At 53.5% G+C, this 273,684-nt stretch overlaps 15 protein-coding genes, 2 long non-coding RNA genes and 2 other non-coding genes across 34 annotated transcripts in view; 11 read left to right on the top strand and 8 right to left on the bottom strand.

The window, feature by feature from the left end:
- LOC113995727 (testis-expressed protein 2-like) overlaps positions 1-5,938 on the top strand; it is a 9,976-nt gene extending 4,038 nt beyond the window's left edge. The window contains exons 2-12 of the mRNA XM_039382367.1: positions 702-1,582; positions 1,708-1,908; positions 2,000-2,288; positions 2,519-2,733; positions 2,934-3,080; positions 3,185-3,284; positions 3,437-3,569; positions 3,677-3,814; positions 4,051-4,263; positions 4,562-4,682; positions 5,370-5,938. Of these exons, the coding sequence (XP_039238301.1) occupies positions 702-1,582; positions 1,708-1,908; positions 2,000-2,288; positions 2,519-2,733; positions 2,934-3,080; positions 3,185-3,284; positions 3,437-3,569; positions 3,677-3,814; positions 4,051-4,263; positions 4,562-4,682; positions 5,370-5,495 (2,564 nt within the window). The 3' untranslated portion in view covers positions 5,496-5,938. The remainder of the gene's footprint in view (positions 1-701; positions 1,583-1,707; positions 1,909-1,999; positions 2,289-2,518; positions 2,734-2,933; positions 3,081-3,184; positions 3,285-3,436; positions 3,570-3,676; positions 3,815-4,050; positions 4,264-4,561; positions 4,683-5,369) is intronic.
- Positions 5,939-6,404: 466 nt separating this feature from the next.
- On the bottom strand, positions 6,405-15,634 carry RPL3L (ribosomal protein L3 like). Its single transcript, XM_039382368.1, has 10 exons — positions 15,574-15,634; positions 13,724-13,916; positions 13,195-13,363; positions 11,931-12,066; positions 10,635-10,821; positions 9,798-9,958; positions 9,442-9,543; positions 8,641-8,736; positions 8,088-8,207; positions 6,405-6,517 (listed from the first exon to the last, which is right to left on the bottom strand). The coding sequence occupies exons 1-10, from the start codon at positions 15,613-15,615 to the stop codon at positions 6,461-6,463; spliced, it is 1,263 nt and encodes a 420-aa protein (XP_039238302.1). The 5' UTR covers positions 15,616-15,634; the 3' UTR covers positions 6,405-6,460.
- A 310-nt stretch (positions 15,635-15,944) lies between these two features.
- NDUFB10 (NADH:ubiquinone oxidoreductase subunit B10) lies at positions 15,945-17,511 on the top strand. The gene is made up of 4 exons (XM_027736141.2): positions 15,945-16,143; positions 16,622-16,760; positions 17,011-17,150; positions 17,301-17,511. Exons 1-4 carry the CDS (start codon positions 15,996-15,998, stop codon positions 17,402-17,404), a joined length of 531 nt encoding a protein of 176 aa, XP_027591942.1. The 5' UTR covers positions 15,945-15,995; the 3' UTR covers positions 17,405-17,511.
- A 357-nt stretch (positions 17,512-17,868) lies between these two features.
- Positions 17,869-20,938, bottom strand: RPS2 (ribosomal protein S2). The gene is made up of 8 exons (XM_027736142.2): positions 20,923-20,938; positions 20,654-20,812; positions 20,460-20,549; positions 19,881-19,988; positions 19,106-19,279; positions 18,867-19,026; positions 18,327-18,418; positions 17,869-17,989 (listed from the first exon to the last, which is right to left on the bottom strand). Exons 2-8 carry the CDS (start codon positions 20,807-20,809, stop codon positions 17,909-17,911), a joined length of 861 nt encoding a protein of 286 aa, XP_027591943.1. The 5' UTR covers positions 20,810-20,812; positions 20,923-20,938; the 3' UTR covers positions 17,869-17,908.
- On the bottom strand, positions 18,509-18,646 carry LOC113995768. Its single transcript, XR_003543524.1, has one exon. It is a non-coding gene; the product is annotated as a small nucleolar RNA SNORA64/SNORA10 family (small nucleolar RNA).
- A 237-nt stretch (positions 20,939-21,175) lies between the features above and the next one.
- LOC120323456 lies at positions 21,176-21,667 on the top strand. The gene is made up of 2 exons (XR_005563918.1): positions 21,176-21,267; positions 21,519-21,667. It is a non-coding gene; the product is annotated as an uncharacterized LOC120323456 (long non-coding RNA).
- LOC113995769 lies at positions 21,324-21,448 on the top strand. The gene has a single exon (XR_003543525.1). It is a non-coding gene; the product is annotated as a small nucleolar RNA ACA64 (small nucleolar RNA).
- Positions 21,668-21,935: 268 nt separating the features above from the next.
- On the top strand, positions 21,936-30,659 carry TBL3 (transducin beta like 3). Its single transcript, XM_027736179.2, has 22 exons — positions 21,936-21,995; positions 22,131-22,182; positions 22,264-22,359; positions 22,546-22,593; positions 23,137-23,278; positions 23,384-23,468; positions 24,117-24,284; positions 24,628-24,703; positions 24,869-24,965; positions 25,383-25,579; positions 25,888-26,029; positions 26,357-26,415; positions 26,948-27,051; positions 27,171-27,321; positions 27,442-27,672; positions 27,754-27,824; positions 28,224-28,380; positions 28,747-28,805; positions 29,059-29,162; positions 29,359-29,430; positions 29,739-29,897; positions 30,423-30,659. The coding sequence occupies exons 1-22, from the start codon at positions 21,946-21,948 to the stop codon at positions 30,533-30,535; spliced, it is 2,433 nt and encodes an 810-aa protein (XP_027591980.1). The 5' UTR covers positions 21,936-21,945; the 3' UTR covers positions 30,536-30,659.
- A 1,557-nt stretch (positions 30,660-32,216) lies between these two features.
- NOXO1 (NADPH oxidase organizer 1) lies at positions 32,217-46,747 on the bottom strand. Its single transcript, XM_039382373.1, has 10 exons — positions 46,467-46,747; positions 41,515-41,674; positions 35,784-36,025; positions 35,262-35,342; positions 35,085-35,148; positions 34,447-34,627; positions 34,026-34,207; positions 33,691-33,804; positions 33,102-33,219; positions 32,217-32,859 (listed from the first exon to the last, which is right to left on the bottom strand). The coding sequence occupies exons 3-10, from the start codon at positions 35,847-35,849 to the stop codon at positions 32,220-32,222; spliced, it is 1,446 nt and encodes a 481-aa protein (XP_039238307.1). The 5' UTR covers positions 35,850-36,025; positions 41,515-41,674; positions 46,467-46,747; the 3' UTR covers positions 32,217-32,219.
- Positions 45,820-49,883, top strand: GFER (growth factor, augmenter of liver regeneration). The gene is given in 4 exon segments (XM_027736163.2): positions 45,820-45,847; positions 45,850-46,064; positions 46,542-46,753; positions 47,257-49,883. Coding segments are annotated over 4 exon segments (618 nt in total). The 3' UTR covers positions 47,420-49,883.
- A 4,902-nt stretch (positions 49,884-54,785) lies between these two features.
- Positions 54,786-57,426, bottom strand: LOC113995742. Of its 2 annotated transcripts, XR_003543513.2 has the most exons (3): positions 57,166-57,426; positions 55,847-55,982; positions 54,786-55,739 (listed from the first exon to the last, which is right to left on the bottom strand). It is a non-coding gene; the product is annotated as an uncharacterized LOC113995742 (long non-coding RNA). The 2 variants fall into 2 exon arrangements; XR_003543512.2 differs by having other exon boundaries at positions 54,786-55,982.
- A 243-nt stretch (positions 57,427-57,669) lies between these two features.
- Positions 57,670-74,759, top strand: SYNGR3 (synaptogyrin 3). 2 transcript variants are annotated; one of them, XM_027736095.2, is made up of 4 exons: positions 57,670-57,786; positions 66,913-67,153; positions 70,556-70,698; positions 72,455-74,759. In XM_027736095.2, exons 1-4 carry the CDS (start codon positions 57,688-57,690, stop codon positions 72,662-72,664), a joined length of 693 nt encoding a protein of 230 aa, XP_027591896.1. In that variant the 5' UTR covers positions 57,670-57,687; the 3' UTR covers positions 72,665-74,759. The 2 variants fall into 2 exon arrangements, with proteins under 2 accessions (XP_027591896.1, XP_039238277.1); XM_039382343.1 differs by lacking the exon at positions 57,670-57,786 and adding an exon at positions 58,149-58,364.
- Positions 74,760-77,176: 2,417 nt separating this feature from the next.
- On the bottom strand, positions 77,177-91,355 carry ZNF598 (zinc finger protein 598, E3 ubiquitin ligase). Of its 3 annotated transcripts, XR_005563900.1 has the most exons (13): positions 91,074-91,355; positions 89,778-89,890; positions 88,462-88,591; positions 87,005-87,216; positions 85,987-86,204; positions 85,237-85,354; positions 84,037-84,221; positions 82,771-82,843; positions 81,417-82,177; positions 80,268-80,403; positions 79,340-79,484; positions 78,781-79,234; positions 77,177-78,462 (listed from the first exon to the last, which is right to left on the bottom strand). XR_005563900.1 is itself a non-coding variant. In XM_027736093.2 (12 exons), exons 1-12 carry the CDS (start codon positions 91,320-91,322, stop codon positions 78,887-78,889), a joined length of 2,688 nt encoding a protein of 895 aa, XP_027591894.2. In that variant the 5' UTR covers positions 91,323-91,355; the 3' UTR covers positions 77,177-78,886. The 3 variants fall into 3 exon arrangements, 2 of the variants coding, with proteins under 2 accessions (XP_027591894.2, XP_027591895.2); XM_027736093.2 differs by having other exon boundaries at positions 77,177-79,234; XM_027736094.2 differs by having other exon boundaries at positions 77,177-79,234; positions 82,771-82,840; positions 91,074-91,308.
- Positions 91,356-91,488: 133 nt separating this feature from the next.
- Positions 91,489-101,083, top strand: LOC113995764. 8 transcript variants are annotated; one of them, XR_005563920.1, is made up of 3 exons: positions 91,489-91,606; positions 92,502-92,554; positions 100,913-101,083. XR_005563920.1 is itself a non-coding variant. In XM_039382382.1 (3 exons), the coding sequence occupies exons 1-3, from the start codon at positions 91,515-91,517 to the stop codon at positions 101,049-101,051; spliced, it is 369 nt and encodes a 122-aa protein (XP_039238316.1). In that variant the 5' UTR covers positions 91,489-91,514; the 3' UTR covers positions 101,052-101,083. The 8 variants fall into 8 exon arrangements, 1 of the variants encoding a protein (XP_039238316.1); XR_003543520.2 differs by having other exon boundaries at positions 91,489-91,629; XR_005563921.1 differs by lacking the exon at positions 100,913-101,083 and adding an exon at positions 96,309-96,437.
- A 2,036-nt stretch (positions 101,084-103,119) lies between these two features.
- Positions 103,120-105,133, top strand: NPW (neuropeptide W). Its single transcript, XM_027736198.2, has 2 exons — positions 103,120-103,560; positions 104,734-105,133. The coding sequence occupies exons 1-2, from the start codon at positions 103,168-103,170 to the stop codon at positions 104,767-104,769; spliced, it is 429 nt and encodes a 142-aa protein (XP_027591999.1). The 5' UTR covers positions 103,120-103,167; the 3' UTR covers positions 104,770-105,133.
- A 7,481-nt stretch (positions 105,134-112,614) lies between these two features.
- SLC9A3R2 (SLC9A3 regulator 2) lies at positions 112,615-145,808 on the top strand. The gene is given in 10 exon segments (XM_027736158.2): positions 112,615-112,640; positions 112,642-112,723; positions 112,725-112,797; positions 112,800-113,038; positions 117,011-117,268; positions 136,010-136,186; positions 138,040-138,193; positions 140,390-140,433; positions 141,002-141,064; positions 143,191-145,808. Coding segments are annotated over 10 exon segments (1,275 nt in total). The 3' UTR covers positions 143,350-145,808.
- Positions 145,809-146,599: 791 nt separating this feature from the next.
- NTHL1 (nth like DNA glycosylase 1) lies at positions 146,600-152,559 on the bottom strand. Of its 2 annotated transcripts, none has more exons than XM_027736125.2 (6): positions 152,487-152,559; positions 151,510-151,742; positions 149,653-149,823; positions 149,133-149,292; positions 147,655-147,760; positions 146,600-147,091 (listed from the first exon to the last, which is right to left on the bottom strand). In XM_027736125.2, the coding sequence occupies exons 1-6, from the start codon at positions 152,539-152,541 to the stop codon at positions 146,968-146,970; spliced, it is 849 nt and encodes a 282-aa protein (XP_027591926.1). In that variant the 5' UTR covers positions 152,542-152,559; the 3' UTR covers positions 146,600-146,967. The 2 variants fall into 2 exon arrangements, 1 of the variants encoding a protein (XP_027591926.1); XR_003543506.2 differs by having other exon boundaries at positions 147,006-147,091; positions 147,655-147,801.
- Positions 152,560-153,852: 1,293 nt separating this feature from the next.
- Positions 153,853-185,665, top strand: TSC2 (TSC complex subunit 2). Of its 4 annotated transcripts, XM_027736117.2 has the most exons (42): positions 153,853-153,880; positions 154,289-154,446; positions 155,006-155,092; positions 155,674-155,784; positions 156,398-156,542; positions 156,681-156,798; positions 157,269-157,317; positions 157,690-157,815; positions 158,150-158,223; positions 158,574-158,700; positions 159,317-159,460; positions 159,686-159,823; positions 160,026-160,129; positions 160,921-161,002; positions 161,185-161,340; positions 161,474-161,590; positions 162,125-162,247; positions 162,508-162,614; positions 163,387-163,540; positions 164,254-164,376; positions 164,676-164,810; positions 165,316-165,505; positions 165,858-165,951; positions 166,455-166,557; positions 166,771-166,865; positions 169,352-169,483; positions 171,448-171,612; positions 172,422-172,574; positions 172,735-172,847; positions 173,369-173,590; positions 174,260-174,475; positions 176,037-176,105; positions 178,205-178,365; positions 178,854-179,341; positions 180,123-180,198; positions 181,141-181,227; positions 181,760-181,946; positions 182,731-182,870; positions 183,047-183,125; positions 183,723-183,814; positions 184,071-184,169; positions 184,259-185,665. In XM_027736117.2, the coding sequence occupies exons 2-42, from the start codon at positions 154,309-154,311 to the stop codon at positions 184,424-184,426; spliced, it is 5,487 nt and encodes a 1,828-aa protein (XP_027591918.2). In that variant the 5' UTR covers positions 153,853-153,880; positions 154,289-154,308; the 3' UTR covers positions 184,427-185,665. The 4 variants fall into 4 exon arrangements, with proteins under 4 accessions (XP_027591918.2, XP_027591924.2, XP_027591925.2 ...); XM_027736123.2 differs by lacking the exon at positions 169,352-169,483 and having other exon boundaries at positions 153,854-153,880; XM_027736124.2 differs by lacking the exons at positions 169,352-169,483; positions 176,037-176,105 and having other exon boundaries at positions 153,854-153,880.
- Positions 185,666-186,152: 487 nt separating this feature from the next.
- On the bottom strand, positions 186,153-270,122 carry PKD1 (polycystin 1, transient receptor potential channel interacting). Its single transcript, XM_027736098.2, has 46 exons — positions 269,784-270,122; positions 236,021-236,092; positions 235,387-235,458; positions 233,882-234,051; positions 231,180-231,845; positions 230,733-230,916; positions 227,014-227,228; positions 225,923-226,035; positions 225,715-225,841; positions 224,529-224,809; positions 223,107-223,856; positions 221,977-222,108; positions 220,295-220,470; positions 219,767-219,900; positions 215,640-219,262; positions 214,758-214,904; positions 212,959-213,102; positions 212,007-212,286; positions 210,337-210,553; positions 209,740-209,890; positions 209,051-209,203; positions 206,812-206,956; positions 205,384-205,986; positions 204,740-204,896; positions 203,603-203,855; positions 202,844-203,039; positions 202,324-202,494; positions 201,745-201,888; positions 201,259-201,469; positions 200,786-200,912; positions 199,851-199,967; positions 199,405-199,454; positions 199,050-199,252; positions 198,485-198,590; positions 197,813-197,931; positions 197,298-197,500; positions 196,592-196,786; positions 195,761-195,900; positions 194,674-194,801; positions 193,725-193,884; positions 192,910-193,035; positions 192,578-192,752; positions 191,668-191,955; positions 191,106-191,240; positions 190,521-190,835; positions 186,153-190,235 (listed from the first exon to the last, which is right to left on the bottom strand). Exons 1-46 carry the CDS (start codon positions 270,026-270,028, stop codon positions 189,639-189,641), a joined length of 13,116 nt encoding a protein of 4,371 aa, XP_027591899.2. The 5' UTR covers positions 270,029-270,122; the 3' UTR covers positions 186,153-189,638.
- Positions 270,123-273,684: the final 3,562 nt, after the last annotated feature.

The raw sequence follows: 273,684 nt of genomic DNA, 5'->3' as shown, positions 1-273,684 counted from the left end.
GGGATCATGGTGGCTGCTGGGGACAGGACAGCACTTTGCCATGGCCAAGGACACCCTCAAGGCTACAGAAACTTTGTCAGGGAAACTTTTGTGCCCCTCCAGTAAAACCAGAGATTCCCGACCTGCGGAGCATCCCCACACTGCACTGGGACCAGAGCTCGGACTGGTTCCATTTCGGGTTTGTGCAGTGCATGAAGAGGGAGCCAAACCACTGTTGGTTATGCCAGAAACCTTCAGAGGAGTCAGGGAGTCCTGCCTGCTGGCCTGGCATCCCTCCTTGCAGCCCCAGCACTTGCACTGGGACCAACAGAGTGTCCTGATGCAGGAAAATCCTCCTCACCAGGCTGCAGACCTGGCTGGTGGTTTTGGGTTCTCAGAAGCCTCATTGCTAATTGCCTGCCTGGGGTTTATCCTCCTTAGACAAGCGGTTCCCCACACCCCATCACTGAGCTCAATCTTACCACGGTGCCTCCTCCATTCCATCCCTGCCGGGAAGCCCAGGGAGAGCCACAAGCTGTGTGCCCCAAGTGCATCCCAAGATAGGCTGGAAGGCACCCAGCCCGTAGCAGCGGGGTCCCCGGGGTCAGCCCGCTCCTGCTCGGGGCTCGGGGCAGTGCTGGTGGGGAAGGCAGGGCTGGGACAGGCCCGTGCTGTGCCCTGAGCTCTCCCGGGGCTGAGCCGACCCCTCTGTTCCCCCGCAGCGCCGTCGGCGATGCGAGCGATGGCAGACCAGGCTGCGGCGGCGGCCGACGCCTCTCCAGCCCTGGCACCGTCCCCGGGCTCACCTCGGCGTGGGGACACCGATGGACTCACACCCCATCCTGCCGGCACCAGGGAGGACACCGGCGGGCTCCTCCCCACCACGGACGGGGACACAAAGCGTCCCCCCTCGCCCCAGCTCGGGAGGATGCTCCTGGCCGACCTCCCGCGGGCCCCCCAGCCCCGGCTGAGCCCCGCCAAGTCCCGCACGGCTCCGTCCTCGCCCAGCATCTCCCCGTCGGAGAGCCGGGCCGCCCTGCTCCGGCTGCGCGAGGCCAGGCTGGAGGACACGCGGAGGCGGCTGTCGGAGGCCGTGCAGGAGCCCCTGAGCCGGCTCAGCCGCCTCATGGCCGAGGAGAGCAGCCCCCCGTCCCGGGCGAAGGAGCCGGGGGGCAGCCCCGGGACACCGGGGGGCCGCGGGGCCGGGGGACGCCGGGTGCGGGACTGGACCCCCTGGGAGCCCACCCTGAACTGCCGCTACGAGATCTGCTCCTACGGGGACGTGATCCAGGTGGTGGAGGTGGCACAGCGGGATGCGGAGCCCCCGCTCCCGCCCCCCGAGGAGCCGCCGCCGGCACGTTCCGGGGGCGCAGTGCCGGGCAGAGCCCTCGCCTCCATCGCCCTCCTCGCCTACGGCTACTTGGTCCTGCCCCTGCCGCCCTACGCCGCCGGCCTCTGCGTGGGGCTGCTCTGCGGGCTGCTGCTGGGCTTCCTCGCCATCCTCCTCCTCATGCCGAAGGCTCCGCCGGCCACACGGGGGTCCTGGGGCCGCCTCCGCCCCAGGCTGCTCCCGGGGGAGCCCCGGGAAACCCTCCACCTCCAGGTAGGAGGGGGGTGGCCTGTGGTGGGGGGCTGGAGGGGATCCCAGGGTTGGAGGTGCCCGTGGTGGGTACAGGCTGCTGCCCCCACGGCACAGTGGGAAGCTCCGGCTCCCTCTCCCTCCTCCAGGGCTGGATGAACCAGCTGCACGTCTACGACCCCGAGCTTTTCCACCCCTCGCTCACGCACTCGGTGCTCGCCGTGCTGGATGGGGCCACCCTCAAGCTGTCCTACCCCAAGAGCAACATCCCACGCAGAGCCACCTTCGAGGAGGAAATCCTCGACACTCCCTTCGTCAGCCACCGCTGCTACGACCTGACTGACGCCAAGGTGAGTCTGGCGGTGCCCAGGACTCTCCCACGGGAGACTCTCCTACTCACCCACGCCTGGCCCGGCCTCACCCCCGCTCTCGGTGCCACAGGTCTTCCTGTGCCCCCCCAGCCTGGCCCGAAAGCGGACATGGAACAAGAAATACCCCATCTGTGTCCTCCTCCCCGAGGAGGGCAGGAGCAGCGAGGAGCATGACACGGAGCTGCAGGGGGATGAGGGGACAAAGAAGGTGCCACTGTCTGGGCAGGACATCCCAGGGGACAGCAGGGAGAGGTGCCTGTACCTGTTTGGGAGGACGGGGCGGGAGAAGGAGGAGTGGTACCAGCACCTCGTGCAAGCCTCCCGTGGGACACCCAGCAGCCACGGTGACACCAGGGCAGGTGAGGTGTGGCCATCGTGGCCTCTGCTCTGTGCCAGGACCCATCCGGGTGGGAGATGCACATGTGCCCTTGTGGACAGCAATGGGCATGGGGGGATTTAAAAGCCATGTGGATGTGGCACTTGGGGACATGGTCTAGTGGTGGTCTTGGCAGTGCTGGGGGAATGGCTGGACTTGATGACATGAGAGGGTTTTTCCAACCTGAGTGACCCTTGGATTCCGTGTCCCCAGGCGTGGGACCGGCTCCGCAGAGCAGTGGCAGCAGCAGCGGAGGGAGCACCGAGGACATTTCCTCTGCTGTCCCACCCAAGGATCTGTTGGGAAGTGTGGAAGAGATTTACCTGGATTACAACACCTACATGGCCCGATTCGTGCCAGCACAGGGAGCACCCAGCCCAGACCAGAGCCCCTCTCACAGAGCTCTGGGCAGCCCCACACCCACCAAGGTGAGTGGGACAAACCTGGCACTGGGAGCGGGACTGATGGACCCTGCATGGAGCCACTGCCAGGCTGTGCTTCATCCCCTCCCTCCCGGCACCGCGGTCGGAGCAGCCAAGCCCTGGGGCAGGGGAACACCCGGGCAGCAGGTCCCACTGCTCAGGGGGCCACCTCCCTCCAGGGCCCCACGGTTCCTGTCCCCCCACAGCTTGGCGAGGACACGGGCGGGCACGGCGAGGCTGGCATGGCCTGGATGAATGCGCTGGTGGGGCGCATCTTCTGGGACTTCCTCCGGGAGCAGTACTGGGCAGAGCAAGTGTCCAACAAGATCCAGAAGAAGTTGAGCAAGATCAAGGTGAGAGGCAGGAACATCCCAGCAGCCGGGGGAGCCCCGTCCCCAAGGCCCCACAGCAGGTGCCAGGCTGCAGTGACCGTCCCTGCGGGGTTTCCCTCCATCAGCTCCCGTATTTCATGAATGAGCTGACGCTGACAGAGCTGGACATGGGCACATCCATCCCCTTGGTCCTCAGTGCCTCCAACCCCACCATAAATGAGCGAGGTAAGAGTCCCACAGGGATCCCAGGGCTGGCTCCACTGCAGCTTCACTGAGGTGCCAGCCTGGTACCTGAAGCACAGAAGTTTTGGCAGGTGCACAAGCAGCTCTGCCCCCGTGGTGCTGACCTGCTCTCACCCTGTCCCTCTCCCTGGCAGGGCTCTGGGTGGACATGGAGGTCACCTACAGCGGCTCGTTGCAGATGACGCTGGAGACAAAGATGAACCTCAGCAAGCTGGGGAAGGAGAGCACTGCAGAGGAGAGTGGCCCGGCAGAGGCAGGCACGGAGGGGTAAGGAGGCTGTGCATGACTGGCTTCATCCTCCTCCTCCTCCTGCCTGAGCGAGCCGAGGGGCTGCTGGCCCAGGGCACCCCCGTGATGCTCCTCGGGGCTCGCAGGGCCAGGCCCCGGCTGATCCTGCTGGCAGACAGCGATGCCGAGTCCTCCAGCGCCGGCTCCTCCGAGGAAGAGGATGTCACTGCTGCAGAGCCCGTGGGAGCCCCGGGGGAGCGGGTCCCCCCGCCGGGCACCGAGGGGTAAGGGGGTGTTGGGGGTCTGTGCCACGAGGGGCACGGGGAGGTGCTGGTGAAGTGCTACACCAGCATGGGGGGCATGGGGACGATGTCCCTGGGAGGGCACACAGCACATGGTGGCAGCCCTTCAGAGGGGACCCTGTCCCTGTGAGATGCCCTGGCAGAGGGATGGGGGACCCTGAAACCCCGCAAGGCCCTGGGTCTCACCCTGTGCTGAGCTGGGGCTCCCCTCGCTTCAGCCACGTCAGCGGCAACAGCACAAGCCGGAAGATCCTGCGCTTTGTGGATAAGATCGCCAAGTCCAAGTACTTCCAGAAGGCCACAGAAAACGAGTTCATCAAGAAGAAGATCGAAGAGGTTTCCAACACGCCCCTGCTGCTGACGGTGGAGGTGCAGGAGCTGGCAGGAACCTTGGCTGTGAACATCCCCCCGCCACCGACGGACCGAGTCTGGTACCAGCTCTCCTTCCCCCCGCATGCACATCCTCCTTCCAGCTCCCCTTGCTCCCTGTGGCTCCAAGGAGCCAGCTCCAGGGCTTTGGGATCACCTGGGGCAACAGCAGCCCGGGGCTGTTCTCCCAAGGGAACTCACTGACCTCAGGCTCATTTCTCTGAGTCTGCACCCAGGCCAAGGCAGGATCTGGGGACAGTGAGCCGCCACCTGCTCCCTAAAACCCAGCAGTGGGACCGCCTGGGCCGTGCCACATCTTCGAGGTGTGGTGCTTTCTGCCTCTCTCCTTCCCCCCCACAGGTACAGCTTCCGAGTGCCGCCCCAGCTGGAGCTGAAGGTGTGTCCCAAGCTGGGCGAGCGGGAGGTGACGTTCCTGCACGTCACCGAGTGGATCGAGAAGAAGCTGCAGCACGAGTTTCAGGTGCCTGGGCTGCTAAAGAGCTTAGCAAACCCTGCCATCGGGGATAATCAACCTCATTTTGGGCCAGTTGTCTCTACAGAAAGCCAACATCTGGTCTGCACTGTCCAGCTTTGGACAGTCAAGAGAGAGAAATCAAATAAGCAGCTCCAGGGCTGGTGCTCTGAGCACGACAGTGCTTGAGGAAAAGTGATTTCCTCCCTTTTGCAGCCCTGTCACAAGCAGGGGGCACTCAGGCTGTCAGCCAGTCCCAGGCATGCACCCCCCAGCAGGGCTGAATCCACCCATCTGCTCTGGTCTGGGGATGCTTTGGAGATTTGCCATCACAAGGGTCTGTTTTCAGCCTCTCACCTTTGAGACCTCTGGTCAAAGAGCAGAAATATCCCCACAGATAGGGCCCCCCAAAGAGCTGCCCATTTGGATGATTTCAAAGTGCTGGTCCCTGCCCTTTGCTGTGAACACCCATGAAGCCATAGGGCCAAGAAAAACTGTTCCTGCTTGTCCTCACCCCAATATCCAGAGCTGGGAACCCCCTGGGGCTGCTGCTGAGGGGGTGGGAGCCCAGGACCTGTTCATAGCTCTGGGCTCTGACCTGAGCGTGGCTCCTGCCAAGCCACCTCCAGGCAGTGTTCCCAGGCAGGGGAGTGGTGTTCAAACCCACTGACTTGTTCCTCTGGGTCCCTCTTTCAGAAGGTTTTGGTGATGCCAAACATGGATGATCTCATCATTCCCATCATGCGCTCCGGCCTGGATCCTTGGCCGCCCGCTGCGGGACTGCCCCGGGACCTGCCAGCCAAGGGGGACAAGAGGCTCTGAAGCACATTCCCAGGGGCAGGGACACTGCATGGAGCTCAGGGACCTCGCTGGGACACGGAGACAGCCCTGGCTGCGCCTGGATTCATCCTCATCCTCTGCTTGTGCAGATGAGCCTCCTCCTCAAATCCTGCAAGCACATGTTCAGGGCAGAACCAGGCACAGCACAAAGGAGCTTCTGCAGAGCCAGGAACTTCATGCCTGAGGTTCCCAGGACTCCTGGTCAAGGAGGCAGCTCTGGACCAGTGGAAGGCTGGGCTTCCCACTGTCTGGTTCCCAAAGAAGGTGCAGGCCGCCCAGACCGGTTCTGCACCAAAGGAGTTGGGATCATCTCTGACTCAAACATCACAGCTCCAAACATCCCACCCTTCCCACAGGCAGCTGGACTGCAAGGGAAGCACGGGTGGGAAGTGAGTCCAAACTCAATAAATCCATCGCTGCCCAGCCCTGCCTAGCAACCATCTTGTTGTGCACAAATCCCCACATCTGCCAAGGATTCCAGCTGGGATCGGGGGGGATTTGAACGGGGAAAATTCCACGGGTCAAACCTTCAGCTCAGCTAAACAGTGCCTGGGTGAGTGTGTGAGAGGCAGTGAGGGGAGAGACTGTCAGGGACACTGGGCACAGGCAAGTCAGAAGGCCCAGTATTCCCAGTGGAAACTGGAACAGAAGTGTAGGAGTGCAGGTACCTGTTCTGCTCTCCTCTGGAAGGAAGGGGAGCCTTTGTGGTAGTTTGGGTGAGTGAGAAAAAAATCACTGGGAAAAGGAAAGGGAGGACCTAGAGGCCAGAGCAGACACTTGGCTGGCCCAGTTAGTCCCTGTCCATATGGGCCAATTCCAAGTGCCACTTTTCCCATCCCTGCCTGCTGGAAACAGGCAAGACATCCCTCCAGAGGGAAGACAGGGAGCAGGCACGGCTTGGAGCCCCTTTATTGGAAGTGCCCAGTCAGGCAGCCTTGTATCCATCCTTACAGCTCTTCCTGCACACTTGGCTTCTCCTTCACCAGGTGTTTCTTCTGAGGGCCCTGGAAGGGAGCAGAGAGGAGAGTTTGGAGTTAGGGACAGACAAACCTGGCCTGAAGAGCTGCATCTGGGCTGTGGGGAGCACAAATGCAGCTCTACTGGGCCGGGCTGCTCCTGGTCCCTGCTCCCCAGCTGGGGGCTCAGTGCCACCATTCACCAGCCCCCCCGAGCCTCCAGCACGCTCCAGGAGTTGGCAAAGGAGCATCATTGCCCTTGCACAGAGGGTTTGTTTCTCTGGACAGCACCAGAGCAGCCAGAGAGCACGAGGAGTGACCTGCGCTGAGCCAGGGGGCTGATCTCTGTCAGGGAACATGGAGGGGACCAGGAACTGGGCTGATGAGTTTTTCCAGGAGGTGTTCCAGTGTTTCCATGGTAGGAAAGCTGCTGAACTGCTGCCTGAGCCTCGGAGGAGGCAAGACCTCCCTCAGCTCAAGGCACAGCTCCTTGGCATCCAACTCAACAGAGCCTGAGGCTAAAAAATGGGGTTGTCCCAGAACAAATCAATCCTATAGGAGCAGACAGCAGGGATTACTTATGTGCCTCAAATTCCAGCCAAATGTGATGTTTTACCTCACAATATACAGGGGGAAATGGCAAAGAAAAGAGCTGCACCCAGGTGAAACCTCCTGCTGCCCCTGAGATCCTCACCACAGCAGCTCAGGGCTTGCTGTGACACACACCAGGCTCCTGACACTGAGCTGAAGGAAATCAGCTTAACCTCTAAAGAGCTCTGCAAAGGCACTGTCAAACCAATCCCCCTCCCAGCACTAAGGAGGCTTAGCCAGCTTCACATGGCATTTCTGGCTGACAGGCCAGATCCAGACCCAGTTTACATCTGCGTGGGATCCAGGCAGTCGTTTCTTTTCCTTTCTCCTTCTCTCTCTCCTGGCTTACTCAGTGCTTCCTCCATTTCAGTTCAGACTTGCAGCACTCTGGTGTAGGCTGCAAAGCTATTCAAGAAACTGCTTGGTTTGGATTATTTAATCTTTTTTCTTTTTTGCCCTGTATTTAAGAAAAATACACTGCTTGGCCTTCTTGAAAGCTTCTGACAAAAGAATCACAAATTTGTGCCTGAACATGACCCACACTTTTTTCCTCTTAAGAACATTAAAGCTATAAATCATTCCAAACAAATCAAAGCAGTGCACAATTCCAAGTGAAAGGGACCATATGGCCAAGGCAGTGCCTGCCAAGTTAACTGCTTGTTTAAAACTTCCCAAGGTGAATGGGAACTGGTTGACCATATGGTCTATTATTTGCTAGTTGGGTTGTCTCGGATCACTCACACAACACTCATGTTCTTCCTTCGCATAATTTCTGCTGTGTGAACTGAATTCATGGCTGTCTTTACGCAAGAGAGCCTCAATCATTCATTTGCCTGTTGTTATAGAGAGAAGCAGATCATGGAATCACAGAGTCCTGGAACGGTTTGGGTTGGAAGGGACCTTCAAACTCATGCAGTTCCACCTCTCTGCCATGGGCAGGGACACCTTCCACTAGAAGGTGCTTGGTTGGAGACAGTCAGTTGCTCTAGCCCCACGAGGAGCTGGAGGCAGCCCAGAGGGAACTCACCATGAAAGCCCTCTTCTCCTGGGCTGTCTGGAAGCGGCCGTGGCCAAATTTGGAAGTGGTGTCAATGAATTTGAGCTCGATGGCTTCATGAGCCCGGCGGCTTGTGTGCACCAGGAGGGACTGGGGAAGGAGAGTCACAACATATCAGGATTATTGTTACAGAAAATCAGGGCTTCTGTTCTGCTGGAACAGGGTTGGAATAGCCCTTAAACAAATATCTCCACGAAAATATGTGCTCTCAGAGCAGTGCCCTGGTGCTCAGGTGGCAGGTGAAAGCTTCTCTTTCGTTTCCTCACAGCCCAAGGTTTCATTTCTGGGCCCCTTGGGGATTTGAGGCTTCTGTCTCCAGAGAGACTCCACCCACCCGCACACCCCACAAACCATCTGCCTGCCCGTGGTCTGAGCACCACACTCACGTGCCACGTTGCCCTCTGCAACACAGCACCAGGGATCTGACCAATCCCCCTGCCCAGCATTTGGAGGATTCTCCACGTGGGGAATGTGTTCCTGGAGAGCTGCAGCCCGTCCCTGCCCAGCACTGTGGCACCCTCACCTTCCTCAGGGTGAGCACACGCTTCCTGGTGCCCACGACGCAGCCCTTCAGCATGAGGAAGTCGTTGTTGACCTCCCCGTAGTGAGGGAAACCACCCTGTGGGGAGAGGCAGAGAGGTTGGAGGGCAGGAGAGCAGGGTGGGAGCACACCTGTCCACAGGAGGCATTTTCTAGGGAAGAAGAACGCAGTGCCTGACAGTCCTTCCAGCTGACAGCACTCTGCACCCTTCAAGTTGCCTGCTGGGAGTCACAGAATCCTGGAATGGTTTGGGTTGGAGGGACCCTAAAGACCACCCAGTTTCACCCATGGGCAGGGACACCTTCCACTAGACCACCAGAACCATGTCATCCACACTGAGTTATCCCAGCTGGATTCACCAAATAAGAGCTGGGGAACCAGAACCTGCTTCCTTCGCTGGGGAGTGTGGGTCAACCGAGAGCAGAGCTGGCCAAACTCAAAAGTGAACAGCTTTTACTACACAAACGTGAATTTTTAAACAAAGTAACAAACATTTTTCTGTTAACTACCAGATTTTTAATGTGATTTCTTTTTTTTTTTAAAACCAAGTTCTCATTTCCCACGCAAGTTATCAGCCACAAGGGTCTACCAATGGGCCTGAAAAGACACCACACGTGGATGATTTCCCACGTCCAAAATATAAGGAAAGGAATCACTGCATTTCTTACAGTGAATTTCCTTCAAATCATTTCCTACACAGCTGTCTCCAAACAAGGAATTACTTCCCTGGCTCAGATTCCTGAGCCAGAGCCAGTCACAGCCCCGTTAGCCCTCAGCCCTTACCATAGGTGTGATGGTCTTCTCCGTGATATCATAGTGGGTGGAGGCATTGTTCCTCACCACTTTGCCATCCTCCACGTGGATCCCATGGCCAATACGGTAAATCTGGGAACAGAGAGGCAACGGAGGTGGGGACATTCCTGCCCCTGACAGAAACACACACAAAGAATCACGGGACGACCCGGTGTTCACCAAGACGTGCCCCCGAGCAGGGAAAAAGCACCAGGAAAGACAGGGAGATCTCTCAGGAAACATCTGGGGAGCCTGGGGGGAACTGAGGGCACCGTGCAAAGAAGGATGGAGGCAGGATGGGAGGCAGGAAGGCGTGTGGTGGTCAGAGGGAGCCCCCTGGGCCGTACCTTCTTGTTGATCTCGGTGCGGTGGTGGTAGCCCTTCTGGCCGGCGCGGGCGATGGAGTAGCCCACACGGGCCGGGTGCCAGGCCCCGATACAGGCCACCTTCCTCAGCCCCTTGTGTGTCTTCCTGGGGAGCTTCTTCGTGTGCCAGCGGCTCGTCACCCCTGGGAATGTGAGGGAGGGAGAGGCTCATCATCCTGCAGAGACAGTGCTGGGGGGAGACCAAGAGCTCTCAGCAGCGGGACAGGCCGGAGCACAGCTCTGCTCTCACTTCCCAGGGCTCTGGTCAGACTGGGATGTGTTCCATGCACACACACAGGAACACCCACACCTCTGCACACCTGGGGCTGGGGAGGAGTTCAGAGAGTCAGAGAATCCTGAAATGGTTTGGGTTGGAAGGGACCTTAGAGATCACACGATTCCAGCCCCCTGCCATGGGCAGGGCCACCTTCCACTAGCCCAGGTTCATTTATGTGCTGATGGTGCCTCTGAGCCTCCTGGAAGGACTCTGAGCAGAGCAGACAACACGGCCTTTAATGGCCTTAATCTCAGAAAATCTTTCCATCAGAAGTTACCTGGTCAGCTCTTCTGTATCTACATCAGGGGTGCCCCTGTTGCACTTTGCCCTCGCTGGAATCCCTGAGATTAAGGAAATCAAGTTCTGCTACGACAGAACTGGATGTCAGGCTTGAGATCCAGAGGCTCTTTGCTACTCCCTGTGCAACAACCTGGGGAGTTCTCAGTGTGGTTAACACTCTCCTCCCCCCAAACCACCCCAGGGGCAGTGTCACGTGAGAAGGACAGACCCAAACCCCTGGCAAGGCTCTCCCTGCTCTGTACCTTTCATGCCGTGGCCCTTGGTCACGCCAATGACATCGATCATCTCGTTCTGGCTGAAGACACTGTGCACAGAGATCTGCTTCTCCAGCCTCTCACGCACCCAGTCGACCTTCTCGGCCACTGTGCCCCCATTCAGCTGGATCTCCATCACGTGGGCCTTCTTCTGCCGCAGCGGGAGCAGCTTCATCTGCACCACACTGGCATTTAGGGAGAAACCTTCCCCTCGCCCCCCAGGCGCGAACATACAGGCAGGGCTGAGTCACTCACGGCCTGTGAGGGGCACAGGGGGGAGCAGAGCCGCCCCTTCACCCCCTTTCACAGCAGCCAGAGCCCTGGGTCAGCAGGCCTTTAGATCTGGGACCCCTCGGAGCCAATTCCTTGTCCTTGAGCCCAACTACCCCATCTCCCAGTGCCAGGCCAGGCAGGAGCTGGGGCACACGCTCTCTCCCAGGAGCACAGGGAGAGGTCAACACCATCCTGCCACAGGAGTTAAGCACAGGAGTAACAGCCATGGGAAAGGAGCCCATCAGCAGAGCAGGGCCTGAGGCTGGACACTGTGACCAGCCTGGAAGCGGCTCTGTGCTCCAAGTCTGAGCCAGCACCTCTCCTTTGGTCCTGCTCCCCCTCTGCTTCCAGACTGGGCAGTTATTTCTAGTTCCCACCAAGAGCTGCCTCCACTCTCTCCCAGTCCCAGCTCCCTGTACAAACCCCTCTGCCAAACCACCCCAGTGGGACACTGAGGGTCTGTGCCAGCCTCAAGTGAAGCCTTGAGCCAGCTTAGCTCTTCCCATAGACTCCAAAGCAGCCCTTAAATCCAGGGATCGGCATGAAAATGGGACCCTGTGTATCCAGCAATCAGCATCTGGCAAAGCTGTGCCTGCCAGTGGGGTTATTTTTGCCCAAAACATTTGACACCAGTTGCTAATTTGAGGTGATCATGGGGCCTGAGGTCCCTTGCTGACACAGGGCTCAGCACCTGCCCGGGCTCTGCCCTCCTCCTGCTCTCCTCCATGGGTGTGTGGGGTCCCCAGAGTGCCCAAACCACAGCTCCTGAAGCAAACCTGGAGCAGGGAGCTCTGCTGAGCCCAGCTCAAGGGGACAGGGAGGTCAGGAGGCAGCTGGGAAGCTCAGCCAGCACCTCCCATCACCTGCACATCCCATCTCACACCCTCTGCCCACTCGGTCTCCTGTGACCCCACCAAACCCCCCCCCGATCCCATCTCCAGGCCCTCACCACACTCTGGAGCTGAGGAAGACCCTGAGCCCCCCTTGCCCACTCCGGGGGAAAACCCTGACCTGTGTGTGCATAATGACACGGATGACCTTGCAGTACTTCTTCATCGCTGCAAAATCCTTCTCCAGCTGCCTTTTCCCAGCCTCATCCTGCCATTTCTTGCAGTACTTGGTGAACGCCTTCTTCTTGCTCTTGTGCCTACGACAGAAGTGTTTTAACATCCAGCAGAGCTGATGAAGGGCTCGTGCACCCCGAGACAGCACCGAGGGGGGACAGCTCACCTTGCCAGGCACCTCCTCGGAGCCACAGGGTACCTGTGGGTCCCTGAACCTCACCTGACTGGCAGGGCCTTGAGGTGGGAAGAGGAAAGTGGGTGATGAGCTGTGAAAAGGGCTCATCCAAGGGGAACCGAAACCTTTCTGCAGGAGGAACCCAGTTGTCTCCCACTGACTGGCTCGGCGCCATCAGAGTACAGGCACAAAATCAGAGACAGGAGGAAACAGGGATCAGGGGCTTGTGGTGGGTGGGTCTCCATGGCACTGTTACAGGAGATTCCTACAGCTAGGAAATCACAAAACAGGCCAGGCACTTCCCTGGAGGCACAAGGTACCTGTGGGTACCTGAACCCCACCTGACTGTCAGGGACTTTGGGGTGGGAAGAGGAAAATTAACAGACCGTGAAAAGGGCTGACAGGAGAAAACAGGGATCAGAGGCATGTGGTGGGTGGGTCTCCATGGCACCCTTGTAGGAGACACAATTCCCACAGCAAGAAAATTCGTGTTTCCATTTTCCTCTCTGCTGGAGGTGATTTGGGGTGTTGGTGTTTATGAGGCCCAGGGGCTACATTCTGCCTTGACTGTCCCCTCTGACAAATCTGGTTTTGCTCCATTTGCTGCCTCAGCTCAAGCATCCCAGTTAACTGGAGAGGAGATGAGCCCAACCTGCCCGAGGGAAAAGGAACCTGCCACATGATATTGTGGAGAGAGCTAACTTCGTCTGACTATTAGAATAAATTTACATACACATATGCTGATCCCCAGCACCAAGCTGTTTGCAGCGTCTCTGTGCATGACTAAATAAGCAGCAGTTCCACTCCACCAGGAGCTGAGCCTGTGGAAATCCTGAAAGGGACCCCTCACATGCAGGCCCCCAGGAACACCCCAAGTCTGGGAATCCCAGAATCACTGAGGTTGGAAAAGCCCTCCAAGACCACTGAGTCCAATCGGCCCCCACCTTGTCCCCCAGCCCAGAGCACTGAGTGCCACGTTCCAGGGATGGGGACTCCCCCACCTCCCTGGGCAGCCCCTTCCCCTGTTGATGGGTACCAGTTCTTGTAGAAGCGCCGCCGACACTCATCGCTGATGTGCTCAGCAAAGACAGTCTTGAAGTTCCTCAGGCCCTTGGGTGTTTCGATGTAGCCCACGACCCCCACCACCACCATCGGGGGGGTCTCGATGATGGTCACGGCCTCCACCTCCTCCCGCTTGGAGACCTCTGCAAGGCAGCAAAGGGAAGTGGTGCTCAGCACCATCTGGGATCAGGGCATTCCCTTGGGGATTCGTGGGCAGGCTGTCACAGCGAGCACGGGGGGCAAGGTGATGCTTGGTCTCACAGCCAGTCCCAGCCTTCCCATCTCCCAGACCAACCCTCACCATCCCAGTGAGGGCATTTCCAGGACTGCCCCCCACCACTCAGCTCATGCTGAGGTGGGTTTGACCATCCAGGATTTGAGTATCCAGGACATAACCTGGAAGCTGTGTTCTCCACCACCCCTTTCCCAGGAGATTCCCACCAACAAGGATTCCCTCTGTTCCCTCCTGGTTGTGGCTCCTGCCTCCTCCAGCCAAGCCTTACTGAGCCCAGGCCTGTGCACCTCCCGCACAGTGTGTGTCATTCCAGCCTTGTAGCCCAGGAAAGCTGTCAGGTGGACTGGTTTGCTGGGATCATCCTTGGGCCATGCCTTCACCTTCCCGCGGTGCCGGCGGCTCCTCTTGTGGGGGAGGAAGCCCAGGTGGCCATGCCTGGGAGCAGAGAACTTGCGGTGGGACTGCGGGGAGGAACAGCAAAGGTCAGCTTCACCCTCGGGTCCTAGAAAATGGGACAATGGGAAAAACAACAAAAATCCCAACAGAAAGTCTCCCCTTTAACATGGGAATGCTGCAGGGATTCTGGGCTCTTCCTGGATTCCGGCATTTTCCCATTCCAAAAACTCATAACAGGATGGGATTTTGTTCAAGCTTCCATCGTGTGCATGGAAGAATTTTGTAGAGTCGTGGAATGGTTTGGGTTGGAAGGGATACTAAAGCTCATCCAGTTCCAACCCTGACTCCTTCCACTGGACCAGGCTGCTCTGAGCCCTGTCCAACCTGGCCTTGGGACACTTCCAGGGATCCAGGGGCAGCCACAGCTTCTGTGGACAACCTGTGCCAGGGCCTCCCCACGCTCACAGGGAAGAATTTCTTCCCAATATCTAACCTAAACTTACTCAGTTTGAATTTACTAAGTTTCTGGACAAATTCTTCCAATTAAATAAAAAAACTTAACACGATCTCTCTCCTTCTGCTTTGCTTGAGGGCTTTGAAGGAGAATATATTCCTTACTAGGCCTGTCCTTCTGTGCCCTTAATTGTAACGACTTATTTTGTATCCTGCAGCACCAAAAGGGCCTGCCTGGCATTCCTGGGCATCATGTCATGAAGGCAAATGGCACCAAACAAGCACAACCAAGGATTAGAAAAAAATGGGAAAGGATGCCCAAAGGAATTGGTAACAGGAACATGTACAGGTTCAAAATGCACCTTGAAAAACAAATTAGAAGAGGCAAATCTATAAACCCCAATCACAAGGTCATGCAGAGAGAAAGCAGCACGGACAAGTTCTCACACAACTGGTTTCAGGGCAGGGAATTAGGGGTCAGCCCAAGCAGCAAAGGGTTAGTCCTGCACCCACTGCAGCTCCCTCCTTGCTAAGATCAGTCCTAGCACCTGGCTGCACTTTCTACCAAGCTTATTTTCCAGCCTAAGTGGAACTACCAGGAGTTTGACCCCATTCCAGCAGCACTTCCATGACCATAACCCAGCCCTGCTCTGCACAAAAGCAACAGCAGCAGAGCTGTACCGACCATGGGACGTCTTCAGCCCGGGGCAGCAGCAGAAAGAGGCTGTCAGTAAGTGCCTCCCCAGATTAATACTTAAGATGGTTATCGGTCTGAAGACACAAATTTAGCCGCTCGCTTCACCCGCTGCGATATTCATTTCATTCCTGGCCAAGCTGGCAGGTTGGACATGACAGTTGTGGAGTGATAAAGGTCAATTGCTGCTGTCTCAGTTTACATTTCTCCCTCCTGAACAGCTCGAATGTGAATGGCAGGAATTAGGCCAGTTTCCTCCCGGGTACTGGACACCCACAGCTGCGAACATCTGCTCCAGGCACCCCCAGCTCAGACTGAAAATCCCTCCACCAGTCCAGGCAAGAAAGGCTTTGTGATTGTGACTGGAAAAGAGATTGAGGCAATAGAACTTGGAATCACAGAATGGTTTGAGCTGGAAGGCACCTTAAAGCTCATCCCATTCCACCCCCTGCCATGGGCAGGGACACCTTCCACCAGCCCAGGTTGCTCCAAGCCCCGTCCAACCTGGCCTTGGACACTCCCAGGGATGGGGCAGCCACAGTTTCTCTGGGCAACTTGTGCCAGGGCCTCCTCACCCTCACAGGGAAGAGTTTCATCCCAATATCCCTGCCATGCATCCTGGGGTCATCAGGAGTCCCACTGAGGACGGTCTGGCTGTGCTGTGTGGACAATCCTGGGGTGCATTCCAGAGATATTCCAGAACCGCCTGGACACAATGCTGCTCCCTGTGCTCTGGGGTGACCCTGCCGGAGCAGGGAGGTGAGACCAGACGGGACACACTGCGGTGCCTTCCAAATCGGCCCATCCCGGGATTCTGGGATCCCGTGCGGCAGGAGGGACACACGGACTACAGCTCCCAGCGCGCCCCGGGGCCGCCGCCATCTTCCCGCGCTCCCGCCCCCTCGGGGGCCGTCGCCATTTTCCCGCCCCCCCCTCCCCGCCGCCGATCCCGCCGCCATCTTCTCCCGTCCTCGCTGCCCCCGCTGCCGCCGCCGCGATGCCGGAGGACCACGACTGGGAGGCGTACAAGGTGCCGCCGACCCGCACCCCCGTCGCCGATAGGACCACATCGGCGCCCAACCCCCTCACCTTCGTGCAGACCTTCTTCACCTATGTCATTGACGCGCCCGTCACCTTCGTCCGAGGTACCGGCGGGGCCGGACAGCCCCCCGCGGGAGCTGGGCTGCGACGTGGGGACGGGGACACCGGGACGGGCACACCGGGGCACAGGCGTGAGGGCACGGGCACCGGGACAGGGAGATGGGACCCACAAGGGCACAGGGACACTGGCACAGACGGTAACACAGCACGGGCAGAGGGAAGGGGCAGCACCGGGGACAGCACGGACACTGGGACACAGGGGCATAGGAAACAGTACGGACAATGGGAGAAGTGCAGAGACATGGGGACACAGGGACACAGACAAGACTACAGCATGGACAGGACAGACACAGGGACGTGGGACACGGCAGAGACAGAGGGACACACAGGTGGGCACATGAGCTGGATGCAGACATGGACCTGCTGCTGCCCAAAACGGCAACACCAGGCTGGGGCAGGTGCTGGGGCTGTGCTGCCCCTCAGAATCTGGGGCTGGAATGTCTGACCAGGCTGTCCCCCCAGAGTGGATCGAACGGCAGCAAGCCAAGAACAAGACCTATTACTATCACCAGAAGTTCCGCCGCGTGCCCGACCTGAGCGAGTGCCTGGAGGGCGACTACCTGTGCTTCTTCGAGGCCGAGTGTCAGTGGAGGAGGGACAGGTACGGCTGTCCCTGCGCTGTCCCCAGGCGAGGTCACAGCTCTGGGCACTCAGCCCTGGGAGCTGTATCTCCTGCCCACTCCATTACACATTACCCACTTCACAATCCTGCTGTCCCTGGGCAGGGTGGCACAGGGGACCATGACCCTTAAAAACCCAGTGCTGACATTCCACAGGGTATCCTCACCTCTTGGTTCAGCTTTTCTGTCATCTCTTGGCTGCTGTTACACTCATTGCCACCTTTCCTGCAGGTTGGTTGATCAGGAAATCGTGGAGATAGTCCGGGAAAGGCTGAGTGCGTGCAACCAGAGGGAAGGACCCAACCAGTTCCAGAACTGTGCCAAGGAGGTGGAGCTGCTGAAACAGGTCACCAAGGCCTACCAGGACAGATGTGAGTATGGGAACAGCATACAGGGAACGGGGGTCTGAAATTCAGGGAAAGGAGTCTCAAACCTAGGAAAGGGGGGTTTCACACATCCCAGACTTCACATGGAACACAGGCTTATGGGATGCACTGCTCAGACATTTCCTGTCTTTCTAGACGGTGATCTGGGTTACCATGGGAATGCACGGACGTGCCTGATGAAGCAGAAGCACAGGATGATGGAGGAGAGGAAAGCAGCACAAGCAAAGGCGTCTGAGTAGAGCTGAAACGGTTCCCCCTCACTCCATGGTGCTGGAACCCAAGTGCATGTGGCATCCTTGACCTCTGGTGCCTCCACAATAAACGTGCAGCCCAGGCATCTCTACAATTGGGATCTGGATTCATTCTTTGAAGAGCTCTTGCAAAGCCCTAAACTTAGGCACCCCAGGCTGCCAGAACTGGGATTTGCCCTCTGGACCTGTCCTTCTCCTCCATAAGCCACCAGAAACACTGTGCTGCTCTGCACAGCCCTGGCCAAGAATTCCCTCAGTCTGGGTAAAGGTGATGTGCCCCTGGAAGTGTCCAAGGCCAGGTTGGACAGGGCTTGGAGCAACCTGGGACAGTGGAAGGTGTCCCTGCCCATGGCAGGGGGTGGAGCGGGATGAGCTTTCAGGTCTTTTCCAACCCATTCCATGGTTTACCACACCTGCCCCATGCACCGACCCCCCATCACACCAACCACACGTCCTTGTTCACTGATCACTTTATTCTTGTACAAAACCCACTTAAGTTGTGGCCACAGCAGCTGCCTGGGTCCTCTGCACTGACACTCTCGTGTGGGTCTTGGCCAGATGATCAGTGAACTCCTGCAAAAAGTACATGAACACTGCTTTATTTCCTTAATCCACTCTCAGAGGCTCCTCAGCACCACTTCCCACCCCTTAGACCCCTGCACCAGGTGTGTAGGTGGGGCTGGGGTAGTTCAACTTAACTAACATTCCACAGCTTTACTCTTTGTCCATGGAATCCCACTTTCAATTATTACTCAAAACTAAGGTGCTTAAAAATCACACTTAACCTGGCAGTCGGCTCAGACTTAAACTATTACCTGTCTCATTATAACTACCCATTTTTTGGGTACAAGAACCTGAATTTTAGGGGCAGGAAGGGTAAGATTTGAGCAAGTTGCCAAAATGCTGTTACCTGGTAAGGAGACTTGGTGAAGACAGTCTCTTTCCAGAGGTCGGGAGTCAGGTAACTGTAGGTTTTGGAGATGGCATCAAAGGTGGCTTTGGCTGCAGAGAGGTGTCACATACGGCCTGTCACTGCTGCAGACCCTGTTCACCAGTCCCACCCACAGCCCCAGAAACACCCCACAGCTCCAAAAATGTAAGATTTTGCAAGGACAGGGAGACCACGGCCGGGGTCTCTCTGGTGAACACACAAAACTTGGGTTTCTCTCTCTCTCCAGTTACGACAATTACACTACGGGACACAAGTGCAATCGCGCAGATTGGGAGATGATTCAGGACCAGCACAGGATAAACCCCAGCTTTCTGTAATTGCACAGAACTCGAGGATCACCTGCAACAGGATGAACCTGCCCTGTCAGCAGAAGCCTTGGCTTGTTCTCCCCTGCTGGCAGTTTTTATTCAACACAGATCAAAATACTGTGGAAAGGTGGGTTTTCTGCCCCCATCAGGGACAAGAACAGCCCCGAGCTCCGAGTGACTCCACACTCACCGAAGTTGCCAAGGGTGGCGGTGCAGCCCCGTGCCGAGGTGTAGCAGTCGTCAATCCCGGCCATCATCAGCAGCTTCTTGGGCACAGGGGCGGACACGATCCCGGTGCCGCGCGGAGCCGGGATCAGGCGCACCAGGACAGAGCCGCAGCGCCCGGTGACCTGCACGGACACAGCGGGTCAGGCTCCTGGACACCCCCTGGCACAGCCCCCAGGAACTGCAGCCCCGTGGGACCCTCACCTTGCAGGGCACAGTGTGTGGCTTCCCGATCTTGTTGCCCCAGTAGCCACGGCGCACGGGCACGATGGACAGCTTGGCCAGGATGATGGCCCCCCGGATGGCCGTGGCCACCTCCTTGGAGCACTTCACGCCCAGCCCCACGTGCCCGTTGTAGTCCCCGATAGCCACAAACGCCTGTGTTGGAAGAGAAGGTTTGATGGCAGCTGTGCAGGAGCTCCCTTAGCACAGCACAGTCCACTGGGATTCTCAAAGATAATCCATGGGTGTGCTCAGCAGGAACTCACAGCTCACTCCCACACCTTGATCACCAGAGCTCACATTCCTGAAACCCGTTTTCCCCTCTGAGCTCATCCTTCAGTCAAAACCAGCCAAGGCTAAAGAACTGGGATTCAGTTCCCTGCTGCAGCCTCATACTGGGCAGAAATCCTAATGATTTCCAAACAGTATTCCCTCTTTACACCCAAAACTTCTCCTGAAAACCCAACACTGCTGTGCAAGCATAACCTAATTTTGTAGGCTCAGAATAGTTTGGTTGAAAGGGCTTTTAAGGGTGTTACAGTCCCACTTTTGGGACAGTGCTGCTTTGAGGAATATCTGCACATATCTCTGAGGTTGTAAAGCTAATACACTTCATAAGTTACTAACTGCTCTTATAGCCAAATATTTACTGGTTACTACAGAAAATGGGATTTGGAACAACTGAAATGACACTAATATAATGCAGGAGAGAGCAGAGGGGAGGTTTCACTACGAGGAAGCAGAGAAGCAGGGTTACCTTGAAGCGGGTGCGCTGCCCAGCACGGGTCTGTTTCTGCACAGGCATGATCTTGAGCACCTCATCCTTCAGGGATGAGCCCAGGAAAAAATCGATGATCTCCGACTCCTGCAAGAGTCAGGCACTGAGCACGTGGGAATCATGGAATCCTGAATGGTTTGGGTTGAGAAGAACCCAAAAAGTTCATCTCATTCCGCCCCTCCCATGGGCAGGGACACCTTGACTATCCCAGGCTGCTCCAAGGCCCGTCCAGCCTGGCCTTGGACACTTCCAGGGATGGGGCAGCCACAGCTTCTCTGGGCAACCTGTGCCAGGGCCTCACCACCTTCATATTCCTTCCCAATATCCCATCTAACCCTGCCTTCTGGCAGTGGGAAGCCATTCCCCCTTGTCCTGTCTCTCCACCCCGTGCCCCAATCCCTCTCCAGCTCTCCTGGAGCCCCTTTAGACACTGCAATGGGCTCTGAAGTCTCCCTGGAGCCTTCTCTTCTCCAAGTGAACACCCTCAGCTCTCCCAGCCTGGCTCCAGCCCTCAGAGCATCTCCATGACCCATCACTTCCACATCCACAGCAACTCACCTTGATGGGAAGTGAGAAGAGATAAATCTCCTCAAGAGACTTGATCTTCATATCCTTAACCAGGCGGCCAAGTTTGGTGACAGGAATCCACTGCCAAAGAAATCCATGAATCACCCGCTGCCATCACCCGCCGAACCCCGGCTCTGCTGCCCCATCCTCGGGGGCGGCAGCACCGGGACGGCCCCGGGACTCACCTCCTTGTCCTCGGCTTTGCCTCCGCGGGCCCCACGGCCTCGGCCCCGGCCCCTCCCGCGGCCGCGCCCGCGGCCCCGCAGCCCCGTCCCGAATCCACCGCGGAAGCCCCCGCGGGCCGCTCCCGGTCCTCCCGCAGCACCGGCGTCGTCCGCCATTTGCTGGAAGAGAGTGAGGCATCAGGCTGGCCCTGGTGGGTCCCGGGGGGCGCGGATGGCCCCGGATGGGGGGCCGGGCCGCTCCCGCCGCCATCGCTCCCCGCCGCACTTACGTGTTGTCTCAGTGTAGAAGGCCGCGCTGCTGCGCCGCCCGCTATTTATAGCGCGCGGAGTCTCGCGAGAGCCCAGCCCTACCGTGCGAGCCCTGCAAGCTGAATAAAGAACACACCACGCGGCAAATGAGCGGCTTACGGCTGGTTATACAGGGTGCGGGGCCAGCACGTGCGCGGCTCCCCGTATATAAGGGTGCGCACGCGCGTCGCACTCATTGCGCGGCAGACCCGGGGCGGGTGAGGCTGGGATTGGGACTAGTGCGCTTGATGGGCTCCTTTGGCCTTTAAATCACGCCGCTGGGCGCTGTTCATGGCGTTGCCTGAGCCGGGGTTGGGTCAGACCGGGTGAGGTGTGCAGAGCGGCCTAGGAAGGCGCTCTGGTGTCCGCGGTAGCGCCCGGCGCGGTCTGAAAGTCACTCGGGGTCTGCCGTGGCCCCGGGTGAGATAACGGCGCCCACAGCATCGGGAACATTAAGCTTATTCTCCACGGCTGTGTGTGGGGAGTAAAACCCATGTTCCCATAAGCCCCGTGCTGGGGTGCCCCGGGAGGGCCGGCGTTGGAACGGCTGTTTGAGCGCTTTTTCTCTCCTTCACAGGTGCGGAGCGCGGCCAGGGCGGTCCCTTCCCCGTGGCGTCCGTGCGGAGCACGGGGAGGCTGCGATGGACGGCGACACAGGAGTCGCAGCTGGAAAGGGTTCACTTATGGACTTTTATGCTCAATAAAAGATGAATTGCCTAAAAGACAGCATCAAGTCTGCGTTCTTTCTCCCACCGTTCAAAAATCCCGCTTTCACCCGTGGGTGGACACGGGAAGTGGCTTCCTTGGGGCGGGGGGGGGGATGCTCTGCAGGAGGACTGTCGGGATGGCTGGGAAGCGGCGCGGGGGCGGGGCCGGGCTGTTCCCGCCGTCCCGGAGGGATCGGGAGCTCCGCACTAAACGCGGCGCTGGCGGCGTCCCCTCCGTACGTTACTCGCGCGCCGGAAGCGCCTCCCGTGGCAGCCGGAAGCACGTGGAGCGCGGCCATGGCGGACACGGACGCGGCCGCCGCGGAGCCCGTGCGCTTCAAGAGCAAGTGAGGGCCGGGCTGGGGCTGTGAGGGCCGGGATGGGAGTGAAAGGACGACCGAGGGGCCGCCGGGCTGGGGCTGCGCGGCCGCCGCCGTCCTGGTTTAACGGGGCCGCTCCTTTCCCGTCTCTTTCCCTTCCAGCTACGCCGTGTCGCGGAGGATCGAGCCGTTCTACAAGGGAGGGCGAATCCAGGTAACCCCAGCTCTGGAGGGTTTGGGAGTGCCGCGTCTCCCGGCTCTGTAATGTTCCTGCTTCTCACCCCCTCTTGCCCAGATAAGCCGTGATGGGAAGTTCATGTTCTGCCCCTGCGGGAGCAAAGTGAACGTGCTCGATGTGGAAACGGGAGCGCTCCTGCACAGCCTGCAGCAGGTGAGGGGCACGGCCGCTCCCGGGAGGGGTTTTCCCACTGTGGATGTGACGCTCGCGGGAATGAGGAGGGTGGGAACGGTCCAGAACACAGGCGGGTGGGTTTGGGGTTGTCCCCAAGCTGTGCTCGGTGTCAGAAGGGAGCTCTGAGATCCGGGGATGGTTTAACTGTGGGGTTTCGCTTCCCAGGAGGAGGAGGAGGATGTCACTGCCTTTGTGCTCAGCCCCGATGACGAGGTGAGTTTGGATCAGAGGTTTATTTTGGGTGGATCAGGGGGTTGGGCTGGGCTGCTGCAGGGGGTGTTGGGACAATACTCCAGGAATGTGGGGGGATTTTGGGGAGCCCTGTGCCCGGGGTTGGCCTCGATGATCCCTGTGGGTCCTTTCCAGCACAGGAGATTCCCTGATTCTATTCCATGACCTCTGTGCTTCCAGAGATCCCCACGGAGGCTCCTCACACCCTTCCCTGTGTCCCCTCCTAGGTGTGACTGGGACGTGCCAGGAGCCTGAGCTGTGGCACCTGCCCTGTCTGTGCCCTGTGCGTGGGCCCTGGCAGGAATTCCAACCCAATCCATAACTGTGTCCCCATGCCCAGTGTGTGGGCCCTGGCAGGAATTCTAACCCAATCCATCCCTGACCGTGTCCCTGTGGCCTTTGTGTGTGCACTGATGGAATTCCAGCCCCGATCCCAGTCTGACCGTGTCCCTGTGCCCAGTGTGTGTGCCCTGGCACAGATCCAGCCCCGATCCCAGCCTGACCGTGTCCCTGTGCCCGTTCCAGGTGCTGCTGACGAGCTCCCGGGCGCTGCTCCTGCGGCAGTGGCACTGGCGGGAGCCGCGCTGTGCCCGCGCCTGGCGGGCCCTGCACCCCCTGCCCGTGGCCACCATGGCCTGTGACTCCACAGCCACCCTGCTGGCCACAGGTACGGGGCACTGGGGGAAGCTGGGGGGCCCTTTGGCTCTGGAATGTGTTGGACTCCTGCCTCTCTCTCTTCCATGGTTCATTCCCTGTGTCCTTCTTTCCCCAGGTGGCTGTGACAGCACCATTAAGGTCTGGGATATGGTCAAACACTACTGCACACACAACCTGAAAGGATCCTCTGGAGTGGTACAGTAAGGAGGAGTTGTGTCTGTCAGTCCCTGCCATTTGTGGGGTGCTGGGACTGACCTGGAATATCTTGAGTTAATGGAATAGGAAGGCCCACTCCAAGCAGGTTCTGGGCTCTTCTTCCTGGTTTTTGGGAGCAGGGCTATGACTGTCCCTAGCCCAGTTGGTCAAGAGTTTTCATACCATCAGAGAATTGTTAAGATTGGAAAAGGCCTTTCAGATCATTGAATCCAACCATGAACCAGCAGCACCATGTTCACCACTAGCCAGTGTCCTCAGATTGGTTGGGATCCAAATGGAATCCCTGTGCTTGCTGGCTGGTGTGCTCCAGGAGCACGGGAACACTGGCAAAGACAAACAGTAAAGTCTTCTGGTGGGTGGCAGAGGAATGAGATCCTACAAAGAAAGTCTCTTATAAATCCGTGTCAGTTGATCTCTTGTGGAATCCTGGAATGGTCTGGGTTGGAAGGGACCTTAAAGCTCATCTCATCCTCCCCCCTGCCATGGGCAGGGACACCTTCCACTATCCAGGTTGCTCCAAGCCCATCCAGCCTGGCCTGTTGACCTGTGTAAATGTGTCCTTATTTAGGTGCTGGGCCAAGGCCAGCACTGCAGGTGGTTCATTCCTGTCCTGTTCCTCTCCCCCTGCCCAGCCTGGTCGAGTTCCACCCAGACATCTCCCGCCTGCAGCTCTTCTCCTCCTCCATGGACTACAAAATCCGCATCTGGGACCTGAATTCCAGCAAATGTGTGGCTGTGCTGGATGGGCACTTCAGTGCTGTCACCTCGCTGGCATTTGCAGATGGAAACACCCTCCTGAGGTACCACCTGGGTACAGGGGTTTGACCTCTGTCCTGTTCACCTCCTGCCAGGGCTGGGTGATTCCAGAGGGTCTTGGCACCTGTAGAATGGAATCCTGGAATGGTTTGGGTTGGAAGTGACCTTAAAACCCATCCGGTCCCACCCCCTGCCATGGGCAGGGACACCTCCTACTAGCCCAGGTTGCTCCAAGCCCCATCAGCCTGGTCTGTGTTTCTGGCATTACACTCTGCTGGCACAGGGAATGCTGATGTTCTTTCCCATGGCCTCTCCAGAGAGGTGTTGAACTCCCACAGTGCCAGATTTGCACATGGATTTGGCACTGAAACACCTTTTCCTTTGCAGCTCTGGCCGTGATAAAATCTGCATGGTGTGGGACCTGGAGAGCAGGGAGAGCAAACGAACCGTCCCCGTCTACGAGGTGAAACTGGGGTTCACTTATTCCTTTGAGATCCTTTTGTAGTTTCCAGGTCGTGGTCCCACAATAGCTCTCCCTCTTCAGGTTCTCTGTGTTATGGAATGAGGTTTCTCTGCCCTCCCAGAGTTTTTGGCCAGCCCTGGCTCTGTGACTCTCTGACTCTTGCAGACCGTGGAAGCCGCCGTGTTGTTGCCCGAGAAGGGGGATTTCTCTCAGCTGGGTGTGAAGAAACAAGGGCTGCACTTTGTCACAGCTGGCAGCAAAGGTGAGGCAGTGCCACTGCCACTTTTGGGGGCTGTGATTGCTGGGATGGGAGTTCTTTGCATGGCAGAAGCTTGGGCTGGAGAGCAGAGCCTGCTCCTGGGTTCCTCGGGCAGCTGGGGATGAGCAGGACGGGTCAGATGTGCTCTGAAACATTTAATACTCAAATACATTTATCTACATAAAAATATACTTTCAAACCCATAAATACATATAAATGATTCCCAAACTGCAATGAAGTTTGATTTAGACTGCAGAAGCCCTGTGGCTTTTCGTGCCACCGGAGTCAGATCTCTGCCCAGTCCTGCCCTGGAGCTGCGCAGCTTTTCCCGTGGGCAGTGCCAGGGTTCGGATAACAGCCCTTGGGCAGTCACTGTGTGAGGCTGGCTGTGACAGAGGACGTATCCCGTGGCTGTTGCAGGCATCCTGAGGGTGTGGGAGGTGGCCAGTGCCGGCTGTGTGTACAGCCAGCCCGTGCCCTTCGCGCCGCGGGAGGAGCCGAGCGAGCGCAGCCTGTGCCAGTGCCTGTGGGTGCCCGCGCGGGGAGAGCTCGTCACCGTGTCCCTGGAGCACAACGTCATGTTCTACGAGGCACAAACCCTCCAGCTCCGCAAGCAGGTGACAGCCCCAGCCTTCTTTTGCCTTTATCCACGGTTTGGGATCAGCTCTGCTCCTGGTAAAAGCTCTGTCCCTTGTCTCCGGCCTGTTCTGGAATTGTTCCTTGGTGCTAAACCAGAAATTTCATTGGTGGGGCTGTTTGGGGGGAATTTTGCACAGAGACCAACATAAGAACCAGAAAGCAGAACAGGCCCAGGCAGAAGTCCCTCCTGTGCTCCAGCTTATGTGTAAAAGAGATCCTTACACCCAGCGTTAAATGCGAGATCACAGCACTGCAGCTTTTCCCTGCTGAACTGTTCCCATTCCAGCTCGCTGGGTACAACGAGGAGGTTCTGGATGTGAAGTTCCTGGGCCCTGGTGACTCTCACATTGTTGTGGCCACCAACAGCCCCCAGCTGAAAGTGTTTGAGTTGGCAACGTCCCACTGCCAGATCCTCTACGGCCACACAGGTGGGTGCCAGCGCTGACCCGGCTGGGAGAGGGGCAGGGGTTCCCTTGTCCAGCTTCTCTTGGAGCTCCTGTGGAGGCTGGAACCCTTGAGCAGCATCACAACAGGTTTGGGAGTTGTGTGGAGAAAGGATATATCCCATTGGCCCTGTCAGTGGCAGCGACATCAGTTTAATTTGGAGCTGAAGGGGTGTGAGTGCCACTCGCTCCACAGGGATTGTGAATGTCCTGTCCCAGTGTCCCAGACCTGTCCCCAGGACAGTGGGTTCATTAACTCACACATTCCTGTTGTCCCATTTCAGTATTTCTGTTTTGTCTCCTTCTGTTTAGAAACAATTATGGCTTTGGATGTCTTCAGAAAAGGCCTGATGTTCGTCACCTGTGCCAAGGTATGTCACTGCTCTTCATTTAATGCAGCTCTTCACTTTACTGATCTTTATGGGCAATATTGTACCGCTTTTAGCACTCCAGAAAGGGCCTTTTATTCATACAATTCCTGTCTGCTGCATCCCCCAAAGATAAGGTTCTTCACTATCCCTTTTTAATGTTGTCCCTGGGAAATCAATTGTATTTATTAGCCCGAAGGAGATGGTTCCTTCTCCAGACATCTGGGTCTGGAATTAGAGATGAGAGAAGTTGTTAGTGTGGGACTGATGGGAGCTTCTGTGTGGGAAGAAAAGGTGCCGACTGCCCTGATACACCCAAAAATAAACCTCTGATAGACCCCAAAATAAATCTCCACTCTGGAACCCCAGGCTGGAGGTTTATCCTGTCTGGCTGTGCGTCCTCACCTGCTCTGACAAAGGCAGGCAAAGGTTCAAGCTGCAAAATTCAGGACCAGTCAGGCTGGGGATGTGGTGAAAGCCCAGGGGACTGATCTCTTGTCAGAAAATCAAGCAGTTTCTGTGCTCTCCCCCACAGGACAGGAGCATCCGTGTCTGGAGGATGGGCAAGGCTGGCAGGGTGGTCTGTGTGGCACAGGGGCTGGGCCATGCCCACGGCGTGGGCGCTGTCGCCTGCTCCAGGTAACACAGACCGGGTCAGGCTGTCCCTTTGTGTCCTCCTGCTCATGGAGGGGAAGGGCCTTTTCTCCTGTGCAGGGGAAGCCACTGATTTGCCTCCTCGATGTTTTTGTTCCTCTCAGAATGAAGGAAAGCTTTGTAGTAACCAGCAGCCAGGACTGCACAATCAAGATCTGGAATATCCCGGAATCCCTCACTTCCAAAGCAAAAGCAGCCTCGATCTCCAGCCCAGAAACCCTCCATGCCAGAGTGACTGAGAAGGGCCACAACAAGGTCAGGCTCCCCCTGAGCCCGGAACGTGGCTCTGGCACTTAAATCTCCCTCTCCCGTGTTCCCCCTCTGGTCATTCCCGGAGCAAAGGCTGAAGTGCTTTGTGCTCCTCTTCCCCCCCAGGACATCAACAGCGTGGCAGTGTCCCCCAATGACAAGCTGCTGGCCACGGGCTCGCAGGACAGGCTGGCCAAGCTGTGGTCCTGCTCCGACTGCTCCTTGCTGGGGGTGTTCTCGGGGCACAGACGGGGCATCTGGTGCGTGCAGTTCTCCCCCGTGGATCAGGTCCTGGCCACCTCCTCGGCAGATGGGACCCTGAAGCTCTGGGGCCTTCGGGACTTCAGCTGCCTGAAGGTGAGGAGAGATCCTGCCCCTGCTCCAGGCAAAGCCTTGGGGTTGATCCTTTGGAAACTGAGCTTCCTTTCCCCTTCCCAGACCTTTGAAGGCCACGATGCCTCAGTGCTGAAGATCATCTTTGTGAGCCGAGGGGCCCAACTGCTCAGCAGGTTTGTGCCTGTCCCGGGAGTCTGGGGGAGATCCACAACTGGTCAGGAGGGAATCTCTTGGCTGAGCAGCAGCAGCAAGAGGGAAGAGTCTTGTGTCCAAGGAGTCCTTGGAAAGACTGATAGGAAGGTGCCATATTTAGGCCAAGCTTTCTACAAGGGCTGAATGAATCCTCCAGTTATTCCATGGATTCTATTTATCTGCTGTGCATTGCTGGGCTGGGGACACACACAGGAGACAGAGCTAAGGGTGCATCTTGCCCTGCACATTTTGTTTAATTCTGTTCCTGTTTGGAAGGCACTGGAATGGGACAAGTTTATCTGATATTTGAGGGGGGGGCAGAGCAAGAATGGATCTGTCCAGTGATTATTTTTTTTGGGTTTGTGTTTCTCTTCCTAAAGTGGATCTGATGGTCTCTTAAAACTCTGGACAATTAAAACAAACGAGTGTGTTAAGACATTAGATGGTCATGAAGATAAAATCTGGGGTCTTCACTCCAACAAACAAGATGACATGGTGGTGACAGCCTCCAGTGACTCCTGCATCACACTCTGGCAGGTACAGCACGGGGGGTCCTGACTCCTCTCGGGGTTAATAATCAGGATAAATGGAGAACTCAGGATGCCAGTGGCTTGTTCCTCATGTGTTCCTATTTTCTGCACTTTGGAATTGGGTCAGTAAGGCTTATCTTGGGGTTTGGGGTTATTTTTTGGCCAGACTGTGTTTCCCCTGCAGCAGATGGGCCCCAGCAGCCTCAGGCACTGGTGGCTTGGAGGGAAGTTGGGAGTTGCTGGATTTAACCCTTAAATTACTTGGCCTAGAGATCTTGCTGCAGAACCTGCTCTCCTAAGCACTCAATGGCTCAATAAAAATCCGTGTGTATTAAAGCAAGATTTGATAAAGTTTTATCCTGTGTTTTTATAGGACGTCACTGAAATTGAGGAGAAAGAAGCACAAGCTAAACAGGAGGAGCAGATTATGAAGTGAGTTGGTCTTGTGCAATTAAGAGCCGTGAAAGGCAAACTGGCCAGTGGGACTGCCCACACCTGGAGCCATCCAGCTCCATCTAATCCCAGTATTTAGTGGGAGCACCGAGGCATTTATTGACAAGCACCACTGACTCGTTGGTGTGACCCCCCCTGCACGCTGTTACTGCCAAATCTGCTGCTTTTTGTGCAGTGCTTGTTTCCACCACTCAAACACTGGTCTCACTCTCGACCCTGATTTGTTTTTCAGAGAGCAAGAGCTTTCTAACCTGCTCCATGAGCACAGGTACCTCCGAGCCCTGGGCTTGGCCATTTCCCTGGATCGGCCTCACACCGTGTTGACGGTGGTCAAGGGTGAGTCCATCTCGTGCTCCGAAGGCATTTTCCTGCCCTCTGCTTTCCAGAACACTCTTTCCAGGCTCCAAGGTCTAATTATTAGTCGGAAAGCCTCAGTGTTCCCTCTCTCTTTCCCGTGTTCCTGAGTGCAATCACCCCAGATAACCAGTGGTCTCCCTGCTCTCAGCCTGGGCTCTCCCTTCTCTCTCTGCAGCCATCCTTAAGGAACCCGAGGGGAGAAAGCACTTGGAAGAGAACATTGTTCGGCTCCGGAAGGATCAGAAAGGTTTGTCACGACGTGGTTTGAGTGTTGAAAGCTTCCAGGTCAGGGGCTTGTTTTCTCAACTGAAATTAAGAATCCTAAAATAGAACCATGGGATGGTTTGGGTTGGAAGGGCCTTAAAGCTCATCCAGCTCCATCCCCTGCCGTGGGACATTCAGGGGCATTAGGCCTCGTCATCCCACACATTTAGGGTGTGATGGCTCAAGGAATGGTTCTGTCTGGAATTACTTTGCCCCTCTGGGCTCGTCAGTCACTGTCTGTGGGAGCTGAACCTCTGTAAGACCCAAGACATGGGTGTGCCTCCCCCACAGAGGCCGTGCTGGCGTTCCTGGTCACCTGGAACACCAACTCCCGGAACTGCCACGAGGCCCAGGCTGTCCTGGAAATCCTCCTGAAGCACGAGGCACCCGACAGTCTCCTGCAGTTCTCGGGCATTAAACCTGCTGTGGAGTCCCTGCTGCCCTACACAGGTGAGTCGCTGTGGGGCCGGGCCTGGGGTGTCCTCCTGTGGCCTGGAGCACAGAATCCTGGAATGGTTTGGCTTGGAAAGGACCTTAAAGCTCAGCTAATCCACCTCCTGCCATGGGCAGGGACACCTTCCACTAGCCCAGGTTGCTCCAAGCCCTGTCCAACCTGGCCTTGGACACTTGCAGGGATGGGGCATCCACAGCTTCTCTGGGCAACCTGTGCCAGGGGTTCACCACCCTCACAGGGAAGAATTCCTTCCCAATATCCCATCTAACCCTGCCCTCTGGCAGTGGGAAGCCATTCCTTCTGTCCTGTCCCTCCATTCCTTGTCCCCAGTCCCTCTCCAGCTCTCCTGGAGCCCCTTTAGGCCCTGGAATGGGCTCTCAGCTCTCCCTGGAGCCTTCCCTTCTCCAGGTGAACCCCCCCAGCTCTCCCAGCCTGGCTCCACAGTCTGTGGACACGGGAAATGTTTGCACCCTGTTCCAGGGAGCTCTTTCCCACTGCCCTGATCACTCCTGTCCCTGCAGAGAGGCACTTCCAGAGGCTCAGCCGGCTGCTCCAGGCCTCCATGTTCATCGACTTCATGTGGCAGCACATGAGGTTGGGGGACACGGCCCAGCAGGACAACGGGACCCTGTGACCCTCCTCCCACCGGTTCCTCTTTCCGAAGGGGGGGAGCCTGAGCTCCTTCCCACCAGGATGGTAACTGTATTTTTAGTTCCTGTATTTTATAATAAATTTTTAAATGTTAATTTGTAAAACAAGCCCAGCATCCAATCTCCTCAGGGCCCAATGAGAGGAAAGGGTCATTTCTTTGGCCAAGCTCTGGTTTGTATTTTCATACCCTGAATTTTCAGGCCCAGACACTCAAACATCATTTAGTGTGGAGGAAAGGCAGAATCCCAACAAGTAGTTGGGCTTTACTGGGATTTAAAAACTTTATGGAGCTGAGAGGCACTCCTGGCAATGTCATATCATGTCCCCAAGCCCAGCTGGGCCCTGGGTGTCGATCACTGTTGTGCCATTAAATATTTTCTTTGCTTGAGCAAATGCAGCCTGGACCAAGGCAGGTCTCTCACCCATGCCCACCCCAAATTTAGCACCTGAGAGGGAGAGAAGCATGATTTTAATTCGCCAGGTAGCAAATTTTTAAGGTGTAAAACTCAGACTTCAAACATGTTTACATGTATTTTATTTCAAAGACAAAAATGTATAAAATTCGGAACGACACAAACATCTCACAAGTTGTTTCTAAAAAACATTAACAGGGAGAATAACTACAATCAAAGCCAGCAACGTATAGAAAAGCCTTAATTTTCCTAGAACTATTCACCTAACAAATCTAGCAACGAGTTTAGGATGAGAATTGCTGGGAGTTTCAGTAACTGCCAGACTCCCTTGGAAGGGGAATGTTTTGTCCATAAAAGTGACCTCTGCCCCTGTCCCCAGGTGGGACACAAGCTGTGCCACCCCTGTTTGTGCTCCTGTGTCTGCACAGCCACAGCTGGAGGGAACAGCCAGGGATGAGGTTCCTCCCCAACAGGTTTTTTGTTGTCACAGCCATTCAGCAGATGCAGCCAATCCATCTGATGGCCTCTCCACTACTTAAATTGATCTAAGCTGTAAAAAAACAAACCCCAAACCAACACCAAAACCTGAACAGTTTAAATATATACATTAAATATGGGGTTCAGGTAAGTGACATCACAGCTGCATCATCCCATCCCTCCGACAATCCAGTAACTGTAGCTTGGGCTGCCATTGGTGACTCTGAGTCACTCTGGTGCCACTTCTCTGCCCTCTGGGGTGGCTGCAGCTCACCTGGTGTGGGGAATAATGCAACAGTGACTGTGAAATGTTCAACTGTTCACATCCTGCATGGCAGAATGAACAGCTGCCTGAGGGAGAACTTACTGAATTCCAAGTGACCTCTAACTTAGGAGCTGCTGGATCCGCAGCTGCCCTGACTCCCCTGAGGAGTTAAACCACTAAATCCTTTCCCAGTAACTCCCTTCTGGCTCCCATTCTCCCTGTGAAGCCACAGCAGGAATTGGTGCTGCCCGAGGAGGGGATGGATGTTAGTGGGTGTATTCCTTGGGATCCAGTGGTGTCCGTGGGAAGCCACAGTCCAAGGGCTGATGTTCCCACTGGGCTCTGGTGAGGGGTGCCTGGCTCTGCCCGGGCTGTGTCCTGTCCCTGCTCTAGTGCAGGCTGGGCAGCAGTGCCTGGGCTGTGTCATTGTCCCTGTCCCCTGTCCCTGCTCTAGTGCAGGCTGGGCAGCAGTGCCTGGGCTGTGTCACTGTCCCCTGTCCCCTGTCCCTGCTCTAGTGCAGGCTGGGCAGCAGTGGCTGCAGGCCTGGCCGGGGGCTGTGTCCCTGCAGGGCCCGTTTGGTGACGGTGCTGCACCTCTGCAGGATCTCGTGGGCCGAGGGCCGTGCTGGCACCTTGGGGACACTCGTGGCCAGGTCAGGGTCGGGCAGGGGCGAGCTCAGGTCGGCTGCAGACGACTCCACGAAGCCAGAGTCGTTCCTGTCCCTGGGGGTGAGGCGTGGGGACTTGGTGCCGTGCGTGGCCAGGGCAGGGGAGCTCCTGTTCTGCTCCACTTCGGGCAGAGAGCGGGACAGGTCGGGCTTCCAGCTCAGCCGGGCGCCCTGCTCGCTGCTGCTGCCCGAGCTCAGGGACGAGCTCTCTGACTCCAGGTCTGAGGTGGAGCTGGCCCTGGGCAGAGGCCTGGATCTGCTCCTCTGAGAGCTCCCATCTTCTTCATTCAGGTTGAAGGAAGAGCCAGGCTGTGCCCTGGGCTGTGCCATGGCCTGCCCCCGGGGCTGAGGGGCCGACAGGGAAGAGCAGAGGTTCGGGGTGGAGATGTTGAGCCCGGAGTTGATGATGGTCTGCAGCTTGTGGTGAGGATTCTTGTAGGGCCGGAGGCACATGGAGGGCATGTAGCCCGTGCTCCCATTGTACCTGAGGGCAGGGATGGAAGGAACACTGAGAGGAGCCCTTCGGCCAGTTTGAACCAAGGGGAGGGAGCAGAGCAGGGCAGGGCCCAGCCCTGTGCTGTACGTGGGGTGTGAGAACTGGGAAACCATCCCTGGCCAAGGACATTCAGCTCAGGGATGCACCCAAATGGCAAGGAGAGGGCAAGCAGCAGCTGCAGCAGGTAACCAGCTCCCTGGGGAGGCAGGACTTTGGAAAAGCCTCCTTACCGGATGAGCCACCAGCCGTTGTCAGAGCTCCTGAGCACCTCCACGACCACCCCGCTGTGCAGAGAGAGCTCATCCGCCTTCCGCGCCTCGTAGGGCTGCACCACGAAGTACAGGCTGCCTGTGGGAGGAGGAGGAGGTCGGATCTGCCCCGTGGAGAAAGTGCCCCTACCCTGTGACAGAGCAGCTCGGCTGTGGGGCAGTGTCCCTGAGAGGGACTGGCTGCTCAGGGACCTCAAACTGAGTGATTTAGGTTGGACACGAGGGAAGATGTTTTTTCTACAATGAGGGTGGGGAGGCCCTGGCACAGGTTGCCCAGAGAAGCTGTGGCTGCCCCATCCCTGGAAGTGTCCAAGGCCAGGTTGGAGCAACCTGGGCTAGTGGAAGGTGTCCCTGCCCATGGCAGGGGGTGGGATTGGATGACCTTGAAAGGTCCCTTCCAACCCAAACCATTCTGTGATTCCATGGCAGAGTTGACCAGAAGAGTCAGAGCTCCAGAGATCCAGGTGGGGACTCCAAGCAGTGGTTAAAGTGGTGAGGTTTTGCAGAACTCATTTTTTAAGGTGTCCCAGAGAGCCAGGAGCAGACTTACCCTCCTCATTTGAGCTAAAGGTGTTCTGGATGTCCTCATGGACATCAAGCTCTTCCAAGTACGAGGCTGGGAACCAGGCAATCTGCTTGTCTGCATTTTCCACCAGCCACCACCCTACAAAGAGCAAAACACCCAGTTTTTAACAGCCTGCAAGTTGAGAGATGACCATAATCCCTGGATAAGGGACACAAGAGACAGGAGGGACGTTCACTGTCCCCCCAGGTAGGCACACAAGTACAAACACCTGCACTCCTGACACACTACCCTGGCATTTGCCGGGCTATGAATCAACCTGTCCCTTCAGCCCTGACACTGAAGAATCCCCTCAAACATACCAGTCATGTCCTTGATTAACACTTCAACAATTTCCTTCTGAGCCACTGTGAATGCCCTGTTCTTGGTGTCCTTGGTTTCAAAGCTCTCGATGCAGCGGTAGCTCTGGGACGCCTGGGGAAGGGTGATGGAGATGGGCTGGTGCTTCTTTTCCCTTCTAAATTCTGATGGCATGATCACAACACTGCAAAGCAAAGTTTCGCATCAAAAACTCAGGTGGAAGGTTGAGTTTAGCCTTAGTTTTAGTAAAATCACTTATGCTGTAGCTTTAGGCACCAGAGACGACATAAACCCAGATTAAAGCACCCAGCAGAACTTCCCTGCTCTGCTGCCCTCGTGTAACTGGTGTTTCTCTTCTACCTACATTCCATAACATTTCTGCTTTGTGAACAAAAAAAAAAAAGGACAACTCAGATTTCACACCTGTTTTCAGGGAAGGAGGGATCGAGGTCCTGGGTCTGTGCCTTGAAAAACTGATTCACGTCTCCCCCCTGGGAGATTCTTGCATCCATTTTCAGCAGCTCCTGGGAGTAGGTTTCCAGCAGTTTCAGGATCTCCAGGCACCTGTTCAGCTTCCCACCCTTCCTGTGCTGCATAATCACACCTTTAAAAGAACAAAGGCACAGTTGGTGTAAGACAACAGTGGGTCTGGATGTCTTTGGGAGCAGCATCTTTTGCCTGAACACCGGGTGTCCTCACCCACCACCCTTCCTACCCCATCCCAAACTGTACAAAGTCACTGTCCCTGCCTCCCTGTCCTTTCTAATAGCTCCTGACACAATTTTTTTAACATCTAAAATTTATCTTTTTTTCACATGTAAATATTTCAAGAAGGTGCAGATAAAGTGCAATTATCTAATAAAAAAGCCTTTCTGGGTTGTTCTAAGTCTGTACTAGACACAATCATGTTGATATAACCCAGTGGTGCTGTACCAGGAGCAGGAGAGAGCTCTTAACCTGTTCCAGAGGAAAGTCAGACTCAGAGACTTCAGTTTGTGTCCCCAGCTATGCCTGTCCTGTCCACTCACATGTTTGTTGGTCCATCAGAGATTTATTCTTACCTTTAAACCTGGGTAAACTCCTGAGGGAGCCACTCTCCATGGGGAATTTTTTCTTCAGCTCTTTCTAAAAGAGAGAAGGAGAGAACAGTGATTCCTCACAGCCCTGACACACAGCTGGGCTCCTTTCCCTCCCCAGGATGGGAATCCTGACATTCCAGGAACTGAAAACTCACTTACATGGAATTTCTTAAAGTCTTCAAATGTCCGGTAGATGAGAATGTTGTTCTGGTCTGACCAAGTCACAAACATCATGTAGTTCTGGGAAAAGAGAAGGGAAAAGAAGTGCAATTTAATCACAATGTTCCATCTGAGGTGCTTCCAGGCAATCAGCCTTTGCCACGAGCTGTGGGTTAGTTCTGGCTTCAGGCTGAGAGTATCACATTAAAAAATTCAATTAAACATTAAACCCACAAAAATATTTCCTTAAATTTAAGGGTTCCAAATGGGTAATCATAAATGAAATCAGGAGGATTTTATGGTGCTATGACAGAAAGAGAGCAAAATCCAAGATAACAATTTTCTTACGGTATTAAGCCCATTACAAAACTCCCTTTGTCTTAGATCCCAAGGCTCCTAATCCCAACACTGGGGAATGAGCAAACACATCCCTAGAAGAGTAAATCCAAAGCCCTCTAGTTTCCTAATTTATAATATATTTCAGGAGGAAATAAAAGCCAAAAATTATAAAAATTAACATACCTTCTGCTTTCTGCATTGCATGAAGCCAACAGCCTTCACATCCACGGGGTACCTGCTGCAGCTCATCTTCCCCACGCCTGCTCCTCCCTCACTGGCAGATGGAGGGATGTGTCCTGGAGGGATGTGTCCTGGAGGGATGGCAGCTGGAGGGATGAGCTGGAGGGATGCGTCCTGCAGGGATATCCTGGAGGGATGGGAGCTGGAGGAATGTCCTGGAGTGTTGTGCCCTGGAGGGATGTGTCCTGGAGAGATGTGTGCTGTGCTGGAGATTGCAGAGCTGTGGCTGCAGCCAGGACTCCCCAGGTTAAATACCCTGGAGCAGGAGGCAGGGCACAGGCGTTCTGCGCCTCCTCCTCTGCCCCGCCCCGCAGAAATTCCGTAGTTTGGCAAACTACCGGGTGCCTTTAACTTTTATCTTTCCCCCTGCTTCTAACATGCAAATAGTCCCGGCTGTGGCAGCAGGGACAGAGTTCAGGGAGCCGGGGAGCAGATCCAGCTTGTTTTATCACATCCCAGCCCGTGCTGGGAAGCGAGCCAGGCCCTGGGCGTGCGGGAGGTCACTGGGGCAGCAGCTCCTGCCCCGAGAGATTTCCGGGGACACACGCAGAGTTTTTATGGCTGTATTGCAGAGAGTTACCTGCAGCCCGGGATGAGCTCACCCCAGTCCCAAAAGCTGATTTACAACGTGGGTTGTCGTAAAGCACAAATCAGGCACCACTTGATACGTGTAATAATTGTTACAAATATTTTTTCTTTACGGCTTTGTCCCACCTGCTGAGATACTTTAAATGGATTTCTGGTAGCTTTATCAATATTCGAGTGCTCTCAGAAATTATGGGAGGTGCCAATGCCAGTGTTGTCATAGCATCACAGAACAGTTTGGGTTGGAAGGGACATCAAAGACCATCCAATTCCCACCCCCTGCCATGGGCAGGGACACCTCCCACTAGCCCAGGTTGCTCCAAGTCCCGTCCAACCTGGCCTTGGACACTTCCAGGGATGGGGCAGTCACAGCTCCTCTGGGCAACCTGTGCTAGGGCCTCACCACCCTCTCAGGGAAGATTTTCTTCCCAATATCTGATCTAAACCTGCTCTCTGTCAGTTGGAAGCCACTGATCCTTGTCCTGCCACCACATGAACAAACACGTCCCAGGGCCAAAAGCTCCTCAGATGTAAATATGGGATGGAGACTCAGCTCTGAGCGCCCTGAGCACTGTCCTGCATCCAGCCAGGTGTCCATACCCTCCCAGCTCTTCCCAAGGACTAGTTCCACTGCCCAGAGGCATGGAAAGACAGGTAATTCCAGCCCTGGATAGCCTGTCCTCTCCCTGAACCAGCGTGTGCCTGCCTCAGGTTATGACTTGGCTGATGGGCACCGAGTGATCAAACAGCCTTCTCTGTCCTCCCTCTCCCTCCTCTTTGATAAAGCCTAAATTGAACCATTTTATCATTATCACTATCATTATCATTATCACTATCATTATCATTATCATTCCTTCTGGATATCAGGCAGTACAGTGAGGAGGGCCTTGCTTTGTGTTCCATGAGCACGTGAGGCTGCTCCCACACAGCAGGATGGCAGCTCCTGGGGGCAAAGGGAGCTGTTTTGTTGCAGTTCTATCTATTGCTGCTGGATATCTGTCCTCCATTAGAAAGGGAAAGTCATCCAGAGAGAACTTTGGTTCTGTGTGTAATTTGGTGGGAAAACCCCTTCAATGGCACCTCCAGGGCACTTCCCGGCTCAGGAAGCCAGACAGGATCTGCTCTGTGGAAAGGTGATGTGAAGCAGCTCCCTGCTCTCCCCTAGCCTTGGAATCTGACCCTCCATCCCTCTGTTCACAAAGGGTCCAGCAAAGACACCCAGCTCAAAGGGTGAGGATTTTATGGAGAGACAGGAAATCACTTCATCCAGGGAGTTTTATTAGAAGGTTCAGCTCTGGGCTCTGCAGATGTCACGGCAGTATCAGTGCCCCGTCCTTGTCAAGGCTGATGTCACGAAACTGTTCCTTGGAGAATGACCTCATGAGTCAAGTCAGGTTAGCCTGGAGTGACACTACCCATGAAACCAGAGGGAGGGATGGCCAGATTCCCTCTGGAATCCTCAAGTGCTCCTCAACACATCCTCCACAACACCCGGCCGTGCCAGGGCCGTTTCTGTTGGGAAGGATGTATAACCAACTGGAATAGGCCATTAATTACACTTCTCTGCTGGATACATTTGAACTTATACAAAAACAAGACAAAACATCATTTTTTAGACATTATTAAGTTTACTTTTTGACTTCTACTACTTCCAGATTATCCTGCCATAAATCAGGACCTCCTCATGGGTAATTATTAACAGAAGGGTAGGAGTGGTCTGCTCAGAAACTGTGACACTCCTCAAGTATTGCTGGTCACTGCTGTTTCCTCATCAATTTACACAGCTTTGAGGGCAACAGTTACTTTTGTCTTTATATGTTTTACAAGGTACCAAACTGATCATAAATTAACAGGGAATATGTGGGAGTGCACTGCCTGGCTTTGCCAAGATGGAGGAAACGCAAGTTTTCCTCCATAACTTCCGTGAGTTTTCATCCTGCTCCAAGGGAGCCCTGCCAAGGTGGAGTTCTGCCTCCTGCTCCTCGAGGAGCATCACACCAGACTCCCTCCCCCAGGTTGCCCATGGTTGGGTCATCCAATGGCTCCAAGAACACCCACGGTCACCGGGGCTGTCCCCCCTGCTATTCCCATCACAAAATCATCTTCCCTTCCATGACAAATAAACACTGAGGGTCTGCTTTTCTTTGCATTCCAGTGTGGATCAGGAATAACCTAATCTGGTGGGTTTAACCAGATTACAGCAGCCCTGGTGGGACAAGTGCCTGGAGCAATCCTTCCCTGCATCCAACAGGAGCCAGAGTAGAGTTTGAGTGATAAGGGTGACCAAAGGCAGCTCCTCACCACCCCCTCCACAGCCGTTTTCCAAGTCTAACAAGCAATGGCCTCATCCCAAATGCCCACACGTGGAGAAGAGGAGGAGCTGTGTTATGAACAGCCTTTAGCACATATAGAAGTCATGTCTAGGCTGGTGAGTGACCTGTACCCTCACGGCTGACAATGTGTGGGACTCTGCATCAGGGATTTCTCTTTCTATGCCCAGCACAGGAAAGGCAAAGGGAGGGAAAGGCCTCAAACCACCCTCAGGACACTGGCTGCAAGGAAGAGATATGAGAAGGCACAGCCAAGGGGGGCCCTTGCCTGGAACAAGGCCTGTAGAAAAGCTCCATCTTCCCCTCCCTCACTTTCAGGATCAAAACCTGCCCTTTACTGTTCTTGAAGGTCATCCGTGATGACACACGACCTATCAGCACCTTTAATGAAAACCCCAGCTGCTAAAAGCTGATCTTAAGAGTACAAAGAGGGTTTAGACTTTTAATAAATTGAGAAACAGACCCTTATTTAAAAAGAATAATGAAACCCCAGACACTGGAGTCGACAAAAGTCTCCTTCACCTCATGAACAAAGGAAGCGGTTGAACTTTCACACAGGCTGGGATGAGAGATTTTGTAGTATCTAAACAAGAAGAATGTATTTTATTTCATCCTAATTTCAGCAGCTGCTGCAGGCTTTAAAGCATTTTTCTGTGGCCAGTGGGATCTGGTTCAGCAATCCTCAGAGATCCTATGATTCCATGACTGTGCTTGTTTTCTACAGACCCTTATTCTGCCCTTTCCATGAGCAGCCAGCACATGGAGAGGGGATGGTTCTTCGGACACTTTAATTGTCCTCTCTGTTCCAAGCCTGTCTCTGCTTTCCTCTGCCATGCTCCCACCTCAGCACAAATCCCACTCCCTTTAATCTGCAGTATCCTGGGATGGATCATTCCTGGGGCATCCCTGGTTATTGCCCACCAGGACTCAGTCCCTGCTCTGGATCACTGACAGCTGGTATAAAATCACTGCATCCCATCAAACTGCCTGAAACCTGGCACCAGAGGGCTCCTTTTCCATGAAAAGCCCTTGGGATGCAGCTGCCCAGGCCAGGGGGAGCCCTGCCTGTTGTGGGAGGTTTGTTTGCTGCCTGGGGTGTGTCAGATGGGCTCTTGTTTACCAAGCACTTGTTGCAATAATTTCACAGCTCCTTTGTAAAAGTGGCATATTTTCCTGAGGTCATGCAGAGGACAAAAGCGTGATTCAAGAGAGAATCTTCCAGAAAGGGTAAGAATGTAACTTAAACCACTGCAAGAGAAAGTTTCCTTTCATTGCATCATTTTCTACAAAAAAAAAAAAAAAAAAAAAGGTGTTTGATGAGTGTGTGGCCCAAGGTCAGCACACTGAGTGAACGTGCTGGGACTCAGCCATGGGATGTGAAAGGAGATGGAAGGCAGGGTGGAGTTTCCAAGGGGGTTCAAGGCCTGCCCTGTGTGTTCCCAAACCCAGTAGGGGAAAATCCCAGCACCACCAGTAAAGCCAACAGCAACTGCAGCAAGTACCAGGGAACGTGGAACTCGGGAAAAATCTGTTCTTACTTCATGATAAATATAGTAAAGTGATCAGAGACAAGATCACTGTGTTCCTTCCAGATTAGTCAGAGAAGTGCTCGTCCCACTCCTCCCCTTTCCTCATTCCCCACACCATCGATGAGCAGAGCATGCAAAGTGCCTCATCTCTCCTGGGGATTCCACCAGCAGTGCCTCCAGTTAGAAGTTCACTGTATTTCAGGGCAAAGACAAGACCTTTGTGTTCCTTGCCCCCTTCAGAAAACAGGGAAAGCAATATTTAATCTTCTCTCAAAAGCCTGGTGGGGAAAAGAGTAATGTGGAAGGAGAACTAAGTTCATTAATGATTAATTCTTATCAAGTCAACATAGCACCTGTTATCTGAGAATAATCTGTTCCACTGACTGAGACTTCCCGTTCAATTGCTTTGACTTACTTCTGGAAAAAGGAATCACCCCTAATCAGGGAGATAAGGAAAAGGAGACACCAGGTGTACCTATCCTGTATGGGACAAGTGATTTTAAAAGCTCAGCCCTCGTAACAACAGGGTCATTCATTTTTAAGAGGCAAAAATGGGAGTAAGATAAGGAAAGACCCTCAAAATCCACACGGGAAACAGCCACAACATTTTTAATGGACTTCAAATAGCATCTTCTTCCTAAAGCAAAGGGTTCTGCCACCACCGGACATTTTGTGGTTTATTTATCAAGAGAACAAAAAGAAATCCCCAATTTTGTTGTTTTGTGCTCAAAATGCATGAACTGATTCCAGGGATGCTGGAATGTTTTGTGCTCAAAATGCATGAACTGATTCCAGGGATGCTCAGAGGGAGTCTGGGAAGGAGGAGACAGACAGGAGCACGACACAAGTAGGATTGGCTGAACCAACCTGCAGAAATAATTTGGGTTTCTCCCTATCCCTGCCATTGCCAATATATACGCCACTGCTCCTGGGTTCTCATTTTAATCAGCAAGAGGATCCACACATGAAAACAGCACAGATTTTAAAATGATGAACTGCATCCCTGGGTACAGACCAGGGCCTCGGTTTACCCCGTGCTCAGTCGTACACCTCAGACTGCTCTGAACACATTTCAGTAGTTCTGGATGGATCTGAACAGAGATCAACATCCCACCCGCTGGCAGTGAGGCTCCTTCCTCACGACTGGGACATCAATTCATGCTTTTGAGAAAGTTTGCAGGTGATGTATTTCTTGTACCCAAGCAGAAGTGATCACTGTGATTCACTTACCTGGAAATATACGTCATTTTTTTCTGCTGCTGTTTCCTAGTTGGTTGTAATTTCTCAGACAACTGCGCGACTAATTCCTGGTGCTGGCTTGTCACTGGTTGGACTTTAGGCTCAACTCCTTACGTGTAAATACAAGTCAGCTTCCTGCTGGTGTATTCCCCTGGAGAGGGAAACAGTTACATTCAAGTGGAACTACCTAAAAACCGTCACAAAAAACTTGGGAAGAATTCTGAGAGGTACAGGGTAAAATTTTCCCCTCAAAATATCACAGAATCACAGAATGGTTTGGGTTGGAAGGGAACTTAAAGCCCACCCAGTCCCACACCCTTCCACTACCCCAGGTTTCTCCAAGCTCCATCTAACCCTGCCTTGGACACTTCCAGGGATGGGGCATCCAGAACCCCTCTGGGCAACCTGTGCCAGCGTCTTTATTTAAAACTTTAAAGAAATTACTGAATAGTCAGTGGTGTTTAGGTTCCCAAATGCTGAAGGCTGTGAGAATATTAGTCCTTTTCCCAACCCACAAATGGGCATCCTGGGGTCACTGCTGAGAAAAGAGCCGTGTGAAGCCTCCTTGGGATCATCCTTCCTTGTGTCTCCTCTCCTTGGAGCCAGCCCTCCTTGAGGTCACCCCTGCTTTGCTCAGGGGCTGTGTTTGAGCTGGAACCTTTGCTTTGCTGAAACCCACTGTGGGGATCCCTGTGCCATGGCTTTTGCAGGGCTCAGAGGGCCAGGGAGGGTGTCCAGCCCCATTCCTTCTTCCTTCCCCAAGCCCCCACTGTCAGCTGCCTGTTTGCAAGCTCTTGCTTAGCACGTGCAAAGATAAGAGCAGCAGATCAAACAGCTCTTCCCCTGAGAAAGGCAAACACACCCTTTCATTTTCTCCAGCTCGGGTTTTACTGGTGCTTCCTGGTAGTTACTGTCATTGCCCTCTGTGTAATTCCATTCCAGGCACGGATTCAGCAGCTCTTAGGAATGAGGCACATACTCAGGAAGCTGCAGTGAGCCCGGTCTCACAGACCTCAGTGACTGGAAAACAGGGGCTCTGTTGGCAGCACCTGCAGCAGGAGCCCTGCAAGGAGCCGCTCTCAGCAGGCACCTGGGCCGAGGAAACCTTGTCTGGCAGGGCAGGATGGAGCCTTTGCTCCCTGCCCGGGAAGCACCAGCTCCTAGGAGGGATCATGGAATCACAGAATGGTTTGGGTTGGAAGGGACATCAAAGACCATCCAATTCCCACCCCCTGCCATGGGCAGGGACACCTCCCACTAGCCCAGGTTGCTCCAAGCCCCGTCCAACCTGGCCTTGGACACTTGCAGGGATGGGGCAGCCACAGCTTCTCTGGGCAACCTGTGCCAGGGCCTCCCCACCCTCAAGGAAGGAATTTCTCCCTAATATCCCATCTGTGTCAGGATTTTGTTTGGTAACAGGCCCTACCACATTCCAGCTCCTAAATCAGTGCTGGAAGCAGAAGGTCAGGTGGGTTAGGGATGTCCAGGGGGGAGCAGGAAGGAATGCTGCCATATCCTTCTGCTCTGCACCACATTCCTTCCTTTGGATGGAATTCATTTGGCTCTGAGCTCGGATTCAATTAGAGACAGTAAAGTGAATTTCCTTGCTCTGATTTGAATCTGAGCATCTCTCCTTTTTTCCCTTTGAAATCCAAGATGATGTTAGCCCTGAGGGCAAACAGACAAAATTGGGAGCACCTCTCCCTAAAGATTCAGCTCTGCTCCTACAGCTGACCAGGAAAGGAGCAAGGGGAGTAACATTGAGCAGGGATCTCTGTAACCAACAGCTTCTTTCCAGGTTATGAGCTTTTTCTTTTCTAATAAAAATGCTTATATTTTAACTAACTTCATAAAATAAATCACTAATGAGGAAGCAAAGCCTGTGAACTGCCAAACCAGGAGATTGCTGCAATTTGAAAACATTTCTGCAACTGTTTAATTGCTTGAAGACCAAACAATAAAGCTCTGTAGGAAATTCCCTGGGTCTCTATCTTTTTTCCTGATTTTACAAAACAAATGAGGTCGATAGCATCATTTAAAACATTTATTGGCGCTTAAGGAAAACAGATATAAAAATGTTATCCCCGCTTGACCTTTCCTTCATGTGTGAAATGTAGCTTTATAGTTGTCTAGAACTGTAGACAAAGCCATTCCAGCAGTTCCTGTCAGTCACTCACATGGCTTCTCCCTCCCTCCCGAATATCAGCAAAGCAATGTTCTCATAAAACTGCAAATAAAGTTTTAAAAAGGAGCACTGGTAAATAGGATGGAGATCCAGACCATCAGCTCAGCGCTCCACAGAGCAGGAAACAGCTCAGCCATTTCCACGTGAAGCACACCAAGTGTTGAAATCTTTTTGAAGGCAAGTCCTTGAGGGATTTCTCTAAAATGATGCTTTTCCTACCAAACATTTACACCACGCTGTGTTGAATATATCATATATTCACATATTTATTTATACATAAGATGATATTTTGATCCACCTCCATCCTGGACATACATTTGTTTGTGTCAAATAAAATAATCATATTTTTCACTTGACATGAAGAGGAGAAAAGTGGGAGTGGCTACAAAATTCACATTCTGGAGCACATTTCCCACAGTGGGAGACTTATCTTGCGGTCCCCAAACCTCTAATGGCAAGCCAAAAAGAAGGAAGAGAGGAAGTCTGTGCTGGTCTCCAAGCTTTCATCCTCTGACCCCCATCAAGAACTCTGTAAGGCCACTGTGTCTCAGAGGCTGGATGCAGGATATGCTGCAGATGGTCACATCTGCCAGACTACAGGATAAAGAAAAATCAAAGTGCTTTTAACATAGTGCCAAGCCACAGCTAATTAACCTTTCCAATTGGAGAGACCCAGTTCTGGAGCTCGATGGGTGCCAGACCATCTCCCAGGAGCTGGGTCACCATCCCCATGCGCTCACAAGCATGTGGCTCTCTGGGAATAGAAGGAAAGCTGCCAAGTGTCCACTCTAGATTGAAGGTGTGGGGCCAGGACTGGGCTCTCCTTCACCCTGAGCAGCCCAACCCCTCCCAGCCGCAGGGAAGGGCTCGACGTGCCTGCCCTGGGGTGACACATGCCAGTGCTCTCGGAAAGAGGAAAATCTTTCCTTAATACAGATTTGCGAGCACGTGACAGGTGTTAAAAACATGCAGGATTTCATATGGGCGTGTTCCGATAGAGATGCACGACTCGGAATCGAGTTATCCACTTGTTTGCTCATTAAATCGCACTGTTGATTGTATGACTGTGCTGGAGATAATGCTGAGGTGCCACTGGCACGTAGGAGAGCTCTGCCACACACAGTATGTACATACTAAAGAATCCAAGAATCCCAGAACAGCTGGGGTTGGAAGGGACCTCTGGAGATCACCCAGTCCAACCCCTGCCCAGGCAGGGTCACCTGGAGCAGGTGACACAGGGACTGTCCAGGTGGGGTTGGAATGTCTGCAGAGAGGGAGACTCCACCACCCCCTGGGCAGCTGTTCCAGTGCTCTGCCACCCTCCGGGGAAAGAAGCTCTTCCTCGTGCTGAGGTGGAACTTGAGTTTTAGTTTATGGCCATTGCTCCTCGTGCTGTCACTGGCACCACTGAGCAGAGTCTGGCACCATCCTCTGGTACCCCTGGAGATATTTGTATGGATTGATGGGATCCCCTCTCAGCCTTCCCTTCTCCACACTAACCAGGCCCAGCTCCTGCAGTCTCTTCTCATGAGATGCTCCAGACCACATATATACATATACGTACATATATACGTACACACATACATATATATATATATATTTTTTTGTGCTCAGTTCCTCTGGGAGGAACCAGTCCTTGACATCTTCAGTGGGGACATGGAAGACCTCCCTTCACACTCTCAGCGGGGACAAGGGCAGACCTCTGCCACGCTGAGGGGGAGAAGATGGAGACCCCTTTGATACTTCCACTGAGAACCCTGTCCCCATCCCCTTCCACCCTGAGGGGGGGACAATGGCTGAGGCCCCCTCACACCGTCGGCGGGGCCATGGCAGAGCCCTCTGCACACCCTGAGGGGGACATGAAGCCCCACCACACCTGAGGGGCGATGTGAGGTGAAAAGCGGACAAGTAGAGCTGGGAGGCTCATATGAAAGAAACACCCCGTCGTGTTCCCCTCAAACACAATATTTAAACACAAAGTTTGCTGCCGTTTTGGTAAAAAAAAAAAAAAACAAAAAACCAAACAAACAAAACCAAAAAAACCCACAAACTGGCACTCGGGCGCGGGCCGGGCAGGGCCGGGCCGGCCCCCTCACAGCGCCCGGGCGCCAATGGCGCCGCCCCGGCCCGTGCTGCACCGCGCGCCAACATGGCGGCGCCCGGTGAGGGCCGCGCGGGCCGCGGCTCCGCGGCGTTCCCGGGCACCGACAGCGGCTCCTTCCCTTTCCCCTTCGCCGCCCCGCACGGCGCGGCGGGCAGCGCGGCGGGAGAGCCGCCCAAGAAGCCGTGCCGAGCCTGCACGGATTTCAAGAGCTGGCTCCGCGAGCAGAGGAAACAGGCGGGCCCGGGCGGCGCGGTGAGGAGCGGCTTCCCCGCGGGAGGGGCGGTGGGAGCCTCCCCGGGCACCCCGCGGGCGGCTGGCGACCCCCAGCCCCTGCAGAGTCCTCTCAGTCCTTCATCCTGCCCCCTCAAGTGTGGGGCTGCGCGAAGGGGCCCGGGACAGGGTTCTCCTCAGTGGGAGTGTGAAGGGAATGTCCATCTTCTCCTCGGGTGTGACGGGAGCTCTGCTCTTGTCCCCAGTAATAGCGTGAGGGGGGATCTACCATGTCTCCAATGAGAGTGTGAGGGGGCTCTGCCGTGTCACCCCCCTCAGAGGGTGTGAAGGAGGCTCAAATGAGAGTTCGAGCTTCTCTGAGAGTTTAGGGGGGCTCTGCCATGTCCCCAGTGAGGGTGTGAAGGACCTGTTCCCCCATCTCACCTTCCCACCCAGCGCAAAGGGGCTGTTTCCCCACCAAACCCCGGTGTCCTCTCACAACCCTCTCTCCCCCTTCAGGAGCTGGCTGTCGCAGAGGAGAAGGAGCCCCCGCCAGACTGTCCCCTGGACAGTGAGCAGCTGGGCCGCAGCACCTGGGCCTTCCTGCACACCATGGCTGCCTACTACCCCGACCGGCCCTCCGGGACCCAGCAGAGGGAGATGAGGGACTTCATCAACCTCTTCTCCAAGTTCTACCCCTGCGAGCACTGCGCTGAGGACCTGAGGGAGCGGTGAGTGCCCTCAGCGAGTTTTTGAGCATCCGAGGGAGAAGCGAGTGCCCTCAGAGCATTTTTGAGCATCTGAGGGAGAGGTGGTTGTCCTCGGTGGGTTTTTTGGGTACCTGAGCGAGAGGTGAGTGTCCTCAGCAGGTTTTTGTGCTGGAGGGGCTTGCCAGACATGCTGGGCTGCCGCAGCTGTTTTGCATATCAGCAGCTCTTCCTGCATTTGGGGTTTGTAGCTACCTGAACTGGTTTCTTCCATTATTGCATCAATCACAGGTACACTTAGTCAAAAAACAAACACCTGTCCTTGTGCTGTTGGGTTGTCTGTGTCATTTCCAGTTGCCAGGACCAGGCAGTGAATGAAGCCAAGCTGCAGCTGTCAGTATTCTATAGATATTTAGTGATAATTACTGTGCTCTCTCTGGGTTCTCTCTGTGACCCTGTGCCTGCTGTGGGTACTGAATTTGGTGACTATAAAGAAGTAACATTTGCTTCCTCTTCCCTGCTTGCAGATTACGGACAAATCAACCAGACACGAGTACCAGGAATAACTTCTCCCAGTGGCTGTGTCTTCTTCACAATGAAGTGAACAGGAAACTGGGGAAAGCTGAATTTGACTGCTCCCGTGTGGATGAGCGCTGGCGGGATGGCTGGAAGGATGGGAGCTGCGATTAACCCGGAGGGGCTGCCTTGGGAGCCCAACAGACCAATCCAACCCTTGTCAGGGCACTGCAGGGAGACGTGAGAGTCAGTGACTGTGTTTGTGTGTGTGTGACAGACCGAAAGGTGAAAGGAGATTGGAAAACCTTATCCTAATGATATTTTGATACATGATTACACTAATGTGTTACCTGAGGGACTGAGGCCTTATGTTTGGCACAGGAATTGCCAGAAACCTGTGAGATTGAGTCACTGAGAAACTCGGGGAGACCTTTTCATGATGACATTTCCTGATTTTAGGGGCATTTTCTTAGAATTCATTTTCCCTGAACACAGTTGTGTTCTCTGCAGGCACTACCCTGATGTTTTAGAAAATGCATCTGATTAATTGTAATTTTCATTTCTGTTCCGATAGAGAAAACTCATGGCTGGGTTTGGTGCCAAGTCTGTACCCTCAGATCTCTCTTTCCAGAAACTCCAATGTTTGTTGTTAACCTTGCATCCAGCTCCTTTGATAAAAGGCCTGGGGGCAGGTACATTTAATTTAAATACTAAAATCACGGAGCCTAGATTTCTCATTTTGGTTTTGTGTTTCAATTTATCATGTAAGAGGCCATTGCAGAAAGGGAAACTAAAGCATCTCCTCATCTGAGAAATGGAACAAAGTATCAACAGGGTGAAATTCAGATGTTTTAAGTGAATTGCTAATTTTCTTTGGATCCAGAAGTGATTTGGTGATAAGTTCAACTGAACTACTTATTCTTAAAGCAAATAACCTCTTTGTTTCTGCTGTGAACCTTTGTCTGGCATGAAAATAGCTCGAGACTGAGGACTGTGATGAAGCATAGTCAGCTTTAATTATTCTGAGATTAAATTCTTGATTGGTACTTGCTGGCCTGGCGCATACTCTGGTGTAATCCTCAGCTAAAAATCTCTCTAGAAAAGGGCTTTACAAGCCCCTGGAAGTACCTGAGTCCTGCTGAGGGCTGTGATGGCAGCTTTATGTCATCTTTATTGCAGAGGGGACTCACAGGAGCCCCTCAAGTGGGTTCCTCGGTGGGAACTGGTCAGAACCCAAACCCTCTGTATTTCCCTGAGTCAGCTGTGCTGCATCACTGTATTGGTAAGTGGGAATGTCAGACTCCAGAGGAGTAACACTGTAAATCAGGTACCCCACAATGCATAAAACACAGGCCTTTATAAAAGGAGACACCTACAGAGTCCAAATCATTTCAAGTTCCTCATGTAGGTCGTGATCTCATCCCTTCCTGCACTTCTGGCTGGGAGAAGTTTGCACAAACCCTGACAACAGCAGGTTTTTTTCCTTCTGTGCTTCCTGCTGAGGTTTTGTTGCACGTTTTAGTGAAGCTTCCTTATTTCACGCCCCCCAGCACACCTGGAACTTTACCCTTGCTTTCCTAGTGAGCATTAACTGGAAATGTTAATGGTGCTGCTGTAATTGGAGTGATGACAGCTCTTGTCTGAGACTTTGCTCCTCACACCTGTGTGTGGGGCTCTTCAGTGGTTAGAAAACCAGTAACAACTTTGGAAACACATCGTAATGGTTTTATGGCACAGGCAAGTCCTTTCAAGTCAGACCTGTTAAAACAAGATGGGACATTTTGTGGACTGGTGACTCCTGAACTCTTTATAAACGTCCCTAAACACAACCCCAGCCAAAGTGATGATAAGGTACTGCAGGAGGTGTGAGAGCTGTCTTATGATTGAAGGTATCACTCAGTTTATTAGAAGTGCTCAGAAAATTTTCCTCTCAGCATGTTGAGATTTTTGGAACAAATAAATCCCAGCCAAGATTTGTGTGTTTTTGGTAATAAACTCAGTTCCCAAAATGAAGCACACTGGTATGCATTAGTGGGGAAGGGACCAACAAAAAAGCATTTACTAGGACTGTAGGGAGGAAAAGGAGTGTGAATCCTGCTCTAAATCAGGGGGAGCAGCAGTGGTAACCCACAGTTTTGGTCACCTTGTGTGGTTCAGGGAGGTGGGGGACGTGAGTGGGAGGAAAAGTGTGTCCTGTCCTGGCAGGGGTAGGGAAGAGCCTTAAAACTGAAGTTGGCATCTCTAGCAAATGCTTCCCAAAAATGAGGCCACCAGCTGTGGCTGCCAGGATGTTTTTAGGGCAGTTTCTATCTTTGCTAAGTGGCCATTTGGTAAAATCTGTGCTTGCACTCTGTTCTCTCATGTTTTTAGCTTGGCAGAAGAGCTTTGACTTACACATTTCTCAGGCATATCCTCAACTCTGTGGACTTGACTGTGTGAGGAGAGGGAGGATTTGTTTTGCTGCTCATTTGTACCACAAGTTTTAATTTTAGGTAAGGAAATTCCACTGGAGATACTTGTACTCATGTACAGAAAATAGTGAGTTCTCTAAATGCACTTGATTAAATCTAGTTTTAAAAATCTCTGTATTCAAATTATATTTCCCGTTGATGTAAAAATAATAAAGCAACTGAGTTCATTCCTGATTCCTTCTGAATGGGATGGTAGGAAAAGGGATTATACTGTGCTGGTGTGTCTTACCTCTGTATGCCAACATATTCCAGTTATATCTCTGTATATTTATATGTATAGATATATACTGTTGTATTTTAGCTTGATGGCTCAGGTGAGGTTCTGGGATTCTGTGTGGATTGATCAGACAAGGTGGGGCTGCTCCTGGTCCTTTTCTGTTGTGCTGCTGAACTGATGGAATTCTCTGCAGGCCAAGAAGCTACAAAAATTCAGGGATTTTGTACACCGGGTCCTGTCAGGTCGGAGTTTGGTTTTATGTGGGGACTAGCGGGAATTTTGATGGGATGCCAGGATTTTTTTACTTGCTGACAGTGTTAAGGGCAGTGTTGGCGTTGGGAGCAGCTCAGATCTTGCTGATTTGGAGCAGGGTGGCTCAGGACATCTGTAATTTCACCTCCACCACACGAGCATGCACATCCCATCCCATTTCCCAGGAAAAGGAAGTTGTTTCCTTTCCATACGAGGAGCCCTTGTGAGGAGGAGCAGGGCCAGGAGCAGGTACTGCCCAAGGAGCTCATGGGGCCTTGCTTGGGAGCTGCTCCTGTGTAACAGGTACCCGACTAACCTTGCAGCTTCCCAAATTCCTCGCTGTTTCCATGGTTTGCATTCACAGCTGGAGTTCATTTTTATTTTTTCCTTCTTGTGTTTTCTCAGAAAGCAAAGAGCAGGGAGCCACGAGGGACTCATCCCCTCCACGGATGGCAGGCAGAGTTGCTAAGCAAGTAACAGTGCAGATGTTGGCAGAAGCACCACTGTGCCTTTGACATTTTTCCAGGGATTAGCTGTTCCTCTGCAGTGTGTTGGGTGTACACAGTGTCCTGTTTACAGTAAGATTCACAAGAATTGCTTTGCTTCTGTGTCTTTTGCCTCAGCCTGTTCCAGGCAGTGTGTGATGTTCTTCCTGTTGGAGTTTCACAGGCTTGAAGAGGGGAGGGTTTAAATTTTGGGTTGGGTATTTTTTGGCCCCTTCCCATCATCATTGATTTGTTTTTCCATTCCTGGCTGTTCAGGGTTTATGTCTGAATGATGGAGAGGAGCAATGGAGTATTTTGTGTAGTCAGGATTAAGCACTCCAGTAGAAACAGCCAACAGGGTGGTGTGGAGTCAACCCTTGACTTCGTAGGCTAATAGGGAATATAATAAAACAAGGAAAGCAAACCTTGGAAGGCTAAGGAAAACAAAGGAAAGCTCATGGATGGAGGGAAATCAGCAGTTAGAACACAGAACTGTCCAAGGGGACAAGGGTCAGCATTGGGATCAGCTGGGACACTGCCCTGGATTGGCACATCCCACAGGGAAGTGTTCATGAACATTTATGCTGATGCCAGGCTGGCTGTCACTCAGTTCAGGTGGCTTCTGTGTCACTGCAATGTGCTTCACAGGGAAAATTTGCTTTACAGTTCACTAAGCCAACAGCAGAGGGCCACAGAGGATGGATTTCATTGCATTTCCGTTTATTTCCTTATATTTCCTTGACTTTCCCATCTCTTACTCTTCTCTGGAACAGACTGCTGCAGATACCACTTTTTACCTTATCCTAATCTCTTTCCTGTGATTTTGGGAGGAGATTTTGGTACCTTCAGATACTTTTCAAACTACTGTGCAAACCTCTTGTCAAATTACCTAAGTGAGGGATGTTATTTCTCTGCCTGCAGCTGAAATCTGCACTTGGAAGCATAATAAAAGACTGGATTCTGTTTCCAGCATGTTTCCTACCTGATCTTCAGCCCATAGTTGGTCAGATATGGAGAAGTTCTGGCTCTTTTTGACCATTAAAAGATTGGAAAGGGTGAATTAACTTCACTGGATAATTCTGTGACAGTGACTTTCTTAACAGGGGCTTGTGCACAGACCAGACATGGGTACAGGAACAATACACAGCAGTCATGAAACAGGATCGTTTCCAGTCAGAGGAGGGATCAGACTTCCTTGGAATGGTTGTCACCTGCTCTGGATGCTTTATAGAGGCAAAAGGAAGATCACAGGACAGTCATGACTCCAGCAAAGCTGTTCCTTTGGAGGTTGAGGGATGCAGCCCAGCCCTGCTACATGGAAAAGGTAGGAAGAAAACCCACAGAGTTTCGTGGGAGCTTTGCTTTGGACTAGGAGATATGTGAGAAAGAAAACAGCTGAGTTAATTTAATGTCTGTCCCACCAGGCAGCTATTTCAAAGCTTCCATGTTTCCCTGAACACCAATGTCAGGTGTCCCAGTTCTGGATGGTGCTGGATGGGCACTTGCCTTTTCAGTTACAAGAGAGGTCAGGCAAAGCTGGGCTTTCCCTGCTTCTTCCATCCCTGACATCTGGCCCAAGCCACCAGGAGTGCAAAAAAGTGGATTCAGTGACTGTGCCTCTTGTCCTGCTGCTTAGATGGGGTAAAAGATATGCAAAGTGTGAGGCAAGGCACGTGGCTGGAGACTCCAGAGATCAAAATTCAGTTCTCGGTCACAAGCTTCTTGCTAGACACAGGTAAATCACTTCATCTTCTGTAGGCACACTTCCACTTCTGCAAAATGGGGATAAAAATAGAGTTTCAGCAGCCTTTGCCTGTGTTCCATATTTAGATGAAAATCTCTTTTAATGTGCTTGTGCTGCACAGCCCTGGGCCCGAGAGTATTCACAGTTATAAAATAACTCAGGTCCATCCATCCTACAAATCTCCTTTACGTCAGGTTACATCCTTCTTGTGAGTCTGAGGACCTGTTAGTGTTATGTTCAGCTAAGAAATTAAGCTTTTCATGTTTTCAGTATAACAATGCAAACACCTCATTCATTACACAAACACTGCGGCCCTTTTTTCCACCAGGAAAATTTTGGTTTGTGGTGTAACACGAGCAGAAATGGCACTGCCTAAAGGGCTGAGCTGGGAGAGCTCTCCTGGCAGCAGAACGAGAGCTCAAATGAGAATTGTGGAAGCTCTTCAGGTCTGGGCACGGCTTGAGCTGCCCTGTGCCCTTGGACCTGCCAGCTCTGCTGCCCTGGTGCCACACCTGCGGGGAGCAGGGGACAAGCACCAAGGCCATCTGGTTGGTCAGGCCCTGCACGAGGGGACTGGTGTGGTCCCAAGGAGGCCGGTCTGGAAAACCCCAAGGGATCCTATTCCCCTTTTCCAGCAGAGTGGTGAGCAGTGGCTGAATCAGATTAGATTACTGGTTTGCCAAAACCCCCAACCGTTTGACGCTGTGGAATATTTGGAGAAGAAGCAGATACCGAGTTGATGAGCCGTTGAGCGCATGGGCAGGGGCACGGTGTTGTCACCAGTGTCACAGTTGCACCACTGAGAGGCATTTCCAAACTCTCTGGGGTTTTGTTCAGTTTGGGTTTTATGCAAGTACTGAGAGATCAACTCTCCTGTTCAAAGCCAGTGCTCCCTCAATTCGCTGAGTTCTCTTATCCCGAAGTACAGTTAGTGAAGTTTTCCACGTGTTTTTCTGACACACTTCTCCTGGGTTTATCCTTGCACAGTAACTGCTGGATCCCACCTGAGAAACGGCTGCATCTCACAAGTGGATGAGTAACCAGCTCAGAAATGATCTTCCAGATATTTTTGGATCTCTTAGGGTGGAAGGCTTCTAGGGCTTTCTAGTGATAGTGAGGTAAGGTGTTACTCACCAGGAAGTTCATTCTCTCTGTCATTGGGCACTATGGATTTCTAAGCTCCTCTCAACACTTCCATGAGCTCTTGTTTTTCTAAGGGCTGAAAGCAGCACCAGCCGAGCTCTAATGAATGGCAAGCAAAGCACTTTGGAGCAACAACTAAATGAACGTGTCTCCAAGTGCTACTTCAGGCCTGCTGCCCTGGGAATGTGAAGGATAAGCTGTTTTCCCGCCCACACCCGTGCCAGAGCTGGGTCAGACCTCGGGGAGCTGCTGGAGTCGGTGGGCTGGGAACGTGGCTGGAGCCTGGATGGCTCTCTGGGGGTTGGCACTGGGTCCTGCACACCGGGATTGCTGAGCCAGAGCAGCTGCACTCCAAGCACATTGTCAGAGCTGCTCTGAGAACAAGGCAGCTGCACATCGCTATTCCCACCTGGAGCACCTCTGGGGTCCCCACCACAGGGAGATGTGGACCTGTTGGATGAGTCCAGAGGAGGCCACTGAGTTGATCACAGGGCTGGAGCCCCTCTGCTGAGCTGGGCATGTTCACCTGGAGAAGAGAAGGCTGCAAGGAGACCTCAGAGCCCATTCCAGTGCCTAAAGGGGCTCCAGGAGAGCTGGAGAGGGACTTGGGACAAGAGCCTGGAGTGATAGGACAAGGGGAATGGCTTCCCACTGACAGAGGGCAGAGTTAGATGGGATATTGGGTTGGAATTCTTCCCTGTGAGGGTGGGCAGGCCCTGGCACAGGTTGCCCAGAGAAGCTGTGGCTGCCCCATCCCTGCAAGTGTCCAAGGCCAGGCTGGACGGGGCTTGGAGCAACCTGGGCTAGTGGAAGGTGTCCCTGCCCATGGAATAGGGGTTGGAACGAGATGGTCTTTAAGGTCCCTTCCAACCCAAACCATTCCAGATTCTGCAACTATTTTATTTCAGAGCTGTTAAGTAGAAAATGTATCTGATTGTTTTGCCTGCCAAATCAGGAGCATCCCACTGCCACAGAGAAAATTCCTTTGGTCCTGCTAAAGAAAATATATTAACTGCTCTTGTCCATTATTCAGCTTCTTATGGGCCAGGTCCCAATCCTGGCCCTTGGCTGAGTGGGTAGGGCTGACCTGAACAGGTTTTGAAGAAGGAGAAAGCCCCCCACCTTGTCTCCTCTGGGTTGTCATGTCCGTGTATTTACCCCTGAGTAAAACCTGATTGCTTTTTTGTGATGAAAACGAAGGTTAAGAAATCAGCATGACTACAAGAAGCAAGAAGCAAATCCATACCTTTAATTAAACTCCTGTAAAATCGGAACACAGACAGATCTCAGGCACTTGTCTGTGTGCTGCTGTTTGTTCCCTGTCACTGAAATCCAGGGGGAGTGGTAAATGCAGCCAGAACTTGTTCAAACTGAACTGATGCTCTGGAAAGTGCCATTTCCAAATGCTGCTGTTCTCCATTTGATGGGGAAAATGTCGAAGGTGCAATATCCATCCCTGTTATTGGCTGGCTCTGTGTATCCGTTGATTTGCAGCAATAGGAAGTGAAACAGAAAAAACAGTTTGTGTGTGGGCTGGAGATACGTCCTGAGCTTTATCTGTGCTGTAGCAGGGGAAGAAAACTGGCACCCCATGACGTGAGAAATGATTGTACAAACACTGCACGCAGCACAGGTTGGAGGGATGAACCTTGAAGAAAGGGGAGAAGTTTAGGAGCAGGGATATCAGTAGGGACCTTGCCTGATGCACCATGATCATGCCTGGAAGTGTTATAAGCCATGTTTTTGTCTGAAAATGGTGATGATTTCTTCTACAGTAACATCTGAAAAGTTCAGGCAGGGTCCTGGCGCTTTGTGCTTTGCATTCTCTAAAATATCCCTGTCCCAGCTGGGACAGGTGGGCTGGGCAAGACGTTTTAGAAAGGGGGAGAATTGAAGTGTCTTTCCCAACATCATGAGAAAACCGGGAGCAGATCCCAGAGGTCCAGATGATTCCCTGTGCAGTAGCCCCAGGAACATGCTGCTTCCCTGGCACTGGGCACCCTGAGGGATCAGGGCAGCCCTTGCCATCGTGACTCTGGGCTGATGGATTCGGGACGGTTTGTTCTCAAAGCATGAAACTGATTTTTGAGGATGCTGGAACAGCTGCTTCTAAACTGCCGAAGCTGATTGAAAATCCCACCTGGGGTAATCCCTTCCAGTTAATTTGGCCTTTGTTCCTGACCTGCAATTCAGGGATGAGCTGGCAATGATGCTCCTGGCACTGGGGTGCAGTGCCTGGCCAGCTCCGTGAGACATCGTGCCAGAGGAAAGCAGGAGGGACCAACCCACCATTGTCTCCGTGGCCATTTCGGTTTTGCATAGTACAGCGTGATGTCTGCTGAGCTGGTGGCACTGAGGAGTGAAAGGCTGGGTTCTGCTTTTCCTGCTGGGACTCAGAAATAGGCCCAGAGAGACGATGACTCACCTGTAATTGAGAAAAACTGCGTGGCATCACCATGAGCTTTAACAGTTAAATCCTGATCCCACCTGCCAGAGGGAACAGGCTGGCAGAGCTGTGACAGGCCAGAATGAGCTGGAAACGGGGCCGAGCGCACGGGAATCCTCGGCTGAGGGGCTGGACACACCTGGACACAGGTACCCCCTGTGGTGTGGCAGCGACACTGGTCCCTGCAAGGGGAGATGGAGCTGCAGGGACAGCAGGTGGGAGAAGAGCTGGCCGAGGAGCCGGGAGAAGCCCCCGGCCCCACAGCTCCGCATGCTCCTCCCTGCGACGTTCCTGCAGCTCCCGTCCCAAGCACGGATGATGTCAGAGTTGTCATGGCATCGGTATCTATGGAACCAGGATCATCATCACGGTGCTAGGAAAACTAACTCAGGAGATGGTCCTGGAGCCGCGGGGGGAACTCCCTTCCCAGTAATTGAGGGTTTCCCTCTAAGGCTCTTCTTTTTCCTCCTTCCCGCTGTCCATGGGGAGGGAGCAGGACGGGGGCTTGGCCTCCTGCAGTCCCCTGGCAGATCTGGGTGCCCCCTTTCCTACATGAGGAAAGCAAGAGCTTAGGCCCTGTCCATCTTCACTTCTCTTTTCTTGCACCAGCTGTGGGTGTGGAACAGCGACGAGCAGCCGCCAAACCCTCCCCTCCGCTCTCAGCTGAAGGTCCCTGTGATCGGCCATGGAGCCTCTTGTGCCATAGCTGAGCCTCTGAGGATCCCCCAAGGGGTGACAGCCACCCTTTCTGGGGGGATGTGCACAGATAGGGTGTTGTCTGAGGGTCAGTGTCTGCAGCAGAGCTGAGCTGAGCAGCGCAGTGACCTCCTGTGCTCCAGGCATGGCATCTCCTCCTGCCAACAGCCCGGGCACTGGCAGGGCGTGGGGCTGCCCTGGCCATAGCACAGGTAGCCCCTGCCATTGCGCGGTGACACTGGTGACAACACTCTGTCCCTGCCTATGCCGTGTTATCCCCAGAAGCAGCACAATGACCATAGGACAGTATTTCTTGGAATAGCACAGCGACGCTGCCAGTGGCAAGTACCGTGGTGTCCCCAGCCACAGCACACTGTCCCCAGCCGTGGCACGGTGACCATGGCCATAGCATGGAGCCCATGGCCACAGCACAGTGACACTGGCTGTCTGTGGTGCCCATACCCACCTGCCGGCGACACTGTCACACTGTCACACTGTCACACTGTCACAGTGCCCGTGCCCACAGCCCGGTGACACTGTCACACTGTCACACTGTCACACTGTCACAGTGTCCGTGCCCACAGCCCGGTAACACTGTCACACTGTCACACTGTCACACTGTCACAGTGCCCGTGCCCACAGCCCGGTGACACTGTCACACTGTCACACTGTCACACTGTCACAGTGTCCGTGCCCACAGCCCGGTAACACTGTCACACTGTCACACTGTCACACTGTCACACTGTCACAGTGTCCGTGCCCACCGCCCGGGCCCGTTGCGGAGGGAGCGCGCCCCGCGCCGGCCGCGCGCACCTGCCGGTGCCCCCCCGCCCCCCCTCAGCCGGCGGGTGGTTCCTCCCTCCGCCCGCACGCGGCGCTGCGGACGAGCCCACGCGGGAGGGGCGCGGGGGGGGGCGCGGGTGGGCAGGCGCGCGGCCGGCGCGGGGCGCGCGCGCGGGGCTCGGCTCGGAGCGGGCGGCCGGGGAAGATGGAAGGAGCGTCCTTCGGAGCGGGCCGGGCGGGGGGGGCCATCGACCCCGTGGATTTCCTGAAGCAGCCGCAGACCCTGCTCCGGGTGACCACCTGGGTAAGGCGGCGCGGCGGGGCCGGCGCGGCGGGGCGGGGGCAGCGCCCGGTGCCCCGGGCGGTGCGGGGCGGGGGCAGTGCCCGCGCGGGGTGCGGTGCCCGCGGCATCGCCCGGTGCCCGTGCGGGGCCGGTGCGCGGGGCGGGGCGGGTGCGTCGCGCCCGTGCCCGTTACATCGTGCCCGGTGCGGGGTCGCTGCGGCGGGGGGTGCCCGGCGCCCGGGCCGTGCTGGCTCCCGGGGGAGCCGGCAGGGAATTCCCTTGGGAATGGGGCAGGGAGCGGCGGGGGGATGCGCCGGTGCCCGTGCCCGGTTCGGTGCTGGAGGATGGGGTGCGGAGCGGGAGGCAGAGGACATTTTCCTGCCTTCCACGCTCCGTGCATGCGTGTGTGTGACAGAAATCCGGGAGCCAGCCCTGCCCAGCTCCCCGTTCTGCTGGAGGGATGGCATGGGCTTTGGCCATTTCCCGTCCGTGAATTCCTGCCGCGGAGCGGAGAGCAGGCGGTGGAATGGGCTGTGCAGCCACTCGGGAAGGCTTTGGTGGTCCACGACCAGGCAGCACGGGGGCCCGGATGCCCAGGGGTGAGAGCAGCCCCTAATTTGCCTCCCCAGCCTGGCTTTTCTGCTGAGATCTGCAGGTTTGCATGGCCTTGGGAGGTCGGGAATACCAGGTCCTTCCCAAAAGCCCCCAGTAGGAAGGGTCTGCCCAGCTCCGGTGCTTGACTGGAGGCTGTGGATGAGCAGAGCTGGGCCAGGAATGGATCTGGGGCGTCCAGCTTGATGTGGACGGGGCATTTTGGGCAGGGTTCAGGCACTTGGCAGCAGTTGTGTCCTAGAGGCATTGCCTCAGTCTTGAAAACTTGGTCTGGATCCACTTGGATGCTCCTGGATCCTCCTTGAGTGCAGTGGCAAACTGTTGACAGTGGTGTTGGTTTGGGGAATGGTTGGATAAATCTGACCCGCTGTTGGTGAGTTGGGCCCGTGTGAGATAAATCTGTCATGTCACATCCAGAGAGCTCCCAGAGATCCCTTCGGGGATTGGACACTGCTGGGAAGCAGGACCAGGATATGGAATATGGAGATAGCTTAGAAAATAGTCTTGTGTGTATTTGCTGGCTGGCTTATTCAGTGGTAAAGTCCCTGGTCTCGTGGCTCTGTGTTCACAGGGAATTGGTGAAAGCCAAGTGCTTACAACTGCAGAAACACATCAACTTAACTCGAAACAAGTGTAGGAACCACTGATATGGCCAAACACGGGATGTGTGCAGTGCTGTCCCATCCATGTTTGCAATACTGGGAGTCAGCTCCAAAGCCCAGTGAGCAAAGTGGGAAGTTCTGCTCTTTTCAGTGGGCTGGGGATTTGGCTGTGGAAGTTCCACAGTAAAAGCCCTTGGCAGCCCTTTTCCCAGGTCTCACATTTGCTGGTAGACCTGTCAGGGACCCTTCTCCATTGCTGCTCCACTTTGGGGGAGCCTTGGTTGGCTTTTCCTTGGCTGTTGCAGTCCAGTTACCTGTGCCTTAAACCACTTCAGACTTTAAACTCTTTTCCAGTGTGAGCTGGGACTGCAGTTGGGTGGGAGGTGTGATTGGGGGTTCCCTTCCCACCTGCTGTTTCTTGCAGGTTTGGTAGAGCAGAGCATGTCCGGGCTCCTTCCGAGCGGTTGCTCTGCTGCTCTTGCCAGACAAAAGCCATGTCCAGGGGGAGATCTTGGATGGAGGAGGCAGCCAAAGGCTTTGCTGAGGTCTCTGCTGCCTTTCTGTTCTGTTCATTTGTAACTGCTGCCCTGGGTGAGCGTGGCAGTGCTGTGGCACCTGGTGACATCCGTGTTGGCAGCCGGAGCACGGACCAACGCCCGCCGTGCTGCTCCTGGATGCACAAAGCAAACACGGCCCTTCCCAGGCTTCCCTGCCTGCCATCCTGGGACATCCAGGCTGCCCATGCCCTGGATGGTTATTCAAAAAGCCCTAAGTTTAGGTGTTGGGGTGGGCTTTCTTCACATGGTTTTCCTTCCTGTGCTTTGGTGGTGCATCCTTGTAAAACGTGGTTACCCTGGGCAGTCGGACCTCATGTTGGAGGCATCACCCTTGCTGTGTGTGTGACATTCCTTGGGGAAAAGAGGAGGGATCTGCCCAAGATGTGCTGGGGTGGTGATGGAGAATCACCACAAGGAATTGGGACCAGTCTCATGTGCCTGGAGTGAGCGACTCGGTGCTGGTGACCATTGCTGGGGCTTCCCAACGAGCCACCACCAAAGGAGGCTCCAGTTCCTCTTTGTGACTCCAGCAGCAGCTTCGAGGCCGTGCATTCAGACCCTGTGCTGGCAAACCTCTGAGGGACTGGCAGGTGAATGGTGACTTCAACACAGAAAGCCCCAAATGTCAGTGATGGCCACAGGGGATTCCTGGTTCCGCCTCACGCCACAACCTCCCCCTCACAGAGTAATTCTGAGTATCTGAAGGGGGAAAAAACCGCTCCTGGCTTGAGCTGCAAAATCAAAAGCTGGAAAGAACCATTTAACAGTTCCTCATTCATCTCTTCCCCCTCCGTCTGATGCAGTTTGTCAGATGAAGATGTGATCGCTCTTGTGGTTTCCTTTTGAGACATTTTTTGCACAGCAAAACAGACTGGATATTCACGAAGGATGCCCACAGAGTCATGAGTTCCTTTCACTGTCACTGCCCGTGCCAGCCAGGCTTTCAAGTGGCCACTCAGCTTTGCAGGGGAATTGTTCTCTTGACGTACATTTAGGTTTGGCTTTTAGAGGCAGTTTTGGAAAATATACTAAGAAATGTTTCCAGTAATCCCCATTATTTCAGTCAGAGCAGCAGTAAAAGTGCGGTGCCTACACAGCTGGAAAACCCTTTCCTGCAACACTGGCAGCTGCCTGACATGATCTGCTGCCTCTTATTTCTTAAAGTTGAATAATTTTGTAGTTCATCACCTGGGTCAGATGACCCCAAGCTGTGTGGTGTGATTGACACACTGGAGAGAAGGGATGGAGCATCCAGAGAGACCGGGACAGGCCGGAGAGGTGGGACTGTGTGAACTTGTTGAGGTCCAACACTGCCAAGTGCAAGGTCTTTCATGTGGGTTCGGACAATCCTTAGCCCAAATACAGGTTTGTTTGGGATAATGGATTGGGAGCTGCCCTGAGGAGAAGCACTTGAGGGTATTGGTGGATGAGAAGCTCAACATGACCCACAGTGTGTGTGTGCAGCTCTGGGAGGGCTGGTTTGAGGTGCTATGGGGTGGAAGTGTGGGTTTGCTGGGATACAACACACAGCTCCTGTGAATGTTTGGAGTTGGAGCCTGGGAAGCTCCCTTTTGGGAGCAGACCTCACCTGCTCCAGGCGTCCTACAGATGCAGATGGAAGTGTCTGCTTGGCACAACCGGGAGAGCTCCCCAGGAGACATCAATGAGAAATACAGGGAGTAAGCTCTGGGCAGCTCTTCAGGGGGTTTGCTGCCTCTTGAGCACTTGGGGCTCTTAAAGAAGAGCTCCAGGGCTGCTCTGGCACTTAAGGAGCCCATGGTGATTCTGAGAGTCATTACCATGATCTTAACTGCTTCAGACTTTGGTCTTGGCCACTTTTCAGCAGGGTCACCAGATTTCTGCCTTAATTCTCTCTTTCCATGGGTAGTAGGTTGAAGGCAGAACTTAAGTTTAACATTTTTGGTAATGGACTTATAGGGAACTTTCACTGGATCTGAGCTGAAAATGGTTCTAACTTATCATTTTCTGTCATCACTGGTCTCAAGCACTGCTGGTGTGCCACGTGCTCAGATTGCAGTACTAGATTAGGAACTTTGAATGGGCGCTGTGTTCCAGCACCTCTTGCCACATTAGAAAAAGTAATTCAGTAAAAATCAGTCATGTGGTCATCAACATGCATCCTCCCAAGCTGATTAGCCTGGTGGACATGTCCATAAACCTATTACAGCCAGCATCAGACCACCTCTCTCTGTGCCAGGAATCGTGTCAGGTCTTCCCTCTGTGGTCGTAGCCGTGGTCCCGTGGGAGATCTGGCGGTGCCCAAAGCAGTTCTTTAGTCTTCACACCCTCCAGTAAATTATGCAGATCTGTGCTGGAAACTTCCCTGTGACTGACAACTGCAAAGATAAACTGGGGAGGGACCCGGGCCCTGATTTCCCCTGGGTCTGAGCTGGGTGGGCGTTGAGGGAGGCTGGTCCTCTGCCAAGGGTCCAGCTCGTCCCTGAGTGGAGAATGTGCCTGAGGGATGTGTGTGGCTCGGCACGAGGGCTTATCCAGGGCTTAGGGAAACACTCAATGCTAAGCAGGATTTGGCCTGTGCTAATTTGACCTTAATTGTTTTCCCTTCTCGTTTGCTGGTCCATCCCTCACTTGCTAGGCTCGAGGAGCGCTGAGCAGGGTGGCATTTGGCTCACTGGTGTCCACACTGGAGTGGTGAGGGGTGACCCAGAGGCTGGTGCTGACTCTCTGGTGTGGTTTGTGCCCAGCACCATCGATCAGGAGCCGCAGCAGAGGAAATGAGCTCGGGGTTATTTGTCTTCATGCACTGCATTTCCTTGATGCTGACTTTAATGGTTGCTTGCATGTGTAATCAAAGCAGGGCTTTGCAGTCTCCTACAACCCCACACCTTCTGGTGATGTTTTTTATAGGTCCCAAATCAGTACAGCGCATCAGCAGTGGGAACATCTCACCTTAAAATGGCTGGCAGTTCACACGCCGAAGCTTTCAGCTCGTGCTCCCTTGTGTTGTTTGCTTTTTATTTTCCTTGCACTGGCTGTGCTCAGACCACGAGGTCTCCTGGAGCACGTTTTAAGCGCTGGGCTGCAGAAGGCTGAAAGCAAGGGGGGTGAAAAATGTGTGTGTGCTGGGGTGCAGCCAGTTCAAGCCCCAGGAGGGAACAGGGAGCTGCAGAGTATAACTCCAGAAGGGAGTCAGGCAGCCTGACCAGCCACCGGCCTCCAGATGGTAAAAACCTGGTGCAGAGAAGGCAGACACGTGGCTCCAGCTTTATCCACACCTAAAAAGTGTCTCTCTCCATCGTGGGCACACGGGTGTCCCAGTGCCCTGGGCTCCTGTGATGGTAGCTCTGGGTCCTGCAGAATCACAGAATCCTGGAATGATTTGGGTTGGAAAGGACCTTAAAGCTCATCTCATTGCACCCCCTGCCACAGACAGGGACACCTTCCACTAGCCCAGGTTGCTCCAAGCCCCATCCAGGCTGGCCTTGGACACTTCCAGGGACGGGGCAGCCACAGCTTCTCTGGGCAACCTGTGCCAGGGCCTCCCACCCTCCCAGGGAAGAAGACCTTTCCTGTTGTCCTGTGTTCCAGAAATGCTGTCTGGCCTGGAGAGGTCTCCTCTCTTGCTTGGAAGCAAACTTTAAACTGGGGGACCTGGGCAGCTGGCTTTCACTGCAGAGTGAGGTCCCAGTTTCTCCCTGGTTTGCTGGAGCACGAGCTCCCTTTGCCCTCGCACGAGTGTCCCCGCGGGTCCGAGCGCTTCCCACACCTCCTGACCAGCCTTGTGCTCCCTCCCAGGATGTGACTGGGGCACTGGAGCTCCTCTGTGTGCCTCAAGTGCAACTCTGAATGGACAGGCTGGGAGAAGGGAGCTTTCCTCCTCCCCACCCTCCCCACTGGTGGTCTGTGCCGCCGGAGCTGCCGGAGCCGGGGCTCCCATCGCTCAGGGCTGAGGAGCCCCACACCAGGAGCCCCCCACCAGGAGCCCCCCACCAGGAGCCCCAGCACATTCCTGGGGAAGCTTTGGCAAGGAGGATGCAATTCCACACTGGAGTGCCTGGAGAAAATTTATTTTTCTTACCCATATCTTGCACTGGTTCATCCAGCAAGAGCAAGATTTGCTGCTGGTCGTGTTGGGTTGTTCAGCTGGAGAATGGAGTGTCCTGTGAAGGCTCCTTGGCAAGTCCTGTGAGATATCGCTCAGGCCCATGGAATCTCACTCACAGTGCAAAATCTGACCTTGTATTTTTACTTTCAAGTCTCTGGTTGGGGGGTTTGGGCCACTGTGGTTTGTAGAGGTGATTAGAAAATGGCACTTGTTTTGCATGAACTTTAAAAAACACGGGGTTTATTTTCCCCCATCTACCCACATTTTCTCAGAAAAAAAAAAAAGGCATTTTTTGATCTATACTTAGAATGACAACACCAAATCTATTCTCACTAAAATGTTTTACCAGCACCAGTTGGTTTGTTTTTTTTAAGAAAAACTAACATTTCAAACACGGGGCGAGGGAGAGAAAACCCATGTTTTGACAGAGGCATGTTTTGACAGAAGTATTTCAACCAGAGCTGATGTTTTAAGCTCATCTATCAAACATGTGTGCTTGCAATTCATTACTATTTTGACCACCCAAGATTTTGATGTACAAAACATTTCCCATGTTTTGTACATCAAAACGTGATCATGGGGGTCTTATGGGATGAACCACTCGGGTTGTCTGGCAGCAAGAAGGATGCCTTGCTTCCCAAAGCCCCCTGGAGCTGGAAGATAAGTGGTAAAACATCTTTTCTGGGCATCCTCCATCAACAGCCCCGGGTGTGCAAACCTGGTGCAGGTACCAGACCTCTGCTCTGTGACATCCTCAGTTGTATTTACAGGAGCTCTGCCTCACCCACCAAAATTCTGGGCTCCCACCAGGCTCCCAAAGGCACGGGGAAGGTTGTTACTGCTGGGAGAACGGAGTAAAACTCTGTCAGAGGAGCTGAGTACAAGTTTGCTGCCCTGCCAGAGAAGTAATCGCGTGGAATCAGAGGTTCTCAATTATTCATGATTTCCAGAATCACATTATTTCTTCCAGGGCCTGTTTTACTAATGCTGTTGCTATTTCTGATGGTAAATAACAATTTTGCATTATTTATGAACGGATTTTTTACAACTGCTGATGTTACAGCTGCTGCCAGAGCACTGGGAAAATCATTATTGCTGTTTGTTGTTGTTTCTTCCGTACACGCAGTGCCCTTGTTGTGTGCATGGTGATGGTGAATGGTGATGGTGGTGATGATGATGGTGATGATGAGCTAAGGGTGGCACTGGTGAGGAACAGGGTGCAGATGCCAATGGGTGACTTGGGTGGCCACTGAGCTTGTGGCTGGTGCTCAGAGCTGAGCTGAGCCGGGGATGGATGGAGGACAGGACCCCAGGTCGTGGTTAAATTCCAAGAGCAGGAAGGTGTGATTACCTCCCTGTTCCAGAGGTAGCTGCTTGCAGGAGCTCCTACACACCTGAGATGGGGTGTACTCCACAGACTCTGCTGCTTCTGCTCATCATTTATTTCAGATGACACCCTACAGATCCAAACCAGGTCCCTCACCAATCCCATCTCATTTTAGTAGGTCAGTCTCTTGCAGATCCACTTCTTTGTCCTCCAGTTTGGAGGAGACTCAGTGGAGATGGTCAGAGATGTGTTTGCTAATGGGACACTTGCCTTTGTAAGTAGCTTCAGGCAGAGGAATCCCAGAGTCACTGAGGTTGGAAAAGCCCTCCCAGCCCCATGGAGTCCCCCCTGTGCCCAATGCCCACCTTGTCCCCCAGCCCAGAGCACTGAGTGCCATGGCCAGGCCTTCCTTGGACACCTCCAGGGATGAGGACTCCACCACCTCCCTGAGCAGCCCCTTCCAGTGCCTGACCACCCTTTCTGATGTCCAACCTGAACCTCCCCTTGCACAGCCTAAGACTGTGTCCTTTCATGTGAAGAAACTCTGGCCCAGCTTCACCCCAGCACTGGAAGGAATTTGGAGGAGGTAAATCCAAATTAAGTCCTTTGGGGAGGTCAGGGATGAGACATTTGGCCCACGCTTAGGAGAAAATGTCTATCATGATGTTACGTTAAAGAGTGTTTGGGTCTTTGGGGGTGGTTTGCTCCATTTCCCCCCTCTGTGACGTGGCTTCCAGACGTGTGGGGGCTGCTGGAGGTGACCCATGGCAGGGCAGCAGCACTGGGACACAGGTGACTGTGAAAGCCACCAGCTGTGACTCCTGCTGTGGCTCCTGGGCTGCTGCCCCCGTGTCTCCCATCCCTGTCTCGTGCCCCCCGTGTCGTGCTGTTCCTGCGGGTGCAGTGGGAGCTGATCGTGCCCCGTGTCCGTCCCCAGCGGCTCCCAGGCAGCCTCTTATCTCCCCTCCCGCATCCCTGGCCTCCTTCAGCACCTGGGGAGCTGGGAGCCAGGCAGGGATGCAGGCAGGGATGCAGGCAGGGATGCAGACAGCCAGGGCTGAAATCAGAGGCTCACAGCGGGATGGACGGTGCCTGCAGGCCTCCCTCCCCTCCTGCTCACAGCCCGAGATGCAGGCGTGGGGCAGCTCTTCCCAGGCTCTGACAGAGCAGGATCCAGACTGGATTGGGATGCAGCTGGTCCTGCAGCTTCTGCTCCTGCCTTTGGTGTTGGGAGATAAGGGATTTACTTCAGCCTGCAGCGTGGTGAATGGTATTAGTGCAGGCTGCTGCTGCCAGCCCGCTCCTTCCCTGCCTGCAGGGATGAGACACCCTCCTGTCCCAGCCACCAGCAGCCCCCCTGCCCTTCTTTCCCTCTCAGGGCCCAAACCGGGTCACTGGATAACGGGGGCAGGTCCTGCATCCTCCAGCCCCTGCTAAGCCAGGTGGAAAATTGCCCAGTCATTCCCAGGGCAGCCTGTCCCCTGTGCCCAGGTGAGCTGCTCCCCACCTCCCGTCCCCCCTCCACCAGGCATCCAGCCCTTCCCTGGCTCAGCCTTCAGCAGCTCAGTTATCCTCTGGCACTTCATTCCTCCTGGCTCCACAGGGACACAGGGAGTTTATCCAGAACAGCCTGATGATGGAGAGCAGCATGAGCACAAGGACTGTGCAGAGACCTGCCCCGTCTGTTTATTTTTACCCTCCCCAGCCTGTCTGGAGGAAACATCCTTAAAATACTCTGCAAGGCAGGGCACTGAAAGGCAGGCAGGCTCACAGGGGAGGACCACCAGGTACCATCCACCAGCCCTCTGGCTGGAGCCACCAACCAGACAGGAGTCAGGATCCGTCTCACAAATGCCATGTTGCCATGGAGTCAATGACAGGACTGAATCCAGTTATGTTGCTGTTGGAAAAGGGAGGTAAATGTAAACAGCAGCGAGCTGTGTTTCCTCCTTCCTTCTGCAGATCTTCTCCATCGTGGTGTTTGGCTCCATTGTGAACGAGTGCTACGTGAACAAGGACGGCCAGAGCTCCGAGCTGCTCTGCATCTTCAACGAGAATGAGAGCGCCTGCAGCTACGGCATCGCCGTCGGCATCATCGCCTTCTTCGGCTGCATCTTCTTCTTCATCGTGGACCTGTACTTCCAGCAGATCAGCAGCGTCAAGGACCGCAAACGGGCCGTGCTGCTGGACCTCGGCTTCTCAGGTACCTCTGCGGGCTGAGGGAGGGGCGGCTCTGGCTCCAGGGGTCGGAGCTGGGCCCTGCGGCTCACTCCCGAGTCCTCCCCTCTCCCCCCATGGCCTGACACAACTTCAGTGCCTCGTTCAGGGAGAACAGGGGTGGCAGGGGCCTTGTCCCACCCAGCCGTGAGCTCAGGGGCAGCTGTGAGGAAGCTGCATGTGGTGACTTGGGGGCAGAACCACTTGTCTGTGTCACTGCTGCAGCTGGAGACATTTCTGAGCTGGCTTTGGTGAGGCCACACAGAGAAGTGAGGCTTGATGGTCACGTCAGAGACCAGATGGGGTGTTTTACCCTCCCACATCAACTTCTGGCTCATGAAAAGGTGGTTTCATCAGTCGTGCTGAGTCTGGTTTCACTCTGTGCATGTGTTTGGAGCAGAGCAGAAGCAGTTTCTGCACCCCTCTGGCCCCCCTCACTGTGGGGAGGGGGGCTGGGACCCCCAGGGCTGGCATGGACCTTCTGTGCCCTCTGGAGCCCCTGGACCTGAGGCTGATCCGTGCAAACAGGAGCAGGCAGGATGCCTTGAGCTGGGAGAGAACATCCTCTGCTCGGCTGCTGCGGGAGCTGCCTGGCTCTGCTGGCAGCTGATGTTCCCCATTCCCAGGCTCTCGTGTCAGCAGAGTCTGAAGGTGATTTATCCAGCACAGGCGTCGCTGGTGGCTCTCTGTCCCAGATGAGAGCATCCATCATCACCTCCCTGTGCTGGCCTGTCACTGAGGGTGTTCTCTCCTTGCTGGAGAGCTCATTTCTGTGGTGCTGGAGCACCGGTGTCCAGCCCTTGTTAGGGAATATTTACAGCCCCTTCCATGAGGCTCGGTGCCTGAAACCCTTGGATTCAAGCAGAAGGGGAACATCACATCCATCTCCTGGCTGCTGCTGCGTGTGGCAGAGTGAGGCTGCAATCCTCCCTCCCTGCCTTCCACCTCCTGGCAGCCCTTTGCTCCCTGCCAGGGATGTGGGAACTGGCACTGCTCTCCATCTCTGCCTCATTTCTCCTTGGTCCTTGTCATGCATCCACTGGCTGAGGAAATGAGAGTATCATGGAAGCCTGGAATGGTTTGGGTTGGAAGGGATCTTAAAGCCCATCCAGTCCCATTCCCTGCCATGGGCAGGGACACCTCCCACTAGCCCAGGTTGCTCCAACCTGGCCTTGGACACTTGCAGGGATGGGGCAGCCACAGCTTCTCTGGGCAACCTGTGCCAGGGCCTCACCAACCCCACAGGGAAGAATTTCTTCCTAAAATGCACCTGGGAAGTAACTGGGACACAGACAGGGGTTCAGGCAGGGCCACCACGCTGCAAACAGCATTTGCAACTTTCTCTTCCAGCTCTTCCAGCTGCTCCTGTAGACAGGGGTTTGCTTGGGACCAGGCTGGGATTAGGGTGGTAACACATCTTTCCTGGTGTTTGCACTCTGTTGTCTGCAGATCCTAAAATGATAATTATCTCCTGGTTTTTGTGGTGCCTCCTGGCGTTTTCCGTTTCCCCCTGTGTGCTGGAGGTTGTGGAGCTGCTGCTGGAGCACTGGAGCTGGGACTGGCACGTGCAGCCTCGCCACCTCACTGCCAGCTCAGCCCTCCTTGGGGGGTTTTAAAATCTGTGTCAGTCCTCCAAACTTTGAACCACAGCTGGCTTGTGTTTCTGGAGATGCTCTCTGTGCCTGACCCCATCTCCTCCATCGGCAGCAATTCCTGCCTTCCCGTGGCACTGCAGGGAATCCTCCTCCTCTCAGGGCTGCGGGCAGAGCTGATGTGGAGGGGAAAGGCTCGTCTCTGCATCACCAAACCTCTGGGAAGTCCACATGGGTGGCAGGAGAAGCAACCCCAGGGACACGACGCTGGCTGGTGGTTTCAGGATGAGGAGGGTCGGGTCTCCCCCACCTCGGTGCTGCGAAGGAATTTGGCAGCTGCAGTACCCGGCACAGCCGGTGCACGGTCGGGAATGTGCATGATGTCATTGTAACTGCTGAAAGCCCTCGGGTGACACCAGGGACAGATGGGCTGTGATGGCACTGGGGACCCAGACTCATCTCACACCAGCCAGCACCATCTCTGGGGTGTGCATCTCCTTGTGTCCAAATTTAGGGGTTGGATCTGCTTCCCGTAGCAGGGAACAGCTGCTGGTAAGGCCCTGTTGTAACAGAGCTGGGGAGCAGAAAACATCTCTGACCCTGAGGACCTTTAAGGAATAAATCCCAGAGGTCACTGACAACAAGCCATCATCCTAAGGGGAAGTGAAAGTGCAGAGGCAGAGCTTTGGGAGTTTGGTGACAGGACATTTCTGGTGAAATGTCTGTGCTTTGGAAAGGGAAAGCCTGGCTGATCCTTGCTGTGAGGGCAGTTTCCTGGCCAGGCTGATGGAAGTGTGGATGGTTGGGAAGCCCCAGGCCCAGATGTGCAGGAGAAGGAGACAAAGAATGTGGCTTCTTAAACTGCAATTAGGAGCAAACTGTGAGTTAAAGGCGGTGGGCCCTGTGACTCCAGCACTGGGTGGGGATGCTCATGTGCATTTTATATCCTACTTAGAGACAACTGGCAAGATAAAAGGGAATAAAGGGAAATAAAGGGGAATAAAGGAAGGTTCTTCCTCTCCCTGCAGTCAGACAGCCAGCAGCCCCAGGGGACTGGCAGTGTGGCTGCTCATACTGATGTGCTGATGATCCTTGGGAAGGTGCTGGGTGAAATCAGCACCAGGAATCAGCATCAGATCAGAATTCTCAGCATCCACACATGCACTGACATCCAAATTGGAGGGTGGGGGGACCTCAGGAAAACTGGAGACCCTTAAAACAGGCTCCAGGTTGTGCAGCTCCTCCTCCCAGCTCTGGAAAGCATCCCTGCTCCTTAGGCTGTGTGCTCTTGGCTTGTTTCTTGACTGTTTGCTGAGCTCCTTGGCATCTGGCAGAGCTGTTGGCTGGTGATTGAATTAGGGGAGCTGCAGCCATATCTTGCTCAGCCAGCTTTGGTTCCAGTAAGGAATAATCACCAGAGTATTTTTGCTCAGTTCCACAGCCCCAGAGGGATTCTCTGCAGGGAGGAGCAGAGCTGTCACGTGTGTCACAGAATCACAGGATTATGGAATGGTTTGGGTTGGAAGAGACCTTAAAGCTCATCCAGTTCCACCCCCTGTCAAGGGCAGGGACACCTCCCACTATCCCAGGTTGCTCCAAGCCCCTTCCAACCTGGCCTTGGACACTTGCAGGGATGGAGCAGCCACAGCTTCTCTGGGCAACCTGTGCCAGGGCCTCCCCACCCTCACAGGGAGGGATTTCTTCCCAATATCCCATTAAATATACCCTTTGCAGCAGCAGGTGGGGTCCTTGCAGGAGAGGAGGTGACAGCACTGACCAGCTCTGTTCTCTTCCAGGTTTCCTGGCCTTCCTGTGGTTTGTGGCCTTCTGCTTCCTGGCCAACCAGTGGCAGCGGACGACGCTGACCAGGGGCTTTGCACAGGGGGCTGATGCTGCACGGGCAGCCATCACCTTCTCCTTCTTCTCCATCATCATCTGGGTGAGTGCAGCCTGAGCTGAGCTGGGCAGGGCAGACACAAAACCTCCTTGGGGCCCAGCACCGGGCTGGAGGAGGAATCTGGGGAGGGTTTGGAGAAGTGAATCCTGGTGGGCACTGAGGGGCTGCACTGAGGGAACTGTGGGCCCTCCACAGATGAAACTGGTGGTTTCTTACCCAGGAAGCGTCAGCTCAGTCCCCTCTCTCTGGGTAATTCCAGGCTTCCCCTTCTCCTGCACCTGGAAAGTTGTGTTCCCGTTGAGAACGTGTCACCAACCACGAGCTGCCCTGATTTCGGGGCCTCGTTAGAGGCCAACCAGTCCCCAGGAGCAGGTCACCGCTCTGAGCTGGTTTCATGGGATGGCAGGGGGATTTTGGGAGCTCTCAGGCTCATCAGCTCCCTGGGACAAGCCAGGCTGGCCCCTCTGCTGTCCACCAAGAGGCAGGGGCTTGTAGAAACCCGCTGTGCTCCCTGTTTTTGGCTTTGTGCATCCCCAGGGCCCACAGGGGCAGGGGAATGTCTCCCAGAGCCCCTTTCCTACAGCTGCTGGACCCCACATATTGTGGGGGCCTGTGCCACTCAGGGGGCTCCTGCTCCACAGGCTGTGTGTGGAGAAGCCAGGACAGCTCCGTGTCACCTCCACTCCTCCAGTTTTTCCTGGGCAGAGAGCCCCAGGATGTGCCCTAATTCCATTTTGCCTTAAGGGAATTGGGGCAAAAGCCAGCCCGAGGTTTTCCAGCAGCAGCCTGGCTCCAGTTCCTCACCAATTCAACTGCTCCCTGATTTATGGTTATCCAAATAAATCTCTTTTAATCCCAGTTCCCCACAGCTCTTCTCCATCCCTGTGTTGCCTGAGTGCCCGTTGAGTGCAGCCCCCAGGGCATCCCCTCAGCATCTGCTCCCACCCCAGGTGGGCAGCGGGGACACCACTCCCCTGTTACCATCCCAGAGGATGGCCAGGATGGTTGGGAAGCCATTCTCAGTGTCTACAGGCATTTTTTTCCCCCTCCTGAGCCTGTCATGTATAAACTAATTGAAATTGTTAATGAAACCTCCTGAAATCAGAGCGAGCACTCACAGCTCTGCTGCCCACATTTCCCACCCTTTGTGACCTCAATTCTGGCAACCTGGAAGAGGGTGAAGGAGTCTTGGCAGAACTGACCTATTTTCCTGGCCTGGCACTCATCAGTTTTCGCTCCCCACAGTACAGGGGTTCACTGGTGCCAGCAGTGCCAAATCTGCACAGCCAGGGGTCTTGAGCCCAGGCTGCAACCCCCACCCCTGACACAGCTTTGGGGTCAACCTGTCACACAGAAATGGCCCCTTTAGGGTTACAGGGTGGGCTTTGGGCTGGATTAGCTCATGGTTATAACAGAGCGGGGCAGCAGCTTCCTGGGATGCTGCCACGTGCTCAGTGCTGGGGACGTGGGGACCTGGGGGAACTCAGGGTCCTGGGGGGATGTGGGGTCCTGGGGGACCCTGAGGGCAGGGTCCTGAAGGGACACAGGATCATGGGGGAATGCGAGATCCTGAGGGCACTGTGGGATCCTGGGGGAATGTGGGTCCTGGGGGAATGTGAGATCCTGAGGGGGTTGTGGAATCCTGGAGGGAAGTGGGGTCCTGGGGGAGTGCAAGGTCCTGGGAGGACGCGAGGTCCTGAGGGGTCACGGGGTCCTGGGGCCATGCAGGGTCCTGGGGGGGTTGTGGGATGCTGAGACCATGCAGGTTGCCCCCCCTGACCTCCTGCTCCTCCCGCAGGTGGTGCTGGCAGTGAGGGCCCTGCAGAGGTACCGCCTGGGCACGGACATGTCGCTCTTTGCCACCGACCAGTTCCCCGCCGACCCGAGCGCGCCGTACCCCGGGTACCCCGTGGGCAGCGGCACCGAGAGCACGGAGACCTACCAGAGCCCCCCCTTCACCGAGACCTTAGAGGCCAACCCCAAAGGTTACCAAGTGCCAGCGTACTGAGGGCCCGGGGCGTCCCCGGGGCCGCGTCCCACGGTGCAGCACCGGATCCGGCCGATCCCAAATGTATTCAGTCCCATTTCCTTGCCGTGGCCAGTCAGTGCTGGGTCCCTTTATTAGCTCGTTGTGCAGTGAATTCTGTACAGTGGTATTGGTTCTTGTCTTACCTGTCCCAGGGTTTCTAAAAGCAGTGTTCCCTCTAAGCCAGAAGGAAGGAAGGTTGTTACCACATCACCCACACGTGGGGAAGATGAATAAATGCCCTCTCTAAGCCTTGGTGCCGGGTGCTGGCTCTGCTGGGAAAGCCCAGGACACCTTTTCCTCTTAGAAAACAGTAGCTGAGGAGTTATTTCTCTCGTTCTGAGGAGTTATTTATCTCGTTCTTCCGGAGCTAACACAGAATCTGTCGAGGGTGGGTGGGTGGTGGGGAGGGTTGGGCTCCTGCTGAGGAGCTTTCCAGTCCATGTTCCATGGAAAGTGCCAAATTCACAAGGAAGTTAAGTGGTGTCTGTGTTACTTTTCTTTGTATATACTTACTGTACAAAACAAATATCCAAACAGGTGTTTCAAACTTGGCTTAGAGGCACGGGGGGGGGTCGGTCACAGTGGGTTGGGGTCAGGGTCAATATCCAGATTAATTCTGTTCTTCAATGGGTTCTGGTCAAGGGTGTAAAAAGTTACTGTTTGAAACTGGAAACCAGTTCAGCAGTAGCTGGCTGCTAACTGGGAATAGCCTGTGATCAGCAGGATATGGCATGTTGTGGTTCTGTTTGTTCACCAGGGAATTGGGAAGTTTCTGGTTGGCAGCGCTGCCACGTCCTCCCGCTCAGCCCTGGCACCAAGGGCGGGGGCTCAGATGCAAAGTCCAAGGCCATTAGGAGCAATATTGGACTTGTGTTTTCATACTGGGAGCAGCCACCATCTGTCAGCTGCAGCAGAACCCCAGGTGGGGACATGTGTGTCACCCTGCAGTCTCCAGAAATGAGGAATTCAGGCAGGGAACTGGAAAGGCTTCACAGGCCATTGAAGTCCCTCCCGACTGGGCTCACATGTTTGGAAATGGTGGGGGGAGAGAGTCAGTGAAAAGCACCCAGGAAAGAGGCTCAGTTTGGAGTTTCAGCTGCAAAATTCCTGCCTTGTAAAAACAAAATATGTAAAATCCAGTGGGTCCTTGTCAGCCACCTGCCGGCTTTCCCTTCCAGCTTTCCCTTCCAGCTTTCCCTTCCAGCTTTCCCTTCCAGCTTTCCCTGCCGGCCTTCCCTGATAACTTTCCCTGATGACTTTCCCTGCCTGTGCAGCAGCTGATCCAGGCCATGTGTCACTGAGGACTGAGCAGAGGAGCTGAAACTTGACTTCTTGACCCCCTTGGTGGCAGCTCCATCCTTGGAGACCCCCAGCTCTCCCAGTTCTCCGGCACTCCGGGGTCTTGCCTTGCCAGTTCCCTCTGGCAAAGCCGCTGCTGCCTTCGCCCTCGTGAGGAGCAACAGTCAGAGCCTGCTCCTCCCCGTGGAGCAGGTCCTGGTCACCACCACCACAGCTCATTCCTGCTGCCAAATCCCATTTAAACCAAGTAATCAGCAGCAAATCCTCCTGAGCGGTCACTGCCGGTGACAAAGTGCATTCCCTGCCTCCCTCCATCCAGGCCGGGTTCCATGAGCATTCCCTGGCTGTGCCAGTGCTGAGCTCCTCACAGGTGCCTGACCAGGGACACCCAAACCCCAGGGTAGCCTAAATGAATTCCAGGATCTTTGTGGTTTTGTGGAGCCAGTCTTGCTGGGAAAGGAAAAACCCCAAGGATTTTAATACAGGGTCCGGTAGAACTGTAGCAATATTTTCCTTAGAGGGAACACTGAAACTTTAGCAGCACAACCAGTACTCGTGTTAATATTTTAGCAAAATTATAATCAATTTAAATGTTTAAATTGATTGTACGTGAGATAATGTTCGTTCGGTACAGTGTATTTTTTCTAACTATAATATAACTGTTCCAGAGTTTCCTTGTATCCGTGAAGAGCTAAAGCTGTGTCTGCCTGCGGGACGTGTCCTGCCCCCTGTACCTCCCATGCTGAATATTACACGCTCTGAATGTCCCCCCCGAGGCCTGCATTGCCTTTCTTTGCCCCACACGCACATCCCACCACGCTTGGTGCCAGGACTGACCTCGGGAGTCAGGGAATGCCATGGGAATGCCGCCGGCACAGCTCCAGCCCCCGGCTGAGGCACCTGGTTCTTCTCGAGGTCAGCAGCTTGTTCCAGCTCTTAAAAATCAGTGTTACCTTCACCTTGCAGGCAGCACTTGGCTGCTCTGCTGGGCAGGAGAGGAGGAGGAGGAGGAGGAGGAGGAGGAGGAGGAGGAGAAAGGGCTTGGGCACCCGAGAGGCTTCCTGGCAGCAGGAAGGCAGGACAGATTGTTCCTTGATTAAACCAGAGCAGGGAATAACGTGTCCAGCCACATCAACAGGCACCTCAGGGGAGGTTAACCCTGATCCCTCTGCACCCAAAATGCCGGTCCCTGTCAGGGAGGGGAGCCCGTCCCTGCTGGGGTGGCACTGGGACGGGCAGCTCGGACAGGCAGGACACCCATAGCTGGGGCGTTTTCCCAGGGAATAGTGATGGGTTTATGTAGGATGTGGCCACGCTGAGGCAGGAGGGGACAACCCAAAAGTCAGGTGGCCCCATAGCAGCCAAGATACGCCAGCCTTGAAAGGAGCATTGACCCACCTCAGCCTGACCCAAACACCCCTTTTTGGGTTGGCGGGGGGGGCTGTTGCCGAAGGCCCCACGTGCAGCTCCCCAACCCCACAGCAGCCTCCACCCAGCTGAATCCAAACATGCTCAGAGGCAGGGTGAGACACAACCCCACAGCCTGGCCACTGACACCCTGTGCCTGGAATCCTGCTTGGAATCCTCTGTGAGCCCCGCCAGTGTCCCCATGAGCTGCTCGGTGTCACCCTGCAGTGCCCGAGGTGCTGCCACACCTCAGTGTGTCCATGACCCCTTGGGCAGATCAGAGTGTACAGGTGGGGCTGGAATAAATACAGCCCAAGGGGCCCATGGTTAGAGAACTGGAGCCATGGGAGCAGGAACTGCTGTACTGGGGGTTCAGGTATTTGTAACATCCATTTCCACCTTCTTTCTCCCCAGTTTTTTCTCCCAGCCCATTTGATGTGGTACAACAGCACTTGTTCCCTCATAACTACCCAGACCACATCCTAAAAACATGCCAGGACTGTCCTGAGCATGCCAAGGCTGTCCCAAAACCACGCCAGGACTGTCCTGAGCATAGCAGGGCTGTGCCATCCTCACAAGCTGTTTATGCCCCTCTGTTCTCCTCAGAGCTCGGGACCCCCCAGCACCTCAAGCTCGCAGAGGGCAGGACTCTGCTGTGCTCAGCTCAGCCCAAAACCTTCTGTTAGCACTGAATTTGGGTGTAAAGAGCAGAATTCCAGCAATCCCATGCTGAGTTCTGCCCAACCCCCCTGCTCCAGGAGGCTCTGCCAGGACAACGTGGGTGTTTCCCAGCTCTGGGGTAACCATGTTGTGGGGTTTGCAATTTATTTAAAGCATATTAAAAGATTTGAAAGAATTGGAGTTTTTGTCAGCATTTTAAGCTGTTCCTAGCAAGGTGGAAGCTTTGCTTAAGTGATATTTAGTAAAAATATCCCCCCCATTACCTGCTTCTGTGTCTCAGGAGGCTGAGCAGACCCCAAGAGCAGATCCCTCCCTTTATGCCACGCCAACCAGCTGTGCCTGGACACTGTGGGATGAGTTTCCCATCAGTTCCTGCCACAACAGCAAGTGACACCCCCAGCATTTCTTTTCTGCTGTCCATCAGTTCCTTACAGGGTACTTTGTACCCTCCCCTGCCCATCACCAGCCCCTCAGAACGGCACAGTGCTGCTCCTGAGCTGCTCTGAGCTCCCACTAACCCTGCTCACCGTCTATTCCATAGCAAATCCCATCATTATTTTGTGGAATGGCCATTTCTCTCAGTGAAAGCTGCTGTACATATTCATAGACTCCTCCCAGCCCGTGCTGTCCCCAAGCAGGTGGCTCTGGTCCCGCTCTGGCCCCCCCTTGTCCCATTCTCAGCTGCATTTTGACCCTCTGTGTGTCACGAGAGCCTCTCCCACCCCAGTGGGGCTCAGAAACAGCCTTCACTGTCTCGACTTGAAACCCAAGTTCAGCTGCCTGGATTTCGTTGCAATACACATTTAAACCTCAGATCCTTTAAGAGTTTTAATCTCCAACAGATCCCAACTGTGGTTTGGGAAGTTCAGTTTCTTTGCAGATACCTCTGTCCGAGCAGACGCTTCCAGGAGTTGCAGTTGTCACTTAACCTCTGTGCAGTGTAGTATAAAAGTGGACTGTGTATGGAAATAAGTTTAAAATGTTTACAATTTTGTATATATTATATATATAAAAATATCTTTTCAGAGAACAATCTGTGATTCTGTATTTTCGGTGTCCGTGTAACCAACTGCAACTTATTTTCAATAAAGAGTTAAAAATGAATAGAAAAAAAATTTGGTAATAACTTTATTTAATCAGGTGAGCACAAGAAACAAGGAAACTGCAAGAGCAGGCCCTGGAGATCCAGAGCCTCGAGGGAACTCCCAGCAGCACCAGCCCAGGGAACCAGGGAGCTGCTGACAGAGAAAGAGTGAAAACCAAGGGAAGAGGGAAGATCCTGCTGCAGGGAAGATGCATCTCAGCCCCCTGAACTTTACAAACCAAAGATGGGAGAGGAGCTGACTGAAGTGGTGGGGGCAGCTGGCACCCCCCACATCCCCCCCAGCCCTGTGGGGTGGCTGTGCCTCGGGCATCGCGTCCCGCTCGGATCCAGGGTCCCACCTGAGGCAGCAACAGGGACATGTCCCGACTCTTCATGTGCTCATGCAGTGTCTGAACAGCCATGCAGGCAAGTCATCCTCCCCAGCCCCATTTGGGGCCAAATACAACACGTTCAGGTGTTCAAAAGAGTCTTAAATACCCAGAAAAGAAACCCGAAGCACTTTGCAGCCTGAGCAAGCAAAAATAACTTGTAAGGCAAGGAAAAGTGGCTGTAGCAGGACTAACTCTGAGCTTGATTTCATGGAAATGATGCCTCTAGAAAAGCTGTGTTTTGTCACTAAAAATTACATAAATTAATTTCAGCTTTATTCCTGCATGTTAAAAATAACTAAACCTGGAGATGGGAGGGGTCAGACACTGAACTACAGCCATGGAAGTGCACGGCAGGGAGGGCTCTTGGCACTCCGGCACCTCAGAGCTGCTGCTGGAGGAGTCACCTCACAGGATGAAGAGATTCCCCCTCTTCCTCTGAGGAGGTGGAATTTGTGGATGCCAAAAAACATGAGCAAAGCTACATCAGCCTGGTGTCACCGAGGGAGGTGCAGGTGTCAGAGAAATGCACTTAAAGGCACTGCAGAAAACATGGTCAGTGATCAGCAGCATTTAATGTCCCAGGATGCTGTTGGGAGCTCCCACCAGTAATACAACCAAGAAATTAGAAACATGGCAGTCATTAAATAAAATTCCCGTGTGCTTTACACAGAGTAAAGCCTTAATGCTGTTACTGTACATGCAGGGCTACAAAATCAGTTTCTTGAAAGAACATGTTACAGAAAAGGTCAGAGGCAACTTCAAATCTTGCACAGACCAGCCCAATTCTTCAAGCAGCAGAATGGACTCTGTTTGCAGACAGGAAACTCTGCAGCCCAGTGTTTGCAGCGCTCCTGGTCACACCAGTGAGCAGCATCTTTCCTGCACCTTTGTACCCCTGACTAGTGTGATCTTCACTGAAATAGCACAAAAAAATCAGAATGTTATAAGGGAAGCCACTTCTGTTCATTTCAGTGATTCCCTAATCTTCCCCCACCCCAAAACCAGAAAGAAACCCCCAAACCAGATACTTATTCCCCTATCGTGTCCCCTGTCAGTCTGCAGATCAGAAAGGATTCCCAGCTATTGCATGTTCCAGGAGGAAGGAGCCCCTGCCTGCCCACCCTGCGGCTCAGCCTAACCCTACCCCAGATTTTGGGAGCTCAGACTGTGGGAGGGATGAGCTCCAGCACATTCCCATGATCCCTTTGCCCCGAGAGGGCTCCCCAAATTACCTGCTCCTCACTGACTCAACCGGCCCTCAGCCACTCTACGCTGCCAAACCTCATTCCAAAAGTGCATCTCCAGAGCCAGAGCCTGGTGCGTGGGCCCTCAGGAAAGCTAACTGATGATCCTGCTGATTGCCTGCAAGGAAGGGAACTCCTCATCCTCAATATGCAAAGCTTTGTGGGTGACCACGTCCTGCTGAGTCAGCACTTGCTTACACGTGGGGCAGATGTAGCAGTCGAGGTCCACGGGGGAGTCCACCTGCCAAACGTTCTTTTTGTTCTTTTTGGGCCTGTTGGAGCTTTGTTTCTCCTTGACTCGGAAGTCGTTGTGAGCAGAGAGCAGTTCCTGCTGCTTCACCGTGTCCGGCAGCAGCACCAACAACTCCTTAAATATCTTCTTGAAGTTCTCCCCCAGCAGCTCTCGGCAGCTCTTGTAGTACTGTGCTGCAGAGATCACACCCTGCAGGCAACAGCATGGGAGGAGGATTAGAAATACACAGATCTCTTCAAAAATCCCACTGGGATTCAGGTCTCCCAGAGAGGGAGGTTTTGGGAACCCACTCACCTGCCTGAACTGCCCAGAATGAGTTTTAAATTTATTGAACTTGGACTCGTCGCTTTGAAGAAATTCTTTAATGGATTGTATGAGCTGGATGTTCCTCTGCTGGAAGTTCTCAGGTATCAAGTATGATCCATGACAGGGTTTTGGCCTGCATTGGGAAACACCAAAAGTGACTCTGACGTTGGTTTGTGTCACAGCAAAGTGCCCTGGAACATAAATCCCAAGGCTGTTCTGGTTTACAGGCTGCATGTCCTTCCTCCACCCAGCTCCACATGCACTACTGTGAGCTGCACACAGCTGTCTTGCCAGGATAAAATATGGGATTTCTGTATCAGATTCCAGCTTTACATAGACAGAATATGTAAAATCCAAATTTAACACGGTCCTGATGAGCTGCTTTGTAAGGGGAGTTCACTAAAAAGACATGGGCAAAGACCACACCACGAATAAACCGACAGATAATGCAGGTCCTGTATTTAACTGGCACAGTTTCCCCTCCCCTTTTCTCACAAACTCCTCTTTCTATCCCAGAAAGACCAGAGAGCAGCTACTGGGAAGAATCAGGGCAGTGAAGGTCACCAAGGAGAACACGCCTCAGCACTTTGCTGCTGGGACTCCGACAGAATCGATGGCAAGGTGAAGGAATATGTTGAAGCTGCAGATTCCCAAATAAATCTAAAATAGACCAAAGTCTGAGCAGCCACACTGCACAGGTTTTCACTTCCTCAGCTGCAGCTACACAGGGCTGTTTTCTTTTACACAACTCTCCTGAATCCAGCCCACAAACACCCCAGGACTTCCCAATGGGAATCTTCACCGAGCTGGCCCCGCTCAGAGTAACCCCGAGTGTTCCCTGCGCTGTTTGAAGCCCACCTGACAGAACTGAGGTGCACTGTGGGACATAACTCACTCCCAGGAGTTATTTACTCACTCTTTCAGAGCTGTAGTGACAGGTTCAGAGATGTTGGTGGATGGAATGACAGCGAAGCCCGGGGGGGGTTTGCTGACAGGCACCGACAGGCCCGGAGGCGGAGGAGGGTTCTTCAACAGCACCACGGAGTTAAAGCCTGGGGGGAACAGGGAAGGGGCAGGAGTTAGAACACACACACCCCCCTCCAGCTAAAACTCACACCAGTGTCTGCCACACTCTGCAGAAGCACCAAGAAGCTGCAGTGCAGACATGACTATATTGGAGAAAACCTAAAAATCAGAGGCGGAAATCTTCAAGAAGCACTTCAGGGTGGCTGATGTTCCTCTACGCAGAAAGCGCTTTAATTATTCATTTACTTTTTCAATGGAAAATAGTTTTTAAAGCCCACTCAAAGTCACAATGAAAAACACTTTTGCATTATTAAAGTGAACAGAAATCACCTGAGGAGGCACAGCAGCACCAGGCCTGGCCTCTCCCCCAGCAGGAGCTGCAGAGCAGCACGAACAGCGGTGCCACCTCCATTAAAACCACTCCAAGTCACGCTTGTTGCTGTCTCTCCACTTTTACAAGGTCATGGCTAAAAGCAGGGCAGGAAACCTCTGCAAACACGGGAGGAAGCAGCCAAGGAAGCCGACTGAGGAGTGTCAGCAGGCACAGGACACTGCCAGATCCCCTTCACCCACAGCGGCCTCCCAAGCACAACAGCTCCAAGAAGAGCAGGGACAGGTGAAAACCAGCTGCTCATCCATGAGCCACCCCAGTGACCAGACACCTCCAGCTGTGTGGGACAGAGGTGTCCCAACACTGCCACTGCTTTAGCCAGGATTCCCAGAGGACATTCCAGCCCCCTTGTGTCACCCAGGCTGCCTTTACCTCCAGAGCCCAACCTGGTGGCAGAACCTCACACGAGAGCCAGAAGGAGACTTATACAGCACATCCACGGGCCATGTTTCTCTAAGTCACTTCCAAGCAAAGCTGGCTATGCTTCCCCATCCCTGGAAGTGTCCAAGGCCAGGTTGGACGGGGCTTGGAGCAACCTGGGCTAGTGGAAGGTGTCCCTGCCCATGGAAGGGAGGTGAAATGAAATGATCTTTAAGACCCCTCCTAACCCAAACCATTCCAGGATTCTGTGACTCCCTCTGTGCTTACCTGGTGGCGGGGGCATCCTGGCTGATCCTGAGCTCCCAAGAGCTGGGAAGTCTTCCTGAGGTAAAGGGCATTTGTTAGTCACTGTGGGCTTTTTAAGGCCGGGGGGCTCTTTGGGTGTACCACAGACCGCTGAGGACTTTTCCGAGTGACCATTCATGACAGCTGTGGGTCTGTCAGGGCCATGGGGAGCAGGGAACACCCTGGAGGGCTGCTCTGCTTCCGGGGGCTTTTCCGCGCATGGCCTGGGGAACGCCGTGTCCGGGGACGGGCGTGGGGACGACGGTCTCTGCTTCTCAACCCCCACCTTCTTTTTCTTGCCCACTTTCGTAAAAGTCTGTGAGGTAGAAGCCGCCAGCAAGGACGAGACGTCGAACATGGTCGGCGTGTTCCGGATCTCCTGGGTGGTCAAGCCACCGCCGCCGTCTTCGTCGTCCGACTCACAGAGTTTATTGCTCTTCTTACTTCCCTTCGAGGTGTTCAAGGATGGTTTTTTGGCTGGCTGGCTGACACAGGGGTTGGTGATGGCTTTGACCACGTTTTTGCTGGAACCGTTGTTCCACGCAGATGTGATGTTAGTTACTGTCTTATTGTTGGGCTTCATTTTGGACACCAGGGCTGGGAAGTCCTCCTCTTGGAAGGCCGCTTTCTTTGCAGTCGCTGTGTATGTCAGAGACATCCCAGACGAGATGGTGGGAGCTGCAGAGGATGACAGGCTTGGGAAATCTTCTTCTTTAAGCTTAACCAGTGCTGGCTGGGCAGAGCTGTGAGGAGGGGAGAGGTTGGGGTTACCCTGTTACGGCAGCACAACCCCAACGGGCAACACGAGCCCCGCAACTCTCCACACCTTTCCTCAAACTGTTACTAAGGGTGGCACAAGTGACCCAGCTTTAACAGGACACAAATGCACTCAGGGTTACCAACTGCACCTGCAATGGGTCTCCTCAAGAAGTGCCACCAGCCTTGCTGTGTTATCAGCACTGTCTCATCACCCCTCACCTTGACCAGAGCTGGTACAGGCACATTCGAGCTGCCACATCCTGCAAAGGCAACGCTCTCAGGGACATGGTGGGATTGTTGGGCTGTCCTGGGCAGAGCCAGGAGCTGGACTTGATGACCCTTTTGGGTCCCTTCCAGCTCAGGATATTCCATGATTCTATGATTCCAAGACCAAGCCATGAGCTGCAGCAACAGCCGGTGCCACAGGTGAGCGGCACAGAAACAGCTCGAGGCAGGAGGGGATGGGCAAGGGAGGCACTGAGAGATCGATCTCCCAATATTATTCTCCACAGAAATGCAGGACATAAATAAACTTCTAAATCTGCTTTCTCACTGCTGCAGCCCTGCACAAACTTACCCTTGGAGAGGTCCTGCTGGCGAGCCAATTGCTGGAAAGTCGTCTTGGCTGAGAGCACCGTTAGCAGCTGCTTCTTTTGGAAGAGTGACAAAAAGAGCAAAGAAATGTTTTCAACTCAAGCCCATTCATTGCAGAGTGGGGGCTACCAGTGAACACAACAGCAGCATTACCAAGTCCTATTTTCAGCAGCTGATGATGCCATTAACTGACATTCCAGAATGACTGAAATCCATGCATCACTATTTCCTTCAATTAAATGCATTCACCATTATGTCATGGCATACAGGAAATTCATGATACTTTAAGTGAGTAAAACATGGAGGGGAAGTACTTAGTGAGGGAACCTTCTAGAAACTGAGATGCCAATGCCCCCAGTCTTACCCTGAGGTTGCCACTCAGCTGCCTGCACAGGGTCAGGATGTTCAGCAGAGCCTCCATGCTCCAACTGATTTATGCCAAAGCTGCTTCACCTGGAAAGCTGCTCCCCTGAGCAGCCTCTCGCACCTCTGCCCAAACTGCTCAGCAATTAGTTCCTGGGCAGTGGTGTTACACTGAAACACAGCTCATTCCCAGTTTAATGTGCCTTAAAATCCCAGTTCTGTGCTGCAGAGTACAGGGACAGATTGGTAATGGCTGTGACACAAACAGCAAAAGGTGGAAGGGATAACCCTGCCCGGCCCCCCAGATGAGCTGTACTCATTAACCACACAGAGCTCCCAGCAGCTCCCAGCTCCTAAGGAAGTTCCATAAAATCTTTAAGTGAAAATCTTATTGCAGGAGCAATAAAACAGTGGAAAATGGATTTGGACGAACAGTAATATCAAAACAGCACTGCATTGTGTTTATGTGCCCCAAACTGGACCTGAGTCAGGTTTGCTTTCACCAGTTACAAACTTCTACTGGCAATAACTTGCTCTCAAAAAAGGGGAAACTCAGCTCAAGCATCCCAAAAATCAGTTCTTCCTGCTTGAGTGGGAAATGTTACCTTCTTGGGTTATCTTGATTTGGATGTACCATCACCTCATGTTGTATGTTACCTGCATTTGATATTTCTACCCAGCTCCACCTCGGGTCTAACCTGCTGCAGGAGCCCAGCCTGCTGGGACACATCCCACTGCAAATCCCTGTCGCTGATTTAAGGTTCTGCAGAGCTCCATCCACATCCAGCAGCTCTTGGGAGCAAGGCACAGTGATTCCCACTTGTGCCAGGCTGATGTGCAGCCCCAACCCTGCTCCCTGCAGCTGCAGAACCTGTTCCACACTCACCTGCCACATCGTTCGGAGCCTTTGGCACACGTTTGGAGCCGAGCACGTCGGGATCCCTCAAATCCTCCTTCTTCCCCCTGCTGCTGCCGCCGTCCTCTTTGTCCTCCACCCTTTTCTTCTCTTCCTGCCGTTTGGCTGCCACAGACGCCCTGACTGCTGCTGCAACATCCCTGTCTTCTTCTTCCCTGCAGGACAGGGCACATGTCCTTGGTCAAACAGCAAGGAGCACGGAGCAGCTGCCTCGCTCCAGCTCTCACCTCACTGGTGCCAGCTCTGGTGACATCCCTGATCTTGTGCTGTCACCTGCTGAGAAGGATGAACCAGCCCCACCACTCCAGTCCACCCTGGCCAGACAATATTCCCCCCTTCATTTCCAAGTTCCCCGTGTGGGAATAACGATCCAGGCCAGAACTGATATGAACACGGAGAGACAGCACCAAGGACGAAGGGGACACCTGTCTCTCCTGTTCATTTTCAAACGTATGGAATCATTTTTGGAGGCCATGGGAACTCTTGGAGACACAGCTGGTCATGAACTCCCAACACACACACGATCTACACACAACACCAACACAGGAGTGTTTTGGGATGGACTTTTTCCCCACTGGAATCACCAGTAATGAACCAGCTGCCCATCGAGCGAGAAAAAGAAGAAAATAAGATGTGCAGGATGTATAAAGCACCCAGGTCTGGTGTGGAGGAAGAGACACGGAAATGCAAAATTTCATTTCAATATTTCCCCCTCTTCCTTTTCCCAAGCACTCTGGTCACACGGAGACGTGTTAGTTCAATGAAAAGCACAGTCCTTAGAACAGGAATTTCATGACTACCCAGACCAAAAACTCCATTAAACCTGCACAGACTCATCACCTATTTCAGAATATCCTACTTAGAGAAGTTTACATAAAAACAGCTGCTGAAATTAATTTAGGGTTCTGAGTTGATTTAACCCACAAGCTGAGGATCACATTGTTTGCTTCCTGAGCTGAAACATCACACAAAGTAATTCCATGTTGACCAAGCTTGTAGCCAGCACACGGACTTGGACTGGAAGCTCATTCTACTCCCAGCTAAAGATTCACCACGGAGGCCTCCAAATTTTGTACCCACTTCCCACAGATCCACCAAAATATTGTGAATTGGCAAGTGAAAAACAACACTGAACAGGAGTAAAACTCCACCCAATGTTGTGCTACTCACCTCTTGTACCTCCAGCTGCCTCTCCTGTTCTGTTGGCTCCCCCGGCCGTTCAACCTGCCCGTCCTCCCTTGCCTGTTGTACCTGTCAACCTCTTCATAGTCCTCTGCACCTACAACACCTGAACAGGAGGGAGGGTTGATCACTCTCAGTTATTTCTCTAATCTGGCCATCACACTCTGCCTGAAAAATGCAAAAATACACTCGTACAAACAAATTATCTTCATTTCTTTCTGATGACTAAGTCAGCAGTTTTTCCTAAAATTACGTGTCATTGTTAAATCCATGTATGGGGGGAAAAAATCCTACAGCAATTCAGGTAGGAAAGGACCTCTGGATGTCACCTGCTCCAGCCCCTCACTCAAAGCAAGGCCAACCCAAAAGCACATCAGGTTGCCCAGGGCCTGGTCTGGTTAAGTTCTGGTCACCTTCAACCTCTACAACCTGTCAGGTCCTGTTCCAGGATGAACAGGAAGAATTTCTTCATGGCTATGAAATGTTCACCAGATGTTCTTGAAAACCCTCAGAGCAGTGGAATGGTTTGGGTTGGAAGGGAACTTAAGGTTCAACGAGTCCGTGCCATGGGCAGGGACACCTTCCACTAGCCCAGGCTGCTCCAAGCCCCGTCCAACCTGGCCTTGGACACTTCCAGGGATGGGGCAGCCACAGCTTCTCTGGGCAACCTGTGCCACGCTCCCCCAGGGAGGAACTCCTTCCCAGCCCCTGGAAGGGCTCCGTCTGTGCCCCGCTCACCCTCGTTCCTGCGGGGGTGCCGGGGGGTGTAGGTGAACTGGAGGTCGATGTGGCGGTTCTGCCGGGCCTCGGCCCTGCTCTTGCTGTGACAGGCTGTCTTGTGGGCCTTGTAGTCGATCTCGGTGCGGAAGGCGTGCGTGAACTGCTCCGTGCTGCACCGGCCCTCCTCGCACAGGAAGTGCTTCTCGCGGAAGTGCTCCCGCAGGTACTCGTAGTCACTGCGGGGAAAACGCAGAGCTCACACCCCTCCAGCACCTTCTTCCCGTGGCACACGGCCACTCTTTTGCTGACAAACGCGGGTGGTTGGTTTTTGTTATACCCCCAGGGAAGTCTTCCAGTGAAACCCCTTCTGTACGGCCAACACAGACCACAGGGCACAGCCCACATGTCCAACCAAACCCAGTGGTGGATGCTCATCACACCCAGCTGTGCTTAGGGCACGTATTTCACACAAAAAATTACTCCTATCCCCTTTGCACATGAACTTTGGAGCATTAGAATCATGGAATTACAGAACTGTTAAAGTTGGAAAAGACCTCTAAGATCCCTGAGTCCAACCATCAACCAGCACCACCACTACGTCCCCAACTGCCACACCCACATGTTTTTTGAACACTTCAGGAATGGGGACTCCACCACCACTCTGGGCAGCCTGTTCCAATGCTTGATAACCCTTTCCATGATGAAACATTCCTAATGTCCAGTCTACACTTCCCCTGGTGCAATTTGAGGCCATTTCCTCTCTCCCTGTCCACCTCTGGAGGTACCACACCAAACAGCTGCTGTCAGGCTGCAAAGCACAACCTTCCATGCTTAACGTTAATGAAGAAAACCTCAAGGCATGAACTAGACACAAAGTGAATATTTTGGCTGTTTGTCTGAGGAACAAGAGACTGCAGCCAACCTGCTCCCATTCCTCCACTCTGCCATCAAACACTACTTTCCCTAAAATCCAAAGCAGACCCAGGCAATTTTCCCCCCCCCACAATTTAGGGCACAGAAAGAGCTCGTGCCCAACCTGTAGTACTCCTGAGCGCCGTCAGAGTCGCAGAAGTGGCAGAAGTAGTGATCCCTGCGCAGGTGTTTGAGCAGCTCGTCGTTGTCCAGGTACCGCTCGTCGCAGAACTTGCACAGGGGGTGCCCCCGGTGGGACGTGTCGTCGGGGTCCCCGTGGATCCGGTGCCGGGCCAGGTCCTTCCTGGAATACCACTTCCTTTCAGAGGTGAAAATCTGCAGGGATGGATAGACAGATATAACGCAGCACCTCTTGTGGACTGAGGACAGGAACGAGCCGGGGTTGTGCCCAACTCGTCCGTTTGGAGGAGTCAAAGACTTGCTTCAAAAAGATGCAGTTTGACCACCAACACCTAAAGTGTTCGGTGATTTCAATTCGAGTGATGGATCCAAATTAAATCCAATTTGAATTTCTCTCAGTTTGTACACTGGAAACAGATCTAATTAACTTTTTTTCCCTTTTCACTTTTTTTTTGATACAGCAACAAACTCTAAATTATCATCTCTGGGGGAGGAAAATCCTAAGTATGCATTTATGAGCACACAGTATTTTGCATACTCAAATTAAAAGGCCTCATAAACCCCCAGTGAGCTGTTTTACTTTCCTCAGACAGCAACCACCCAAAATAGCTACAGAGTAGACACTTGGATGAACAAATTCTGCATCACAAGCCAACCCTCTGTCCCCACTAACACGTGAGCTATTTTGGTAGGAAGGTTCTGGAGACGCCAAAAGGATCAACCCAGCCTTGACAACAGAATATCCTTTATTTCTGGCCTAGACAAGGCCTGGGAACTTGCTCTGGGAAAAGGTTTGTTTAGCTTTGCCAGGGCTGATGGACTGAAGCTTCTGCAAGTTTAAGAGCTTCTTTTCAGTGGGTACAAGTAACTCTTTGGAACAGTGGAATTTTTTTCAGTGAAATAAAAATCTCTACAATATTCTGAAATCAAAAAGCAACAGTTTTAATATTGTTTGTGAATTCTCTGGGAGAGAAAATGACAAACAAGTTCTCTCAGTGCTGGCTACGCTGACCATGAAATGCCTCCCCAGGGTCCTGCCCTCCCTCCCTTCAATCAGCTCCGGGGACTGCACAACCACAGGAAAGAGTCAAATCTGTTCCCAATCTTATAGGGTTCACTCAGGTCAACCTGCTCCCTTCTGGATCCCATCCTTTCTGGCAGCAAACTCCAGCTCACCTGGCACACGCCAACTGTGGCACCACCACCGTGGGGTTTAATTTAAAATCTGGAGAACCTCCAGCCCTCCTTCATTAATCAGTTTGTGGAAGCTGAAAGACTTCAAATAAAGCAACTGGCCTCGCTGCAGGCAGGCAGAGGAAACTAAAATAACTGCTGCTCAGCCACCTCCTTTCTTCCCAGCTCCCCAGGTACTCTGGGAAGTCATGGAGGGAAAGCCTCCTCCTCCTCCTCCCCACACATCCCAGCAGAGGCCCAGCTCACCTTTAGGTGTTTGACACAGAGTTTGCAGCAGAAGAGCTCGTGCTGCTTCCTCATGTGCTGCTCCAGGTCTGCAAAGGTGTTGAAGGGCTTGGCATCGGGGCACAAGGAGCACTCGTGCTGCAGCAGCTTCCTAAGGGAGGAGAGAGTTCCCAAAAATGTGCCAGTTCCCTCCCAGCACCCCGAGACCTCCATCAAAACACAAGTATTCTGTCCCTGGCAGAAGGCTCCAGCTTTATGGGTCTTCCAGCATCTGTAATGAGGTTTGAGTCCTGCTTATTCCAAGAATTTTGTCCTATGTCAGGAGTGGGATGGAACCAAATTACACCGATGTTTCAACTGCAGGAGAGGAGCTGAGCAGTGTAAGAATGACACTGTCCCTAAAACTGAGGGGACTGTAACAATCCCTGTGCTTACTGGAGATCCAGCTGGTTCCTGCAACATTCACACCCAGTTTCATTACACTTTCCACCGCTAGAAACTGAGGAATACAGTGGGAAGGGATAAAGAATTGTAATAGAAAAGGAGGGGGAAAAAAACACCACAAAAAAGTCCACCCCACAGGGGTTTCCAACTCTGCCAGAGCACTGGTCTCAGTGGGAGACTCCCACTCCCTCATTTCCATAAATATGACACCATGTAAAATTGTACATGTATCAAAGTTACATCCTTAGCCCAAACCAGGGTGGATATAATGCCCAATTCTCCAAGAAAAAGGTTCCAATGCCTGCATGGCTTCATCTTTTTCACACTTCTTTCCTTGTAGGTGCTTTTAATTATCTTAAACCCTCCTAATTAAGCATATTATGAAAAATACTTGTGGAACGTGATGCTTATGACACAGTTTTACTCTCCATTGGTTTTTCACTTCACCCTTTTTCTCCCTCATTCAGAATAAAATCTTTGTAAAAGCCAAGATTGCTCTTCATATAATACTTGGCACAACTGGGCTGGGTAAGTCCTTAATTAGCCCAGCAATATATATAAGAGTAATTTTATTGGCACCTGCAGATATTAATACACAACTAATAGTAATTATGCCTTCACCAATTTCCACAGCAGCCATGCAAGGAATGGAAAGGTTTTCAGCAAGTTTGCTGCTGCTGAAGGTGCAAAAAATGACTTTTACTGACAGCTGCAGCACTCCAGCCTTGAGAGGCTGTGAGTGTTCCCTCCACTGCCCTGCTCCAGCCTCTCACCTGCCCAAACACGTGCCCAGCAGGTGACTCACGTACCCAGCACCTCCATTCCCAGGAAACCACAGCACCCTGCCCTCCCAAACACTTCCTGCCACATGCCAGAGAGGGGCCAGAGCTCACCTGTACAGGGCATAGACCTCCCCATCCATGAAATAAATGTCATATTTCTTCTCATGCTGCAGCTGATGAAGGGCTATGGAGGAGAAGGATGGGAGCTTCCTCCCAAAAACCACCTGTGGGACACAACACTGGGATCAGCAGGAGCTCTGGGATCCCAAGGAGCCTGCAGGGGCTCTGGGATTCCAGGCAAACTCTGGGACCTGCCCTGTGCCAGCCCCAGCTGTCACCACCCCCAGGCACTGTCACCGAAGCCAACGGGACTTGTCCTTATCAGCTGCCCGGGAAACGTGGATTGGACCAGCCTGGCCTTTGGATTTTGAACGAGATTAGGAAACGTTTCTGGTCTGTTTTGCTCCAACAGCTGCGCCGAGAGTAAATACCCTCAACCAACCGAAGCCTTCCCACAGGGAATGCCTGCCAGGAGCCCTGCACTCGGCTCCTCCCCATTTCCTGTGGGATCACAGGGAAACCTGGAGTCTCCAAGGGACTCAATTACACAGAGTCTGACTGGGAAACCACTGTCTCTTCTTTTCTTAACTCCCGGGAAGGCAAGGAACAAAACACCACAACACTTCCCGAATTATCTGTGCCACGTGCCCGGGATCCTCCCTGCTCTTGCTGGACTCCGGAGGCTGCAGCTGTTCAAGGTATAAATCCTTCAGGAGCCACCTACCACTGCTCCAGCACTCATTCCCAGTCTGGGAATTACGGGGGAAACAGCAACACTTGGGGAACAGCTGGAGTTACCTGTCCCAGCCCAGAGAGGCTGAGACACAAAAACACAAGAAAAGTTTCAGTTCTTACAGTAAAAACTACGTTACAAATCCAGAAACAGGTTGCCCAGAGAAGCTGTGGCTGCCCCATCCCTGCAAGTGTCCAAGGCCAGGTTGGACGGGGCTTGGAGCAACCTGGGCTAGTGGGAGGTGTCCCTGCCCATAGAGGGGGTGGGACTGGATGGGCTTTAAGGTCCCTTCCAACCCAAACCATTCCAGGATTCCATGAGCCCTCCTAAGAGCAGACGCTTCCTGGGACAGGGAGCAGAGGCTCCATCCTGCGCTGGCAGAGCGAGCCCTGCTGACTTAAACCCAAAAAATATCCACTTTAAACTCCATTTTCTCATTATTTCGCTTCCCACCCGCCCGACCGGCGGCGGCGCCCCGGGAGCGGCGCGGAGGGCGGATAACCCGGGGCTCCGTCCCCGTCGGTCCCACTCAGCCCTTTCCCGACCGCCCCGTGCCCGAAGCGCTGCCCGGCCCGGCCGAGGCCCCCCCGCTCCCCCCTCAGCCCCGGCCTCACCTGCCGCAGCTCCTCCCGGCACACGGCGCAGTAGCGGACGCCGCAGAGCGCCCGCATCCGCACGGAGCAGCGGTAGCAGATGGGGTGCTCGCAGCGGCCGAGCGCCAGCACGTCCAGCTCCCCGCAGCACAGCACACACGGCCCCTCGGCCGGGCCCGGCCCCGCGCCGGCCATGGCGGCCATGGCGGCCTCGGCCCCGCGCCGCCCCGCCCACACCACCGAGCGCGGGCCAGAGCGCCGCACCACCATAGAGAGGCGCGCTCGCACAGCGCGGCCGGGACATAGAGCTGCGCTGCCAGAACCGCCCCCCAGCGGCGGCAGCGCCACGCCGCTGACGTCACCGCTCGGGCCTCCAGCGCCCGGCCATAGAGACGCGGCGCGGTGACCATAGAGATGCGCTGGCCGGAGCGCCTCTGGCAGGGCCGGTCTGGCTCCCTCTCGATGGTGTCTCTGACGGAGAGGAGGACTTCGGGGCCATTTGGGGTCCCCAGGTCCTCCCTGAACACACCTGGTTGTGGAGACACGGGCCCCAGGTCCATTCCTGTCACCCCTGGCTGTGAGGACATGGGGAACTCTGAGCTCCTGACCCCCTGGCTCTGGGGACATGGGGGATCCCAGGTCCATTCCTGTCACCTCTGGATGTGGGGACACGGGGGATCCCAAACCCAGCACCCCTGTTTCTGGGGACATGGGGGGACCCCTGATCCTGCTCCAGCACCCCTGGCTGTGGGAAGATGAGGGACCTCAGGGCCATTCCTGTCACCCCTGCTTGCGGAGATGTGGGGGACCTCAAATCACAGCCCCCGTACTTGTGGGGACATGGAAGACCCCAGCCCATTCCTGGCCCCCCTGGCCATGGGGGCATGGGCACCCCGTGCCCTGCACCCCTGGAGGTGGGAACACGAGCGATCCCAGCCCCATTCCTGTCCCCCTGGATGTGGGAACATGAGGGATCCCAAGCCCATTCCTGTTCCCCTGGATGTGGGAACACGAGGGCTCCCAGCCCCATTCCTGTCCCCCTGGGTGCTGCCCTGAACCTTCACACGTCCCTGTGTGCCTGGCCCAGGTGTTCTGCCCACCCCTGTGAGGGGGTCGGTGTCCCCCAGGGCTGGCACTGTGGGGACAGTGGAGACTGTGGGCTGCTGATTCCTGTGGGATTTTTCCAGGCCAGACACCTCCCCTGGGGTGCAAAGAGCCCCATGGATTCATCAGACCTGCAGCTCTGCCCCTCGATTTAATGTCATAACCCAGGTGTTTGTTACCTCGGGTACATGGGGTGTGGTTGGGAGAAAAAAAAAAAAGGGTAAAAAATGCACTTGAAACACTATCGAAATTAGGATTTTGGATCCATTGGAGCGGGACTACAAAAGGGCTCTGACAGGGTGTTGAGAGCTCGGTCTAACGTAAATAATCCTTTATTTGCTCCAGGTTGTGACTCACACACTCGGTATCCAGGTTCCAGCTGTGCAGGGCGAGTTCAGGTGAGCTGAGTTAACACTGACACACCTGAGGAAATGTGTCCAGGTTCCTGCTCCTGCCTTGTGGGCTGAGCCCGTGGTTTAAAGGTCTCTGTGTCGCTGGGACACAGAGATGGGAATTGCAGCTCCTTGGACAGGAGAGGGTGCTCCAGGAGCGTGGAAAAATGCATTAAGAGCAGCCAAGTTCCTCTGGAAGGGAAAAAAAACCCCACACAAGGATAAAAGCTTGCTTGGCCACAGCACAGACGAACAGACAGAGGTTTTCAGACTTTAGGATCTACCATCTGTTTTTCTCCCAGATTCCCACTAAGTGACCGAGATGAGGTCACTGTCATAGAATCCTGGAATGGTTTGGGTTGGAGGAACCTTAAACCCCATCCAGTCCCACCCCCTGTCAAAGGCAGGGACACCTCCCACTAGCCCAGGTTGCTCCAAGCCCCATCCAGTCTGGCCTTGGACACTTCCAGGGATGGGCAGCCACAGCTTCCCTGGGCAACCTGTGCCAGGGCCTCCCCACCCTCACAGGGAAGAATTTTTTCCCAGTATCCCATCTATCCCCATCCTCTGGCAGTGGAAAGCCATTCCCCCTTGTCCTGTCACTCCACTTCCTGATGAAATTCCTAGTAAATTCCTGGCATCTTCCTATGGCTGGAAGATTGGATGAGCATCTTTACCATTCAGACCTGCTGTCTTTTCCCTGAATTCCTTGTCATTTGAGTTAAAACTGGTTCTTCCTTTTCTTTGAGCCATGAACAATCATTTTAGGGCAAAGCAGCCCATCAAATAGATCATTAAAAGATCCCATGACGTATTGCCATCCCACAGCAGCCCCAGTTAACAACATCTGTGCCATCAAATAAATTAAGTAATAGGTTTGCTAAGTGTTTGGGAGCAGATAATGAAGGATTTCAGCGTTTTGGATCATTGGATACAACAGGTAATATTTACTTTTTCCTAAAGAGCCCCATTTATCCCACTTGAGCGTGGAGTGGGGGAACACACGTCTCGCTAATCAACCCTGAAGTGTGTTTGGGTGGGGCTGCATGGAATAATTAGGAATGACTGAGGATGATGGCTGTAATTACTCCAGGAAATGTTCCCCGAATTAATGATACTGTTGAAAATGTTTTTATGTCCAAACTGCATCACCCAATTTTGGAGAGCAATTAGCATGAAATGAGCTGGAGGCTGCTGGCAGGGATGTGCTGCCTTAAGTGTCACTTGGCTGTGAAATGACACCGTGGCTGGGCACAGGATCATAAACACACCTGAGGAATTGGGATGGGGAGGGACATTACTCATCACGGGACTCTGGGGACACAGAGGCTTGGCAGGGAGGGAGTTGGGACCTTTCAGATTTCGGCTCTGGTCGGTGACGTTGCTTCCCACCAGTCCAGGAGCGCCAAGGACCTGACCCAAAGACTGATCCTGCGAAGTGTGTGCATAGCAGTGTGTTTTTCCTACTGTGAGGGTGTGATGTTCCTGGCAAAGGGAAGCACTTGCTGTTTTCCAGGCAGGCAGCAGCACTGGCAGCTCCTCAGCTGGGGCTTTTTCTGCCCCTCGGATGATATTTGCAATAATCGGTGTCTGAGGGGGAAACCACTGAAGGTTCCGTGTCCCTTCACAGTCCAGGGGAACTTCCAGCAGCACTGGAAACTCGTGCCAGTCTCATCCTCCATATACAGCTAGAGCCAGGAAGTTTTGTGGATCAAAACCCATGTAAGGATATCATAGAATGGCCTGGGCTGGAGGGAACCTTCAAAATATTTTTCGAAGTGCCAGCTGGAGGCCAGATCCAGCCCTGTCCTCTGCATCCACCGTGGGATGACCCAACCCAACCCCAATCCCAGCCTCTGGCAATGGTTGGGTGTCCTTAACTCCTGCCTCCTGTCCTTCCCCCACAGCACCAGGCAGCAGGTCAGAACAGCCCTTCCATGGCCCGGCATCAGGTTGTGACAGGGGAGGTTTGGGTTGGATATTGGGAATATTTTTACATGGAAAGGATCGTCCAGCCCTGGCACAGCTGCCCAGGGCAGGGGTGGAGTCCCCATCCCTGGAGAGATTTAAAGGCCACATGGGGACATCGGTTAGTGGTGGCCTTGGCAGTGCTGGGGGATGGTCGGACTTGGTGGTCTTGGAGGTCTGTTCCAACCTAAATGATTCTGTGATTCCATGTCCTGCAAATGCATCTCTGTTGATCCCATGACTTTTCCAGTGGTGGGACACATCTTTCCACAGCTGTAAAATGCCAAAAAACCTCCTCTATTCCATTTCAACACCATCACACAAGATATTCCCACTCTCCTGGTGTCCCCACCTTTAACAAGCAGCACAAAGAATTGCTGGAAAGCCAATATTCAAACAAACTTCACCAAAGCCTGTTTCCAGCTCCTCATCCTTCTGGAGAACCATCCTGCTGGTGCCTGTGAGTCATGGGTGCAGATTAATTTATTTTGTTGTGCAGAGAGGTTTTTATAACCCTCTTTCCAGCCATTGAATCATTCTTTGCTGATGATTTAAAGAAGCTGGTTTATTTCTCCAGTGATTGCAAATGGAAGCCAGATCTTAGCATGGACTGTGATCCCAAAACATAAAGAAATAGAATTATGTAGAATTAACTGGTCTCCAAATATCTTAGTTGGTGCTTAGTGCCATGTGTTGTCAGGCAGGGAAGGTTTCCTTCCCAAGAAAAAGGGTTAATATTGACTCTGGGATAGTTAATTTCCATGTTTACTCGCTAAATATCACATAATAACTGCAGGGAAAGGCATTTTCAAGTCATTTAATCAGCAATAAATACACTTTGGAATAATTGATAACTCTGCAGATGAGCACAACAAGCCCATTCCACTCACAAGAGCAACAGATCAAATATTTATAGTTCAGCAGTGAAATATTGTCCAAGTGTAGAACTAAAGGTTAGGCCTTGGATTAATTTCCCATTCCCAGCTTGGTGCCGATGCGGCTCATTGACAGCTGAGACACTCAGGGTGTGACAGGGAAATCTGTCTTCCTTTGACAAAGTTGCTGCTAAAAGTGATGATTTTTTTAGGGTTTCTTTTTAAGGAAAGTAAGTCTCAGATAGTTCCTGAGCAGTGGCTTCTCACAGGTACCTCCCTGCATGGAATCCTGGAATGGTTTGGGTTGGAAGGGACCTTAAAGCCCGTCCCATTCCATCCCCTGTCAAAGGCAGGGACACCTTCTGCTGTCCCAGGTTGCTCCAGGCCCTGTCCAACCTGGCCTTGGACACTTGCAGGGATGGAGCAGCCACAGCTTCCCTGGGCAACCTGTGCCAGGGCCTCCCCACCCTCACAGGGAAGGATTTATTCCTGATATCCCATCTAACCCTGCCCTCTGGCAGTGGGAAGCCATTCCCCCTTGTCCTGTCCCTCCAGGCCCTTGTCCAAAGTCCCTTTCCATCTTTGTTGAGGGCTCTCTTTGGATACTGGAAGTCAGGTTTGAATTCCCAGCCCCAACCAGATTTTATGGCTCAGATCTGAAGGCTCAAAGCAGCATTTTGGGTTGCTGTGAGGTCAGTGGGGTTTGTCCCAGACACAGGAGATTTTGGATCAAATATACCCACAACCCTACCTGAGGGATTAACAGGAAGTCAACCCGCATTTCAAAAACATCCCAGCCTGTCATTATTAACCACATTATTTGTCCACCAGTTTTTTAACCAAAAACATGTTTTTCTATTTAAAAGTTGAGTCATGGAGGGACATACACACCCCCCAGTTCTTTGATTTCTCCACAGACACGATGCACAGCTCTGGATTTGAAGAGGGAATTTTCCTCCAAGAGCTTTATTTGCTAAAATACATAATTTGGTGATACAAGCTTCCCTGGAAAGCAGTGATTCCTTAAAGAGGGGGAGGATGATCAGGGAGGAGCAGGATCCTTGCAGACACACATGCTGGAAAGCAGAGCTGTATTTTAAGGCATCCATAAATATTTTTCTGGGGATGGAGTTTAGCAGCAGCTTGTTGGGGGATGAGAGCAGGGTAAGTGCAGCTGACAGAAAACACAGTCCCTGGGTGGGAATTCAGAGGAAAGGAGCAGATTTAGGCTTTCAAATTCCCAGAACAGGACGAGGAACAGAGCTCCATTTTCACATCCCATTCCGGGAGCTCATGTTGATGGGCTGCTCCTGCCCCAGGTTTCCTATGGGGACCAGAGCTTGTGCTGGACACTTTGGATGCTCTGGGCAGGGTGGGAGCCTCGGGAGAGTCTGTGGAGCTGAGCTCTGACTGAACTTTATCCCTATTTAATCCAGCCATCCCAGTGTAAGACTCAGCAAACAGCGTCTGGTGATCTGATTGTGCCATGACACATTTTCGTCTCTGTTTCCCTACCCAGCAATGCCAAGAGTTGGGAATTTGGAGAGGTCAGAGAGCAGAGAACTGACAGTGTTGGGAATGCAGCTCAGAGCTCTCAATGCCCTGGTTGGTGCCCTGTCAGCCCGACCACTCTGCTCTGAATAATTCCATTTTATTTGTCTGCTGCCAGGTTTTAGGGAGGTGTCAATCTCCCACCTACAGGGACATCACAGGCAGCAGCAGGAACTGCCTGTGGAATGTGGGACTTATTGTAACACTGGGCTTCTTTCTCCCTGGCAACAACTGACAGGACAAGAGGAAATGGCCTCAAGTTGCTCCAGGAGAGGTTTAAATTGGATATTAGGGGAAATTTCTTCATGGAAAAGGTTGTCAAGCATTGGAATAGGCTGCCCAGGGCAGAGGTGGAGTCACCATCCCTGGAAGCGTTCAGAAAACATGTTGATGTGGCACTTGAGGACTTGGGTGAGTGGTGACAATGGTGGTGCTGGCTGATGGTTGGACTTGGGGATCTTTGAGGGTTTTTCCAACCTTGACCTGCGCAGATTCACTTGAAGACAGATTTTGTTCTCACCTACACCCCTCTGAGCCTCCAATCATCTCACACAGTGCGTGCTGGAGAGCCTCACCTAATTAAATCTCAGGAAAACAGGAGAGCACCTGGGGGCTGTGTGGGCTTCACTTGAGGGATCTCGGGGCTGTCAAATGAAAGATTCCTCTCACAGCTCTTGCTCCTCACAGCAAACACCTCAGAGCAGAGCCAAATTTACTCTGCACTTCACACATCTGGGTATTAACTGGCTGGGGTTGGAAATTACTTCCAGGAGAAAAAATGACTCACGGACTGGAGGGGGCTGAGGGATCTGCTTGCATTACAGATGCTAGCCCATGGCATCTTTTTTCCCTGCTCTTTTCCCTGCCTTTCAAATTTTTGTCTCTTCTGCTTTCCTAAGGCAGCGCTGTCATCCCACATCACCGGGAATGTTTCATCACGATTCCTTGGTGGTGTTATGTCACATCCAAATCACTCTGTGATGTCGTTGCCGCAGCCCTTGAGATGTTTAGAGACTCTTAATATTCTGCCAACCACAGGACAGGCAAAACACAGGGCGGGGTGGACAAGCAATGGTGCCTCGCAGTTCATCCTCTCACCCAACAGGCCCCACTGTTGGGTTCTCCAGCTGATGAGTCACACCAGAAGTGAAGGGTCATTCCTGCATCTTGCAGGATGATGGACAACTTCATTAAGCTGGAGAGGTGAGGAGCCCTTCGTGGGTTTGGTGGGTCTGGACCTCAGTTTGGTTTTGGTCTCCCATCAGTGATTCAGTGATTCCCAATTTGTTCCTTGGTTGGAAGCAGAAATAATTCCACTGACTCAGCTGGGGCTTAATTATTATCTTAATTATTGTCTGTAAAGGGCTTTGAAATCCTAAAGGGTCGATGCCTTGGGAGTGTGGGTGATTGTGGTGTGAGCTCAGCACAGAATTCAAGTGAGGAAACAAGTTCCCTTGGCTTGGAGAAGCAACTCCATGAAACTCTGCACAAGTATCACGAGTCTGTGGCTTTTTTTCCCTCAACTTAGTGCTAATGGATCCATTGTTTCATGTAAAGGTTTCTCCCGCTCTTGTTCTATCCTGTGTGACATTTACAGTACTCTTTGTTCCATTAGCAAAGTAATTTGAGATAGTTTATTATCCTTTGGAGACTTCACTGCCTGCTGTTTAACTTCCATGTCACTGGACCCTGGAAAAAAAATCTCTTAAAATAGTGCATGAGGCTAAAAATAGTGAGGAATTAGTAGTTTCTTAGGAGTGAAATAATTAATTTAGTGCACTTTAATATGAAGATCTGCAACTCTAGGAAACACCACTCACTGTTTCCTCTTTCTCTTCAGAGCCACCAATATCTGTGGAGTCGAAGTGTTTCTGCCTCACAGCTTGAAACTGTAATTTGTTTGTATCAGTTACAGCTCCTTTATTTCAGGAGAAGGGAGAAATAGCATTTAATCACGTTCTGAATCACTGGGGGAAGAACTCACTCCCTGATCTGAGTTTATTACACTCTCTAGATGCAAGAAAATGGCAAAGGTTGTTATTCCTTGGATTTTCTGCGATGCTGTCACTGCAGCACCCAAGGGACTGAGCCTGTTTGGGTCCTGCTCCCCGAGTGCCTCATCCCCACTCCATGAAAACACTCTTCCTGATTCCCCAGGGGCTCAGCAGTGGGATGAGTGTTGCAAAACATCAGGGTTTGCTGAGCCACACATGTGGGAAGATCTTTTTCTTGCCGTTAAGACTTCACTCACTCCCGGGTTGAAGTAATGCAGGAGGGAGCAGGGATGTGAACCCAGACAAGGAGGGGAAGTGCAGGAATTTGGCGTGTGGGCAGAGATGGAGCAGTGGGAAACCTGTCCAGTGACCTCCTGGAGCCAGGCAGGAGCTTCATCACGTCACCTTTCCAGGTGGGATCTGCAGTACCAGCTCCCTCAGGTGCTGGACTTCCAACCTGGTCTCCAAGTCAACTGCCCGCAGCAGCGCCGGCTTTGCTCCGGCTCGAGGTGCACATGGCACTGCCTGGGATGGGATGGGAGCAAAACTCATCCCTGCTCCAGCCTCCAACTCCAGGTCTGTGCCTCCAGCTGACTTCCTGGTGGTGGAGCCTCTTTCGGCTGAGTTGTGTCCGTCTCTCCAATCTGCACAGGAGGGCAGAGCCAGGCAGTGTCTGGGAGAAGGACCTTGGAGCAGAAGGCTCCGTTCCTTGGCCAAACCTTCCATTACCTTGTGTGGTCTTTGGCAACTCTCTGAACACTCCGTGCCTCAGTTTCTCAACCTGGAGAACAGGATGATCCCAATCAGCAAAGCTGGATGAGTTTGCAGTGCTGCACCCCAGAGGAGGAGGGCAGGGTCTGGACCTCCTCATGTCCACTGATGTCACCCCCATCCTCTCATACTCCCACAGGGACATGCTGTAGATCCCAAATGGCCAGAGAATGTCATTTATAGAACAAGCATTAATGCCCAAGGGTGCGGAGGCCCCATCCCAGCACTGGCCTCTGGATTGCTTTGTTTTCCTGCTCGGCTGAGTCGCTAACCTTGCAATAAACACCAGAGTCATTATCATAAAACTGGGGAAAATGCTGTCATTAAACCCCACTGGTTTAGTTTTCAAGTGCCTCTTTCTGGGACATCAAATTCATTTAGATCATTCTCCAAAGCCACAAATCCTGAGTGGCTGCAGTAATGTGTGTGGTGGGAGGTGAGAGCACCACGGGAATTAAATCGGGTGGAGAGGGCTCTTCACAGAGCTCAGTGGGGTTTGTTGCAGGGGGGGAAGATGTGATGCCTCCAGCTGGTCACCCCTCTGACCCCTCAGCCCTGGGGTCCCTTGGGATGTTCTCCGGAAACCCCAATTCATGCTCTGATACCTCAGCTTGGAGCATCCAGAGGGATGGGGAGCTGCAGCAGAGCCTCCCTCTTACAAAAAGATAGATTTTGTTCCAACAGAAAAGAATGAAAGCTTAAATCCTTTCAACAGCAGAAGCATAGAGTTAAATCCCTATGGTTAAGTTTTCCAGAGAAGCTGTGGCTGCTCCATCCCTGGAAGTGTTCAAGACCAGGTTGGACAGGGCTTGGAGCAAGCTGGGATAGTGGGAGGTGTCCCTGCCTGTGGCAGGAGGAGGAACTGGATGAACTTCAAGGTTCCTTCCAACCCAATCCATCCCATTCCCCTTCACCTCATTAAGTGTTTGTCTGAGCACTGGGGTGGCTGAACAAAATTTTGTCTCAGTGTTTGTGTAGTTGATAAATCTGATCTTGGGGCCAAAATTTTTTGGGTTTAAGTGAAAACATTAAAATAGGGTTTTTAAAAGGGCTTAGGGTCAGCTGGCCCCTGCTCGGGGTTGATGAGCACCTGCAGTTTATAGGAACGACCCATAGGGCTGATACTTCAATGTCCTGGGAAGTCTGTAGATTTCCATAGGAACCAGGACTCATTCAAAAGTTTTTCATCTCCCCAAAATAACCAGGATTTTGTTCCTCTGGGGGAGTTCCTGGCACAAGACCTCCTGGGAGCAGCACGGTGCCATGTGTCCGCTGACGTGCTACGGAATCTGCGGCAGCATCGGCTTCTGCGAGGGGAACAAGAATCCTAAAATTATCCTTTAGTTACTTAGAATATAAATAGAATTCAAATTGCTTATCAGCTGTTTCATTTGAAAGATATTTAAAAATACTTGGGAGAGGAAACTTGCACTCCGGTAGAGATCCGGAGCCACGCTGTACCCAAAGGATCTCGGTGCCTTGAGGACACAACTGTGGGGATCAATCCCTGCACTGGGAGGAAAGAGTTCAGTTCATGGAGAGTTTATCAGCGTGACAACTTATTCAAGTTATGCCAAAAACACATGTAAGGGACACTTCAGGCAGATCTTTGGGAATGGGAAAATCTTCCATTCCTGGGTGGGAAGGTTGAGCCCGTGTTGGAGTGTGGCTGCAGTGGAACAAACCTGACTGTGTCCTTGAGCACAGGAGACAGGAACAAGCCAGGATGAGCATTCCCAATCGATTCCAGGTGCTTCCCAATCGATCCATCTCTGGTGAGGAGAAGGGTGTGTTATGGCTTTTATGGAGTGAACAAACCTGGCAGCATGTGTCCTATTGTTGGGGACGATGGGATGGGATGGTCCGTGTGCTGTACCACTGCCATTCATTAATGGCTCTACTAAATAGGAGAGTGGTGAGGCTGTTCTAATGCCCAGAGCACTCAGAGGGTGACAAAAATAGCCCATTCAGCAGGGATTGGCTCAGAATAAGACGTGTCCTTACCGTAAACCTGGGTGCTTCCAAGAACTTGGGCTATGGATGAGTTTGACTCTGGTCTGGTTCATTACAGGAATGAGTTGTGCTCTGCACAAACGTAACTTCCAGCATCCACTCCAGAAATTCTGGGTCCCTGTTTTACCAGCTGGGAATTGCACTCACTCCCAGCCTTCCTGGAAGAGGAAAATCATGAGGATCCTCACTGACCATCTGACACCTCCCTATGGTTGCTTTGGATTGTTCTCCTTCTCCATCTGCCAGCCCCGCACTCTCTGATCCCTGCCTGGCCAAGGGGCTGGTTCCTGCAGGAGGAGGATGTTGCTTGGCTGGGATCCCTCTCTCCAAGGGGTCTCCAGCACGGCTCTGTCCCCAACATGAGCCTGGAAACACGTCCCCAGGAGTGGAGGGTCACAGAACACCAACGTCTGCAAGCTGGGCTGGTGGAGAGAACTTCCACTGGGAACTTATGCTTGTTGGGCGGGAGAAGATGGGGCTGGATGGTGAAGGGCTGAGGATCCCAAGGATGAGAAGGTGCCTGGCCTGATTCCCTTGGAACATGTTAAAATAGTACCAACAAGGAGAAATATCAACCTCTGCCCAGAGAAGCTGTGGCTGCCCCATCCCTGCAAGTGTCCAAGGCCAGGTTGGACGGGGCTTGGAGCAACCTGGGCTAGTGGAAGGTGTCCCTGCCCATGGCAGGGGTTGGAATAGATGGCCTTTAGGGTCACTTACAACTCAAACGATTCTGTGATTTTAAATGGGCACACAGGAGCATGGAAGATGCTGAGAATAAAATTAATCAAGTTACTGAAAAAACCCAGAGATTATTTAGTCCTCGTTCAATGTATAAAGCCAAGAACTCAGCTAACAGACAGGAGGAGCTGGAATTGCTCCTTGGTGACCATAAACTTGACCTGCTTGGTTTTATTAAGGAATCTGGGGGGAGAAAGTCACCTGACTGGGATGGCAAAATTCATGGTCTTTAAGAACTGAGTGGCAGAAGAGGAAAGGAAGCAGCCCGGCAGATCCACGGCAAATGGTCTGGAATGCTTTGCCGCAGGGACCAAGGAGGATGCTCGGCATGCTCCGGGTTGCGGGGGACGCTCAGGGATGCTCAGAGGATGCTCAAGGCCACGGGGAGGATCCCGCAGGTAGCAAGGAGGATGCTCAGGGATGCTCGGGATGCTCTGTGATGCAAGGGACGCTCAGGGATGCTCAGAGGATGCTGGGGGCCATGGGGAGGACGCCGGCATCCCGGGGGGAGGCTGCCGGGGGAGGGCGGCGGGGGGCTGCCGGGGCGGAGCCGCGGGGGCCCCTCCCGACGGCGCTATAAACCGGCGGGGCGCGGGCGCGGGGCAGCCGTCGCTGGGGCGCCCGGGGCCGGGGCGCACCCTGCCCGCACCCCTGCCCGCACCCCTGCCCGCACCCCTGCCCGCACCTTGCCCGCACCCCTGCCCGGGCCATGGGGAGGGGGCAGCTGTCGGGGGGCGCCTGGGGCGCCCTGGTGCTGCTGGGGCTGATCCTGCCGGCCGCCCCGGCGGGCGCCTGGTACAAGCACGTCGCCAGCCCCCGGTACCACACGGTGGGTCGCGCCTCGGGGCTGCTGATGGGGGTCCGCCGCTCCCCCTACCTCTGGCGGCGGGAGCTGCCGGCCGAGCCCCCCCGGCACCCCGGGCCGCCCCCCGGGGACAGCCCCCCGCGCCCGGGCCGCCCCGCCGGGCTCAGCCCCCCGCCCGCCGCCCCGGCCCCGCCGCCGCCCGGCCCCGGCCGCCTCCTGCAGCTCCTGCTCCGGCGGGGCTGGGACGGCCCCCGCCCGGCCCCCGCACGACCCCCGCCCGGCCCCCGCCAGCCTCAGGTAACGCGCGGCCCCGACGGGCGGGCGGAGGGCTGGGGGGGCCGGGGGGATCCCGGGAGCCGGGGGGGGCACGGTTGGTTCGCAGAGCCCCGGGATGCTCGAGGGGTGTGCTCTGTGTCTGGGATACGAGGGTCCTGCTGCGGCCCCCGGGGGTGCTGGGGGGTCACCAGGTAACGGGGTGCATGGAGCTTCGAGGGGGTTCACCAGGAAACTGGGGTGCACGGAGCCAGCAAGGGGGCTGCACTTTGGCTTTAAGGCAGAAAAAGGAGCTGAAGGAAGTGCCCGAGGCCAGGTTGGACGGGGCTTGGAGCAATCTGCTCTAGTCGAGGTGTCCCCGCCCATGGCAGGGGATGGAAAGAGATGATCTTCAAGTCCCTTTGCAACTCAAACCATTCCTGGACTCTAGGATTTCTCTGCCCTCCCAGTTGGAGCATCACAAACCTGCCCCCTGTGGGACTGAGCTGCCTGTGCTGGAGGGGTGTCCCTGGGTCAGAGGGGTGTCCATGGAGGCGGAGGGGTGTCACTGTAGCCAGCAGCTGGGTCATACTGGGATTCTCCCAGCGTGGCTCTCCTCAGGCCCCCTCTGCTGCCCGCTCAGGGCTCAGCCAGGCTGTGTGGGACTGGCTCAGGGCTGGCTCCAGACATTAAATTTCTTTCCTCTTATGTAGAGCTGGAGTCAACATCCAGCTGAAATCCACAGAGGCTTTTGGCTGTTGGATCAGCCCCTGAAACATGTAGCTGTTTTCCTCCCCCACCTCATTTCTGTGAGGAAATCTGGGATTAGAATCATTTTGGGAAAGCCCAGTGCTGTGTTACGTCTGTGCTGTGCCATTGCCTGGCTGTGCATGTCCCGGTACCACACTCTCTGGATCTGTGCACACACGTGCATCCCTCAGATTCCCCACTCAAATTCCCACTGGGAGCCCCACAGGCAGGTCCAAGCCCGGTATTTGGGTGTCTGGTGGGGTTTATCTGCGGGCACAGTGACAGGAAGGGAATCTGCAGGTCGGATCTGAGCCTGAGACAAAGAAAATTGAATGAAAATGGTGAATGCAGCTGTGGTTTAAACACTGCACTGAGGGGAAATGGGATCCCATGTGGAGAGGGAGGTGATGGCAGAGCTGGAGGCTCAGGTGATGCTCCAAAATAACCCAGCCCCTCTTCTCCTTCCAGCTCTTCCCGCTCGAAGACGTGGCTCTGACCCGCTGACAGACCTGTGGAGATGCTTCACGTGCTGGAGGAGCGAGGACTGCCCGAGGTGGGAGCTGCTCACCTGGCTGGCGAGGAAGGGCCTCCTCATGGCATCTCCGGGTACTCTGACCTCTCTGAAACCACACAGACAGTTACATCCCAAAAAATCTGAGTTTTCATGGCCCTGCCCAGGCACAGGGTAAATTCATCTTGTTTTTCAGGTCAACCTAGTGCTACAAACTCGGGGAGAAATAAACAGGGGAGATATTTATTTTTATTTTTTTTACATTTCTGTACTAGCTTGTTTGCAATATGATACAAACATGTACTGTTCGCTTCCTCGGGACCTGCCCTCATTAAAATGAGATGTGATCAAAGGAAACTCGGGCTTCCTGGTGCTGTTGTGGGGTTTTGGTGGGGATTTTTAAGAGCAAAGCCTGGTCCAGCCCTGCACGGGGCAGACACTTCAGCAGTCGGGTCACTCCCAGATTTTTCTAACATGATTTAACTCCTTGACACAATTTTTTTCTGCAGCTTTACAGTAAATCTCTTTTACTGCCTGTCAGGGAGTTACTGCCAGGCCAAGTGTCAATTCAGATGACAACATTTACGAATGTTTCCTCAACTGGGCTGCACAGAAGCTCCGTGAGTCCTCACTGCTCTGACTGTGTTTTGCCTGCTCAGGGCTTAATTTACATATGGCCCCACTGATGAAAATAAATGTTAATCCTCATTAAAACGGGGAGAAGCCTGGGGGTGGGCAGGAGCACATGGTAAAGGGGTGTTGGAGTGAGTGGGATCTGGGATCTAGAGAAAACTGAGGTTTGGGGGGCTGAGTCCAGTACTGCTGAGTTTTAATGCCCTGGCACTGGTGGCTGTTGCAGGAAATCAGACAAAAACAGACATTTCCACCCCTCTTAGATGAACTCCCTGCTCCTGCCAAGGTTTGTGCTGCCTTTGGTTTGGATCTGGAAGGAAAAACCCCTTGTTGGGGGAGCAGGGTGTGTGCAGAGCCCTCCCACCAGGGAGGGAAGGGTTAAAACGAGGCAGGACAGGGAAAGGCCAGCTTTGAATAGGAGGGTGCACTGGGGATGAAGGACCATGTGCTGAGAGACCCTCATCTGTTGGAAAGGAACACTTGACCGCGCCAATTGCTGGGGTAAAACCAGCGAGACACTCAGTTAACCACAAACCCTTCACTTCTCACCTTGGAAAATGGTTTTTGCTGTTAAGTGTGAGCTGATTTCCCACTTGGGGCTGTAAAGTAATTTCCTATGTGCTGCCTGCTCTCCAGAGACATCTGGGCCTTCCCTGGGGGTCAACGAGCCCAACAAAATGCAAGAGAGCTTAAAGAGGTGTTTAACTGCCCTCCTGCCCTGGGGCAGGACCCAGCTATCCCTGATGGCTGTTAACCTGATCCTTTCTAAAAGGATCATCCTGAGGGAGATGCCACAATCCCCAAGCTCTGCCTCCTGTCTCTCTCACTCTGGGGGGCTGCATGTCCAGACCACGGGGACACCCTGTCCTGGTCCGTGGGGATGCCCCAGGATGAAACACAGCCACAGGGATGCTTGGGGAGGATCCTGGATTTGCAGCTGGAAGAAAACTGGGGGGGACAAAAGCTTTTTGAGGGAGGATGGACAGGCCCAGAGCTGCAGCAGCATGTTGGCTCCTGGCCCCATTCAGGGTCCCAGAGCCCCCTGCGCCCCCCCCAGCAGCTTTGCAGGGATAACTGCAGCGGAGGAGGTCGATTCCTGGCACCTCTCTGGGCTTTGAGAGGGCTCAGAAACCCCCAGGTGAGAGTGGGACAAGTCATCCCTTCCCTCCTCCCACTTCCCAGAGCCTGTGGGGTGGTGGACTAGGGGTGCCAGGGGTGCCGGGAATGCGGTGGCACCCAGGTGGCTTTGCCATGCCCTCTTGTGGCCACGCCGATGCCAGAGGCTGGGAAGTGCTGGGAAGTGCTGGGAGCTGCAACGTGGGTGAGGATGAGCCCTTCCACCACGTCCCCATCCCTGCATCCTCACAGAGTGGGGCATTGCCCCATGGGTGCCCCTCTGCCCGCGTGGCCCCAGCCGAGGCCAGGGGCCAGCAGGGGATGGGAGCTCCGAGTTAATGCCTGTCCTGCTTCTCCCTGCATGGATTTGGGGAGCCCAACTGTGGGGCTGCCCAGGGTCCACACACAGCACATGTGGGGTTTGGAGCTGGATCTGGCCCAGGTCCATCCCTGAGGTGCCACCTGGGAGTTGTGCAGCTCCGGCAGTGCCAGGGCCGGGGCTGGCTGACATGACAGGCTTTCCCGTGCCAGGCTTTCCCATGCCAGGCTTTCCCATGCCAGGCTTTCCCGGATGGAGCAGCCGTCACCTGGCCCACGGTGCCAGCGGATGCATTTTGTTCCAGCCCAAGAGGCGGGTGAATCCAGGGCCCACGGTGGGCAGGAAGACGTCCCACCCCAACCCGGGGCAGCTCCCTTTCCTTCCCGGCTCTCGGCCTCTCCCGGGGGAGCAGCAGCATCCACCGGGGCCGGGGGCTGTGGGAAGGGCAGTGGCTGGGATAGGAACCAGCCGGGCAGGGGAGCTGCTGTGAGCTCACCCCAGGGCTGGCCTGGGCACACTCACAGTGGCTGCAGGGCCCTGCGTGTACTGGGAGGAAGAAAACTCCCCAAGGAATTTTCTCCATCATCGCCTCTGCTCAGAAGCTGTTCCTCAGGGATGCAGGCGGCTGAGCCAGGCCAGGACTGAGCCAACCTCCAGCTGTGATGGTGACTGAGGATGGAAATCCCTTGGACAGAGCTGGGCATCCCAGGTGGTCCCTGTGATGGTCCCAAATATCCCTGTGGGGAGCCTGGACTGCAGGACCTGTCGCTGAGCTGGGCTCTACCAGGGATCCCATCCCTACCACTCCCTCCTGTTCACACCTTCACCCTGACACCAGCCAGGGAATTGATGGGGACCGGAGACAAGGGGCAGGAGCTGCAGAGATCAGGAGGTGATGGTCTCTCTGTGCCCACCCTTTTGCCTATTTCCAAGATATCCAGAGAACTGATAAGGTGACAGTGGCTTAGAGACACGTCAAGGATGTCCCTGGCCAAGCTGCAGCTGCCTGGAGCCTTTCCTGGGGAGCCCAAGGGTTGGGACCCTCCCGTGGACCCCACTCTCCCACCCAGGAACGTCCCTCAGGTGTCCCCAGGGCTGTGCCAGCCTGGAGGTGCCACCCTCGTGTTGACTGTACACAGGGCTGTATTTGGGGAGTGCCCACTCTGCTTTGGGCACTCACCTGCCTTGGGCATGTGCCACTGGGAGGGGATGTGACTCGTGACACTGGGAGGGAGGGTGACCTATGCCAGCACTGCCCACTCTGCCTGCTCCCCGGGCATCCTGCCAGGCCCCTGCCCCACTGCTGAGGATGCTGGGGCTGGCACAGGAGTGGCTGGTGGGGCAGCAACACTAAAATGTCCCTCAGGGTCCCCTCCAGAGCCCTGTCAAGAGCTGCAGCCACCTCAGGGGGCCATGAAGGTTCCTGGGGATGTCCTGCCCGTCCTGTCCACGGCAGGGAGACGCTGCAGGAGTGGTCCCAGCCCTCGCAGGGTCCCCTGGGTGCTGGGGTGGCACCCAGAGCTGGACATGCCACAAGAGCTGATGCCCCAAACTTTTTAGCCTCACCCACAACTTTCATGGCACAGAAGGGCTAAAGCCAGGCATGGCCACGCTAAAACATGCCCCTGGAGGTGGGTGATTCCAGGAATGGGTGCTCCTGAGGATGAGTACTCCCAGGGACAGGGGGCCCCATCTGGAGGGCTCAGTGCTGCTCTTACACCCCTGTCCTTGCTGGGGTGACACGCTGGGGTGGCACTGGCACCAGCACTGCTTGCATCTGTGCCAGTACCGACCTCTCCACGATCAAGTCCCTCTGGAGTCACATTATCCATGGGATTTTCCACTAGGAATCCTACCTCAGCTCTTCCAGGGGGAAGGGGGGCTGCCTGGCAGAGGCAGTGGGTGCCCGTCTGTGGGGGCAGAGCAGGATGGCTCACATGGGCTGTGGGAGCAGCACCCCTGCCTGCTCACCTGGCCGTAGGTGTGCTGGCACGTGGAATTCTCAGGTGTGCCCAGTCTGGCTGGTCACCAGCTCCACCCCTGCACAGCCCCAGCACCACCAGCCCCCCCGGGGCAGCACCCACAGCTCTGCTCTCTCCTGCAGGTGATAAAGGCCCAGGTTGGGCAAGAGGGATCTCCCGGCCCTCAGCAGAGTAACTGAACTTTCTGGACTTTCACAATCCACAAAACATGTAATTAATCCTCCTAATGATCAGTTCTCCTTCTATCCCCATCAATCTAACCTGGGGAATGTTTACAGCTCAATAGTGCCACACACAGAGGCTCAGGGAAAATGAGACTGTGCTTTTTACGAGCTCTCCTCTCATTCCTGGTTCCTCCAGCAGCACAAATAAATCATCCCCTTTGAAATCATCCCCTGAGAGCAGCCAGGACACAGCAGCCCCATACTGAGTGATGGTGAAACAGGGGAGGAATGAGCAGGGCAGTATCTGTGCCAGTGGGAAAGCCCAAGACTTCGTTTATTCATAGTAAGAGCAAATTACTGCAGTGGCAACAGCTCTGCAGCTCCCAGTGGATATCATCCAACATAAGGTGCATCCCTGAGCTCGAGCAGAGGGACCAGACCTCTTTCCACACCCAGGCAGAAGGTCTGTGGGTGGCCAAGCTCTGCTGGGAATTGGAGCCTGGCTGGAACCAGCCCAGTGAGCTCCTGCTCCATGTGCAAAGCTGGGTGTGGAGCAGGGGTGGATAAACACCAGCACTGATGGGGAGGAGGAGGCTGGGAGGGAGGAAGGGCCCAGCCTGTTCCTCACCCTTGGCAAAGCTCCCATGCCAGAGCAGGGTGAGCACAAGGGAGCGACCCACATTCCAGGAGTGGATCTGGGAGAAGGGGAAAGGAGAAGGCACAGGATCTGCCCCAAACCATCCAACAGGCACAGTGTGGGGCCACGAGTGGGACACAGAGCCCCTGGAGTCTTGGAAACGTGTGTCCTCTCTGGCAGAAGAGGCCCAAAGGCAGGTGTGAAACCTCCCATTCCTTTGGAAGCAGCAGCACAGCCCAGCGACTCCGTCATGGACCATCCTCCTCCTCAGAGCTGCTCACCCTTCCACTGCCTCAGGAACAAGCCAGACTGAGCAGGCCTGGGGGACCAGCTGAGGTTTTCCTGGTTTCTGAATCAAGATGGACTTTGTGGGCTCCCAAAATCCCCACTTGGATGTGCCAGGGAGCCTGAAGGGTGACTCTGATTTCTGTAACTGTGAAAGTCCTCACAACATCTGCATTTTGCATTAGTGATGCCACAGGATCAAGCCTAAAGCAAACAGGTGCAACTGAAAAAACATTACCTGCACTGCAGTTATCCATAAAGTCACTCTTCAAAAGAAAGACTCTTGAACCAAAGAGCCATTGGGCCACAGGTGCAATTCTCTGCCACTGCTCAGCCAAGTGCAGGGAAGGAGCTGGAAGCAGATGTCAACCAAAAAGAGCTTCAAACCCTTCCAAGCCACAGGTCCCTGAACTTCCTCCACCTCCAGGCCAGCCCAACTCGGACTTAAATATGTGCCCAAATCAAAACCCACAGAAACGTAAATGGGAAAATGTTGCCTGTGCAGTACCTGCTGGATTTAACCAGGGCTCTGTTATTCCAGAGTGCAGGAGCCTGGGAAAAGGCAGGATGGGAAGAACCAAAGGGATTTTGTGCCATCTGAGGATGCACCTTTGCACAACATGTTTTCACGTAATTTCCAGCTCCTTCTCCATCAGCTGCAGTGAAAAAATGCAGCATTTCCCTGGGAACTGTGTCCATGCCAAAGGATGCACCCAGGACAGGCAGGACAGCCCAGCTGGGCACCAGAGGCACAACCACAGTCCCCAAAGGAGAGGGATCATGAAATAAATGCTCCATTTTAGGCTCACAAGGTGTGTGACTATGAGCAGGCAAAAATCCAGTGCTGAGTCAGGGCTCTACCAAGTTCCCTACATTCCCTACAAGAAATCGATGGCTTTTTGGGGAAAAAATGCCTTTTGGGGACACTGAGGTTAAAAAAAATCGATAAATCCAATTCACGCTTGAAAAAATTTTTGTGCTCAAAAAAAAGGAGCATTTTTTAAAAATTCAAACAACCCTTTTCTTCCTTTTTGAAATGTTTTCTCCTTTTTATTTCATTTTGCAACCTCCCAATGCTTTTTAAAAGACATTCAAAAGGGTTAAAAGATTCAGTCTGACCACCCAAAAGATTTTCTCCACCGTGTTTTTATTGCACCGAATCAAAAGAAAAACTTTTTAGTTCAAATAAACTTGAAACAATTCCTTCTCCTCCCCCGCTCCCTCCAGTTTTTTGGTTTAGCCAGTGAGTGGAAAAATCAATTATTCGCACTCCTCTAGCCCGATAAAAAGCTTCAGGACTCCACAAAGAGGCTCAAGGGAGCACTTGTGTCGTACAGCAAATAAATCAGGCTCTGAGCTTCTCAGCTCTCCAGCCTCTTCTCCTGTCACCCAAGATTTTGTGCTGAGATCGGAGCTTCTGTGGCACCACAGGGAGCGAAGGAGCCTCTGTGGGACCAGAACATCGTCATGGTGGGACCAAAGCATCCTCCTTGGTGAGGCATCACATCCTCCCTGGTGGGACCTGCTCTTAAAACATCCTCCTTGGTGAGACATCACATCTCCCCTGGCGGGACCAGAGCATCCTGTCTGGTGGGACCTTGTGGCACAAACTGCACCTGGAGCCAGAGCTGAGCCTGGGGCTGAGCCCACCCTTGGCTGAGGGTGACAGACACCTGAAGGGACAACACCCTGTCCCCACAGGGGCCCGTGCCCCCCACCCAGCCACAGCCACACTGGGCTCTCTCCTTGTCTGCAGCACCCAAATGGCCACATTGCCTACAGGGAATGAGGTGGGAAGAGCTGACAGAGATAAATAACATCATGGTTTTCCTCCACAGACTCTCCAACCATCTTTTTGGTTCAAGAGTATTTCTTTTGAAGAGTGACTTTATGTATAACTGCAGTGGAGGCAGGGTTTTTTTAAGCAAACCACAGATTAAAAGTGAATCAATATTCTTTTCTGGAGTCTTTTATTTACAGCCTCCAGCTGGCTGCAGTGTTTGCTTCAGCTCTATAAAATCTGGTAGGAAAGCTGTTGAGGAAGGAGAAACACCACAGAGGAAGGCCAGGAAACCTGTGGCAAAGGAATGTGACGTGCAATGCCAACACTGTGATAGGCAATCTGCCTCATGTCCTCCTTGTAACAGATTTCACAGAAATGAAGACCAGGAACACAAAAAGGTGAAGATGGGGATCTCCACGTTTCACCAAAACAAGCTCATTCCGGGTGAAACCTGGATGGCCTCTCCAAGGGGCACCTGGGATGTAGTGTGAACTTTTTCCCACCAGGAATCATCAAATCCTGGAATGGTTTGGGTTGGAAGAGACCTTAAAGACCATGCAGTCCCACCCCTGCCATGGGCAGCGACACCTTCCACTAGCCCAGGTTGCTCCAAGCCCCGTCCAGCCTGGCCTTGGACACTTGCAGGGATGGGGCAGCCACAGCTTCTCTGGGCAACCTGACCACCGAGATCCAACCATATGGCTCTTTTGCTGGAAGGATTTTGGCCCGGGGGTTCCATCAGCTGCCGGTGCCGGTGCCGATGCCGATGCTGATGTCGATGTCGGTGCCGATGCCGGTCCCAGTCCCGGTCCCGGCTTCGTCCGCCCCGTCCCGTCCCTCGCTGCGGCTCCGCCCCGTCCCCTCCCGGCCCGGCCCCGTCCCCGCCCGCCGCGCTCCCGGTGCCGCGGGGCAGCGCAGCATGGCCGAGCTGCGCATCGCCCCGGCCCCGGCTCCTGCCCCGGCTCCTTCCCCTCTCCCAGCACCGGCCGCAGCCCCAGCTCCAGCCCCGGCCCCGGCCCCGGCCCCGTTCCCGGTCCCGACCCCGACCCGCCCCTCCGCGCCCGCCCCGGGCCGCCCATAAAAGCGGCCCCGCGCCCGCCCGCCCTCCCGCCGCCGCCGCTCCGCCGCCGGCCATGGCCAAGGACCAGCTGAAGCCGCGGCTGTGCCGAATGCTGAAGGGGGAGAGCGGCTACGGCTTCCACCTGCACGGCGAGAAGGGCAAGAGCGGCCAGTTCATCCGCAAAGTGGAGCCCGGCTCGCCCGCCGAGGCCGCGGGGCTGCGCGCCGGGGACCGCGTCGTGGAGGTGAACGGGCTCAACGTGGAGCAGGAGACACATCACCAGGTGAGGGCAGGGCCCGGGACGGACGGGGGGGACAACGGGGGCGACAACGGGGGCAGCCACCGCGGCACCCGGGGCTGAGCGCCCCGGCTCCGGCCGCCCCGCCGGCTCAGCTCTGCCCGGCTCCGGCCTCCCTGCAGAGGGCTAAAGGGGTGTTTTCACCCAAAATATCTCTGCCGGAGCACCTCTGGTCCGGGCAATGCTGGTGGGTGCAGAGATGGGGTGAGTGACCCCCCCCCCCGGGGTTCCGAGGGCTTTGTGTGCCCCGGGACGGTCGGTTCCCGTGCGGACAGTGGGCGGTACGGTGTCTCTCTGCTGGGGACAGGCTGTTGTAATCGTGTCAAGGTGGGAAAGCCGAAGGTGTTTGGGGCTGGGCAGGGCTCCGCCGCGTTATGCAATCTGTGGTGGAAAGGAATGGGGAGACCCGGGCTTTATTTCCGGCTCTGCTGTGGGTTTTCTTGGCTGCTTTTGGCGAGCTGCTCCTGCTTGTGCAGCCCGGAGTGTACGAGGATGCCTTAAAATCTCCTGATAAAGCTCTGCAGATGTTCAGCAGTTTTGCTGGCCGGAGTGTGATAGGGCTCGGAGGGGAGCCATGGCTGTTCCTGCCCACGGCCGTGGCTGGGGGGGTCCAAGGGAGCTGTTTCTCAGCTCTCCAACAGAAGCTGTTTCAGGCCGTGTCATTTTCTGCTTACAAAACCGAAACTTGTATTTGTCAAACAGTTTCATCCAAACAAACAAGCAATGAGGTTCAAGCAGCTCCAGTCCCGCGGACACTCGGAGCCTGGCAAGGGGCACAGTTTGCCTCGTGGGGCTCTGCGGGGTTTAGTGCTTTAGTAACTCAAAACACATGGTGAGCCCTTCTGCCAGCGCTGCACTGGGGCAGAGCAGGGATGTGCCTCGGCCCTGCAGAGTTTTGGGGGGTTGTGGCTTCCCAGGCTTCACCCACCAGGTGTGGATGTTGATGTGCTGAAGGTGAGGCTGAGCCTCCAGTAAAGCCTCATGGACTCCCTTCTGTGAGCTTGGTGGGTTTTGGTGGCTAATTGAGCTTGTTTTGATGATCTGAGCCAGCTGTGTGAAAGTTAATGTTTGTCCTGAATGTGATTTCAAACCCCTTGAAGGAGGATCCCCATCTTTGATCTGGCTGGGCAGGAAGGAGAGCTGTGTTCCTGTGGCGCCTTGGAAGCCATCAGAACTCCCTGCTGGAGCTGGGCTGCTGGGGATGGGCGATAGCAGGGACAGCAGCTGTGCCTTTGAAACGTGCTGGGGCTGCCCAGTAGGTTGAGTGAAATGGGAGAAATGTCTTTTTTCCATTTTTTGCTGCTGGAGGCCGGATGGAGCCCTGGCGCTTGCAGAGGCAGGAGGGAGCCTTGGTGCTTGTGGATGCAGGATGGAGCCCTGGCACTCATTCCCCACTGCAGAACAGTGATTGGGATGGGGTGTCTCATCCAGGGTGTCGAAGAGCTCGGTGCTGTGCTGTGCTTCTGCTGCTATAGCATTGGGACCTATGAGCATGCAAGTGGTGGGAGCAGGAGCAGCCCTGCCTGCTCTGGGAATTGCTCTTTCTGCTGCCTCAATACCATAAGAACCTCTTCCTTCCCCCAGAACTACCCAGCACTGATGGACCATGGGAAGTGTGATGCTGTGCTGGGTCACACACCAGCTCCTGCCGATGGGTTGGAGCAGCTGGTTCACCATGGCTTCTCCTTGTGCTGCTCCTTCCCCAACCTTGAACAAGTAACACTTCTCCATGTGCATCGGGACGGAGCCCGCAGCAAACAAGGCCTTGCTGTTTGGGTGTAACTGTGTTTCCAGCTGAAGCTGGCAGCATTTGTGTCTTTGTTCTCTGTTTTTTCCTGGCCTTACCCAAGGAGCGAAGGCAGAACGTGTTCTCAGGGCATTTCATGTCTTGGATGCAAAATTGCATCCTGGCTCCCGGGTTCCTCGCCCCGGCGGCAGCGCGGGCATGGGGCAGAGCTGTGGCTCCTGCCCTCCTGCTGTGCCCGGAGCAAGGAAAGCCTCCCAGTCTCTGCGGAGCCTGGCACCATGGAACAGAGCACAGGCACCCCTTTCGGAGCTGCTCCCAGTGGCATCGTGAGTGCCCTTCCTGGGTGGCTGTCGTTTGGCAAGGGTGGAAGGGCCCCGGCCGGCTCTGCCGGGCTGGTGCTGGTGTCGCCAGGGGTGAAAGTCTGTTTGGGTGGAGCTGCGGAAATCATGGGGCTGGGACCGGTGCTGAGAAGGTCCCGAGGCGCCAGATGCTCGGGGGAGGCTGCGGCGTCTCCAGAAGCGCCGTGGGCTCGGGGCTGTGAGCATGGCTCGGAAGCGGGTACGGTGCTGGGCAGGACCTTGTCGGGGCCCCACTGCTGCTTTGCCTCTCACCTCACTGCTCTGTCCCCAGAGAGACTTGCTGCCTGGGGGGGCTCGTCACAGAAAGCCCCTTCTGCTCATGGCGAGGGGCTGCTCTGTGCCACTCTCCATCCCTGCCTGGCTCAGGGGGACTCGGGAAACGCTTGCTCCATCTGCTCCAGCGCTGCTCCTGCCGTGGCTGTTGGGGAACTCAGTGCTGGGTGATCCTGGCACAGCTCCCTGCTGGGTTGGGACCCTTCTGTGGTGCCTCTGAGTGTCGTTGGGGTCTGTGGGACTGCTGTGATTCCCTGCCTGGAGCATCCAAACTGTGGGGTCTGGAGATCATCGCTGTGCAGGACCAGCGTGTTCCCCATCTGTGTCACTGCTACCGCGTGTTGGCTGCTGCTGCCAGGTCCCCTCTGGGAGAAGTGTCCCTGCACAGGCATTGCTGGTGTCAGCAGCACCGTCTGATGTCAGGTGTAAATGGATCTGAACGGGAGCAGATGGATTTTCTGGGGCCTGACGGATCAGCACCGTTCGGGCTGGTTACGGGTGGCAGCCCTGGGCACGACCGCCCGGCACGGCACACGGAGATGGAGCTGCAGTGGATGGCTTGGTTCAGGACAGGCAGCCTTGTCTGCAGCCTATAAATTTCTAGGGGGTTGGTTTCTTTTCCTCCTTTGCAGATACGGGCTCTGTTGACCTTGAGTGGCGCTCGCAGGGAGTAAATAAACGCTGGCTAATTGCGCATTAGGCTCGTTTGTCGCTCTAACCTTGGCGGTTGTGGCGTGTCTGGCTGGTGTGACCTAGATCAGAGCAGGGGCCCTGCAAGGAGCCCAGTGCTGCTTTTGGGGGGTGCCCAGCATGTGTGACGGGTTCAGGGCCACCCCGTGGCTGCAGGTGGTGGCTGAACAGCACTGCCAGCGATACCACCCCTCCTCCTCCTCGGATGAAGGCCTGTGCAGGGAGGGTGTGCTCTCAGTGGCTGCCAGCAGAGAGTCTGGAAGTGGTTTCCCTTTACCCTGCTCCTGTGGATGTCCTGGATTTGCCCTGTTTCCATCTCAGCCCATGCTGGTGGGATCTACCCCCCTGCCTGGCTGTGGGATCAGCTCCCCCCGGCTCTCCCCACCATGCTGGCACCACAAGTGCCTGTTGGAGCCTCTGCCAGTCACTGATCTGTTCGAAGGAGCCAGGCAGAGCAGGACAGTGTCCCTATTCAATATGCCTGGAGCTGGATCCTGGTGGGGACGGGCCCATCTCCTGCTCCCAGCACTGTCTTCCCTTATCTCTGCTGGTCCCTAGCACAGATGGGGGATGGATGCATGGATTGGGCTGTTTCCTTCCTAAAACCACCCAGGGTCGGGGTGGGTGATCTCTGCTGCTGTGTGGCTGCAGGGAATGGGCTGAAAGAGCCACCACCATCATCACCCAGGGCTGCAGGCTCCATCCTGGGCATCTCCCAAAGCCGTGCTCGGCCCTTCTCCCCCATCGGTGATGGCTGGAAGTGACAGCAAACCTTCACCCAGACCGGAGCTGCAGGAGAATGGGGGAGAGCTGATGACCCTCGAGTCCAGCTCCTGCCACCCCTGAGAGTTCCCTGTGTTCCTGCTCAGCTGTCCCTCTCCTTCCCAGGTCGTGCAGCGCATCAAAGCCGTGGAGACGGAGACGCGCCTGCTGGTGGTGGACAAGGAGACGGACGAGTACCTGTGCAGCCTGCGCCTGACCTGCACCGAGGACATGGTGCACAACGGGATCCTGCTCAGCTCCGGCGTCTCGCCCTCCAAGGCCCTGGGCAGCGACAACGGGGAGGTCTGGAAGCCGCAGCTGGATCTGAGCGGGGGCAGCCTCCAGCGGCATTCCCACAGCTTCTCCTCGCACGGCAGCAGGAAGGTGAGGGCAGGGTGGGGCAGGGGTGGGGTTTGAGCCCCCCTGGGAGCACCTTCCTCTGTTAGCATGGCTTGTCCCGTCGCAGTAAAACCTCCTGTGTGTGGCTGTTGGCTCAGGGACCCCGCTGTGTCCCGAGCTGCACTTTGGACTCCTTTGCTCTTGTTCCAGGCAGTGTTGGCTGCTGGGGGCTGCACGGCTCCCTCCCCTTGAGTGCCCCCCGAGGGTGTCCCGGGGTTGTCAACCCTGGGGATCAGTGACCCCGTGGTGCCTCAGCCGAGGTCGGTGTCCCAGCCTGGACCTTTCCTGGCCCCGGGACAGGCGGCTCGGAGCAGAGACATGGCAAAGCTGCAGCTCTGAATGAGCTTCTCTCCCCTCCATTATTTGCAGGAGGGAGGGAACATCTGGGACAAGCATATTCTCAGCTTTTTGCTGAAATAGGAAGGAAATTAGCTCTTTTTAAGTGGCCTGGGTCTGGACTGTGCCTTTTATTGGTGAACTCCTTTCCAAAGGGGAAAGAATTCGGGATGGAAAATGTCCAGTTTCCACGGCTGCTGGGGCTGGCGGGGACGGCGCAGGGTTGTGCTCTGCAGATAGCAGGGCTCGCTCCAGGCTGCCCCTGCTCCAGGTAGGAATGTGACAGGAGCCATGTGGGCGTTGCACGGCCGAGCTGGTGACTCTGGCACTGCTCCACAGCCATCTGTCCCCTTCCCTTCCGTGTCCCTGCGCTGTCCCCTCCTGTGCTCACTGCTCTGTGCTGCCACTGGTGCTCAATGGCCTCCTCCAGCACGGAGCTGCCATGGGTGTCCCCCTCCTCCTCCTCATCTTCCTCCTCCTCCCTGGGGGCCTTGCAGGGGCTGCCTGGTCTCTGTCCCCTTGGAGCAGGGCTGGGGGCTGAGTGCTGGCCCCATTGGGCTGCTGGGAGGAGATCAGTGGGAAAGTCAGGAAAGTGTTGTCCTCAGGAGCCCTCCATGGGGAAATCCCCCTGTGCAGATAAGGGCTGATGCTACTGTGAGGTGTGAGCATCCCAGTGATAATGAGGGGCTCTCACCCCATGGTTCTTCCCTCTGGAGCTGTTTGGGATCTTGCAGAGGAGGATTGCCCTTCCCTGACAGGGCAGGATTGGAGGCAATATTTGATTTTTTTGTATTTTTTGCATCATTTGAAGCTGTTGGAAGGTCTGTGTGATGATGATGGGTGTGTTTCCCCGGGGGGTTGGTGCACCCCTGGGATGGCTGACATTCCCAAGGTGGGGGCTTGCTGTGCGTGGTTGGGGGTGGCTTTCCAAACTGGGGATTTCCTCTCCTGTCTCTGTTTCGTGTGCTGGTCGGGATCCAAGAGCGTGTTCTGACGGGAAGTCAGGCCAGGGGAACAGGACAGTCCCTTCCGGCCTTTGGGTTTTGGCTCCTCCAAGGAGAGGGTGGGACAGGGAGAGCTGAGCAGGGCTGGGTGTGAGTGGGGAGAAGCCCCCATGTCCCCATCAGAGGGACTGGGGGCTTGGTGGGGACTTTGCCTGGGCATTCAGTGCTTGATGTGCCAGAGACAGAGCTGATTTTGGTGTAGCCTGCACTGGACAAAGGGAACTGACTCCAGGAATGACTCCGTCCCCTGTGTGGGGTTGGGGACGGGCTGCTGAGCATGTCGGGCACTCACAGAGCCTTGGGGCAGCAGCTGGTTTGCTCCTGCCTTGGCCCTGCCAGCTCCCCTGGCCAAGGTCCCTTGTCCGTGCTGGAGTGTGTGACCCTGGTGTGAGGTCAGGGGTGGCCGGAGCAGCAGGAGCTGACCCTGCTCCCGTGCAGTCCTGCTCGCTTCAAGGTGGTAAAACCTGCTCCAGGCTCTTTGTCTGGGGGACATGTCCCTCCTTCTGTGTTCCAAAGCAGCTGGAGGCCAGGGGATGGTGGACATAGGGTGGCTGACCCCAGTTTGTGCCATGCTCGGCCCCCCAGTGCTGTCCCTCCATGGGGCAGTTTGAGCCCCATCCTACTCCTGCAGATCACAGGCACTGGGATGTGCAGCTCCTGAGCGTGGGAGGACTTGAGGAGATTTCAGCCCCTGCAGTGGGGCTGTGGCAGCTGGGATTTGTCCCCAGCCAGATTTAGGGCTTTTGTGAGCTCCCCTGGAGGTGTTTAGTGAAGGAGGAGAAAAGGCAGCTCCCTCCCCCCTGCAGACCTGTGGCCCCAGCCTGCCCCTGTGGGAACCTGGGCCGATGCTCCAGGCTGCTCCTAGGGAACTGCATTTTTGTGAGCACATTTGTTTATATAAAGGCTGGAGTTTTCCTGGATTTGGGGCCGGGTTGTTCAGGGCAGCCCGAAGCAAGGAGCAACTGAAACAAAAAGAGGAGGGAAGTCTGGCACCCAGGATGGCTGACAGGGTGGGCAGCGGGGGGTGATGGAGCAGAGAGGGTGGGCACAGCCCTGCCAGCCCCCCCATGCTGTCCCAGACTGATTTCCCAAGAGGGGTGACCCCCCCAAGCTCTGCCGTGGGTGGGGAGGTCACTGTGCACCCCAGCAGGGACCTGGTGCCCAGGACCTCGTGCTCCAGGAACCTGGTGATGCCATGAATAATTCAGCACCTATTTCCAATCCTGCTGCCTGCCCCGGGTGCAGGTTGGCAGGGCTGGCAACCAGTGGCTGCCCTTGTCACAGCTCTGCTGTCCCCAGCACCACTTGTGCCCTGCGTGGCCATGGTGGCACAGGGAGCTGGGGCTGCCTTGCCCTGTCCCTGCTGTGCCCATACCCATGTCTGCTGGGCTGGGAGGGGTTTGGGGGTTTGCTTGCTCGCTGCCTGCCCCGTGCTGTGTCCCCTGGCAGGGCACATGTCCCCATGCCATGTACTCCCGTCTCCAACATGTTCTTGTGGCCACTGGGCTGTTTCCTGCTTTCCAGGGGGCTGCTCTGCTCTGACAGGCTCCAGCACCCCTGGCAGGTCCAGGGGTGGGGAGCAGGGGGGTCCCAGAATGGCAGGGGCTGCTCTGGGTGCCTGGTGTGAGCTGCTTTAATGGCGAAGGTGCCTTTGGGCAGCGATGGCTGTTAATGAAATGCTAAATGTACAAGGCAGGTGAGCTGCAGGGCTGGCACTGGGCAGTGCTGCCAGCGCTCACCTGGGTGCTGCTGCTCACTCCAGAGGTGCCCCTGGTGGGCAGGGGTCATGGCCCAGGGCTGGCAGCACCTTCACAGGCGGCTGTGGCTCCTCTGTCCCATTCCTGCTGTGCACTGGGAGGGATGTACCATCACTGGGACCCCCGTTAGGGCCCACGGGCTGTGTGAGATGCATTTGGGGTGTCCTTGGGACTTGCTGCCTCGCTGCTTTCTCCAGGTGTGTTTATAGGAGAAATAAGAACAACAGCAAAGCCACCAAAAGGCACTTTGGGGTCATGCAATTCCCTCCATTTCTGCTCCGATCTTGCCAAATTGGGCTGCGGGGGGTGGGTGTGCAGAGGGACCTTCACAACCTTTACAAAGGATAAACTTCTCCAAAGTTTATCCTTTGGAGAACAAGCCCACGTCTTTTAGCTGCTGGATTTAAGCCTGTTGAGTCTGGGAATTTTAATGGAGGGGAATTAATGGAGGCTGGTTGTTGATTGTCCCCTGCTCAGGGAGGGTCGGTGTCACCTTGGGATTGCTGCTGGCAGGAATGGGTGTCCCTCAGGTGCCACGGGGTTGTGGCAGCTCCTGTGTGCCCTGGCCTGATGTGCCTGGGGACAGACATGTTGCTCTCTGCAGGACGGTGGCCAGGTGCCTGTTGGGACCAGGTGTGGGGCCAGCACTGACGTTGGGGCCGTAAATATTTACTCTTCTCTTTGGGTCAGGAATAAGAACTTTTCTCTGATGCAAATAAACCCCTGGTGTTGTGATGTCTCCTGCCGGAGTGCTGGAAGGGGAGTAACTCGGGACAGATGTTTTTGGAGTGCTTTGCCAGCTCAGTTGAGGCCCAAAATTTAGGGCTTGTAGAATAACCACAAAGATGTAATAAAACCAAACATGAGCAGAAATGTCTGCAGCAATTATGCAATTTAAAAAAAATAAATAAATAAGTGAGGGGATGGTTTGAATTAAAGCACTTCCCTGCAGCATCCTGTACTCCCCGTGGCAGGCTCAGACCTGTGGGAGGGGGTGATGGGGAGGATGGCAAAGCTTATCCCTGGCACAGTCTGGGTGAGGTTCCTGCTGTGGGGAAACCTTCCGGCACGGAGCCCAGGGCTCTGTGGCTGTGTCCCTGTGGCGTTCCCTGCCCTTCCCACAGCAGCTCTTTCTGTGGAATCTGAGGGTCTGAATGGGCAGAGCTGAAGGGAAACTGTGTGTGTGCCCATCAGGGCAGGGATATGTCACTGTGAGCTCTGCCTTTCTCTGCTTAAAAAGAAACTCTGCAAAGTGTTTCTGCACCCGCGGTGTGGAGCTGCTCCGGGTGCTGTTCCCAGCTGAGGACATAGGGTGGGATGGGTGTGGAAGGGAAGATGCCTGTGGGGAGCTGGGGGCAGGACAGTGGGGCTGGAGACCCCCTGCCTCCCCCCAAAGAATGCCACTGCAGTGGGCACTCGTGGAGGGGTGTTTTATGTGGGAGCTCAGCCAAGGAGCAGCAGAGGGATCCCTCGGGTTTGGGGTTGTGCTTCAATCCCAAACGCAGGGCGGCAGCGCCTGGGGAAGCCAGCGCTGACCCCGCTGCATTATTGATGGTGCCGGGCTCTGGCATCGTGTGTCACGGGGCTGGGCTGGGGGTGGGCTCTGGAGCAGCTCCAGCTCAGCGCCTCGGGAAGGGAGCCTGGGACATGTGGCAGCCGGAGAAGCTTTGGCTTGGGATGAGCAGCGTGTGCTGGGCATCACCACAGCGCTTGGAGGAGGTGCTGGCAGGGATCTGAGCCTTGTCTTGCTGGATACAATCCAGGTTCAAGACGAGACACTCACCCACGGGGTTGTGAGGTGGATAAACCAGTGTGTTGCTTGGCAGGGTCAGCCCTGGCTTCCCACCCCGCAGGTCCCGCACGCTCGCATCCTCCCGGTGCTGTGGGAAGGGGTTTTGGATGCAAAGCACTTCCTTCTGTGTGGACTGTGGCTGTGTCCCATCCCCCAAGTGCTCTGGAGCCGTGGGTGGGCTGTGGGGATGGGAGGGGGCTGAGCAGGCGTCCCCAGCCACAGCTCGCCCGTGCAGGCTCAGTGAGGGCAGCGGGTGCGGGGAAGGGGCTGCTCTGGGGGGTTATTTTCGTGCCGGGGCAGCGCAGGAAGCCCCTCCCGGGGAGGAGAGCATCCACCCCGCGGCAGAAACTTCCTCCGCCGGGATATTTTTAGTGAAACACAAAGCGGGTGGGAGGCAAGAGGCAGATTAGCATCGGGAGGAGCTGTGCCCTGCCAAGAGCCTTTGTTCCCGGAGCCACACGCTCCCAAGGGACACCCGGTCCTTTGAGGGGGCAGTGGGGTGACCCCCGGGACCCCCTCATCGCTGGGAGGGGGCAGGAGTGGGTGGGGTGTCGATCCCAGCCCAATGCCCAGCTGCAGGAGGGGATGCTGCTGACACCGAGAGATGCTGCGTGTGGTCCAGCCGGTGCTGATCCCTTCTGCATCCCCGAGTAATCAAAAACTTTCCCTCAAAACGATTGGAAAACTGATATTAAGTGGGAGCTGTTGGAAGTGCAGCTCGCTCCGGCCCCCTCTGCCCGCAGGGATTGGCTCCAGCAGCCTTGTTCAATAACAGCCCTGCTCACGAGTGGGCTTCTCGCCAGCTGCCGATGGTTCTGTTCAATAGGAGGACTATTAAATGGTTTCAAATAAATTAAAAATCTTCTGGCAGCGCCAGGGCCTTCCTCGTGTGCCCTGGCAGCTGCACAGAGCCCCTGCTGTGCCTCCCCTCCATCCCTTGGAGCTTCTCCAGCCTGGTCAGGCTCGTGGTCTTGTCGTGGTGGAGGAAACCTTAAAACAATATTGGGTTTGGGTTTTCTTTTTGGATTCCCTCTTTATTCCCAAGACCCAAGTGAGTTGTGGAGGAGGGGACACGCTGCACATTCCCAGCTGTTTAGCCAGGGCTGTCCCAGTGCTGCTGTGCAGCGTGGCTGGATAAATCAGCCACTGGATCCCAGACCCAGTGGTGCCGCAGGTCTGGGTGAATCCCACCTCCTCCTGCCCAGCCCCTGGATGTGGGACTGCTCCCACCTGGATAAAAGGTGCTGGAGTTTCGTATTGCTTGTGGAGAATGGAAACACAGGGAGTAAAGTGTGCTGGAGGGGACCAGGGCTTCCAGCTGCTGACCAGGTACACCTGACTTCCAAACAAGGTTTTTAAAGAGCTCCTTTTAATCCATCTGCCCCCAACCCTGACATGTGGCATCACCTTTGTGAACTTCGTTCAGGCCCTCTGGGAGACCAAGGCTGTGAGGTGGAAGGATGTACCCAGCACTGTGAATAGCTCAGAGTGGAAATGAAGGTCTGTTTTGAGCTGGTTTTGTCTCCCAGACCTTGGCTCTGTCTCTAGATACGGAGATTTTTACAGGCAATGGTGTTGGGAGACCCCAGGTTGGGATATGAGAGAGAAAAAGTCAAACTCGTAATCAGTAAAGGGTTTTTTCAAATCCACAGGTTTATTCCTTTAAATAAGAAATTAAACCCCAAGTTGTTGACATAATTATTTCTGGCAAGATCCATATTGTAATTTAATTTCATTACAGCTTTTGCCTGGCCCCCTGAGTGTTTTGGTTCCGTTGCTGCGTTCAGGCCATATCCAGACGTGGGGCTGGATTTTGTTGGCTCAGTGTCTCTCTTTTCCCACTAAAGTTTTGCAGGAGTTTGTTTCCAGGTACAATAAGCTGCTGGTGGATGTTTGGTAGCGGTGAGTGTGTGAAAGCCAAAGTGAAAAGTAGCTTTATGAGGAAGGGGAAGGTAAGAAAGATGGTTCCCTGTAGGTTCTGGTGCTGCAGAAGTGTGAGGAGATGCTCTGTGGACACAGAATCCTGGAAAGGTTTGGGTTTGAAGGGACCTTAAAGCCCATCCAGTCCCACCCCTGCCATGGGCAGGGACACCTTCCACTAGCTCAGGTTGCTCCAAGCCCCATCCAACCTGGCCTTGGACACTTCCAGGGATGGAGCAGCCTCAGCTTCCCTGGGCAACCTGTGCCAGGGCCTCCCCACCCTCACAGGGAATCATTTTTTTCCAGTATCCCATCTAACCCTGCCCTCTGGCAGTGGGAAGCCATTCCCCCTTGTCCTATCCCTCCATCCCTTGTCCCATGTCCTTCTCCAGCTCTCCTGGAGCCCCTTTAGGCACTGGAAGGGGCACTCAGGTCTCCCTGGAGCCTTCTCTTCTCCAGGCTGCATGAGTTGGACTGCCTGGCAGTGGGTTTTCCCTTGGGAGAGTCTCCAACTGTCCCATGTGCTGCCAGGGATGTTTGAGGAAGGAGTAGGACAGGGATCAGCAGTGAGTGTCCCAATGCCATCCTGGGCCCCTCCATCACCATCTGCTGGAAGTGGGGTCGCTGCCTCCACATTGAGAGCCCCGCTGCTCACCCTGCACTGTGTGACTGAACCCTCTTAAGGAATTACAGGGACTAATCCCGTTAAAGACACGAGCAGCACAAAAGGTGGTGGGAGGGCTAATCCCTCTGCTCCAGCCTGGGCGGGCTGAGCTCCCGCCCCCGGGAATGCAGCCGCCGTACCTCGGCTGGACCGGCATTCCCTGGGGAATGGTGCTCTGCCCTGGGGAATGGTGCTCTGCCCTGGGGAATGGTGCTCTGCCCTGGGGAATGGTGCTCTGCCCTGGGGCAGGGCTCCAGGGGCTCTTCCCAGTTCTTGACAGCTCCTGCCTCACCATGGCCAGCACGGGGCTGGCTCTCACTCGTGCCGGGCTTGCAGTCCCTCATGAGCAACCAGAGGCCACCCCAGGTAAATCAGTTAATTCTGGCCTTGGGGTTGTTCATGGTTAGCAGGATTTAATTAAGACAAGCCCTAATTAGTTCTAAGCGGGTGAGTAGTCAGTCGGCTTTGCCTGGAAGAGTTCCCTGCTCTTGTCTGGCGGCTGTGAACAAGCACAGGGCTTTGCTGGCATTGGGGGCTGGAATGGGGTACGTGGGAGACCCTGTATCGTGCTGGAATGTGGGCTTAAAAATCACCTTGGAGTGGCTGGTGGGGTTTTGCCGGGCGGCCAAATCCACCTTTTGGTTTTGCAAGCACTGTTCTGGGGCTGTTCCTGCTTTCCCATGGCTTTCTGCTCCCCGTCAGCCCTTCCCGTGGGCATGGATTGCCCCGAGCTCACAGCTGGCACCGGGCTGTGCCCAGCACCACACACCCACCCCGGGTTTATCAGCCGGAGCAGGCGGAGCCCGGCACTGCCTCCGGGGTTATCACAGGAGATCCTCCCGTGCTGCCCTGGGGACACACCGTGTCCCCCAAACCCCCTTATCTGCCCCAGCCCTCCTGGGCTGGAGATAAGCACCAGCCCCTCTCCTGGGAGCAGCAGCTGGAGCGTGCTCGGCTCACGGGCAAAGGGCATCTTCTGTGACCGCCTCGTTTTTAAGGAGCTGGGTTTGAAATGTGTCATTTTCGGAGCTGAGCATCCCAGTGGGATGAGCCCTGGTGTTCCCTGATTGCGTCAGGCCTCGGTTTGGTCCCGTGTTTCCCGGCAGTGTCGTGGGATGGAGCGGGTGCCAGCGTTGTGCAATGGGGCTGTGGCAACAGGGTTGAGTTTTGGAGGGGGAGGTCGAGGAGAGCCCCAGCAGAGCCAGAGGCTTTGGGTGCTGTGTCCAGGTCAGCAGATTTTGTGCAAAGGCTTTGGCTTGTGGGTTTTTGGGAGAAGTTTGCGTGTGAGGCTGAGGGCTGGGACCAAGGCTCCTCGCCCCTCCTGCTTTTTGGAAAATTGCACCCCTGGATGTTTTATTGCAGGATTTCTAAAGACAAAAGGCCTTACATTTGGTTGACCCCGAGCACGGGTGCCACAGCGCTGGCTTTGCTTTCGGTACAAGGAATGCAGAGGATGTTTGGAGCCCTCCCCCTGCCCCATTTCCTCCAGCGAGCTGTGCTGCCCAGCCAAGACAAATATTGGGAGTAAACTATTGAACTTCCCTGGTCTCAGCACTCACAGAGCAGCGCCTGTTCTCCCCCTTCCTGGGCAGGGGCCGGGCTGAGGGGGTGCAGATGTGTCCTGCTCCTGCCCCATGTCCACTGTGCCCCTCGCTCCAAGGTGGGCTCGGTGGCAGAGCAGGAGGAGAGAACCAGCCCCAAAGGGACAATGCAATGGCTTGTGCCATCCTTCCCACCCTGCATGTGCCTTATTGGGCTCTGCAAGGCTGAGTGTAGCACCCATGACCTCTTCCTCCAGGGTGGGGGGGACCAGGAGCCGTGTCCTCGCTGGCCCGTGGTGCAGAGGTTCTCCCCATTCCGTGTTCGATGTCTTGACTAACAGCCAGCTTTCTGCAGGGCAGTGGGATTGCACCCCATCCCCAAGAATCAGGCTTTCAGGGCAGGTTCTCCGTGGGTCTGAGCAGTTGGTGCTGGTCCTGGTGGGCTCTGGGGTTGGATACATGGTCCTGTGATGGTGCCCCCAAGTCCCACAGCCTTGGCACGGGTGAAAGCCAGGACTTCAGAGCCTGAGCAGCCTCAGCCCTTGGGAAAATACCTTTCCTTCCCTGTGAGCCCCACCTGTAACAGGGTGCAGAGTGTTCTCAGGGGTGGGAGGGTGCTCCCCACAGTGCCCAGTGCATGGCACGAGCCCCCACCACCTCTGGGGGGATTTCCCTCGGCATCCCCGGTGCCCAGTGAGTGCTGTGGGAGCACAAAGCTGTAGGACTGGATTCCTGCTCATGACCGGGGTCACTGAAGGAAGGAATGGGGCCAGCACAGATGAGTGTTTGGTGATTGCTCAAGGCTTGGCCTGGAGGCAGCAGGGCAGTCCAAAGGGCAGGTGGTGGTGCCCGACTCCGGCACAGCCCCCGGCTGGGAGCTGTGGTGAGCTCACCTATGGGCTCTGCCCTGAGCTGGAGGCTCCATCTGGGATCCATAACCTGTCCTTGGAACAGTGCTGAGGACATGGACATGTGCTGTTGTGTCTGTGTTTTGGGGTGTTGAGGAGTTGGGCAGGGGATGTGAGCTCTGCGCTGCAGCACAGCCCCTGTGGAGGGAGGGAGCTCTGTGGGATCAGGGAAGCTCATTCCCAGCATCTCCCTTTGCCTTCCCATTGTCCATAGCAATCCCTCTTCTCGCCTGGGGGTTCATGGTGAGCGTGGGAAGGACTTTTCCCCCTGTTCCAGCAGCTTGAACTCTGCACAGTGACCGATGCTCCTTTCCCTCCCACCCACTAGGAAACAGGTCCCTCTGGATCTGATGAGATCCCTTTGAATCCAGAATGGTGGAGATCCCATGTTTCTCCTCCTGGACGAATGCCAGCCTGCCAGGACCCATGCTGCTGCCCCATGTTGTGCTGGAGCTGATCCCCCTGGAGCAGGGGAGCTCGCTGGTATCCCGGCTGCGTGTCCCCTTGGCAGATCAGGCTGGAAAAGTTGTCTCTCTCAATGAAAACACGTGCACGTGGCGGTTTCGGTCTCCTCCAGTCTCCTTCCCTCCTCCCAGTCTCTCCCTGGGCTGGGCCAGCTGCTCCCTGCTCCAGCCAAGCCTGTGCTGCTGTTCCTGGCTCCAGCCCTGCCCGGGGGGAAGAGCGTGGGTGCCTTCGCTGTCTGAGTCTGCTCAAACGCCAGCAAAGAGGGGAAAAAATGCTGCTTCCCGCAGCTTGTGGCTGAGAAATTCCCCAGCTGTGGGATTGCCAGAGAATGGCCAGGACAGCTCAGTTGGAGTCAGTGCTGCTGGGGGGATCAGCTGGACCCCGTGGAGCTGCACTGGGCTGGTGTTCCCACAGTGGGGATGTGCCCATCGGGGTCTCGCCTGGGGTTGTCCCCACTGGGGACACGTGGGCCTGAGCAGGACATGGCCTGGCCACAGCCCCTCTCCTGAGAGGCCCCTTTGTGCTCAGGGATTTCCGTAATGCTCCGGTTCAGTGCCCGGGATTTGGGAGAGGGGCAAATCCAGGCTTACCCCTCGCCTTAGGGCAGCAGCAAAGGTCAAGCTCTGGTTTCTTTGGCAGTGGATTGTTTGGAGGTGAAGCCCTGATGGGAGCCGTGAGGCAGCTGCTGTTCCCATCGCCCTGTGGGTGCCGGGGTGGGAGTGGGGCCACCCAGCCTGGCAGGCACTGTCACCCTGGGCTGGACATCGGGCATCCTCCCCACCCTCCACATCCTTCCTGCTCTTGTTTTCTTCTGCCTGGCAGCTTGCTGGGATAACAGCCCTTTGGTTGTGCCTGGGGCACAGTTCTGGCAGGGTACTGGTACCTGAAGGATTTGCATCCCACAGCACCTGGAAAGGACTGGGGCACATGGGATTGGGATGACCTGGACACTCTGGTGCAGGGCACAGGGAGGTGCAAACCCCTTCTTGCTGCTGCACTGCCAGGGCGTGGTGAAGGACCTCAGTAATTTTTTGTGACTGATTTTGCACCACCCTGGAAGGGGCTGTGGGTCACTAGTGACCCACACTGTCCCCTCTGCTGTGTCCAAAAGGGCTGCAGGGCTCAGGGTGGGTGTCCTTGGGTTCAGTGGGTCCCTACTGAGGCTCAGGACCCACTGTGGGCATCATCCTTCCCCTCCATGGCTGGAAGAAGCCATACTGCAGGCATGGGGTTTCCATGGCACAGTGGATCGCTCTCCTCCTCACAGGGACTGTTGTCGGGCTTGACTGGGGGCAGAGCAGGGACCTGGTGTCACCCTGACCAGCCTGACTTGTTGCTCCCATCCATCACAGCAACCCCAGCAGGGACAGGAGACTCCCTGAAATATCCAAGTTGTCCCCTCAGCTGCAGCTTGGCTGTGGGTCCTGCAGGGACCTGTGGCTGGACATGTTCCACTGCTAACTGGAATCGCCCTCCTGCCATTCCCGCTCGCTCCTTTGTGCTGCCTTGTTGGCAGAGAAAGCAGCAGGGCCCAAAGGCTGGGATGCATCCAAAGGGTGTTGGTTGTGTGTGCTGGTACAGCCCCCCCAGGCAGAGCTCCAGTGCCTGGCAGAGCCCCCCAGGCTGGTGGGAGGGTGCTGGGGGAGCAATGCTGGGAAAACAGCACAAGTCTGTGTCTGCTGCCCTTAAAAAAGAAATACACAAGTTTTTTCTTTTGATGCTTCTATCACTCAGACCCAGCTGGAGCAATTCAAATAATTGGAGCAATTTGAATAATGGAAGAGATTTTAATAAGCTACAACAGCCCAGAGCTGTGTTGGGGATGGGCAGGCAAAGTGTCAGCCTGGTGCTGACATGGAGCTGTGACATGGTGGCACAGTTTGTGCCATCACCATCAGGACCCTGCAACACCCCCCTCTCCTCCTGGTGATATTTAAGGTAACTCTGCTGGCTTTAAGCTCTGGAAAAAGCTATTTGGAGGCAGCTCAGCTGTGTTTGTGCCCATCCTCTTCTCTCGGGACAGCGATGACTTTGGACACTCTGCAGTCCCCGTTTGTCCCTGGGAGCACCCAAAACTTTCTCCTGGCTGTAGGGATGTGGAGGTGGCAGCACTCCTGCTTGGGAGATGCTGGGAAGGAGTTTACAGTGAGTGTCACTGGGCTGTCAGGTCTGCATTGGAGGAATGACATGGGATTTTCCTCCTTTGACCGCTGGTGTTGGAGCAGAAACACCTCGGGAATGGGGTGGGTGCTAATTAGAGTTGTGGCTGTATAAAAATGGAAGCAGGTTGTTTACTGGTCCTGCCCGAGGATTTATTCCTGACCTGGCTGTGGAAAACCTGTGAATTACCCCCTTTTGCCAGTGCCGGGGGGGTCTCTGGGTGCTGGAACTGCCACCTTTCTCCCCAGTCCCAGCTCTGGCCCTGTAGGGAACATCTGCTTGTGGTTCGGTGGGCCTGGCGTCCCCCCAGCCCCGTCTCCCCCTCCCCCTCCGTTATTTATAGCATTTCACCAACATCTGGAGTTTGAGCCGCCCCAGCGCTGGCTGACTCCGAGCCGGGGGATGGAGCCGAGGGATGGAGCTGGGTGAGAGTGTGCGGCCAGAGGGACACGGGGGGAGGGAGGGAGGGAATGAGCCCCGAGCCCTTCCCAGCAGCGTGGGGGGGCAGCGTCCCAGTGAGGAGCTGAGGACCGTGGGGGGGTTGGGGAGCCCCGGGAGCATCCTTGCTCTGCTTTTCCCAGCAGTGGGGATGGTGGGAGAGCTGCCGTGTCCTCGCCCCACAGTGCAGACCTGGGGGTGCTGTGCCTGCCCCTCGCAGCGCTGCCAGCCCTTGGTCCCACTCTCCAGATGGGTTTCGAGGCTCCTCTGACATTTGCTGTCAGCTGTGTTCCCCCCTCCCCAAAAGTGTCACCGAGGGCCCCTGGCCCCAGGGGATGCAGGGCTACAATAGCCCCCTTTCTGGTGCTGCTTTAATGGGAAAACTTGAGTCATTCCTGGGGGAAGAGAAATGAAGCCCAGCCCTGCTAGAGCAGGCGGCAGATCCCTGGCACGGCAGTGAATGGAGGCAGCAATCCCGCTCCAGCCGTGGCACGATCCCAAAGCTGCCTGGTTCTCATGGCAAGCAGGGCTGTGGGTGCTGCTGGCAGCCACGGTGGGGGCTCCTGCTTCTTCCAGCTTTCCTCACCTTTGCAGTGTGGGAGACAGCAGGTTTTCACCTCTCCCCTCCCCAGATCAGGGTGACAAACATTGCTTGAAGTTAAGTGCATCCCTAAATCCGAGCAAAGGCAGCAGCCTTTGAGGTTCCAACAAAACTGTGGTAATAATGCTGGCAGTTAAAGCTTGCCCAAGGCTCGGCTCAGCTCCCAGTATAACCAGTACTGCCAAGGGAGGGTGCCCCTGTCAGAGGGGTGTAAATGGACCTCTTGTTCTGGTGGTGCTGTGGCCCCTGGGCCCCCTTTCCTGGCTCCTTCCAGGCTCCCAGAGTTGTCCCTTGCTCCTCTGCCTGCTGGGGTTTGGATTTGGGTCAGGGTCCCGCACTTCTCCTCCACAACCCCTAAAGGTGGCTGTGCATCCCCTCCCATCCCTTGGTGGCCACTGCCTGCAGTGGAGAATCCAAAGTGCAGGGGATGGAGAGGCCCCAGCTGGAGGCAAGGCAGTGGGAATGGACTCTGAGGCTCTGAGCAGTGTCCCCTGTCCCCCCAGGACATCTCGGTGTCCTGAGGTGGCCCCAGGGCAGGACGGGACCCTGGTGTCCCCCAGCCCTGGTGGGTTCTGCTGCAGAGATTTGATTTTCAGGGAGTGAAGGAGCCATTTTCTGTCCGAAAACACATGGAAAAGGAGAGGAAACGCCACGGGAGCTGACTTAAAAGAAAATATGTTAGCAATGTGAATTAGGCAGGAATGCTCCTGCCTGGGTTTTCTCCAGCTCTGCCGAGCAGAGGCGGAAAGGTTTGACATGTCGCCGATCCGGAGCCTGGAGTGCATCCAGGTGCAGTTCCCGACAGTGGCAACTGGAGCCTGCTTGGCTGCCCCCAGGAAATGGCAAAGCCCCTGGGATGGGCATGGAGGGATGGGCTGGTGCCAGGAGCAGGGTGAGGTGGTCCCAGGCAGGACTGAGCCGATTAGGGCCGAGCCCTGATCTCTGGGGATGACGCTGTGACAGGGTGACCGTCACTCCCAGCACTTGAGCTCGGCTGAGTTTGAGCAAATCCCCGATTCCCTGGGATACCACACACTTCCCGACTGTGCTGACTGTCCCTTGAGCCTTGGAGGAGGTTTGGGGTGACCCCGTGTGCTGAGGGGCTCGGCAGCATCGTGGCCTTGGTGCGTGGGCCTGCAGGACCCACCAGGATCCCAGGGAGGATGGTACCGACCCGGCCTCGGCCGCTAGATTAGCTCTGTGTGTGTATGTGTCTGTGTGTGTGTGTTGTCCTCCTCGTCCTCCTCCTCTCCTGGAGGACCCAGGAGAACTGAACCAGGTGTCCACACTGGCACTGGTTTTTATTCTCAGAGTAAAACCCTAAAATGTGGCTTTTCAAGGCATTTTAACCCATTGTGAGCACATGTTTGTAGGGCAGAGGGGCTGGAGATGGTCCTGGGACTTGGCCAGTGCTGTCTCTGAGCATCCTGGGCGTGGAGAGACCTGTGGCTGTTCCTGCAGCTTTTTGGGCTGGTCTTGGAAAAGCCCTTTTCGTCCCCATTCCTATTCACAGTCGGGCTGTGGAGGGATGGTGTGAAGGTGCAGGTTGGTTTGGTGAGTCTCACCTTTGTGAAAGCGGTGGGATCAGGACAAGGGGAGCGAGTGGACGTCCCTGTCCCAAAACTGGGGCTCAGGGTCAGCCGTGGCAGTGGGCGGGTCTCTGGCACCAGTGACCTCGTGATGGTGTGTCGAGGAGGGACTTTTGTAGGGGCAGGTGGGTTTGGTTGGGTAACAGAGCTTGAGGGGCTGCTCTGCTGCCCCTCAAAACCCAGGAGGTGGGTTTGTTTTCTTTTGGTGCTGCTGGGAGTGGATTCTGCTTGCATGGAGGCTGGCACAGCTAATTACTGGTGTGGAAACCCCTCGTGAATTGGAGCTGGTGACATTTGTGGTGCCAGCTCCAGGTGTCTGAAATGGGAATGGTCCTGGTCACTGCAGGGACCTGCATGAGGTGGCACAAAGCTGTGGTATCTTGGTGAGCCTGGGGGTGTCCCTGGAGGACTCTGGTCAGGGGTATCTCTGGGGGACCCCAATGAGCTGGAGGTTGTCCCTGGAAGATCCCCAGTAAGCCAAGGGGTGTCCCCAGGGGACCCCAGTTCCCAACAGCAGTGCTGGAAACTCTAAGGGAAATAAAAAATCAAATGCTGCAAGAGTTGCTATGAGATTGTGAGAGCTGGCAACACCCAACTAGGGTTTTTTTTTTATTTTATTGGAAGTGTTTCATTGTTATTTAATGTCTTGTTTGTGCATTTTTAAATGGACCAGCTTGAACTGTGCTTCCGAAACCATTTTCCTTTTGATATGCCGATGGTTTGTCTCAAGCAGCAGCTCCAGGGATGGGGTGGCAGTGCAGCTTGTCCAGGCAGTGTTTATCTACACACACCCCTTGGATGGTACAGACAGGGATGCTTGCATGTGGAGTGTGCCTTGCCATTTCGTTCCTCCTTAATCCAGTTTATTAAATTAATGGCCACTGGTAGAATCCGAATTCCTAAAAAAAAAAAATTGCTTCATTTTGCAATTTTTTTAAATTTTTTTTTTTTTTTTTGCAGGCAAATAGACAAAAAAATAGAGTTCGTTTTTGTTGCTTTATAGTATCCATGTGAATGTAACTTAATCCAAATTGGCTTTCAAGTCGTTGGCGTGTGAAAGGCAGCGAAGCCTCCTCCGGAGCAGGACCGGAGTGTTTCTGCAGGCGGGTTCCTGGGAAGCCCAGATAACGTGCTGCTGTTCCAGGGAACGCTTTGTGGCAGGGTTTGGATTTCACAAAGGCCAAATTCCCCCTGGGAGCTTAGGAAATATCTTCCCAGAACACAACCAGGGAAACGTTGGCACGGGTGAAAAAGAAAATAGAGAGCAGAGCTGGCAGGAGAGGCAGCGGCTCCGTGTCAGTGGGGGGGTCTGAGCAGGGGGGAAGCGAGGGGAGTGTCAGCGTTTGCTTAATCCCAGAGAGGGGCTTTGCAGAGCTCAGCTCCAAGACCTGTTTTTTCCAGCAGCCAAGGATTGCGTTAGTCAGGAGGTTTAAGAGCCCGGTGAAAGCCCTGGATCATCTCTGCGGGACGATAAGCAGTTTTGCCTGAGGATTTCTGCTCAGAACAGATGCTGAATTGGGATTATTTTATATATATATATATATACTTAAAAATAAATATCTTGAATTCAACCCAGTTAAGGACCTTAAATTCAAGATTTTGGGGTGAAAGCAGCACAAGCCCACGTAGGACATGGCACCGGTCACCACCCTCGCAGCCAAAGGGATCCTGCAGTGGAGCTTTCCCTGTGTGGTTTAATTATTGAGTGACTTGATTTCACTGGTGATCCCAGGGGATCCCCACGGGCAGATACACCCTGGTGTGTCCCCGGGGGATCCCCATGCTGGGGCAGCACCCACAGTGCAGCATTTTTGGAGTGATTTTCTCAGTGATTTCTCTCAGTGTTTTCCCTCTGCTGCCGGAGCTCCGACCCTGCGAAAACGGAGCAAGAGGGAAACGGTTTAAAAAGGTCCTTTTTAAACCTGAATAGGTGACCTCAGGTTCATTTTGGTGATCCCAGCCACGTTCCCCTCAGCTTGTGGCACATGCCCCCTTGTCCTGCCGCACAGAGCCCCGAGTGTCCTTTAAGGTCGCGTGAATCCGACCCTCTTGGGCCGGTTGAATCATTTCCTGTTTTCCTCAGTTTTTGAAGAACTCGGAGGCAGGCTGGAAATGTTTGCAGATAGGGTGAACCCGCTGCTCTGAGGCCATGGGAAAAGTCCAGGGGTGTTAAACGTGCGGAGGGAGAGGATGAGGGTGTGGGGCTGCTCCTGGTTTGTGGGGCTGAGGTACTTGGGAGCCCCGTCCTGGTCTGGGTTTTTGCACTGATAATTTTTCCCCTTTAAGAACTGATCTGGGATTGAGGTGTCAACACCAAGAGCGGATTTTTAATAAAAAACTCTTGCCAAGTGAGTCTCTGTAAAGTTCCAGAGCAGTTTGCAGTGGGTCTGAGTGTGCCCCGATGCCCGTGATGGGTGTTGCTGGTGGTGACCCTCGCGTGTCAGCAGATTTTGGGGAATTTGGTGCTCAGCACCCTCAGGTGGTCAAGGTGCCCCTCCTGTGTTAGAGAAAAGCTGTCTGGACACAATCCTCAGTGATGTGCTCTAGGGACCTCTGCCTGAAAAGGGAGGTTGAACTTAGATAACCTCCAATGGCCCCTTTCAGCCTGAACCATTCTGTGTGTTAGGGTTGATCATCTTGCATCCCTATTTCTTCCCGGATGCTGAGATTGAGCTGATCAGGCTGGTACTGAACCCTGATGCACCACTGTCCCTCCTGGGCATTGAAGCTATGGCCAAAATTGCCCACAGAAGTGGCTGCCCCATCTCTGGAAGTGTCCAAGGCCAGGTTGGACGGGGCTTGGAGCAACCTGGGACAGTGGAAGGTGTCCCTGCCCATGGCAGGGGGTGGAATGAAATGATCTTTAAGGTCCCTTCCAACTCAAACCATTCTGTGTTTCTATGAAAATTCCATCCCTCAGCACAGGACATCCCCAGGGGTGACCACTCTGTGTGCCCCCACTTTGTCCTCCTTTGTAAAATCCCTCCTTGAGGGGATGAAGGAGTTTGGATCAGCCCTGAGGTGACTGAGCCATGACATTCTACACAAGCTCAGCCCTCCCATGCTGGGGGACCTGTTGGACTTTGGGGTTCGTTATCCCAGACCCCCCCGCTGGGAGGTGATGGCACCCGCGGGCGATGGCAGTGTCACCAGGATCAAGGGTGTGGTGCTGCCTTAAATAAATAAGTGAGGTTAATCCCGGGTCTGGGTGAGCCTGGGCGAAGCAGAACCCGGCCTTGGATCCTCCCTGCCTGGGGCTCGGCCGCTGCCGGGGGGGTCCCGGCGTGCGGGTGGGTTTATCTGGGCTGCTCCTGGTGAAGGAAATGCATTTTTTGTTTTGTTTTAATTTTTCTGGAGTGGTTTTGGACAATTGGTTTTCTAAAATAGGCTCAATGAGAGGAAATTCGTTTGTTAACCTGTCCCTGTGCAGAGGACGGGAGGCAGATAGGGCACTTCCTCCTTTATTTATGGTCACCTCTGCCTTGGAGCGAACCAAACCCATCAGTTAACCCCCGTGTCTTGTCCCCCCCGCCCCCTCCTCTCTTGATCAGGATTTAAATGGACAGAAGGAGCTGTGCCCACGTCTCTGCCACCTGAAGAAAGGCCCCAGTGGTTACGGCTTCAACCTGCACAGCGAGAAGTCCCGGCCGGGGCAGTTCATCCGCTCGGTCGATCCCGACTCTCCGGCTTCCCGAGCGGGGCTGCGGCCCCAGGACCGGCTGGTGGAGGTAATGGGGTGGGACACACGTGGGGGGGAGGAGGGACAGCAGCAGTGATGGGACCCTCGGGAAGCCTGAAGCTGAAACAGACCCCATCTTGTGACCTTTTCCGCCAGATCCCCCCCAATATTCCTCTGTAATTCTGAGCTGTAGGATGGGGGTGCCCTGGCAGTGGCTTTGTGCTCCTTCTTCTCGTGCCAGGTGGGCATTTGTGAGCACTGAAGTGTAGATGGAATCACAGAACAGAATCACGGAACTGTTTAGGCTGGAAAAATCCTCTAAAACCATCAAGTCCAACTGTTCTCCAGCACTGCCAAGGCCACCACTGCCCCATGTCCCCAGGATGCTGTGCCATCCCCAGGATGCTGTGCCATCCCCAGGATGCTGTGCCATCCCCAGGATGCTGTGCCATCCCCAGGATGCTGTGCCATCGTGGGGACTGAGCCACGACCCTCTCTGCTGGTTCAGAGATGGAATGGGATTAGCTCTCCTGGAGGAGCGTGAGTTGGGAAAACACCCTGACCAAAGCACTTCCCTGCTTTCCAGCCCCGTGAATAATTATTCCCCAGCCAGTGGGAGCTGCTGCCTCTTCCCAGCACCTGAAAGCTTAATGCTGGGAGCAGCGTGGGGCCGGGGCCGGGAGCAGGGCACCGGTGGCAGTGGCTCCTGGCGAGGGGTCGTGTTATTTATTGATGGGCTTGGCCCAGTGCCTGGCACACACAAAGCAGCGTGGGGTGAGCTGGAGAGCTTGGAAACCCAATCCCCTCCCTGCCTGCTCTTTAGGGCTTGGATAAATATTTGATGCCCCCACCAGCCGTGTGCCAGGGAGGGGGGGAGAGCAGCCCTGAGCCTCCTGGCCCAGCCCAGCCCAACCAGGGGTGATCACTGGGCACGGATCGGGGTGACCTGCAGTGGCAGGATCGTGCTGCCAGGGATGGAGTGGGGTTATGAGCCAGCAGCTGAGGTTGGCAGCACCTGGAGCAAGGTGCAAAGCCTGGGAATGGGGTTCCTTTTGATCCCAGCCCTTGCAGCTGTGCCCTCAGGACCAGGGGGAACCTGGCTGTCCGCAAAGGGGAGCCCAAAGTTTGGAGCTGGCCCAGCTCAGGCTCTGCAATGTCCTCCTGCCTTGTCCCTTGGCATCCAGGAGCAGCAGCCACGGCTCTGGGTCCTGCCGAGGCTGTTGGGGCCCTTCCTGTGGGACAAAGGGTGATTCATTCCCACCAAACAATGCCCCTGAATCACAATTGTCCCCTCACTGTGGGGAACAATTGGGAGCAGAGGATCATGTTCCCTGTCGGTCCTGACTCGCACGCAGGGAAGGGAGAGATGAATCCGTGTGGCAGGCACAGGCATTCACCCATCAGGGACACAGAAAATCCGTGGATTTCCATCAGAAAGAGGTGAAGGATGGCTCAGTGATGCCACAGGACACACCAGTGGCACCCAGCCTGTGCCCATGCTTGGTTGCACCCCACAGGCAGCCTGAGATTCTGGGGGGCACATCCAGGGGAAGGCTGGGTTTGATACCACTAAAGAGGGCAGGGAGAGCATTTTTGTGGGACTGGGGGGGTGGTGGAGCCTGGGGTCTGTGATTCCCAATGGATGTGTTTGGGACACAGGCAGAGATGTGCAGTAACACGGAGGATGCTCTGGGAGAGGCACTGGGGGGGTTTAGGAGGCCATGGCTGGCTTGAGAGGGGGAAGGAAAAAAGCCCAAAGCCTTCCATCATCCCAACAGAAATTTAAAAAGGAAAAATCCCATCCCTTAGGGAAAGAGGGGGCTGTTCTGTGGGTCTGTGAGCCAGGAGCAGCATCTCTGCTGCAGGGGCACAAGTCTGGGTTCTGATGCTGTGGCTTTGCAGGTGAACGGCATAAACGTGGAAGGCCTGCGGCACTCGGAGGTGGTGTCCCACATCAAATCCAGGGAGAACGAAGCCAGGCTCCTGGTGGTGGACCCTGAAACAGATGAATACTTCAAGAAGCTAGGGGTGACCCCCACAGAGGAGCACACCAAAGGTGAGACCTTCCTTTCCCAGGGTGGCCCTGTGGCTTTCCCATGACTCACCGTGCCACGGGTGGGATCTCAGGAGCGAGGGAGAGTCACGTTTCCCTTCTGTCTCATCCCTCAGTGGTTTCCTGAGCACCACCCAGCTATTTATAAATAGTGAGAATACACCCTAATCCAGGCAAAAAACAGTTTGTTACTTTTACATTGTGAATAATTAACTTAGGAACTCGCTGCCATGAAGTGACTGAGGCGTGGTGGGATTTGGGAGGAGCCTTCAAAGCCAGGTTGGATGGGGCTCGGAGGAACCTGGTCTAGTGGAAAGTGTCTCTGCCCATGGCAGGGGGTTGGAATGGGATGGACTTTAAGATCCCTTCCAATCCAAACCATTCCAGGATTTTGCATGGTTCTATGGACTGTTGGTCTTTGCTCCAGCGAAGGAACCCGAGGGTGCTTGGACAGCCACGGAGCGAAACCTCTGTGAGCAGAGGGGAGGGTTTCACGCCGGGTGATCACGGCCTGGCTGCTGCAGGAAACGTTTTCCTCACTGCTGAAACCTGGCAGGGAAAGCTGCCCGGCCGCTCCCAACCTGCCGTGTCCCGGCTGGGAGGGAGCACTCCCAGGCTGGCCTGGCCCCCACCCCGGCTCAGCGGGGAGCTCTGTTCCCAGGACAGCTGTTCCTTATCTGCTCCCAGGGTGCTCAATGGGCAGATTTGTCCCCAGAAGTGGGTCAGACGGCGCTGGGAGCGCGTGGGGCGAGCGCGGTGTCAGATGCTCCGCGGGGTCCCAGGAGGAGCCGGGGCCGTCTGCTGGCACCAGCCATAAAGGAGCCCTTGTTCCCAGGGTGGGGATGGAGCTGGAGCCGTGGATCCGCTGGGAGGGTGGGTGGGTGGGTGCTCCAGCCCCTGCCTTGGCCCTGCAGCACTCGCTGCATTCAGCAGAGCCCGGGGGTTGGGTCTGTCTGGGCAGTGACGGCACCTGAGCCGGTGACAAAGTGCTCTGGTACATTCTGTGGTTTGCAGGGTAAGAGGAAATAATAATTGTACCCTTTAATCGAACTGCTTTGACCTCAAACTGACCGTTTCCAAGCCTTACAGCTGATCCTGAGCACCTCAACCTTTAAGCCAATGAGTGGATTTTAAGACCTTTCGGGATTAAGGAAATATGAAAGTATTTCTAGACACGGCTCGTTTTGAAATTACTTTTTTCCTTTAAGTCCAGTTCCGCTTTAGTATCCCTTGAGATTTGAAGCTTGCTTCCTTTTAAATTATTTAAAATTTATCTTCTTATGATACCAGAGGCCTTAACATCACTTCTGCTGTGAGCTGACTCTCCTAATGCCCGTTGCTCAGAGCTTGTTGTACTCTGAACACGAGTCCAGCATTCAATATGGTTAAATATTTAAGGACCCAAATGCCACAACTGAGGTTTTTGCACCAGCATGCTCTCAAAATGAAGATTTAGGTTTCTTTTTCTAAACACTGCTTTGCCCTAGGAACCCCTGCAGTGAATGTGGCCTCCAGATTGGTCTGTAGGGAAGCATCCATGCTCAACATAATTCAGTTATTAATCTCATCACAATTAACACATCTGTTAGTCTGGGACAGATGAGACATGATAATGCCTGGGGCAATGGCTTGATCACTGTGACTGGCAGCTTAAATGCATTAAATGTGCCATAGTGTGGGATATTATTAGTGTAAATCACTGGAAGGGAGCAAAAAAAAGTCCAGGGTGCCTGGGGAGTGGGTTGTTTGCCACACACTGTTGTGACACCACCGAGATGCTGATTGTGGTGCAGAATTTTGAGCTGTTTTTTTAAGGTTTTTAATTAAGCAACTTCTGAAGACAAATTCATAATGGTCAAAAAAATGGCAGTGTGCTGCAGTTAAGGCTTGTAGAAGGTTACTTAGTCCCCTTCCTAAAAGGTGTTTTCTTCTGGTGAAAACAGGGTGAAACTGGGGGAATTCAGGGAAATCTGCAACAGTGTGGCTCCTGAGGGGCAAGGGAGAGTGGAGAGGTTTCTGTGCGGGCAGAGAAACAGCCCAGGACAAAGCCAAGAGGCAGGATGAGCTGGTGGGGTGGGCAGGGGAGGAGGCAGGTGTGGGATGGCAGGCGGGTGATGCTGAGGGGATGCTTTCCTGGGCCCTGAGGATCCCAGGGATGCCAGCTGAGGGTGTTCACTGTGTTTCTCCTGTGTTGTGCAGGGGTGGTGCCTCAGCCCATGACAAATGGATCCGCACAGACCCAGGTGGGTGCTGCCCTGCCCCGGGATGTGCCCATGGCCGGGGGGAGCTGGGCTGGCTGGGAGTGTGTTGGAGTGATCAGGGGGGATCAGGGGTCTTTCCTTGGCTCCCACCTGTGCCAGGTGAGCCTGGTGGGATGACTCTCCAGCCTGGAGAGCAGGGGGATGCTCAAAATGCCCCCAAGGCTCATTTAGCTCAGCTTTGCTGCTGCTGGCTGGTTTTAATTGCTCCCCACTGCAGCTTTAATTCAGGGGTCAAACAAAGCTGGTTTCAGCCCTGTGCAATCCCCATGACAGAGGGAGGAGGTGGGTGACATCCTGGTACTGGCAGGATGCTCTCCTTGGTGTGGGGGATGTGGGAGAGCAGCAGCTGTTCTGGGAAATCCAGGGAGATCCTGTGTGCGCTGGGTCAGCAGGACCATCCCCTCCAGGCTCTGTTCCCATCCCTGGAGGGGCCCAACAGAGTAGTGGGGTGTCTGTCCCCACCAGGCTGGAGCATTTTTCCACCTGGCTTTTTGCTTTTTGTCTAAATCTGTCTTTGCACAAACCAGACTTACATTTTCATTTCCCCCAGCTGAACGGAGGATCCACATCTTCATCTCACAGTGACCTGCAGAGTCCTGGGAAGGAATCAGAGGTAAAACCCCAAACACTCCCCCTCCCTTTTACACCCTGGTGTAGGTACAAACCTGCCTTATGGTGCTGTGTATGGACATGTTTTCACTTTGTTTCCCAGACTTGGGTTCACTTGTATCCACCCAGCAGCCAAAATCCAGAGTTTTCTCCCATCCCCTGCACTGTGGATGAGTGTGGAAGGATAAATCCTTCAGGATGGATGATACATAACTCCTCCTTGTGGCTGATTGAGGGCTCAGGACCCTCGGGGTGATGTTCCTTCCCCTCTTTGTCCTGGGGACAGAACAGCTCATGGGGGTCACGTGGCCTCCCATCAGCAGCAGATGCTCCACGAGGGGATGAGTTTTGGAAGGGTGTGGTTGTGTCCTGGCTCTGGGAGGACTCTTGTCCCTTGGGGCATCATGACCTCAGGGAGGAGGTGGCTCTGCTCCAGATGTCCAGGGTTAAGGGCAGCAAGTTAATTGGCCCCTTGCTGGGCAGTGACTCCTGCCTGGGGAGATTGAAGGGAGGTGTGAGATGAAAGGATGTCTGCAGAGTTTGGGATCTTAAGTGTAGTTACACTGGCAAGCTCCAGGACTGGAGGCTGGGAAGCTGGGAGTAGCAGAACTGGGAGGCTCCAGTGCTGCTGCCAGGACCAAGGCAGGCAAAAATTTGAAAAAGCCAAATTACTTTTAGTTTGGAGCACAATGAATTTGTCATGGTTTTTAAAGGAGCTGCTCAGGATGGGAGGAGCTGGATTTGGTGACTGGCAGGGCTGGGGGGGTTTCTCTGGAGGAGCCTGGCCCAACACCTCAGTGAAGGGGCAGAACTTGCTAGACAAGGTGAAGGGGTAACCTGATTTAGCAGGTTTTCTTCTCTTAAAATAAGAAGTAGGGGATTTGTAAAGTGCTCAAAAAATTATCTTTAGCACGTGATTCTGCTAGAAATAAAGGAATGTCTCCCTGCAGGTGCTCTGTGGGGTCTCTGCTGTGCTGTCCCCTGCCCCAGGACATTTGGGAGCAGGAATCTGACAGCAGCAAGTGCTCACAGGGCCTCTCTGAGCACCCACAGCCTCCGTGGGACACCAGCTGTGGCCGAGCTGTGGCCAAACGCCTACAGTCTGGCACCTCCATTTCTCTCTGAGCATTAAATAATACATGTCCTGCTCCAATGGCTGCTGCTGTTGGAAAAGCAGGCTGTGTCCCAGTGGTGAGCACAGCCATTCCCCCCCTGGAGTCACCTTTGGGCTGCTTCAGGGGTCACTGCACGAGAAGTCGGAGTCCCTGGGGTGGAAAAACTGGAAAACTGGTCCCAGTGCTGGAGCACAGGGGTTCCTCCCACAGTCACTGTTGGGCTGTTTCAGGGCTTGCTGTCCCACCCCTGTGTTAGAAGCCCGAGTCCTGGGTCTGCTGAGGGGGTCGTCTGAGCTCAGTTTGGGTCAGTTTGCTTTTGTTAAGCCACAGCTTAACAGCCAGAGCTGTTATCTCGCTGTGCTGGTGGAAGGCCCTGCCCATGGTTATCAGCAGGGTTTGTGCAATCATTATTTTGGAGCTGGGCATGTGTGGTGGGGCAGCAGTGCCAGCAGGAAAACTTTAAAATGTTTCCTGGAAACTGAAGGTCTCCACTCTGTGTGTCTGCCCACTCCTGACACGAGTGCAGCCCTGCAGCTCCGGGTGCAGCCTCTGCCCCAAACCCCCCTGGGCACTTCCCCCCTGCCTGGCTCCAGGCAGCAAGCAGGAGCTTTGGATTGTGCCCATGATGGAGCTGCTGGTGGTGCTTCCCAGGCCTGGGGGGTTTGAGGGGCTCAGAGACCCCAACAGGAGAGTAAAAGTGTTTTGGTCAGGACATTAACTGCACCCTGAGGGATGTGGGGATGTGGTGCTGCAGCACCATGAGGGTCAGGATTGGTGGATTGGGGTGTCTGGCACATGGGGTTTCTGCCTGGGGACATGTTGCTGCAGTGGCTTTAGAAAGAAGAGTTAAATGTGGGGATTGGTCACAGGTTGGGCTCGGTGATCTTGGAGCTCTTTTCCAACCTCAGTGACTCTGGGATTCTGTGAGATGCCTCTCTGGGGTGGAACACTGTGGGACACCACATCCTTCTGGGGGCCTGCCTGGGGTGACTCCTCCTCTCCACTGTCCCCCCAGGATGGAGACGGAGACAAGAAGGACCCGTTTGAGGAGAGCGGGCTGAGCCTGAGCCCCACGGCCGCCGAGGCCAAGGAGAAGGTGAGGGCCAAGCGGGTGAAGAAGCGAGCGCCGCAGATGGACTGGAACAAGAAACGGGAGATTTTCAGCAATTTCTGAGCCTGGCTGGTGGTGCCACCACCGCCCTCCTCCCGCCCAGCCCGGACGTTTCTGAGGTGCCTACGCCCTTTCCTTCAGTGTCCACGTGAGATGCTTTGTGCTCTGCTCTTCACTGGTTGCTTTTACAAGGCGTATTTTAAAGCCCTTTTTATTTTTATTTTTTTTTATTATTATTATTATTGTTATTATTATTGTTGTTACTCACCAGCGATTCTCATAAGACAAATGTGACCAAAGCTCCTTTTCTTGCTTGCGCTTGAGCCCGGCTCTGGCTGCCCGCCATCCCCCGTTCCTATGAGAAAGGACTGGAAGAATTTTAACTCTTGTTTCCTGAATCATTTAGGCTTCTGTTACTTCTTTTTTTATTTTTTTATTTAGGGGTGTTTGTTCTGTTTTTTTGTGGGTATCCCAGAGTGAGCCCCGTGGGATGCTCTGTGCCCCTGTGCAAACATCTCACGGCTCGTGGTGGGTGCCCACAGGGTGGGGTGTACCTGGCACCCCCTCCCTGGCACCCCGTGTCCAGCATTAGCTGATCCCACGATGGGAAAATGGACTGTGGCTGGAAATGGTTCGTGTTGGCTTTGCTATTGAAGTGAAAACATTTGTTTTGTTGTTTTTGTTGTTTTTTTTAATCAAGTCCCATATGTTTCCAGTTAGTTAGGAACTTCCCTCCCACCAGCAGCTCCTGCCCCGGCAATAAAAGCCCCTTTTTCATCCTCGACAGCTCTGCAGAGGGGAGAGGGCAGGATTTAAAACCCAACCCCAGCACAGCCCTCACCACCTGCAGCCGTGGAAGGCAGGGAGGGGGCCGGTCCTGCCCTGCAGCGCACGGAGACCAGAGACACAGGATGCTACAAAAACCTCTTTGGACAGACCTGGAAGTGAGGACAAGCCAACTCTGCTTCCAGGGGGGAAGGTGGGGCTGTGGCTCAAGCTGCGGGCTCGGCGTTGGGAAGCAGGGCTGGGCTGGGGATGGTGCTGGAGTGTGTCTGGGTCCCACCTGGGCTGGGATTTGGTGCCTCCAGCCCATGAGCGTGTCTTGCCATCGGAAGGGCATCCTCCAAAGCTGTGGGTCTCTGTGGGGCTGGAGAAGAAGCTGGCAGTGGTGTGATGGAATGGGCAGTTGCTTTGGCGTTCTGTGGCCTCCTCCAAGCCCCCGCTTACGGCATCTGAGCCTCCCACGTGTATCTTTAAAGCATTACAGATTAAGCCCATTTCGACTCTTTATGGCTTGCCTTTGGCTGTGTGAGGGAAGGTGCCTCAGCTGAACTGCACCACTCACAGGTAGCAGAGGTGTGTTACGGGGCAGTGTCCGGCTGTGACAGGGCTGTCCCACTCCCTCCCGTGCTCCAGCAGCAATCCCAGCCCGGGCTGGGAAGGGACTGGGCACAGCAGGACAGTGGAGCACAAACCCCCTTTTCCCAGCTGAAAGCAAACAGCAGCAATCAGCTGGCTATCAGTGACTCACAAACAGGGCTATGATTGTGCCCTGCCTCACTCCAGCACTGCTGAGATAAAAGCCCTCGGGTTAGTCAGCGTGCTACGGACATGGGAACGGCTCTGCATGTATTTCCTAAGGTATTTCCAAAATACGGAGCTAAAAGGTGCCTTATACCATTCTCTTCTCTCCTCAGCAGCAGGCTGGGGCTCAGCACGGGATGTTTGGCTTCCCCATGGGGAGCAGCTGATGCCTGTGGCTCTTTGCTGCTGGTAGGAGAGCATGGAGAGCCTCAGGGGTGCAGGAGATGAGTTCTCTTTAGGAAAGTTATCTTTTAGGGTTGTGGATGGGCTGAACAGGTTGCAGATAATGACTTTGGAGAGGAACTGGTGTAGGTGTTTGGCTATCAGTGACAGACAGGCAGCGGGATCAGGGGGCATGTGGAGAGGTTGCCTCCCCTCAGGGCTCTGCCATTAAGACACTGCTTCCCTACCCCTCCTCAAGTTACCTGCTCTCTTTTGGGCCCCCAAAATAGGATCTTCTATCAATGGGTAATGTTTGGAAGGAGCTCTTTTCCGTGGTGTGCACGTTGCTTCCCGTGCCCGCATCGCCAAACCCCGGCAGTGCCCGGGCTGCACAGGGCAGAGCATTCCCAGGACACCCTGATACAGCTGAGAGAGCAAAGACCTGTTGTGAATACCCCGTTTCTCATCCAAGACTGCTGTAGTTGAGGTGGGGGGAGAAAAAAAGAACATGTAGTTTTGAATGCAGATCAAAAGAAATCAGATGTGCAAACCCGTACTGATAAGATTTAAAATCTTAATCTCTGCTTAGTCCATGGAAACTGCTCCTGGTTGAAGCGTTACCATATTCCTGACATCTTGTAGCTCAGTAGTAATTATTCAGTTCCTGTACATTTAACTTGGAAAAAAAAAATTCAATAAAAGTATAAGGCTGTCAGCTGCATTGCAAAACCATAATGTACACTGTAATGTCAGTAATAAACTTGGTCTCCCATGTACCCAGGACTTATCTGCTCGTTCCTCAGCTGCTGCAGGGAACTTCAGAGCGGAATTGTAGCCGCCTTTAGCACATTATAAACTTTGCTTCCTCCCTGGCCCGCTTAAAGAGGAGCTGAAATTATTCCTTTGAAGCTCCACAATGAAGTCAGCACTGCCCTTTCTTTGAAGAACAAAACAGGGGTGGTGGTGTCCCTTCTGGCAGCTCCTGAGGACACCAGCCTGGCTCCTGTGGCCACTGTAACCCTTGCTGGCACACTGGCTCATCTGTTCCTGTGTGACCGACCCCCTGCTTTTCTGCTGCCAGGACCCAAAGGCTTGTCCAGGCAATCACCTCTGGTGCTGGCTCTGGAAGGCTTCAACTGTGCCTTAAAATCACAGAATCACTGAGGTTGGAAAAGCCCTCCAAAATCATGGAGTCCCCCCTGTGCCCCATCCCCACCTTGTCCCCCAGCCCAGAGCACTGAGTGCCACGGCCAGGCCTTCCTGGGACACCTCCAGGGCTGGGGACTCCAAACCTCCCTGGGCAGCCCCTGCCAGGGCCTGACCACCCTTTCTGTGAAGAAATTCTTCCTGATGTCCAACCTGAACCCTCTGCTTGAGGCTGTTTCCTTGTTGTCCTGCTGACACCACACCTTGTTGTGGCAGAGCCCTTGGCAACCTGGGCTGGCAGGTGGCTGGCAGGGGTGTGCTGCCTGCTCCCAGCTGGTAGGGCTGGTTGCCATGGTCTCAGCTTTGCTGAGGTCACCCACGCCCTCCTCTCCCTGCCCTGTGTCACACAGACACCAGCAAATCCTGTGGGTGCAAAAAAACTCCCACCACCTTTATTAAATGTGTATTTACAAGCAGCAGCAAGTCCCTGAGGACAAAGCTTTTCTCTACAGTGACTCAGTGTGGCACAGCTGGGCCCTGCTGAGGCATTCACACAGGCTGGAGCCTCCAGCACTGGCACAGCAGGACTGCTGCACTCTCCAAGCCCCTTTTTCTCCTCGAGAGCTGAGCCAGCAGCTGCTCCCTCCTGAGATGCTGAGCTGGCTCCAGCAGCTCCTGTTCCCTGCAGTCACACAGCCAGCCCCGTGCAAGGCCCAGCTTTACCAGGGCCCAGCTCAGCTGCTGCTCAGCCCAAGCAGCTTTGTGGCTCTCCAAAGACTGGATGATCCCTCAGTGTTTCTTGGCAGCTGGGCAAATGTCCTGATTGAGGCATTGGCTGCAGCGAGGGTTCACAGGCAGGCAGGTCTGCTGGCCAAAGCCCACCAGGAGCCAGTTGATCTCCCTCCAGAGATCCCTGCAGTGAGAGGAGAAACATGAGCATTCCTATACAGCTGCTCAGAGGGGTTAGAGAGCAGCCTGTGCTGTTTGAGGATCCCTTTCCCCTACTGCCTGTCCTTCCTGGCTTCCCCAGGAGCCTGGAGGCAACTCTCAGCCTTTCCTGATCCCTGCTAGGAACAGCCCTCCCAATCTTTCCAGATCCTGATGGTCTGGGTGGGAGCAAAGGACAATGACACCAAGTGCCTGTGGTCATTCCCTTGTGCCAAGGCATGTGCCAGGTGTGGAGATGTCCCTGTATACCTGTCAGCTGGCATTTGATACTGAAAATTAAACATCAGTGAAGGCCAGAATTCAGCCCTGGGCTGATACTGCTGTGGCTCAGCAAGGTCCTGGGTGGAAAAGCACACAGTAAACTTATCAGGGCAAGAACTCCAGATGCACTAATGGTGACTGATACATCTGACAGTCAGGACACACCCAAGCTGCTGCTGCAGCTCTCTGGGAGAGGAGAAAGACGTGCAACTAGTCCCAAAATGCTGGAAGCAGGATTGTGTGCAGCCATGGCTCCTGCAGCCTCACCTGGGCAGCCAGTCCTCCAGTGCCACCCGAGTCTCCTCAGGATACTTGGTCTCCTTCTGCACCCACTTCAGCCTGTTGGTGATCCTGTGCACGTGGGTGTCCACAGCTGGGAAGGGAGAGCCCAGAGTTTAGGTGGGGCAGAGACACCTGAACGGAGAGAGCACAGCCAAGAGCTGCCTGTCACAGCCCACCAGGCCCAGGGCCCTGCAAGGCTTCCCCTGCAGGCAGCAGGAACAGGCAGGTGGAATGGGAGAGGAGGGGAGGGGAGACTCACTCGAAGAACAAACGTGTTGTCTTCCTCCCAGGCCCAGAGCCAAAAGCATTTGGGATGGCTATCTCTCCCCACACTCACACAATCCGAGCCAGCCTCCCTCCAAAGGTTCTGCTCCAATGGAGCAAGCACAGGGCAGCGTGTCCCCCATTCCCTTCCTCCCTACGTCCTCATCCTCCCGTGTTTCAGCTGATGTTACGCAAATTGCAATCTCTGCCCCTTCATTTACTTACCCAGATGGAAAACACATTTCATAATACCCACCAGCACAGGAGGGTTTGGGAGGCTTAAACAAGTGTTTATAAAGTGCTTTGAGCTAAAAGGCTCTGAATGCAAAGTGTATTATTGTTAGATCAGCAGTGATAAACCTGTCTCTAGGGCTAATTGGGCAAAACTCAGGAAATTACTGTAAACAGGAAGACTAAGCCTTGCTTCCTAAATCAAAACTGAGCACACAATTATTTGGAAAACACTTGGCTAGTTTGGCTGCTTCTGAACTTCCCTCCCCCACAGCAGGGAGAACAACAGACCCCAAGGGCTGTCAAATGTAGAGCAAGAGCCACGGTTTGTCCAGCTGACGGTCCCCGGTGGGGCTGCAGGATCCAGCTCCTGCCCACGCCGGCCTCCAGCACTCACTGATCGGGTCACACCACTCCTGGCTTCCCCAGGGCTCTTCCGTGAAGCAGCAAATCAGTCTGGATATTAATCTGTCCCCAGGGACCCCAGGCTGGGACCTGCAGGTGATCTGCCAACAGCTCCCCGGGCACAGCTCTGCCCCTCCTGCACTCGCTGCTCGACAGACAGGGTAAGTCTGGAGCAACCCTGTGCTGAGGGGAGACTGCAGGAGCTGGGCCTGGTTAGTCTGGAGAAGAGAAGGCTGAGAGGGGATCCCATCAATCCAGACAAATATCTCCAAGGGGTGTCAGAGGATGGTGCCAGACTCTGCTCAGCGGTGCCAGTGACAGCACAAGGAGCAATGGCCATAAACTAAAACACAACAAGTTCCATCTCAACATGAGGAAGAACTCTGCATGGAGGGTGGCAGAACAGCTGCCCAGGGAGGGTCTCTAGACGTTCCAACCCCACCTGATGAACTGAAGGAATGCTACCAGGGTCCTCGGGCAGGAGCTGCAATGCTTCCCCTCTGCCCAGGGAATGGATCAGGCAGGATTTAGGAGAGGAATGGGAAAAACACAGTCCAACCTACCTATCCCAGACACACTGTCCCAGGCAATGTCCATGGCCAAGTGGGCCATTTTGGGCCCAACCCCTGGCAGCTGCACCAGCTCCTCCACAGTGCTCGGGATGTCACCTCCATATTTCTGCTTCAGGATGGCTGTTGTCTGCTTTATGTACTTCACCTTGTTCTGGAAAACCAAGGGGAAAGGCACAAAATTCAAGCTGCCCTCCAATACAGGGCAAAGAGACAAGAAAATGAACCATTCCTGAACGTGTTCTACAGGTAAGGCCACACACGGGAGCTGTGGAGGGGAGACAGATCCTTGATTTCTCCTTGGAATTAAAACGCTGAGAGCTGGTAGCTCCAACCTCCCTGCACGCTGCAGGCTCTGCAGCCAACAATCTCATCTGGCTGGGAATGCAAAGTGCCAAAATTGGTGTAAAATCCAGCCTGCAGCCTGACTCCAGGGGGAAGATCCCCCCAGGGAAGGGCACACAGGCCGAGTCCCAGCACGGGGGGCTCCTCTGCCTCGTGATCCCGCACTCACCCTCCAGAACCCCACGGGATAGATGATCTGGCCCAGCGTGGCATCGTCCATCTGCAGGACGCTGTCGACGGTGAGGCCGCGCTGGCGCAGGCGCAGCATCGCAGCCGATGTCACCTGGTCCTTGGTCTGGCTGGACAACATCAGCGACAGCAGCACCTGGTAGCGCATGACCTGGGGGAAAGGAGGCTGTGAGACCCCCTGAGAACTCCAGAGCCACCTCCAGGGCTCGGCTCTCCCATCCAGCACCATCTGCAGTCCAGTGCAGGATATGCTCCTGCCCTGGTTCAGCTGTATCCACCTACAAGAGACTGGAAGGGTGCAACAGGAATAATCCTGGATAAACCTGGATAATTCCATCACACAATTCAAGGAGAAAAGAAACACCTTCCATCTCAGCTGTCAGCATCCGTGAAAGGGCAGGGAGCAGCTCTGTCTGCTGGGATCTCACATCCAAAGACACCAGTACTGAGCCATAAAGGGCCAAAGCTTTTCCTGAGGATGGGATTCTCAGAATGCACAAGATGCACAAGTACAAATGCCCAATGACTTTTCATGCAACTCCTGCTCTAAGCAGCTTCTGAGAATCCCATCCCTTACTCACTAGGCTTCAGTAGGAACTGGGTATCTGGCTCCAGTGAGCTCCTTATGGAACCAAATCTGCAGGTCTGTGATGACAGAGACTGGGAGATGAAGGACAAACCCAGAAGTTCCTCTGCTGCTGCCCCACAAGATTTAGCCAGGCCATCCACCTCCTATTTCCCAATTATTTTTCTCCAGATGTGATTCTGTCCCCACCAGAACTAGGAGGATGATGCAACTAACCTGGAATGACCCAGGATAAAATGGGACACAATCCTTTCTCCAGCTCTCGTACAAAGTTTATAAAACCACAGGTGCTCCAGGAAAATTCCCTGAGTGCATGGAAGTAGGATGATCTCTGAGTACCAGGAAATGGTGTGAGGAGCTGAGGGTTAAAGCATCCACTTTTTCTTGGAAGCAAGAACCCCGCTTCCCTAGGGAAGAGGAGTTATTTCCGTGTGCTGCACCGTTCCCTTGGCCCCGCAGCTGCCAGCCCACATGGCTGTGGAGCGTGTGACACTGTCCGGATCCGGGGTCAGAGCTCATCGTTCTCCCCAGGGATCCAACCCACGGCATGATGCCAGCAGCAAGGACAGCATTCCATGTGCTGAGGCTGTGCAGCTGTGTCTTCCAGACCCCTCCTTCAGAGCCCAGCAGGTCCCGCTGCTCCTCTGAGCCTGCCCATGGGAGATCCCCCCATTCCCACTCCAGTGCCAAGCACGGAGTGCAGCCCTGCAGCCCAGGTCCCACCGTGCCTTTTTTTTTTGTACTGATGCCAACAGTCCCCTCGGAGGGAGGTGACATCTGCGTGGCCTTTGATTGTGTTCCTGGGCTTGGGAAGCATGGAGCCACCCCATCACTGCCTTTCCTTCCAAAAAGCATCCCTTAACAGTGGATCATAAGAGGAGAGGAGGCCATCCTACAGAGGTTTTTAAGGGAAAAAGGGACATGGCTTCATGCCTTGCCCGACTGCCCCAGAAGACAGCACTGCCCCTCACATCCATGACCTCCCATGAGACCAACCCCAGCCCAGTCCTGATCCACCCCATGTTTATTTTTCTGCTCTGGAAATATCCCAAGTGGGACAACATCCAGGGGCAACACGAGGATCAGGGAGGCCGGGGTCGTGTCCTCCTGTGCCTGATGGAGTAGGCAGCAGGATGCTGTTCCCTGTGGAAGTGCTGTTCCCTGTAGAAGTGCTGTTCCTTGTGGAAGTGCTGTTCCCCTTGGAGGTGCTGTTCCCTGTGGAGGTGCTGTTCCCTCTGGAAGTGCTGTTACCTGTGGAGGTGCACTGCTGTCATAGCACTTCTGCACTCCCATCTCATCCACAGGAGCATCTCTGTTCCTCCTCATCTCCCGGATACGCTCCAGCTGCTCCTGCCAGTCCCTGGGTTCCCAGCGTGGTCTCTGGGGCTCAACACCATCCCCCTGCCCAGGTTCATAGGCAATGGCGATGCTCTTCCTCCTCCTGCTGCGCCTCGGGATGCTGGGGGTGCCATGGGTCTGGCTTGCTGCAAGGGATGGAAGAGAGACTCCAGGCTTGAGGAAAGGTGCCTTTGTCTCCCACAGAGCCCAGTGACGGCCCCAGTGTGCCACCAACCACCCAGGGGACCCTGACCTGGGCTGAACTCACCCTCCCCATAGTCTTAACCCACTTAGCAACACCTCACACCTCCCCAGCCCTGCCCAGAGCCAGCACGGGGCGAGGGAGGGCTGGAAGGACCTGGGAGACAGGTGACAACAGGTGACATCGTGGGGTCACATGTCACACTATGGGGACACAAACACAGGTGAGGCAGCTGAAGAAGCATCCCCAGGGCCTCTCCCAGGACCAGCCACCGGGCAGTGCCACATCCCGGGCTGCGAGAGGGATGTGACAAGGACACCCAGCCCCTGTCCCGGCGGGACCCTCACTGCCCCTGGTGCAGCACCAAGCCCCGTACCCAGCACGGGTGCCCATCAGCCCCGATCCTCCCCTCTCCCGTACCCCCGAGAAGCGCCGATCTCCCCCTCTCCCTACCTTCGATCCCCTTCTCCCATAACCCCGATCCCCCCTCCCGCACCCCGATCCTCCCTCCCCCATACCTCTGATCCCCTCTCCCGTACCCCGATCCCTCTGTCCGTACCCCCGATCCCTCTCCCGTACCCCGATCCCTCTGTCCCTGATCTCCCTCTCCCGTACCCCAATCCCTCTGTCCGTACCCCCGATCCCCCTCCCGTACCCCCCCTGCCCTGTCCCTGTGCCCAGTCCGTACCCGCGTTCCCCCCGGCCGGGCCGAGCCGCCGCAGCCCGGCCCTGCCCGCACACATGGCGGACCCGCGAACTACCGGGCCCGGAGCGCTCCGGGGCCGCCGGAACGGGCGGGACTTCCGCGGGGGCGGCACCGGGGCCGGGGGCCGGAGCGGAGCGGGCCGGGGGCAGCGGGGCCGGGCCGGGGCCGGGGGTGAGCGGCGGGGCCGGGGGCGCTGCCCGGGCCGGGGGGCGCGGGGGTCTGGCGGGGCTTAGGGGGAGTGTGGGGCAGCCCCCGGCCGGGGTGTCCCCGGTGTCCCCTGTGAGAGACCCCCGCTGTGTGTTGGGGGGGCTGTGCTGTGACCCCCGCTGTGTGTTGGGGTGGGGGGGCTGTGCTGTGACCCCCGCTGTGTGTTGGGGGGGCTGTGCTGTGACCCCCGCTGTGTGTTGGGGTGGGGGGGCTGTGCTGTGACCCCCGCTGTGTGTTGGGGTGGGGGGGCCGCGGTGACCCCCGGTGCGTGTCCCTAAGGGGTTGTGCCATGTCCCGGGGTGGTGGGCGGGGGACGTGGCGTGTCCGGGCTTGTTTGGGAGCATGGGGCGACAGTGCGCCATGGCCAGGGGTGTATTAGGGGCTGGGGGGGTCCCCCGAGCTGAGGCTGCGGTGTGACCCCCCGAGGCTGGGGATGGTGATGTGTCCCCGGGGGTGGTGGGCGTGGGACCCCAGTGTGCCCCAGGGTGATGGGCTGGGGGCTGTGTGTGTCCCCAAGGACGGTGGGCTGGGGGTCATGGTGTGTCCCTCGGGGTGGTGGGCTGGGGGCTGCAGTGTGACCCCTGGTGACACTGGGCGGGGGGCTGCAGTGACACTGGTGACACTGGGCGGGGGGCTGCAGTGACACTGGTGACACTGGGCGGGGGGCTGCAGTGACACTGGTGACACTGGGTGGGGGGCTGCAGTGTGACCCCGAGGACAGCGGGCTGGGGAATGTGGTGTGTCCCTTTGGATGGTGGGCTGGGGCTGCAGTGCCCCCCACCAAGGGAGGTGTGGTTTGTCCCCTGGTGACGCTGGGCTGGGGGCTGTTTTGTCCCCTGGTGATGCTGGGCAGAGCTCCAGGGCGTGTCCCCTGGGATGCTGGGACAGGCTCTGCGGTGCATCCCGGGAGCACCAGTGATTGCTGTGCCCAGGGTGTGGGGGAGGCCATGGGGCAGAGCCGGGGCTGTGTGGGGGCCCGTGCCCAGGGCAAGGGGCTGGGGCTGTGCCAGGAGCAGGGGTCCTGCTCCGAGTGGGGTTCTGGGGTCCCCAAGGGGCAGCAGGCTGTGGGGGGACAGTTTCTGGAGGATATCACTATAATGGCTGTGCTTGTTCTCGCCCCCCTCTTCCTCTTGCCATGGCAGCACTTGGATGTTCCAACACTCAGATCTGTAAGTCCTTCCTCACGTCTGCTGCGTCCACATGTACTGTGCAGCACTGTGTGCTTGGCCACTTTGGGCTGGGAACAAACATCCAGCTCACACCCTCCAAAAAGTGTGTGTGTGTTTGGTTATACTTCACAAGTGAGCTTGTGGGGTGGGGCTGGGCATTCAGAGCTCCCAGAAATGGCACCCCAGAGCTCCACATTCACCAGGGAGCTGCAGGATGCAGATGCTGAAGGCAGAAGCAGCACAGGCTTCTCACTGTTTTCTCAGTGTTGGCTTCTCCCAAGTTTGAAAAGGCTTCAGACAACACCAGAGCTGTTTGGAAAAGCCATGGTGTGATGCTGTTGTTGTTGTTTTCTTGCTTAAACGTTCTCCTTGGGCCTCCCTTACAAGAACCCCATTCTGTGTTTGCAGGGCCTCAGTGCTCGGCAGCAATGGCAAAGCCTCAGAGTAAGGATTCCGGACTGAAGGAGAAATTCAGGAACCTCCTGGGGCTGGGAACATCCCGGGGAAGTTCCAAGTCGTCGGAGGGCAAGCAGACAGAGTTTATCATCACTGCAGAAATACTCAAGGTGTGAGAAGTGAGCGGAGTAAAGGTGGGGAGAGTGCCTGGGTCACCCAAGCTGAGGGATCAGGAGGGCTTGCTCCTCCTCCTTGCTCTTTTGGCTCACAGTCTCTGTTGGATCATTCCCTCTCCTGATCTCTCAACTCACTCTCTAGTGAAATGGATGTAAAAATCACCTGCTTTGCAGCTCCAGCATTTTAGTTATCCAGTGTTTGAATATTTTGGAGATACTTGATAGGATGGTTTTGTCTCACATCAGGTTACAAGGTGTTTCCCTGTTCCCCTCTTTTCTATACTCTGTGCCCAATGAAGCCTCTGTGGTGGCATTCTGAACAAGCTGGGAACTCTTTCTGTTTTATAAAAACCTTACAGTTCTGTGGAAAGTAAAAATAAAATAAAATAATTGATTCCAGTAATTGGTACAGCAAGTCTGTAAGTAGAATAGTTGGCACACAAGGAGGAAAACACAAAAAAAGGGAGAAGGAGACCAGAATTCCTTCTCCCCTTGGAGAAAGGGGTGTTGCCAGTAGGATAAATTGTTAGGTTATTTCTCCATTTCTTTCCAGGAACTGAGCATAGAATGTGGATTGAGTAACAGGATACGAGCAATCGGTCAGATTTGTGAAGTGGCAAAAACCAAAAAAATTGAAGAGGTAAGTTCCAGAGTAAGAACTGAATTCCAGAGTGAGTAACTGAAGAGGTAAGTTCCAAGAGTACTGGAAAGATGGAAATTTAAGCAGCAGCTTTTAACCTATCATAAGAGGCTCCTGTAGTTTAGACTGCCTTTTAAAATTGACAGTCCCAGGGGCTGGTTTGTGCTGTCCAGAGCTGTAAAAGGAAATGAGTCTTGTTCAACCTACCGGCTCTGGAGCAGAGAGGATGGAGCTGATGGGCTTCCTGGACTGACTGGAGGGACAATGCTGTGAATATTCAGGGCAGTTCGTGGAAGATGATGTTAAGAGGGGTTTTCTGTCTCCCTCTGGCTGCTAATAAGCAGCCTCAAATTGTTTTTGAACTCATCTGGTAGATGGGTGAAGGTTTCTGCACAAATCTTCCCACCGAAGTGAGTGAACGAGGAACTTCAGTTCCTGGGGTGCAACTTGTCACGTAGGACGGGATTTGGTGTCTCAGGGGTTTCATCCCCGGATTCATTCATTGCCATAATTAATGACTGACCTACTGGCTGAAGATGCCAGGAAAAGCTGAGCTTTCCTGCTGTGTCCTGTGTTCCCAGCACGCCGTGGAAGCCATCTGGAAGGTGGTGGCTGACATGCTGCAGCCGGAGCGTCCGGCCGAGGCCAGACACGCTGTGCTTCACCTGCTCAAGTCCATCGTTCAAGGACAGGTGAAAACAACCAACCTGGGGAAGGAACACTGACTTAAGCTGGGGTCTGTGCAGAGGAGGAACGTAAAAAATACTGGGCGTCTCTTTTCTACGGGTTTTCATATTTCTTATTTTGGTTGTGCTTCGTAAATGGGAAGAGGAAGTGTTTTAATTTAAGTCTTGGTTTGACCTCATAGCAGAACTTGTCATACAACTCGTAGAAAGCTTTTCTGGTTTGGGGCAACATTCTTGAAAAAGAGGAAATAATTTGCGTTAAGTTCAGCATAATTCAGCAAATTTTACATGGTCTTTGCCCAGACCTTCTAGTCCCAGTCTGCAGCTGGTTTTGATGTTTCAGCATGTTAGGTATCCAAGAGGTTCTGGGTGAGACACTTTTCTAGCCTGGCCAAGTTCAGCATACTGTGAATTCTTCAGATTTCACAATGTGCTGCACAAACATGAGGCTGGATTAGCTCAAAATTGTAGTTTTCAGTGTTCTGGAAAAGCAGGGGTGGATGCTTATGAAAAGAGTAGGCATTGGTTCAATAAAAAAATTTAATTTCAAGCATGAAGATTGCTGTTGTAAACCTTGATAATGTCCAGGCCTTAACCCCCTCCCTTTTTTCCTTTGAAGGGTGAGAGATTAGGGATCCTCAGAGCCCATTTTTTTAAGGTTATTAAGGATTATCCCTCCAATGAAGACTTGCACGAGCGGCTCGAAGTGTTCAAGGCCCTGACAGAGAATGGACGATACATCACCTACTTAGAAGAAGAGTTGGGTGAGCATTGTCCCTCCCCCTCCTCAATTTGGTGGGAATAAGTCAAGGGACAGACATCCAGTGATAAGACAAAAAGGCAGTGATATCATTTCTGGGTAGAAGGCATGTTGTAACAGGCTTTTTTTTCCCTTTCTTTAGCTGATTTTGTCCTACAGTGGATGGATGTTGGTTTGACTTCTGAGTTCCTCCTGGTTTTAGTGAACCTGGTGAAATTCAATAGCTGCTATCTGGAAGGCTATGTAGCTGACATGGTCCAGTAAGTTGGTTTTTTAACTCGTATGTGCTTATTCTTGGTAAATTAGAGGAGAAAGTGGCAGATCAATATAAAGAATTTTTTTAATCCCATCTGGATTTGTTTCATTCCAGGCTGTACCTGACATTTCTGACAAATATTTGATTTTCAATTCTTCCAGTGTCCAGATCTGTTTTAGTTTAACTAAATGTGCTTTTCCTATTTCATGGGGCAGACCTGGTTGCATTGCTTAGTCTCACAAAGGGCCCGTGCTGTTGCATTAGTACAGACCTGCTGAGTTGCATTTAAATGCCACTTTAACTTTATAAAGAGGTTGTAGTGCTCAGTGTCTCAGAGAGTATTACCAACATTGCCACAGGAAGGGGAATGATGAGTTAAATAACATGGCAATTAACCTGTCTGTTTTGTCTCTTTGTAATTTGCCTAAAATCATATGAAGCAAGCAATTAAAATTAAATGTTCTTTCCTAACAGCAAGATCTGCCTCTTGTGCATTCAGACTTCATCATCTGTGGACATAGAGGTCAGTGGTTTGTGTCTCTTTTTGTACTTTAGAATTCTTTGAAATTCTTTGTGGCTTCTACGAACAAAATCAGATCATCAGACTCTTGGTTTATTCTCATCTTTCAAGAGAGTTGATACAAGATTTTACTATTTGTAAGCCATTGGATCTCACACACCAGTAATAATTTTATTTATTTTAAACCAAACAGAGCATTGATCAATTCGATAAGTGAATCAATTTTTCAACAGAGCTTTTTAGAGAGAAAAAAAAACCCAAAAATACCTTCATCCTTTTTGACTTCCAGAGGATTTTTTGGGTCTGCCAATGAGCATTTAACCTGCTTTGTTGGTAGAGAAATGTGTAACCATTTTGTCTTTCCCTTTCTCAAAGATTTCCTTGCAAGTCCTTGACGCAGTTGTTTGCTACAACTGCCTGCCCTCAGAGAACCTGCCCGTGTTCATCATCACTCTGTGCCGTACCATCAACGTGAAGGAGCTCTGTGAGCCCTGCTGGAAGGTCAGAACCTCCTGCCTGGTTTGTTTTTTGATGGATTCACTGGTTTGGCCTCATGGATGAAGTGTCGGTCGTGCCTGTGCACATCTGCTATCAACTTCAGTTTGGTTTTAAGGGTAAATTAAAAATTGCTAAAGTATTAATGGATCAGCATGCTGTTAGTGTGAGTCCTGCCACGTCTGTGGAGTTCACCCCTGGGTTCCAGGTTTCTGTCGTGGCATGGAAAGGGCTGGACACATTTATTTACCAAACACAGCACAACTGGCCAGCTAAATGCGTATTTAGGCTCTGAGTGTTTTAACAAGTAGATATTCAGGTGTTCTCTTTGAATTTGCAGCTCATGCGCAACCTCTTGGGAACTCATCTGGGCCACAGTGCCATCTACAACATGTGCAGGATCATGGAAGACAGGTAAAGAGGAAAAATTCCTCACAAACGCGAGGAGTTCAGTAGAGGTCCTGTTGAGATAGGTGAGGAGTCAGCGACCTCAGTAGAAGAAGCTGAAGGTTCTGGTGCTTAGAAATTAATTCCCTTCCTAGTTATGCTGCTGAAGTGCTCGTTTTTGGGCCTTTCTGAATTTAATTTTCCTCTGTTAAAAGTTGTGGTGGAGGATTTTGGGCTTTTCGTGTTTGTCAACTGCTGTGCGAGGCCCCGATGTGTAAGAGCTGGGAATTCCTGTTGGGGCAGTGTGTGTTCCTGTTGACTTTGTGAGCCCAAATAATTGTAGTATGGTCTGAAACTTGCCTTCCCTGTGTTCTCAGAGCCTACATGGCAGACGCAGCACTGCTGAGAGGGGCCGTGTTCTTCGTGGGGATGGCTCTGTGGGGAGCTCATCGCCTCAATTCCCTCAAGAACTCCCCAACTTCGGTGCTGCCTTCCTTCCTCAAGGTAGGATGGGATGCTGGGGGAACTTTTAAGTCAGTTGTACAAATTTAGAACAAAAAATATGGTCCCCTACACCAGAGATCTTTGTAGGGCCAGAAGATGAGAAGGAGAAATTGGGTGCAGGGTGAAGCAGGGAGAAACAGTGAAACAAGAGGATTTAAGTCTTGGAGCTGAGGCATCCTCCTGGAATATCTTTTTTGGCTGGAAAAGCAAAGTCTGAATTCTTTTTAGCATATATCTACATTGTGGGTACTTTAGCTTTCACTCTTTCCAGTGTGTGGTACAAAAAGTGAGGGACAGTGTCTTCAGGGACAGCCTCAGAGCTCTCAAAACTTCCTCATCCAGGTGCCTCAAGCAGGAATTACTGGCTTGAACTCCTGTGTCTGCCTGTAGGATGGGGCTGTGTTTGACATCTGAAAATCCAGCTGAATGCAGGAGTGCAGAAATCCTCTTGAGAAAACCGTTCTTTGCTGTGTCCTTTGTGTGTAGGGACTTGAATAGATTTATCTCAGGCCTCCAGGCTAATTTCCTAATTAATAAGGCGTGTTTCATTTGAATTAAGAGGCTTTCTGAGCACTACTTTCCAGCTGTTCAGTGACTGAAATGCTTTGTGTCCCAGGCCATGACGTGTCCCAATGCAGTTGTGTCTTACGAGATAGTTCTGTCCATAACACGCCTGATAAAGAAATATGGGAAGGAGCTGCAAGCTGTGACCTGGGATATCCTTTTGGACATCATGGAGCGACTGCTGCAGCAGCTGCAGGTGGGTGTTGAGCCTGCCTCGGTGGGCTCTCATTCCAAAGGCTTTGCCATAGATTTTTTTGCAAGTTACTCTCCTGTTTCTACACTCCAGTGAACTTGGAAGCTGAGGAAGCTTTAGCCCAGTTCCCACTGCTGTGCTTCTCAACTGAGTTTTCTGTTTGTATTTAAAATTAACACTTTCCAGTAAGGTAGAACTCTTTCAGGGATGGTGTTATCTCTGTTTCAGAGTCTGGAGAGCCAAGAACTTAAGTCCATTGTACATGATCTTTTGACTACAGTGGAAGAACTCTGTGACCAGAATGATTTCCATGGTTCTGAAGAGAGATTTTTTGAGCTGGTGGAAAAATGCGCTGATCAGAGACCAGTAAGGCTTTATTAATGTCCTCCTTTGTTGCCAGTTGAATCTATTCTGTTACAGCTTAAAATTTGGGAGTCCTAAAATAGCAGATGGTCAGAAAATCCCAGCAAGGACTTCCATGAGCCTTTTCTCGGGGTGGGGTTGGGAGAATGGATATATTGTGTTTGCTTATACACTAAAAGAATAATTCTTGATCTTTCCATGAAAGGAATCTTCTGTATTAAACTTGATAACATACAGAGCTCAGTCTATCCATCCTGCCAAAGATGGCTGGATTCACAACCTGCAGCTGTTAATGGAGAGATTCTTCAGGTAGGAAATCATAACTTTGTGAACTAATTTTTAAGAAGCACTTTGAAGTGTTTCTTGCCGCCTTTTCACGTTAGAGAATTTTGTTTTCTGAAGTTCTAACGTTCTGAAGTTCCAAGTTAGTAAATGACAGCTTAGAAGTGTGGTAGTCCCAGGGCACAGTACATGAAAGGATTTATTTAACAGGATAAAAGCTTTCCACTAAGTTATTTATGGTGCTTTTTTCCCCCTTTATCTCCATTGGATTCTACTCCAATTAGCTTAGGCAGTTGTGTTCCAGTCCACAGCACTTTGTAGTTCTGACACCAAACAAGATTTTCCTGTTAAGCATCAGGATTGCATATGGTTATTCAGTATTCCAGTTATCTGGTTTTGAATTGGTGCTCCTAAAAGGGTTCTGTGCTCTAAAACATCAACATGTAGGAATAACAAACTTGTGTCTCCTCTGTGAAATGCTGCCAAAGAGCAGCTCTTTCTCAGTGCCATGTGTTTGGTTTTAAATTTGCTCACCAGAGCACTTGTTCTTCTGACATGTGCTTCCTAGTTTGGATTGGAAATGGGTAAACTGCAATTACAGGTCTCCAGAAGTAGTAAAAGCGGAACTGGGATCTGAATTTCCAATAGTTCTTGAATCTGATTTTGTGTGTAGGGACATCAGCTGAAGGCTCAGCTGATCTCTCACTGTTACTGTTCCTGCTCTGAAGTTTCTTATTTTACTTTACTTTCCTTTTCCCTCTTCCCTAAGTATCAACAACCTCATTTTGCTCATTCTGAATTTGCTCTTCCCATTTTAGGAATGAGAGTCGTAGTGCTGTTCGAATTAAGGTTCTGGATGTCCTGTCCTTTGTGCTGAGCATTAACAGACAGTTCTATGAGGTGTGTGTTTACCTGTTTCTGATGACCACATGTGAGGTCTCGGGTGGGTGGGAAGGGGCACATTTCCAGGTGGGCTCCAGGTCCTCTCTGCTGGGGAGGGGATGCACAAAACTGTGCTTGAAATCTTGCACGCACAGCTGACAGCAACATGTCAGGGCTTATGAAGGTCTGTCCTCTTGCAGGAGGAGCTGATAAACCTGGTGGTGATCTCTCAGCTGGCTCACATTCCAGAGGATAAAGACCACCAGGTCCGAAAACTGGCCACTCAGCTGCTCGTGGACCTGGCTGAGGGCTGCAACACTCATCACTTCAACAGCCTGCTGGATATCATAGAGAAGGTGAGCTCCCTGCCAGGGCTGGCAGCACTGCCAGCAGGGATGACCTGCTGTGGGCTTTCCTCACCTTCCAGGATGGAAAGAAAGGAAAGGTGTGTTGCAGATTTAAACCATGTGTTACTTTTCTTTTTGAAAGGTGGCTGCACATTCTCTCTCATCTCCTTCTGAACTGGAAGAGAGGGACTTGCTGTCATATTCAGCTTCTCTGGAGGATGTCAAAACAGCAGTTCTTGGGCTCCTGATAATTCTTCAGGTAAATGCTCCAGAGCATTAAACATATTGTTCATAATAATCTTCTGCTGGACAAGGCCTGTTAGATAACTGTTCCTCCACTGTTAAATAGTCTGACTTTTTTTTAAACTATATAATGTGTTAACTGTTGTTTTGGTCATTCCTTTTGCTTTTGGATGCTGTAGGACTGTTTGCTAAATGTTTTACTTTCCTAATTTCCATTATACAAGGATTACGAGCACATTTTCATGTGGAGAGCAGATGTTCGTAAATTAGCAGAAAAGAAGAGTTCATAACCTTGAATAGATTCATTTTGTTTGGTTGGGATGTTCTGAGCTGTGGTTAAGCAGTTGTGAAGAGCAGGTTGTTCCTGCCAGTGCCCCTCTGGAGCAGACAGGGTTGCTCTGGAGCCTGCAGAGGTTCTTTCCAGAGCCATCTGTTCACCTCGCATTCAGGATCAAGTTTTTGCTGCATTTCTCTTGGGATTCTCAGCGCAGACACACATTTCTGACTGGGTAACAAGTGTCCTTCTGCTGTGTGTCTGTGTCCCTGTCAGACCAAGCTGTACAGTTTGCCCTCCAGCCACGCCATGCGGGTGTACGAGATGCTGATCCAGCACGTCCAGCGCCACTACATCTACTCCTACAGCCTGCCCGTGGCCAGCAGCATCAGGCTGCAGGTAGGAACAGTCTCCCGTGCTCTCAGGGCCAGAGCTGTGTGCTGTCTGGGGAATTCCTGGCTGGCAGGTGGGGTAGGTGTGTTCTAGACCTTGCCAGATGTAGAATGAAATGTTTCTTGGCTCATAGAAGTGTGTAAATGTATTGTAGCCGTGGCACCTCTTAAAAATCCCTGTGTACTTGTAAAAATGTCATGTGGGGAGGTGGGAGAGTATTCCCCTGGTTTGGGGTTTGATTGACTGCAGTGTCTTCCCTGTTCCAGGTATTTGATTTCCTGCTGATGCTCCGAGCTGACTCCCTCCACCGCCTTGGCCTTTCCAACAAGGATGGAGCAGTGAGGTTCAGCCCCTACTGCCTGTGTGATTTTGTGTAGGTTCCTCATTGTGTTAAGCAAAAGAATCCCAACATGGTTTAGGTTGGAAGGGACCTTTAAAGCTCATCTCTTTCCTACCCCCTGCCGTGGGCTGGGACACCTTCCACTAGACCAAGCCCCATCCAACCTGGCCTTGAACACATCTTAATTGACTTGTTTATTTAAAAAGAAGCCCTGTTTTTCAAACTATTTGGGGTTTTTTGCATGAGCTTAATGTTTGCTACTGATGGGCTTAATGGCCCATCAGTAGCAATCTGTAGGTTTTCTTTATCTTCCAAATCTTTGACCAGTTACAACTTAGGATTGTCTGAGCCAATAACTCTTTAGTAAATTGTTCTTACAAATCACTTGCCTGCAGGGCTCTCAATCTCAGACGTGAAATCTATGTTCCTGCTCACAAAACTATTTGCAATTTCCTGCCTCAAGCCAGTTTTCACATTGAGTTTCCATCTGATGATTTCTACAAATCTGATTATTTTTAATTTTATAGCTTGTCTAAAGTTCTCTGTGTAATACACCCCCAAATATACCTTTCTAAATTTGCTACAGACCTGGATAGAAAAATCCTTCACCTGACCAGACAAACTCGTTGCTGTGTTGTACTGGGCAATCCTGGTTTTTTTTAATTGAAAATGCAATTTATATTATTGTTTGGTCTTTAAACTGGCTACCAAATAGGGCAGCACTGTAGTTTACATGAATAGTAACCTGTTCTGAGCATGATTTTACGTTACATTACATGTATTTTTCTCCCTTTCCATGTTGTAGAGAGGCAGAGAAGAGGGCTGCTGACAAAAAGCCCCCTGGCACACTCTCTCCGCCTTCAGGCAGCCCCAGCGTGCCTTCCCAAAATGCCACCATCCGGATTGGGCATCTTCCCTACTCCATGGTCTTCGGGGTCCTCCTGCAGTGCTTGAAGCAGGTACGTCCACCCTTGTCATCTTTGTGTCCCCTTAAACCAGCTGGCTGGGGAATTCTACCCCAAAATTTCTAAATAAGGTCTGAAAAGCAATTTCTTCTCCTTCTTGCCCAGAATCTGAGTGTAATTGTGAAGCTTCACAGCCACCAGTGGGAGCAGCAGCTCAGCTCTTCAGAAAATAAGCACACCTTTCATTTCACTGCTTCAGAGCAGACAGGGGCAAAAAAAATGTTCTTGTTAAACAAGATTAAACAAGTCATCCTGTTTCTGAAAGGGCATTTGAAAGTTCCATCCTACTGGAGGTTTTTGAGGTGTTTTGAGAATTGATGGATGTTTCGGTCACTAATAAGCTGTGAATATAAATTGTTCCTGAGGGTGGAATTGGACACGGTTCTGTGTGAGGGGTTGGCTGGCTTCTGGAAGCTAATTCGTGCTGGTGCTTAAGAGAATTGAATTCTGGCTCTGTCTTGTTGAGCTCTGCCAGATCTGGATACAATTTCTCTTCCAGTTTGTGGTGCCAATGTTGCACCTAGAGCTGAGTGACAGACAGGGAGAAACTTGTGACAGCTAAATGCCACTTCTTTTTCTGGAGCTGCCATGACAAGACCCACATCTGCCTAGGAAATGGCACGTTGTCTGGAATTTGATTGATCTTACTTTCAAACTGAACTGAAATCACACAAAAATTTCAACTTTATCGTTTTCTTTCCTTGCAGGAGACAGACTGGAAGGTGTTGAAGTTGGTTCTCAACAAATTACCCGAATCCCTCCGCTATAAAGTGCTGTTTTTAACCTCTCCTTGTAACATTGACCTCCTGGCCTCTGCGCTGAGCTACATGGTAATGCCACTGATGCACAGTCACCATGGCCTTGGTTTGCTTGGGAGTTGGCTGGGGTTTGTTTTTAGAGTGTTTTTCTGTCTGCAGTCTGATATTTTAAAGATGAGCAGGCTGTTTGTCAATCCTCACTCACCTTCTCTTTTGTGAGGGTCGTTTTAGGTACAGAGTGGGTAATAATGAGTGTTCTTTATATATATATATATGCACGTGTGTGAAAAGGGAGCTGTGGCAGTGCCTGTCTGCTGCCTTTTAGAGAGTGTTTTTAGTGTGCAGTGTCCTGAGTGGCTGTGATGTGTCAGCTCACAGACAAGAAGACCACAGACCGGCTCCACGGAACCCCAGAAGGCTTCTCCCGCACTGATTTGCACCTGGCTGTGGTCCCAGTGCTGACAGCATTGATATCTTACCATAACTACCTGGACAAAGCTAAGCAGGTATGGGGGAGGTAGGAGGGTGTAAGAGGTTGGGACCTGAGCCTGTAGAGAGAGCATTTTCTGTATGAGCTTATTAGGACACAGAGAGGAAGGTAGCACTGCCCTTTGCTGTTAGGAAAAGCTGCATCTGCTGAATTTGGGGTGGGATCAGGGGGAAAAAGTACTTTGCTAACTCCATGCAGGATTAGCTGCCTGGTCAGGTGGATTCACTGCTCACCTGTTCCCCCTTGCACTTTACTCTCTGCAGTAAGACCGTTATGACCCCAAAATTCTGCTGAATCAGAAGCTTAAATATTAATGTCTCAACTGTCTGCTTGATTCAAGTCCCACGTTAAGATTTTGGCCTATAATACGTGGAGCTCTCTGTAAGGCTCTGTGTTAGAATTCCGGTGTGTCAGACAGGCCTTGCAGGCTGTTCTGGAATGCTGACTGGAGTCAGGAGATGGTGCAGCAGGGATTTTCTGTTTTCCTGTGTTAAGGCTTTGTTTCCTGTCCCCTCTTGCAGCGTGAGATCGTGTATTGCCTGGAGCACGGGCTGATCTATCGCTGTGCCAACCAGTGTGTGGTGGCACTGTCAGTCTGCAGTGTGGAGATGCCCGACATCATCATCAAGGCACTCCCTGTCCTCATAGTCAAATTAACCCACATTTCTGCCACAGCCAACATGGCAATCCCTCTCCTAGAATTCCTGTCAAGTAAGTTGTGATGTTCTTCTCCTTTCGGTCTTCTATAGTTGTGTTGTTTGCGCTGAATGAGGGTATTTTGATTGTGTTGGTCATATGGAATGCACTGTAAGGGTTTCAGTGATGCCCTTGCTCCATCCTCCAGACATAAATGTTTGATCAACTCTTGTTTGTTACTGGTTTTCTATTTAAAGCACTTGCACTGAAGAGAGAGACATACTCTGTATAGTGCAGCCATTGTGCTACTTCCATGTCAGCCAATCATTTAGAAGAAACAAAATAATTCAAATTAAACTGAGTTGTGATGTTGAATGGTTTGTGTTCAGTCCTCACCTGTGTTGGTTTTCTTGTTGAACTGTTCCAGCTCTGGCCAGGCTGCCTCACCTGTACAGGAACTTTGCAGCAGAGCAGTACGCGAGCGTGTTCGCCATCTCCCTGCCCTACACAAACCCCTCCAAGTAAGGCCACAGCAAATGTGCTGCTTCCTCCTCTCTAAAATTAACAGTATAGAGATGACTTTCTTGTAGTACTTGGCTCAAGGTTATTTATAGGATATTGCTCATTCTGGTGTCTCCAGGCTTGTCCTGAAGAAGGGACATTTCTTCCCTGTGAGGGTGGGGAGGCCCTGGCACAGGTTGCCCAGAGAAGCTGTGGCTGCCCCATCCCTGGAAGTGTCCAAGGCCAGGTTGGACAGGGCTTGGAACAACCTGGGCCAGTGGGAGGTGTCCCTGCCCATGGCAGGGGGGTGGAATGAGATGATCTTTAAGGTCCCTTCAAACCCAAACCACTTGAGGATTCCGTGATACGATTCTATGGCGTGGTCACCTTGGACAAAATACCTGTTTTTCTTGAACAGAACTTTTGAGGGTTTTCTTTATATTTAGAGTAGGGGAAGGATGAGGTCTGTTTCTCAGATTGAAACATGCTGCATTAAGCTCTGGAGGTGTTTCTGCTGTTCCAGGTTTAACCAGTACATCGTTTGCCTGGCCCACCACGTGATCGCCATGTGGTTCATCCGCTGCCGCCTCCCCTTCCGGAAGGACTTCGTCCCCTACATCACCAAGGTAATGGGCACAGCTCAGTCCAGCAGCACAGAGTGAAAGGGATGGCTTACAAAGTGATTGAGGACTTTAAAGGTTCTGTTTGAAGAAAAAAAATCTACTTCTCAACATCTCTTTTAAAACTGCCCGTGAGCTCTCGTGCGTTGACCTGGCCTTGCAGACTTTGAGCTGCCCGTTGTGGCCACTGACACTGTCCCCTCTTGTCCCCACGGGCAGGGTTTGCGCTCCAACGTGCTCCTCTCCTTCGACGACACCCCTGAGAAGGACAGCTTCAGGGCTCGCAGCACGAGCCTCAACGAGAGGCCAAAGAGGTAAATTCCCTCGGAGCCCAGCGGGGCCTGTGTTCCCTGCTCTCTGCTCACACCCTTCCCTGTGTTTCTCTGAAGGAGGCTGGGTCTGGTTATCCAAAATGTGTCAGTGCAGTAAGCAAGGAAAGTAAACCTCTTTAGGTCAGGGGATTGGGCCAAGACAAGCAGGTTGGTGGGAAGTTGGGATCAAACCAGGCCTGGAAGCCTTTGCAGTGAGGTGTGGGGCTTTGTGGTGCTAATTTTTGAAAATCAGCAGTTCTTTCAGGTCGATGTGTGTCAATGCAGTGTTACCAGAAATAACAGGGTAGGGTGGTACCAGAAGGAACAGAATCCCATGTTCATATGGATTGTGTGAACTTCTTTCATAACTGATCTGTAACGACTGATTTTTAAATGATTACCAGAGAATTGGTTGTGATCAGCAACCTGGATAAATTAGAGAGCCAGTGCTGTGTTTTCCATGATGTTCCCTGTCGGGTCAGTGCACTGGCTGGCACAAAGCTGCCTTCTGTCTGTCTGGATGTCCTGATCCCTTTTTATTTTTTCATTTTGAAGCCCTCATGTCAGTTTTGGCAAAGCCTCTAATTAGAAGTCAGAGCATATCTCTCCAGCAATCTTTCAGAGCAGCCTTTTGCATATTCCTTGGAAGGCATTCAGGGTTTCTCCAACGTCCTTTTACCTGCAGGGATTACCTAAATTGGTTCACTTAACTTGCTTCAGTGTTCTGAGAAGTGAGCACATGGTGGCATCTGAACCCTGGAAAGTGCCTCTACTTTACCTGCAAGGCTCAAGGAGAGTCTTGCACTGAAGAAACACCATCCCTGCCCTAATGCTGCAGCTGTAAACCCTGTGTTGTGTTTTGTCTCTCCCACCTCCTCCTCTTTCATCCAGAAACATGGAAGAGAAGCCTTTTGACACTCATCTCTCCAATTAGAATTTCAACTAATCTTTCTTTTTCCTTTTTTTCCCCCCAAAAAACCCTGTTAAATTCTACCAGGTTGGAATACTACTGTGTCTAAAGGCTTTTGCTGGATGACTTTGCACAGGAGTCCCTGCTGAGGAGTGTGGGCTGTTCTCAGGCAGTGACCTGAAGCACTGGAATGGCAGGATGCCACTGCCTCTGGGTCTGGCTGAGCTTGGATTCTGGCCGGGGGAGAGAGGAAATAGCTTGGAGCAGATATATGTCCTTGCTTGAGAGGCTTCTGTGCTTGGTTGTGTCTCCTTGAGCCCAAAGAATGAGCATTCCCAAGCCCTAGCTGAGGTACTGGGTGTTCCAAGAGATCACATTCCCAATGGTTCCCAGGGCTTCTGGATGTCCTGATGCTGGTGGAGGTGATGGTTTCCCAGTGTGGGCCTGTGCTCTCTGCAGCACATCCCCAGTGGTGGCCAAAAGTGATCTGAGAGAGGTTGTTGGGAGAAGGACAGATAAATTCTACTCCCTGCAGGTGGCAAACTGAGATGTACTAACTCACTGAAAGGAGGATGGCAAATAAACTGTGGTTAGAAAGAGCCAGAAGGGTTAAGTCAGTGTCTGTATTTTACACACGGGGGTGGGAACTGCTGGACCAACTGTTCTGTCCAAATTAGTGCCAAGCCTGGTGAGCGTCTCAGTGACTAATTAAAAGTGCCTCTTAGATCTTAATTGCTGTCATCTCCCACATGTGGTTGGCACTTGACAGCGTGAACACTAATTTCCTCTCTGCTCCAGTTGAAAGTCAAGTGGGTTACCTGGAGCCCCTGGAATTAAGCAGCTGGTTTGGCAAAGAAGCATCACAGAGTCCACAGCAGCCAAGGGGGTGTTTGCTGGCTGTGCAGTGTGGGAAGGGTCTCGTGTGGGTGGGCTGAGTGTCCCCAGTGCCTCGAGCTGAGCTGGGGAGCACCTCTGAGAGGCCCTGGTTGTGTTGTGAGTGGGGTGAAAGCTCAGATTTGAGCCAGGCCTGGCAGAGACAGAGATGGGTGACGTGTTCCTGTGTCTCTTAGAAAAACCTGCTCCTGCCTGGTGTAGGTAAAGCACTTTAGGATCTGTGGAAGTCCTCAGGTGTTTAGTTGTGCTGAGATGATGAGCTGGGGCAACGCAAGACGTGGTTGAACTGCACAAAACTTCTCAGCCTTGAGGAGTTTGTGCCCAGTGAGCCCTCAGGTGCCTTTGGTGAACAGCTCAGTATTCCAACTCTCATTTCAACCAGTTTTTTTCTTTTAGCTTGTACTAATTTCATTTGTTTTGTAGCACATTTAAAAATCTTGTTTTCAAAATGTGGTTTGTCTTTTTAATGCTTTCGGCTCTGCTTGTTTGTACGTTTTAATTTTTTTTCTGTTTCCCTTTTTTTTTCCCCCTTTTTTTTTTTTTTTGGCATTTGTTTTTATTTTCCATCACCCTGCTGGGATCCCCCAATATTGACCCCGTGACTGTGACCTTTCAACCTACATCCCTACAATGATTTCCTCCCTTCCTGTGACCTCTTTTGGGGGCTTGGTGCTTCTCCACATAGTAGTTTAAGACTAGCCAAAAATGCAAAGCAAGGCTTGAATAACTCTCCTCCAGTGAAAGAGCTGAAAGAACCCTCTGCAGTTGATGCCTTCCGGTCCCGCAGCATCAGTGTGTCTGAACATGTGGTCCGCAGGTAGAGGCACTTTGAATGGGGACAATCCAAGAGCAACTGAGCCCTTGGAGGTTTTCCTGCAGGGGTGGGTGGTAGCAGGGGGGATTTGCATGTGGGATGCTTGCATGACTCTGGTACCCGACCAAAATCTGGCCTTGGCCCCAGCGAAAGGTTTTGGGTGTCCTGTGGCTTCCCAAGGTGGGATGTTGGGCTGTCACATCACGCCCTGTGTGTGTGTGTGTGGTTACTTTGCCGCGTTCTCTGGTGCTACAGCGACGAAAAATTGTGGTTTCAAAGTAAAGATGGTGAAGGGGGGGGGAAAAAACAAAAAACATCCAAAAAAAACCCACCAAAAAAAGAGGAAAAAGGTTGCATTCTGTGCAAAGTGAGAGATCTGGTTACAACTGACTAAAACTTGAGCCTTCCAAGTAGACTTGCCCCACTTTGGAGACACTTTGGAAGCTCTGCAAAGTTATATAGAGACCTTCCTCCCAGCCTAGAAGGAACAGTCCTGGCCTCAGTTTAGGATTTGTTGGTTGAGGTAAAGGAGCTGATGGAAGTATTCAGGTCTCCAATAAGATGCTATGAAAACCTGAATTTGTCTTTCCACAGAACAGTGAAGGGTGTGCTCAGCCCATGGGAAGCTGTTGCTTTCACAACTAAAGAAAACAAGATTTGATTTCAGGCACTGATTTGATTGATTGACAAGATTTGATTGCAGACATTGATCTGCTCCCATGAAAGATGAAACAGTTGATGCCAGTTTTTAAAACGTATTTCTGGATCACTTCCCTCGAGAGTTAAACTGCTGTTGGTTTTAATTCTGAACCTGAAGATTTGTGCCTTAATCTGTAGGATTGCTGTCAGTGGAACTTGATTTTCTGGTTTGGTTTTTTTTTATTTTTGACTATATATGGTATGTGGGGAGAAGAGACCGAAGTGACTGAGTAGCAGATATAATTCTGACACTTCATTTGATGGAAGAAATTCCTCCTTGTGAGGGTGCTCAGGCCCTGGCACAGGTTGCCCAGAGAAGCTGTGGCTGCCCCATCCAAGGCCAGGTTGGACAGGGCTTGGAGCAACCTGGGCTAGTGGGAGGTGTCCCTGCCCATGGCAGGGGGTGGGACAGGATGGGGTTTAAGTTCCCTTCCAACCCAAACCATCCCAGGATTCTGTGATTCTCTGGCATCCCCATTAATCACTGGGTGATTTTTTTTCTCTTATATTTATGTATAAATAGTAGCAACTAAAAATTCAGATAATTACCATTAATGATGCCAAAGAAGTTGTCATGTCATAAAAAAATTTGGCTGTACTTCACTTAGTTTGTATTACGATGGCATAAGGAGTTTCTTTGTAAAATACTGCAGTCCAGCCTGCTACAGAAACTGGTTTAAGCTGCCTTGTTAACTTGGCTGATTTGAAGGCCAATTTCCTGTTCAGAGTGCAATTTTTTTTCTATTTCAAGTTAAATTAGGTTTTATGTAGCTGTTGAATTTGGAGGGAAAAAAACAATATATGGAAGAGATGCAACAGAGAAAAAAGCAAACCACTGGATTATAAAGTTAAATCTGGAGTGCCTCAATTTCTGGCTCATGGGCAACGTTCTGCCTGGGAAGCTGGTGCTGGTTCAGGGGATGCTTGCCCTCAGCATAGATTAGTGAACTCAGAGCATGGTGCTGCCACTCACTCCTTGCTTGGGGCACTTGCCCATGGGCCACCAACCTCAGAGAGCACTGGCCAGCTGACTGACACTGGAGTGTTCTCAGTCTCTCCAGATAAAATACGCTTTCTGCAAGGGCAGGCAGCGAAACACAACGTGAGGCTGATCCAAAAATATGTTGCTATGCCCTGGGTTTGGTGCCTGGCCACCTCTCTGATCTGGCACGTGCATGTGTGGCAGGGTCTGTGTCCCACTGTCTGTCGGGGTGACAGGGACCAGCATCCTGCAGTGTGATCTGTCAGTCGGAAACATTCTCTTCCAGTCGGATCCAAACGTCCATCACCAGCTCCAGCCTGGGCTCTGCAGATGAAAATTCAATGGCTCAGGCTGATGACAACTTAAAAAACCTGCACCTGGAGCTCACAGAGACCTGCCTGGATATGATGGCTCGATACGTCTTCTCCAACTTCACTGCGGTGCCAAAGAGGTAACGGGGCCAGTCACTGACCACGGGAGAGAGGGCTTGGGTTGGGGATCAGATTTCACCTCATTAGTGGAAAATTCCTGTGACATGTTGGGATTCTGGCAGGCCCAGGCTCTGAAGCCTTTCCTGACTGATAAAATCTGGCTTGGCTAAAGAGGAGGTTACATGAGACAAGATTGGAGAAGAGAAGGCTCCAAGGAGACCTTAGAGCCCCTTCCAGTGCCTAAAGGGGCTCCAGGAGAGCTGGAGAGGGACTGGGGACAAGGGATGGAGTGACAGGACAAGGGGGGGGGCTTCCCACTGACAGAGTGCAGGGTTAGAATTCTTCCCTGTGAGGGTGGTGAGGCCCTGGCACAGGTTGCCCAGAGAAGCTGTGGCTGCCCCATCCCTGGAAGTGTCCAAGGCCAGGTTGGATGAGGCTTGTAGCAACCTGGGCTGGTGGAAGGTGTCCCTGCCTGTGGCAGGGGCTGGAACTGGATGATCTCGAAGGTCCCTTCCAACCCAAACCATTCCATGATTCTGTGAAGTCCATTGGAGACAATCAGCCTTTGTCTCAGCCTGGAACTGTCTGAAGGAGATGCCTTGAAGGCTCTGGGAGCAGTGCTTTGTTTCATGTCCTTGTTGGATAGTCACAGTCTCTGCTACAGAAGGTCATGCATTGTCCTGATGGATAATGTGTGTGTTGACAGCCAAGGGGAATGGTACAGATGCTGTATAAAGAAGGAAAGCAGGCAGGTTCTCCTGCATGGTTAATGAAATCTGCTCTGTTCCCTGCCTCCTGAGGAAGGTCTTCATCACAAGTGTGTTCCCAGGTCTCCCGTGGGCGAGTTTCTTTTGGCTGGAGGGAGGACAAAGACGTGGCTGGTTGGTAACAAGCTGGTGACCATCACTACAAGTGTTGGAACAGGGACAAGGTCCTTGCTTGGCCTGGACTCTGGAGAGTTCCAAAGCCCCACGGAATCAAGGTAATTTTTGCTCCTATTTCTAGAAGTTTCCACCTAACTTTAGCCTAACCCACTGTTACAGTGCATCTTTTTAGTTTTTCCTCCTGTTAGACGAGGGATGTCTTATTTGTCCAGCATGACTGATTCATCTCAACATCACCAATATCTTCTTTTCCCACAGCTCAGACCCTGTTTTGCAAGTGAGACAGACTAAAGAAGCTCCAGCCAAACTGGAATCTCAGGCTGGGCAGCAGGTTTGCAGAAGCTCTCGCAACAGAGTCCGATCCATGTCGGGTGAGTTCCTGTCCTGGAGTCTCTCTGCCATCCTTGCGTTCATGTCACAGGTCTAAGTGTCCAAGTGCCTCCTGTGGCTGAGCTGTTTTGAGGCTCTGGACCTGTCTGGTGTTTAATAATGGGCAGGTGGGGCTCCTTCTGCTTCCCTCTCCTTGCAGGAGAGCCTTGGTGACCACAGAAGTTGGTTTAGAGGAAACACGGGGAAGGTAAAATTCCCTTGGGTTCCTGGCATGGTTTAACACCATTTGGCAGCTAAGCCTCACCCAGATGCTCCCTCAGTCCCCTGTGGTGGGATGGGGAAAGAATTGGAAGGAGAAAAGTAAGAAAACTTGTGGGTTGAGAGAAGAACAGTTTAATAATGGAAATAAGATAATAGTAAGAATAATAATTGTAATGAAAAGGAAAATAAAAACTAGGGCAGTTCCCAATATTGTACATGCAGCTGCTGGAGGATCTTAAAAGCCTTATTCCTGAGCTGTTTTGGGGGCTAACTCTCCCTTGGTTTGTGTCTGTCCTGCCAGGTGGTCATGCCTTACGTGTTGGTGCCTTAGACAGCTCAGGCTCCCATTTTGCCAGTGGCTCCACCTCCCAAGGGACACAGGGCCCTCCTGCTCCTGCAGCTCGCTCGGAGAAGGCTAATCCTGCTCCACAGACACCCCTGCAGAAGGAAAAAGCAAACTTGGCTGCCTATGTCCCACTGCTGACCCAGGGCTGGGCAGAAATCCTGGTGCGCAGACCCACAGGTACGACCCTGAGTGTGGAGTGAGATCCGGGACCTGGGAGAAACCAGAGCATGGGGGAAGAATAATCCATATTTAGTTGTGTATGGGTTGCTCTTCATTGCTTGCTGCCTTTTGAAACTGTAGAACCATGGAATGGTTTGGGTGGGAAGGGACCTTAAAGGCCATCCAGTTCCACCCCCTGCCATTTGCAGGGACACCTTCCACTAGCCCAGGTTGCTCCAAGCCCCGTCCAACCTGGCCTTGGACACTTCCAGGGATGGGGCATCTACAACCTTGAGCAGCTGCACAGTGGTGTTTGCTCTTGGGGAAGGAACAGTGACGTGTTCAAGGTCAAAATTCTTGAACACTGGTGTGTTCCACAACATAACAGGAATTATCTCTTTCAGCTGAAATCTGGTTCATGAGAAAATAACTGACCTGGTATCATTAATTAAAATACCTGAGTGTTTTGGATGACTTTGGAGAATCTGCTGTAGTAATGAGTTACCAGGTTTTGAAGAGCTTGGGGTGAGGTGCAGAGCACAGGGAGGAGGAAATGAATCAAGTGATTCTGCAGAAGAACCGAGAGCTTGGTCCAGTTTGATTTTGATCTGCAAACTGCAAAACAACTTGTGCTTTTTCAGCCTGAGCTGGGAATACTCAATACCCTTCCCTGCTTTTCCCTCCCAGGTAACACCAGCTGGCTGATGAGTCTGGAGAACCCGCTCAGCCCGTTCTCCTCAGACATCAACAACATGCCCCTGCAGGAGCTCTCCAATGCCCTCATGGCTGCAGAGCGCTTCAAGGAGCACCGGGAAACGGCTCTTTACAAATCCCTGTCTGTGCCCTCCTCCAGCCTGGCCACGGGAACAGCCAAACCCTCGCTCCTGCAGCGCTCCAACACAGGTGAGAGCTCCGGGCAGGGAGCCTGGCCCGGGGGGAGCTGTGAGGCTGCAGGGCTTCTAGGGCAGCACAGCTGGGAGCATGAGGGGAGTCAGTTCTTGTCCCTAGGAGTTTTCAGTGAAAAACTCCCTTCCTCCTTGCCTCTGCTGTTCCGTGGGAAAAGCACCTCTCTGTTAGAGAGAAGGAAGAGGAGTCACGGAGCTTCCCGGGAGGAGTCGTGTGTTCCGTGTGTTCCCAAATGAAAATGAACAAAGTCATGGATCTGTTCCCTCTTCCACTTGCTTGGGGCTGATCTGGGCATCCCACTTGTGGATGGATCTTTCCATGCAGTGTTTCCATTTCCATTTGTCTTCAGTATGGGAGTCTGTGTTGGGCACTCAGAGCTGTAGGTTCCTGGGGGAAGGGCCTGTTCCAAACCTGGCCAGCCAGGATCAGGCAGATGCCACTGGCCTCGACAGCAGGAGATAACCAGAATGCAAATCCTGTTGGATTTATCCACCTCTGAAAAGGACTATTCAGACTTTAGTTGAACCACTTGAGTTTCATTTGCTGCCTTTCTTTTAACACAGTGGCCAAGGATTTTCACTCAGTTTGTTTTGGTGCTAGTTCAGCTCCTAAAAAGCTGTTAATGTTGGGAGATTAGTGTTGACCCACAGCTTTTAAAGCTTTCTGTAATCCCTGCTCATTATCTTATCAATGATGCCCACACTGAGGTTCTGAGCACACTGCTGGCAGTGGTACCAGCAGACCAGGCTTTGCTGGGGAGCAGGGAGATGGATTGTCTGGAAATCTGGTAAAAATGCCAGTTTTGAGGTTTGTTTTAAGCAGGGCAGGGTATGATTTTAGGATTTCAGAAAGTGCAAACACAAAATTGGAATAAAAATCAAATTATCATCTCTTAAAACCAAAAAAATTTAAATTCTTATCTGTGAACCTACAAATTTGAGGTGTATAGGAGTAAGTGATGAGCTGAAAGCACCACCTGAATGCCACTCCTGTGCCAGTCTGAGAGAGTAATTTTGGCCACATCCTTGTTAACATCTCCAGTAGACTTGCAGGAGCTGGCTGGGAATGACTGGAAGAAGTTTTGCTGTCAGTCTGTCACGTGCCTGTTGTTCTGCCTCTTCAGAGGTTAAACCTTTGTGAGTCTTTACCTGTGTTTCTGCTCTTCTGTGGGTTTAAAAATGATCTTGTGCCAAGAGTGTGTAGGTCAGGAGGGGCTCAGCCTGGTTTCCTGTGTGTGCTGGGATATCAGGAAGGAATTTTCTGTGTCTAAACCTCACCAAATGTGTTCTGCAAAGGGAGCAGTTGGAGCCTGCACTGTTGGATGTGTTTATGCCTCCCTTATTTGTGTTGAGACCTTGTAGCCCTAAATACCCCTTTGGCATCTAGTGAGCTTATCCCAGCTTGTTCTTTCCTTTGTTTCATTTATTTGTTTATTTGTTTTAAAATAGGCTCTTGGTTACATTTTGAACTCTGTGCTTTTTAATTTTTTTATATTTTTTATTTTCATATAGTCTCTCCTTCCTTTTGATGTAGCTGCTCACTTGATTTCCCTTTGCAGTGGCCTCTTTCTCTTCCATGTACCAGTCCAGTTGTCAAGGGAAGTTGCACAGGAGCATATCCTGGGCAGGTATATTTATATATCTTTAAGGAAAAAAAAAAAAACAAACCAACAAACAGTATTGCCATAGAAGAACACCTCTGATTCATAGAAAATGTATCCCTCATCCCTCATTTTCCCTTTCCATGTCTCCTGTCTGTCCCCAGTCTCATCACTCTCAACAAATGGGATCTTGACTAGCATGAAGAAGTCCAAGCCAGATCCAACATTTGCAAGTGCAGACAATTTCCTAAAGAAACTTTGGGTTTAGCTGGGGTGGCTTGTGAGTCCTGAGGCAGAGTGTTAAACGACCTGTCTGGGTGCCTTGATTAATTGAATTCTTCATTTTCAGCTTCAGTTTACAATTGGCTTTGTGTTCTGCTCAGTGTAAAAGCTCCCACTTGTGAGAAGAGCAGCATGTGCTGCAGGACAAGCTCCCCTGAAATGGAGTCCTTGGCTGCTCAGCCCACAGGAATCTGCCAGAATTGGACACAGCAAGATGTGAAAGAAAAATATATATATTTTTGAAATATATGTAAAGTTTGACACTAGCATGGATGGTGGTTTAAGAGTATTATAAATAAAAAATATATCAGCAGAAAACCTGCTCAATTCTACCTTTCAGAGGCTCTATAACAGTGTAAAATCCTTCTCCACTTCAGTAAAATTGATTTTGTAATTAAATGAAGTGGAGATCAAATTACACACCTTATGAGCACAACACCTGCATTGCTTTGATAACCTGCAGTGCTTTGTGATTTTAATTAGAGGGTTCAAATGTCTTTCTGCCTCTTTCCTTCACTGGAAAACTCCCTGTAGAGCACTGGGGTGTTCTGAGCTGCTGGTGGGTGTTGTCAGAGGCCTCTCAAAGCAACACAAAGCTGCTGCAGTTAAATATTTTTCTGCACTTCTCTCTGCTCCTGTTATTCTCTTCCCACCTAAAGAATAATTAGTGCTTGGATTATTTCAAAGCACCAGCAATCTTGGCAGAGGTGTAAGAGGGAAGCTTGGAAGCACTGGCTATGTGCAGGTGTGTTCTGGCTTGGACAGCTAACCAGATCAGCACGTTGTTTTGGTTCCTTTTGGTTTGTTTTGTATTTTTTAGAAGGTTTGTGTGTGCAATGCTAACTCTTAATTGCTTCTTTGAAATAACTTTGGTCCTGCGAGCTGAAATCAATCCAGGAAAAGCTGCTTTAGTGATTTTTCTTTGTATTTTTTTAATTTTGCTGATTTTCTTTTTTTCTTTTTTTTTTTTTTTTCTGTGTGTGTGTGCTAATTTTTGGTTTTATTATTATTATTTTGGAAAACAAATCTTGGCCTTTCAGATTGGTCTTCCAGTCCCTTGTGTGCATAATGGGAAGCCTCCTGTTCTCCAGCCTTTTCCTCAGGACAAAAAGCAAGGCCAAGAGGAGCCTTTGGTCAGACTCATCCCTGTGGTCAGTGCCTGGAGCAGATCCCACATTAAATCCCCCATGTATGCAGGGATTCCAAGGAGTTTTCTTGTCAGTGTGGTTCCATTCCCTGTTTGTCTGAGCAGGTGCCACGTGCAGCTTTGCTGCAGTGCCCGAGTCACTCCTGCTCCTGTCCTTCCACATGTTTAGGGCTGAATTGTTTTGCTTCTCCTGAGATATACCAGGAAAACTGCCAAACTGCAAGGAAATGGCTCCTAGGAAAATTTCTTATCTCCTTCCAGGCCTCAAGGCACAGGAGTGTTGCATTTCAGTACAAGAAAAACTCCCTGTGTCGCAGACTTGCACAGAACTGACGTCTCAGTGAACTTTTAGCACTAGTCTTGTGCTTTCCTACATCTCTGTAGTTCCTGTCTGTCCTGGTAACCAATGTCCAAGGTCCCATTTCCTCATTCTGTCCCCTCCTTGTTCATCAGTAACAATTGGAAACAACTGCACTTCCTTTGCCCGAGGCAGCCCTTTGCTGTGAGGGGGATTTATTCCGTGCCAAAGGGGAACCTGGAGCGAGTCTGACATGCCAAGAAACCAAAGAGCACTCATTCCACATGGCCTTCCGTTGAGATCCCCTAGGGAAAAGGCTGGTACTTCAGAGGAGAGGATGGGGGCCTGCCCCTCTGGGCCCTCCCCACACCTCAGCTGCCCTGCCCTGTGTCTCCGTAGAATCCGCCGTGGTGCTGGAGGAGGGGAGCGCGGGCGAGATGGAGCTCAAGGAAACCGAGTCCCCGGTGGAGTCTCCGGAGAGTGAGGACATGGAGACGTCGTGTTCGGAGCACGTCCTGAGCGAGGAAAGGTTTGGTAAAGGCCAGGAGTCCTACAGCAGGGTAAGGAGAACCAGGGGGAGCAGCGTGTCCTGGGTGAGAGCCACGGCAGAGTCACCTGTGACTTCCCTCTTGGCACCCTGGGAACAACTCGCTGATGGCATCCAAGTGGAGCCATCACTGAGAGTGTGGATGGCCTGGGGGACTGCAGGGGAAAACACCTGCTTTATCAGGGTCCTTGATCCACATTACTTTGAGCTTGGCACCACCCTGCTCACCAGCTTTTATTTTGGCTCTCAGGAAAAGGAAGAATTTCGTTACTATAAGGGTGGGGAGGCCCTGGCACAGGTTGCCCAGAGAAGCTGTGGCTGCCCCATCCCTGCAAGTGTCCAAGGCCAGGCTGGACGGGGCTTGGAGCAACCTGGGCTAGTGGAAGGTGTCCCTGCCCATGGCAGGGGGTGGGATGGGGTTTAAGGTCTTTTCCAACCCAAACCATTCTGGAATTCTGTGATTCCATGAAAACTGTTCATCTTTGTTTCTCTCTTTTTAAGTCCTCCTCCACCTCCAGCCAAGAAGACAAATCAATGAAGTCGGAAGACCTGGCGGAGGGCGGAATTCCCATTGGGAGAGAGGACGGCCGGACGCTGGAGGAACTCTCCTTCCAGCCATCCCAGCCACTCAGCAAGTCCAGCTCCTCCCCCGAGCTCCAGACGCTGCAGGAGGTCCTCAAGGATGCAAATGGCAGAGAAGTGACGAGGAGGCTGAGCACAGAAGTGAAATCCAAATCCCAGTCTGGGAACCTGGAAGGGGAAGGGCTGGGCAGCTGGCTGGGCAGGGGGGAGGACTCCAGGGGCACTGGCTCAGGCTTGGATGGCACCGGAGCCGCCACCTCTCCCCGCTCCCCCTCGGGACACCGGCCCCGGGGATACACCATCTCCGACTCTGCCCCGTCCAGGAGGGGGAAGAGGATCGAGAGAGACGCCTTCAAGGGCAGGACAGCAGCTTCCAACGCTGAGAAAGTCCCCGGGATAAACCCCAGGTGGGTGGAGGGGCTCTCTGGGCCAGAATGGGAGCTCGGAACTGCTGCGTCATTGCTGGGCTCGTCCAGAGCTCTCACGGGCTCTGCAAAGCAGTACCTGATTGAAAAGGTTGATTGCCTGCTTTATTAAGGAGCCAATACAGAAATATTGAGCCCACTACTGAATTAGATTTGTGATTTAGGAAACAGAACTCCTAAACGGTGAAAGAAGTAGATGAATAGCTTCCTCATGTTCTTAATCTATGCTAATTTAAGGTGTGTGGCTCAGCTGCAGGTCACCTAGAGTTAATTTTGCTGGGAGCAGGATGAATTGCTAGTTTTACATTTCAAGAAATATAATGTGTAAAATCCTAAGAAAAAGAAATAGAAGGGTTATAATTGTTACTTTCTGAACTTGAGATAACAGTAATTGCCCAAAATTGCATGATGAGACCATTTTTATCTTACCGAGGTGAGGGTAGGTAGAATGGAAATGTCTGTGCAATCATGTGTCTGATAGCCCAGAAATACCCCTGGAGCTGTGAGGCAGGAGGGCATTCTGTGCCTTTGAACAGGGAATTTGTGTGGCTGCTGCTGTTTGACACATCATTGTTTTTCTGACAGGGGTCTATTACAAACTGCAGGTAGCCCAGGCACCTAAAGTGTCTGAAAGATGAGTAATACCCTGTTAGCATTTTCATTGCTCCTATTTTTCTGCTGTACATAATGTTCTTGCATCCAACAGATCAAAATGGACCTAATTTTTATGGTAATTGAACTTTTTCCTCCCTCTCTCCCTTAGCTTTGTGTTTTTACAGTTGTACCACTCCCCATTCTTTGGTGATGAAAACAACAAGCCCCTCTTGTTGCCAAATGAGGTAGGCAAGGAATTTTTTGTAAATTCTCGTAGTTGCTTTTTTAACCTCATGACTTTCTTTGACTTTAAATGATAATTACAAAAGTCCAGCTCAGGTGGTGCAATTTAAAGGTGTTTCCTACCAGCGGTGCCACAGATGGGAGATTCTCTGTGCCCCAATCCTGGTGGCTCCTGCTTTATGGCTCTGGATTGGATTTGGGGTGCTGGGAGATGTTACTGGTGGTGTTTCAGAATCCTGGACAGAAGGCAGGGACAGTTGAGGAGTTGGGGGTTTGCTGGTAGGATGAGAACTGAGCATTAGGTGACCTGTCAGCCGTCCGTGTAATTGGGGATGGGCAAGAAGCATTCTGTGGTCCTATGGGATATTGGTCATAAAATTCCTGGAGAAGTAGTGCTGGAGTGGGATTTTGGAAAGCTGAGCCCCACAGGCTCCTGCTGACAGATTCCCCTCACTTTGGGTGTGGGTGGTTGGGCAGGAGGGAGCCCAGGTGTGATGAGGCCAGAAATGTTCTTCAGAGCAAGAGACACAACCATTTTCCACGCCTGGAGCTGAAGTGAGGAGAGGATGTGATTTGTCGTGACAAATGCACCCAACCCATGCACTTGGGCAGATCAGTGTCACCTGGAGTGTAAACCCGGGAGAGCTGCTGCCAGATGGTACAGAGCACTGCCCTGTCCCTGGGCTGGCGGGCACTGTGCCCGTGCAGGGCAGCATCCAGCAGGGAAAACACTAGGGAAGGTCAGGAATCTGTGCTTGCTCTGTCCCGAAGGGGTTTTAGCGCAGGCAGTGAATGTGTGGAGATAATTTTTTAAAGATCACAGAATCCTAGAATGGCTCGGGTTGGAAGGGACCTTACAGCTCCCCCAGAGCCAGCCCTGCCCCAGGCAGGGACCCCTTCCCCTGGCCCAGGCTGCTCAGGTGTGACCAGTGCTTTGGTTGCAGACGTTTGAAAGGTCGGTGCAGCTCCTGGACCAGATCCCGTCGTACGACACACACAAGATTGCAGTGCTGTACGTTGGGGAGGGCCAGGTGAGTGTGACACACACAAGATTGCTGTGCTGTACGTTGGGGAGGGCCAGGTGAGTGTGACACACACAGGATTGCAGTGCTGTACGTTGGGGAGGGCCAGGTGAGTGTGACACACACAGGATTGCAGTGCTGTACGTTGGGGAGGGCCAGGTGAGTGTGACACACACAAGATTGCAGTGCTGTACGTTGGGGAGGGCCAGGTGAGTGTGACACACACAGGATTGCTGTGCTGTACGTTGGGGAGGGCCAGGTGAGTGTGACACACACAGGATTGCAGTGCTGTACGTTGGGGAGGGCCAGGTGAGTGTGAGCAGGGCCTTCAGTCCCTGCACAGGGCCGGGCACCACTGCAGCTGTGGGGTTTGTCCTGCTCCTGCAGGCCTTGCTTTTCCTTAGTTTCTTGCAGTAAAAATCAGTGCCTACATGAAGCCCTTCTAGGAGAGCAGTGACCTAATCCTAGGAAGGTGATAACCTGATCACTGGTGCTCTTGGTGCCCTCGGCACTCAGTGACTGCCACGTTCGTGTGTCCCAGAGCAACAACGAGATCGCGATCCTGTCCAACGAGCACGGCTCCTATCGCTACACCGAGTTCCTCACGGGGCTGGGGAAGCTCATTGAGCTCAAAGACTGTCAGCCAGACAAGATCTACCTCGGGGGCCTGGATGTGTGTGGGGAGGATGGCCAGTTTACCTACTGCTGGCACGATGACATCATGCAAGGTGAGGTGGCTCCAGAAGCTGGAAGGATGGTCTGTCTCTTCTCACCTTGACTCACCTGCCTTCTGCACACTGTTTCCTTTCCAGGGGTGGAGGGAAGGTGACCTGGGGCTCTTGTTCTTTCTGATATCTCTGCAAGCCATGTGTTAAAGAGACCTGCCTTATTTAAGAAAAGAAAAATCACTGCACTTTTAAAGTGGCCTGCTCTCTAAGGGTCAGTAGGGTTTGGTGTGGAGGTTTGCAGAATAAGCTGGTTGTTCCTGAGCTACTCTGAAGACTGTTCACTGAAGGTGGTGTCAAAGCTCTGCTCTGTTTCTCTGAAGAGCAGTTTTGAGCAGGGAGTGTCACTGCTGTGGCCATTGCTCATTGCACTGCAGTGTCACCCTGCAGCACCCACAGTGCAGAAATCAGCGGTGATCCAACAGGCCGTGGTGAACTTCCCTGATTTTTCCACACAGCTCTGCTCATCACAAGTCCAGTTCCATGCTGCAGGTCCTGGTGCTCAGTTAGGGCAAGTCTTGATTTAAGCTATTTTAACTCTTTCCTCCTTAAAGCCAGTTCTGCTCCTCATGGTGCTCTGCTCCTTCCCACTGACCACTTGCATTCTGTGCTCCAGGGACTGTTGGAGCAGCCCGTGGGACTGGATTCAGCTGTCACACACAGGGACAAACTTATTGAGGGAGCACAACTTGTATTTTTATTATTTTGGTGCTGGTACTGCTTTGTCTGGCATGTGACTGTTGCTGCTCTCCCAGCCCAACCTAAGGATTTTTGTTTCCCTCTCCAGCTATTTTCCACATTGCCACTCTGATGCCCACCAAGGATCTGGATAAATATCGCTGTGACAAGAAGAGGCACCTGGGGAATGATTTTGTTTCCATTGTTTACAATGATTCAGGAGAGGACTTTAAACTGGGAACAATAAAGGTACAAGGTTTTCCTGGTGGGTGTGTTGTAAATCTCCATCTGGTGTGGTACCTTAGCAAACAGCGTGGAGAGCATGAGTTGTTGGTCTTGGTGGGTTCATGTGTGTGTTCATGGCATTCACAGGCCACGATGCTGCCAGGGAAATGTTTCTGACTGTTTTATTCTTTCCTCCTTAGGGCCAGTTCAATTTTGTGCACGTGATCATCACCCCCCTGGACTATGATTGTAACCTGGTGACGCTGCAGTGTCGGAAAGGTGGGGATCCCTCAGCCTTTCCCATGTTGGGGGTCAGTAACTGCCTTCACTGCGCAGTGGCTTTGCGTTTCAAAAGTGAGAACTTCCAGGAGAAACTCTCTGGAACCAGTTTGCCCAGTTGCATCTGGGTTTGTCCTGTTCCTATATCTTCCCCAAGATAAGAGGTATCTTCCCATTGTACCACTCATACTCAAGGTTAAGACAAAATGCCAACAGTAGAGCAAATCCCTCCAACAATACTTGGGAATGCTGGAGGAGAGGGGAGGTGCAGCTCCCTCTGGCTTTGGCCTCTGCTGTCCCTCCCAGCACTGCAGGACCCAGCCATGGCTCCATGTGAGTTCAACAGTGCTGGTGCTGGTGCTTTCCTCTTCCCAAAGGGGCACTTGTGGGTGTTTCTGGCTCATGTTTCGGTTCATGTGAGAGCCCAGCAAGCTGTTCTTAACAGTACAAGTTCTGTTACAGTGGGAGCTGTGGAGCTCAGTGGGAACTTCTGTGATACAGTTCCTCAGGTTTCTATTACTTATTTAGTTACTGGCAACCTTTGGCTTGATCTTAACTGTGTGAAAATATTTTTTTTCTTACTCCTTTAAATGAAAGACATGGAGGGGCTCGTGGACACGAGCGTTGCCAAGATCATCTCGGACAAGAACCTGCCCTTCGTGGCCCGTCAGATGGCCCTGCACGCCAACGTGAGTACCCCGAGCTCCCCGAGACCTCCTGGCTCCCAGCTGGTGCCTTGGGCCATCACCACCTGCCAAGGAAAGAAGCAGGGCTTGCTAAGGCAAAGAATTAAGTTTTCTGCTTGACCTTGAATTCAGAGTCGGCACACGAACAGTCGCAACTCAGAGCTGTGTTTCGGCTGCTGTCAAACTGCACTGAAAATTCTGTTAATTTTGTTGTCATGGTTATGCTGATGTGGCTCCTCTCTTCCCCTTCCCAAATCAGATGGCTTCCCAGGTCCACCACAGCCGCTCAAACCCTACTGACACGTACCCCTCCAAGTGGATCGCGAGGCTGCGGCACATCAAGAGGCTGCGGCACCGGGTGAGCGCGGCCGCTCCGGGGGTTTGGAACCGGCTCGGCGCCAGCGAGGCAGGTAAAGTCAGCTGCCACCTCTCTCCTTTGCCTTCCAGCTCCGAGAGGAAACGCAGTACCAGAGCCCTGGCCTTCCTCTGCAGCTGCATCCCTCTGCCCCCAGCAAGCCCCCTCCCCAGGCGCCCCAGGACCCGCCGCCCACCTACGAGACAGGGCAGCGGAAGCGGCTCATCTCCTCCGTGGACGACTTCACCGAGTTCGTGTAGGTCCTGGCACCTGTGTGGACACAGGGTTTGGGAGGCCTGGATGTGCTCCTTGCATGTGGACTTGGCATTGAACCCTGCCAGGTTTGGATGTTCCTGCCTCGGCCTTCCCTGAGGAGGACACGCTGTATTCCCAGCAGAGCTCTGAGAGGACCAACCCACCGTGTTTGGTTTTATTTGGTGTGAGGTATTTCAAGGCTTCTGTCTCTGTTGGGAACTTCCCTGCAGAACCTTCCTTTGGACTCCTTCCACACTGGCTCCTGGGGGAAGCAGACAAAGGATGATATTCTGCAGATCCTTACATGAAGGTGCAGGAATTGTGGGATTTTTGATGACTTCATTGGGAACGAAATATGAAGTACTGAAAATCCAGTTGCTATTTTTGAGCACCCTGGAATCCCAGCTCCTACCTGGACCCGGAGTCTCCCAGCACGTGAACTCTCCAGGCTCTGACTCGTTCTGCTACCAGCTCTGAAAAGAGTTAATTTGGGTTCTCTCCTGCCCAAAATGCTGCTTAAATTCCCAAGGGTTTTTCTGCATTTTGAGAGATTCACAGCAGAAATTATTTTGCCACCAGAAGTAACAGCAAACAGGGAGGTGGAGCAGCAGAATGGCAGAGCTGGGCCAGGAATCCCTGGGGATGAACAGTCTGACCCCCAGGGCTGACTCCAGGTGTTCACCCCAAGGCCAGACTCGACTTCCAGGTCCATCTGCAGAACTTCCACTGGTTGCAGGAATGCTGGGGTATCCCAGCCTTCTCCATGCACCTGTAACCCCTTTGGGAGACTGCTGTCATGTCTTGGGGCATCGTCTCTGCCCGAGTTTTGCCTGTTGCACTAACAGTGACAGTCTCTCCTGGGACTCCTCAAAGGTTCAGGCCCTTCCAGCCCAGCTGTGCACAGCTGGAATGGGATTCTGTAGCCCATCTTAAGGTGAGATGGGCACCAGACACTACACTACCCAACTGGGAGACACCACGTAAGCTGGACTATACTGTGAGTACTTTATCTCCTGCTTTGGCCCTGCCTGGGAAGCTGGATTTGGGAATGGCTGACAGCAGTGAGGTGAAGACAAGTGCAATGTGCACATGGGACTGTGAAGTACCAGGGGAGGGGACAGAAAGGCCCCCCTGGCCTGTGCAGGGTGTTTGGGAACCAAGTGTCTGTTGTGTTTGAGTGTTTGAGTCGTAAAGGAAATAAAGTATTTGTCTGGTCAGTGGTTCTTGCTGGCCTGGGAAGGTTCCAACTGTTTCCTAATCATGTAAATCCTTCCTCCTCCCCCCTTTCAGCTTCCTGATCTGTGTTGCTCCTGTAACCACTCCCCACACCTCCCAGTGCTGGACACAGGGGGGATTCCTGGCTGTGTTCCAGCCGCTGTACTGGGATATTCCTTGTGGTTCAGCTTCAGATAACCTCTGCAGTGGGGAGGGGGCTTTTCTGTGGGCATTGCCCACCACAGGTGAGCCAGGGCAGCTTTGTGTGAGCCCTGGAGCCACACTCTGCCTTGGCCCAGTCTCCTTTAGGTGACATCAGGAGCTGATGTCACTAATGCCAGCCCAGAGCTGCCCTAAGAGGCTGGAGGATTTAAGAAAGCATCTTGTGTTGTGCAGGAGACCTTAATTAACATTCTGGACACAAAGAGCATGAGTATGGGGTGGGGAAGCAGCCCTGGCTGGAGCTGCTTTCTCCCTCAATGAGGGGCTGCAGGGACTGAGACAAAACCACCCAAGCCAGGTTGTAGCAGTCAGTGTTTATTTGACCTTGTCAGTTTTTAAGAAACATCCCCACAGTTACAAAACACACCGTTTTTGTTTGCAGTGAAATGCTGACCCAACAGGAACCACTGGCATTTTGTTCACAATCACTGTTCTTTAAAAAAAAGAAAAAAGGCACTTAGAGAAGTCCCTCCCTCTCCCTTGGAACTAATGGATCGGGGTTTTGCTTTTCATTTAAGCAGCTTGATCCTGATGCAGCGTTGTGAGATTCACGACAATAAATAAGACCATCTCTTGGTGACTACAGACACAGAAATATACATTCAGGGGGATTCACTGGCGAGGGCTGCAAGTCAGGTTTATTGCTGTGAGGGTGTAACTCCTGACTTGAGTCCCTGTGGCTGCAGCTGTGCCTTAGCTGGGACACTGAGGGGACCCTGGGATGCTTGAACAAATAACTGCTGCTCTGAGAACTGTGAGTGCTGGAAGCTGTGGGTGCTGCCCACCACAGAGGGCTTGGGCTCTTCAGGAAACAACTGGGGGGGGCAGAGCTGCTCTCCATTCTTCCAGGGGAGGACAGAGGGAGGGCAGTTGTCTGATCCCATTTCTGCTCCTCTTTGATTAGAAGAAGCACTTGGTAAGTCACGCACATCAAGTCACACACACACACACAGGGCAAGCTTAGTAAGGAACAGGCATTTGGGAACAAAACTCCTGCTGGATTTGGGGAGTGTCCTTGTTACAGCTTCCCCTTTAGCTTAGGAAGGGCTACTCCAGGCAGATGGGGCCCCCTGCTCGCCCCTCTTGCCTCCATCTCTCCTTCCTGCACTTCACCACCGACCTCTTTTAATGAGGATACTCAAGCTGAGAACTAAACTCTGGGTCGTGACCTGAAATTTTTAGCTCTTCAAGAGATTTCCAAGACCTGCTTGGTTCATGTGGTTCATTTCAATCACTAAACATTCCCACAGGGCCCTCGGGGGTGGCTGGATCCTGGATCTACACCCACGTGGCTGTGCTAGAGCAGTTGTGAGTGGAGCAAGGAGCTTAGGAGCTGGATGTGACTCCAGCCCTGTGCCATGATCAGCTGCAGGGACACATTCCAGGTCCCTGGGACACCTCACCACTGCTCCTGTTACTGCCTTGGGCATTTGGGGCTTGGACATCTGCCAGAGCGGAGCCTGGTGCTGTGCTGCCTGGGAAGCTAAAGGAACAAAAAATCCAAGGCCAACAGTTTTACATCTCTGGCTTGAAAACCAGGGGGTATTTTGGAGCACAGAGCACAAAGCTGACCAATGCCTAGCCCCAGCCCTGGGCTCAGCCACTAAGTGCTGGTTCTGCCTGCTCCAGGCACCTCCTGCCCCTGAGCTGGGATCCTCCCTCTGACCTTCTCTGTCATCTCCCACCTGCCTTTCCTGCCATTACCAACGTGTCCTGGTTACCAGGATTGGATTTCCCCTCTACACTTCTACTTCTCTGTGCCATCTGCTCTTCCAACACCTCCACGCTGACCAACCACCAGCTCACTTTAACTGATCCTCTTTCTCTTCTCCTGCCCTCATCCCTCTGCAACCTTTCCACAGCATCTGTCCTGCACAGCAGCTGAGTTTTCCAAAGGTAACTCAGACCTGTCCTAAAGCCAACACAGAGTACCCACGGTCCTCCTGCAGCCACCCAGACGGGATGTGGCCAAGGAGCCAAGGAAGCACATGGATCATGGAATGAAATCTTAAAAAGTATCCAGCACAGCTGGGGCTGGAGGGGAGGCTCAGCAGGTGATGGAGCGATGGAAGTGCCATAGGAGACCCCTCTCTCTGCCTGGAAAGGTCTCCCCTGCCATGGGAAGGTGCTTCCAGGAGCATCAGAGGCACAATGCAGCCGACCCCGAGGCACCTCCCCTGCAGCACTGCCCACCTGAGCCTTCCCCTCCACCCTCTGGCCTGTCCAAAGCCTGGAGCAGGTTCTGGAACACATGGAGGAACCCCCTGGGGGCTTATCCCCCTTGCCCCGAGCCAGCCTGGCCAACCCTCAGCCAGGGGAGCACACACACCACACACACACAGACACCCAATCCTTATATACATGGGACATTCCCAGGAAGAAGCACTTAATACATCCTTTAAATAACTCTGACAATAGTATTCTGTCTCCTATCTACATGTTTCAAACACGGTACCGATGCTATGAAAATATAGCAAACATACAAAAATATATACATTTAAAAACCAAACACACCCCATATAAATTACTTACAATAGCCATAAGGTGAAATGGGGCTGAGGAGGGGAACGCAGACCCCGGGGGGGGGGCCCAGGCCCTGCTCTGCACCCCCGTGCTGTGAGCTGGGGGTGCCCCGTGGCACAGCCCAGCTGTAGCCCAGCAGCTGTAGCCCAGCACACGGCCACTCCCGGGGGGCAGGGCTGCAGGGACCTCGAAAAACCTCCCTCAGGAGCTCCTTTGTGCTGTAGGGAAGGTGCTGCCTGAGCAGGGGCTGCGCTCGCCTCCTCACTGCCCATTTCAGTTTATGATTTAAACAAACAAAATACTGCTTTTGTGATATATTATCCCGTTCTTAGCTCGCACGTGTCACTGTAGCCGAGGAAAGCCTTGTTTAAAGTGCTGGGCAGTACATAGGAACAAGTAAACCAAAAAAATACATATACTTAGGGCAATACATTCCTTGGGTTAGAGAAGCCAAGCAGCCAGCAGTGCCTGGGGGCCACGGCGGGGGGACAGGGACGGGTGGGGACCGCGGTGACACCAGCACCTTGGGAACCCCAAATTGGAGGAGGCTGGAGCAGCCCTGGGGTCTCAAAGCCCTCGGGCTGAGCTGCTGCTCCCTGTCCCCCCCAGCCTGGCCAGGCTCGCTGGAGCTTGCAATGTCCTTTGTTTTAAATATTGGATTTCTTTAAATACAAATAATAGTACCAATTTCTGGAGGATAAAAGTAGCCAATACTGGAAATTAACTGATCTGGGTGTAGATAGCATTTATCTATATATCTATTTATGCTTAAAAAACAAGGTGGGTTAAATACCTTCTCGAAAGCTGTTGCTTTCCTCCACAGTGCGTCTGGTCGACAAAAATCCAAGACTTGGTTCAAACCTTTGAGGCCTGGGGCTCTCCTGTCCTTTCCCATCCGGCACAGCCAGCAGGGAAGGGGCTGAGCTTTGCCCCACTCGCCCAGTGCCCACCCCCGTCACCACCCGCAGCTGGGGCCACTTAACACCCACCCCGGTCCCCACTCCAACGGGGATCTCCTGCACCTGCCCGGCCCCAGGGGAAAGGCTCGGCCTTCTCCCCGCTCTGTAACACTGGAACGCCCCCGGGGGTCCGGGAAGGCTGGTGGCCGTGCCAGCGGCGTGAGGGAGCGCCCCGTGTGCCCCGGCCAGCCCAGGCACGGGGCAGCTCCCGAGGCTGCAGGGCGGGCACAGCCCACCCTGGCAAACCCTCCCTGTGCCCTGCCAGGGCATCGCTCCCGCACCCATAACCCACGCACAGTTACTTGACCGTGGGGTGCACCCTGTTCTTGGCGCGGAGGGGCCGCTTCCTCCTGACGGCCGGCGCGGCCACAGCGCAGGGTTTGCCCGGGGCCACCGCGCTGACACCCCGGCTCGCCCGCAGGAGCCGGCTGGGCACCGAGCCCCGGCCACCCGGCACGGCCCCGGCACCGCGCGGGGACCGCGGGGGCTGCACGTCAGTGTCCGACACCTCGGGGGAGGGTCCCCGCTCCGAGCCGCCCGCACAGCCCCTGCCCAGCCCGTCCTCGGGGCCGCGGGGCCTCCTCCAGGAGCGGCGGCCCCGGGAGCCCTCCAGGAGCAGCTCGATGCGGGACACGTCCTCCGTCACCTGGTTGACACGGTCGAACTGGGCCAGCAGCATCTCAAAGAGGGAAAGGAGGCGCTGGATGTCGGCGTCCACTTCCAGGCTGTCCCGGGTGCTCAGCACGAGGCTCAGCCCGTCCAGCTGGCTGGAGGACGTGGAGGCCCTGGAGCTGTCGGAGGCAGCGCTGGGAGTAGGGCCCCGGAAGGACTTGGAGTCACTGGAGTCGCGGGAGGGCAGCGGCTCCATCCCTTCGAACCTCACCTTGTGCCGGAACTGGAGGGAACAGGGGAGCAGGGGCAGGGTTAGTTCAGAGCTCTCAGTGGGAACACTCCAAACACCCCGAGGCTGCTCCCAGCTATTCCTTGTGTGACAAACCATGGACCTTGTGGAGATCCCCGTTAAAACCACATGGAACTGTGGGGCTGAGAACTGGCAGCCGATGTCCCTACAGTGCCCCATCACTAACCCAGCCCTGGGGCCCTCAGGAAGGCTAAGGATGGTGGACATTGCTCTTTGCCACCTGGCCCCTTCTCCATGGAGCCCCCAGGCTGCTCTCACCTCCTTGGCTTTGCTGAAGCCCATCCACATCTTGAGCCTGCGCACGAACAGCTCCACCATCTCGTAGTCCTGGGGCTCGAAGGCAGGTCGGTACAGCTCAAAGTGCATCTCGCGGTAGCTGTGGATCAGCACCACCGTGAGCAGCCTCAGCACGATCCACACCTCCAGGACGATGTAGCTGGTGCAGAACAGGCAGTAGAGGCCCGAGGCCTCGGGCAGGCAGGGCCGGAGGCTCCCGCTGCCCCGGAGCAGGGACAGCAGCAGCAGGAGGCTGCTGCCCACGCTGCGGAACGACTCGGTGGAGGAGGAGAAGAGCTGCAAAGGGACATTGGAGATGTGACGAGAAGGGATCAGCGGCAAAGCGTTCCCCTAAGCCAAGATATCCCCTTTTACGTGGGCCCTGAGGGGTGGCCTGTGAATCAGCTGTGACAGGGACAGCCCCTGGCCAAAGCTGCCTGTGGCAGGGTGGGCATGGACCACCCAGGGGACCCGTGGGCTTTGCTCACGTCGTGCCATGGTGAGGGATGAGGGACGACAGGACCAGAACCAGCCCCCCTGTGAGGGAACGGGGACAGGGGTAGTTACCAGGAAGCCGAGCTGGGTGTAGGCCAGGAGGAGGAGGGCAAAGGCCACCCCTGCAGCTGTGAGCTCCTTGGCTGACTTCTGGAAGGTCTTCCCAAACACTGACCACTGCCTGACGAAGCGCAGCTGCTGGGCAGCCTGGGGAGCAGAGAGGGGGTGTTACAGCACGGACCCCTCCAGCACGGGGAGGGTCTCTCACACACGTCTGAGAACTGCAAACCCTGGCAGAGCACAGACCATCCCAGGCCACAGGTTCCCTGCAGACAAACTCATCCCATCAGCCACACTTGGCTGGATCTGCCAAGGGAATTGGGGGCCCAGATGCTGTAGAGACCCAAAGTGCTACAGCAGAGACACACGTGGCCTCACTGCCACCCCCTCTGCCCCGCAGCAGGGTCTGATGTGGCAGCAGCATCCAACCAGTGCCTGATCAGCACCTCAATCCTGCATGTTTTCCTTCGGGGCCCTTTGCTGGCCCTGCCAGGGACCACACAGAGATGACAGGCTGGCACGGGAGGACCGAAGCACCCAGTGCCCACGTGCTGCTCCCCCCCAAGCTCTGTACCTGCACAGTCAGGAGGAAGAGCAGGGACGCGGCCAGGCTGTTGAACACGGAGCTGAGAAAGGCCACCTGGTAGAAGTTGGTGAAGCCCCTGCGGTTGTTGAGGTACTTGAGCCACTGCTGGTCAGCGAGGGTGGCCTGGCTGAGGTGAACCACCACAGTGCTCGTGGTGAGCAGGATGAAGAGCCACTGGCCGTAGTTGCCCCACTGGGTGAAGTAGGCTCTGCCTTCCTTCTTGATGGACAGCGACTCCGACACCACGAAGTAAACCACAAACATCATGAGGAAGACCTGGGGAGGGACGAGGAGGTCACCAGGGAAGGAGGAACAGAGAGGTCACCAGGAGAGGAGGAATGAAAAGATTATCAGGGAAGGAGAGGGCAACACTTGACTGCTGTGCTGCACCCAGGACAGCAAAAGCCCCCTGGACCAGGCCCAGTTCCACCACCTGGAGCACCTGCAGTGTCCTGCCCCACCTTCCCTGCTCACGCAGTGCCCCACTCCCTCCTAAAGCTCCCCAGTGCCCCTGTAGTAGGGTGGCAGTGCTCAGGGGACGAGGTCTCTGCAGACACCAAACCCAGGCAAGGTCTCTGGGGACATGGCTTGTCTGGCTGATGTCCCCACTGAGGGCAGAACAAACCCTCATGTTTCCACAGTGACAGACATGAGCTTAAGGAAGTAAAAATGCTGAGACAAGACTGAGAGGAGGAGGAACCTCTTTCCCCTCAGCAGTGCCAGGGCTGTTCCCTGTGTGCTACCCAGGCCTGGAAGCAGAGTGGTGACAGGCAAGGGAACAAGTGGATTCAGGCAGGGGAGCTTGAGTGCACAGTGACCAGCCTGGGTGAGGGTCCCCAGAGCCGCCCCTGCAGTGACCCCAAGGGCAGAGGGGTGCAGGGAGAGGTACCACACTGACCATCATGAGCAGCTGCAGTGTGACCCCCCCGCTGAGCCGCAGCAGCGGGAAGGGGCTGATGGTGAGGGCGGCGATGGCCTGGCCGGATCCCGGGAATTCCAGGCGCAGGGTGATGGCCACGTGCAGGTCCACGCTGGGGTTGTACTGCAGCAGCTCCACAAACACTGCCCGGCTCCTGCGGGGCGAGAGGAGCAGCTCAGGGACCGGGACAACACCAGCTCCAGGGCCACTGCTGGGTGGGATCATTGATCCTGTTCCCTGTGACGCTCCAGCAGAATCCCTGAAAACCCTGGCTGACAGCAGGACACATCCTCTGCCCCTGCCACACTCACATGTTGTCGATCCACGTGTGCTGCTGCAGGAAGTCCAGCTGGGCCCGGCTCTCCTCCAGTGAAGGGCCCAGCTCCTGCACGTACCCGCTGCTGTCGTAGAAGGAGAGGTAACCCCAGTACCAGATCCTGCAGAGGAAGAGGAGCCACGGCATGAGGCTGAAGGGCACTGGCTGCTCTCCTTCGTGGCAGGCCAAGAGCACGTGTGCAGATGCAGATCCTGCCCCTCAAGAGCTGCCTCAGCATTTATTTCACAAGACAAATCATAGGAGTGCATTGATCCACCTCAGTGTTCCCAACCTCAGGACAGTCCCAGGCCCTGTGGTGGCCCATGAAGATGCCTCCAGGGTAAAACTAGAGCAGAAACCAACAGTGATTTATGTCCAGTGTGCAGGACAACCTCCTATCACCCCCTTGAACAGACATCTAGTGCTGCTGTGTGGGTGCTGGGTTACCCTCCCTGTCTCTGCCCTGGAAGGTGGAGAGTTGAACCCTCTGCCCCTGGGTACCCCAGAGCAGCACAACGCTGCTGTTCAGACAGTTTGGGGTGACATGCACGTCCCCAGGGAAGTTGGGTGCCCCCCACCACTCCCACTGCCAGTGTGGGTGTGCCCAGGGAAGCCCTTTGGTGTTTGTGTCCGTTTGCCCTTTGCCAGGCTCAGGGGCTGGAGTTGGCCTCGCTGAGGGGAGGGCTGGGAACCACCCATGGCACAAAACCCACGGTAAAGACCTTGTAAAGGTCTGCAAGGACCAGCTGTCACATCTCTGCAGGACAGGGGATGGAGCAGGGGGTGGGAGTGGGCTGGGCAGCCCCTTACCCTGCCAGGTCAGGTGGGGAGTGAGTCCACGCTGCCGTCACATTCCCCGCTGCCCTCTCCCAGCCTGTGCCATAGTCAGCGGTGGCAAAGCTGTGCTGGTCAGTGCAGCTCCTCTGGGCCCTGCCCACGCCAGGCAGGATGTCCTGGGCATGGCACTCGGCTGGAATGAGACCACACTGTCACCCCCAGGCAGTCCAGCACAGCCAGTGCTGGGGCACAGCTGAGCTCACAGCCCCAGCATCGCCCTTCCTCCCAAACCCCTCCACCTCCACACCTCAGCCACCCCTCCAGACATCAAACCAACCTTTCTCTTCATGATTTCACCAGGGTGAGGGGAAGGGAGCATGCAGAAGTTAGGGATAAAAAAAGAAGGGATATTAATAAGGAAAATGTAGGAGTCGTAATATATCCACACCGCCAGCTCAGAGTGGATTTGTTAGGTACGAGTGGAGAACACAGGCATCCCAATCAGCCTTGGGGTAACTATGAACCACCATTCTGCTCCTGGAATACACTACTGGCTTTAAACTACCTGGGTTAGATGGGATACTGGGGAGAAATTCTTCCCTGGGAGGGTGGGGAGGCCCTGGCACAAGTTGCCCAGGGAAGCTGTGGCTGCCCCATCCCTGGAAGTGTCCAAGGCCAGCTTGGATGGGGCTTGGAGCAATCTGGGATAGTGGGAGATGTCCCTGCCCATGGCAGGGGGTGGAACTGAATGATGTTTAAGGTCTCTCCCAACCCAAACCATTCCAGGATTCCATGACCAGCTGCCCCAGTTCATCTCTGCAGAGCAGAACCGGGGACTCACTGAAGCACAAACTACAAACCAAAACCTCGCTGTGTAACCTCTGCTGCCTTCCCTCAGCCCCAGCTGCACCCAGACCTGCCCATCTGGTCCCTCCAGGACTGTCCCCACCCCGCTGTGGAGCAGAGCTCCCTGCCCACGTACCCTCCTGCAGGCGGAGCTGGCGCAGCCGGGCCGTGCCCAGCGTGGTGCTGTGGCTCTCCTGGCCCGACCCGTTGTTGTGCAGGTACGGGAGGAACACCCGCGACATCCAGAGCCAGAACTGATCCGACCTGCGAGGGGACACGGTGTGGGAGGGAGGCAGAGCCCTGGGGTAGCTCTGCCAGGCCAGCTCTGCGTGTCCCACCCATCCTGGGGGTGTCACCTGGATGAGGCACTGAGCACCGCAGAGCCAACCTGGCTGCTCTCCTCCCAGCCAGCAGGCACATTCCCACCCGTTCCAGGGGCTGGGATGAGGTCAGAAAAGGGATTGACATGACCTAAAAGTAACTGAATGCACTTGGCACCTGGATGAGAATCAGAGCAGGGGATATGTGGCAGTGCAGTGGGAAAGACATGCTATTTAGGACCAGATTATCCCCCTTTACACCACTTTCACCCCAAAAACTCTACCAAACTCACTGGAATAACTCCTGATCCACACTGTGGTGAAATCAAAGCTGCAGTGACTTTGGTTCAGCCAAGCCATGCTGATGTGCACAGAACCAAGGGCTCTGGAGGAGACACCCTCAACCCCAGGCAGTGCTCCAGGGTCAGGCTGGACTTGTGGAATTCCCGGTGGTGTGAAAACTCAGCTGGGAAAATTTCACCCAGTTAAACCAAAAGTGCAGAGCAAGGAAGGGCAGGACTCTACAAGGTGTCATTTCTGGTTCTCATGACCCTGTTCATGGTTAAACCTTACAGTTGTAAATTTTAGAGATAGAGAAACTTGTTTCCTTTAGAACAGCTCCAGTAAGTTCAATGTCAGTAACTCACACAGCCCCTTCCCACAGAGAAATTAAACCTCTCCACCTCCAGAGAACCCTCTGCTCTCCAAGAGAGAAGAACCACAGGCACAAACAGGACCTGCTCACTGCCAAGCCAGGCTCATGTGCGAGTCCCAGTTCCACACCAGCGCTCCCAGTGGAGTCAGGAACCTTTTATGGGAGAGACTGTGGAGCATGAGCCCCACATCCAGCTTCCCTGACACACATCACCACCTCATCCCCCATCCCAGGGCCTGGGCAGGTACCTCTTGATGAGGAGGAATTCATTGCTGCCCAGCTGCTGCTTGATGGAGCTCTGCAGGAGGAAGGCCCGGCTGGTGCGGGACGTGTCCCCGTAGTTGGTGAGCAGGATCACCAGCAAGAACATCATGTAGATGAGGAAATTCTGGGAAAAAGAGAGTAGAAAGGGATTGCATGGAGGAGCTGGATCCCAATCCTGCAGCAGAGCAGTGCCTTCCACTGTTGTGCAGCAGGATCAGGACCTTGAGCAGGCTGTTCTTTCATATGGGGAGCAGCTTAAAATGAAACCCAGATCACAGGCTCATAACAAGATTCTTTGTTGAAAGGGCTCCAATACGCTGTCAGTTCAGCTTATCCAGTAGTTATGGGGAGTTCCATCTTTAAAGGGGAATCACTCAGTTAAAAATAACCTGATTCCATCAAAGCAGTTGTGTATTCCCAGCACAAGTGGAGGATCAGTACTGAATGAACTACAAAGGCTGAAATTCCTGCTCCCGGACAGGAAGTTGCATTTCAAAAGACTCAACTAATGGATTTTCCCGTGCAAGTCAGTGTCTGCTCCACACTCAAACCTTGCCCTAACCTCAAACACCAGAGTTATGGAGCCAAACACCAGCTGCTCCAAATCAACCCCTCATGGTTCTGCTTTCCAGCCCCCTCAGAGCTCCAAAGAGAAGATGAAAATCACTGCAAGACTTTTACAGATGGGGAAACTGAGGCAGAAGCTGAAAACATGCACCCACTAGCTGAGGGGATCCCAGCTGGACTGGGAGGACCCACACCAGGATGTATCTCAGCCCTCTACCCTGGGCACCAGGCAGCAGGAGATGTCCCACCTTCAGCATCCTGTGCAGCAGTTTGACCTTCCTGGCCTCCTCCTTGGCCTGGAAGAGGGCGAAGCCCTGCGGGGGCCGCACTTTGCTGATCTTCTCCGACACGTGTTCCACGCAGGGCTGCTCCACCAGCGTGTCGTCCTCCTCGGGGTGCAGGCGCTTGGCAACCAGGGAGAAATACAGAGCTTCCAGCAGCACCTGGGGGGCAGGGAGAGTCCTGAGCCTGCAGAGAGCTGTGCCACCTGGACATTCCAGCAGCAGCTCCTGTGGGCCCCTGAGCACAGCCAGCACAGCACAGCTCCTCCCTGGTGCGGCCAGGCCACTCAAAACAATGTGACACCAGCCCTGTCTTCCCATCCTTCATCCACATTCTTCCCTTCCTGAGGGATACAGGGCTGGGAGAGACCATTCAATTAACATCGGGCCCAGCCTGACTCGATTTCTTCATGGAAAAGGTTGCCCAGCCCTGGCACAGGCTGCCCAGGGCAGTGGTGGAGTCATCATCCCTGGAAATGCTCAAAAACCGTGTGGGGGTGGCACTTAAGGACATGAGTTAGTGGTGAACATGGTGGTTGGCTGATGGTTGGACTCGACAACCTTAAAGGGCTTTTCCAACCCCCCCATTCAGTGATTCTGTGATCAGTAGCTGGACAAGACATGAATTACAGCTGACACACACACAAGTACAGGTGTGTCACGGTATCCTCACCTTCAGGGGCTCCCAGACCAGGAAGGATGCCAGAAAGCTGAATATCCCTGAGATGAGCCACATGAGGGCCACGCTGGAGGAAAAGCCCACCCCGATCCACACGGAGACCCCCGTGGAGGTGGCGAAGAGCAGGAGGCTGATGCCATGAGCCAGGTAGGAGCACCAGGGTGGGAGCAAGCGCTTCCTGAACGTTTGGTCTGCAACTGGGAGGAGGAGGGAAAGCAAATGTGAACATTCCTGCCAAAGGGTCCCAGCGGGCACAGGAAGGGCTGAGCTCATCACCTGTCCCGGGTGAGTTTGGAGGGATTATCCCAAACATTTCCCACTAAGCAGCACATGAAGAGATCCAGGCTCCAGAAGAATTTGGCAGGAAACAGCAGATATATCCCAAGCAGGGAGTTGCCTTCCCTAAGACTCCTTTTCTATTTCCCCTCTGCTCCCCCAAGTGCTGCTGCGTGGGATGGCCCCTGTCCCTGCACACCCCCATCCTGCCCTGATGGGCACAGCCCTGGTACCTGTCCACGTGGACTTGGCTGATCTGCTCACTTCCCTGGGAGGAGCTGCCATGCTCTGCCCTTTGTCGTTCAGCTTCTGCATCATGACAGTCTCCACCTTCTCCCCGAACACGCTGGACCTGCCGAGGCAAAGGGTGACAGCTGTGTCACTGCTGGCACTGAGAGGGGCTGAACTCCAGTGCCAGCACCAGTGACCAGTCCTGGGACAGACACACACACAGGGGACACAGACACTGCTCTGCATCTTGTGGACAAGGGCTGAAAGTCTTTCCCCTCCCTTGATCTGCCACTCTGCAGTGGCTACCACTCGTGGGCTGCCAGCCTGGCTGGGTGGTGGTCAGGGTGCCCAGCAGGGTGCTCTGGGCATGTTATAACAAAGATTCAACTCCTTCAGTGCCATGAAGTGAACCCGCATCCAAGCAATTTGCCAGCAGCCCAGAAGTGCTGCAGGCACAGCTGGGGCTTTAAGGGATATTCCAGGTGGCTCCTGGAAGGATAACCGTGCCCTCCTGGAGCGCTGGCTGTGGGAATCATGGCCAGCAGGAACACAGTGACCCATGGAAACGTCCCCAGTCCAGCTCAGCTCACCTGGGGTGACACCATGGGGCTGGGAGGGAGGACAAGGGGCAGGAGGCTTGGGCTCAGTGGGGACTTTGCCCCTCAAACACTTACAGGCCTGAGATCAGATCTGTTTCAGCCCTCATGTACGGCCCCAGGTCCTGGGAGTGGGAGATGCCGCTGGCTCCATCTGCCAGGATCTGCCGGATCAGATCCTCGTCTGGGAAAGGGACAGAGCACAAAGAGCATTGGGCACGAGCACAGCGCCCAGCACCACTCCAGGGCATGGCTCTGCACCCTGGGGAGGAGGGTCAGGGTGATGTCCTTCTCCATGGACAGCCCTCCCCTGCTCCCTGTCCCCCAGCGCCTGTCCAGCCCCAGCTCCTGCAGAGCCAGGCAGGAAACTGCTGGTTCAGGGAGCCAAGTTACAGCCACTTACAGAGGCTCAGGGACACACTGTGGCTTTGCAACCAGTGAGAAAGAGCTGGTTGCTTGCAGCATTCCCCTCCCTGCTCCCAGCCTGCTGGCAGTGTGGGACCGCTCACTTCAGACTGATCCCCACCAGGATTTCTGCTTTCCCAGACTAAAACCCCTGTTAAGCAGACCCAACCCTCCTCCTCTGCCCTTCAAAGTGAAGCCAGTGGTGATGGCAGCAGCTCTGCAGCTCTGCCTCTCTAACCTGAGGCAGAGAAGTACCGAGGCTGTCCCTGGTGAATGCCAAGGGACAAACTGTCCTCCTCGGTGGCCAGCGGGGCCTCGAGCCCGAGGTGGCGGCTGGCCCGGCCTCTCTTCAGCTTCTGGATAGTGTTGCCCATGATGGAGGGGTCACTGAGGAGGTCTGGCCAGCTGAGCAGGGCCTCACTGGAGGGCCATCGCACCAGGCTGCAGGAAAACAGGAATGGGGGCGTCAGGTCCGTGTGGGGAAGCAGGAGAAAAGGAACTGGGTAGGAACGTCTGCAGGGAAATAGCACAACCCCAGCCCAGCAAAGCAGAAACTAAACTCCTGCTCACTCCATCCCCAGAAACCTCCTCACCTTTTGGAGTCCTCCAAGAACAGATCTGTTTTGGTTTGCTCAGAGAAGGCCTGTGGAGGAAACAGAGGCACTTCAGGCACGTGACACTGGTCTGTGCCTGGTTAAAGCAGCAGGTTGTGAACACCAGTGGTCGTTGGGAAGCTGGAGGTGCTGTTAGATCTGGGCCCACACCTCCAGGAGCCTGCTCCCCTCCAGAGGTAACCCACAGGCACCCTGGGAAGATCCATGCCCACAGACAGCTGGAGACAGCTACTGGATCTGGGATTGGCCTGGGCAGGTGAGGGATGAAGGGCTGGGCTCTCCCCCAGCACTGGGATTTTCCAGAGGCATCTGAGTGCCTGAGCTCTCCTCCTGACAGCTGGGGTGGGCACTGTGTCCCTGCAAGGAGCACACAGACCTGTGCAGCCTGTGCAGCCTGTCCAGCTGTGGGGAAGGAAGAAGGTTACCTCTGCCTGCAGCCCGGGGAAGGTGGGGAAGGAGCTGTCGAGGATTGAGGAGTCCAGGTAGTTGTCAATCTCCAAGGACTGCTGGTCTGAGTGAGTCACTGTGTGGCTGATGGAGACCTGCAGGGGACAGGAAGGAGGGATGGAGGTGACACTGTCACTGCTGCTGAGGATCCCTCCAGCTCCCTGCTCTGCTGGGGAGCCCAGACCTCCCCAGGGGGGCTGAGAACAGGCACAGACCCATCCTGCACTGCTTCCCAGGCCCCCTGGACACCTGTACCCACATACACCACAGCCCAGTGCCACCCAGGCTGTCCTAGGGACAAGCTCCCAGGAAGCCCCATAAGTTTGAAAGTTTGTTCCTGTGTGCTTACAGAATGAGGAACATCAGACACATTTGCTGCTCATCAGTCCCTGAGCAGCCGGCTGCAATACTTAATGGGGCTGTTAATTGTGCCTAACTAGTCATTAAATCCCCAGCTAATCCCTTCCCAGCTGCTTAACCACAGCTCTGCTCAGCCAGCTGAGCTGTACCCAGGGCAGACATTCCATTAGAGAGACTCCACTGAGCACCTCCCGGGCTCATGCCAGTGCAGCAAAGGGTTGTGCCTTTGCATGGCATTTGAGTGCCTGTCACACACTGAAATCAAGAGGGAGGAGGTGCCTGAACAGCTTCTAAAACCTGTCCTTTTGGTCTCTGGGCACTATCAGAGTCCAGGCAGTGATCTGAGGTCAAGGGAGGGAGGCAGAGACTCGCTAAGGGAAGGGTCTGGCCATGGTGCAGCACAACTGGGCAAGTGCAGAGACCACTTGGAATGGTGTGGAGTGGTGAGTGCTGGAGAGGTGAGGTCCCAGCAAGGGCAAAATTTAGCCTCAGATAAGCAAAGCTGATGGCATCCCACCCATCAGAACAGCCTGCAACCATTCCTCCTCCTTACCTTGCCACGAGCCATCCGGAAGAGAAATAAAATGACCAGGTAGAGGGGATAAACCACCACACTGGACACCAGACCAACAGCCACTGTGTCCACACTCACAGGGATCAGGTTAGAAACGGCCACGTTGCTGCAGAGAATCAAGAGAGACCAGAGACAGGTGTCAGCAGGAGCATTTGGGGTTGCCAGGTAAGAAAGCAGGAGACAGAACTGCACAATCAGGTATTTCAGATGGGCAGAGAAAGAAACAGGCCTGGGCAGTGCTAACAGATGGCACAGCAAACCCAAAATCTGACTGTCCTTGGTCATCCATCATCCATGCCCCGCTCCCAGTTCTTTAGAATGAGGGCAGGCTCAAGGCCACAACCAAGGCAGCTGTTCCCCATGGGTTTAAGGTCTGTCCTGCCCCAATGGGACGGGCAGGAGGGGCCCTGAGGAGGGTGGGGGCTGGCCAGGGCACCGAGGGCCCAGCGCACCTGAGGTGGACGTTGCCCACCACGCCGTACCACACGGCGTTGGCGCAGAGGAAGAGGAAGATGAGGAGGGAGCAGCAGGTGGCCCTCTGGACGCGGGTGAAGCGGCTGCGGGGCGGGCGGTCCCACAGCGACAGCCACACGTGCTTCTCGAAGAAGCCTCGCTGCAGCTCCGCCACGAAGATCCGCGAGAAGCTCCTCAGCTCCGTCTCACCTGGGGACGAAAGAGGGACACTCAGGGTGGCTGTGCTGCAGAGGGGATGGCTGGGCACACCACACCCCTCCCCACGGACAACCTTAACATGGTTCTGTGATTCTCTCCTGCACGGGTCCTTGCCGTGCCCTGTCCTCAAGCACAAAAGACCCAGCAGAGCACTTGGCATCACTGCCATGAGGAAGAGCCAGTGTGGAGGTACCAGGGTCTCTCTGCTCTCCTGTGCCATGAGAACTGCTCAGCGCCCCCAACCCACACCCAGGGTGAGCACTCACTGGCAGCAAACACCTCCTTCTCCACCATGCCATCGTTGTCCTCGCTCTCCACCGACAGCCAGTCGTTCACCAGGAAGAAGTAGCTCTTGCTGCTCTGCAGGTCCCGCACGATGACGTGCTGCAGGTACCAGGAGGGGCTGAGTCCTAAAAGGGAAGAGTTGGAGAAATATTTCATGGCAGATATTCCCTGTGTGAGCCTGCAAAGCTGAGAGGGCCACACAAGGACCTGTCAGTGGGACAGCAGCAGTTCCCTGTGACACCATTATCATCACCAATGGGAAAAGGCACAGTACCCAGAAAAGCTTGGCACAGCCAGCTCACCCCTGAGGTGACATTTACAGACACTGTCACAGCACACAGCATCATGTGTCTGGGATGACACATGGCCAGCCTGTGGAATTCCCCATGATGGAGACTCCATGTGTCCCCCCCAGCAATGTCCCCCCCAAGCCAGCAGGTCACCAGGAGCCACTGCAGGCTCTCGTCTCTCTCTCCTGGCCCAGGTATCGGGCGGATCAGAGCCTGGTTCTGGCCCGAACCATCCACGTGCCCCAGCCCACACAGCTGCTGGTGTCCCACCTTTGTTGTCGTGCCAGATGCGGATGCGCCAGATGCTGCCGAGGCTGCGCTCCGTGGCGATCTGGAACACGTCCAGGCTGTTGCGGTGGAAGGCGTTGTCCCCGTCCAGGTGTCTGTGACCACTCTTGTTGTCCACCCCATACAGGGCGATCCCCACGTGGGCCGTGGTACCTGCAGGGAAGGGGCTCACTGAGGGAAGCCCACCCGAGGTGTGGCCGTTCCAGCCCCGCCGTCCTGCCAGGGACCTGCACCAGCGGGGTTGGAATGAGATGGTCTCTAAGGAACCTTCCAACCCAAAGCAGTCTGTGACTCTATGGTTTTTGACCTGTCCCATCATCACCCAATAAGAACTGGGAACACTGTGGGAAGCCCTGGTCTGACTGCTCAGAGCTGCTTCAAACACCAGCTCAGCTCTGGGCCCTGCAGGGGACATTCAGTGGGTGACGTGCTGAGGTCAGACCAGGTGAACTACGCAGATGTCACTTGAGGCACCACACACAGGAGCACCCTGTGGGCTCACCTGATCCTCTGCCCCAGCCCGTCTTCACCAGGATCTCGTATTTGTACATCCCGTTCTTCCCGCAGAAGGGAATCACTCCCACCCGGTGCAGGTCGATCATGTCCAGCTTGTGCACGATCAGCGCAGCCACCGAGTAGGTCACAAAGCACACGGCACACGTCAGCAGGACGATGTAGTTCAGGCCCGGGCCCGGGGCCTGGGAGGAAAGAAAAATGTTGAAAGGCAACTCTCCTTCCCCGGGAGGACCTCTCTTCCCATTCCCTGCCTCCTTCCTGGCTCTCATCACCGCTCAGACGTGATCCCACGGACCACAGCAGCAGCTGCCAGGAGTTCTCTGCTCCCATTCACGTCACAGGGACAGAGCGAGGAAGGGCTTGGATACCCTTGGGAAGCAGGGAGCAGCTGGCAGGTGCAATTCCCTGGGATAAAACAGTGGTGGGTGACAGCTGGAAGGAGAGTTTGGCATTTCCCTAAGAGGTGAACACGCTGCGAGGTGTCCAGATCGGGGACTAAAGCCATCTGCCAAAGGTCTGTTTTCAGCAGCAGCCAGGATTCCCAACCAGAGGACACAGCCCTCTGTGAGATGTGCCCATCTGCACCTCCAAAAGGCTCCCAGGTGCCTGTGCTGGTGCCAGGTGGGCACAGGGCAGCCCGACCCAGCTCGAACAGGAAGGCGACAGGAGCCCGAGGCTTTGCGAGGTGACAACAACCTGCTCAGCGTGTGACAACACTGCTCAGCCTCTGCGTGGGGGTACTCACAGGGAAGATGAACTGGACAGAGTTTGGGGGCACAAACAGGCTGGCCCCAAAGGCAGTGAGGTGCTGGGTTAAGCACACGGCCTGGTCTGGCCTGGTCTCCTCCAGGGGGACAATTCCTTCTGTTTTCCAGCGCTTCTCCCGCTCGCTGAAGTACTGGCACAGGGACGTGTAGAGCCCCAGCGTCACCTCCACTGGAGACCAGCTGAAGTGGTTGGTGATGTTCAGGTAGTATCTCTGGATGGGATCATCCGTTCTGGAGAAGGGAAAGACCAAGGAGATGACTAACCCACCTTCTGAAGGGCCACAGAGCCTGTTCCGACGGATGTGTGCCCATGGAAAGCATCCAGCTGCAGGGGCAGGGGAGCACACAGTGCAGAGGAGAAGCTCAGTGAACATGGTATGATTTACACTCTTTGGCAGTGCAGATATTCAGACCACCTGAATCCTTCATTTTGTATTATTTCAGCACCTGAAGCACTACTGCACATTCTCCCTGCCCAGCTCTCCCGCTCGCCCTTCCCTGTGTCCCACTGACTCCCACGACACTTCCACAAATCTTGGCTCAGAGATTTGATTAGGATGATTTATTCCTCTTTGAGCATCCTGTTCCCAAAAGCCATGGAAGCTGTGTCACCTTGCACAACAGTGGCTCCACTCTTGCCCCACCTATTCTCAAGCTGCCCATCTTTTCTCCTCAGATAATGCCTACGACTGGCTCCTAAATAATCCAAGGCATGAACACGTGCTCCAGGGCAAGGCAGCAACTGGAGTTGCAGGAATGACTGCTCTGATAAGAAGAAAAGAGCTTTTGGGAGCCCACAAGGGATGTGGTGTTCTCCTGTCACCCACTGGAAAGGGGAGCTGTGAGGACAGAGGTGCTCTCTGAAGGTTTCACCGCAGAACAAGAACAAGATTAACATGGGGTGCTTTGCTCTGGGAAAGGGTTTCATGAGCTGCATAAAGCAAACCCTGAACCCACCAAGGTCAGTGTGAGTCCCTTGGGAAGAGTCCTGCTAAAGCTGGGCAGCTCTGGGATCACGGTGCCCAGAGGATGGAAGCCTGGACAAGCTGCAGTCAGACTCCAGCAGGTATCAGGTATCCCTGGGTGACAGGAACCACCAGGGAGATTTCTCTTACCTGGGTGAGGTGAAGAAGGTGTAGAGTTTGTGGTCACTTCCAGCCAGGGCATCCAGGCTGATTTTCTTGGAGGCAGTGCAGTTGTGCTCGTTGGGCTGGGGCTCGTGATGGAGATAGGCCATGATGAACGGCTCGGGCTCGCTGGCAAGGTAGTGATCTGTGTGGGGAGGGGGGACAGACACAGAGGGCTTCAGAAACACCTGGGAGATTCGACCACAAGCCTGCTGCCAGCAGTGGGTGCTCAGGGAGGAGAATCAGGAATGCAGAAAGTCAGGAGAGATGCTCTTCCAGACTGCACCCTCTCAGTCTGCAGCTCAGAGGAACCCTGAGCACTGGATACCATCGTACCTGCCCAGGATTGGGACTGGACCAACTCCCTCCAGTGCTAATGTGGCTCAACAGAAGGGCTGAGAAAAGCAAAAGGCTTCTCAGTGCCAGAATCCACAAACAAGGATGACTCTGGCCACTGGATAATGCCTGAGACAGCCAGAACCTCAACCATGCAGTGTGGAACCTGCTGGCTACCCCGGTATCCTCTCTCACCCCGGTTATCCCTTGACACAGCTCTCCTTTGCTGCAGCACCCAGCCCTCCTCTCCCATGGGAAGAACAAAGAGCACGAAGAAATGGATTTGTCTGTGCTACCATTGAGGACTCTGTAGGTGAGCTGGAAATGCAGTCCTGCTTCTCTGTTGTTGCTCTCCATGTTCACAATCAGGTTCACAGACGTCCTTGGCTCGATGACTTCCGTGCCAGCAGCGAGGTTGTTGGGATCTGTGTTGTTTGACACCATCACAGTGATGGCTTTCTCTGAGTCCAGGCTCCCGATGGGGATCTGCACTCCGTTGTGTGTCTGGAACTCCATGGAGGCCACCTTGGTGGACACAGTGTAGTTGCTGATGTAACCAAAAGGGAAAGGATTGGAGTCCACTTGGAACATGACTTGAATGACATCCGTCAGGTTGGAAAGGGTGGAGTTGAAGGCCTGGGGGATGGAGAACTGGCAGTTTGGTGTGTTTTCGTAGCAAAGCAAGTTAAAGGGGTCAGACCTCTTGCCTGTGGCCTTAATTTCTCCTCCCACCAGCTCAAGGGGCTCTTCGTTCAGCACTCGGGACTTCATGAGGATGCGCATCAGGCTGGAGGACAGGTTGTAGGCTTTGGGAGCCAGCAGCAAGTTGTGGGAATCAGCAAGCAGCTCCTGGGGCTTGGATTCTTGTGAAACCGTATTGACAAGGTGGATTAGGTCACCTGCCAGGAGAGAAATAAAGGTGCAAAGAGAGGAAGTGGTAAATTGCCTGGATAACTCTAGAGTCCAGATAACACCTGACACCTTCCCAAAACAATCAGACAAGGCTTCCCTTACTGTCTTCTCACTGTTACTCCACACTCTGCACATGACCTTCCCCACTGGAAATGTTTGTAGCCCAGAGCTAAAAACAGAGCTGCCAGAAATTCCTGCAGCCTCTCTAATCTACAAAGTTTGGTGAGAAATACTTAATCATAACTGGTTTTATTTTCCTCCTGTGTAGTGACTAGAACCACGGACCAGGAAACAGGGAAGGAAAGGATAAAACAAACATATGTTACTAACTCTTTGCACTATAAAGTGGAGAACACTCAGAAAGGACTGCAGAGAATGTGTCTCTGCTTCCTCCCAGATCAACCAGGTGGGAATTTCCACACAGTGTTCACAGATGCCCCAGTGAGGTCTGAAAGCCTCCTCAGACTCCAACCAGAAGACAAGCATCTGGAAGCCATAGCTGTTACTCATTGTTTACTGAAAAGAGAAATCCCTGGAGAATTAGTGAGTTTATTAGGAGTATTAAGGGAGTTTATTAACAACTGTCATATTTAAATGTCCGCAGAGAAGCTGCCAAAGCCAGGATAACCCTGGGAAACATGAGGGGGAAGAGACTACTAGGATGCCACACTCCAAATCACATGTCAGATGCAATTTCCTAACAGCTTGAGAAGGCCAAACCCCAAATGGCAGAGGAGGAGGCCTCCAAAGCTCCCCTCAGCAGGAGCCCTGTGCCCTGGTCACCTGTCCCCATGCTGCAGGACAGAGCTCACCTGTGATGTTGAGGATGTTGTCAGCAATGCCAGTTGGAGTCACAGTGCCCTGGGTTGTTTCCCCCTGCAGAATGGTCATCATGGTCTCCAGCTTGTTCAAGGTCCTTGTCAGGCATGACTTGCACACCAGCTCCTTGCTCGCCACCTGCAAAGGGAAACAGGGTTTGATGGAGCAGGAACATCCCCAGAAAAAGAGGAGGCAGGTGTGGGCAAGTCCAGCTGGCTCAGTCCTGCAAAGACCTTTCTATTCTGAAAGTCACCCCTGCTCTTCCTGGGGAGGGGACAGCAGACACCATGGCTGCCCTGCCCACACTGAGAGGGGCCAGCAAGTTACTGGTGTCTCCAAGGCTCTTCCATCCACCTCCCATGACATTCCAATGTGCCAGCACACAGGTAGGCATGGCAGAGACTGACAGGAGATGCTTTTGGGTTGGAAAGAGGAATAAAGGGAGCATATTATTGCCTAGAGCAGCTGTGGCTGCCCCATCCCTGGAAGAGTTCAAGACCAGGATGGACAGGGTTTGGAATAACCTGGCATAGTGGAAGGTGTCCCTGCCTGTGGCAGGGGGTGGGACTGGATGAGCTTTAAGGTCCCTTCCAACCCAAACCATTCCAGAATTCTATGATTCTACATTTCTGTTCCCTGGAGTTCACTTGTAAGGACCACGCACATCTTCCCTCTGGGGCTACACGCTATTCCCACAGAACCAACCAGAAAAAGCTGGATAGGATTCCTTCATCCACTCCACTCCCATCAATGGAAGCAGGATTTAGCCCTAACTGAATCCATTTCAGTGTCTAAATACTCCTGAAAGCTGTGGGAGGGATCCTGCCACTCAGGCATGATGGATGTCCCTCCCTCTGCTCCCAGATGTGTCCAAGAAACAGAATGTTCTAGCCATGGCCTGGAGCTTCCTGCACTCTAGAGGTTGGATGGGAGGGACTGAGGCAACACATGGAAGCTGTTACCACAACCCCGTTCCTCACTCTTATTCATCTTTTTTTCTTTTAATCATCACAGGATTCAGACGTGATTCACCACATGTTTTGGTGAAGAATCAAAACATCATCTGCAGGTCTCGAATTCCCCCTTTTCTGCTTTTATTTGTAAGCTCTTGAGAAGCCAGGACACAGTGTGTGAATCGGAGTCCACGAGTCAGGAATCAGGGAGGTGGGGAAGAAACTGGGTTATGGGGAGGAACCACCCAAGGGCAGCTCCTACTTAGGGAGGAGAAAAGACTGAGATTCTTTTTTTTTCCCTCCAGGATAAACTAATTCTGATTCTTCCCCTCCCTTGTAGGTAAAATCAGAACTGTAACAGCCCTGATGGACCTTTCTACAGGAAAGGAATGTGTGAACTCCACTTGTCTCAACCCCTTGGGAAATTCTAGATTACTGTTTTCCTAAGCTTTTCATTCCAATCCAGAGCACAAACTAATCCTGGAATGTCAGCTTTTCTCGTGGAATAAAAATTCTATTTCTAGACCTAAGCTTCCACAGCGAGACCGAGTCACGAGGCAGGAGGAGGTGGGAGAGACAGAAACAAACCGATCTAGCACGGAAAGGGATGTGCTGAGCCCCAACCCCGGACAAAGATGAACAGAAACATGGGATTTCTGAGGTCTGCAGGCTCTGAAGCAGAGAAGAGAGGCCAGGACAGGCACTCTGTGGGTGGCATGCAGTAGTCTGTCCATCATTCCGACGCCTGTTCCCGCTGTGCAAGGCCCTGACCTGGCTGGAGGCGAAGCACAGCCGAGGCCAAGGTACCTGACTCCAGTCCCCAGAGCAAGGATTTGGGAGGGCGGGGAGGAGGACTGTGCCAGAGCAGCCTGGCTGACCACCAAACCCCAAGTGCATTATATAACTGGGCTCTCTTCCCTCCTCAATCCACCAGGCAGCAGCCCCAGCACTGGGAACTGGCTGGGGAACAAGGCACTTCCAGTCAGCAGCAGAGCAGAGCAAAGGAGGGTTTCTCATCTTGTAGGGTAGAAACAGGGCTGGGAGGAACATCAGGCCTTGGTCCTTGCCCCTGGCCCAAGGCAGGTCCAGCTCTACTCGTGCTACTCCTGATGGGAGCCCAGTCTGTCCTCGGAGATTCTGCAACTCCCCCAGCATTTTATTCCAGTGTTTCTGGAGCCTCCCTGTGTCGGGGAGGGAGCCAGGGAAGCACAACAAGGATTGGAGAGCACCTAAGATGCAGCTGGATGGCCAGAGGTGGGAGGTGGTGACGGGAACGTACCATGCACTGCGCCAGGGCCGCCGAGATCTGCTGGATGTCATCAACAGTGTTCACCTTCAGAGAGTTCAGGGTCTCCGTGATGTTGTTGCGAGTCCAGGTCCGGAGCTCAAATTCATTCCCAGCCTCAGGTTCCAGAAGCATGGATCTCTCATACTGCGGGGAGAAAAGCACATAGAGTGAGGAAATCTAGGAGGTTGTTACAGAGGATGATGAGCTGAGCTTAAGTCTCCTCTTCCATGCTCTCTGTACCTCCCTGACTCTGCTTCTCCCCAGAGGGATCTAATGAGCTGGTTTCCCAGCAGAACTTTCTCAATTTTGCTTGTGCTTTCCAAGCAATTATCTGAACAGCCTTGCACTTGATAGCGAAGTAGTGCCCAGTGTAGTCCTTACCCAGCTAAGCAGAGTCCTGTGCTCAGGGGGATCATCCCTGCCTGGCTTCCAGGAGTGCAGCAGGCTCTTACCAGGCAGGAAAACACAAGTATAGCCCAAAATTCCTGCCTTGCCTATAGCGATGCACATGGAAGGACTGGGCCCCACTTCAGGTGGGAGTGAAAGGGAATTCTGCCAGGAGGGTGATGCTGTAGAATTAGTTATTTCCCTACATTATTGTACGAAATCTGGCCCAAGAACTTTACTGGTGACTATAAGGACTTCTGGAGGCCTCTCTTGGGCAGAAAGAGCTGCGTTACCTCATTTAAGATGGTGATGAGGGCCAGGGAGTACTCAATGACCTGCTGAGGGTCCCCTTGTTTCACCAATCCCTGGAGCACAGTGTCAGTTTGGTTGTAGAGCCAGTAGGAAAGGCTGGGAAAGCCCTCAGGTAAGCCAATTTCCATGGAGCTGCAAGGGAAAGAGGGATTTGGGTTAAGTGCAGACTGTCACCGGGGCTGGGAAGGGAGAGAACAGGGAAGCAGGTGGGTGAACCACAAAGACAGCACTGCTGACGCCCTGGCACCCACTTTGCAGGAGCTGCATGGAAACCACCATGGACCTGAGACCTGGCTCCTCATCAGCCCAGCTCTGGGACCTGATGATCTTAGAAGTCTTTTCAAGCCTTAATGTTTCCATGATTCCAAGATTCTACGAAAGCAGTAACTTCTGGGAAAATCTTCCCCTTGAGCGATGACCCACAAAGACTGGAATTCTCTGTACTGCACTTCTGCTGAGCCTCCCCACCCCTTCCTGCCAACAGCCTCTCCCAGGAGGCAAACCTTTCACCTGGGATCCACCGAGCCCTTCAGGACAGGGAGCCCAGGCTGGACACCGATGCTGTTGGTGACCCTTACCTGTTAATGGCCACCACGGTGGCTCCCAGCTGGTCCTGCACGAGGACGGACACGGACACCTGGAAGCCGCTCTCGTGGAAGCCGGGGGGCAGGAAGGCGCCGTGCTCGGCCCGGCTGCCCTTGTAGAGGCAGAACTCGTGGAAGTGGCCGCGGCGGCGGCGCGAGGCCAGCAGGATGTACACCAGCGGGCCCTCCGCGTCCTCCGTGTCCCGCCAGCCTGCAAGGCAAACCCACACGGGGGGGCTGAGGGGGGCCAGGGCGCGGGGGGGCCGCACACACCTTCCCAAAGCCTGGGCCACCCATCTGGGCTGCGCCCCTTCCCTCCCCCGGGGTGTCCCACCCTGCTCAGCCCTTCAGCATGGACGGGGTTTGGAGCAACCCGGGATAGTGGAAGGTGTTCCTGCCCACGGCAGGGGGTGGGACTGGATGGGCTTTAAGGTCCCTTCTAACCCAAACCATTCCAGGCTTCTCTGATGATTCTGCAGATCTGCCCTTGCTGCTGTCCCCAGCAAGGGTCACCTTGCTCTGGTGAGAGGGACAGTGTTTGGGTCTTGTAACATTTAAAAGGATTATGAAAAATCCATTATCAAAATAAAAATGGGAATAACTCTGCTGGGACTGGGAACAGCACTGACCAAGGCCATGGCTTCTGTACAAGCCTTGCAAAGTCTGACATTAGACAGAGGCTCAGCCCTCAGGCAGTTCAGCATCTCAGAACAACTGAGTCAAGGATAAAACCTGCAGGAAAGTTTCCTTGGAGATCCCAGGAATTATGGGGAGTTTCACAGGGGCTGGGAAATGCACTGTATGTTTGCCAGTGAGCCCCAGTGAAGATGTTGGCTCTGCCAGGGCTCACAGAGCTGGACATCCACCAGTAGGTCTGTGTCCTGGTCTGTCACTTCAGCTTAAAAACAATCTAAGAGCTAAAATTCCCACCGTTCCAAAGAGGAATGGATTTCAGCATTATTCTGGGCAGCTCAAAACATCCCGAAGTTACAACCCCATCACGCTGAACACACTCTGCTGCTCCCCCAGCCTTGGTGACCAGCCCCCTGGAAGCAGCAGCATCCATCCCCTCTCCGCGTGGCTTCCCGGCACTGTGCACAAACAGCTCTAATCTCTAACACTAATCATTTGGGGAAATCTGGTTTCCAGAGGCACTTAGTCCTTGGCCCAAGGCTACGGGACATCAGCCAGGCCACTTTTCCAAAGCTGGGCTTGTTGTTGCTGTCTCTGCAGCTGGTTGGGAAGGTAACTGCCGGCGGGAACATTCAGCCCAAATGGCAGAGTTGGCCCCAGTGCTTTGTCTTCTGATTCTTCCCACATAAATGTGACTCAGTTTTGGGCACCATCTTCTTTTTCCTGCATCGAAGTACCAGTTTCTTCCCCAAGAGCTGGCCTGGCCTGGATGTCACCATTCAGCTACAGGAATTAAGATTTATAAAACTGCCTGCCTGCTACCATGAGTTTTAGAGCTCCATAATTTGGGCACACAAAGCTGCTCCTGGGCCAAGCTGCTTCCGAGCTCAGCCCCGGCCAACAATGTCATGGGGTAGGAGTTTGGGGCAAAAGAAACCTCTGTGGGAAGAGCATCTGGTAACACTGGCCATGGGAAGGCTTTGCCTGTGAGGGGCAGGGAGAACTGGCAGGTGCCCACCCAACGCTCTCACCTGCACACTCAAAGTGCACCTTGGTCATGAGTGCCCTGAGGGGTCCTTGGGGAGACAGGAAGCACTCTCCCCCCGTGGGGGGCTGGTTGGGGAGCAGGTCGATGGAGGCGAAGCCCTCCTCCCCCGTGGTGAGGTCTGTGATGTGCAGGGTGAAGGTGTAGCCCTCGCCATCCTTCAGTGCCCCCGGCCTCAGCACCAGGTTCATCCCCGTGTCCCCAGTGGAGGTCGTTGTTTTGTCCAGGATGAGAGACCTGTTCTTAAAGCTGTGTGCTGCCCATCTCTGCAGGGATGGAAAGACAGGAGAAGTTTTGTTTAAATCTGCAGTTAAGTCCTTAAAATGTTTTCAGATTGAGTCTCTTATAAAAAGTAACAGATTTCTAGTGGGAGCGTCTGCCAAATTTGCAGTTGATAATTCAGCTTTAGTCTTGTGTGCTACAGCAACAAGAACTGGAACCTTTCCAAAATGTCTGGTGGGAATATTTCCACTGTGAGATCTACTTTAGTTTCTGGGATTACATCACCCTCTGACAGAATATTTCATAATACAGAGTACAAAACACAGGAAATAAATGAAGGACTGGTGGAGTCTCCACGGGATACCATGTTTTATATGCTTCAAGCTGAACATGGCCTGGGTGGTTACTGTTAATAGCACAAAAGTACAATTGTGATAACAAGAGAAACAGTGAGATAACCAGGCAGAAAATGCCAGGCAAGGACATGCTGGGCTTGCTGGGAGCAACAGGACTGCCCGTTCTGAGACCTGCTTCACTCCATAGGCTGCAGGGATGCTGTGGAGTGGAATCAGGAATCAGAGGAGGGCAGGAGGTACTCGGGGGATCAGGACAGACTAAACCACCTCTGCTTGAGCCACCAGAATAACAGGCAAAATGCCAACCAGCATGGAGAAAAAACACTTTACCAAAGGTGAAGCAAAGACCAATGACTTTACCCCAAGCTTGGAGTCATTGTGACAGTTCTGGCAGGTCCCCTCCAGGTAGACGTAGGAGCTCTTGCTGACTTCGTAGACAGACTGAGCCTTGCAGGAAACACACTCCAGGGACACGATAGGGACTCCCCCCCTTTTGATGAACACCTGGGAAAGCAAGAGGCTCCATTAGAAGATCTGACACCAAAATACAGACAACTAAAATGTAAGGACACATCCCAACACCCGGTTCTGAAAGGGGGAATCGCTGTGCACCAGCCCAGCCTATGCTAAGGAAACAGGAGGAAGGGATTCCCAAAGGATTTCCAGTCAGATTTAAGCTACATCACTGCTCTCACACTGCCCAGTTCTGTCACTGGTTTTCAAGAGCCACTCAGTGCCAAACTGGGCCAATCTAGGTCATTCTGGATTTACTTTATCTATACTTGAACAACATAAATTGCTTTCAAAATGTTCCTCTGGCCCCCTGTGCTGAATTCCCAGCAAACCCTGCTTTGGCTGTAGGTTAGGGATGGAAGAACCACCTTTTCCAGAGAGCAGCATGTTGTTCCAGGGTTTTAGCTGGAATCTAACTGCACTTCTCAAGATATCTACCACACCTTCCTGGCAGAGCACCCAGAGAGAGCAGAGGCACCGGTGGCTCAGACACAACAGCTTTTGAGCTCTGACCCCTGTACTTTGTCTAAATTCCTTTAATCCCCAAGGAAACAGGCCTGTCCAGTCTTGGACAGAGCCCTCTGTCCTGGCATAACGAGCATTAGGAATTCAAAGACAGTAATGAAGACATTGTTTAACATGGCAGACTCTTTTAAGAGGATAAATATTCCCCAGCATTAAGCCTGAGAGCATTGAAGCTCCATTCATTCCTCCAGTATTTGCAAATTTCCTGCGACACTGGGATCATTGTTTTGCGCTCGCGCATGGAAACCAGATAGTACGGAATGTCCTTGAAAGACTATCAATTTCATTTTTTTCTTTTCATCCTCCAGCTCTGGTTTCAAACCCCGGCAGTAAGAGTTTCCACTTTCAGAGTAACTACACCTCTAATTGCCAAGTGCACCAGATGAACGTTCCTGACATGAACCGTCGGGCTGCGGGTGCGCTTGGCCTTGGGCTTAATGTGTCATAAACAACATGCACTTAAGAAAATCCTCCCTTCAAAAAATTTGGAAGGAGAGAAGAGAGGAACTGTTGACAGTAGAATTAAGCACCAGGTCTAAGGAAGCTCTCTCTGGGCAAAAACCAGGGAAGACCCTGCTGCTGTGGGATGTGAAGAGCCAAGACTGCATAAAGTGCTGGGAGAGCCACCGACCATGGCCGGGCTCCTTCGCTGGCCCACGGTGGGACTCAATGATCTTAAAGGTCTTTTCCAACCCACATGATTCTATACAGAAACTAAAAGAACTTGGTAGGAGAAGCAAAAAGTGCTGCCCAAGGAAGATGACTGTAAGATGGCTCTCTCACAGAAATACCAATGTCTGCTCCTGCCAACGACCTGGATGAGATCAGTTACAGAGCCCCAGTGATGCCCTAAAATCTGGGGTCTAATTCTTCCCTGAGAGGGTGGGGAGGCCCTGGCACAGGTTGCCCAGAGAAGCTGTGGCTGCCCCATCCCTGGAAGTGTCCAAGGCCAGGTTGGACAAGGCTTGTAGCAACCTGGGGTAGTGGGAGGTGTCCCTGCCCATGGCAGGGGGTGGAAGGTCCTTCCAACCCAACCATTCTATAATTCTGTGACTCCCAGTTTGGCTGTGTCCAGCAACAGGCACCCAAGGAGAGCAGTGACAGTTGTCTGTGGTACGTACGGTTTGGTTGGTGGCCTCAGGACTCATGTCCCCCTTCCTGACGGTGAGGTCGAACGTGTACGCCACATCTGCTTCTAATTCAGCTTTGGGAATTGTGACAATTCCTTCACTGGCACTGAAATTCAGAGAGCACCCTGCAGCCGAGCTCTGCTTGCAAGGAGAAAAGAACTTTCAAACCCTCCTTGGTACGGGTGCAAGTCGGGTTAGTCCACAGCCAAAACATTCAGGTCCACACAGAGTCACTGCCACAGACCTCGCTGTGCAGTGCCACCACTGGGGTGGGAGAAACAGGGCGTGTGTGGACAACAAAACACATCATCCTACTCTTCAGGTTAGTAAACAGTACTTGGAATACTCCTGTGTTTCATCTGAACTTCAGATTCTTATTTTATAGCAATTAATTCTTCATTAAATAGCTTATAAATGTTGCCAAGAATCACAAAAAGCTCACATTAACTCAAAAGGCCTAATCCACAGACACTTCACATCTTGTTATTTTGAGGCAAATATATAGAAAACACGATATTTTACAAGCAAAAGAATCCCACATTCAATCAAAAAGTGCTCCTGAGGTGGATCTCCCATCAGGATCTGCAGGGCAGTTCTCTCTTGCCCCTCCATCAGTGCAGGGTCAGAGCACTTCAGTATGTGAGGACAGTGACTTGCTTGTGACCACAGCTTGTGGTCACTTGACCTCTCTGAAGTCTAACTCTGTCCCCTGATGGCATTAGAGACATTTAACTGTTAATGGGACAGGGACCAGAGCCCTCAGCCCCCAGAACTGCAGTCAGCAGCTATTTCAGGCCAGACATGTTTGTAGTGGAGCTGACGTGCAGCTGGAGCTCCCCAGCGGTCACCCTGGCTGTGCAAGACTGCTCTTACCTTGGAGGAGTACGTACAGGACCACTCGTACAACAGTGGGGTCTGTTCGCCGTCATCCAAGTTCGGGTCGTAGGACTTCTCCCCGTCCAAGATTAAGTCCTGAGTGTTGGACCATACACGGTATGACCCCCCATCAATGATTGGGACCAGCTTACTTGGGATCACAGTCACATTGGCAAAGATGCTTTTGGACAGGGGGGTATCTCCAAAGGAGACAATAAACATGAAGCAATAGTTCCCAACGTGCAGGGCGAGCTTTGGGATAACCAGCTGGGGCCTGTTCACGTCAACGTTCGGCAGCCGGATCCTGCTGGAGTCATCCAGGTCCATGCAGCTGGGTGCTCGGTAGATCTCCCACAGGTGCTCTGTCTGGTACTTGATGCACCCTCGGAGGTCAATCTGTGCCTCCAGATAGTTCCTCTGGGATCGCTTCATGACTACCTGGGGGGGCAAGGCCAATTCCACCTCCGGCTCCTCGCACTCCAGGACTTGGACGGTGACAGTGAGCTGGGCTATGAAGAAGCTGATGAGATTGGTGGCATTCACCTCCACCAGGTAATCCCCGGGACTCAGGTAGGAATAGTTGGCCGCTGCAACCCTGGTTGTTTGAGTGGAAGAACCATCCCCAAAGCTCCACAAGAACTCAACGCTCCTGCTGCTGGGCACCACCATGGCTTCGAACAGTGCCGTCCTGTTGACAAAGGCATTGGAGGCAGAGAGGGAGACCTGGACTATCGGGTCTTGGACCTGGATGGTTCTGGTGATATTGACACTTCCCAAGTCATTGAAGGCACTGAGGTGAATCTCAAGCAGCCCTGCAGCTTCTGGAGTGTAGGAAACGCTCTCTCCTGACACAGTGACCACAGACCGACCTTGCTCTTTCCACAGGGAGAACTGCCAGGAGAAGGACACACGGGAGCCGCTCCCCACGCGGGCACTGAGGCTCTTCTCTGTGCCTGTGGGGATGCCCTCCTCACAGCAGTTCAGGAGCCTGACATCCCGGATGGCCTCCAGGACAGAGATGAGCACCTGGGCGTGTGCGATGCTGATCTGGTTCTGCACGGTCACAGTCACCAGGTAATCACCGCTCTTGGTGAACTCATGGGTGTACCTGGACCCGTTGAGCACCACAGAGTAGTCCCCGCTTATGCTCACCAGGTAACTCACAGAGGTACCTGACAACATCCTGATCACAAAGGTGACCTGCTCCCCTGGCTCCACCACCTTCTTGCTGGCGAGAACTTCCAGACCTTGGATCCTGTCCAGCACTGAGATATTCCTGCTGGCCAGAGCCCAGCTGATGTCGTTGGACGCGTTCAGATGGACCGTATAAAGCCCTGCCGTAGGGAATGTGACTGCCACAGACTGGCCAGTCAAGGTGCCATTGGGCACCTCCCAAAGCCAGGTCACTTCAGTCCCTTTCTGCAGCTCCCCCTCAAAGACCACCGTGGAGCCTGATGAGACGTACCTACAGTCCAGCTCTGCTGTCCCTATACTCAGCCCCTCTATAACCTCCTCTACACAGATAGAAATTGTTGAATTGGTTGAATTCAGCTTGTTTTCTGCTCCGACGATGACCTCGATCACCCCAGGGCTTTGGAAGGAGTGTATAATGAAGGGTTCAGAAGTAACAGGAGAGGAGCCATCCTCGAGGTACCACACGTATGTGATGCCAGTGCCACTGGTTATGGTGGCACTTATGTTAACAGAGGCATTAATAGCAGCTGGGTTGGGGAAGGCGTAGGGCTTTAGGAGACCAAGGCTTTCAACAAACTCCAGTGTCCTGTTAACAGTGGCACATCCCAGCATATTGGTGGCCTTCAGATAGACAGTGTAGTTCCCAGCTTCGGGGACGCTAAAGGAGAAGGTTTTCCCAGTGGAGGTCTGCACAGCATTGCCATCCCGCTGGACCACCCAGCTGTAGGAGATGTTTGTTCCCTCTCTCACCACGGCCTGCAAATGGAGTGTTTTGTTTGTTGGGAAATACATGTCCTCCACCAGGTCACCGCTGGCCACCTGCAGGCCCTCAATCTGCTCCAGGACGTAGACGTAGATGCTGTCCTGCAACGAGCTGATCTTGTTCTCTGCTGTCACAATGACGTTGAACGTGCCCACGGACCGGAAGGTGTAGGAAATTGTGGAGGAGCCTTGGATAGGAGTGCACCGATCGCAGAGGATCCACGAGTAGCGGATGGCAGTGCCAGCCACGAGGGTGGCTACAAAACTCACCGACCCATTCAGTGGCACCACTGTCCTGCTGGCATTGATGGTGAGGCCAAAGAGCCGACGTTTCACGGTGACGTCGATGGTGGTCTCGTTAGAGCTCACGTCGTTCTGGCCCATCACGGTAATGCTGTAACGGCCCGTGCTGTTGTAGGAGTGGGTGGCGACTTGCCCAGGCTGGGTAGTGCCATCTCCAAAGTCCCAGCAGTAACTCACTTTGGTTCCATTCATGCTGGCAGAGAACAGGTAGATCTGGTTCAGCTCCAAAACATCTGTCCCATTATATTCAATCTTCGCTACCCCAACTGGTTCCTGGACTTCCACAAATGCTGTGTCGTTGTTGAAAGAGACGTTGTTGGAGACGGTCACTGTGACCAGGAAGACCCCTGTGTTCTTGTAGGTGTAGGTCACCTCGGTCCCACTCGATCTGGCGGACTCGTTGTTCCCGAAATCCCAGCGGTAGCGGTACTGGTAGGGAGGCACAGCACTGACCTGGAAGGTGCTCTCTTCCCCAAGCCTCACAAAGTGCTTGGAAGGGAGAAGGGTGACATTGACTATCTCCGGCTCCACACAGACGCTGGTGAAATAGTGAGCCTTGTTAAACCTGCTGGAGAGAGTCAGGGAGAGCAGGAACGTCCCGCTTCGGGTGAAGTTGTGCCTCACCCCAGGGTCCCCCCTGACTGTGACATTAGAGGAGCCATCTCCAAAAGTCCAGTCAAAGATGTACTCCTCAGGATTCCCCGTCACGTACGCGGTGAGCTGCACGTCCGGGTGCTCCAGGATGCAAGAAGCTGGCTCTATTTTGAGCACTTCCAGGACAAATATCCGAACAGGAACAGCCTGGGAGATGGAGTTCACGGGATTCACAGCAGTCACATTCACAGTGCAGTTGATGTCCTTTATGTACACGTGTTCTACCACCGGCTCCTGACTCCTCAGCACCGTCCCATCCCCCAGGTCGAACACCCAGGTGATGCTGTCCCCGGTCTGCACGGAGGCGTTGATGGTGACAGACGCTCCCAGCTCTGCTGCCTCGCCCGCGGAAACACGGAGCCCGCTGATCTCCTCAAACACCTGGTAGCACTCCACTGTCTCCACACTGCTCACGGTGTTGTTGGCTGTCACGGTGACGTTGTACACCCCTCTCTGGGCATAGCTGTGGGTCACTGTAGGTTGGATCTCTGTGAGCAGGGGGGACCTGTCCCCGAAGTCCCAGGTGTACACGACGCCATAGGGGGATGGCAGGGGATGGGCTTGGAAGGTCACCGGGCGGCTCACAACTAAAACTTCCTCCTCTGCTTCCACCTTCACATCAACCAGGTAACTGTGGACGTGAACTGGGGTCAAGTGCGTGAGGTTCTCGAACTGGTTGGACACGACAACCATCAGGGCATATTCTCCTGCATTGGAAGAGAGCAGAGCAAGACCAGGGTGAGGACATGTCTGTCTGCCCCTGTGCCGTGCACACCCAAGGTTTTCCCTGCTCCAGCCCAGGACCAGCAGGAACTACACCAGGACATGTGCATGAGGACCAAACACCAAGTAAGGAGCCAGTCCAGCAGGCACAGAGAAAAGATTTTCTTTCTATTTGCCCACAGAACAGACCCTCCTTGTTGCCCATCCCTCCCACCAGCACAGGCCCTGCCCTGCCCCTCATCTACCTATCCACTGAGACTGCCCAAAAATGGACTGTGTGTGGTAGACCTGCTTCTTACAGCGTGGCCAAACCTCTCCAAGAAACACAGTTATAGAGGATGGCAACTGGAGACTTCCAGTCACTGGCCATTCGTTCAGGAACAAGGTAATGACTTTCATGACTTGGTTTTATTGGATGGTGTCTTGTAGTCCCCTCATAATAAAAACACCTGAGCCCCTTCTTCCCCAAAGAACCTTCCTGACCATACCTGGGTCTTGGTAGATGTGTGAAACATTGTGCTCAATGACAACCTCATGGACACTGGGATCAGGAACAAGGAAAGACTTGTTGTAGGGAGGTTTGAACAGGTATGTCTCCTGGACACCATCTCCAAAATCCCACCTGGAGAAACAGGTAAACAGTGTTACACTGCACAACAGGAAAATCATGGAAATCCCAAAGGAATCCTGGCCTGTCTTTCAGGTTGGGGCTGGGTTTTCCAAAAGAAACATAGGAAACAGCATGACAAGTACCAAAGCAGTAGCTGTGCCCAATGCTGAGAGGAGCACAGCACTGGTAAGAGGAGGAGGAACCCAATATTAGAGCAGTGTTGCAATACTTTAAAAGAGTGAACTGAACTACAGGTCCCAGCCAGTCTGACTGACCCACAGGGATTTCAAATTAACTAGGCAGCATCTGAGAGATGGACCAGCTGGCCCTGGGGAGAGAAACAGTGCAGGCAAGGTAAGATATGCACAGAAAGGTCCTAAGTTTGGGGAAGTAGCAAGGGACTCACAGGAACAGAGCCTCCACAGCCGAATCAACGTGCACCCTCGCCGTGAGCTCCACGGTGCTGTTCTGGGGCAGGACTGGCAGGACACCCACCACCGTCAGGTTCTTCATCTTATTCATCATCTCCACCGTGACGTTGTAATTGACCGTGAAGTTGCTGACGTGGTTGGAGGCGGTGAGCTGGGAAGGACAGTGGGACAGAGACTGTGCTGGGGATCACCTCATCGTGCTGCCCTCTGAGCGTGAGGCTTCACTGCACTCAACATGTCCCACCAGGCAGGCGAGCAGGCCAGCGCAGAGAAGAGTGGCCCCTGGGGCAGGGAGGCAGGGCAAGAGCCTGGATGGCACTGGAAAGCAGCCTAGGCTGGCAGGTCACCCACCTGGCAAAGCCACCTCTTGCTGGAACCACCAGTACAGTCAGCCCAAGGACGGACTGGTGCTACAGCAAGAGGGAAAGGGAGGAGCTTCTCATCCAGAGGCTCCTCTGGCTCTGAACTTGCCAGTTACCCCTGTGCTGGCTCCAACATGCCCTGCACAGTCTCCAGCTGCTGAGCACAGGCCACCAAGGGGACAACAGACACCTTGGGACAGGGGCAGATGAGTGGCTTCAAGCACAGAGAGCAGGGATGGGAGAGGCTCATAAAATCAAGCACGTGAAGTGCACCTCCAGGATCCTGGTGTGGTGGGCACAGAGAGACCAAGGCTGGGCTGAGGAGGAAAGAGAGGCAAGAGACACAACAGAAATGGAGCAGGATCCTTAAGATTATTTAGGCATGAAACGCTGACAGGGCACCTGGTGACAGAGCATCTTGCCACCTCCTCACCTGCAGGAGCTGCTGACAGAGGGACCCTGCAAACCCAGTTGAGTAGAGATATCTCACCCCAACGTGTAAGAGAAGTTCATGTCTAGGCTTCTGTGACTGCTACACTGAACCCAGTGCCCCCCAGGCTAATGGCACCTTGTCAGCTCTGTAAGTGAAAGCGCCCCAGGCTTGTCAGCACAGTGCTTCACCCAGCAAATTAGTGCTGCACCAAGCAAATTAGTGCTAGCGTGGCCTTGGAGCTGGGCCTGGCGTCTCCTCAGGAAGCCAAGTCACCCTGCAAGAGGATCAAGCACCTTGGATGAGAGCAGACTCCACCTGGCAGTACAGGGTATGACACAGAGAGATGTTCTGGCCAGAGATAAACTCCTGTTCCACAACACACACCTCCCTTGGCCCAGACTCTCTGCTCCATCCTTCTGGGGCCATGACAAAACCCAGTTCCAGTCTGCATCAGGAGGAAGAGAACAGGACAGAGAACAGAAGAGCTTGTGGGAGGTCTGTCCTGCCTACAGAAGTCTTATGTTTGCATCTTGCCTCTGCCTGGTTCTGAATCCGTATCTCCTGCCTCATTCCTGCTGGAGAGGAGGAAGCACAGACACTCCATGAGCAGAAAGGAGAACAAGGAGAAAAGAGGAGAAAGCAAAGATGAGGAATAAAGTGAAGTGATGGAAGAACAGAAGAAACTATTTGCATTTGCAAGAGCAGCTCAATGAGAAATAGCAGGTGAGCTCGTTGGGAGCACAGTGAAAAAACCTCAGCTCAATTCTGCCTTCTCCTCTCCCTGCTGCTCTTCCCGCTGAGTTTGTGGGATGAGATGGAAACCCAGGGTTGAAATGGTATCATGGGAAAGGCCTTGGCTTACCGAAAGCTTGTACACGGCTGGGCTTTGGTAGATAACGTTGAAGACAACATTGTAAAAAGTGAAAGATGGCTTATCATCTACTGTCCATCGGAAAGTCACATCTGACCCAGCCTCCATCACAGGGATGTAGCTCTGAAAGGCATGAGAACATTTCATACTAGTGCAAGAGAAAAGCATGCCCAGCACTTCCCAGGAGATCTCCAGCTGAACTGGAGAGGGAGCAGGGTCAGACTGGGAGGCACCTCACACCTGCAGACAGTGCCCTCAGAGCATGACACAGAAGTGACACATCGTCTGGGGCTCTGCTGGTGGTGGAGAAATGCAGACCCTGACCAGCAGAGCAGGGAGCACACCCCACACTCCCTGCTCCCACAGCCCAGCACTCTGCTCTTGGGACCAGGTCTAAAAAACCTTCTGACATCTGCAAATAAAGAACTCGGCTTTAGCTACACCTGTAAGCTGAGCCTCTGACCCTCGCCCATGGACGGTGCCTGACCCAAAGGCTGAAGGGCTTGACCTGCCCTGTCCTCACTCCAGTAGTGCCTCCTGAGCAGACTGTGGCAGCCAGGAAGGGTGAGACCAAGAGGTGGAGGTGCAGGATCTGCTGGAAGCAGCCAGAGTTTGAACAGAGCATTTGGGGCAGTTGCTGAACAGGTTCCCAGGGCTGCAGCTCTGAGGACAGGGGCTTGGAAAACAAAAAGACTGGAAACGCCAGAGGAACCCCAAGACTTGGACGGATGAAGCTTTTTTACAGCTTCAGTCAGCTGATGTAAGGATTTAGCAGAGCATATCTGAACGTCTTGACAAGTCAAAAGAAGGTAAATACTGGCCTCTCATAACGCCTCTGGTTTCTGTGGAAGTGGAAAGCCAGTATCCCCCTCGCAGGAGGTACTGCCTTACGTCTGAGGGGATTCAAGGGAACGTACAGCCAAGCTGCCTTCCTGCTGGAGAGCACCAGTGCTTGTGCCACATGCCTGTGTCTGCAGCAGCGCGGGCAGCACGGCCTGGGAGCTTAGCAGCAAGCAGTGCTCCCCCCAGCCCAGCCTCCCCAGAGCCAAACACACACCTACGGGCTAAAGGGGAAGGCTAAAAACCCAGCTGGTGAATTAAGGGCGGCAGCCACCACTCACCACCCGTGTGTTCAGCAGGACCCTGCTCTCGGGGTCGGGGGTGGCCCTCAGCCCGCGGATCGGCTCCTCCACCTTCACCGTGATCGTGATGTTCTGGGAGCTCACCGCGTTCTCCGCCACCAGCACGTGGGTGCTGAGCCCCTCCCTGAGGCCGCTCAGCTGCACCACAGCGAACCAGGTGTCGTTGTTGTCCCTGGCACACTGCGCCGTGAGCGGTGCCACGGCCGCCGGGCAGGCCCCCGTGAAGGGCACGCTGTGGTTGTCCCCCAGCCAGGTGGCCGTGGCGTTCACCCCCGAGGACAGTTTGAGCACCAGGGTGGTGTGGTTGGTGGGCAGGTAGACCCTGCTGCCCTGGGGAGGGGGGTGGATGACACGCAGGCCCGACACCCGTGAGGCCACCCGGAAGCTGCAGGACAGGTTGGCGCTGAAGACCCCGCTGTCCACGCTGGCTCTGACCGTGTAGAGACCGGGCTGGTCCAGCCCCGCGTTGTGGGGGCTGAGCACCGGGACCAGCTGCTCCTCGGCATAGCGGACACGCAGCGAGCACACGGTGCTGTTCACCCAGGGGGGGCCCACGGAGCCCTCGGACGGGCCCGGCGCCCACTCGGAGGAGTTCACACGGAGCACGTTGGTTCTGGATGGGGATGTGGCACTGGGCTGGCACTGCAGGAAGGAGCCCGAGCCTGCATTGTGCTGGATGCTGAAGACATCCCCAGCCCTGACAAAGATATTTTCTTTTCTGAATGAGACCTGCAAAGAGTGGAGACATTTTTGGATTAATGCGTCATGTTAGGAGCACTCAGCACCAAGCTCTTGCCTGGGCATGATGCTGGATGTCCTGCCAAGGGGAAACCAATAGAAAAGCTGCAGATCCAAACACAGCACAAGGAGACCTTTCTCCACCCTGTTCTCCTTGGCCACTCTGAATAAAATGTGCCAACACTGAAATCAGCTTTATGCTCCATCTCCACTGTGTTAATGCCATGGGAACAGCCCAGGGAATTTGCACGGCCTTTTCATAGAATCATGGAACCACAGAAAGGTTTGGCTTGGAAGGGACCTGAAAGCTCATCTCATTCCACCCCCTGCCATGGGCAGGGACACCTTCCACCAGCCCAGGTCGCTCCAAGCCCCGTCCAACCTGGCCTTGGACACTTCCAGGGATCCAGGGGCAGCCACAGCTTCTCTGGGCAACCTGTGCCAGGGCCTCCCCACCCTCTTTTGACCCCTCTGACCAACTGTGCTTGGCAACAGGGAGCCCCTGGCTCAGAGCCATGTCATGGCACGTGTGACACTGGGCACATCCTTTCATTTCAGTGGACTTCAGTGTCTCCATCTGCCACAACTCAAATTTACCCAAAGCCCTCAGGAGAAAACTGCCCCACCTACCCACTGGTTACAACAGCTAGTGTAAACACTGACCTGATACTGGGAAGAGGGGCCAGCTGGTACTGTAAAGAGAAATTCCTGGTGGAGTTCATAGCTGGGCTGGCTGTCGTTGGGCTGCAGGGCCCCGGGGGCAGGGCTGCTGGCAAAGGAACTGCTGTTGGCACACTCGGTCGCGTTGCAGCAGTTGTTGTGGGACGAGCACAGATCAGTCAAATGACACCACTGGAAACCAGGAGGACATTCCAGCAGCGTCCAGTTCCCGTCATCCTGAGCAGGATGGAATGGTTCCGTAGCATTGCTTCCCTCCTGATAGTCTGGAAGAAGTGAAAAAGAAAGCAGAGATCACCATTCTCACAAGTAACACTCCTGCTGCACTTCTTTCCTCCAAATCCACCATTTTTTCCACTCAGATGATGGCTCCACTCTTAGTAAAAGCTGAAGCTGCAGCACATGCTGGTGCTACTGAAGTGCCTTGTTTCACTGGAAAAATTCACAAAGATCATTAAAACCAAAGCTGTCTCTTTTCCAGTGAGAACACACCAATTTGCACTCTAAAAGAGATCTGTGCTTGAGCAAAAGCAAGTCCAAGAGAAAGCAGAGCTGGCTCTGACTTTGAAAACACATTAAGCAACTTTTCTGAAGTTAATGTTTCCATGTCAAAGTATCAGCTTGTCAGTGTCAAAAAAGATCCTTTTGTAACCAGCCAACCCTACGGCTACAACAAACATTCTGCTGCAGAATTAATTGTTGCCAAAACTGTGACTGTTGAGCTGTTGTACAAGGAATAAAAGGCTTTTTAGATTATCTCATCCATCAGGAAGAAATGGGCTCAGGAAAATGTTCTTCCTTGTTAACCCGTGGGGCCAGATGGACCAGAACACATTCCCATTTGACATGTGTCTTCCCAAAGCAAAAAAGTACAGCTCAGAAGATTAATTGACTTCTACACACGCTCCTTTCACTCACATTCTCTTCATGCATGGAGAGAGGCTTCTCCCTCTATTATTTTTTCCAGGATAACCACTTCTCCAAGGCAGTCTCAGGCTGTCCAACCCTCCCTGCAGATCCTGCATTTTGACCTCCTCAAAAAACAGAACCAAATCTCTGAGCCTTTAAGGTCAAAGCTTTGAAGCCAGAGGGGTCACAAGGCCACGTAGTTTGACATGGCCCTGATGCCATCCCCTCCCACAACCCCACAAGCGTTGAGGAGATGTCTCACCTTCTCCATCCATTGGCCTGTGCACCTGGAACCTCACTTGGACGGGCTGATGCAGATCCTGTGTCACAAACTCCAGGGCAGTCAGATACCCCTCGTGCCTGAATGCCAGCTCAGGGAACTCCATCACCTGCCAAACACACACAGCTCTCACCTGCCTGTGTCTCCCTGGGCTCCCTGGGCACGGGCAGGGTGAGCAAACCCTTCTCACCTGCTCAGCCTGCCATGGCTCTGACAGCACAGCTCCAGTCAGGTTCCTCACGGCCTCGGGTGTGTCAAACACAGCGTCGCCCTCTAAGAAGTTTTCGGCATTTAGGAGAACTCCTGTTTACAAAAGAGATATTTGAACAAAGCCCATGAGACCCAGCGAGGACTGGGGCATTCCCTCCACCCTGCAAAGCTGCAGCAGGGCTTGGACCTGACCCCTTGTCACTCCAGCTGTGCTGGAGAAGCAGCTCTGTAACTCTGTACCTCCTTTCTTCTTCTTACACGTGTTTTGATTTCTTTCTCATCCTGCACAAGTCACGTTCGCAGCAATTTTGACTTCTAGTAACTTTGCAAACACTTCTCCCTTCCAACAACTAATTATTTGCTTTGAATTTTAGAGCACGAGGTGCACCCCTCATATTCCCTGTGCCCCTGGACTTCCTGGGAAATGTGTGCAGGACCAGCTGGTTTCCACCAGCAGCAAACACCTCTGATCAGGCTCTGGGGACTGATGCTGCCCCTCTGACCAGGGCCAGTGGCCTCTTCCTAGCGATGGCTCTTCCTTCTGGCCTAAATCTTCTCCCATATTTCATGACCCTTCTAACACTGTTTATTCCTCCCTACACTGCTTTGGGATATTTGGGAAGCTGCAAAAACAGACCTGCACAGCACACACCACCTCACACCTTTTAAGTCATCAGGCCCCAACGTCTCACAAAGTACACGATGGCACAGAAATACACCAAGCCACCAAGGCATCACCACTGGCCTCCTGCCAGCAGCAGAGGTTGCTCAAATAACAGGGAAAAGCTATTTCCAGAGCTCTGCCTCAAAGCTTCACTCCTCTCCCTCCTTCTGCTGATGGGAAAGACTGGAGTAGGCCAAATTCTTCCCTTTGGGCTAAAGTTGGGTTTCTGGAAGCTATCAGCCAAGCCTCTGCTGGGAATATTGTTACAAGTCCTACTTGTTCTGTGGTGATGCTCTAGATGACCCTCTCTCTCCATGAAACCCTATTTTTCCTTGCCACGTGTCACTGAGAGCAGGATGTGCCAGTGGCCTGCCCGCCCCCAGTGCCGGGGGGGAGGCAGAGCCCACCTCTGGGTTTGTACTCGCAGACGTAGCTGTGCTTGGCCATGCACAGGTCGGTGTTGCACTGGCCCGTCGGGCCCATCCGGACGCAATGGTCAGCGTTGGAGGGATGGGGTTCTCCTGGCAGCCAGTTCTGACAGCTCTCCAGATTAAATCCTTCCCCTCTTTGCTGCGCTCCAGAGCTTGCAAAATCATTGAATCCAATCCAGACATCGAGGCTCCTTCAAAAAAAAATATGAAGGGGGAGGGGGGATTTCAGGAAATCATGAGTATTAGAAAGAGCTGGGAGAGCTGCCATCTCTGGTTCTCTCTAAAAATAATAACAGCTTCATCGGGGTGTCACAGGCTGCATTTAATGGAGCCTTTTAGTTCCTAAAGGGTTTCAGTAACTTTCCGTTCTGCCACCAGAACCTGGCTCCTCAGTAACAGCCCCTCCACAGCACACCACTGCTCTCCAACAGCCCCTCAGACCTCTGTCCCACGAGCTGAGGGTGGGGAGGCCCTGGCACAGGTTGCCCAGAGAAGCTGGAAGTGTCCAAGGCCAGGTTAGACAGGGTTTGGAGCAACCTGGTCTAGTGGAAGGTGTCCCTGCCTGTGGCAGGGGGTGGGACTGGATGAGCTTTAAGGTTCTTCCAACCCAAATCATTCTGTGATTTTATGATTCTATGTTTCTGTAATGAGCAGGCTGACTTGAACCTCACTCCCCTCGGAACAGAGCACTCTGTTACCATGACCTGCCCACACTGCAGCTTAAATGACCCTCACAGACTCTTCTGAGCCTGTTTTGAGTCCTGACCTAAGAAGAATGTTATGGTCAAACAGAACTGTCCGAGAAAGCTGAATCCTTCAGAAAACTTGTGCTTCATCTGTGCAGACCTGGGGGATTTGCCAATTCTCCACTGCAAGTGCAATGGGCACCAGGGCAGGATCAAAGCTCAGTGGTGCCAGGTCTGGCAGCTCCTGTTCTCTTGGATGCAGCTCCTGGAGCCAACCGGCTCCTCAGCCACCAGGGAGCAGCCAGGGTGGATAAGCAGAGGCAAAGCACTGCAGGCAGCTGAACCCCACATACGCACAAAACTGCCAGGCTTGTTTTAGGAATATGAAATGTCCCTTCCCCATTTGGAAACTGGCTGAATCCCAGCAGAGATTCTGGTGGGAAGTGCTGAGCGGTCTTTCATAGCCACAGACAGCCTGGACAACTAATTGCACCCAGCAGAAAGTGAGGCACTTGTTCCATATTAACTTCTCCATATTAACATCCTGCACCCTTCCGACCCCTCAGCTTCTTCTCCATACTCCCTCCTGCAGTTGCAATCAATCCTGCCATGACCTTGCCTGCCCCAGTGTGCTCCTGGGGTGGTACCACGGCTCTGCAAAGCAGGCTGGGGAGATAAGTGGTGTCTCTCCACCCCCAGGCCCACGCCAGATGAAATGATTCATGAGGTCATGCTGAAAAACGATGACAAAAATAACTGTTCTGTGAATCAGTAGTTTTCACTGCAAATATGATTTAAAAGTAAATAAGGGCTGTGTTCTGCTCCCAAACCACTGGCAGGGGATTAGGGAGAGCAGGGTAGGAAACTGCTTGCGTGCTGCCATCAGGAAAACTCAGTGGAGATTTTCCTTTTCTAATTCCAGCTATGACCTAACTGCAAAAAGAAAAAAAAAAAAAAGGAAAGAAAAAAGGGAGAAACTAAAAGAGAAGCTGCTGGCTGGCTTCCATCCTGCCCCACTGCCTGTCCCGTTCCCTTGCAGGGAGGAACAGGAGGACTCTGAACACACTTTCTTGAAGCAGGGTGTGAGAATCCCTCTGCCTCCGAGGAAGGACCGAGCTACCCTGCTGGGGCAGAAGGAGCAGAACAAGCCTGGAGAGGCTTGGAATGGGAGAGGGGCTCCCTGTGCTACCCAGAGGGGAAACTGGGTTCCCCCGGAAGGTTCCACCCTCTGCTTCTGGAGGCAGGGAGAGACTAACTCAGCACATGCTGCTCCTGGGGAGGTCATCCCACATCAGGAGAGAAGGAGAGGACAGTGGTGCTGCTGCTCTGATGGAAAACAGCTTCCTGCTTCTACCATTTTCCCATCAGAAGCTATGGAAGCTGCATGTTCCAAAAACCTGCAGCTCGGCCGCTTTGCCTTTTATCATCAGGGAAACTGCATTCTGGAACTGCCTCCTGCATGTTTATCTGAATGGATTAATAAAATAAACACAGGCAATAAAGGGGGCTGGGGGAGACCAGTGTGGGGCAGCAGCTGGGGAACAGCCTGGGCGGCTCAGAGCCCTCGTGGTTTCCGTGCACCGTCAGCCCCGCACGCAACGCCTGACACACCAGAGCACCGAGTGACCAGCTCCTAACCCCGGGAGAGGGACAGCCTCCTCTGCCCCAGAGTAGGGAACACATGTTTGCAATCTCAGGATAAAGCCCCGTGTGAAGGGAACAGGGCTCGGACACAAGGCTGGGAAGAAGGGGCTGTCAGCCCTCGAGCAGGACCCTTCAAAGCCTACGTCACACGCAGCTGTTCCCTTCCTTGTGCTCTCTGGGATGTGTTTTTGAAGAGCCCATCTCCCACATCTGCAGCTGGGAGTGCTGAAAAGGGCTGTCAGGCCCTGAGAGCTCTCCTGGTTGTCCTCCCTCCCCCCCAAAAGGGCTGGCTGGGGAAAGGGCACTCAGAGGGGCGGATTTAATCAAAGGCTGACACTTGCAGTGCTCTCTGTTTATAAAGCCCAGTCCTGAGGTGGAACAGATGCTGCTGGAGCCTGAAACTCGGAGAGGAGTCAACAGGATGAGAAACAAAAGGAAAAAAGGGTCTGGGCTTCAGGCTGCAGCTGTGTCTGGAAAGGTGCAGGATCCTGTCTGGGAGGCAGGACTGCAGCACTGCCCTGGGCTTTGCTACAGCAGCTCTCGATGCCACAGTGTCAACATGGGACAATCCAGCTGCAATTCTGCTGAGGGAGGGAGCTGGTCACACTCACCCTCGTGTCACCCTCGTGTCACCCTCGCCCTCCTGTCATCCTCACCCTTGTGTCAACCTCGGGACACAAGCACCTGGACCTCTCCACCATCCAGCCTGAGCCTGTAGATTTTGCTGCACTCACAGAATCATGGAATCACAGAAGAGTTTGGTTTGGGAGGGACCTTCAAGACCATCGAGTTCCACCCCCTGCAATGGGCAAGGACACCTTCCACTAGCCCAGGTTGCTCCAACCTGGCCTTGGACACTTGCAGGGATGGGGCAGCGACAGTTTCTCTGGGCAACCTGTGCCAGGGCCTCCCCATCCTCATAGGGAAGAATTTCTTCCTAATATCCAATCCAAACCTACTCTCTTTCAGTGTACAGCCACTCCCAAGTGGAAGGTGTGCTCAGCCCAGCCCTGTGTACTCCTGGCCCTGCACCTCTCTGCACCATTTCAGAGGCACCCACAGGCACAAACACAGGGTACAAGTGCCCACCAATCCTCAATTCCCTATTGTGACTTCCAATCGTTCTGTCCCCATTCCTCTTCTTCCCTCCACAACCTTTAAGGAAAGTAGCCAAGGCCAGCAAGGGTTCAAGCTCTGCTCTGCTCAAAGGGCTCCTCCTCTTTGTTCAGCAGCCTCACTCTCACCATCTTCCCACACTCAGTCGAGACCACGGCAGGACCCTCCCTTTGGACCCCTGTGCAGATGTGACCCCAGGAACACTAAGCCTGTCCCTAGGTGATCCTGACCCCTACCCTCCTCACTCACCTGATGACACGAGCAACCAAGAAGCTCTGGATCTCGGGGCTGCTGACAAAAGCCAGCTCTCCGTTGTCGTGCTCCTGGCAGTGCCGCTGGGCCTCCAGCCACTCCGCCTTCTCCACCACCAGCTGGTAGCAGTGGTTATTGCCCGGGAACACCAAGCCATCGGGGGGGCACATGGGGTGAACTGCTGCATAAAGAACACAGACGTGGTGTCCTTTCTCTGGGCCACATGTCCCAAGCCAATCTGGAAAGAGAGGCTCCAGGAACGTCCTGGCCCTGAAGCCAATAAAGCCCATCCGCTGCTGAAGTGCAGAACACTGCCTGCCCAGCCAGGGGAGCCCCAAAGGAGTCATCCCCTCCCATCCCTCACTGGGGAGGGAGGCAAAGGGAAGGCCTGGGATGCAGTGCCACCCCTCCCTTGCCCAGGACCCCCCAGCCAGCCCTGCTTACCCCTGCCCAGCTCTCCAGCCTGTGTGATCCCGTACAGCACCACGAGGCCGGTGCCGCCTCTGTTGCGGATCTGGATGTCCACACTCTCATTCGTCTTGACCAAGGAAGGACACTGCAGCTCCAGCTGTTGGGGTGAAGCCACCACCTCAACTTCTGCCTGCTCGTACAAGACCTTGGTGCCCACCAGGATGGTGGCAGTGACATTGTACCGCCCGGGTAAGGCATACGTGTGCACAGCTGCATTTCCAGTGGTGTTGAGAACCTCTGTCTGGTCCCCAAATTCCCACAGTAAAGTGCTGACAGCGATGGGAATACTGACATTGAAGAGCACAGCCTGGTGTAGGCTGTACCGGGGCTGGAGTCCTGTGAAAGACACAGGCAGCTGTGCCTGGAAGGGCGAGGGGACGAGTGACGGGCCACCACAGCCCTGCCCGGACAAATGCTCAGTGCAAAATGGCAAACAGCCAGAGGAAGAGTTTGTTTCATGGGCAGTTCCACACAGACACTGCCCCAGGGAGCTGAAACCTCCATACTCCTGGTCTTGGGCGTAGCACAGGGCACTGCAGGTCTCCTCGCTGAGGTTCCCGGCGTGGACAGACGTGAAGAGGACGACAAGTTCAGCCCCTTCCGTGTGGTTGCTTGTCAGACACGTGATGTACTGAGCTCCTGTGGGAAAGAACAGAAGATCCTCTTGCAAACTGACACTGTGAAGCCATGGTTTGGTGAGACCCTCCAAGAGACACCACCCCATGCTCCCGGGCATGGAATTCTCCTGTGCAGCTCCTACTCCGAGCATTTCCTTTCTGAGACTTGCCTGGGAAGTCTTTAATCCCTCAGCAACAGTTTCCAAACTCTTTATGCTAATTAATGATGACAGAAATAACAAGCCAGTCACACAGATTTATGGAGCAGCTACACTCAGTAAATAAAACGAGGCTTTGGAGAGCCTGACAGTCCCATGGGACACGGAGCCGCTGTGTCTGACACTCAGAGGAGCCCCAAGGACTCGCCACCAAGTGAGACCATGACAAAAGGTTGTCCCTTGGTGGTACCCAGGTCTGGTGCAGCCTGTTTCACCAAGTGCTGCCTGGGACAGCCAGCAACAAGTCTATAATCAAACACCCTTGGGCAGTGGCACATCGGAGACTTTGGGGAGACACTGATGGATTCTCCACCAGGACCATGGTGGAATTGGGCAGACCCTGCAGTCACCTCCCTCCCTGGGGAAAGCCAAGAGCTTCCCACCTACCCGCAGGCAAAACGTGGTGCTAGAGATGAGGGCAATGCCAGGCACAGCCTGCACCCAGAGCTGTGGAAGGATAAACACTGGGAGGATGCACGGAAACAACACGTGCCCCAACACACACATGCACACACAGCACAGAGAGCAATGGCAGCCACGACAGCCCCATTCCCTGAGGGACAGCCCATTCCCTTGAGTTTAATTCCCCCTCTCTGGCTTGCACGGGGTGGGACATTTCCCTGCCACAAACACCCAGGCAGGGCCTCTCCCTCGGCCTCTGCCCACGCAGCTCGGCCACGTTGGCTCCGCTCTTCCTGCTGGTTGCTACAACATCTCCCCCAAACATCTCAACAGCTCCGTGTGATCTTCCCAGATCGAATCCATCCAACTGTCCAGCTTCCTCCACAGCCTCCCTGTGAATGCTGAGCCACTTCTCCTAAGAGCAGTCCCACGAGGAGGACCACGGCATGGGAACTACTCTGTTTTTACCACCAGCCTGGTCATTCTTCACTCCCTGCCGGTCAGTAACAACTGTCAGTAGCTGGCAGGCTGTCCCAGCCTACTCCCATTACACTGAATTACCCAGAAGACAGCCTCACATTATTGTTTCCACCCTGGCTTAAAGTAGTTCAAGAGGGAATAACTAATTATCAAGGGCAGTAACAGTGCCAGTGTTTTTCCCTTTGATAATTCCTGCAAGATGCTGCAAGCTGGAGTGGCTTTGCTGGGGAAAGAGGAGAAACTACAATCCAGATTTTGCTCCTGGGGAGGCCTGTGCTTTACCAGGCAGCTCAACTGGCTCCCACCAGCTCCTGATCCCTCAGCCTCATCCCTGTATTCTCCTGTCACACAGCTCCAGGTCCCTCAGCCCTACATCCTCCTGTCATGAATTAAAGGAGGTGCCTGATCCCCGCTGTGGGGAGCACTCTCCTTCCCTCTCCCTCGCTCAGGGATAGCTGAGCATCCAGGCACCATTAGTTTTCCTTGGGCTCCCCCTTTCCACCTCCAGTTAATCACTGCCTGATGTTTCTGCTGGCCAAGCTGTCAGAAGAATGCCCCAGGAGCAGGTGACGAGCTGTGGATTGGGGCAGTGCTCATTCAACACTCCTGTTACCTGCAAAGACCCAGCACGTGCTCAGGTCCCATCAGCTCCCATGACATTTCACTGCTTAAAGTCACACTGTTGAAACCTTGAGAGAATGAAAGCCTGAGGCTGGAGGTCACTGAGCCAGTGTGCTGTGTTGGCTGCCTGATGCCTGGTGTGTAATCAGCGTTAATCCCAGCCCTGATGTGACCGACTGGATCCCCGAGGCACCAGGGTACAGCCTGTGTGCCCAGTATTTGCTTAATTACATTACAACTGGTGACTTGAGGTCTAAAGAAGCCAATGTGAGCCCAGCTGCCCCGGAGCCCATCACTGCCCCTGGTTTAACCATCTCCACCCCCAGGGTTTCCTTACCACAGGTGGCATTGGGGAACGGGATGTCGAAGAGGGACAGGTTTGCCACCTCGGGGGGGTGGGCACATCTCGTGTCTGACGCCTCAAGAACTCTCACTTTTCTGTCTTCCACCCAGCGGGGCAACCAGGACAGTTTGCAGTCACAAACAAATGGATTCCAACTTAAGTTTCTGTCAGAGGGAGATCAGAAATAGTTGGGGATTAGTGTGACATGTGCTAAGCGTTAATTACAGCAGTGTGCTGAGCCCTCCCTGTTCCCATCTGCCACTCCACTGAAAGGCTTTGGAATAACTGGGAGGGGAGTTAATGAATAGGGAATCAAGCAATAATTAACGTGATTTTTCTAGAGGCTAGAATTAGGCAAGTACTCCAAGTACTTTTTTAACTCTACAAATAATTGTCGCAATTAGAAGCAAATGACAGACACAATCTTATATCTAAAATAATCTGACATCCAACAGCCCCTGGATGTGAGGGAGCCTCTCCTGCTCTGGGAGACTATTTACAGCTCCATTAAAAAATAGCTAAGAGAATAAAATTGATCTGTCAAAAAAAGAAATGCAAAGTCAATGATAATCTTTCCATGTGGCAGTTTAATGAAAAGATGGAAACTTTAATTGCAGCTAAGCTTGATCCAAATTACAGCCTTTGGCACTCAGCTGCGAGCAGGACGGAGCTGGAAGCTGTGTGTGGAGCTGACGCCATCAGGGCTGAGCTGAACCACGACTCTGGGGCTGAAAGCACCACTTTGCCATCAGGCCAGCAGAGACAGGCTCCCTGGGACCCAGTCCGGGGCCTTTGTGTCTTTTAGAGCCACCTGAGAGCAAAAATGCAGAGCTGAGAATGCCCTTTGTGTCCCCTCCTGGGGGAGAAGGTGGGTCTGAGCTTTTCTCTTGCTTGCCAAGAGGGTTTGCAAGGGGTTAATCCTTTGGCTCCTTCAGACACAGAACTGCCACTACTGCTGTGACTTCATGGATCTGTCTGGAAATGTGTGGCTTCCCCTTGCCTCCCTCCACATAACAACAAAAGCTTTCATTACTTCAATTAAAAAACAGAACCTAAAACAATCGACTGACTGAGGGACACCACCTTCAAGTACCTTGGACACCTCAGGCAGGACCTACCATGTTGCAGAATCATCAGATCCCCGGTCCCAAGGCGTGACCACACAGACAGGACAGTAAGTGTGACCCAGAGCATGGTCAGAGACAAGAACCTCAGCAGAGCTGCTGTGGGAGAGAAGCAGGGAAGACAAAAGGCAGTGGCAGAGGTTGGAGTTATCCAGGAGACAGAAGCAAATCTAGGAAGAGGTCAGGCTTGAAGGACAACAACAGGACCCAGGAGTAGGACACAGACTAAGAGACTGGAGACACCCCAAAAGGCAGCAGCTTGGTTGGGTACATGCCCAAGATCTCCCTGAGAGATCCCACCCCACCAGGAAGGCAAGAGCTGTTCCAAGAAAAGACCTAAATAAAAGAACTGGGACACAAAGCGAATGAACTTACATTTCACTTAAATTAAATAAATTATCAAATATTCCATCTTCTAATGTAGAAATCTGGTTGTGGCTTATATCTCTGTAAAAGAGGGAAAAAGAAACTTCATCACGTCTGTAGTCACCTCCTGGTCACTGCAGCTTTGTCACCATTTCCTGTGAAGGTGGGGAGGCCCTGGTGGAGTTTTCCCAGAGAAGCTGTGGCTGCCCCATCCCTGCAAGTGTCCAAGGCCAGGTTGGACGGGGCTTGGAGCAACCTGGGCTAGGGGAAGGTGTCCCTGCCCATGGCAGGGGGTGGGACTGGGTGGGCTTTAAGGTCCCTCCCAGCCCAAGCCATTCTGGGATTCTGTGATTTTCCATGCTCTAACACACATCTTGTGACAATTCTCATTCTCTGGCCTCGATCTCCTCTCCATCCAGCAGCACAGAGGGTCAAAATCCTGCCCAACCCTCAGTGCCAATTAGCAAATCACTGCACTGAGCAGCTGAAGGCCTTGAGGAGGGAGCTGTGGACACCACTATCTGGGGCTCAGCAGAGGAGGCCAAACACCAACAAAGTAACCTGTGAAAAACACCAGCACGTGGGCAGGGCCCAGCTCAGCCCTGCAGAGGGGCAGCAGGACTGGGGGGCAAGGGGTACTCACAGCTTTGCCAGCGAAGTCAGGCTTCTGAATAGCTGAACATCTAAACCACTGATCTTGTTGTTGGAAAGATCCCTAGGGAAAGAAAACACCATTTTCAGCCTTTGTTCAACCCTGTTTTGTCACATCTCCATCACCAGACCTTACAAGAGCCTCTCTCCGAACTCCAGCCAGGCTCCCAACTGGAAGTTTGGTGTGTTGAAGCGGAGCACTTTTCCCAGCCAAAGAAAACACCTTTCCCAACCATAAAGCATTTGCTCCTCATGTAATGTGCAGACAGAGATCAGGACTCTCATTATGTGCCCCACCTGGAGCAATGACAGCCACGATAAATGTGGCACTAAACGTGATGCATCCTTTTAAAAAATAGTCAGGTCAAATATATGTTCAAAGAAGTCATTAAGAAATAATTTAGACTGAAGTAGTAATTAAGTTTAAGAAAAATTTAAGAGGAACTTCCAAGAGCATTTCTTGTGCCAAAGCCCTGATCAAGTAATTACACAATTGATGCGTCAATTCTACGTTTTAAACATCTTTTTGTCTCTTTAGAAAAGCTTAAAATGGAAGAAGAAGAAGCAACAAAGAATATTTTCCATTTGATATCAGGGCAGATTGTCCTTCTAAAAGGAACACTGCTTAAAAAAACCTCCACTCACTCCCAGTAGCACCAGCTCATCCAAACCAAACCGGTCTGTCCAGCCCAGCTCTCTCCTCACCCCCCGTCCTCTTTCCCAATTTTAAGTGTCACTCAGAGAGGTGAAAGTTTCGCTGATCAGTCTCCACTTGTTCCCAATAAACTTCACATTTTGGCTTCAGACAAATCTCCTTTGGCCTAAACTTTCTTTTAGCAGCATCAAAACACTTACTCTGAGCCCATGTGATGGTCCTTATCCTTCCTGGATCTCCAGTAGAGCTCCAGGGAGCAGACAGGGCTGGACACACCGTGTCCTGCTCCCTCCTTTCTCACCTTTTACCCTACAAGCACCTCTCCTCACTTCCCCTGGCTGTCTCACTGCTTATTTTTACCCCTTAATCAATTAATCCTTGGTTTGATCTGACATTTAAACTTCATTTATCCAAATGAAAATAATTCTGCCAAACTGGCAGGAAAACTGTGTATGATTCCAGGAAACTCTGGGGGTAAGTAATGGGGATGGATGTCTCTCTAAAAGGTTTATTTTCCCTGATTTTGCTGTCTGGGAGTTCTTTGCCAAGCTGAGAGTGGATTCAGAAGAGCTCACCAGCAACACCAATACAGAAGTCCAAGAAATGTGCAAAATAAAAGCTCAACAAATCCACTGAAAAAAGGATGTTAGCAAAAATATCTGATCACAGCAGCAATGTTTGTCTCGGGGCAGCTGGGACAGCAGTGGAAGAGCACAGAACACCCTTGGCTGAAGTGACACAGCCCACTGGGGGGCACATTCTGCACAGGGGACACCAAAGTCACCCCCAAACCCGTTTCCAGCTCCCATTTGGAAGACAAGCACCCAAGACAGCTCGGACTGGAGTCCCAGCTGCTGCCAGCCCAGACAGACCCCTCCTCAGGGAGCTTCAGCTCCACTTCTCCTTGAGCATTCCCTGTACCTCGTACCCTCTGGCCCTGCACCTTCCTGCAGTACTTGCCCATCTTGGAAAGGACCAGACCACCAAGCAGTTACCTGACAGGGAGAGCAGTACAAACATTCCTCTGCTCCTCTGAAATACCTGGAAATCACCCATTTAGTTTTAGGCAGCACCTCAAGTCCACGACTGAAGGAAATGGTGTTCCAGCTCAGATGCCTTCCTGTTCCTCGCCCAGACAAGCAAAACCTCCAAAACAAACCATTCAGCTGCTACAAAAACAGGGCTCTGCCATTTCCAAGAGCCTCTCCCAAGTGCTGCTTGGCTGCAGGGAGGGGGGAGCGTGGGGCAGGGGAGGCTCTCACCCTCAGAGATGGCACAATGGGCACCAAACCCTTGGGGCACCCAGCCCCAAGCCCTCCTTGCATCTCTCCCATCCTGCTGCTTCACAGCTGGGAAGGGAAGGATTCCAGCAGGGCAGATCTGCTCTTCTCCATCCCTCTGCCATGATGCCAGGTGGGAGGGGTTGGTCCGGCGCTGTCCCCAGCCCTTTACAAACACCCTTTGTTGTTATTTCCATTCCATCTCAGAGGAAACTCTTAAACTTCAGATAAGGGGAAGCCAAGACCCAAATCCTTGACTCCCAGGGGTCAGTCAGCTTCGCTGAATAAAGTTATCTGAAATGCAAGGACAGTGGAGCTGGGGAAGGGGTTGGAGCACCAGGAGCAGCTGAGGGAGCTGGGGGGGCTCAGCCTGGAGAAAAGGAGACTCAGGGGGGACCTTCTGGCTCAGCAGCTCCCTGACAGGAGGGGGGAGCCGGGGGGATTTGGGCTCTGCTCCCAGGGAACAAGGGACAGGAGGAGAGGAAACAGCCTCAGGTTGTGCCAGGGGAGGCTGAGGTAGGATATTGGGAAAATACCTTCACAGAAAGGACTGTCCAGCCCTGGCACAGATGCCCAGGGCAGGGGTGGAGTCCCCAACCCTGGAGAGGTTTAAAAGCTGTGTAAATCTGGCACCTGGGGACATGGGTTAGTGATGGCCTTGGCATGCTGGGGGAATGGTTGGACCCAATTTTTGAGGCCTCCCCAACCCCGTTGGTGCTGAGCCTGCAAGGGAAGCAGAGCTCCTGCTGACAGGACAGGGAGAGCTGAGGAATGGTGGTGGATCCAGCGCCTGCCACCTCCAGCCACCAGTCAGAGAGCTGGGCTCCCAGCTGCCTGCCTGCCCTCTCCCACTGCTCCCTCTCCTGCTTGTGTGGAAAATCATAGCATGCCTTCCTGGCATGGGAAAGGCAGCTGTGAACCAAGCTGGGCTGCAGCAAAGAAATAAACCAGGAAATACCGAGCAATAAAAGCCAAGGCAAAGGCTGTGGGACAGAGCTGAGCCTGGCGGTGCCACAAACTGCCACGACTGTATTTTCCCAGCCCACTGCCAGGCTGGAGGAAATTGGGAGCAGGTTCAAAGCAGAGCTGAAGCCAGCAGCAAACAAGGCTCTCCATTGACATGCTCTGCACATGCAGCCTGACGCCCTCCCCAGGAGGAGAAAGAAAAATGTAGTTTCCTGTGCCCCGGGGGATTTTGAGAATAGGCTGTGCTGCCTGGAAAAGGCCAGCTACAAGTCACAATTTCTTGGTCCTGCCTCAGTTTCCACACCCGTAAACTGGAGTTGTGCAGTGCCAGAGGAGGTTGGAAGGCTTCTCATGTTCTGTGAGATATGGGGCACCAAAACTCACCACCAGCTATGGTACAGGACAAGAGCTGTGTTACAGAGCTCTCCTTGCAGCTCCCCAAACACCCCAGCAAACACAGCCACGTTTCACTGACCAGCCTAGCAAAGGGAGGGTTTAAAATCTTCTCGCAAAGGAGTTGGTTGTGCAAGGAAGGTGAAACTTTGGTTACGGGAACATTTAGTAATGAGGGCATCAACCTGAGCCTTGGGAGCCTTCAGCTCCATCCCAGCCCTGCTACCAAGTCCCTGTGTGATGCTGGGTGCATCCCTGAACCTCTCTAGAGCTGTGGATAACCACAGCCCACCTCCCTGGAGAGGATGGATCTGTGAGGACACCACCAGCCCGACCTCCTGCTGATGGGCTCGGGGAACCTGTGGGGTACAGAGCACCGAGCACCAGCTCCTCACACAGGAGCACTGAGGATGGAAGTGAGCAAGAGGGCTCAGTGCCTCGCTCTGTCCCTCCAGGATGCTCAGACAGGCCCTGCAGAGCCCAGCTCAGGGTTATTTCTGCAGCACTGTGGTGGGCAGGCTTTTTTTGGTGCACTGCTGTTTGCTTCTTAATTCCACGGAACATATAATGTTCGGCAGAGGAGGGCCGGCCCCGCTGCCAAGCCTGATGTCATGCTCTCATTATGTCATTTGTGGGCCCGCTCTGCCCCCATCTCACAAACAGGGAGGGGAGGGGAGGGGGCAGCACTGGCCTGTGCCTTCCCCAGCCCTTTTGGTGCAGGGAGCCCAGCCAGAACAGTAATGGGAAAAGCATCCGGAGATGGAGGGGAGAGTGCAGAGGAGCCTCCGTGCAGGCTGGGGCGGGAGGAAAGAAGCTCCAGGTCTGTAAGCCATGATCAAAGCTAAGATTTTTGTGGGGCAGTGAAGCTCCAGAGGCACCAGGGAAAGACAGTTCCCAACGACACCCAGCAAAGCCCAGCAGTGCTCCCAGCACTGCTCCCATTTCTCACCCCACCATCCAGGTTGTGGCTGCCCCAGCCCTGCAAGTGTCCAAGGACAGGTTGGACGGGGCTTGGAGCAACCTGAGACAGTGGAAAGTGTCCCTGCCCATGGCAGGGGGGTTGTACCAGATGGTCTTTAAGGTCCCTTCCAACCCAAACTACTCCAGGATTCTATGCAAAGCCAGGCTGCACTGTCCACACCCTGCAAGCAGCGAGGACGAGTGACAGAGGGACAGGCGAGATGGCTGGTGAGACACAAGGAAGCCCCACTGCTTCCAGAGCCTTCCATCAGCTCACAGAGCCATAAATGCCCAGGAGATCCCCTGCACAGCCCAAATGCTGCCTGCCATGTTGCCATGGCAAACACTTCCCTGTCTCCAGGAAGAAAAGGCAGCGTGGTGCTGATCCTGCCTGACGTACAGAACAGACTTTCCAGAAAAGAGCAGGAAAAACTCTATGTGCTTTTGCATGCTGGAGCCAGGAAAAATTAGAGGTTTTTGCTGATCTGATTCCTTTTTTCTTCGTCTTTTGGCTTGCACCTCTCCCAGAAAGCACAGCAGAAGTCACAGTGCTTGTGTGCAGAGGTGGGGATAGAGATTATTTCTACAGTGGCTACAGAAATCTGAAAAAAACTGGATTTTTCTGTGTGCTGGGCACGGGAAGCAATGCTGTGGTCTCAGTAGGCACAGGGACACCCTGGCTGGCAGGAACAGCCCCACAGCTCTCCTGCACCCTGAGCCCTCTGCCTTTCAGCACAGACAGGAGGGCAACAGCACATGGAGATCATCGTCAGCTACTGGCTTCAATCATGCTGAAGCAGGGATTTTCCAAGGCAAAAGGAGACCAGCTCCACCACACTCCACCTCCAAGAGCTGTAGCCCAGCACCAGGAGGGGCCTTTCTCTGGTGGCAGGCGGCTGTGAGCACCCTCATCTCCCCGAGGCTGACACAGCACGATGACAATTTATTAGCTCATTTTGAATTTATGAGTTTCAAATGCTGACCCAAGTCCTGGCTCTCTCTGAGGAATTTTTCCCAAAAGACATTTTCACAAATATTAATCTAAAACCAAAATGTTTTTCTTCCCACAGCAAAATCCTAACTGTTGATAGGAAAACGCAAGGCACGGAGAGGAGCATCTCTGCAACATTCCGTACACTCTGTGCCCTCCTGAAGAACCACAAAGCTCTCTCAGTACGCCCTTGCAGGGCAGCTGTGCCAGGGGTGGGTTGGGTTTGACACCAAGCAGACCCAGATGCCCCTCCCAGCTTCTGCAGGACCATGAGCAGGTCACTCCATCACTGCAGACTCCCTGAGCAGTGGGATGAAGCCACACTCCTTCCTCACCTCCCTGCCTTGCCTTGTCCTGCTCAAGCCTCTCCCCGAGCACCAGAACAACACAACCCTTGGATCTGCAGGAGTAAATCCTACTTGTCTTGCTGGGTTGGGGCCACAGGCTCTTCACAGCTCAGGAAAAAGGGCTGGGAGAGCCTGTGCTTTGAGAAGCAGGGAAAGACTGAGCCCTGCATGAGTCTGAGCTGAGAGCTCGGGGCACCCCAGGTGACACAGCAGTCCCCTCCAGGTGCTGCTGGCCCACACTGCCCCTGCTCTTGTGCCTGTGCCTTATCCCTGGAGCAAACGGAGGAGGTGAGGCTGCTTGCACCTGCAGGATGCACAACCCAAGCATTCCTGCCACAAGCAGGGGACCCCCACCATGGGCAGAGCATCCCAACCACGGCCAGGACATCCCAACCATGGCCAAGGCATCCCTGCCACAGCCAGGGCACCTCCATAATGGTCAGAGAATCCCAACCACAGCCAGGACATCCCAACCACGGCCAAGGCATCCCTGCCACAGCCAGGGCACTCCCCACCATGGCCAGGGCATTCCTTCCATGGCCAGGGCACTCCTGCCACAGCCAGAACACCCTCACCATGGCCAGGGCATCCCAGCCATGGGCACACATCCCCAGTCCAGTCAGGATAAGCCCTCCCTCCAGGTGGGAGCTGTCTGCAGTGCAGCTGTGACTCCAGGAGCAGCTCCTCAGATCCCCACAGCCAGCAGCTCCCTGCAGACTTTCCCAAATATGGTTACAAAGCCAGGCAGGGTGAAGCCACTGGAGCAGAGGGGCCGTGTTACCTCACAGAGCGACATCACGCGCTGGCAGGGCCGGCCCAATGGCACCAGGAGCCCCATCCCTCTCCCCAGCCAGGGGGGCTCGGGGGGCTCCCAGGACCTGCAGCACAGCTCCTCTTATGGGTTATTCTGAGACTGAACTGACTTCATCTCCTCATTCCCAACACCCAAGCAATGGAGCCAAGGGCAAGGGGGGTACAGGGGTGTCACCAGGAGCCTCCTGTGCCTGTGGAGGTCAGGAGGGCGCTCCGGTGGGACAAGGAGCTGGATACAGGGATGGCCACTGCTATGACAGAGGCTCTTCATGCCACGTCCCACCTTCTGAGCCACCCAAGCGACCAGGAGCCAGCATGAGCCGTGGTCCTTCCCCCACTGCCAAGAGGTGACCTCGTGTGGCACAAACCGAGGATGAAACGGGCATCACCCGGCCCTGCGACATCGCGCCAGAGGGTGGGAACAGGGAAAACCTTCGGCTTGGGAAAGCAGCAACCCAAATATTTAAGTCAAGCTGATGTCCATAATTAGTGCCGCACGTAAACGAGCTGTCTGCAGCTCCAGCCAGGGAAATGTCAGCCCTGCAAACACACATTTGTTTCATGGAAAATCGGCAAAGCAACCAAAGATGTGATAAATTCAAGTATCTTCCCAGTACACGTGGCAGGGCTCGAGCAGACTCTGTTAGGCGCCTGCAGCCCAAATCCAACCACTTTCCATGCAAGCCCCCACTTCTTCCCTCAAAACACACCTGCCCCCAGGTCCTGTGGCACTGCATGCCAACACACAGCTCTTCCAATGCCCAGCTCTGCTCTCCTGAAAACCCAGCATGTTTCCAAGTCAGCACATTGGAAGCCCAGGAATATTTGATTTTACCACAAAAAGTGAGCCCTCTGGAAGCTGTAATTTAGGGATTACACGGCTGAGCTACTTAGTGCCTAATCTTCCTTACAGAAGTGAAGAGTTTTCAATAAATGTTTAGGTATTGCTGATACTAATTCACCACCAGGACAGGGAATGGAGTACATAATCTTTTTTTATTACTCAATTTGTATTTATTTTAATGTGAGGCCTTTCCTTGGACAACTGTCCTTTGGGGTTGTTACCTCTCTGTGAGCAATAATAAAAATCCAATGCTATTTTCTCCCAGCACCATAAATCCTGCAGTACACAAGAAACAAGAGTCCCAGACAAGGTTCACAGGATGTAGGAGGCTCGGGATGCTGCTGGACCAATAGACTGATATGTCCCTGAAACTGGAGCCGAAGCCAAGGGACACAGAGAACTCCAGAGGGGCTTCTCCAAAGCACACATCGAACGTTGCAAACACTGATAAAGTACAAAAAAATATTTACACGGCCTGTTCCCGGGAAACCCTCTGGGGTATCTGTGTTTTGTATCCCAAAAGGAACAAGGGAACAACTTGGGCATCATCGATACAGCACAAGAGCCACGAACCAGGGACTGTCTGATCCCTCCAGAATACCCTGAGGAGACCTGTAAAAAACCTCACGCCACTTCTGAGCTGAATTCAGAGAGCAAACGAGCTAAGAGAGAGGGAGACTGAAAAGGCAGCATCAGACCAAAAGTGATTTCTTCCAACAGCTGGGAACTAATCCTCTCATTTCTCCCACAGGGAGAACAGGCAGTTGGTCCCACCGGCACCACAACGAACGGCAAACAAAGCCACGGGGCAGCAAAGCCCAGCCCTCACAGGGGCTCACACAACCCTGGGAAGGGCTGGGTTGGAAGGGACTCTTCCACCCCTGCCATGGGGACACTTTCCACTAGCCCAGGCTGCTCCAAGCCCTGTCCAACCCGAGCTCACAAAGCACTGAGGATTCAGGAGTGACACCAGCAGCCAGCCAAAGCCACCTCCCATGGCAGGTCAAGCGCACACACAGAGGGCACACGGGATCCAACCCAGTGTGAGACAGACAGCAAGTCTCACGATATACTCTGGTGCCAGTATTTAATTCCTTTAATACAAGTAGTGCTGATTTTTTCATTCCAGTTCCTGACAAATGCAGTCAAATTCAAAAATTTGACTCAGAATTCAAATTCTGCCCTCTTACCAAAGGCAGATGTGCATTACATCAACATCACATCTTCATCTCCTCCATCTGTAAACTTACTTAAAAGGCAGAGGTTCGTGAGATCTATTTTCCATAAGTGGGTTTTCCATGTAGGCTGCCACTAATTACACTATCCCCTTTAATTGTTAGCTAATGCCATGCTATGCAATGTATTGTTTCTCCCTGGGATAGAAAATCAGGACACTGGGATAATCAGTGTTTGTACCATCCCATTTACCTTCCGTGAACACTGGCACCGTGTTCATTTTGATCCAGTCCTTGGGAATCTCCCTAATGCCCAAAAATCCATTAAAAGTGAACATTAATAGCCCAGAGGGCTCTTCAGCCAGATCTTTTAAAATTCTTGGATACAAAATACCTGAACTTGCTGGATAAAAAAGTCTAACATTAATAGCAGCTGTTTAACATCCTCCTCGGTTACTGTTGGAGTGGAAAGTGTTTCATCATCCTCATATGATACAAATACATCAAGTGGCTTTATTCCAAATAGAAAACAGAAATATTTACTTAGAAGTCCTGTCTTTTCTGTATTTTCATTGATAATTTGACCATGTCCATCTATTAACAGACCAGTATCATCTAACTCCTTCCATTCCCAATATACTCAAAAAACTCTTTACAATCCTCTCAACCAGTCTGGCCACAGACTTTTCCCTGGATTCTTTTGCTTATCAGTATTTGATGGGCTCGAGTTCAGCCCACACTCATCACTACCACCATTTCTCTTTCCCAGTACTCTATCTTGTATATTTATTTTCCATAAGTGCCTCCGTTTCTTCTCCAGGCTCCCACAACACTAGAAGCAGAGTTTCAAGCATCCACAGCTTCTCTGGGCAACCTGTGCCAGGGCCTCACCACCCTCACAGCCAAGAATTTCTTCCCAATATCCCATCTATCCCTGCCCTCTGGCAGTGGGAAGCCATTCCCCCTTGTCCTGTCACTCCAGGCCCTTGTCCAAAGTCCCTCTCCAGCTTTCCCTGTGTCCGTGACAGACAGCACCTTTAAGGGGTCCTCTTTAGGGACCTGATGCCCCTAACAGCTTTGTTCTCCCATTCCTTGCAGTAAAGGTGATAAGAAAAGAGAAAATCAGAGAAGTAAAAAAATTAGTGATCTCCTGGATCCTCCTATAAAAAAGGATCGGCCCCATCAGATATCCCTCAGGGATGGTTACAGCCTTAATTTGAAGCTGTTCCATAAAAAGCAACGTTCAGTGTTCTTTGCTCTTCAAGCAAACTATTTTTTTTGTGCAATTAAATTCCATCTTTCCATTTTCTCTAATTCTGGCACACCTACAGCTGCTTTGTCCTTGGCAGCACAACCCTTGGATACCTGCAGGACGCTAATCATAGAATCCCAAATCCAAGAATGGTTTGGGTTGGAAGGGACCTTAAAGACCATCCAGTGCCACCCCCTGCCATGGGCAGGGACACCTTCCATTAGCCCAGGTTGCTCCAAGCCCCGTCCAACCCGGCCTTGGACACTTGCAGGGATGGGGCAGCCACAGCTTCTCTGGGTAACCTGTGCCAGGGCCTCCCCACCCTCTGAGTAAAGAATTTCTTCCATCTAATCCCACTCTCTTCCAGTTTAAAACCAACAGACCCTGGAATGGTTTGGGTTGGGAGGGGCCTTAAAGATCACCTAGTTCCAACCCTCCTAATTTTCTCCCAAGAAGCCAAATTTTTCATAATTCTTCCAGAAGACCTCTTCCAGGACTATGTGGCACCACGTGAGAGCCGACTGTGAGAGCTCTGTGTGCCCCTGCAGCCCAGCCCCAACCCCTCTGCAGCTCCAGCAGACACCGGGTTTTACATCAGCAGGGCTGGGAGCGACATGCCCAGCCCGGGTACAGCTCCACGGGGCTCTGTGTGTGTGTTTGTTTGGGATTTTGTGAATAGGGCTGCTTAGCACGTTGAGTCCTCCCCGTGGGGATGATGTGTTAGAGCGGATTGGCTCGCTATTCCCCGAAGGAAACATCTGCACATTCCAGACACATTTTGTAACGGGAGTGAAACCCATCCTTGAAGTGAAATTTTACAGCCTCCACAGTGCAAAATAACGATCGCTGGCAAGGGCCAGTGGAAAAGTAATGTTTAAAATATTATTACAGGGAAGCGGCTGCCAGGGCCTCAAATTAATCATCCGAACGTGTCTCTGGAGCGGAGCGGCGCGTTATGTAACGCTCGCCCGGCTCCCGCCCGCAGCCGCTCCTCTCCGGCCCCATCCCGGTGCCCGCTCCCAGCCCTCAGCCAGGACAGAGCCAGGGACCCAGCACCCACTGCCCGCACCCACCACGGCCTGGGGGCTGCCATCCCCTCCTGTGAGGTCTCTCTCAAGAGACTCCAGACAGGTCTGGGGTCCGCATTACTTCCAGGTGTCCAATTTTTCCTTGTATTAAAGAAAACCCCAGGAGAGACAAGGACAAGGGGTGTTTCTCCATCACCTCTGAAAAGCAGCGCCTGTCCCAGCCCTCTGCAGCAGAAAGAGCTGGAGGGAGCCCTGACTGCTTCCCACCATACTCTGCAGGGCAGGGAAGCTACAGGTCTGCTGGTTAAACTGGTTTGCTGGTGGGCACTGGTCTTCAGCCCACCTGGTCTGCTTGGGATGGCCTTGGGGCAGGCGACAGAACAGGGACATTGCCTGTGCATCGTCCTCCCCCTCACGCAGTGATCACTAACTGGCAGGATCCAAACATTATAAAAATGCAACTGATGTTCAAAAAAACCAAAAAAAGCCTCTAAAGGGAAGCAGGAACACAAACAGCAGTGGATGCAGACACAGCTACGGGGGAGGAAGAAACGAAATGCTTGGCAGCCTCTGCCAGCAGCAGGAGAAGGAGTGACAGCCCTGTGGCACAGCAACCAGGGAAAAGCCTGCAGGCCCTCAGGAAGGGATGTTCTCCCAGCAGAAACAAGAGCAAAGCTCTGCTATCCACCAGGCTGAAGATACCATAAACATAGCAAGAAACCACACTGATGAGGACATCGCTATCTCTGCTTGTCAGGGGATCCAGCCCTTCCAGGGGATGAGGACTCAGCCCAGCCTGTGCCAGATTTCTCTGTCTCTCCCAGGAACATGGAGGAGCAGAGGTGCTCTGGTGGCAGGTAGGCCTGAGTCCTGGGTGGTCTCCCTGCAGAAGTTCCTTCTGAAGCTTGAGATAACAGTATTTCCATGATTCCCTGGGACAAAGGGCTTCCAAGTCACTGTTGTAAACATCTCTTTAGCACAAAGGCTCCATAATTCAAAGTCAGGCCCACGAATCCCTACTGGAACAGAAACACTCAAGGAATTCATTAAACAGCAGCTCTGGTTGACGTTCTGAGCCATAAATCAGAGGTAAAACCCAGAGCCAGGCTGCTCTGCAACGGGACAGATGGAGCAAAGGGAATGGTCTGTGAGAGGCCAAAGGACTCCAAAAGGACAGGCCTTCCCCTAATCCCCCTCTCCCGGTGCTGGTACCGATAAGAGCCCTCCCGTATTTTTTCAAATGTGGTTGTTTGGGTTGGAGGGCTCTGCTCTCAATATTTTTGGAGTGTGTTCTCTACTATGGAACCTTAAACATCTTCCTTCTGAAAACAAAAACCAATTAGAACCCAATATAGACCTGCTGGTTCCCGTACAAAAGGCATTTGCATGTTTCTGGCATTAATAATGTGTGTGGTTGGGCTGCTTCCTTTTAGCATTAGAAAGTCTTCTGTGATGCAGTCAGAATATTTCTGCTTAAAAAAAATGCTGATGTTCAGAGGCCCCAAAGTAGGTACAAAGGGAAGTGAGCAGCTTGTTGGGGCCCCGGCAGGACCCGGAGTGCAGCACCAGAACTGCCCCTCCAGAAGGCCTTGGGAACGGGTTTGGAAAACAGTAACTCATTTGTTCTCTGCACAAAATCATGGAATCGTGGAATGGTTTGGGTTGGAAGAGACCTGAAAGCTCATCCAGTTCCACCCCCTGCCACGGGCAGGGACACCTCCCACTAGCCCAGGTTGCTCCAAGCCCCGTCCAACCTGGCCTTGGACACTTCCAGGGATGGGGCAGCCACAGCTTCTCTGGGCAACCTGTGCCAGGACCTCTCCACCCTCACAGGGAAGAATTTCTTCCCAATATCCAATCTAATCCAACTCTTCAGAGTTCTTTCAAGTCAGATCATGTGCAGGTGACGTACATTTCTGGTTCTTTCTGGACCACTGCCCACAGTAGCCTGCTCAGTGTCCTCCTCTGGACCCACCCAGACCAACTGACGCCCCCAGGGATCCACTCACTTCCTCGTGTTGTACATTATGAGATGCCAACAGTCCCTCAGCATTCCAAGGGTTCAGGTGGCACAGGTGACACCTCGGCAGTGAGACAGCTGGAACAACCCGAGCCTGACACCACAGAAAGGAAGGTTCTGGATTTCATGGGTTAAACAGGACTTGCACATCTAATTCTCTTACCCACTCCTTTGAAAATTTAAACTCCAGATAGGAGAGAGCCAAAGCTTTTACATGATCTGCCTGAGACAAATAACTGTCCACACTTCTGCCAAATATCAGGAGCTGATAAATCCACTGTGCAACATATCTGGAGGTATGGGGTGGAGACCAAAGGACAGATCCCTGGAAAGAGCTTTGGAAGAATGCTTCAGTCGAGTCACAGGCTTATCCTGACCAGATGCAGCTGACCCTGAGATAACCTGCTTTATGCTGCTCCCCTCAGCTCAACTCTCCCCCTTGACAGGGACTGACCTCCACCTGTCCAGAGCAACAAAAACAATTTACCTCTGACCTCTGGCTCAGTCAGACCCTCCTGGGCTTGTCTCTGCTGGCTGTAAAACAGCTTCTGTGCTGCTTCACTGCAGCCCACACGACCTCCAGCAACAGAAGAACTTCCAGCTCCCAGCTCCTCATGCTCCAGGCTGAGGGGACAAGATGGGGCTGTGGAAAAAGCTACCACAGGCTGAGAACACAGATGTGTGCTTCTCAGGGAGAGCTTCCATGCTTCCCTGGGGAAGGACACTGATACAGGCTCTGATCCTCCACAACTTTCCCAGCTCGGTGCCAGGCATCATCCCATCCTGGCACAAGTGTCATCCCTACATGTATGTAGGCCACACGTGTCTCAGGTCAAGGACACGTTATCTCCAGAGCACCTGTTTCAACTCAGCCTGGGGGAAAAATAGGAGGAAACCACAGCAGCCATTCCATAGCCTGCAGGAAAGAGGCCTGGAAGTCCCAGGGGAACCACAGCAGGGACAGAGCTGGTGTGACAGACTGGCAGTGCCCACATCCCTCTCCTCACAAGGAGCTGCCTGCTCCTGCAGATTCCTTCCTCTGATCAGCTTTGGAAAAGGGATGTCTCTTCCTCAAATTAAACACATAATAGAGATACAGTCAGAGTGTCCAAGGCCAGGCTGGACAGAGCTTGGAGCAACCTGGGAGAGTGGAAGGTGTCCCTGCCCATGGCAGTGGGGTTGGAATCAGATGGTCTTTAAGGTCCCTTCCAACCCAAACCATTCCAGGATTCTATGATTTTTCTGTGAGGAATCAGAGAAAGGATAATTCCATTCACTTCAGACTACAGGTCATGCCAGGGATCTGTTAAAGGGATGATCACTACGGTGTCTGTTCCCTTCTCTCACAGGACCAACGACTATAATCCGCTCTTTGGAACATCATTATGTGGAATAAACTCTAGGGGGGGGGGGGGAAAGAAGGTCTTGCAACTCTGCTAATCTTCCTAATGATTTAATACCTGCAAATCCTACTGGGAGGTATTGCTTTCCCGATCCCATTAAATGCTGCCGTATGAAACGTCTCACCACACTTCAGCATCCTACTGTGGATTTTGTTTTTAAACAAAGCCAATTTCTCTGGAGACTGAGTAGGGGTTTCTGATCCCACAGCCCCACCAATTTTAAAAGATCTTCTAAAGGTCTGCCTGGGGGATTCCAATAAGTCCTGGCACAGATCCCTCAAATAGTAGCAAAGCTAAACAGGGTATGGCTGTTATTGTAGAGGTCTCTCCCTGCCAGCACAAATACACAGCCTGGACCATTCAACCTTTTACAGCAGGAAAGTCACGGACAGTTCATGATTCACAATCAGCATTTTTCCTTCCACTACAGCCACTCTTTTTCTTTAATTATTCCATCTTTCTGGCAAGCAGCCCTTCCCTGCAGTTTTTGTGACGTTTTTTTCCCCCCGATTTCCTGATCACATTGACAAGGACAGGGCACACCCCAGAGTCCCCACTTTGATTTCTCCGTCTGCCCACGCTGTTGCATCAATGGTGAGATGCCCCAGGCTGTGGTTCAGCCAGCCAGGGTTGGCCATTCCACTGTGTACAAGACCAAAACAAAGCCTGTGGAACACTCTGTGCCCCCCAAGACCTCAGAAAAAGGCTGAGGTGGTTTCAGGGGCCATGTTTGTGCTGGCTCTGTGCCCCAGGATGAACTTCACCCAAGTCAGCCTATACAATGGCCTTTTATTTTTTCTTTGCATATGCAAAACCAAGAGATGTTTCTTTCTCAGGTCAATATGTACAGGCACATCAAACTTATTAAATATACCAAATATATAAAATATAATAAATTATTACCTACTCCCTACCCAAGCACACGCTGGGACCAACACTTGAGCTTACTGTTCCTCTCAGTAATCTTTCCCTGATTACTCAAATCCTCCTCAATTTGCAATTTCCCCAAGAGTTCCCAAGCACAGGTCCTGTGATGATCCATCTGAACTGCTGGTGTTTACTGCTGAGACTGCTAAGTCTGAACACCCAAAGGCATCACACACCAAAAAAGAAATGAACCATCAGAGACCCACCAGGACAGATGGCCCCAGAGCAGCCAGACATCTTACAAAAGAGAAAGTCACCCCCCTTACAGCTCACAGTTTTTTTTCTCAGTAAACAGATTAACTTTGTTGTTGTTATTTCACTTTATGTTGAATAAAACAGGCGCCCAAAGCCGAGCCCCCTCCCTGGCACACGGCGACTGAAACACTGACAGTGCTGAGAGGAGTCTCTGGGGAGGCTGATGCTTCACTGCAGGTGTGGGCAACTGTCTTGGACTATGGCTCAGCTCAATGATTGAACACAAAATTACTCTTTCCTACTCTTCATAAACAGGACATAAAAACCCACGAGGGCGATTGTGTCAGAGGGTGTTAGCGGTACAGACAAACCACCAGCAAATCTGCTTTGTTTAACAGGGAAAGAAGAGCAACAAAACACCAAGCCAAGGCCAAGACAAATAAAATGGTACAGACAGAGTGGCCCAACAAGCCAGGGCATGCAGTGTGCTCTGTGCCCTGCCAGCACCATCCACAGCCTCTGCTCCGAGCTCTGTGAGACTGGAAGGCTCCCAAGAGCAGGTTTGGCACAGCGGGACACGTCTGATCCCTCCTCAGGCTCCACATGGAGACTCTGGACGGTCTCAGTAAACATCCTTGGTAAACTCTGGACACCACAGCAACACCAAGAAGTATGACACCCATAAATCAGCCCTTCCATCAGCTCTGCTGGCAGGAGGGGGATCTGCCCAGTTCCCGAGGCCCATCGCGCCTCAGACAGCACCATCACTCCTCGGGATTTACGGCAGGCACCGAGTTAAAATGCATCTTTGGTCTCATGTTAAATCACCTTCTTGCCAAGGCTAAAAATTGCTCCATGTTGTAATCACAAACTGAGGCAGAAGAGTGAAATAACAAATTTCATTCCCATATAATAACAACAAGTTAGGTTTCCATAGCATCCCTCTTCCCCTCGGATCCAAAAGGACATTACTGACTGGCTTCGCTGCAGCAGGCTCTGTGCACAGGGATTATGTAATCCACCACAGCCACTGCTCTTAGGGGTGTAATCCAGCATTGCAGCAGAGTTTGAGATGGAAAGGATCACCAGTGCACTAGGAAAGGGATGCCATGGAGCAAGAACTGAATCCTCCATCCACTGCTTATGTGAGGGTGACTCTGATCCATGGTGTGCTCTCTGCACATCTGCCAGGTGAGAGTTGCTGCTTTCTGCTGACAAGACTAAACCCAGATCTCTCTGGGACAATGACAAATCATGGAATCTCAGAATTATTTAAGTTGGAAAAGACCTCTGAGATTATCGGGTCCACCCTGTGCCGCATCCCCACCTTGTCCCCCAGCCCAGAGCACTGAGTGCCACAGTCAGTCCTTCCTTGGGCACCTCCAGGGATGGGGACTCCACCCCTGCCCTGGGCAGCCTCTTGCAATGCCTGACCACATTTTCCATGAAGAAATTCATCCTCATGTCCAACCTGAACCTCCTCGGGCACAACTTGAGGCCGTTCCCTCTCCTCCTGTCCCTTGTTCCCTGGGAGCAGAGCCCGACCCCCCCCCCAACTCCCCCCTCCTGTCAGGGACTTGCAGAGCCAAAAGGTCCCCCCTGAGCCTCCTTTGCTCCAGGTTGAGCCCCCCCAGCTGCTCCTGGTGCTCCAGTCCCTTCCCCAGCTCTGTTCCCTTCTCCGGACACGCTCCAGCCCCTCAATGACTTGCAGCGGGGGGCCCAGAACTGGACAGAGCATTCGAGGTGTGAGCTCTCCAGTGCTGGAGCTCCCCCTCTTCAGCAGCAGCTCTCCCCCACTCAGCTCGGGGCCGTACAGCCCCACCGGACCCTGTGGGCAGGCAGAGCTGCTGGGAATGTTGCTTTCCTGCAGATGGAGAGCCATGGCCCGGGCACCTGTGGGCAGAAAAGGTCCTGGGTCATGCCCTAAAAGACAAAACAGGTCCCTTTTCAGTTCAGTCATGCTGGGATCACTGCCCAGTCATGCCTGTTCACTCAGCACCAGCCCACGCTGGCTCACCCTGTCAGGACAAACAGGATCTGTGCCCCGCGGTAGCCAGGGGGGCAGGAAGACAAAGCCCCCAAGGCTTTTCCCAATAAGCAGTCTGCCTGTCCCGTCTTGGCCCTTGGCAGACTATCAAAGGGCTCCTGTCTCCCTCCAAACAAAGCAAGGAGGAGCAGGCGGGACTGTGAGTGGGGCAGTGGGTGCAGAGGGCGTGCGGTGAGAGCTCCCAGCCCCGCGCACGCGTCCCAGCCCGAGGCGCACGGACCTACAGACTGCCTGAGCTCCCTTTTTCCTTTCCAACATTTTCCATCCCCTCCTGCCAAGAAAGCTCTGAGAGCTGCCTGCCATGTCTGGCTAAAGCTCCCTGTGCAGAGTATTCCCAGCAAGCACAGCCTGCACACCCACACGGAGGGACCGCACCAGCCACCTCCATGGGGCCCTGTCCTTGCTCCTCATCGAGGGGCTCAGACTCTTCTGACAGCCTAGAAAGGACTTAGGGAGACTGAGAGGTGTCTCTCAAGTACATCAGCCACTCTGGGTGTTCCATAGGGAGGGCAGCTCCCCAGCTCCTACGGGGTTTGGAAGCTTTCTAAGGTAGAGGGATGATGCTGAGGCTGACAGTGGATGAAGTGAATCACAGAATCATGGAATGGTTTGGGGGTTAGAAGGGACCTTAAAGTTCATCTCATTCCATCCCATCCCTGTCATGGGCAGGGATGCCTTCCACTAGATCAGGCTGCTCACAGCTCCATCCAACCTGGCCCTGAACACTTCCAGGGATGGGAAGAGGGAAGGGAAGGCACTGGAAGTGAGATAACCACCCTTTGTCCATGCTCAGCCTGGGTTGTAACTGCAGGAAGAGGTTGTACTTGTGACTGGTGTTCCCCTGTAGCACACAAAGACACATCACAGAATCACCACAGTTGGAAAAGACCTGTAAGATCAGAGTCTCAGAGGCCTGAGCATGGATTTCATATATTTTTACTACATTCAGAATCATCAAATATCAAGATGTTTTTGTGAAGCGACCTGGAGCCCCAGCTCCTACATTCAGACTCATTTGAGCAAATAAAAATTTGCATCTGTGTCTTGTGTGTTGAGGTTTTTTCTTAATTTCCTGCTGTGTGAAACAGGAGGAGCAATAAAATCAAATCCTTGGAAACAAATGACAAACATTTAACGAGTAAAAAGAAATCCCAACACCTTCCTAGGCTGTTTATGTCACAGCTACTCCATGCATGGTTCTTTCCACAGGTAGAGGAACAGGCTCCAAGTCCGGACTTCCTCACTTTTATGGGTTTAAATTGGATCCCACTCGACGTTTAAGGCCATTGTTGAACTGCTAACACATTTTGCAGCATGACTAACACCAACTGGCTTATTTTTCACTCACATTTGGCTATGTTTTCTCTCTATCTGCCTGTCACAGCAGACAGGAGAGAAGCAGAGTAGCAGGTGAGTGACAGAGTGTGCTGGGTGTGCAAGAGCTGGGACAGGAGTTCTCCAGTAAACTCACCACTGAAGAGGTGTAGGGACAAGATGCTGCATTCCCCAATTCAGAGAGCAAAAGGGAGTGTAAATATGGCTTTCCTTCAGCTAAAGGGCAACTGCAACTGTGGAACGGTAGAGAGAAAACAGTGAAGAGCAACAGAAATTAAAGTAGGAAGGTGTCCCTCAGCAAAGGCTGCAGGGCCTCTCCTGACCTAGCGAGGATCTTCTGCACTTGCAGCAATGCTCCTGGAATCAATCCTTGGCCCTGTGCTTCCAGGACATTGGGGATTTTCTTCCTCCCTCGCTTTTTTACTGAGCAGTGACCAGCAGACACTGGTTGACTGTGGGCACTGAACTGGCCAGAGTTTGGCAGCAGGGATGGGGGCAGGCCCGGGACACGGGCAGTGGTTTATGGAACACCCTGTGGAATCAACACTTTCACTACCAGGAAAAGTCTTTCACAACTGTGGATTTGGGTGACTTCAGAATTCTCCCTCCAGGACCTCTCCCCTCCCTTGCCAGACTGTGGTTTCATCTTAATGGACGAGGTAAACCAGGCTGGGAACATCACTAATGGCATGGACAGAACTGGGAGAGACTTCCCAAGAAATGCAACCACAAAGCTGGTTCCAGGAGCCCCTCCCTGCACAACAGCTGCTCCCAGAGGATCCTGGAAACAGCCAGCAGGTTCATCCTACCTGGGAGTTCAGTCTCAGAAAAAAAACATGCAAGAACCTGTTGCCAAGGAAGAGGGTAAATCTGCCATCAGTCGGGCACATCACACCCCAGCTCTTCAACCACCCGTAACCACCATCCCAACTCTGCAGCCACCCCGTAACCACCATCGCTGACTCTGCAACCACTCTTCTGCCTCAGGAAGAGGCATAAACAAGCTCAGGGACAAAAATTCTCAAGGTCTGAGTGATGCCTGGGAGGTGAACCAGGGCTGGGAGGGAGAGGAGGGCACACTCAGATTCCTGGATTGACAGAAAACTCTGTCTGGTACAGAATTCAGATCAGCCTTGGGTTACCCACAGATTAAATATTTACCTCTAAACAGCAGAGATGACATACAATCCATCTGATCACATGATCAATCCCCTAAAATTGACCCTCGAGATTTCAGCTGTTTTTTAGCAACCTCAAGGCCTGTATCAACCTCGCTGGAATCCCAACCAACTCCTGTATCTGCTCCCACAGCAGGTGGCTCTAGACAACCCACTTTTACCCCCAAAACAATTAGAAGATATACTCAACTTTGACCAAGTGGAAAGCCATCTCCTGGAATCACAACATTAAATCATAATCTCTACCTTTTCCTTCCCTTTTATTTTGCTGAAGTCTTTTTTTCCTCTATATCTCCTTATTGAGAGGTTTAGATGCCTCCAGATGTCTCCTACATGGGAGTTCAGGTTCAAAACATAGAAGGCAACAACATTTGGCCTTTTTTGGTTTATTTTTAATCTCAAGATTTATGAGAGGTAGCTGACTCATGTTTTGGCTGGCTGGGCTGGACTCTAGTAAGTAATTGCATCCTTCTATTTTATTAATTAAGATAAGTTTTCCCACTTCTGTTTGAGTTGTTGGTGATGGACTACTGCAAGAAAAATACACATCTCTGCCTTGGGTCTCAGGTAGGTGAAAGGCCAGACACTTCCTTCTCCAGTCCCTGGCCCAAGCATCCGAAGTGAAAGGTGCAGATATATCAAATATCCCAGCCCTGCTCAGCTCTATCAGATCATTCAAGCGTCTCCTCTCACAGGGGAGCTCCACCCTCAGCACAAGGCAAGGAATCCTACACACACACCAGGGCTACTGTGACTTGTTAAGTATGGTTTTGCTTCACATACCCCCATTTCCTTTCCAGCAAGGCACCAAAAAAAAATACTGAGGAGAGAGCGTGCAGTTGAGGAATTCAGTGAATGATTAACTCCATCCTACCTATTAACCATGGCTCTCCATTCCCTCACGCCCCACAGGAGCCCCAGTTCCCGGCAGCAGAGCCGTGCCAGCATCTGATACCCACTGGTTTGGCCTGGGGAGTCCTCAGGTGATGTGGACGGTTCTTGCTTTGAGTTACAACCCATTAAGTGCAGTAATGATTAATCCAGAGCCCTGGCACAGATTCATGATGAAATGCTGCTCCTCTTGTCACACCTAATGTACCTAAATGAGTCCTGTGGCCTGGAAGTCACCGGTCTCTGTGTCACAGACCTGCTGAGGCACGACCTCCACGGACACCAGGAGCAGGGCCAGGGCAGGGCCAGCTCTTCACAAGGAGGCAAAGGGGTGCAATGGCCAGATGTTGCTCTCTGCACTCCAAAACAACCCAAATCTCAGCTGTGCTGCCTTTGGGACTAGGACAGAGCAGATGCAGCTCTGCCAGCCTGAAGAAGCTTCAGGAGCAGCTGGATGCACGTGCACCCCCAGCACGTCATCACACTGCAAGACCTTCATATGGGATTGGCCCCACGTGCAATCCCACGTGCCTGTCACACTCAGCTGCACCTCAGAAGACTGGGAGGGCTCAGGGCTGGGCTCAGACACAAACTCCCTGTGTGACCTCAGGCAACCCCCCTACTCCGTGCATCGAGCTCTTACAGCCTTACCCAGCTGAAAAACAGGAAGGGTAGGTTCAGGCTGGACATCAGGAAGAATTGCTTCTGGTTGTCAAGAATTAGAACAGGCTGCTCAGGGAGGTGGTGGAGTCCCCATCCCTGGAGGTGTTCCAGAAACGTGGATGTGGCACTTGGGGATGCAGTTTAGTGGTGAACACAAGGGTGCTGGGGGAATGGTTGGACTAGATGGTCTTAGAGGGCTTTTCCAACCTTTATGATTCCACGATTCTACTGCCAGACAGCCCGTGAGCCAGCAAGAATTAGGACCTCAAGAAGTTAAAAGAAACAAGTGTAAAAGTTGATTTGCAGCCAGAAGGAAGACTGGTCCATCCCTGCCACAAGCCTGTGTCTAATCCCAACAGCGAGCTCAAGCTCCTGCTGAGGGATTTTCTGCTCTAGATTCAATAAAGGAAAAACATGCTGCTGCTGAAAGATGTTTCATGTTGCTGAGGACCAAAGCCCTCCCCTGACAGCCGAGCTCGAGGCTGCCCGGGCAGCGGCACCATGGAGACGTGGCTCCTCATGCCCTTCACCCAGTTTGATTAGGCAGAGGATCAAGACATCCTCAAACTCCAGTTGGAACAGTGAAACGCACCCCTAAGGAGGGGGAAAGGGCCAGTCCCCTCTCCCTCCAATCAGCCATCACTAAACAAACAACTCACAGCAGGGACCTTGTCGTACACGCTACAGCCAAGAGCTACCGACTGCCCCATCCCAAACCCGGAGTCAGGAGGCCCAGCCCTGCATTCCCAACTGCCTGATCCCAAACTCAGAGTCAGCTGGCCCAGCCCTGCATTCCCAAGGCACAGCAGCAGCTCACCCAGCCCAGGACATTAGGTGGCTCTTGGAGCTCAGTCCAACCTCACTGCGAGGCACTCTGCACATCCATCCCTGTGTTTGCTGCCTGGTGCCTTTCTCCAGGATGCTCCTGTGAGGAAAACACTCCCAGCCCCATGTCTTTCCACCCCAAGGAGCCCATAGGGAACAGCCATGTTCCTCTCAGGAACTGGTCCCTCTCCTTGGGCTGGAGTCAACGCCTGAGCTCCCACTTGGGGCTGGGATGTCTGTTTGGGAAACCGATGGCACAGCCATGAAACAAAAAATAAAGTCGGGCAGAAAAACAAACTTTTTTTTTCAGATGCTTTAAAAGCAAAATGAATGGTTCTCTAGCTCTGAGAGCACAGTGGGATCCTGCTGGCTCCAGACCTGCCACACAGGATGTATCCGCAAAGCACAAGGCTGTGTGTTTGGTTTGGAGGATGAGGAAGAGGAAGTTGAAGTAAAAGCAGGGGTGGAAAGGCAGGACCAAGGGTACCAGTGAGCCTGTCAAAGTGAGTCCACATCTCTGTTCTGCTGCTCTGGTGTTCATCTTGCTCAGAGTGAAGACTCATCCTTCCAAGAGCTGGTATAGGATGTTTTACTGCCTTCGCAAAAGGATGGCAGAGCACCAGGCAAGCAGGAATTAGAAATCCAGGGCATTTATCCAGCAGCCAAGCACTCAAGCCCTCCACAAGCATTTAATTCCAATAAATAAGCAGGACAATACTCCCAGCCCCATTGCTCAGTCAGGGCAGCTGATGCAGAGGAATCACTGACAGCCCAGCCCACATCACCAGGGTCAAACTGAAAACAAAACCCAGAGTCCTGAGTCCTGCTTCCCCCTCCGTGTTCCAGCTGTTAGACAACACTGCCCCCAGTAGCTCAGCTTTCTTCCCAAACCAAGGTATGCACTTCAACTCCCTGATTGTGGAGCAGAGAAGGACAGAGGGAAGCAATCCCTGGTGTTGTACACAGCCTCCATGGCTGCTGCAGAACCCAGCAGCTTCCAGGAGCTGCAGAACAAGCCAAGAAATGGAACACCAGCTCCACTGCCATTTCCCCACTCTCTGAGAATGGAGGAATTGTGGTCAGTCTGCACAGGGAGGAAAAGGTGCCCCAGAGCACCCACCTGCAAAAGGAGAGGATCCACAGCAGGGCTGCCTGCCCTCAAAATGGGGATTGGTCAAAGGCTGGACTCGATGATCTTGGAGGTCTTTCCCAACCTAAATGATTCCATGATTCCGTGAAAAGATCCAGGACTCTCCCACGACTTATGAAATGTGTTTGCCAAGCTACAGAGTGGATCTACTTCAGGGGAAGCCATGGGTGCTGTGGGAGCGGGGCTGTTGGAGGTGAATTCCCAAACTTTCCCAGTTCTCTCTGAAGTTACCGGATCAAGCTACAGACTTGGATGTGTCATGGCTAATCCACAGGAAGACAGAGCAGCAGTGGGCTCTGATGGCTTGTTTTAGAGCGGTGATGGCCAGCTGTAATTAACCCTTTAATTGCTGCAAAGACTGAATTGTGCTGGAGGTAACACTCCAATCTGAGTGGCTGCACATGGGTCACTGTACACAATGCAAAGCAAATTCAAGTTTATGCAAATTAAACTTGTGGCTGTACCAGATACAATCTGTGCATGTAATCAGAAATTAAATTATCCAAGGCCAGTGACATTGCTACCTTGACAGTTCACTCTCCTGCACTGGCAAGGCAGAGTTTTCCAAGAAATGGCTAATTGCTGGATGCAGTGAGTGACAAGAGGGAAAGCAGCGAGGGCTTTGGGGCTCAGAGTTCATGGTCAGGCTGTTGGGCTACTGGAGTTGTTATTTTGTGTTGTATGAAGCACAGATTCAGGAGCCAGTGATGCTCCTGGCACTCCCTGCAGAAAATAGGGTGTGTCTTCCCTCTCAATTAAAACTCGGGAATTGTGTTGTGTCAGTCCAGCAGAACCTCAAGCGCCACCCAGACAGTTTAAACTTTGTCTCCATGGTGCTGCCTGATCTGTGCTATGCCCTGCAACAGCTTTGCTGCACACAGGGGCAGCAGTTTTCCTCTTTAATTTTCCTTAATAAAGCCCTTCCTTACTGCTGTAGAAACACAATCCACCACAGATATCACCTACAGTGAATTTTCTTAACACAACTCAAAGACTAAAACAATCCAACCCTTGGCCTCTTCTAGCTTTTGTTTTCCCACTTCAGTTTTGTCTACACTAAATTTTTTAAGACTCCTGATCCAAACTTTGCATCGATCCGTGCAATCAGAGGCTGCAGAGCCGAGTCTATAAAGCCACTGACTTCATGTTTTCCCTCTGTAGGAGTAAAATAACGCTCCCACACTCCGATGGAAACCTTTGCTCTGCACAGATTTAATTCATTACTTATGAATCTCTGGCCAACGCCACTCTGCTCATGGCAATGGCTCTCTACTTCCAGTCGCCTCCCAAGCCTGGGAAGACAGGGAATCTTCTTTTTACCGTTTAGTGAAGGGGCTGAGATGGGATCCTGACTAATGGCTTCACCAACTCACTGCTCATGTTAACAGTCCTTCCACAGAAAATCACCCAGGTAGCAACAACGAGCTGCCCTCTACAACTGCTTCACAGAGGGTTGGTCAGGAGCCAGGATATTTTCCAAGGGAAACTCTTATCCCAGGGAATCACTCTGCATCATATTTCCGACGAGCACTGCGTTTTGCTTCAGGGAATAGGAGATTTCTTTTTTTGTGCTATGCTTGGGTGCAAGGGCAGTTCTGTGACACAAATCAGTGAGGGGTCACTGTACATCCTGCTGGAATCATTTACAGACCGGAACAGCAGCAGCTTTGCCAACACCTCAATGGCAAGTGCCCATATTCCAAACCTCTGCTTTTTTTCAGGATTGCCTGGACCACCTGCAGGTCTCAGGTAAGAGCTGCCCCTTTGCTGTGCCTGCACTGTGCCCAAGCTATGAGATCCCAGAGCTGGTACAGCAATACAAAATAAGAAAGGTGCCAGTTGACTGCTCTTTCCATATCCAAACTCCTCCTTTTGCAAACTCACTCTTTCCAGACAGCTTTCCAACCCTTTTTTTTTCATCTGGGGAAGGGTGAAACACAGCTCTGCTGAGGGCCAGTTCTGCACTCCCGGCAGGACAACACTGTCTGCACAGGCTCTAGGAGAGCACAGACCCTTTCTCCAGGTCTCCTGTGCCCCTTTGATCTCTCTGGGGGTGACCAGGTAAGTCACCATCCCCAAAACCCTGTCCCATTCCTCTTCCTGTGACGAAACACAGCCTAAGCAGAGGTGTCTGAGGGAGTACAAAGCATAACCAAGCAGAGGGAATGTGACTGCAACACTTTTTCTTAGAGGCTCCACTCCGCGTCCCACTGTGGTTTCCAGCTGTTCCCTCAGCTCTCCAAGCCCCAGGAGAGGAAATGTGGCACATGGTGTGGGATGGGGCCCGTGGTTATTGTTCTTATCACCCCACAGACTGCCTGGCACAGGCTGCAGAGCGTGGCTGGACGGTCCCCTCTGCCCACAAACAGCCACGCAGCCCCTGCACATGAAAGCCATTAAGGACCAGCACAGAAGCAACCCACGAGGGACAACCCATGAACATTCCCACACTGATGGCGCCAGTCCTGCTGCCAGCAGGATGACAGGGTGCCAGCCCTGGGCTGCCACATATATCCCCTGGAAGGTAAGGCTTGTGTGGGCAGCTCTCCTGACAGCCCCACTGACAGCACACAGACACTACAGAGCCAAAAAGCCCCACAGGTACCCCCCAGGCTCAGTCCATGGCCCCTGTGCCAGCACTGATGTCCTGCTGTTGGAAATGTGGCATTTGGGAGCACTGGCAGTGGAGACAGGAACGGAACATCTGTTTTTTCCAAGCCACACGTGGAAAGGCTGAGCTGTATTCAACCAGCCAGCTGTGAGGCAAGAGGATGAACAGAGAACTACAAAAATAGACACTTCTCTAGTGCTTCTTCAAGCAACATTTTTGCACAAAAACACACGAAAAAAAGAAGGGTCATGTTTTTTTCCCAGCTTTCAGAGGGACTCGTGTCTCCTGTCACAGTTTCAGGATGCATCCCCCGGACTCCCAGCTCCGTGTCACAGCGTACCCAGCTCCCCACTGGGGCTGTCTGCAGTGCAAGACTCACACACAGTGCCCCACACCAGGACACAGATGCTTTCACCAACCTGCCCTAAACCAAAACCCGCAGCTCCAGCCCGGCCTCACTCCACCCCCTTCCCGAGGCGTGGTTTGAGAGAGAAACGAACAGCTTTGGCCAACACAATCCGGCTGGGCTCTGCTTTCCCAGGCTTAGCTGTTCCTCGGGTTCCTCCCTCCGGAGGACTCAACCCACACCCTGGGTCCTCTTTTTAGAGCACCACTCCCACGGCTCCCGGACCGGGGAGAGTTTGCTGAACCCATTTAACCCATTCCCAGCAGGACCTGATTCCCCCCAACCAGCAGGGAAAGGTGTTTGTAGAATCCCATGCAAGCCCCCAGGCCAGGGAGAGGAAGGAGAGGCGTCACTGCCCGTCCCAGCCAAAGCTGCAGGGAAAACTGCTCCTTTGCTCCTGGATCTGCTCCGTGCCAGAGGAGCCCAGAGCAGCACAGACCCTGCGGGAGCCAGGGCTGAGGTGCTGCCAAGGGATGTTGCAACGGAGCTGTGAAGAGGCCATTGCTGGGGATCTGCAAGTACCACAGAACCGTGGAATCACAGAACAGTTTGGGTTGGAAGGGACTTTAAAGAGCATCCAGTTCCTCCCCCTGCCATGGGCAGGGACACCTCCCACTATCCCAGGTTGCTCCAAGCCCTGTCCAGCCTGGCCCTGGACACTTCCAGGGATGGGGCAGCCACAGCTTCTCTGGGCACCCTGTGCCAGGGCCTCAAGACCCCCACAGGGAAGGATTTCTTCCCCATATCCCATCTAACCCTGCCAACTGGCAGTGGGAAGCCATTTCTCCCTGTCCTGTCCCTCCAGGCCCTTGTCCAAAGTCCCTCTCCAGCTCTCCTGCTGTCCCTTTAGGGACCAGAAGGTGCTCCAGGGTCTGCCAAGGAGGTGGGCACAGGCTGCAAACTCCACCCTGGAAATCTCCCTTTCAAACCAGTGATTAGACCCCGTGACTTCATCAGACACACAAAATTGCATTGCACGGAGCCAAATGTGCTCCCGATCCAAGGAGCTGCCCATGGAGGCGGGTAGAGAACAAGCTGCCCAGCTGTCACCAGGGAGAAAAGGCCGTGGTGTCGTGGCCAGGGCGGATTTCAGATGAAGAGGAACAGTCTGGCTGAGTCCTGGCTCGGATCCAGAATCCCTGTCACTGCAGATTGTCCCACAGGCTCGTCAGGAGCCGGAGCTGCCGCGGGCTGTGGCTGCTGTCAGACAAGCACAGCCCTCTCCTGACAGGGAGTCCCATCACCTCCCAGCCCTGCACTGCCAGAGGGCACCCACAGCCCCAGCCTGGAGGTAAAGCAGGACCACAGTTAACACCCAAAAATGCCGCAGGTGGGAGACTCGTTACCACAGAGTGAACATCAAGTACTGTCACCAACCCAGAGTATCACACTGTCATCATGGGATGCTAATTAAATTCAAAATGACACTAGGTTAAACAGAATCACACAAGAACATATGCCACATCTGAAACTTCATCTCTGAGCTCAGCCTATTGAGTTTTTTCCAAGGCCTAGTGCCAGGAAGCCTAAGAGATGTACCTGTTCCCAACCTGGAGGGGGGGGCAATTTTGCTGTTAGAATGGTAGAAACAGCTCCCTGAGGACCATCACACTTTAATTATCCCTGTTTTGCTTATCTGCACATCATCAGAAAGGATATGATCTTTTGAAGGAAAGAGGAGAGCTGGAAAGCTGAGAAAGTTCAGCCTGAAGAAGAGAAGGTTGTGTGGAGAGCTCACAGCACCTTCCAGGATCTGAAGGGGCCTACGAGGAAACCAGAGAGGGACTCTGCATCAGGAACTGTGGTGACAGGACACATGGGAACGAGTTCAAACTGAAAGGGGAAATTTAGGATCAATATATGGAAGAAATTCTTCCCTGTGAGGGTGGGGAGGCCCTGGCACAGGTTGCCCAGAGAAGCTGTGGCTGCCCTGCAAGTGTCCAAGGCCAGGTTGGACAGGCTTGGAGCAACCTGGGCTAGTGGAAGGTGTCCCTGCCCATGGCAGGTCCCTCCCAACCCAAACCATTCCAGGATTCTAAGACAGAATCTCTTCATACTGGTCAGCGTTCCTGTAATATACCACAAATGCTACAGCCTGCACACTGTAGACGCTCTTCCTAATGATAGCTATCCTTTAAAAAATGGGAATGGCTGCACACACATGGGTTTTGTTTTTTGTGCCCTTTGCAAAGCAAAAACCTAACGTTATATTTCAACTGACGTTTTTAGTTTTGGCAAACAGAGATGCCAACTTGGCTCTGGTGTCTAAGTAAAGAACAGTGCTACGATGTGGAAAACAAGCTAATTCTTTACTGCAGAGGAAGGCTGAGAAACAAGGGCTGCACAGGTCTGATGTGGCACCCTCATCCTCTTTTGGGACCTTTGACAGAGCTTGTCCATGCAGGGGGCAGCAGGAGAAGGGGAGTGGGAGCAGCAGGAGAAGGGGAGTGGGGGCAGCAGGAGAAGGGGAGTGGGAGCAGCAGGAGAAGGGGAGTGGGGGCAGCAGGAGAAGGGGAGTGGGGGCAGCAGGAGAAGGGGAGTGGGGGCAGCAGCTCCACAGCTGGGCAGCCACTGCAGCTTCCAGCCTTTGAGTCACATCCCAGCAAGGCCTGGAGAGGAGGGTGGGCTGGGGGGTGTCAGAGGAGGGTGGGCTAATCTGGAGGGGAGAGAAGGGTGGGCTGATGAGGGGCAGCAGCCGTTCCTCTGAACAGCAGTAGTGCTTCAGTGCAGCCCAGTAGCGGAGCTGCCAAATTTCCACTGCGGAAGAGACAGAAATTTTCTCTTTGAGCCTGACAGCGACTGCCTAAATCGTGCTGTTGGCCATGGAGGAACTAATTCACAAGTGCTGTTTCCCCCACAGTCCCCCACCTTCTCCTGTGCACTCTCCTCACAGTAAGAGCAAGATCGTCTGTCCGTGCAGCTCCCAGCCCGCTCCACCCTGGCACTGGAATGCACAGCTTTGCTCCCAAGCTATCCTTCTTCACCCCTGTTTATTTTCTTATTCGTTTACTACAACTCAGATAAATGTTTGGGGACATATGGAGTAAATAAAATACAAAATCAAGCTGAACTACAACAATGAAAGGACAACAAATCTTGAAGAAACGGAGAAAGGATGACGCAGAGACACATTATGGAAACCAGAGTGTGGAAAACGTGGCATGACAAGAGATAAAACAAGGAATCCCATTAAATGGCAAACAGGGAGAGAAGCATTAACAAACCATATGAGTTCTATCTTCTGAGTGAGTGATTTTCTTTTAAATCCACTTTTTGTGAGAGCAGGATGAAATAAATTGGCTGAAACACAAGAGAGACCTGCCGGAGGCTCACCAGCAGGAGAAGAGCAGGATCAAGCCCACATTTTCACTTCAACAAGGAAAAAACCACACGCAGAAAAACACCACCAGTAAGCTTAAAAATTGCAAGAAATACAGGGAAAAATCAGTGCAAAGAGTACACAGGAAAAGCCACACCAGATGTCAGAGAAGCCCCAAAAGGTGAGGGCGGCAACTCATCCTTCTGCCCCTTGGGGCTTCGAGATGTTTAATTCCAGTGCTTTAACATGTGTTTCTTTATCACTACCAGGGTTTGTAGATTTGGCTGCACCGAACTGCAAATCACAAAAGTAGACACACGTTGATGCTGCTCAGGATTATCTAATTGCAACTTTTGCCACGGAGCAGGAACACCTTCGAACCCTCCTCACTGGGGATGTCTGGTCTTATGAGGAGGACGTTTTTCTTAACACACTTTTAAACACCACCAAAAAAAAAAAAAAAAAGCCAACATTTTAATTTTAAAAAAAAAGGTAAATTTCTCAGCCATGGGAACAGCACTCAGATTTCCCTGAAGCTTTAGGGAGGAGGACAATAAACAATCCAGTCCTGTCTAACACCAGAGCCCATTTTGCTGACAGAACACCACAGAATTGCCTCCTTGTTCACGCTCAAACTATAGCTAAGGTTGCTTATGGGACTGGTCCCTTCCATAGGCTGAATGAATCTCATTGGCAAAATATTTATCTAGCACCTCATTTGGGCCTTTTTCCCCCTCCAGAATTTCTTACAAAAGAGAAATGCAGCCTTGTTTTCGCTGGGATACGGCTTCCTACAAGAATGACATTCCAGGCTGTCTCAGTTTTTTTCTAGGAACAGCAGTAGAGCTATTTTGCCTCTGTGGCCTGGACACTACTGCACAGATACTCCACTGCCTGTGGGTTTACTTGAAGCAGATTTTAATTTAAATTGGATTGGTTTTTTTCCCTGATAACTTTTGAAGACACCTCAAGCCTTGAAAAGGCTTTTCCTGCATCACGTAATCACACCAAAATCCACTGATGGTTGCTGACTCTTGAAATTTAAAATATCACAGACTGCAGGTTCCTGAATCATAAGATCTGTTTATTTTAAGGTTCACTTGGGTGAAGTCACCGGCTGGGCAGTGCAACCCCAGGGCTCACTGCCAAATCCACAAAAAACCCCGCTGGGTTTTGGATGAAAGTTCTGACCCCCAAACCCAGAGCCTGGCGATAGCAGAGCTCCTCTGATCCCAGCTTCTCCTTCTCACCCGTCCACAAAGACTATTCCATGTTAATGAAGGAAAACTAAGGAAGTCTCAAATCTTTGTACATCGAGATTCTAATTTCCACTTCAAACCTACCATGACACCAAAGACGTGTCAGAAAGAATCAACATTTGCAAGGGAAAGTCGGAAAACCTCGATGAGCTTTATTTCCAGTTGAGGAATGAAAGAAGCGATGAAAGCTCACGAAACAGCTCAGGCTCAAATGAAGGCGAACAAAATCCGGTAACGCCGAGAGCAAAGCACTTGAAAAGAGATGGATCAGAGCGTTCCTCGGACAGAGGAGCTCAGAAGTGCAAATGCTGCCACTCCAAGTGTGCTGCTCCTCAAGCTCAGTTTTTATGTTGCGCACTGTGTGTGGGTTACTTGAAAAAAAACAGCCTTTGCTCCTGTTTCCAGCCAGACTTTGCCTTACACTTCAAGAACCCCACTATGGCCATGGGAAGGGGCCAGTATTCCCAGGCTCTGCCTGGAGACTGCTCCCAGCGAGGTATGTGGTGTCTGTGGGCTGCAGAGCTGATTTCCTTAGTGATTCTTTGGACGGGGCATTTCTCTGGGCTCCTGGTAACGGTGCTGCCGCAGTTGGCATTTATTTCCCCAAAGCTGCTACGACTAAAACATCGGACCCGGGGGGAATTCATGCCTAGGCCTTACTTCTACAGCTCGAGGAACGGAATGGCACTGCTGAGAGCAGCTGTGAGCACACACGCCACAGGGTCCGGGAGCTTTGGCGCTGGGAATTTTCTGAACTTGGCCTTCTTAAAGGCTGCCTTCATTTCAGAATAATTAATTTTTTAAAAAAAGGGTTTGTTGAGATATTAAAAAAAGAAAAGTTTTCCTCTAATGAGAGAACAGGCAGCAATCATTAAAAATATTATTTATCTGTCAGTGTTCAATAAAGGGAACATGAAATTAATAGACAAAGCCACTTGTGTAACCTCACTGTGCCATGAGCCAGAGCCCCTCTCACCCCAACAGAAATGAAACTGTAAATCCTTCATGGTAATAACAAAGGTGTAAGTACACCTGCCTTCTTTGCCAAAAACAGGAGGTCAAACAGGGCAGTAAATTTAAAGGAAACCCACTTCACCATATCTTCCACCAGCCATGAGAACGGTACCAGCCCACATTTTCAGCTGACTGTACACACAGGATGATATGCTGCCTGACAAAGATGACACTATGGTCTTAATTCCAAAGACACCCATCCCTCAGCTCCTCCCTTCCACCCAGTGCTCTCCGCAGTGCCATACACAAACGCTTCTCCCTGGGAATCGGAGGCAGATCAGTAACACCATCCATCGCTTCAGTAGGTTTCCCTGTCCCATGTTTTTGCAGGAGTTTTATGTCCAGCTTCCATTTGTCATTACACAACAGCATCTAATCCAAAATGTTTTGAGAGTTTTACAACTCAGCGCCTCTGAACAGCAGTAACAAAAAGCCAAATGAAGGACAGATCACCACAGCCTTCAGGAGGCTGCTCTACAGTGACCAGCAACGGGCTGGCACGTTCCACCTCTGTCACAGCCTCGGGAGCTGCAGTTCCCCATCTCTAACCAACAACAGATAACACAAACCCAGAAACTCCTTAATAAAAACCAGTCTTTCCTAGTTAGGGACTTTCTGCGACAAACAATGGCTGGTTTGTTTGGAAAAGTCTAAATATATCTTGTAAGAAAAGAGCTGGAAAATACCTTGCCTGCTGGATTTAGAGATGTGCATTTTCCTGAGGTTAGTCCAGACACATCCTGTAAAACCTACAATTTATGTTTAATGTGGTGCTCTACAACTTCTACAGTATCTCTGTATTGACACTAAGAAGTGGAAACTTAGTTAAGAATATGCAAAGAGAAAAGCAGACCCTTAATGTAGCGAAATACCAGCAGAAGTAAGTTCATGTGAGATTTATCTATTGCGCTGGGCCCCACATCATCTCTCTTATATGAATCACTTGATGCTCGTCAAGAACTGAAAAGTTGCTTCCTACAGAACACAAATTTAGGTTCAAACCCAAACTTCTCCCTGATGTCTGTTTTTGCGCCATACAGTAACTTTACTTCAGTGACTGTGCACGTGGACCATTCCAGTGTCCCTTCACATTACTGACTGATCTTCCCAAAACAACAAAACCAGCATCGGAATACACACAGATCTGTCATCCCATCCCAGCGCTTCCACGGGCAAATGTTTATTTGAACTTTTTAGTTGGGTCCTTTGGATTTTCTGTTAACAGCATTTAACCCATATCCAACTGCTCATTTCCCCAACACCCTCCTCCTGCCGCTCCCCAAGGGCCTCAGAAATCAAAACTCAGAGCACAGAACCTCCTGCCTTCCCCCAGACATCAAACTCCACGCAGAAAACCTCCTGCCATACCCTAGAACCTCTGAATTCGAACTTCGGGCACAGAACTTCCTGCATTCCCCCAGAACTTCCAAAACCAAAACTCCGGGCACAGAACCTCCCGCATTCCCCCAGAAATCAAAACTCCGCGCACAGAACCTCCCGCTCCATCCCCCCACGGCCCCGCCGGGCTGTCCCTTTCGGGACACGCGGGGTTATCCCGCCCTGGGTCTGGGCTGAACCCCAGGGAGGCGGCTCGGGCTGCGGGTCCGCGCATCCCCCGCGGGGGCTCCGCGGGCACCGAGCCGCGGCGGGGCCGGGCCGGTGCCCGCTTTCCATCCCGGTGCCCGCTTTCCATCCCGGTGCCCGCTTTCCATCCCGGTGCCCGCTTTCCGTCCCGGTGCCCGCTTTCCGTCCCGGTGCCCGCGCTCCGTCCCCCCGGCCGTGCCGGCCCCGGTGCCCGCGGTACTCACAGCGCGGTGGCGGCGGCGGGCACGGCGGGCCCCGGGCGCTCCACGCCGCGGGCCGAGCAGTTGACGGCGCAGGCGGGCGCGGCGCAGGCACAGCCCGGGGCGCAGGGCCGGCAGGCGGGGGCCGGGCCGGCCGCGATGCCCCCGCACAGCAGCGAGCAGAGCAGGCACCAGCCCGGCAGCGGCAGCCGCGCCGCGGGGGCGCCATGTTTGCGCTGTGATCCAGTGTCTCCATTTCCCAAAGGCATCTCTCCCTACGGGCATGGCATGGCCCCGGCGCGCCGCTGCCCCGGGGCTCGGCCGGGCTCGGCCGGCTCAGCGCCCGCCCGCCATGGCCCGGCCCGCTGGGGCTCCGCTCGCCGCGCTGACAGCCCCGGCCCGGCCCGGCGCCGCTCGGCTCTGCTGCTCCGCCCGGCCCGCGGCCGCCCCCGCTCCGCCTCCCGCCCGGCGGAAACGCGGCGCCGCTCCAGCCCCGCTCCAGCCCCGCGCCCGCCCGGGCCGCCCCCGCTCCGCTCCGATCTGCTCCGCACCGCGGGGCTCCCGCGCCGGCCGGCCGGGGGGACACGGGGGGTCCCGCGGGACAGGGACGTCCCGGGCGCAGGCGGTCCCGGAGGCAGGAGAGTCCCGCGGGGATGGGGTGTCCCGGGGGCACGGCGGTCGCGGTAGAATCCCGTGGGGAAGCGGTGCCGCAAGGGGCACGGGGGTCTCGGGGGACAGAAGTGTCCCGGGAACGGGGGGATTCCTGGAGCAGAAGGTCCCGGGGGATGGGTGTCCCTGACGGGGCAGAGGCATCCCGGGAGCAGGGGGATCCGTGAGGAACGGGTGTCCCGGGGGCAGGGGGATCCCTGGAGAAGGGGGTCCCCGAAGCAGGAGGATTCCGTGGGACACGGAGGTCCCAGGAGGCAGGAACATCCCGGGGAACACGAGCATCCTGAGGACAGGAGCATCCCGGGGAGCAGCGACATCCTGGGGAACATGGACATCCCGGGAAACAAGGATTATCCCGATGAGGGGCATCTCAGAAAGTGGGCAGGGCACGCGATGCAGGATAGAATTGTGCTGGAGATGGCGGGGGGGTGTCTCACAGTGCCACCCGGGCACAGAGGGCAGTGGACAGACGGGAGCACCAACACCCACCCGAACCCTTCCTGAAGGCCCTCGGCACCCGTTTCCTGTGGCTGGTGCCCATTCCCGGGGCTGTGGGATCCAGTAAGAGCTCAGGTTGTGGAGTGCTTTACACACCTACAGTATAGCAGGTACCTTGGAGACGGAGGAAGAACAAGTCGGGTACTTTTCAGTGCATTTTTTTTTACCATTAAACAGCAAATCCATCAGGTTTCAGTGCCACTCACACCCCACGCTGGCCCAGGCACTGGCCCTGGCTCACACCTGGTGAGGTCAATCCCATCATTCCACCGTGGCTCCTCGGGGATCTGAACTGCTTCTAGTTTAAAGTGATTGAAGGATATAACTAAAATAAAATCTCCATACAATGAAAGAAAGCATCATTACACAGGGCATCTCCCCAAAACCATCCCCAGCCCATTTGGAAGCAGTGGATAGGTGTGACAGCTCATAATTTCCCACCCTAATTTGTTGGTCTTTCACATGTGCCTCGTTACAGTGTGATGGGACATATGGAATATGGCCCTGGCCCTCCACCGAGGGGAAGATATGAGAAAGCTGAAATAAAACATGGGAGAAGCTGCTTTTGAACTGGTTCTCCTGAGATTTGTTGATCCAGACAACACTTTCAGCAGGTTTTTTGCTAAATGGGGACAGGAAAATCTTGCCCTTCATTTATGCAATTCCATTAATTCTTACAGCCATTCACACCCTGAAAACATTCCTATGTAACACTGAAGTTCAGTGCAGCAAATCTCCCCAGGTCAGCCTTGGCACCAGGAATGCCAGTGTCCACTGGAGCCTCAGAACTGCCCACGGGCAAAGCTGAGCCCACACTCTGTTCAGTCATGGCTGTTCCAGCAATTACTGTCGATAGGAAAACCTCTGGAAGAGCTGCCTGGAGAGCACCCCTGTGAGAAGGGCTGTCTCTCCCCAAAAAGATGGGTCACCCACCACAGAGGCTGCTCCCCTTGAACTGCCCATGCCCCAGTGCCAGGGTGAGAGGTGCTTGGTACTGGTCTGAAGCAGCTTGCACAGCCAAGCAGGGCTGCCTTCTGTCCAGCCTCCCCTCAGAGCTGCACCCCGTGCCTCTGCCAGCTTTTGCTGCTCCCAGGTGTGCTCCCGGCATTCCCAGTGCTCCGATGGTGAGTGTGCCGAGGAGCTGCCACCCGGACGCTGCAGCAGGGACTGTGGCAGTAGGGCCCTGGCAATCAGTGGGCTCAGGAACTCTGCCTGGCAGCTTTCAAGGGAGAAACCACAACAAAAAGGGGTGGGAGAGAGACATGCTCACTGTCTGCAAGCATCCCAGGAGTGAGAGCAGCAGGGAGCAAGAACAATTGTTTGGGGTGGGACCAGAGGAAGGACTGGAGCCTCAGAGCCTGCTACCCCCCCCTTCTCCTCTGCTGAGAACAGACCTGGGGAGAGGAGGGCCTGGGGGGCAGGTTTGCCTCCCTCAGTGGGCTGGACTTGCCTAAACCTCATCTCTGTGTCTGTGTAGAATGCCCTCACTGAGTCATTCCACGAGGATACACTCATGTTGGGGCCAGGTCATGAGTTTCAGCATGTGCCACTTGATGGCTGTGATTGTTCTGCACACTCAGCTCCTGTGAGCAACAAAACACAGGCATTGTTCCTTTACCTCAGAGACAAAAGGTTGTAAAGTACCTCCAAGATCACCAAGTCCAACCTTTCATCAATCTTCACCTTGTCCCCCAGCCCAGAGCACTGAGCGCCACATCAGTTGTTTCTTGAACACCTCCAGGGCTGGGGACTCCACCACCTCCCTGGGCAGTCCATTTCAGTGTTTAACAACCTTCTCCATGAAGAAATTCTTCCTAATGTCCAACATGAACCTCCCCTGGTGCAGCTTGAGGCCATTTCCTCTCATCCTGTCACTAGTTACCTGAAGAAGGTGACTCCTACCATGTTACTCCTCCAGAGCTGCTCATCACCTCCAGCTCTATCTGGTTGGCTTGATCCAGGATGGTCCTGATCCAACAGAGTCCACAAGCACCTCTGTGGATTTAAGTGTGTGACTGTCCTGCTGAACCCCGAGGGGTGGTGTTAACTGGGGCCTCGGCTTCCCATATCCAAACTCTGAAATATAAAGCCTGACAGCATCTGATCCCACTCCTTGGCATGGTGCTTAATGTGTGTGGGAATTTACTTTCCAAAAACATTTTGTGCCTTTTAGGCTTGAAATCTGCTTGAAAGACACATCATCCTTTGCATGATGTATTGTGCTCAAAATAGCCCTGCAGTTACTATTTCCTCATGTGACTACAATGTATTTATTTCCGCTCCCTCAAATGTGAATTGCTTTTTTTGGGTGGTGGGTTTTTTTTCCTTTTTTTCTGTACTGATGCCCATATTTTTTCAGATAACAGCAAGGAGAAAATATTCTGTGTGTGGATTGCAATCAGCAGACTAGCTGGCTAATGGAATCCAGCCGATGGAATGAAGTTAAGGGCTGACCCTGAAAAGCCAGGGCTGCCAAGCTGTAATGAGGGCATCGAGCAAGGAAATACGTGAGTGGGCAAGGAGACAGCAAACCTCGACACAGCAGCAACAGAATAATTTGTTCACATTGAGTCACGATTTTTGATCTTGGAGGAAGGTCTTGTCACTGAGTTATGATGGGTTTGAGAGCAGTAACTGCAGAAAATGATGGAAGTGGAAAATGTACTCTGGGGCTGGGAGGCTGCTGCTCACTGCGAGGCTGGGAATGGCTCGTTGTGGGGAAGGGATTCTGCTGGTTCCTCCCACTGGCAAGGAACTG

The sequence above is a fragment of the Pipra filicauda genome, unplaced genomic scaffold, assembly GCF_003945595.2.
Source record: "Pipra filicauda isolate LSUMZ 115617 unplaced genomic scaffold, ASM394559v2 scaffold266_size1643727_pilon, whole genome shotgun sequence".
NCBI classification, from domain to species: domain Eukaryota; kingdom Metazoa; phylum Chordata; class Aves; order Passeriformes; family Pipridae; genus Pipra; species Pipra filicauda.
This window is presented reverse-complemented; position numbering and strand designations above follow the sequence as displayed.

Coding starts and splice junctions, on each gene's coding strand:
- RPL3L (XM_039382368.1), bottom strand. CDS start 15,615: ATGCATGGCAGGGATATTGGGATGAAACTCTTCCCTGTGAGG. Junction 12,067..13,194: donor CGGCGCTTCTACAAGAACTG/GTACCCATCAAC, acceptor CTTCTGTCGTAG/GCACAAGAGCAAGAAGAAGG. Junction 10,822..11,930: donor GTGTCATTATGCACACACAG/GTCAGGGTTTTC, acceptor AGTGTGGTGCAG/ATGAAGCTGCTCCCGCTGCG.
- NDUFB10 (XM_027736141.2), top strand. CDS start 15,996: ATGCCGGAGGACCACGACTGGGAGGCGTACAAGGTGCCGCCGACCCGC. Junction 16,144..16,621: donor GCCCGTCACCTTCGTCCGAG/GTACCGGCGGGG, acceptor CTGTCCCCCCAG/AGTGGATCGAACGGCAGCAA. Junction 17,151..17,300: donor CAAGGCCTACCAGGACAGAT/GTGAGTATGGGA, acceptor CTGTCTTTCTAG/ACGGTGATCTGGGTTACCAT.
- RPS2 (XM_027736142.2), bottom strand. CDS start 20,809: ATGGCGGACGACGCCGGTGCTGCGGGAGGACCGGGAGCGGCCCGCGGG. Junction 19,989..20,459: donor TCTTCTCACTTCCCATCAAG/GTGAGTTGCTGT, acceptor TGACTCTTGCAG/GAGTCGGAGATCATCGATTT. Junction 19,027..19,105: donor CACACACTGTGCCCTGCAAG/GTGAGGGTCCCA, acceptor GTGTCCGTGCAG/GTCACCGGGCGCTGCGGCTC.
- TBL3 (XM_027736179.2), top strand. CDS start 21,946: ATGGCGGACACGGACGCGGCCGCCGCGGAGCCCGTGCGCTTCAAGAGC. Junction 21,996..22,130: donor CCCGTGCGCTTCAAGAGCAA/GTGAGGGCCGGG, acceptor TTTCCCTTCCAG/CTACGCCGTGTCGCGGAGGA. Junction 29,898..30,422: donor GTCCCTGCTGCCCTACACAG/GTGAGTCGCTGT, acceptor CTGTCCCTGCAG/AGAGGCACTTCCAGAGGCTC.
- NOXO1 (XM_039382373.1), bottom strand. CDS start 35,849: ATGAGCTGCAGCAGGTACCCCGTGGATGTGAAGGCTGTTGGCTTCATG. Junction 35,149..35,261: donor AAGACTTTAAGAAATTCCAT/GTAAGTGAGTTT, acceptor TCTCTCTTTTAG/AAAGAGCTGAAGAAAAAATT. Junction 33,220..33,690: donor CTTTAGCTCAAATGAGGAGG/GTAAGTCTGCTC, acceptor CTCCTCCCACAG/GCAGCCTGTACTTCGTGGTG.
- SYNGR3 (XM_039382343.1), top strand. CDS start 58,164: ATGCGTGTGTGTGACAGAAATCCGGGAGCCAGCCCTGCCCAGCTCCCC. Junction 58,365..66,912: donor GGGGGCCCGGATGCCCAGGG/GTGAGAGCAGCC, acceptor TTCCTTCTGCAG/ATCTTCTCCATCGTGGTGTT. Junction 67,154..70,555: donor GCTGGACCTCGGCTTCTCAG/GTACCTCTGCGG, acceptor GTTCTCTTCCAG/GTTTCCTGGCCTTCCTGTGG.
- ZNF598 (XM_027736093.2), bottom strand. CDS start 91,322: ATGGTGGTGCGGCGCTCTGGCCCGCGCTCGGTGGTGTGGGCGGGGCGG. Junction 87,217..88,461: donor TCTGTGTCAAACACCTAAAG/GTGAGCTGGGCC, acceptor CCATCCCTGCAG/ATTTTCACCTCTGAAAGGAA. Junction 79,485..80,267: donor GTCACTACAGCTCTGAAAGA/GTGAGTAAATAA, acceptor TTCCCAATGCAG/GCCAAAACCCTGTCATGGAT.
- LOC113995764 (XM_039382382.1), top strand. CDS start 91,515: ATGGTGTCTCTGACGGAGAGGAGGACTTCGGGGCCATTTGGGGTCCCC. Junction 91,692..92,501: donor GGGGACATGGGGGATCCCAG/GTCCATTCCTGT, acceptor TATTTGCTCCAG/GTTGTGACTCACACACTCGG. Junction 92,555..100,912: donor GCTGTGCAGGGCGAGTTCAG/GTGAGCTGAGTT, acceptor CAAAATAACCAG/GATTTTGTTCCTCTGGGGGA.
- NPW (XM_027736198.2), top strand. CDS start 103,168: ATGGGGAGGGGGCAGCTGTCGGGGGGCGCCTGGGGCGCCCTGGTGCTG. Junction 103,561..104,733: donor CCGGCCCCCGCCAGCCTCAG/GTAACGCGCGGC, acceptor TTCTCCTTCCAG/CTCTTCCCGCTCGAAGACGT.
- NTHL1 (XM_027736125.2), bottom strand. CDS start 152,541: ATGTGTGCGGGCAGGGCCGGGCTGCGGCGGCTCGGCCCGGCCGGGGGG. Junction 147,761..149,132: donor GGACAGTGTGTCTGGGATAG/GTAGGTTGGACT, acceptor CTCCCTTCCCAG/CTGTGGACACCCACGTGCAC. Junction 147,092..147,654: donor CTGGAGGACTGGCTGCCCAG/GTGAGGCTGCAG, acceptor CTCTCACTGCAG/GGATCTCTGGAGGGAGATCA.
- TSC2 (XM_027736117.2), top strand. CDS start 154,309: ATGGCAAAGCCTCAGAGTAAGGATTCCGGACTGAAGGAGAAATTCAGG. Junction 161,341..161,473: donor TGCTGGATATCATAGAGAAG/GTGAGCTCCCTG, acceptor TCTTTTTGAAAG/GTGGCTGCACATTCTCTCTC. Junction 165,952..166,454: donor CCCTACACAAACCCCTCCAA/GTAAGGCCACAG, acceptor CTGCTGTTCCAG/GTTTAACCAGTACATCGTTT.
- PKD1 (XM_027736098.2), bottom strand. CDS start 270,028: ATGCCTTTGGGAAATGGAGACACTGGATCACAGCGCAAACATGGCGCC. Junction 222,109..223,106: donor TCCTGCTGAACACACGGGTG/GTGAGTGGTGGC, acceptor CATGCCTTTCAG/AGCTACATCCCTGTGATGGA. Junction 201,889..202,323: donor CATCTGGCACGACAACAAAG/GTGGGACACCAG, acceptor CTTCCCTTTTAG/GACTCAGCCCCTCCTGGTAC.